General features: G+C 40.3%; 2 protein-coding genes, 1 long non-coding RNA gene and 1 other non-coding gene across 6 annotated transcripts; 1 reads left to right on the plus strand and 3 right to left on the minus strand.

Moving 5' to 3' along the window:
• Positions 1 to 15685: 15685 nt before the first annotated feature.
• LOC123840104 (small nucleolar SNORD12/SNORD106) lies at positions 15686 to 15779 on the minus strand. The gene has a single exon (XR_006789914.1). It is a non-coding gene; the product is annotated as a small nucleolar SNORD12/SNORD106 (small nucleolar RNA).
• Positions 15780 to 29323: 13544 nt separating this feature from the next.
• On the minus strand, positions 29324 to 85301 carry DARS1 (aspartyl-tRNA synthetase 1). 2 transcript variants are annotated; one of them, XM_045868947.2, is made up of 16 exons: positions 85087 to 85301; positions 82891 to 82948; positions 79310 to 79402; positions 68205 to 68307; positions 50096 to 50198; positions 47323 to 47403; positions 46073 to 46132; positions 43988 to 44099; positions 42991 to 43125; positions 40864 to 41011; positions 36891 to 37037; positions 35595 to 35637; positions 34155 to 34235; positions 32718 to 32829; positions 32446 to 32517; positions 29324 to 29991 (listed from the first exon to the last, which is right to left on the minus strand). In XM_045868947.2, exons 1-16 carry the CDS (start codon positions 85150 to 85152, stop codon positions 29900 to 29902), a joined length of 1506 nt encoding a protein of 501 aa, XP_045724903.1. In that variant the 5' UTR covers positions 85153 to 85301; the 3' UTR covers positions 29324 to 29899. The 2 variants fall into 2 exon arrangements, with proteins under 2 accessions (XP_045724903.1, XP_064442531.1); XM_064586461.1 differs by lacking the exon at positions 47323 to 47403 and having other exon boundaries at positions 85087 to 85294.
• A 134-nt stretch (positions 85302 to 85435) lies between these two features.
• LOC129045635 (uncharacterized) lies at positions 85436 to 238589 on the plus strand. Its single transcript, XR_008505630.2, has 4 exons — positions 85436 to 85744; positions 104254 to 104414; positions 237178 to 237307; positions 238095 to 238589. It is a non-coding gene; the product is annotated as an uncharacterized LOC129045635 (long non-coding RNA).
• Positions 209047 to 212868, minus strand: CXCR4 (C-X-C motif chemokine receptor 4). 2 transcript variants are annotated; one of them, XM_045868946.3, is made up of 2 exons: positions 212726 to 212868; positions 209047 to 210635 (listed from the first exon to the last, which is right to left on the minus strand). In XM_045868946.3, exons 1-2 carry the CDS (start codon positions 212738 to 212740, stop codon positions 209589 to 209591), a joined length of 1062 nt encoding a protein of 353 aa, XP_045724902.1. In that variant the 5' UTR covers positions 212741 to 212868; the 3' UTR covers positions 209047 to 209588. The 2 variants fall into 2 exon arrangements, with proteins under 2 accessions (XP_045724902.1, XP_064442530.1); XM_064586460.1 differs by lacking the exon at positions 212726 to 212868 and adding an exon at positions 212575 to 212692.
• Positions 238590 to 280724: the final 42135 nt, after the last annotated feature.

Here is a 280724-nt window from a genome sequence, read left to right on the forward strand (position 1 = left end):
TTGCTGGATCTATAAGTCCACCATCTTCTCCTGATGCCAAATTATTTGGGAACAAATTTCTGACATATAATTTCTTTTGTAAATATTCTAGTATGTAATGTATCTTTAAAAGATGAGCATTCTTAAAAAATACATATATATATGTGTATGTCTGTGTACATATATGTATGTATGTATATGTGTATGTATGTGTGTGTATATATATATGTATATGTATACATCTATCTATCAATCTACCTATCTATCTATCTATATCACCACTTTATCACTTTTTCAGATGCTCTTATGCATCTGGTCAGATCTTCCCAGGCTCACCTGTCTCTCATTCCAGTTCCATGTGGGCTCTGAGCCACTTGATTGCATCTCCTTACCCCTGTGCCTCTCAGGTTTCCCTGTTGTCAGCACTGAGGAACTGGCTCATGCCTCTCAGAAGCACTGTGGAGGAGAAATGAAGTGAAGGCCCTAAGAGAATCTTTGATCAATGGAAGAGGAGAGTCAGTGGTTAAATTTTTTACCCTTAACGCATCCCCTACCAATGGCTATTTAGATTAGGTTAGGGTTTTTTCCCTCTTTTCCTTCCCTTATTCCCCATTAGAAACAACAGTGCATTAAACATCTTTGTTTTTTTTTTTTTTAAGATTTTTATTTATTTATTGAGAGAGAGAATGATAGAGAGAGAGCATGAGAGGGTGGAGGGTCAGAGGGAGAAGCAGACTCCCTGCTGAGCAGGGAGCCTGATGCGGGACTCAATCCTGGGACTCCAGGATCATGACCTGAGCCGAAGGCAGTTGCTTAACCAACTGAGCCACCCAGGCGCCTGCATTAAACATCTTTGTATGTGTGTGTATTTCTTGAGGATAAATTCTTGGAAGGGCAGGCCCTAGGTGAGAGGGAATGGACATTCTACATTTTCATAAACTGCCAAGTTATTTTTCAATAAAGTTGTACCAGTTTATTTTTTTTCTTTTTTAAAGATTTTATTTATTTATTTATTAGAGAGTGAGCGAGAGAGAAACAGCATGAGAGGGGAGAGGGTCAGAGGGAGAAGCAGGCTCCCCGCCGAGCTGGGAGCCCGACGTGGGACTCGATCCCAGGACCCCGGGATCATGACCTGAGCCGAAGGCAGTTGCTTAACCAACTGAGCCACCCAGGTGCCCACCAATTTATTTTCTTAACAATGCACAGGGCATTTTCATTTTTTTTAAAAGATTACTTATTTATTTGAGAGAGAAAGTGTGCACAAGTGGGGGGGGGGCAGAGAGAGAGGGAGAGAGAGAATCTCAAGCAGACTCTCTGCTGAGTGGGAACCCATGCCCCATGAGATCATGACCTGAGCCGAAATAATGAGTTGGATGATGAACCGACTGAGCCACCCTTGTGCCCCAAGGGCATTTTCATTTTAAGTGTAATAAGAACCTTAAGGCAAATGGATTCAGTTCTGACCTTAGAATTACAGGCTGTGGTCTTCTGATGGAAAAAGATTATTTGGGCAATAGAAGCTACCTGGTGCCCCTAAAATTTCAGCAATCCCCGTACTTTGTTCCATTCATTTATTTATTCAATCATGCAACAAATATTTATTTTATTTTATTTTTTTAAAGATTTTATTTATCTGAGAGAGTGAGAGAGAGAGTGCACGAGAGGGGGTAGGGTCAGAGGAAGAAGCAGACTCCCCACTGAGCAGGGAGCCCAATGCGGGACTCGATCCTGGGACCCCAGGATCCTGGGACTCCATGACCTGAGCCAAAGGCAGTCGCTTCACCAGCTGAGCCACCCAGGTGCCCCCATGCAACAAATATTTAATGAGTACCTACTATATGCCAGTACTAAGATAGAAACTAGTGATACCATAGTGAGCAGACAAAAGTCCCTGCCTGTCATGGAGCTTACATTCTAGGGAGCCAGGCACACTGGACCATACTGAAGACTTTGATATAATTCATTCCTCTCTCTACCAATAATTACCCAGTGTTTCACAAAGAGATAAAACCGATCTCCTTGACTTGAAATTGAAAAAGAAAATTTCACACCCCATTCTTCAAAGACAAAGAGATTCATATAGTTCATGTGCAGTTGTGGCAGGCTGTGTGAGTGTCATGGGTTAATCACCCATTTTTTATCAGCTCCAGGAGATCATCCTAGGCCTAGGGGACTGGTGGTTGACAGGCAACTCAGAAAAAGATGCACTTCCAAGCAGTTCAGATGGAACCAAATGAAACATTTTCTGATCTGAGCTGCAAGCCCAACAAGTTATTCTGAAGTAAATAAACGAAACAAAAACACAAACACAAAACCAAAAAGAGCCCAAGCTCTTCTCAGCAGTTAGAGAGAGGATTGTACAACCCATAGCAGCTCTCTAGAAAGCATCGGGTTACAGGGTATGTGGGAGGCAACAGGATGGCTAGTCTGATTCCCAGCATGACTGCAACTGAAATATCCAAGGGTGTGGTCTCTGTGGGTTTTGCGTTATATTTTAATTAACAGGACAAAGGGCTCTAGTGCTTTGTGCAGCTACTAGTCCCTTCTGTGCTACAGCTTGGTGTGTGTATTCTGTTATTCACTCATCAAAGTGCTGATGTATCTTGCAGTGGGCAGCCGTTTTTGTATATATGGCTGAGAGGGGCGCCTGGGTGGCTCAGTCGGTTGGGTGTCTGCCTTCGGCTCAGGTCATGCTCTCGGGGTCCTGGGCTTGAGCCCCGAGTAGGGCTCCCTGCTCAGCGGGGAGCCTGCTTCTCCCTCTGCCTCTGTCCTTCCCCACTGCCCCCCACCCTGCTCGCGCTCTCTCTCTCTCTCAAATAAATAAAATCTTAAAAAAAAAAAAAAAAGGTAGGGCCTTAGAAACTTACCTAAAGGTGGAAGCAAATTGCAGAAATATGCCAGTATACATAATATGTAAAGTATAAAGTGATACACAAGAGGAAAGTAGAAATGGAGGATTCTAATTAGTGTGTTTTCTGTAAAATGAGATAATCATCGATTCCTTATTTTATAGTAAATTATAATTTTAACAACTGCAGGTAATACACATTAACAGAAGAAGAGCAGAGACACAGATAAACAAAAAGATAATAAAAACCATCTCAAGTTGTATCACACAGAAATATTACTTGTTAACATTTTGGTGCTGTACCTCCTTCCTTGTGAAACACACTATTATGTGAGCTGGGTTTTTTTTTTTTTCCTTTTAGAAGTCAACAATATATAACGAACATCTTTTCAGTTGGTAAATATATTTCAGTATTATTTTAATGGATGTCTAGATTACTGGGAAGTCCATCCAGGTAGTATATTTTTACAAATTTAATTAAATATTTATTTTTATTTAAAAAAATTTTTATTTATTTGAGAGAGAGAGAGCATAAGCAGGGGGAGGGTTGGAGGTGGGGTAGAGGGAGAGGAAGACACAGACTCCTGCTGAGTAGGGAGCCCGACATGGAGCTCGATCCCAGGACCCTGAGATCATGACCCGAGCTGAAGATAGCCGCTTAACTGACTGAGCCGCCCAGGCGCCCCAGTTTAAATCTTTAGATAATTTTTTGATGAGGAATTAATGAGTCAAAGGGGAAAACATTTTAATACTCTTGATATATGTTACCACACTGACCTCTAGAAAACTTGTGCACTCTGTACAGCATTATAGTAGTACCACTGCAAGTTTGTTCTTCCTTGCCAATTTAAGATGGAAAAATGAGACCACATTTAGTTTTTACATATATTCTAATCATTTCCTAAGACACCTTACCAGCTTTCAATAAATACAGTTCAGTGTATTGCACTAAGCCTGGATCTCTTTGTTCCACCATGGCTTATACAAGGGTACCATACCTTTTTCAGGCCATGGCTGAATCTGGTGATGGTCATATGAGGAGAAGCCCTACTGGATTATCTGGTGTCAGACATTTCCCCTCCCCCCAACGCGTAACAGCTACTGCTAATAAGGTCAGTTAAACCTGCCATATTGTGACTCTTCCTTGCCTCCTAGTTTTTGGCATGAGGAGCCTAAAATGGCAGAGCAGCAGGCTGTGGTTTCAGGTTTATGGGGCTCTACTGTGTCTCCTGGTAGAGATGTTACTGTCCTGGAGCCAGGACCTCTGGATCCTGGGTCTCAAGCTGTGGAGAAGGGCACAAATTTCCCCAAGGGGATTACTGGAAGAGATGATGAGCAGGGCCACTCCTTCCAACTCTTGTATCCTGGACGCTTACATTCCATCTGATGGGCACCATGCATCTTACAGTGGTTGTTGATTCAAGGTATATACATACCATGTCCTGGAGGTGGTGCCCCCTCCTGCACAGTATCTCCATACTGGCACCTTGGTCAAGGCTTCAGAAGGCTCCTCTATCATTCTAGAAGGCTTCAAGCTTCTGGGTGGTGCAGAATGTAATAGAATCAGTGTTGGAAACTCAAATGAGTTGAGAAAGAGCTGAGCTGTCAAGTGTCTGAATAGTTGATTCAAGCAAGAAGCCCAAAGTGAAAGCCATAAATCCCTTACCACTATGATATTGAGCAAGATGCTGAAAGCAGAGAAAGCAAAATCTTCTCTGTTGCACTTTCCCCCATGGACTGATGAGTGGTGGAGGGTCAGGTGGATCAGGGCAGAGGTGGGGTCATCTCATTATTGAGGTAACCTTGAACAAAAGGCAATGGTAGGGGTGCCCAGTCGATTGGGCGGCTGACTCTTGATTTCAGCTCAGGTCATGATCTCAGGGTCCTGGGATCCAGCCCCAAGTTGGGCTCTGCACTAGGTGGGGAGTCTGCTTGAGGATTCTCTCTCTCCCTCTCCCTTTGCCCCTCCCCCCCCCCACTCATGTGCTTTCTCTCAAATAAATAAATAGATCCTAAAAAAAAAGCTATGGTAGTTTTATGGACACTGAGGTGGAGGCTAGAATGAAGGGGAAAGTACTGAGTTAGTGTGGGAAAAAGCGTCTTCAAGGTTTCCCCCTCCTCTCTTCCTTTCTTTTTTTCCCCAAACTTTTATTTACATTCTAGTTAGTTAACATACAGTGCAATATTAGTTTCAGGAGTAGAATTCAGTGGTTCATCACTTACATACAACACCCAGTGCTCCTCATAAAAGTACCCTCTTTAATATCCATCCCCCATCTAGCCCATCCCCCACCCACCTCCCTCCATCAACTCTCAGTTTGTTCTCTGTTATTGGGTCTCTTATGGTTTGGTTTGTTTCCCCCTCTCTCTTTTCCCCCTTCTCATATGTTCACCTGTTTTGTTTCTGAAATTCCACATATGGTATTTGTCTTTCTCTGGCTGACTTATTTCTCTTAGCATAATATACCCTAGCTCCATCCATGTCATTGCAAATGGCAAGATTTCATTCTTTTTCTTAAGTATTTTATTTTTTTTAAGATTTTATTTATTTATTTGAGAGAGAGCAAGATCACAAGCAGGGGGGAGGAGTAGAGGGAGAAGCTGACTCCCCACTGAGCAGGGAGCCCAATGTGGGACTCAATCCCAGGACCCCGGGATCATGACCTGAGCTGAAGGCAGACGCTTAACCACCTGAGCCACCCAGGTGCCCCAAGATTTCATTCTTTTTGATGGCTGAGTAATATTCTATTATATATATATGTATATGTGTGTGTATGTGTGTATATATATATATATCACATCTTTTTTTTTTTAAAGATTTTATTTATTTATTTAAATGACACAGAGAGAGAGAACACCAGCAGGGGGAGTCCGAGAGGGAGAAGCAGGCTTCCCGCCGAGCAGGGAGCCTAATGCGGGTCTAGATCCCAGGACCCTGGGATCATGACCCGAGCCGAAGGCAGTCGCTTAACCAACTGGGCCACCCAGGCGCCCCTATACCACATCTTCTTTATCCATTTATCAGTCAGTGGACATTTGGGCTCTTTGTATAGTTTGGCTATTGTTGATAATGCTGCTATCAATATTGGGGTACATGTACCCCTTCGAATCTGTATTTTTGTATTCTTTGGGTAAATACTTAGTGGTGCAATTGCTGGGTCATAAGGTAGTTCTATTTTTAACTTTTTGAGGAACCCCCATACTGTTTTCCAGAGTGGCTGCACCAGTTTGCATTCCCACCAACAGTGCAAGAGGGTTCCCCTTTCTCCACATCCTTGCCAACATCTGTTGTTTCCTGTGTTGTTCATTTTAGCCATTCTGACAAGTGTGAGGTGGTAACTCATGGTTTTGATTTGTATTTCCCTGATGATGAATGATGTTGAGCATCTTTTCAAGTGTCTGTTAGCCATCTGGATGTCTTCTTTGTAAAAGTGTCTATTCATGGTTTCTGCCCATTTCTTAACTGGATCATTTGTTCTTTGGGTGTTGAGTTTGATAAGTTCTGTACAAATTTTGGATACTAACCCTTTATTGGGTATGTTGTTCGCAAATATCTCATCCCATTCTGGAGGCTGTCTTTTCATTTTGTTGATTGTTTCCTTCACTGTGCAGAAGTTTTTAATCTTGATGAAGCCCCAATAGTTCATTTTTGCTTTTGTTTTCCTTGCCTCCAGAGATGTGTATAGTAAGAATTTGCTAAGGCTGAGGCTGCCTGTGTTCTCCTGTAGGATTTTGATGGTTTCCTGTCTCACATTTAGGTCTTTTATCCATTTTCAATTTATTTTTGTGTATGGTGTAAAAAAGTGGTCCAGTTTCATTCTTCTGCATGTTGCTGATCAGTTTTTCCAACACCATTTGTTGAAGAGACTGTCTTTTTTCCATTGGATATTCTTTCCTGCTTTGTTGAAGATTAGTTGACCATATAGTTGTGGGTCCATTTCTGGGTTCTCTGTTCTGCTCCATTGATCTATGTGTCTTTTTTTGTGCCAGTACCATACAGTCTTCATGACTACAGCTTTGCAGTATAGCTCGAAGTTCAGAATTGTGATGCCTCCAGCTTTGCTTTCCTTTTTCAGTATTGTTTTGATTATTTGGGGTCTTTTGTGGTTCCACACAAATTTTAGGAGTGTTTCTTCTAGCTCTGTGAAAAATGCTGGTGGTATTTTGGTAGGGATTGCATTAAATGTGTAGATTTCTTTGGGTAGTATAGACATTTTAACAATATTTGTTCTTCCAATTCATGAGCATGGAATGTTTTTCCACTTATTGTGTCCTCTTCAATTTCTTTCATAAGTGTTCTGTAGTTTTCAGAGTACAGACCTTTTACCTCTTTAGTTAGGTTAATTCCTAGATAGCTTACCGTTTTTGGTGTAATTGTAAATGAGATCGATTCCTTGATTTCTTTTTCTGCTGCTTTGTTATTTGTGTATAGAAATGCAACAGATGTTGATTTTATATCCTGAGACTTTCCTGAATTCATGTATTAGTTCTAGCAATTTTTTGGTGGAGTCCTTTGGGTTTTCTATATAGAGTATCATGTTGTCAGCAAATAGTGAAAGCTTGACTTCTTCCTTGCTGATTTGGATGCCTTTTATTTTTTGTTGTTGTTGTTGTCTCATTGATGAGGCTAAGACTTCCAGTACTATGTTAAATATTAATGGTGAGAGTGGACATCCCTGTCTTGTTCCTGAACACAGGGGAAAGGCTCTCAGTTTTTCCCCATTGAGGATGGTAGTAGCTGTGGGTCTTTCATATATGGCCTTTATGATGTTGAGGTATGTTCCATCTATACCTACTTTGTTGAGGGTTTTTATCAAGAATGGATGCTGCATTTTGTTAAATGCTTTTTCTGCATCTGTTGAGATCATATAGTTCTTATTCTTTCTTTTATTAAAATGTGTATCATGTTGATTGATTTGTGAATATTGAACCGCCCCTGCAGCCCAGGAGTAAATCCCACTTGATTGTGGTGATTAATTCTTTTTCTTTTAAAGAAGATTTTATTTATTTATTTGACAGAGAGAGAGAGCAGAAGCAGGGGGAGTAGCAGGCAGAGGGAGAGAGAGAAGCACGCCCCCGCTGCTGAGCCACCTGGGTTCCCTGGATCTAGGTTCTTTTAAAAGCAGACCAAACACACCTAGGATCTAGCTTCCCCTTTTTTCCCACCTGGAAAAAATGACAAGACAGAGGCATTCACCCCCAAAAGAAAGAACAGGAAGAAGTAACAGTCAGGGATTTAATCAATACAGATATAAGTAAGATGTCTGAACTAGAATTTAAAACAACAATTATAAACATACTAGCTGGGCTTGAAAAAAGCATAGAATACACTAGAGAATCCCTAACTGCATAGACAAAAGAACCAAAATCTAGTCAGCTGAGAGTGAAAATGATAGAACTGAGATGCAAACCCAAATGGATGCCATAAAAATGAGGATGGACAAATCAGAGGAATCAATCAGTGATATAGAATATACAATTATGGGGTGCCTGGGTGGCTCAGTCAGGTAAGCATCTGCCTTTGTCTCAGGTCATGATCCCGGGGTCCTGGGATAGAGTCCCACATTGGGCTCCCTGCTCAGCGGGGAGTCTGCTTCTCCCTCTACCCTTCCCCCCTCCTCTTGATCTCTCTCTTTCATTCACTTTCTCTCAAATAAATAAATAAATAAATAAATAAATAAATCTTTAAAAAAAGAAGATATAATTATGGAAAATAATGAAGCTGAAAAGAAGAGGGAAAGAAAGGTATTAGATCACGAAAGTAGACTTAGGGAACTCAGTGACTCCTTAAAATGAATAACATTCATATCATAAGAGTCCCAGAAGACGAAGAGAGAGATAAAGGGCAGAAGGTTTAGTTGAGCAAATTATAGCTAAAAACTCCCCTAATCTGGGGAAGGAAACAGACAGTGAAATCCAAGAAGCACAGAGAACTCCCATTAAATTCAACAAAAGCCGGCCATCACCAAGATATATCATAGTCAATTTCACAAAATACACAGACAAGAAAAGAATCCTGAGAGCAGCAAGGGAAAAAAAGTCCTTAAACTACAAGGGAAGATAGATCAGGTTCACAGCAGATCTGTCCACAGAAATGTGGTAGGCCAGAAGAAAGTGGCAGGATATATTCAACATGCTGAATGGGAAAAATATGCAGCCAGGAATACTTTACCCAGCAAGGCTGTCATTCAGAATAGAAGGAAAGATAAGGAGTTTCCCAGACAAACAAAACCTAAAGTAGTTCATGACCACCAAACCAGCCTTGCAAGAAATATTAAAGGGGATTCTTTGAGTGGGGAAAAAAAGACCAAAAGCAACAAAGACTAGAAAGGACTGGAGAACATCACCAGAAACACCAACTTTACAGGTAACACAATGGCACTAAATTTATATCTATCAATAATCACTCTGAATGTAAATGGACTAAATACTCCAATCTGACACTGGGTGTCAGAATGGATAAAAACCAAACCAAACCAAACCAAAACAAGACCCATCTACATGCTGCCTACAAGAGACTCATTTTAGACCTAAAGACAACTGCAGATTGAAAGTGAGGGAATGGATGGGTGCCTGGGTGGCTCAGTTGTTAAGTTGCTGCCTTCGGCTCAGGTCATGATCCCAGGGTCCTGGGATCAAGCCCCACATCAGGCTCCTTGCTCAGCAGGGAGCCTGCCTCTCCCTCTGTCTGCTGCTTCTCCTACTTGTGCTTGTTCTTTCTCTTTCTCTCTGTCAAATAAATAAATAAAATCTTAAAAAAAAAAAAAGAAAGTGAGGGGGTGGAGAACCATCTGTCATGCTAATGGATATCAAAAGAAAGTTGGAGTAGCCATACTTATATCAGACAAACTAAATTTTAAACAAAAGACTGTAACAAGAGTTACATTATATCATAATTAAGGGGTCTATCTATCAAGAGCTTACAGTTGTAAATATTTATGCCCCCAACTTGGGAGCACCAAATATATAAATCAATTAATAATAAACATAAAGAAACTCATTGATAATAATACAATAATAGTAGATTTTAACACCCAACTTACAGCAATGAACAGATCATCTAAGCAGAAAATCAACAAGGAAACAATGGCTTTGAATGACATATTGCACCAGATGGACTTAACAGATATATTCAGAACATTTTATCCTAAAGCAGCAGAATACACATTCTCTTTGAGTGCACACGGAGCGTTCTCCAGAATACATCCCATACTAGGTCACAAATCAGCCCTCAACAAGTACAAAAAAATTGAGGTCATACTATGCATATTTTCAGACCCCAATGCTATGAAACTTGAAGTCAACCACAAGAGAAAACTTGGAAAGACCACAAATACACAGAATTTAAAGAACATCCTACTAAAGAATGAATAGGTTAACCAGTAAAATAAAAAAGAAATTAAAAATCCATGGAAGCAAATGAAAATGAAAACACAACAGTCCAAAACCTTTGGGATGCAGAAAGGGCAGTCCTAAGAAGGAAGTGTATGGCAATACAGGCATACCCAACAAGCAAGAAAAGTCTCAAATACATAACCTAACCCTACACCTAAATGACTTAGAAAACTAACAATAAATAAAGCCTAAAGCCAGCAGAAGAAGGAAAATAATGAAGATTAGAGCAGAAATAAATGATTCAGAAACAACAACAACAATAACAAAAACCCAGTAGAACAAGTAAAACTAAGAGCTGGTTCTTTGAAAGAATTAATAAAATTGATAAACCTTTAGCCAGATTTATCAAAAAGGAAAGAGAAAGGACCCAAATAAAAATCACGAATGAAAGAGGAGAGATCACAACCAACACCACTGAACAAATAATTATAAGAGACTATTATGAAAAATCCTAGGCCAGGGGCGCCTGGGTGGCTCAGATGGTTAAGCGTCTGCCTTCAGCTCGGGTCATGATCCCGGGGTCCTGGGATCGCGTCCCGCATCGGGCTCCCTGCTAGGCGGGGAGCCTGCTTCTCCCTCTGCCTCTGCCTCTCTCTCTCTCTCTCTCTCTGACTCTCATGAATAAATAAATAACATAAAAAAAAAAATCCTAGGCCAACAAACTGGGCAATCTGAAAGAAATGGACAAATTCCTAGAAACATACAGACTACCAAAGCTGAAAAGGAAGAAATAAGAAATTTGAACAGACCCATAACCAGCCAAGAAATTGAATCAGTAATCAAAAATCTCCCAATAAGCAAAAGTCCAGGGCCAGATGGCTTCCCAGGGAATTCTACCAGACATTTAAACATTTAAAGAAGAGTTAATACCTATTTTTCTCCAATTCTCTCTCTCTCTCTCTTTTTTTTTTAAAGATTTTATTTATTTGAGAGAGAGTGAGTGAGCAAGAGAGAGCACAGGAGCAGAGGCAGAGGGAGAAGCAGACTCCCCTGATGAGAAGGGAGCCCGATGCGGGGCCCGATCCCAAGACCCTGGGATCATGACCTGAGCCAAAGTCAGACGCTTAACAACTGAGCCACCCAGGCGTCCCTTCTCCAATTGTTTCAAAAAATAGAAATGGAAGGAAAACTTCCAAACTCCTTCTATGAGGCCATCATTATCTTGATTCCAAAACCAGACAAAGACCCCACTAAAAAGGAGAATTATGAGCCAATACCCTTGATGAACATGAATGCAAAAATTCTCAACAAGATACTAGCAAATCAAATCCAATAATACATTAAAAGAATTATTCACCGGGGCGCCTGGGTGGCTCCATTGGTTGAGCATCCAACTCCTGATTTCGGCTCAGTTCATGGTCTTGGGGTCATGTGTCGGGCTCTGAGTTCAGCGTGGAGTCTGCTTGAGATTCTCTCCCTCTCCTTCTGCCCCTCCCTGCATTGGTGTGCTCGCTCTCTCTCTCCCTCTCTCGCTAAAATAAGTAAATAAATAAAATCTTAAAAAGAATTGGGGCACCTGGGTGCCTCAGTTCGTTAAGTATCTGCCTTTGGCTCAGGTCATGATCCCGGGGTCCTGGAATCAAGCCCTGCATTGGGATCCCTGCTTAGTGGAGAGCCCCCTTCTCCCTCTCCCTCTGCTGTTCCCCCTGCTTGTGCTCTCTCTCTCTCTGTGTCAAATAAATAAATAAAATATTTTTAAAAAAGAAAAGAAGCCAGATCCAAAAATAATAAAATAAAATAAAACGGAAGCTAGATCCTATTTCCCCTAGAGCTGAAGCCTTGCAGCACTCTATGATCAATAGACTTGGTGCATGCAAGGGGTTTGTGCTGGTCTTCTCGGGGAGGGGCCTGTCGTGCTGATTCTCAGACAAATTTGCCCTAGTGGAGATGCACCTGCAGGGTGCATCCCCCTCTTCTCTTCTCTAAGGAGGTCTCAGCAGACCTGTAGAACACTTCTGCCCAAGACTTCAGATAGAAAAACCCAAGAATGAAGGTTAGGAATATAAATATGTGAGGAGTGTGACCAGCCAAAGGGTCTGAATCCTTGATTGCATCTCCCTTCAGAGATTGTGATGCATTGGCTGTGCACCAGACTGCCAGGGCACCTTTCCCCTATGAGGCCTGCCAGGTAAGGCCTTTGTAAGCACCTATGGCCAGGCCTAAAAAATCACACATAGATTTTTTTTTTTGATGAATTTTTTTTTTTTAAGATTTTATTTATTTGCGAGAGAGAGAATGAGAGAGCTCGAGAGGGAGGAGGGTCAGAGGGAGAAGCAGACTCCCTGCTGAGCAGGGAGCCCGATGCGGGACTTGATCCCGGGACTCCAGGATCATGACCTGAGCCGAAGGCAGTCGCTTAACCAACTGAGCCACGCAGGCGCCCTCACACATAGATTTTTAACAAGGTGCTAGACTCCCCAATCAGTAGATCCCATGGTATTGTGCCTACTGTTTTGCTATAAAGTGGGACTCTTAGTATGAGTTGTCGTGTGGGATTCCATGTTGCTAGATCAAAATTTGTAAGCTGCTGGATATTGTTACTAGATGAGACTTTGTGGAAAGGAAAGAAAAACCCATACCTTAAGTATGTGTTGAGTCAAGTCAAGGGGAATGGCCGCCCTTTCTAGGGTGGAAGGGTCCAATGTAATCAACTTGCTAAAAAGTGAAGGGTTGGTTTCCTCAAGAGATGGTGCCATACTGGGGCTCAGCACTGATTTCTGTCACTAATAGATAGGACATTTAGCAGTGAGAATAATTAGATCAGCTTTGGTGTGTGGAAACTCATACTGGGTCCATATCCACTATCTCTGCCACTGGGCTACTCTTTCAAGAGCCTATTGTGCCAGCCTTGCAGTGGCTGACATCAGCTGGCCCAGTCACTCTGTCCACCAGTGCCTCCTCCGTGGTGCTTCTTCTCTGGGGGGCATTAACATGTGATGCTAAGATCTTCACATTTTGTGCATATGTCTTTTTTTTTTTCAAAGATTTTATTTATTTATTTGACAGAGACAGTGAGAGAGGGAACACAGCAGGGGGAGTGGGAGAGGGAGAAGCAGGCTTCCTGCCGAGCAGGGAGCCCGATGTGGGACTCGATCCTAGGACCCTGGGATCACGCCTGAGCCGAAGGCAGATTCTTAATGACTGAGCCACCCAGGTGCCCCGCGTATGTCTTTTTTATAAGCCTCCTTATTCCCAATTTCCAAACTTTCTCTTTCCCTGCCTCTGACTAATCAGCGTAGCCATTTCATTTGCCCACAAATGAATGTATAGTCTTACCTAGGGCCACTTCTCTTTCTATGCGAAACAGATAGCCAGAGGCACTGTCCACTGGAAGGATTTAAAATCTTTCAAGTCCACCCTTGAGTTACCACTCAAGGGTAGTAGTGTTCAACAGCAGTTACTTGCAAAGTCAGCCCAATCCTGAACCAAATATGGCCCTTTTCTTCCTCTGCCAACAGGTCCTTTCCCCCTCTGTCCCATACAAGGTCATAAGTTTGAGCTGAGGAGCAATGAAGCACCAGTAGTGATGACAAGGGACCCTGAGAGTCCTGATCATCTAACTTACTTGGGCCTTTTTCTATTCAAGTCCAGTCCCAGATGTACAACCCACTATCTTATGATGGATTGCTATTGACCCTTATAATTTGGTGGATCTGATAGAAGCCAGCATGTAATGGGAAGGTCTGGCCACATGGTCACTTGATGTCCTATAATCAAGTGCTCTATCTCCACCAGGGCCCTGTAGCAAGCCAGGGGCTGTTTACTGAATGGTGTATAGTTTTCTGCTGCAGATGGCATAGCATTGCTCCAGAACCTGTGGGGACTATGTTGTGATTCTCCTCTTGAGGCTGCCTATAAACTCCACATGGTATCTTTTCCACCAGTGATACAATTAGAACCACAGGTTCTGCTGCTTGAACCACAGCCTGGACCTGGTGTAGAGCCCTCTCCTGTTCTAGGCACTACTCATACCTGAGAGCATTCCACATAGATGGGTCAGAGCAGTATTCTGTGAAGTAGTCTGTTAAGAGTTATTAGTTCCATGTGTTCTAGACTTGGAAAGTAAAAAGAAACTAGGATATTATCATTATTATTATTATTATTATTACACTTTCTGAATGTCTTATAAAAAGTGGGGCAACCATAAAAATGTATGGAGGAAATCTCTTTAATCCACAATCATGAATGCAGCACAGTGTTTAAAGCAAACACTAGAAATGATTACGCTTAGTGAGGAAGGCATGTTGAAAGCTGAGACAGGCTGAAAGCTAGGCCTCTTGTGCCAAACAGCTAGTCAAGTTGTAAATGTGAAGGAAAAGTTCTTGAAGGATATTAAAAGTGCTACTCCAGTGAACACCTAAATGATAAGAAAGTGGAACAGCCTTATTGCTGATATGGATAAAGTTTTGTGGTCTCGATAGATCAAAGCAATCACAACATTTCCTTATCCAAAGCTTAAACCAGGGCAGGGCTTTAGCCCTCTTCAATTCTGAGAGAGGTAAGGAAGCTGCAGAAGAAAAGCTGGAAGCTAGCAGAGGTCGGTTCATGATGTGTAAGGCAAGAAGCCATCTCTTTAACATAAAAGTGCAAGGTGAAGCAGCAAGTACTGATGTAGAAGCTGCAGCAAGTTATGCAGAACATCAAGCTAAGATGACTACTGAAATTGATGATAATAAACAGATTTTCAATGTAGACAAAACAGCCTTCTGTTGAGAGAAGATGCCTCCAGTACTTTCATAGCTAGAGAGAAGTCAATGCCTGGCTCCAAATCTTCAAAGCACGGGCTGACTCTCTTCTTAGGGGCTAATGCCCCTGGTGACTTGAAGTGAAAGCCAATGCTCATTTGCCATTCTGAACATCCTAGAGCCCTTACAAATTATGCTCAACCTATTCTGTGTGTGGTCTATAAACAACAAAGCCTGAAGACAGCACATCTATTTACAACATGGTTTACTGACTATTGTAAGCCCACTGCTCAGACCAACTGCTCAGAATAAAGGATTCCTATAAAAATATTACTGCTTATTGACAATGCTGCTTGTCACCTAAGAGCTCTGATAGAGATGTGCAAAGAGATGAATGTTTTCATGCCTGCTAACATAACATCCATTCCATAGCCATGGGTCAAGGAGTAATTTTGACTTTCAAGTCTTATTACTTAAGAAATACCTTTCATAAGGCTACAGCTGCCATAGATAGTGATTCCCCTGATGGATCTGGGCAAAGACAATTGAAAACCTTCTAAAAAGGATTCACCATTCCAGATGCCATTAGAACATTCATGATTCATGGGAAGGGGTCAAAATATCATCATGAACAAGAGTTTGGAGGAAGTTTATTCCAACCTTCATGGATGACTTTGAGAAGTTCAAACTTCACTGGAGGAAACAGCAAGAACTAGAATTAGAAATGGAACCTGAAGGTGGCTGAATTGCTGTTCTTTCTCTCTCTTTTTTTTTCCTTTCCAATGCATCAGATAAAACACTGGCTAATGGTTCAGCTGGATCAACACGGTTAATCTGATGGGGAAAAATGTTATGTCATCAGCTGCATTATTGCTTCTACCTTATGATAAAAATTTAATGGGTGAGGAGTTCCTTCTTATAGATGAGCAAGGAAAGTGGTTTCTTGAGATGGAATCTATGTCTAGTGAAGATGCTGTGAAGGTTGTTTAAATGACAACAAAGGATTTAGAATATCACATTAATTTAGTTGATCAAGCAGTGGCAGGGTTTGAGAGGATTGACTCCAATTTTGAAAGAAGTTCAATTGTGGGTAAAATGCTATCAAACAGTGTCATATGCTACAGAGAAATTGTTCATGAAGGAGTCAATGTCAAAACTCGATGCAGCAAGTTTTGTTATGGTTTTATTTTAGGAAATTGCCACAGCCACCCCAACCTGTAGCAACCACCATTGTGATCAGTCAGGAGCTGTCAACATTGAGACAAGACCCTCTACCAGCAAAAAGATTATGACTGGCTGAAGATGGTTAGCATTCTTTAATAATAAAGTACTTTTGTTTATTTTTATTTTTTAAAAATATTTATTTATTTATTTTAAAGAGAGAGAGAGAGAGAGAGAAAGCAGGGAGGGGCAGAGGTAGAGAGAAACTTTAGCAGACTCTTTGCTGAATTCGAAGCCTGATGCAGGACTTGATGTTGCAATGCCGAGATCATGACCTGAGCTGAAACCGAGTTGGACACTTAACCAACTGTGCCACCCAGGGCTCTAGCACAATGTACTTTTAAATTAAGGGATGCACATTGTTTTTTTTTTTTTTTGACATATTGCATACTTAACAGACTACAATATAGTGTAAACATAACTTTTATATGCACTGAGAAACCAAAAAATCTCATTTGACTTGTTTTATTGAGATATTCACTTTATTGTGGTGGTCTGGAATTGATTTGCAGTATCTCCAAGGTATGCCTGTAGTTAATTTGAAAATGATTTCTGTAAAGATTTGACTAAGTTAGAAAAATGGATGAACTATTTTGAAGCTGAAATAATCCATCAGTATATGTCATCTACTTATTTTTTAAAAGCATATATGAGGGTTGCCTGGGTGGCTCAGTTGGTTAAGCATCTGCCTTTGGCTCAGGTCATGATCCCAGGGTCCTGGGATCGAGTCCCACATTGGGCTCCCTGCTCAGCGGGAAGCCTGTTTCTCCTTTTCCCTTTGCCACCCGCCCCCGTCCACTTGTGCTCTCTGGCTCCCTCTTTTTCTGGCAAATAAATAAATAAAATCTTAAAAAAAAAAAAAAAAGCACATAGGAAAAAAAGCATAGGGTTAAAAATGACATTGCTGTTTATATCCTTTCAGACCTCTCTGAGTACACACACATATTTGGATATGTACATATCATTTTCCGTAAACAGTGTGACATGGGATCTAGGTTAGGGTCCTGGTGGAAAACACATGGCACACTCAGGAGTGGTATGCTTGAAGACAGTTTTGTGAAGTGCTCATAAACAAAGGTTTGGGAAGCTTTAAAGAAAACAGAAAGGGATGGTGATGTACTCTAGAACTAGTGACTATAGGAAGCTATAACCACCTCTAGACCTGAAGGGGCAAAGAGAGAGAGTAGTTAACTGGAACCTGAGAAGAAGCTGTGGCTATATGGAAGGAGTTGTGACCTTCTGCTCAGTGCAGGCTGTGGCCTTCAGGAGAGGACAGCAGAAATGGCCAAAAGATGGCTCAGCAGAGAAGGAAAATAAATATCCTGACTTTTCTCTTCTCCTTCCATTTGATCTCATGTTGGTGCTTTCCAAAGACCAAATCCAATTAGAAGCCATTGAGAAGGGTACTTGGTTGATACAGTCTATAGAAACTGGCCTCCTAGGGCACACATCAGAGTGGAAAAGGGCAGAGAGTGGGGAGAAAGGGGGGATGTAAAGAATGCCTAGCTCACAGACAGAGCTTTCAATAACAATGACTATACATATATGTAGTCCTAGCTTTGCATGGTTCTGATATATACAACTCTCAGTTACCACTGTTTTGTTAAATTACACCCATCTTCTAACAACATGGTTCAAATTCCAGTTATCATGGTATATTAACTATGAGTAATTGCAAAAATACAAACTTCACGGCTAACTCTCCAGTCCATAAATCGTTCTGCAAATAACAGATGTTCATCATGTTTAGGGATCAATCATGTCACCTCTTTCAAAATCTGTCAGTGATTGGTCACTGCACATGTTGTTAGTTTATACAGACAGCAGAATGTGTAGTTGCGTTGCCTCCTTGTCTCCCACTAATGAACCTATGCGACATTTTATAAAAGCAGATAATTGAAAGAGGGAACTGGCTAACAAAGATGAAAGTAACACAAAGAGGGATGCCTGGGTGGCTCAGTTGGTTAAGCGTCCCCCTTCAGCTCAGCTCATAGTCCCAGGGTCCTGGGATCGAGTCCCACATCGGGCTCCTTGCTCAGAAGGGAGCCTGCTTCTCCCTCTGCCTGACGCTCCCCCTGCTTGTGCTCACTTGCGTGCTCTCTCTCTGATAAATAAATAAATAAATAAATAAATAAATAAATAAAATCTTAAAAAAAAAGTAACACAAAGAAAAACAGAATTCCATAAGTGAAATCTGAATAGAATGTACATGGAGTCAGAAATAGTAGCTGACCATGGAGACATGGTCCTATTTGAGAAACTCCAGATATGCAGCCAGAGGAACTTAGTAAAGATGAACTTATTGACATGAACAAGGAAAGTAGTTGTGATTGAAAGGATGAAGATAGGGGCGCCTGGGTGGCTCAGTTGGTTAAGCGACTGCCTTCGGCTCAGGTCATGATCCTGGAGTCCCGGGATCGAGTCCCACATCGGGCTCCCTGCTCAGCAGGGAGTCTGCTTCTCCCTCTGACCCTCCCCCCTCTCATGCTCTCTCTCTCTATCTCATTCTCTCAAATAAATAAATAAAATTAAAAAAAAAAAAAGAAAGGATGAAGATATCTCAGAGGAAGTGACAACAGCAAAATATTTCACATTAAAGGAACTCTTGCAGATATTTCATGACACTGCAAGTACAAAGGATAAAGTGTGGGAGGCTATCTGAACTCAGGAAGTAGTACGGTAATTCACCAAAGTATAGGAGAGTCACTCCATACTGAAAGTTTTATGAGTAGAAGAAGAGCAGTACTGTTCAAATTACTCTTGCTAAGTTTTCTTACAAAGGAATAAAACAATTGAATTCTTAATCTTGTAATGTTTTAAATCATAATGTACTAAATATTAGTTTTCCTATTTTTTGTTTGACAAATTTTAAAGGTCATAGAATAATCCTATACTCCCCCCCCCACTTTTTTAACATTGTTTTGCAATTTAGTTTGTATGGTGATTTTTAGGGTCCTACACAACTGTGCAAAGCAAGGATTGCCTGTATTGTGTTTTCCAATGACTGATTAACATTCTATAACATGGACAAAAGCATTATTTAGTGGAAATTTGGGTTTTTTGCATTTTTTCTACTGGTATAAACCATGCTGCAATAAATATCCTTAAAACATCGTATTTTGTGCACCTGAATTCTTAGGACAAATTCTAACAATGACGGGTCAGAGGCTATGCACCTTCACATTTTGATATGTGCTGCTAAACTGCCTTCCTGACAGGCTGGCTGGTGCCAGTTTACACTTCACTAACAGTGCCTCCAAGTTTCTAATTCTCCGTCCATGTCTTATCATCATTGCCAGTTTGATATCTCAGTGTTTCAATTTGATTGCCAGAGAAGTTGAAAATCTTGAAGAGATAAGGTTTTAAGAAGTTACTTGGAGGGGCGCCTGGGTGCCTCAGTTGGTTAAGCGACTGCCTTCGGCTCAGGTCATGATCCCGGAGTCCTGGGATCGAGTCCCTCATCGGGCTCCCGGCTCAGCAGGGAGCCTGCTTCTCCCTCTGACCCTCTCCCCTCTCATGCTGTTTCTCTCTCGCTCGCTCTCTAATGAATAAATAAATAAAATCTTCAAAAAAAAAAAGTTACTTGGAAAGAGAGTTCCCTAAAGATTACTCATGTTGTAAGTAGACAGAGCATTTACTTGCTCTAGCGACATAATGACATCTTGATCTATTAAAAACAAGGGAAGCCACCAGTCCATCTCTCTGAGCAGCAATTAAGAGTCTGGTGTTTCATTTTAATTAAGCAAAACAAACAATGATTTGAAGAAAGAGTGTACAGAAAAGTGGTAAGACTTTACAAACTTGTGGCTACCACTCTACCAGATGGCTTGTTTTTAAAGGTCTCTGGGTCACACTTTGGTCTTTCAGCTAAATATATACACACGGTCAGATTTAAATGAACATAATATACTTTCAGATGTGAATGTAAAAATAAACTCCTGTGTAAAAACATTTTATCCTGGGCTTATTATTAAGTTTCATCCCTGAACTACCAAAATTAACCAATTTATAAGTAGTATCAGGCACAAGCCATGTATTCGTTTTGCTATGAGTATGGGGTTATAAAAAGTTTAAGATGCGGTCTCTGCCCTCATCATTAACAATACCTGTTCAGAGAATATATTTTATATGCATAGAACTACAAAAGAGCTTTTATCTGTGTCTCTCATTTAGTCCCCACAATCCTGCAAGGTAGGAATTAACTACCATGCAGATGAGGAGATCTGAGACTCAATTACACACCTATTTCCTGTCAGGACTGAACTCAAAGTTTTCTAATTCCCCATTGCTATACCAAATTGTTTAAAAAATCCAGTTGAAGAAACAACCGGAATGAAGAGTAACAAGAATTTTAGACAAAAATTAGGTATAAAACCATGTGGTCTCAATAGTAAGGTGGTATAGTTTTCTATGGGTTGAATAGCCTAGGGTGTAGTCAATTGGATAGATCAATATTTAGAAGATCCTGAGCAACCTTGGGAGCAAAAGAGCCATTCTTCTAAGCGTGTGGGATCTTGAGAGACAGACGCAGGTATGGGAAAGGAAGGGTTGAAGGAGCTTTGCCAGGGTCCCATGAGATAAAAGGAAAACATTTTATGGCTGAGCAAAGGGAAGGAATCACAGATGCAGCTTCCCTGAAGAAGGGTCAGCACATCAAGGGGCAGGTGGTGTGGGCTCTGCTGTACTGGTGAAGTAACGTAGCACACAGTTGAACAAAGGGCTACTCTGGTGAGTTCACCATAGTCCTTTGTGTTGGTGTTGACATTTGGAACAAAGTGGCAAAATAAAAATGTTTCTATTGGACTTTTGAGAAACTGAAGTCACCAGATAACAAATACAACTCAAAAATCTAGAGAAATCCTCAAATGCCAGCAGGGTGAATTAAAACAGAAATTAGGGGAATGTTGTATTTTCTCTACAACTAGTGCCAAAGCCAGTATCACTGAGTCTGTAACTGCAGCCTTAAAAAAAAAAGAAAGACCAGGCTGACCCATGCAAAAGAATATTTTAATGGTCTAAATATTTCCAGATATGTCAATTTTATCTCAATAAAGCTGGAAGAATAAAGAACCCCTTCCCCGTTAAAAACCACCTTCCAGAGCTTGCAGGAGCCTGTTTGCTGAAAAATATATTCTTATATGATCCATCTGTATAGTAATGTACTAAAAAGAAACATTTACTTCAAGGAAAAAAAATTTAGAAGTCTTGAACTCATGTTTCAGCCTGAGTTAACAAAGTTTTACTTCATAAAGTGCTGTTAACTATAAATAAGTTACAGAGAAAAAAGAAATCTGAAATACAGGAAGTTATTCAGTCCAAGAGATGGTCCATGGCAAAAACCTCAAAACAAATTTGACTCTACCCTAGAACCCTTTGTCTCTCCATGCAACAGCCAAAGAGAGAACTTACTGTGGAGCCTGCTACGCTCAGCCACTATAAAAGCCAACTGGGCAACAATTCAATATGCAAACTACTGTGCTAGGAGATAGCATTTACTCATTGTTCAGATATTATTTTCTTCTTTCATGTTATAATCATCCTCCTCAAGATGGTCCATAAGGTTTACATGTGATAACTCCTTCTATGTGAACACATGTCAAGAACAAAACCATAATAAAATCAGGCAAAAGTATTTTGTAGGACAGTATGATAAAGCATTTATTGAAAGCATAAATGATGGCATACCTCCCAGCAAAGAATATATGAACAAAAATAGGCATAAATGAGGTAAGAACTAATTAGAAATTTTAGAAATGAAAAATATAGCCACTGGAAGAAAATCAATAAATGGGGTTTAGACTAGACATATTTGAAGAGTAATTAAATAAATTAGAAGATAGCACTGAGGAACTCAATCAGAACATAGAACAGAGACAAAGATGAAAAATATGAGAATAGGAGTGCCTGGGGGGCTCAGTCATTGGGCGTCTGCCTTTGGCTCAGGTCATGATCCCATGGTCCTGGGATCGAGCCTCGCGTTGGGCTCTCTGCTCAGCGGGAGGCCTGCTTCTCTCTCTCCCACTCCCCCTGCTTGTGTTCCTTCTCTCGCTTTGTATCTCTCTGTCAAATAAATAAATAAAATCTTAAAAAAAAAAAAAAGAAAAATATGAGAATGGTTAGATACCTAATAGAATATTCAGAGGCCCAAATTTAGCCAACTGGAGTTAAAAAAAAATGGAGCAAATGGTAAAGAAGCAATATTGAAGAGATACTTGCTGAGAAGTTTTCATAATTGAAAAATAGACGTGGGTCTTAGACAAAAAGCACATTCATTACTAAGCAAGATGAGTAACTGTTGAATAGATCACAAATATCAAAGATATTTGTGTAGAATATCAGAGATAAAGAGGCAACTTAAAAGCTTCCAAGGAAAGAGGCCAGATGATCTACAAAGAAAAACAATTATACTGACAGCAAACTGTTCATAGACAACAAGAGAATTGAATGGTATAATATTTTAAAGTGCTAAGGGAAAAATAACTGCCAACATAGAATTTTATACTGCGCCAAACTATCACTCAAGAGGACAGCACATTTTAGCGTTTATAATCAACAGGCTCTAACTTAAAGATATACTAAAGGAAAGAATACTAAATAATACTAGATACTAAAGAAGAAGTGAACCCAGATGAAATGTACAGATATAAAAAATGGCACAAAACTTGATAAAAATAAAAGTCAGTATATTAACTACAGACTATAAAAAAAAGAAAACTGTAACTTAGCAAACTAGGGGAAAAAAACCTTACAGAAAGCAGAAGGAAGGAAAATGATACAAGAGCAGAAATTAATGAACAACAACAAAAAAACAAACACAGAGGATCGATAGGATCAAAAGCTCAAGATATTAGGTGAAGTGATTTAAAAAAATAGAGAAATGCCTAATAAGACCTTAAAGATTAAAGAGAAAAAAAGTACAAGAAGATGAAGTTAAAAAATTTTAAAACCCTAAGAGAATACTGTGAAGCTTATCCCATTAAATAGAAAACTTTCTATCTCAAACAAAACTTTTCTTTCCTTTTTTTTTTTTTAAGATTTTACTTATGTATTTGCTTATTTATTTAGACAGAGTATGAGCAGGGGGAGGGGCAGGAGGAGAGGGAAAGAGAGAATCTCAAGCACACTCCACACTGAATGCAGAGCCTGACTGGGAGCTCGATCTCACGACCCTGAGATCATGACCTGAGCCAAAATCAAGAGTCAGACGCTTAACCGGCTGAGCCACTCAGGCACCCCTCAAACAAACCTTTTCAAAAATCAGAGGCTGATATGCCATAGATATCCAAACTGGAGAAAAAATATAAAAAAGAAAACAATGGCTATAAACAGAGACATAAAATCCTTAAATAAAAAATTAGTAACTGTAAGTGAACTATAGAAGTTAAGAATGTACATTATAGTCTCTAGAGCAACCACTAAAAAACAATACAAAGAAGTTCAATTAAAATACTAATAGGAAAGTGAAATACTAAAAAAAAATATTTAAAGTCATTAAAAAAAAAGACAAGAAAGGAAAAACAGGAACAAAAAACAGAGGAAGCAAGTAGAAAACATTAAATGGTAGATACAAATCTAACCATATAAACAACTACATTAAATCTTTTGGGATAAACTTTCCAATTAATATGTAGAGATTGTCAGAACGTATAAATAAGACCCAACTATATGCTGTCTGTAAGAAACTCACTAAACACAAAGACAGGTGGGCTGAAGGTAAATGATGAAAAACGATATGTGCAAACAATAAGCACAAGATGTTAACAGCAATATTAAGATCAGATAAAACAGATTTTAAGAGGGAGCATTACCAGAGTTATAAAGGGACATTTCATCAGATAAAAGGGTCAATTAATCAGGAATATGTAAAAATCATAATATGTATTGCATGCCTAATAACATATACAAAGAGCTTCTCAATACTCGAATCAAAATTTTATGGAATTAAATAGACAATTCCAAAATCATCTGTTCAATTTCTGCGACTGATAGAACTAGACAAAAAACCCAGCAAAGATGGAAGTTCTGAACAACACTATCAATACTATTTCTATCAGTATACCCAACAAGGGCAGACTATACAACCTTTCCAGAAGCACACGGTTAGATTTACAGAGATGTGATGAACTAGTACAGGGAACACCAAAAACTACTAAATGGGATGATATTTCATATTCTTGGATTGGAAGACTCAAACTATTAAGATAGCTATTCTCCTCAAATTGATCTATAGAATTAATAAAATCCAAGTCAAAATCCTAGCAGACTTTTTTTGAAATTGACATGATGATACAAAAATTTAAATGAAAAGTCACAGGACTTAGAATAGTTAAAATAAACCTGAAAAAGAGGAACAAGACTGGAGGACTTAAACTCCCTGATTCAAGATTTACTTAAAGCTGCAAAAATCAAGGTATTGTAGTATTGATGCAAGAATAGACAATATGGGGTGCCTGGGTGGCTCAGTTGGTTAAGCGACTGCCTTTGGCTCAGGTCATGATCCTGGAGTCCCGGGATCGAGTCCCTCATTGGGGGGGTGGGTCCCTGCTCAGCAGGGAGTCTGCTTCTCCCTCTGACCCTCCCCCCCTCATGTGCTTTCTCTCTCTCTCACTCTCTCTCAAATAAATAAAATCTTAAAAAAAAAGAACAGACAATATGGATCAATGGAATAGAACAGAGTTTAGAAATAGACCCATACCTATAGGGTCAACTCTTTTCTACAAAGGTGCTAAGGTAATTCTACAGGGAAAGGACAGTCTTTTCAACAAATGGTGCTGAATCAACTAAATATCAGTATGAGGGGGTCGGGGTGGGGGAAGAACCTTGACCCTTACAAATACCATATACAAAAATTAACTCAAAATGGATCATAGACCTAAATATAAGAGCTCAAATTACTGAAATTATAGAAAAAAATATAAAACACTTGTGACACTAGCTGAGGCAGAGATTTTTTAAACAGATCATAAGCACAGCCATAAAATTAAAAACTTTTGCTCTTTGAAAGGCAGTTAAGAAAAAAAAAAAAAGGCAAGCCACAGACTGGAAGAAACAAGTTGCCAAACATACATCTGTCAGAGTCCTCATATTCAGAATATATAGAGTTCTTATAACTCAAGTAGAAAACAATCAACCCAATAAAAGAAATGGGCAAAAGATATAAAGACACTTCCACAAAGATACAGATATAGCCAATAAGCATATGAAAAGATGCTTAACATCATTAATCAGTAGGGAAATGCAAATTAGAGCCACAATGAGATACTACTATACAATCACTACAACAGTTAAAATTAAAAAGCCTGACATTTCTAAGTGTTGGTGATGATGTGGAGCAGCTTAAATTTTCATTCCCTGCTAGTAGAAATGCACAATGGCACAGCTACTTTGGAAAACAGATTGGCAGTATCTTACAAAGTTAAACATAGACTTCTCATATTACTCAGAAATTTCACTCCTCAGTATCTACCTAATAGAAATGAGAATATGTCTACACAGACTTCCAATGTTCAACAGGGGCATTATTTATTATAGATTAAAATCTAGACATACTTATATGTCCATCAACTGAATGGGTAAGTAAATTATGGCATATCTATTCTATGGAATACACTCATCAATAAAAAGACACATACTGGGGCACCTGGGTGACTCAGTCAGTTGAGCATCCGATTTTTGATTTCGGCTCAGATCATGATACCAGGTCAGGTCATGATCTCAGGGTTGTGCGATTGAGCCCTGTGGAGCCTACTTAAGATTCTCTCCCTCTCCCCCTTTCCCTTCCTTCCCCTCTCCCTCTCTAAAAAAAAAATATATATATATATATATATTATATATATAGTATATATATACTATTAATACATGCAACATGGATGAACCTCAAAAACATAATGAATGCTTAAAGAAATCAAGCACAAAAGACTATTATATTGTTCCATTTATATGGAACTCTAGAAAAGGCAAAACAATTGTAATTAAAATAGATCTTTAGTTGCCAGAGGTGGAGACTGACTAAAAAGATGTACTACGGAATTTGCTGGGGCAATGAAAATGTTCTGCCTTTGATTATGGTACAGGTTACTTCACTGTATAAAATTACCAAAATTAATCAAAATGACACACTTAAGGTAAGTGAATTTTGTTGTATATATTAGCAAGTTGAATTCAGTAGTACATACATACATACATTACATAAAGTAATATGTAGTGATCAAATACTATTTGTTCCAGAAAAATACTAGGAATTTCTATTACTGTAATCTACCATATTCAAAACTAAAAGAAAAAAAAATCGGGCGCCTGGGTGGCTCAGTTGGTTAACTGTCTGCCTTCGGCTCAGGTCATGATCCCAGGGTCCTGGGATCGAGCCCTGCATCGAGCTCCCTGCTCTGCGGGAAGCCTGCTTCTCGATCTTCCTTTCCCTCTGCCCCTCTCCCCCCACTCATATTTTCTATCTCAAATAAATAAAAATTAAAAAAAAAGAAAAAAATTGCAGCAAATACAGAAAAAGTATTTGACAAATTCAACAGTCATTCATAACAGAAACTCTTAACAAATGGAATCTTCATTAACCTGACAAAAGGCATCTGTTAAAAATCTACAGAAAATATCACACTTAATCTTGAGACTTTACAAGTATATAAATAACAACCAAGAAAAGCATGGCCCCATCACTGCTTTTATTCAACCTTCTACTTGAGAGCTCAACTAATGAAATAAGTAAATATGATACAAGAATTAGAAGAAATAAAACTGCTTATCTGCCAGATATTACTCTAGATGACAGGCACTGTTCTAATGGTTTCACGCTTTTTAAACCCCACAATAGTCCCATGAGATAGGATTATGCAAATGAGGAAAGTTAAGGATAAGCAAATTACCCAAGGTTATACAGCTAGTGAACAGCAAAATCAGGATGTGAATCCAGGCAGTATAGCCACAGAATACATACCTTTTACTCCTGTGCTACCCTTCTTCACATCTGTCTACGTTGAAAATACAAGACACTCAATACAAACTATAAAACTAAAAGTTCAAGTATGTTGCTGCACACACACAAAAACATAAAAACTGGTAACTGATAGTGTTCTTATGCCTCAGTAACAGACAACTTAAAAATGTTGGAAAAGGGGTGCCTGGGTGGCTCAGTCGTTGGGCGTTTGCCTTCAGCTCAGGTCATGATCGCAGGGTCCTGGGATCGAGTCCCATATCGGGCTCCCTGCTCGGCAGGAAGCCTGCTTCTCCCTCTCCCACTCCCCCTGCTTGTGTTCCTGCTCTCGCTGTCTCTCTCTCTGTCAAATAAATAAAATCTTAAAAAAAAAAAAGTTGGAAAAAAGATCCCATTTCCAATAGAAAATAGTAGTAAGATATTCTAGCATAAACTAAAAATTAAAGAACAATTTTCAAGGATAGTCAAGAGTACCAATATATTTTATAATTAAAAAAATACCAAAATGAAGGGATACACAATGTTCATTCACTGGAATACTAAAGAGAAGAAAATTCCAAGTCTTTCAGATTAGTCTACAGATTTATGGTAATTCCAATCAAAATCCCAGAATATATCAAATAAATCTGCACAAATAGATACTAGGTAATGTTAATAGAAAGATAAGTATTTAGTTAAAATATAACATGAAAAAGAATTAAAAAACACTGCATTCGGGGGCGCCTGGGTGGCTCAGTCGTTAAGCGTCTGCCTTTGGCTCAGGTCATGATCCCAGGGTCCTGGGATCGAGCCCCGCATCAGGCTCCCTGCTCGGCGGGAAGCCTGCTTATCTCTCTCCCACTCCCCCTGCTTGTGTTCCCTCTCTCACTGTGTCTCTCTGTTAAATAAAATCTTTAAAAAAAAAAAAGAATGCTAGCAGATGGCCCAGGGTGATCATGAAAGACATTTAAAAAAACAAAAACAAAAACAAAAAAACCCTGCATTCATGTAACAGTCACCACTAGGGTAGGAAAGAATAGGATCAGAGTGGGTACACATGACACCTTAACGGTTTCCACGTCTTTTCCCCTAAAAAATGAAAATAAAATATTTGAAAGCAAATATGACCATGTTAAGATTTGATAAAGCTGGGTGGCAAGTACAGGGATGACCTTTTTATCATGATCTAATCTGGTTGGCATGTTTGGAATACTTCATAATAAAAAAATTAGATAAAAAAGATCATTTATCAGGGGCACCTGGGTGGCTCAGTTGGTTAAGTGTCTGCCTTCAGCTCAGGTCATGATCCCAGAGTCCTGGGATGGAGTCCCACATTGGGCTCCCTGCTCGGCAGGGAGCCTGCTTCTCCTCCCTCTGCCCGCCCCCCCCCCCCCCGACCCACTTGTGCTCTCTGGCTCTGTCAAATAAATAAGTAAAATCTTAAAAAAATATCATATCATTCTAATACTTTACATTTAACAATTTACATTATTTTGAAAGAAGCTATGATTCTATGAATTTGAGAATAGCTTTAGGCTATTTTATTTAGGGCCTGGGAATTAATACACAAAAAGATAAGGTTAGTAGTCCATTTATTCTAGGTGTAGCTTAAATTTATTAAATAGTTTTAGAGTGCCTACTATACTCAAGATAGTCTGTAGGATATGAAGGAAAGATATAAAAATTTAGTCTCTACTTTCAGAGAAGCTTATAATCTAGGTGGTGAAATAAATTAACTTTCCCAAGTAACAGGCAGATGTTTATGGTCTGGGGTAATGTCCTACCTTTTGGACCTCCCTGTTTTTCTGTGTTATTTTTTCTTTTCCTGTAGGAAAACATCTGTTTTGTTTCTGCCCATTACATGTGGTTCACTGTAAAATTAGCAGTAGCTGCAACCATCTAGAGGGAAAGTGTTCCTAACTGTAATTGTTACACAAAAGTTTCTTTTTGGTAGGGAAAATGAGAGTGCATTTTAGTGACATTCACTAAATATTAGTACCAGTTAAAAATAAAAAAAAATTCTGTAGTATTTTTAACCTATGTGAAATAAACTACTAAGCAACCCAAGCTTTCAGCTTTAAGAATTCTATCCTCTTTACCCAATCTGAACTTATATCTTGATATGAATACATGTTATGAATATATCAGCTTTCATTTGTTTTTAGGTATTTACATAAACTAGTTGTGTACTTTTTCTTTTCCCAAATTATAAATGCCAAGAACCAGTTACAAAATCAGACTGCCATGAAGTTACACAAAGACAACTATGACTAGCTTTAAAATTTTATTGAAATTCAGGTTAGAATTTAACAATTTAATACAGCATTATATTGATTATTTTCTAATCAGTATTCTCACCTGCTTTACATGATTTCTGGGCACAACTTTAAAGAATTGATACTTTCTGCCTAATTTTCCATGATATGCCAATTATACATTCATTAAAATCTCAGATACTGCCCTAAAATTGTCCTTATTTCAATGTCAGAATTTAAAAAAATAAGCTCAAATATTGAAAATTTAAGACATTAATATCATAGCTACTATAATATAGAAAAGAAAAAAAACTTACACAATCTGAACTGTTTAAAATTGTTAACATTTATTGTACTAATGCAATATGAATTTTTAACATAACCAATTTTTCATTAAAATGTTCAACCATTTCCTACTGAAGCATGTCCAAAGTTATAAAAATCTTCTCTTTTAAAGTAACCTATAGTGAATTAATCCAAAGTAACTCTGGCATTTTAGAGAAGACATTTACTCCATTGAATATTTTAAGTAACTAAGGATAGCCTGATCAATAGCACGTTACTGGAAAGAATAAAGAAAGCATAGCTTTCTTTAAGGAGTGAGTCGTTTGGGATCACGGGGAAACATTGAGGTCTGACGAACATTGTGCAATCCCAAAAAAAGCATCGTCACTCGTTCCAACCCTGGGGAAAACAAAATAATCATTAATTCCTTTTCTGAAAACCTTTCAGGGTCTTACTCATTGAAACTACCAACACAGTATCACTGATCAAAAAAATACTTCTATTATTTTGAGTTTATTTAAAATGAATTGTTTTGGAACACCTGGGTGGCTTAATCAGTTAGTTGAGCATCTGATTCTTGATTTCTCTTCACGTCATGACCTCAGGGTTGTAGGATCCAGCCCTGTGTCAGGCTCTGCACTGTGCATGGAGCCTGCTTAGGATTCTCTCTCCCTCTCCCTTTGCACCCCCCCCACCCGCCCTTGTGCACCTATGCATATTCTCGCTACAAAATAAAATATAATAAAATGGACTGTTTTGGGTCTGACTCAGGAATAGAAAAAAAGAAATGATGCTGTATGTGGGAAGGACTAAATCAGATATCCTTAAGTTCTCTGGATTCTGTGAACTACAAAAATCTTGTAAATGTCCAAAACTTACAATTTAAATAAACACAGAAAAGCCATTTTATAAGTCTATATGTGGGGCGTCTGGGTGGCTCAGTAGGTTAAGTGTCTGACTTTTGATGTCAGCTCAGGTCGTGATCTCAGGGTGTGAGATCAAGCCCCACATTGGGCTCAGGCGCTGGGCATGGAGCCTGCTTAAGATTCTCTCTTTCCCTCTCTCCCTCCCCTCAAGCTCTCTCTTAAGAAAAACACACACACACACACACACATATGTGCCTACATGTTTGCCTATATGTTTTCAAATGGGACCAGAATCTTAATTATGTAGTCCAGGCCATCAATATAAGATAAGAGCCATAAATTTGTCCAAGGAAGTTTATTAATGGAAATACCAGAAATTTATTGTAATTCAATAGATATGAAACATGGTGGTTCTTAGTATAAAAGACTCTAGGATACATTACTGTAAATGTTCCAAGTGCAGAAAAGACTGATTTTGACATGTGACTTAAATATTGTATTACTGGCAAGAATTAAGACCAAGTATCACCTAAGAAACAGAGCAGAACTAGCAAATGAAACTTCATGTGTGCAATTTATCTATTTTACCCAAGTTGTGTAAGACATGTATTACAGAAAAAAGGCAAGGTCAAAGAATATTTTTATATAGTAATGACTTTTAATTTTAAAGGAATGTATTAACATCTAAAACAAATAAATATAAGAGCATTAACATTGTTATTGCTATTCCTTACCAAAAAAATCTGCAAATATTTGAACCTTGTATTACAGTAATCTAATACTAATCTTAAAATAAAAACACCATATCCTATCTTCCCTTCAATCATTAATTACCAAAAAATGAGTAGTATTTGATAACCATTCAAATGGTCTTCACAAGTACGATTAAAATTTACACTGTGTAACAAAAATTTTCAAAATATACAAAATGCACATTACTGAATATTTTAAGAGAAAATAGTTGTCACTCTCCCATTAAAAATTAAACTATATATCCAACATAGCACTGGTATCAATAACAAAAGGCTGGTATCAATCCATTGTCCATCAGTAAGAAGCTGGTTAACAAGATTATGGTGTACCCTTTCAATGGACTGATTCTATGTAGTATTAAAAATATCTTTTTAAAAGTGTATATTTTTGCATATGCAAAGATTATTTTTGCAAAGGTATAAAGAAAACTAGAAACAATAGTTTCCTAGAGGGAGGTGAATACACACTCTTCTATACCCTTTTAATTTGGTAAATTTTAAAGTATATTACCTATTCACCAACCCTCCCAAAACAAACAACAAAAATTTTAATAAAACTATAAATTCAGAATTCTTTTAAGAGTCTCTGATATGGACATCCAAAATTGAGCTAAACATTTATCCTTTTATTTATTTATTTTAAAAATATTTCTTTATTTTTTTAAGTAGTCTCTACACCCATTATGGGGCTCGAACTCACAAGCCTGAGATCAAGAGCTGCATGCTGCACTAATGAGCCAGCCAGGCACTCCTTACCCTTTTTAAATCAGAGTGGTATCTTACATATACTCTAGAAGTGGTCCTAAAAGTCAATGAAACGTTACATTACAACAAGAAATTTCGCAGCAATCTGAGCTAACTTGAGGGAGAGCTTTAATTTGGGCTAATCAGAATGAACTCATGGATGCAGAGAGAAAATAGGATACTCAGTTTATAAGATGTTTTGCTTCTAAACTCTTCAGAGAAAAAGATGGCTAGAAATGTATTACAATATTTTAGAATACACAAATTAGCTGTTCATTTTGTTCTCTTGAAATCAAATTTTTCATTTAGTCACAACTCAACTTAAAAATTTGTTATAATACTTAGCACGCATGGACTTATTTGTAAGCAACAACAATATACAAAATTTAGTTTTTGGAGTCCAGTGCTGAAGAAATTAGAACTGAATGAGCACTCTGCCAAATGAAATCTGGGTTGGAAATAATATCATCATAATATTAAAATAATATTACCAATGCCTCCGCCAGCATGAGGAGGGGCTCCAAAGCGGAAGGAATCAATGTATGCCTTAATTTTCTCCAAATCTAAAAAAAAAACAAAAACAAACTAAAAAACCAAACATAATGTATCATCTTACTTAGTAACTTAAAAAAAGGTACAAAAGCAATTATCGTTCAATAAAAATTAAAACAAATGATGATGTTTCTAAGAAGTCTTTAAAAGGTTTAAAATGTATTGCTTTCACAATATATATTACTCTCCCAAATATATTTAAGTTGTTTACCAATTCCATGATGTAAGGCTCGCTCTGTTAGCAGCTGAGGATCATGTATTCTTTGAGCTCCTGATAGTATTTCCTCTCCTCTCATGAACATATCATAAGAGTTGGACTGTTTCTTCAGGGAAAAGCAAACACAAGAAAAGACCACTCTTCAAGTTACTGTCATTCCATTTCCATTACTCACATGAGGAATAAAAAAAAAAACTCTTTTGCACGAAGAACAAGTCCATTTTTCCCTACAATTAATGATGCAATCTCCTCCAATGAACACAATTGCTTCTCTAAAACAAGGTTAAACTAGTGAGAGCTCATTAACAACTTCTTCCTTCCCTCTATCAGATTTTATGATCCCCTTCTCCTACACCTTCCAATAACAAATTAGAGTGCCATATCTAACTTTAAGAAGTAGTGCTGATTCTCATTTCACTTTATTTTTTATTTTTTTAAGATTTTATTTATTTGACAGAGAGATAGAGAGCGAGCACAAGTAGGCAGAGCGGCAGGCAGAGGGAGAGGGAGAAGCAGACTCCCCGCTGAGCAGGGGCTCGATCCCAGGACCCCGGGATTATGATCTGAGCTGAAGGCAGCCGTTTAACCGACTGAGCCACCCAGGAGCCCCTCTCATTTCACTTTATCATCTGAAATGTTTTTAGGTGTGATATGATTTGGGGTCATTCTTGGAACTTCAAATTATCAACAGGTGTTTAGTCTTTTTAATTAAAAAAAAATTTTTTTTATTTTAACAAAAGTAAATGGAACATCAATTTGCCATAGCTTCACCTATTCCCATATCAGGTTTTAAGTTATTTTCCCTGTCTTTGGACAAACCAATGGTTCTCAAAGTATGATTCCCGGATCTCAAAGTATGATTCCCGGTAGCCTCAGTATTACCCAGAACTCGTTAGAAATACAAATTATCAAGCTCTCCCAAGACCAGCTAATCAGGAAGTCTGGTGATGGGGCCCAGTCATCTATCTGTGTTTTAAAAAGCCCCCCAAGTGATTCTGACGCACACTGAAGTTTGGGAACCACTGCAATGGAAAAACAGTAAAAGGCCACAAAACACAAATTAGATGAACTCCCAGGACAAACTGTTGTTCTTAGTTCAAAGTCAATGATAATATGATGTGTTAAAGTCTGCAAGTCTAATGATACTATTTACTATTTAAATGGCATCTCTTCCTCATAAATCTTTAAAAAAATGACCCTTGAAAATGATTTTTAATGCAGGTTTTGGGACTAATTTTTTAGAATTCTCACATTTCATGGTATTATTTTGACTTAAGAATTGATAGAAACTAGTAGTAATACGTATAACAATGGCCCATTAAAATTGCAAATTACTAAGGAAAACCATTATTCCCATGGTACAATTTAACATAGTCACAATAAAGTTTTCCTTCTTCCCCAAAACAAATTACTTAAAATAAAATTACTTACAGGATTTCTTGGGTCAGGCATGGTATAGAAAGGTCTTACAGCCAATGGATATTTATCAAGAATATAAAAGTCTGTATCATACTATAAAAAGAATGATTAAAATTAATTTTTAAAAATTTTAACAAAAGTAAAAATAGGCTAACATTTTGATAATTAATTGTCCTTTTAAAAGTAAGTTTTGTTCTTCAAAATTACTATAATTACATTGTATATACAATAAGTATTCTGTTTCTTTCAATTAACATTTGTATCCTCTAGTATTTTGCCATCATGTTAAAAATTTCTCCAATACTTAAATTGTGGGAGCTACTGACTATTCTACCATAGTTCAAATATTCGTTTTCTTCTCTTTTTTTTTTTGGACTTGTAATCTCTTTCCAATTTCTTCCCCATTGAAAACTATGCTGTGATAAACTTCTTTGAATTTCATTCTTTTCTTTGCTAATCTAATTCATTTACTCTTTCAGATGCAATTTGTTAACTTCCTGTTAAATTATCCTAAATCTCTTTGAGTTTTACAACAAGTACATTAAATCTATAAATTACTTTAGGAAAAATTGACATCTTTTACAATATTCATCTTCAAAAAAACCTTGACTTTTTTCCCAATTTAAATTTTTGTGCAAACATCTAAAAGGAATTTGGTAGTTTTCTTCATATGAAAACTATAATTGAACTAAATAAGTAACATTAACATGAAATTATGACATTTTTGTTACAAAAAATAGTTACTACATGACTTAGATTTAATTAAAAAGAAACCAATCACATTTCAACTCTTTTGACATTAAACATTTTTGCTAAAATGCAAGCGTAGAGGGAATGTCAACAGAGCTGACAAACTGGAATCTGCTCTGCTGAAACAGCATTTTGAAGCTATAAACTCAACACAGCAGTTTCAGAAATAGGTTAGCTCCCCAGTCAATTTTGAGTGCAGCCAGCAGGAGGAGCTCAACGACTGTTTTCATTTATACATAATTCTCTTAATTTCTTGGAAGACCACACTAAGTTCAGCTTTTATCTTCTTTGGAGTTTTAGAAAATGAGATAGGAAAGCAGCTTTCACAAAAGAGGCCGAAAAGAAACTCATTCACCTTCAAGTCCCATGAGTCATCAGGGGTACTCAGGGAAGACCATTTCTAAAGAATTTCAAATCATCTTGAGATTGTTTCTAATCTAACAGTCTGATACAGATACCACTTTTAGAGGGACCTCAGTACAACTTAGTACAAAAATCAGATACTGAGCCAATCAAACTGAGCAAAGCTTATCTGAATATTTTTTATTTTTCCAAGAATTAAAAAAAAAAATTGTTCCTTGTGGTTTTTTATTTGTTCTGGGATCTTACCATTCTGGAAAACTGTTCCCCCTCAACTCTTCTTTAGTACCAGAATATGTTTCAGATTTAGAAAAAGAAATCCAGCATGCACAAGAGTCCTACCTTTTCCTTTACCAAACGACCCAAGAGTTTTTCATTTGGTGTACTGAAAAACAAAAACAAAAACCCCCATGAAATTAGGTGTTTGAAGATCAAATAGCAACTTAAAGAGTAAGGCCCCTCTTCTATTTGAGGTTCTCAAAGGATAAAAAATGTGGTCAAAATACATAGTTGTCTATCCTGCTCCTTTTTTTAAAAGGCAAGTACAATGACAACATTTAGTAGGTGCTGCTCAAAAATATTTAAATAAAACAATAAACAGATATAGCAATTCACAGATTCAGAAATAACATGGATGAAATAATTTCCTACAATTATATATAATTAAAGTTCACTATAGCAACATAGGCTATTCTTGCCATTAAGTGATTCTACTTCAAGATGCTCTCTCCTTTTGTTACTCTTTATCAAAGGTTTATAAAACAAAAATCGGTATTTCCAAGTCTTTAAAATGTAATTGTGTTTTTATAGCTAAGAGGCTGTTACTTTAGCTTCTATCCTAGGTAAGAACAACTGACAAAATACTCAAGAAAATATTGCTCAGCTTAAAATAATCATAGAATTTATAGTTTGCCTTAAAAATGTAATCTAGCAATGAAGGCGATGCTTAAAACCATAAATGTATATTTCTGTTAAACAAAAATAAAGGGTTTTGAGCAAAATATGCTTTAAAAAGCCCTAAAAAAGACAATAACCATTCCTTTCATTCCTATATCCATACGAATTATTGTGAGGGCTTAAATATTTTAACTTAAGAACTCTTGAGAAAAATGTACTAAGTACTGTAGACAGTAATTTCTTTATTAAACTACATAATTTATTCAAAATTATAAGTTATATGATCTGAATTTAGATAACATAATACTATATAACAAAGAACAGATATTTTTATAACTTTTGGAGATATTAATTTTATGCCCTAGTCCGGTGTGGGGATGGATTAAGACTGCTGTCTACCCTCTCTAATACCACTGATTTAGAAAGAGAGGTAACATATTAGATGATAAAAAGATCACGGGCCAAAGTCCCTATATATTCTTTAAAGTGTTACAAATATGGGGGTGTGGTAGGGTAAAAAATGGTGTTTATAAACAAAACTATCAAAGCTCAGGCAAACCACATTAAACATAATATTTTATTTCAGATCACACATTAAACAAACAGCATCATACTATATATATACCAAAGTTAATAAAATGGAGGTTTATGAGCTGGGTGGAAAAAATCATCATTCATTAATATATGCATTCTTTCATATCTTAAACCTAATTACTAAAGTTTAAAAAATCAGAGTCAAACCTCAGATCTTCTTCATCTCCCATTTCGATTCCAGCTTCCCTAAGCATAGCCAATGCTTCACAATACTCGAGTCTTAAAGTTGGCTCCAAAAATTTGAATGGCTCACACGGGAATTGTTTATTCACTGTCTGAATTTCAGTTTGAAACCTATTTGTACAAGATGGAGTTAAAAAAAAAAAAAAAATGTGTCGTGTTCTCCCCACAAGAGGTCACTGTGGCAATACATAACACATTTTTTAAGAAAGATTTTACTAATATAAGTGAAATAATGAGTAGATAGCTTTATTCTTCTACAACTTGATACTTTTTTTTTTTTTAAACAAAGAAACAACATTTTTAACATTTCACAGGAGTCACTGTATGTGCGATGAGGAAAGGGCAATCTGAGTAGGTTCAGGGGTAGTAGCAGCTCCGTGGTCAGCGAAGTGCCTTTTCCAGCTGAGCCACTCAGCCCCACCCCCACAGACCCTCCTAGCTGTCTGGGGAACCCATTCCCTAATGGCTGGCTGACATGAACCCAAGAGTCTACTCTACATACTATTAGTTCTATGTGTTCCACTGATAACAATTTTGAAATTCAGAGGTAACTCAAAAGGAAATGCTTTTATTTTATTTAATTAATTAATTTTTTTAGAGGGGGGAAGGGAGGGGCAGAGGGAAAGGGAGAAAGACAATCTTAAGCAGGCTCCATGCTCAGCACTGGGCCCGACGCAGGGCTCCATCTCACAACCCTGAGATCATGACCTGACCTAAAATCAAGAGTTGGACGCTTAACCAACTGAGCCACCCAGGAGCCCCTAAAAGGAAATGCTTTTAGAGAAAGTTGTTTTGTGTAAAATCAGCCTCAATACAAAAATTGGAGACTTGCAGGCTCTTTTTTTAAATTTTATTATGTTATGTTAATTACCATACGTTACATCATTAGTTTTTGATGTAGTGTTCCATGATTCATTGTTTGTGTATAACACCCAGTGCTCCATTCAGTCCATGCCCTCTTTAATACCCATCACCAGGCTAACCCAACCCCCCACCCCCCTCCCCTCTAGAACCCTCAGTTTGTTTCTCAGAGTCCATAGTATCTCATGGTTCATCTCCCCCTCCGATTCCCCCCCCCTTCATTTTTCCCTTCCTGCTATCTTCTTCTTTTTTTAACATATAATGTATTATTTGTTTCAGAGGTGCAGGACTGTGATTCAACAGTCTTACACAATTCACAGCGCTCACCATAGCACATACCCTCCCCAGTGTCTATCACCCAGCCACTCCATCCCTCCCACCTCCCACCACTCCAGCAACCCTCAGTTTGTTTCCTGAGATTAAGAATTCCTCATATCAGTGAGATCGTATGATACATGTCTTTCTCTGATTGACTTACTTCGCTCAGCATAATACCCTCCAGTTCCATCCACATCACTGCAAATGGCAAGATGTGTATGTGTGTGTGTGTGTGTGTGCTTATCCATTCATCTGTCGATGGACATCTTGGTTCTTTCCATAGTTTGGCTATTGTGGACATTGCTGCTATAAACATCAGGGTGCACGTACCCCTTTGGATCCCTACATTTGTATCTTTGGGGTAAATACCCAGTAGTGCAACTATAGTAGTAGAAACAGCTAAGAAAAAATATCTGGTAGGTACTGAGTACCTAACTATGTCACATAAAATCATTCTTTGAATCAGTGTATGCACCAAGAAAAAGTGTTACCAAGAAATTATTTACATTAAAGATGAAATTTAAATATTCAAAATATTTAACACCTTTCTTAGTCTCCTCTTGTTTTGTCACCACAGTGGCATTAAAGGATTAAAAACTTTATACCTCGTATCAGCTAACACTATTAGTAACGTAAAATACCCATTTTATGAGGCATTAGAAAGAACTGACTTTTTAATCCTTTAACAACACTTGTTATCCTCAAGGTAGACTAAATTAATGAATATTTGTCTTATCTTCCCCCATTCCCATTATACGGTAAGTCTGTGAGTGCAATTTCCCATTTTAATAACCACTATAGTACAGTGTCTAGCCTTTAAACAGGGGGCACAAATGTTTACTGTATTGAATTGTGGAAGATCATATTTTAGTAAGATTTAAAAAGTATATTTTTGCCACTTATGGATGAAATGATAGCTGGGATTTGCTTCAAAATAACAGGGGATGGGAGAAATGGGTAAACAAAACTGGCCATGGGTTAACAATGGCTGAAATTGGGTGATGAGTACATGGGGGTTCATTAGGCTAGTCTCTATTTTGTATTTGTCTTGAAATTTTACATAATTGATAGAATTGAAAAAGCATGTTTATATTCCATGAAAACACTAGAAATTAAAACATTATCATTTCCTGATTAGTCTTAAAGACTTTCACGGGAGCAATAAAGCTTAGCCATTGATTTATTCAAATCTTGATGTAAGAAGGGTTAAGAAGATCCCAATAATTGATTTCTAAATTCTTTCTTTGCTTTGGATATTAACCCAATCATGTCTATCAATATTTTAAAATACATTTGCCTATTATTCTTCTATGAGAGATAAGTACTAAGGATAAACATGAGAGGTATATGACACTAGCCAGGTAACGCAACTTACAACTGACAGAGAAACTTAGAATTCCTAAATGCCTTACGGAATATAAAAATAAGGCTTTTATTTCTAGGTTGCCACCTTAAATCTACTTGAAAAAGTCCAGTGATGATGGTGTCTGAATCTCTAATTTGTAAACAGAGATTTGATTAATCCCAAGGGCCCGATTAATGCTCGATCTATTATTACAAAAACTGAAGTGGAAATTTCATATCCCAATATTAGAGAAGATATCAATACCCAAAATAAATGGGCTTCAGAAACCTTCTTGAATTATAAATGTGGGGGGAAAAAAAAAAAGAGAGAAAAGCTCTGTTCCTTCACTGTAGTTTCAAAGGGTATTTTATTTTATAAGGAAACATCAGTTGTTCCATAGACTACCTGAACAAAAGTTGCTTAAAATAAATGGCATTGAAAATTTCAGGGTACAAAGGTTTAAAAAAAAAAAGGCCGTCTACAATGAGCTAGTCATCAACATACCAATGCAATGCAGAGAATGCCTGGAAAATATCGGTACTTATGCTACAAGATTTTTGTAAGATCAATGATTAATTTCTGCATCCTTGAAATTACTCATTAGACTTGCAATGGAGTAAATAAGATTCATAGTATTTTTGAACTCTTTTTAAGTATCAATGAAGCATATCCAAATACATCAACAATTAACAGTTAAATCAGTGATCTTTAAATAAAAATTTCAAATACAGCCCTTTGTCAATTATCAAAGTGCTAGATAAGTCTACAATAGCCTACTTAATATTTAGTACTGTCTCAAGTATGGAGAAAGTAAAAAAAGACTCTCTTGTTCCTACTTAACTTGTTTTCCATTTTCTTTTCCTATTTTCTCTGTGTTAAACATCATCACAAGTAAACAACTTTCAATGACCTTTAAGGAAGAAACTATTTGCCAGTTTAGAGGGTGTACCTAATGTGAACATTTTACATAATTCAATTCTCTGCACATCCTGAACATGTCTAACAATTTTCTGTAAGATTCTTATCACCACATTATTACCACTACCAGTTTAATAATAAACTGCTATGAAAGTAACATAGGCGCTGTTTCTTTCAGACATTCAGGATATTTAATATAAAGGAAAAAAAAAATATATAGTTAGACTGGTTCACAATCTGGTAAACTTCCCCACCAAAATAAGGTTAACTAGCTGATCCAACGGACTTGGATCCAGAAGTACTATTCTGACTGTTCATTTTTTCACTAATTAACTATTGATCATCTATGTGGCAAGTCCTCTCCCCACCATATATATATGTATATTCAGTATAAACTTAGTTTACATGTTTCAGTTCAAGAATTACTTTATTTTGGAGAACCCATACTGGTTAGACATTAAGTCCATCTAAGGGATATACAATATTTGTTTTTACCTTTTTTGGAGTCCTTTGAATATTTGTACTAAGGTGTCAGCAATTTCTTCCACAACTTCATGGTAATGGTAATTAAAAGCCATTTCAATGTCCAAACCAACAAATTCAGTTAGATGTCTGTGGGTATTTGAGTCTTCAGCTCTGAATACTGTAACATTATTAAAAGAAATAAATAGTAAATGGTGCTTTAAAGTTTTGCAAAAATTGTGATTTAAATACAAAATTTTATTTACTAGTACTCAAATGGTATTATTTTCATTTATCATTATGGGGTTCTGGAAAGACTTTGGATAAGCCATATACTTCAGCATTCTCTTGGACAGCAAGTTCATTACCAACTCCTACAGTCATGTAGTAAAAGCTCTAACAAATGTAAATTAATAAATGAGGCTTCGGAGAATCCTAAGGGAATGCAAGGTCCTGAAGTGCCTTCTCAATGATTAAAAATAGTGAGTTCTTCTCAATTTTATTAAAACTTGACTCCAGCTAAATGAAATCTGTACCAGTGAAGTAACTTTATATATATTCCAGCCATTACCTCTGTCCAGCTCTTACTGTCCTAACTGTACTTTCTTCCTTTTCCAGTCTTCCTGACTCTAGCTCTGCTCCATCTTTCACATCACTTTAAGACTAAAATTCCTACAACACATCCTTGCTCAGTAATTAACTACTGATCATCATGGTTCCCAAATAGCACTGTAATAGAATATAAAATGACAAAAAATCTAAAACCTTTATGCTTTCATATTTAATCTTACCCTATATTTTCCATTTATTCTTAACGCTAAGTAGCCTTATTTTTATTTTCTCCCATGCTCTTTACTCATTCTGCTTCTGCTGACTAGAATGCCATTTCTGAAGTCTGTATCTCCTACTCTGTTCTTAAAGCCCACTTCAGTTTGCATTTTCCTTTATGGTAACTATAGCAAATTCCATCTTCTCCCTCTTTTTACACTATCTATACCCCATAATTAACACCAATCTTGCTGTGAAAACCAGTTGATTATTCCCTGCAACTGCTATATGTATGCATGTCTTTTTCTGTCTTGGGAGAAGGAACAATGTTTATTCCCTTGTCACTCAAAACATGGTTTACTAATTAGCAGCATCAGCAGTACCTGGGAGCTTGTGAGAACTGCAGAATCTCAAGCCTCCCTCCAGACCTACTGGTTGGAATCTGCATTTTAACAAGATCCTCAAGTAATTCATGCACACATGAACATCTGAGAAGTGCTGGTTGATTTTTCTTTTATGTACATGTTACCTAGCACAATGCTATATATGTAGCAGGCATTCAACAAATTAGTAAATTCAGAGAATTAACACAATTAATGCTCTTGCCAGTTTCTCTAACAGCAGGCATTTAATTTTTATTTAGCTATCAAAAAACTTACATATATAAAATAACTTGTAAGTTTTACAGAATGAAGCAAAGCTGGTTTTTGCTTATAATTGGTTTCATTAAAGAATCTACCACATGATTATGCGTCCATGCTTAACTTTTAATTTCTAATGGACTTTAGCATATTCTCAATAGTAAGAACAGTACAAATAGTAATAGTAAAACAGAACAGCTTTGAAATAAATTGGTAGCAAAGTACCCAGAGGTACATTTGTAAACTTACAAGAGTAGTAAGGGGCTATCAAGGACAACAAAATACATTATTTGGAAGACTGCAACTACTTGTTCTTTCGTGTTCATGGAGAGTTGAAAGGCGAGTCCAAACAGGAGCTAATTCTGTTCTAATTACACTGAAATAATAATAAATAATATACTCAAGGTGTATTTCAGAGGGTATATATTTTCAAGGCATTCATTTTTAAAATAAGATATTCCCAAGGCAAACATTTTCTTCAGCAATCTTCTGTAGGAATATAAAATGCTTATGAATCTATTCACATAAATGATGTTCAGCTACTTAAAGAATTATTGAGCATACAATTTTTTTTTTTAGGAAATGTCTACCCAGGCACATTATCATTTTTACCTAAAAGTCTAGTGTTTATATAGCCAACATATAAAAGGATTTAAGCTTCCAAAATGTCTGTATGCAAAATGTGTTCCTAAAACCTTAACTATGGTACAATTAATAAATTTTGAGAAAACTATAACCACCAAAACCTTACCTGGTCCAATACAGAAAACCTTCTCAAAATCAGCACAAATACACATTTGCTTGTACAGCTGTGGGGACTGGGCCAGGTATGCATTATTTTTAAAATATGACACAGTAAATACATTGGCTCCTCCTTCACTGGCAGCTGAAATGTAAACATTTATGTTATTATAACCAACTGCAAGCTTATCAATGCAAATTTCTAATAAAAACAGTTTATGCTTTTAAGTATTTCACTTAAAAAAATAAAAAATTTCAGAGAAACTATATATGACTTATACCTGATTCTAAACCATTTATAATTTAGGAGAGATTTACTTCTTTGGCTATATCTTCACTTTATCAGATATATACACTTCCTTTCTGCATCAATTTCAAATCTATTAAAACTACTTTGGAGTTGTAAATATTTTTTTCAAAAAGGAAAAGATATTCTTACTGATTTTTCTAAGTATCAAGAAAGCAATGTTCAATTCTTGATTTATAAATAAATGCCACTTGTAACACATTTTTTAGTGTTATTTAAGCAACTCTAAAAAGGGTAAAATGATTAAAATAAGATTCTCATATGAGAATGAGAATTAATGAGATTTTCCCACTTGCAGTATTTAGTAATATTACAATGCAGTTTATACAAAACAAAATTGCAATACCAATTTAGAAAGAAACTTACATAATGAAAGTAGTTTCTGGTGCAACTTACATAATATCAATCTTGCTTCATCTGTTACTGCCTCATTTTATAATCACTATACATAATGACTCTTGAAACAAGAAGATGCTATATTATTGATGTCAGTGATATGTGACTGCTGATATGTGTATATATATATATATATATATATACACATACATATATATATATGGCATAGTCTTCAAAATAAAAAGTCTCATGGATAAACCTTAAGGGACAGTTGGGATTCTCAATTTAAAAAAAAACAAAACTAAGCAACTTGGGAGAAAGCGAATTTATTTTTAAAAACTAAGAGAAATGTCTTAAAGCATACCTGAGATAATTTTAGGAGTTTGGATCTCCATAAAACCCTTGTGAATTAAAGTTTCTCGGAAAAGATGGCAGATGCCAGACTGGAGACGGAAGACTGCCTGACTAGTTGATGTCTAAAAGACAATAATAAAATCTAATGAAATCAATTTGACACATTAACTGAGATGGAGTATTTTCTAATCTGCCACCTGCCTAGAAGGTTCGCAGAGAAAACAATTCATTATATGAGAGAAAAGTTAGGTTATATGACAATTAGTATAAGGATATATCTTGGAATTTCTTCCTATTATAGGAGAATGGCAATTTTGCTCTTTAAAATCTCCAACATCTCCAACTTGACTTTGCTGAGAGTCTATAAAAGATTAGAGAGTAGTTTAGACATAAACTAAGATGCTTAAAAGATTTCAAGTACCAACAATGCTTCCCAAAATGTAAAGTCAAAGTAGAGCTTAAAAACGTGAATGCCGGGTGCCTGGGTGGCTCAGTTGGTTAAGCGACTGCCTTCGGCTCAGGTCATGATCCTGGAGTACCGGGATCGAGTCCTGCATCGGGCTCCCTGCTCGGCAGGGAGTCTGCTTCTCCCTCTGACCCTCCCCCCTCTCATGTGCTCTCTCTCTCCTCTCATCCTCTCTCTCAAATAAATAAATAAAATCTTAAAAAAAAAAAAATGTGAATGCCTAGGGGCGCCTGGGTGGCTCAGTCCGGACATTAAGTGTCAGACTCTTGATTTCCACTCCCATCATGATCTCAGGGTCATGAGATCAAGCATCAGGCTCCGAGCTCAGCACTCAGCGGGGAGTCTGCTTAAGATTCTCTCTCTCTCCCTCTCCCCTTTGCCCCCTACCCCACTTGTGTGTATGTGTGTGTGTGCGCGCACGCGTGCGTGTGTGCACTCTCTCTTTCTCTCTCAAATAAATCTTAAAAAAAAAATGTGAACGCTTATAAGGGCCAGACAAATAACATAAATGGAATAAATGAATGATACTTCCTGGGTGGTGCAGGGCATAGCAGAGGACATAATGCCTCATCTAGAGTGCTAGCTAATGTTGCCATGCCACAGTATTGCCAGATTCACCTCCAACTTTTTAAGAAAAGCCATCTAGATTTAATGTGTAAATCCTCACTTTTCAACGGTAGCAATGAATTAAAAAAAAAAAAAAAAAAAAAAAGATGCCAAAGAAAAATACTTTGGGGCCAAATTCTACAGGCACAACCAATAATTTCTGTGAATAAATAGCATGGAAAAAAAGAGTATGATGTCTACCTACTGTGGCCAAAATTATGAAACATCTGAGGTTTCTAGGCAGTATCAAGAGGACTACTGATTATTTTTATAGCCTTTTCTATAGACTACAAATTAAAATGGAAAAGGAAAAGGGACAAAAAAGCAAATAATCAGGGGAGACATACGAGTGTATAATAAAGGTAGACCCATATGACTGCAGAAAAGTTGTAAAGAACTCTTAAGGTGACAAAGGATTTAAGCTTTAGGTAGAATATTTAAGGAGGAAGATGTGGTCAAAACATTAAGAAAGAAAGATGACATTGGTTTTACTACAATGGTGAAACCACTGAACTCTTTCACTTGCAACCAAACCAGAAAGGGAAATAGAAGACCTATGAGATTACTAAATAAACCACCAGGGCCAACTACTTCTTTATTATTAATTCTGTGCTCAGATCAAATTCAAAGGATTGAGGCATTAATTACTAATCTCCACCTGGTCCACATTCTAGAATGTCATACAATTTCTTTCACAATTTTGTAGTGATATTAATGGTTATGTTTTTACTTATTAACTTGTCCAAAACAGGTATCACCTGGCAGCAAGCCCATTTATTGGCTTCATGTTCCTTTGTCATTTTAAAACAAAGCAAGTCAATACCCTGTGAATTATTACTTGACCGTCCTTGTTGCCTGCAATTATATTTAGGGGAAGGGTCAGTCAGAAAGGTAAATTATTTCTTGTATTGTTGTACGTACAGGCAAATGCCAATTAGTTCTATAAGTCTGAGACAGGTGTGGTATCCCTGCCCACCTTGATTTCGGCACAGTCACGTCACTTAATAAATAAATGAGGCATACCCTAAGATCAATGACTCTGTTGTCTAATCTTGTATCCTGGTTAACAGTTGCTCTTCCTTCCTAAAAAAAGATGAAAAAACAGATTTTACTAATTTTTTTAAGAACACAAAAACACTTTTAAGAAGCCATGTTTACTTCTAAGTGAGGACAGGTGTGCTTATGTGTGTTACTATTACACCCCCAAATCAGGGATCCAAGAAACAAGAAGCAGGGCCAGAGAGAAGCTATTGTTAAAAGAGAGATGGAAAGAAGAGAAATGCAAATGAACAGAGGTTAATGCTTTCTTTCCATCTCCCACCCCACCAAAGCCTGGCCTCATTACTGGGACATGAGAAGAATTAATCACTTGCACCTGCATTGATTCCTGGATTTTACCTGCTAAAGACTAAAGGACTAGATAAAAGCTGACAGAGTAGTGGTTCTCAAAGTATGTTCCAGGCACCACTGAAGGTCCCGAAGACACTTTCAGGGAGTCCATGAAGTCAAACCTATTTTTCACAGTGACAAATTTTCACTCTGTACTGAGTTTTCCCAAGGCTTCATGATGTGTGCTACCACAACAGAATGAATGCAGAGGCAGGTATGAGAATCTAATTGTTGTCCATTAAGGCAGACATTACAAAGATTTGTAGATATGTAAGACAATGTCACTCTTGACACTAAATTATTTTTTGTTTTTGGAAATATTTTTCAAGGGGCGCCTGGGTGGCTCAGTCATTAAGTGTCTGCCTTCGGCTCAGGTCATGATCCCAGGGTCCTGGGATTGAGCCCCGCATCGAGCTCCCTGCTTGGCAGGAAGCCGGCTTCTCCCTCTCCCACAACCCCACTTGTATTCCCTCTCTCGCTGTGTCTCTCTCTGTCAAATAAATAAATAAAATCTTAAAAAAAAAAAGAAAACAGTTTTCAAAAATGTTACTTTTATCATTCATATAGGATTAATATATATAAACACATAATATACCTATATTACTGTTACTTTTATTAATACATACTAAGAATTTCCTATTCTGATTTCTAATATTATAAATATTTATAAAGATATACAAAAACAAAAGTTTATGGGGGAAATTATTTTTAAGAGTGTAAAGGGATCCTGGGACCAAAAAGTTGGAGAACTGTTAATGTGAGAGTAAATTTAGATAAAAAATGAAGCTCAAATCACTTCACAGGTACCTAGGACATCATGTTTTCAATGTTCTATAAATTAAACATACAGAGGAAGCAAAATATTTCAAAAATGTAATTTTAACCTCTTCTCCTTCCACCTCAGGCCGGATAGCATCATCCAGCTGCAGGGGCAGACGGGGTTCAGCCAAACTGATCACATAAATCTGAAAGTGAGAGATTACCAAAAATATCATGAAGCACACAAAACCTGTTATCTTTTACTTAAAAAAAATCTACAGTTGACATAAATATGAAGCTATGTTTGCATATATCTTAACTGAAACTACTTGCTAAAATCAAAGATGTACATGTTTTTTCACTTATAAAATGGGAATCATAGTATTTCTTGCCTATTTCCCTAGGTTGTTGGAAGTCAAATGAGAGAACATATATACAAATACTTTGTAAACTCTAATGTGCATACCAGTGTGACAAATAAGTACTAACTGGGGTCAAGGGGTCTGAGCTTACGGCCTTGCTTTGTCACATAAAAGCTGTTGTTAGGCACATCATTTAACCTCAGAGCTTCAATATTCTACTCTGTAAAATAAGGTCTGAAGTAAGAATCAAATGGAGTAATGAATATGAAAACACTTTGCTCTTTTGAAAGGGCCATTAAACAAATGTGTTATCATCACTGTTCACAGCATTTGGCCATTTCTACTGCTAGGACCAAAGTCACCCCAACTCTGCTGTCCATCAACTCCCTTTTCTCATTCTTTTTCTAAATATCCCTTCCTTGCCATCTTTCATCAAACATGTTATATCTCATTTCCTGCTACTCTTCTGGTTTGGAGCTGCCATAGAAGGTACTCTTCTATGGTGTTAAAATTCCTTTTTATTTGTTGAATTCACTCACATTAATTGCACATTTTAGTGCTAAAATGCAGTTAGGTCATAAAAAATGAGCTAGGGTTTTTGGCTACTCTTAAAACATGTTACCCTATTAGTTACTCCCAACTATGCCTGAAAAACCTGTTAAAGCACGAAAGGGAAACAGACCTTATTTAGTTAATTCAGGAAAGGAAATTACATTCTTCCAGTTGGTAGATCATATTTAGCGTTCAGTTCAGACTCTTTAAGAAAAAGTGTCAGAAGGATACTCCAGTCCTTCTGATAGGAAAATAGAATTGTCACCACCTTCTATGCTCAAGTATAGTGTTTCCCTTCGATGAGTTAATAGAAACTTGATTTCCAATGCAAAGTTGTAGAATGGAACAGCTCCCTCTTCTATTTTTATAACTAGTAGAAATTCACTTCATTAGGTTGTGAGCATCCTCAACTTCACACAGTACTGGCTCAAAGTATGTACTCAGTAACTGCTGGCTGAATAAATAAATAACTGATAAGAGTCAGTGCTTACTATAAGACCCTTTTTAAGATATAACACTTTATACTTTGTGAGATAGTTCATAATTATTTCCATTAAGGCAAAATTTGTAAGCTCTTTAGGCTTTATATTTATCATTTATATTTATTAGGGTTGTATTGAATGCTAGATAATTAGAATATTTTAGAATACATTTGCTCTACTCACTAAAATTTTATTTATTGAAGTATTGAAAAAGATATGTTACTTGGAAGATGGGGGTTGTTTTACTTGGTCAGCATACGCTTAGGTTGGTCTGCCTTTATAGGTTACACACTTCTTGGTGTGGTGGGTTTGAAATGAAACTCACACAAAGAAAAAAAAGTAATCTGGCAAGTTAGGTCAGTAAAAAACACAAGATTTTCTAAGTCTTGAGGAGTTCCCATGATGAGTCCAGTTAAATACGACCTTACTCTCAAATGAGTGGTATGAGTCCATCTTTCTGCAATCTGTCAATCTGCCTGACCGCTCTATCTTATATATGCTCACACACAAGCAAATACACATACAGGGTAAGAGCAGGAAGTGGCTACTTTAAGAGAAATTTAATGATGCATATGGTAGATACAAACTAGGCCTGGACCTGAGAACTGCAGGTTCAAAACTGCAGGGTTATTTCAAAAGTACTAAATATGTGTGAGTTCACTTATAGTATTTTAAAAGTCAATGATAACGAGCACTTATAGTTTTTATTTCTGAGGAGGAAATAGACGTGGGAAAAATCTTTTATGAAAGGAAGTTATTGCTGGAATGTAAGACCAACACAGTTTTGTCTCTTTTGATTTCTCTGTAAAGTATCAGTAATATAATGACTATCAGGAAATATAATCATTAAAAATTAGTATAATTAATCAACCTTTAGAGGTATACTGTCATAAGAAAGTTCATAGCAAAATACATTCATAATAGCAAACAAAGCTTTTTAGATGTGTTTTCTATTTTTCCCTATGTGACTATGGTATATTGTTTGTTTGCAAAAAATGGCTCTAATAATTCCTCAGCCTCCTATATACATGTCTTTTTTCAATGATGTTCCCTCTTCCCATCAAGAGGTGGAATCTCTTTCTCCATCCCTTAAATCTAATTAAGTTATTTCATGTGACTTGCTTTGACCAATGATATATTTAGCAAACGTGACACAAGGAGAAGCTTGAAAAGTGCTTGCACACTAGGGCTTCCCTCTCTTGCTGCTGGGAACCCTTCTGGTACCATGTCAGCAAGCCTGGGCTAGCCCGCTGGACGAACAGAGGCCACAGGGAGAAATGTCCCAGAAATATCAGTAGGCCCCATACACAGAATCATGAGCAAATAAATGTTTTAAGTATTGGGGTGGTTTGTTATAGGACAAAAGCTAATTGATTCGGTAATCGATTTATAAATCTCAATATTTTATATCAACTCTAAGAACATATAGATTTGATATGAATGGTTATGAGAACCACTCAAATCTATTTCTGTACCCAAATTTATATTTTGAAAAAAGTTACCTTTTGAACATGTAACTCTACGTCTTGCTGTGTACAGCTTCCAATTTTCTGATTCACTTTTCTCACTACACCTTCTACATCTACGATGCTCTCTTTGTTAATGCTGTCAAAAGAAAAAATTCCCAACTTTAATCATCTCATCAGAGATGTCAGAATTCATTTGGTGTTTCAACAGTAAAGCCGAAATATTAAACTCTTTTTTAATACAGTAAGCCACCTGAGATAGAGCCAGTCTATTTAACCTACTTACAATAAGCTATTACATAGCACACCTAGTGAGATTTCTTGAAGAGATGATTTTCTAGATGCCATAATTTAGTTACCATTCATAAAATAATCTGAACATAAATGGCAACAGGACCAGCACTGAATTGTGAAGAGTAGAAAAAAGTCTTTCAATTATTTATTAAAGAACATTTCCCTTCCTATAGTTGAAATTTACAAAGATCAGCATTTCCTCCTATAAGGAGAAGCATGGGCTTCAATAAATGCAATTACTGGTATGTAATGGAATTAAATAATAGAAGAAGGTCAACTGAAAAGATTTCAAGTAATAAAAGGATATTAGTTGCTGCAATTAAGCTCTCCACACCTATAGTTTCTGAGTACACACTGTCAGTGAATTTATGGCAGACAGCCTACAGGATTGTGCAATCCCATTTAAGAATGTCTACATGAAGCTCAATATACACTAAATGGGTCACCTAGGCAGTTGAATTTTATAACAAACTTGAATTTTGAACATAAGACACTCATATTCTGAAATATAAAATTTATTAAGTAGCTTATTAAGCTCACCAATTGATTATTTTTTGATTTCTAGGACATAACCAAGGGAGAAAGGGTATAATCCAAAATGGTGGTTCCCATACAAAATGTACCAGTTTTATGTATATTATTATACTGACAGAATATATCATAATATATTTGTGGAAAAGGATAAATATTTAACTTTCAGTTTTGGAGAGTGATGTCAGCATCATGGCAGCTCAACTGGCCAAAATTATCAATGTAAAACTACCAATTAAAACTCTCAGGTGATAATTGGAACTGCAGAAGTGAGGTGAAAAGAGAAGAAGGAAGAAAAATGCAAAAGTGGTAACTGGGAGACAGTGGAGTTTCTGACACAGCTGGCATAATAGAAAGGGCAAACATGCATCAAGAAAATCTGTTCCGGACTCCCTGTTTATCTGCTATGTCATAAGCCCCCATTAACTTTTATATTGACCTTTCATGGCTAAAGTCCCAACCCAGAATCCTACAAAATGAATGACAAGAATCTAAAAAAAAAACAAAAGAAAAAAAAAAAGAGGAAAGAAAAAGAAGATTTAACTTTCACAGGAAAAGTTCTATTTATTCTGATGAGGAACTGGATCCTTAGTAGTTGCGGTGCCATTTGACAAGATTTCAAAAATCCAACAATGCTTATTTTACCCAAGAGAACACCACAATCCATTTCGATGAACATTTGCTCAGGGTTGGAAAAGGATCAAAATGAGGGTAAGAGGTGAAAAGTGGTGAAGAAAGGAAGAAAAATTTTCATTTCACTTTACTACACTGTCTAAAGCTCTATATGTCTGGTATCAACTTTAAAAGAAACCCAAAAATATGCTTATTTCTTACATTCATAAGTCTCCTGCACTAGAGCCATTATCTAATATCTAGCTAAAACTTCATAGCCTCAGATAATGTACTAATGAGTAATGCCTTATTCTTCAATGTTGCCAAAAATTTTTTTTAAGGTCTTAGCTTATCTCTATGGTGCACTGAATTCTTACTCTCAAGTCTTTGCTCCCGTATTGTAGTAGTATTCATCCACACTTTTGCCATAGATTCAAGGTAGACAGAAGGTAACTTTTTGCCTCTTGGCTTTGGCCATATGACTTGCTTTATCAATGACATATCAGTGGATGTGATGCCAGTAAAGGCTTGAAATGTGCTTGTGCAGCTGAACTTGCCCTTCAGCATTTCTGCTTTTCTCCATAAGATGATGTCTCAAGTAGCTGTTGGTCCAAGGAAGCTGAGAAACACAAGGAGCAGACCAGGACACAAACCACAGCTTCAAAACAAGCCTAGATGAGCTGAATTCTAGCTGACCCACAGATGTATGAGCAAGAAATCAAGGTTTATTGTTGTATGCTGCTGAATTTTTACTATTGGTAAAGTATACAATACATACAACTTACCATTTTAACCACTGTTAGATGTGTAATTCAGTGGCATTCACAATTTTGTGCAACCACCACCACTATCCATTTCTAGAACTTTTTCATTATGCCAGAAACTCTGAACTCATTAAACAATTAACTCTGCACTCATTCCAACTTCCTCCCACCCCCACCTCAGCTCCTGGTAACCTCTATTCTACTTTCTGTCTCTATGAACTTAATTACTCTAGGTACCTCAAGTATGTGGAACTGTAATATTTGTCCTTTTGTGTTTGACTTATCTCACCTGGCATAAAGTTTTCAAGGTTCATCTATATTATAGCTTGTATCAAAACTTCATTCCTTTTTAAGGCTGAATAATATTTCATTATATGTACATAATACATTTTGTTTATACATTCATCTGTTGATGGACATTTGGGTTGTTTTAGGTTATTGTGAAAAATGCTGCTTTGAACAATAGCATAACAAATATCTGTTTGAGTTCCCACTTTCAATTCTTTTGGGTATCTATCTAGAAGTGGAATTGTTGGATCATATGATAATTTTATGTTTAACTTTTTGAGGAACTGCCATATTGTTTTCTAGAGCAGCAGTACCATTTTACATTTCCCACCAGCAATGCATGAGGGTTCCAATTTCGCTACATCACTAACACTCATTATTTTTCCTTTTTTTTGGGGGGGGGGTAATAGTCATCCTAATGGATATGAAGTGATATCTCATTGTGGTTTTGGTTTGCATTTCCCAAATGACTAGTGATGTTGGGCATCTTTTCACATGCTTATTGGCCATCTATGTATTTTCTTTGGAGGAACGTCTATTCAAGTCCCTTGCGCATTTTGGAATTGGGTTGTTATTGTTATAAGTTATCAGAGTTTTTATATATTCTAGATATTAATCCTTTATCAGATATATGATTTGCAAATATTTTCTCCCATTCTGTGGATTGTCTTTTCACTCTCTTGATAGTGCCCTTTGATGCATAAAATGTGTTAGTTTCAATGAAGTCAAATTAATCTAGATTTACTTTTGTCACTTCTACTTTTGGTGTTGTATCTAAGAAATCACTGCTAAATCCAATGTCATAAAGCTTCTGGCCTATGTTTTCTTCTAAGAGTTTTATAGTTTCAGCTCTTATATTTAGGTAATTGATCCGTTTTTAAAAAAAGATTTTATTTATTTATTTGCCAGAGAGAGAGAGAAAGACAGAGAGAGCACAAGCAGGGGGAGTAGCAGGCAGAGGGAGAAGCAGGCTCCCTGCTGAGCAAGAAGCCCAATGCGGGATTCAATCCCAGGACCCTGGGATCATGACCTGAGCCAAAGGCAGATGGCTTAACTGACTGAGCCACCCAGGCGTCCCGGTAATCGATCCATCAGTTAATTTTATATATGGTGTACAGTAAGGTCTTTGGCATATGGATATCTGGTTTTCCCAGCACCATTTGTTGAGAAGACCATCCTTTCCCCATTGAAAGGTCTTGGTACCCTTGTCAAAATTCCGTTGGCCATTTAAGCCAGGGTTTGCTTATATGCTCTCTCTTCTATTCCACTGGTTTATATGTCTATTTTCTTTTTTTTTTTTTAAGATTTTATTTATTTATTTGAGAGAGAGAGAGAGAGCGAGCACATGACGGGGGGGAGGGTCAGAGGGAGGAGACTCCCTGCTGAGCAGGGAGCCTGATGCGGGACTCGATCCCAGGACTCCAGGATCATGACCTGAGCCGAAGGCAGTTGCCTAACCAACTGAGCCACCCAGGCACCCTATATGTCTATTCTTATGTTAGTATCACATACTTTTGGTTACTATAGTTTTATAGGAAGTTTTGAAATCAGGGAGTGCAAGTCCTCTAAATTTGTTTTTTTTTTTTTTTTTCAAAACCGTTTTGGCTGTTCTGGGCCCCTTGAGAGTCCACATGAATCTTAAGATGGATTTTTCTATTTCTGCAAAAAATGCCATTGGGATTTTTGAAAGGGATTGCACTGAATCTGCAGATGGCTTTGAGTAGTCTTACCATACTGCAGAATTTAAGATGGTTTGTTACACAGTAGTTTTTTTGCAATAGCTGACTAATAATACAATCGTAAGTTTAAAAACGTAAAATTAAAAAAAAAATGCTTGAGTTCAAAGCGATCATCTGATCCTAAAAAAGGACTCTGAAATAAGTGAAAGTTTATTTGTACTTATTACATACACAATGGAATCCTCCAGTATGTATTATGCATTGTAAAGGGATTTAAAAAAGATATACAAAATCTGACTATGAAATATTAGGCTTGATTTAATATCAAACACAGCAGAATTTGCCCATTCAAATGAATACTGTCCTCTTCAAAGTGACTTTCAGGGAAAGGTTGTAGGGACTCTAAATGCGTTTCAAAATTAGCACTGCCTAAAACAATCTTAAAACAACTTATCTGGAATTACCTCTTGGTTTTGTCACATAAATTATTTTTTGAGGGGCCAATCTCATTTATACCTATTGTTTACTACTTGTCAGAAATGCCGAAGACCATGACGGAATTCTGTGTGGGGGATAAAAGGAGACCCCCCCCCCAAAAAAAGAAAAATCAAGAGAGTGGCATTAGAGATGCAAGGAAGCAACATGTTTCAAAAAGGAGAGAATAATATATCAGCTATAGGGTTAATATAGAGATTAACCTTACATATAGGATTAATACAGATAGATTAATTAATATATCAACTATAGGTTGACTGTCTCCAAACATTTCTGATAATTTGATATACTCTATCAGTAAAAAAAAATTGGAGGGTATGTACCCCAATGTGTATATATTTTATTTTATTTTTTTCAGATTTTATTTATTTGAGAGAAAGAGAGAGAGAGAGAGGGAGAGCACGTGTACAAGCAGGGGGAGACTGCCTGCTGAGCAGGGAGCCTGTTGCAGGGCTCAATCCTAGGACCCTGAGATCATGACCTGAGCCAAAGGCAGCCACTTAACCGACTGAGCCACCTAGGCACCCATATTTTATTTATTTTAAAATTATATACATGTAATCCTAAGCGTAAGTATTACCCTTAGACAAACATAAAATCAGGGTAAGGTTCATAATTAGCAATAGTGAATGCAGATTCATACTTTATGAGTCTTCCTAGTAATTCCTTATTTGGGAGCAATGACATCTTGTCCAATCTTATTAGATTCTCTCTTGCCCTTCTTTCTCACACACACACACACACACACACACACACACACACAAAGCAGTGCAGAACCTGGCTGACACAAAGATCTGTAAGAGTAGAAGTGTCAGCATTAACATTTTCTCATATGTGCTTATGTTTTAAATTTCATCCTCATTCTGCGGTCTTTATATAAAAATATAATTTTTAACTTTAACAACTGGTATTCAAATTAACTGTAGTCCTTTATAGTAGTCACTATAACTTTAGCTTGAAACTTCATTTTTTTTCTCCAAATTTTTAAATTAGAAAAAAATGGAACGAAGACCACTGAAGGAAATATTACAGATCACTTAACCACTTGGACCTTAAACTTGCTGCTCCTTCTTTCTTTTTTTTTCTTCTAGCTTGAAACTTTAAACACTGTTTACATTCACTGTACTCCTTAACAGCAGTCAATACAAAAAAGGCCTCTAGGGCTGCCTTTAAAAAATATTTGTCTTTACAAAACTCAACCATAGGGCACCTGGGTGGCTCAGATGGTTAAGTATCGGCCTTCGGCTCAGGTCATGATCCCAGGGTCCTGGGATTGAGTCCCGCATTGGGCTCCCTGCTACTTGGGAGCCTGCTTCTCCCTCTGCTTCTCTCTCTCTCTCTGTCTCTCATGAATAAATAAATAAAATCTTTAAAAAAAAAAACCAACTCAACCATAACTAACACAAGATTACTGTGTTCATTACTTTAAAATGGCACTAAATAAAAAATAATTTTAAAAAGAAAAAAGAGATGACTTCTTCTCTTAACTCAAACACCAGCTACTAAATATTAGAAAGTTAATGTCAATGTAAGATGGAGATCCAGAAACACAGGCCTGGATAGGTATCCCATCTTCCTGCTTCCAGACAAATTTCATTTAAAGACCACAAACCATTTTGGACACACAATTAAGAACCTCTTCTTAAAGATCTCTAGGGAATGAGATGTGCCAACCTTCCTATGTAACTCATTTAGTTGCTTCATTTTTATATGCATTCAACCATGAGAAAATTGATCTTTCCAACAAACTGATTAAAATAATGTGTCGAAGAGTCCTGTGGCACTTAAATCCAATTAGTGAGTCAACTTTTCAGATTTGTATATTGATGAATTGGATATTCCTAGGAAAGATAAGTGGGGAAAACAACTGACCCTATATTAAGTGCCAATGTTGCTCTTAAGGAATACACTCAAAAGCTACAAACTGCTAGCGGTACAATCTAGTTAGTAAGGCAAAGATAAGCACCTCAGATTTAATATCTAAAGTAAATGCTAAGATAGTTATCCACTTAAGATATTAAAAGTGACCTCATATTTTGCCTTTTAAATGATTGGGAAACCCCAGCTGGAACTATCTGATTTGATATTTTTAATAGTGGAGTCCTTGCTTTTTTCCACCTGGTATATGGCCAGAGGGAATAGACTTAAATGTAGGGACTCATGGAATTAACATATAAATACCGTTATTTCTGCCACTTTGTTGCGTAGGAGTTCACATGTTTTAAATGTCCAGTCTCTTAGGGTAGCACTATTCAAAATGGAAATACCTTGAGAATAAACAAACAGTCCTTAGGCACTCCTCTAAAGATAATCGCAAGCATTTCACAAATAAGAACTAAGACAAAATGAAAATTAACTGAGGATTAGAAATGGCCTTTTTCTCATGGACATATTTCTAAGCATGCTATTTTCCAAACCAAAGACCCTAGCAGAAAGGGTGGTTAGCTGACTCACTAACTAAGCTGCTACCTTTCCAAAGTGAATGTATTAGTAAATATTCATTTGAATTACTCATGCTTTGCTGGTCCTCAAATTTCTAAAGTAAGCTAAAAACATCTATAAGTAAGGATTTTTGCTTCATTTAAATAAGTAACAGAATCCATCAGAATTTATATGTTGCTGTTCATGTGTTGTTTTTAATCATAATACAAGGCTGATGATATATTAAGCAATACAAGTCATAGTGTTTTCCAAATTTTTCTTTTCTAATTATAATTGTAGTTAGAAATCAAGGGATGAAGAGGAATGAGATACTGAAGAGTTCAGTGAAACAATGAAAACAGGGGGCAGCCTATAAACCTCTATTTTCGTTATAAAGTAGAATACATTCCACTAGGCCCGGCTTAGAATAAAAATCAACTGTTGTGCCACAAATACACAATATACTCCTTAACCTCGTTGTTAGATTATGGGATCAGGAGTCTATGGGGCGTTCACATTCACAGGGCAAAAGAACAGTGGGTAAGGATGCAGTGTGGGTAGTTCTGGGAATGGAACTGGCTTGCATAAGGTCAGACGAGGACAGAAAAAGTAGGACAAAAAGGGGAGACTGGTAAAAAGACCAGAAGTCTTGATGAGGTCCAACAGAAGATTAGGAGGCATGGGACAGGTAAAAAGTTGGAAATTATGGTTAGAGAGAATCGCCACTGGAGTTTAAAATTAAGTTCCAAGGACCGAAATCCAAGTGACAGCCCCAGGAGTGAGTTATTAAAATGAATAGTGAAGCTAGTGGAGGAGAAGTAAGGAATTTTAAGGCCAAGCTATTCCAAATGAACACCTAAAGACATTTAGCATGAGATGATTTGAAATGAGAGGAATACAGTACTATCAGCCAGAAAAATAAAATGGCTTTGAGTAAAATATCCTATTTCATTCAGTCTTTGGAACTTCATGAACTCAAAAGGCTAGAACTTCTCTCCAATTTACTCAGCACAGATAAGCTTAGGTGATATTGCTAGCTGCCTATTCAAACCCACTCTCCTTGTCTTCATGGCTAACAGAGCCCCACTCCCATTCAATATCTGGCAAAGTGCTCTAAGAGAAGGTGAGCCCATCACAGGTCCAGAGAGAGTGGGTCGTGTTTAGTCCCAGCCCATCCTGGGAATTTAGTCCAGATTGACAGTGTCATTTCCACATAGTATCTCAAACCGGAAACTCTGAAGTAATTGTCCACTTCTTTCTTTTCCTCACCCCCACACATTAGCAGTCAGTAAACAGATAAGACTCATGTTTTTACCTACTCACTGGGCAAATATGGTTATCTCTTAAGAGTACCATCAGTTTTGCTATAATACTTGTTTTGAAAATGTGAATTCCAACACAATTGATACATTAGGTATCAATTTAAGCATAATGAGAAGTTTATGCCTACCTACGCCAGACTTCATCAGTGAGAAACATCAGGTCAATATAGACAACTGTACTCAGGTGAACTCAAAACACATACACCTCAAACATCTATCTATGTTACATGCCATACCTATCCACATCTGGCGGTACAATTTTCCTTTTGCTTTCAGCCAGCCTTCCTTCCACCACTTCACAATAATCTACAAGCTGTAACTCTCTGCCACCCATTTCCACAAGGAAACAGTATGTTTTTAAGATTTTTATTTATTTGAGAGAGACAGAACGAGAGCATGAGCAGGGTTGGGGGAGGGTCAGAGGGAGAGGAAGAAGCAGACTCCCTGCCAAGCAGGACACCCGATGCGGGGCTCGATACCAGGACCCCAGGATCATGACCGACTGAGCCACCCAGACGCCCAAACAGCATGTTTTGATTTGTTATGATTTCTCTTCTATGTAGAATCTAAAAGAAAACCAAAACGAATGAACAAACGGCAAAATCAGACCTATAAATACAGACCTATAAATATATCAGAGCACACTGATGGTTGCCAGACAGGAGAGGGATGGAAGGACAGGCAAAATAGGTGAAGGGGAGTGGGAGGTACAGACTTGCAGTTACAGAATGAGTAAGTCATGGAGATGAAAGCTATATACAGTCAGGGAACATAGTCAATGGTATTGTGATAGTACTGTATGGTAAGAGATGATAGCTACACTTGTGGTGAGCATAGCACAGAGCTGTCCAGTTACTATGCTGTACACCTGAAACTAATGTAACATGACATGGTGTGTCAACTATACTTCAATAAAAAAATAAAAATGTGATACTTACTGTAGTATTATTTATGTATTTCTCAACCATTCAACATGTATCAAGCTATTCTACCTATATTTAAAAAAATTAGGTTATTTTTAAAAAATGATGTCACTGATGACCATTGTGCTACTAATCCATTTTCCATATAAACGTTGAGGTTATTACTGCATAATTTTGCACAGCACATGATTTTTAGGAAAGCATCTGTTATGTTACAGCAGAACTGAATGATTATTAGCACTACTTTATAAAAAGTTAACCCTAAAGGACAACCATATTGTGACTGCCCCAACATCTCCTCCCTTGCTGACAACAGAGCAATTCTGAGAGGATTTTTGTTTGCACAAGTGTGTAACAAAAGGCCGATGAGTTAAGGAATAGCAACGGTTATCCAGCCAAACTCTTTCATTTCCTTCCTGAGTCCAGAATCTTAGTAAACGATAAATTCTTTTTTTATATTCAGAATTTGTGGACTTATTTTCCACATCAATTGCATACACGGTTGCTTTGTTGATTGACTCTGTTTTACTACTCACAAGAGTGCTAAGAATGTGCAAGATGCACTGTGTGGCAATGTTGATGATAAGAAAAAAAGACAAAAGGTTAAGTAAAAGTAGATGCAGTTATTAAATCTGCCTAGTGAATTTTGGGGTTCATGTTTATAATTATAGCTATCAAATATTTTTCATATTGAAATTATTCAAGAAAAATAACTATCTTTGCAAACACAAACTCTTTCATTTCTCCCCCCACCCCCAACGCTCCCCACCCCTGCTGTTTCCATTTTAATAGCATGCTTTTTAACAATGGAGTGACTCCTTAGGAAGCCAACTACTGCTTTATGGTAGAGGACACAAGTTCACTAGTATTAATGATAGCTAGAAAAAAAATTTTAATTTCTCCTTTGGAACTGTTTTTAGCATTAACTTATGACTCAACATAAAAATATTTTTATTACTTTATAATCAGTTATACTTTTAAAACCAAAATTATTATTTTTCACCAGTTTTGGTTTTCAACTCGGGCAAGTATCTAAAAGTCATTATCACCATCAGGAAACAAAACAGCTATCTATCTATCTATCTATCTATCTATCATCAATCAACTATGTATCAGAATAAACTACACACTGGAGAAAAGATACTGTTTAGGCAAAAAGCATTACTTTGAGACCGAAAGCATTTCCCAGGCATGAATATATTTCAATAACAGTAAGGTTGTATTCTAAGTGAGCTATATTATGGAGGGCTTTGAACTACTATCATTAGACTCTCAGAGAAATAGGATGACATAGGAGGAATGTGAGCCTTAGAGTCAGAGACCTTACACTTAGTATTTAAATTTCAATTTCCTCAGCTGTAAAAATGAAGACATAAAAAAAACAGTCTATTATCTCATAGTGCTACTCTGAGGATCAAGGGCAAAGTACAAGTATGGCATTTTGCAGCTTCATACTTAATGTATAGGAATATTTAATTATTACTGCTGCTATTGTTATAAGCAATAATATTAATAATGTTGCTGTTATTTGCCTGTACACTGCAACCCAATAAGTATAAAATTTATGCTAGACACTGGAAAGCTTGGCAAAATAAAGGAAGGGCAGTCACTATAATGAATTTTAATTATAGATTGTTTCTTAAACATTTTTTTTGTTTCTTAAAAATAATATTTCACATGTAATAAAAGTCCAGGGGTGTATGTGGGGTGTGTGTGTGTGTGTGTGTGGGCGGGGGCTTCCTTCCATGGTCTTTCATCAAAGAAATATATGTCGCCAGTTAACAGAGGTCACTGAAGAGTATCCCATCATTATTCATATAATCTGCTCAATACATTCAAGATAATGATGGAAGGTTAATAGCATAACCTTTGTATGAAGAGTAGTTTTTACCTTTTATTTCACATTATTTTAGGTACCACATACTTAAGCCCCTCAAAGTGCTTCCACCAAATATCCTGTCACAGTAAAGGCCTAAAATATGTTAAGAAATCCTATATATGAATATATGCTAATTGTTACCTGTTCATAGTAGGGATAAACCTGGGAGTTGGATGAAAGCTAGGTCATGACTACAATTACAATTTTAGATAGTCATCAGCTCATATTTTTCAAAACCATTCCCATTTTATTCCTATCTATCCTCTGCTCCCTCCCCCCCAAATCAATAATGGTGAAAAAGACACTATTTTAAGCTTTTCTTTTTTGCATATTTACATATTCTAATATCAACAGAATATCAACAAAAACTATTAAAATTTTAACACTTCCAGAAACTTGAGTATTAAAAGTTTATAGCAAAAAACAGCAACAAATTTGTTAGCTTTCTGGTTGTTAAAAATAATTTGTTGAATCTTAACCATACTAAGTGAGAAGTGTGCCCCACAGATCTACATAACTACCCATATTCAAAATGAATAATTTGTAAATCTTGGGAAAGATGTAATAAAAGATGAGTTTAAAAAAAAGAATAGACTATAAAGTTGCTACACACTAGTTTTTTCAAGTAATGCACCAACATAAAGTGGAACAATGATGTAAATTAAATATACAATTCATTGAGGCAAAGAACTGAAAACTCCCAAACTCGAGAAACCACATATTTGCCAGTTAAATCAAAATAGCATCTGGAAAGCATAAATTATGTAAGTTGTTTTAAAAATAACAAACCACCTTTGATAATAAAAATCTGTATTCAATTCTTTTTTTTTTTTTAAGATTTTATTTATTTGTTTGAGAGAGAGAATGAGAGTGAGAGAGAGAGCACATGGGAGGGGGGAGGGTCAGAGGGAGAAGCGGGACTTGATCCTTGGACTCCAGGATCATGACCTGAGCCGAAGGCAGTCGCTTAACCAACTGAGCCACCCAGGAGCCCCCCCCCCCCCTTTTTTTAAATGTAGTCTTTATGCCCAGCGTGGAGTCCAGCATGGGGCTTGAACTCACGATCCTGAGATGGAGACCTGAGCTGAGATCAAGAGGTGGATGCTTAACCCACTGAGCCACCCAGGCGCCCCTCTGTATTCCAATTCTTTTTTTTTTTTTTTAAGATTTTATTTATTTATTCATGAGAGACAGAGAAAGATAGAGAGAGGGAAAAGGGAGCCCAACTCAGGACTCAATCCTCAGACCCTAGGAGCAGGACCTGAGCCGAAGGCAGACACTCAACCGACTGAGCTACCCAGATACCCTGTATTCTAAATCTAAGGTAGGCACAACTTGGTTTATAGGTCAAATAACTTCTATTACAGTGAATCAGTACTATCACACTCAATCTAAGACCTTTATATTTCTCAGGCAAGTAGAAATGAAGATGTTTATTAAAAAAGGTTCTTGGGGGCGCCTGGGTGGCTCAGTTGGTTAAGTGGCTGCTTTTGGCTCAGGTCATGATCCTGGAGTCCCGGGATCGAGTCCCGCATCGGGCTCCCTGTTCGGCGGGGAGCCTGCTTCTCCCTCTGACCCTCCCCCCTCTCATGTGCTCTCTCTCTCTCTCATTCTCTCTGTCTCAAATAAATAAATAAAATCTTTAAAAAAAAAAAAAGGTTCTTGGGGTGCCTGGGTGGCTCAGTTGGTTGGGTGACTGCCTTGGGCTCGGGTCGTGGTCCCGGGGTCCTGGGATCGAGCCCCACATTGGGCTCCCTGCTCAGAGGGGGGCCTGTTTCTCCCCCTCCCTCTGACGCTCTCCTGCTCTCTGTCTGCCAAATAAACAAATAAAATCTTAAAAAAATAAATAAATAAAGAAGGTTCTTAGCTTTAAAGAATGAAGACCAGCATATGGTAAACAATTTATGAAGTCACATGGCTAGTTAGTGGGAAGCCAAGTTTCTGGGCTCTCTGGCCCTCTATTATTACACCCAGCTGCCCAAAGGTGGTTTGTAAAAATTAATGGTTTAATAAATCATCCTAGTAGTTCTAAGATGACTTATTTTGTGAACTCATTTGTCTTCACCAAACTCCAATAATGAGTTCAAAATAAACTAGGTAAAAAATTAAGTACTACTCAATATGGCACAGACCACTGGTTCTCAAACTACTACACGGGCTCTCTTTCATGGTATAAACAATGTCAGGGACCACTTTATTTGGTTTTATCATGTTACTTAAATACCTACAAATATAAAAGTAGTATGAATCCATATGCTTAAAGCCCTTAACTTTATTCTATTTTTTTTATATTCTATTTTTTTAATTTTTAATTTAAAGTCTTGTTAGTTAGCATATAGTATACTATTAGTTTCAGGTGTACAATATAGTGACTCAACATTTCCATACATCACCCAATGCTCATCACAAGTGTACTCCTTAATCCCCCATCACCTATTTCATTCATCTTCCTCACCCACCTCCCCTCTGGTAACCATCAGTTTGTTCTCTATAGGTAAGAGTCTGTTTTCTTGGTTTGCCCCCCTCTCTTTTCTTCCCTTTGCTTGTTTGTTTGTTTCTTAAATTCCACAAATGAGTGAAATCATATTTGTCTTTCTCTGACTTATTTCGATTAGCAAAATACTCTCTAGCTCCATCCATGTTGTTGCAAATGGCAAGATTTCATTCTTTTTTATGGCTGAGTAATATTCCATTGGGTGGGTGTATGTATGTATATATATAATATACATATTTTATATATATATCACATATATATACATATACATACATATATACTATATCTTTTTTTTTTAAGATTTTATTTATATACTTGAGATAGAGCAAGATCAAGATCAAGAGAGCACAGAGGAAGGGTGAGAGCACAGAGGCAGAGGGAGAAGCAGGCTCCCACTGAGCAGGAGCCCGATGCAGGGCTCAATCCCAAGACTCTGGGATCATGACCCGAGCTGAAGGCAGACGCTTAACTGACTGAGCCACCCAGGCGCCCCTATACTATATCTTCTTTATCCATTCATCAATTGATGGACACTTAGGCTGTTTCCATAATTTGGCTACTGTAGATAATGTTGCTATAAATATCGGGGCACATGTATCCCTTTGAATAGTATTTTTGTATTCTCTGGTTAAATACCTAGTAGTGTGATTGCTGGATTATAGGACAGTTCTATTTTTAACTTTTTGAGGAACCTCCATACTGCTTTCCATAGTGTATAGCCCTTAACCTTATTTATTTTTTTTCATTTTAAAAATTTATATTTTGGCGACAATTTATTGAGATAGCATTCACATACCATACAATTTCTCATTTAAAGTGTAAAATTCAATGTTTTTTTTACAGATATTTACAGATTTTTGCAACCACAATTTTAGAACATTTTCATCATCATAAATAGAAATTCTGTACCCTTTAGCTATCACTCTCTTATCCCCTCATTCTTCCCCTGGTCCAAACAACCACTAATGTACTTCCTGCCTATATTAGCCCTTAACTTTACATCAAAATGAATTTTAAAGGAAAATGAAAGCAAATATTAAAAATAACAAAATTCAAATAACAATATTAAAGTTTGCTAAACTCAAATGCTGACATTAAAGTTATAGTCTCAGATCCAGTTCTATATTTAATCTGTTTCTGTATCTTTACTTTATTACCAGTAAGGTGAAGAACGTCTGCTCACAATTATATAACATGTTAAGTCTGAGGTTGATTTAGGACAATTAGGCCCCATAATTAACCCAAATACTGCAAATAGCAATCCAAGAATGATAATTTAAATAAAGTTATCAGTTGATAATTTTATAAAACTATCTTGTTCATATGAAAGTTAATAATGTAGCATTGTTAATAGAAATTTGAATCAAATAGGTATCTAATCTGATAACTACTAGAACTGGAAACATTTTTCCTTGCATGGGAACTATTATATTGTTAGTGATCTGCTGCCTCTATATAGACAAAAAATAGGATTCAATAAATCTGCTGGAATAGCACAGGCTTTTAAAAGTTCAGGATGCCTCTTAACTATTAAGTACCACCTGTAATCCAACTTGTTCTCAGCATGTGTTGCTATTCAAACCACAGTAAAATCATCATTAGTACAGAACATGGATATCGTCTGGCTTCAGCTAGCATGAACACAGCTGTAAATATGACAGTAAATGCTATATGAAAAGTACTGAATTCACACAGCAGTTTTCTTTTACAAGTTAGCATTTAAAATGACATGGAAAAATACCCTTACATAATAACTTCAGGATAATCACCGAAATGTACACTAAATTAAAAAAAAAACAACAAAAAACTTCCAGCCTCCTAAGAACATATATCTATGAACCCCAAAGAAATGAAAAGAGAAATGAATGACTGAGGATCATCAAAGACATGGGCTTAAGCTAAGTGACAAAGAATGAGGATTCAACGAATAAAAGCAAGACCTTTAAAATAAGAGGAAGAGAAGTCACTGCCCAGTATGAAGACATATATGGCAAAGTAGTGGGAAATAACATTGTGGTGAGGGAATCCGTAGGCAGAATTAATATTGCACATGGTTGGAAATAGGAAGCCATTAAAGATTTTAGATAAAAATACCACTTGAAAATAAACTGGCATGTGTAGACTTAAGGAAGAGCAAGAAGAGCTTGTATAAATATTAAGTTTATATATGACTGGACTATTTTGTTCCAACCCAACTAACATGTGGCAGAAATTACAAAAAACAACACTAAAAAGAGAACCACCACCAACAACAAAATGTCAAATGCCTTAGAAAACTCATTTGGAGAGACAAAAAGAAGATTTTACTCTCAAAAAAATTTTAGAAAATAACTATATGATTACTTTCATTCTAGTGTCATATCTGAAAATTATTCTTCATGCTTAAGACTATAGACAGTTCATGTGAGCTTAAGGGTTTTGCAGTATGGTATAATAATAATATGTGAGTATAACTGACCACAGCAAGTTATAAAAATACTTACTTTTCATCTTTTACTGTCAAGTAATTTCTTTCTAATGTTATTTATGATTTAACAATAACCTCACACCTTAGATTCTTGTTTTACAGAAATGCCAGCACTGCCAGAGCAAGTAACTTCAAAGATAAATGTATGACAGCTACCTTAATCTTTGTTTTCACAATGGAGCCAATGAACACCCATTTTATTTTTTAAAGATTTTATTTCTTTATTTGTGAGATAGAAAGAGAGAGAGCGAGAGCACAAGCAGGGAAAGCAGCAGGCAGAGGGAGAAGCAGGCTCCCTGCTGATCCCAGGACCCTGGGGTCACGACCTGAGCTGAAGGCAGACACTTAACCGACTGAGCCACCCAGGCGCCCCTCAAAAGATTTTTAGACTAGAATATTTCCTTTAGGCATGTAACACTAAGGTTATAATGCAATTTAATGGAAACACACATTCTATATAAAACTGTCAGCTTCATATATTAGTTTTCAGAACCAATACACAAAAGACAAAAGCCATAAGGTTATTTGCTGATTTGAAATTGACTTTTTCCCAGTATTTTTCAGTACATTAAATATAATTTAGCATATACATCTATGGTTTCCAGGAGCTCTATTTATAGAAGGCTCTGTGTGGAAAGTTTATTTCTAGGGACCAAGTTTATCTATGTCCCATGTCACAGGACTGACCTTAAAAGGCTTGTTGACAATGTACCCCACAAGCACACACCATTATAGACCATGAGATGAAAACAGCAAACCTACTCACCAAAAGATACAGACAGAAGAGATAGAAGTCTCTGGGTAGCAGGATTGCGAGACAGGGTGAGGTGGCACTACTTCACCAGTAATACAAATACTACTGAGTTCATCAGTGAACTGATGTAATTAGTGGCTCTGGAGTTTTTAAACCAGAATACAGACACTGCTGTGGTACAATAAAACTAAATGTGATAAATAAATCTCTAAACCCATACCAGTTACTGAGCATCCAATACCTGTAAAACACTCAGGGAGTCAGGGAGGGCCCAAATATAAATTAGGATGTTAAACTAGATCGTTTTTTAGTTCCTTTCTAGTCCTAAAATTGATAATTCTTTCTATATTCACTCATCTTTGAAAGTATACAACTAAAGAACAGAGATAAAAATCAACAGAAAAATATAACATTTATCCCAGATTTAATTTCTTTTAAAAAACATTTATGCCTATGAAGTATGCTATTACTTAAAATATAAAGATCATCCATTTTTCCAAATCAGATACCTTGATCATTATCATGGAAATAAAATTTTGATTAAATTGAGAAAAACATACAAACAAAACTATCCACACTACCAACTATTATTACCTTAGAGCTACAGCATGCACAAGCACGACACTATCTCTATATCCTGCCTCTTGCAAACTTAATAAAACAATGCATTTCTACAGGAACTCTGAGCCAGACAGCAAGACTTGGGGGAGTGGGTTGATTTTTACTTTTCTTTAACCCTTTTAATGTCAAAGTTAAAAGCTGTAAAATGTTATGACATCTGTTTTACCTCCTTTAGAAGGGAATCATTTGCAAAACTACACTCTCATTTTATATGCTTTTATTTTTCAGTTAGAAAACTTGTTGCTTAATACGCAAATCTCAAAACTGGGGGAGGTAGGAACTGAAGCTCAACAAAACACAGCAAAATAAAGTAGCTTTGCTATGTTGAGGCTGCCAGGCTTTTTGTTACTCTACTTGAAAGTAAATGTGACTTGTCTGTAGAGAGTGCTGCTTCAGCAGTTCCAAATGAATTTCAAGCCTGTGCTCCATATTTTCTCTTTTGTAAGTTTAATGTATTCAGCAATACTGAACTGACAATTTAAATAACTACATTTTTAAACAAACGAAGCATTGATGTTAATGTATGAAAATGGTCCAAACCCCTGGAGTCTTAGTTCCCACCATTGTTTATTCTGACAACAGGATATAATTGCTTACTTACTTGGCAGCAAATTTAACCATCTGCTTGCTTGCATGGTCTCCCACCGCCACGAGTGCCTGGACATTAAACTGCTGCTGACGTAGGACTAAGAAACACTGCTTCCCTGAATAAGACAGAAAGAACACAAGTGTATTAAGGACACGCTACTTCAGGTTTTACAAAGAAGAAAAATGTTTCTCTACTTTAAAATTGAGCCAAAATTTACCATACTCATTAGGTACGTACATACATGTATCTGGCTTCCATGGCCCAAATACTCAGACTGTTGACAAGCTTTAAAGAAACCCAAGTTCCCACTATGAGTAACAAAAATGCTTTTAACATGTTTGTTATGAGAACATAGGCAAATCACCAATTTCAAAAAAATATAAATCAGAAAATTATTCTGTCATTGCATTGATTAAACAAATTTCAAGTAACTTCAGATCACTTTCAACATTCATTCAATAACAAGTGTATTCTACAGGCAAAGGCACTGTGCTAACCACTATGGGATCTTCGATCATCAATGATGAAACCACAGAAGTGCTAATAAACTGCTTAGTATCAAGAACACAAGCATTCTGTGCAGGTGGTCCATTTTACTTCCCACCAAAGTACATTTTAAAGAGCACTTAGAATGACAGGCCAGTTTCTTCCATGTTCTATTTTCCTGTTTTCCTTTATCATATTCCTCATCTTTCATCCTTTATAAGAGTTTCGCATTTTCCTCTTCACTCCAAATATCTTTTTTTTTTAGAAAAGATTTTATCTATTTATTTGAGAGAGAGGAAGAGAGTGAGCAAGAGAGCACGAAAGCTAGGGGAGTTGCAGAGGGAGAGGGAAAAGCAGGCTCCCCACTGCGCAGGTAGTCCAACGCAGGGCTCAATCCCAGGTCCCTAGGATCATGGCCTGAGCCAAAGGCAGATGCTTAACCAACTGAGCCACCCAAGTGCCCCTCCAAATAACTTATTTTGCATATAAAAGATCATTCCCTTTATCCTCTACAACCAGTTTTATTTTTACATATTCTGGGCCTCATGAGCCCCCCAATCTCCCCTCCTTTCATAAGGAACTGCCATTCCCTATTCTTAACCTTTTCAAAAATATTATTCTAATAGATTCAGTGACTTTTTATCCTTGTGACATCCTTTTCCTCCAAACCAGATTCTTTTTAAGTCTCTGATCAAGTTTTGGGAAATTACTTCCTCATAAAACAAGTTAAATCTTTAGAAGACCACTTTTCTCATCAGATTGTTTTATAAGACATCAAAAGATTTCAGTTTTTAAAGTCCTTGCAAAAAAAAAAGCAAAAATGCAAGAAGACTTAGTCATTACTTTCAACATATAGTATTTTGAAACACAAATCAGACCACAATCATGAGTCTAAAAAAAACCTTGCCAAGTGCCAACAGAGACATAATCTATGGACTTCAGAGTAATTTATGACTTACATATTTTTTTTAAAGAGATTTTATTTATTTATCTGACAGCGAGAGAGAGACCATGAGAGCAGGAACACAAGCAGGGGGAGTGGGAGAGGGAGAGGCAGGCCTCCTGCGGAGCAGGGAGCCTGATGCGGTGCTCGATCCCAGGACCCTGGGATCATGACCTGAGCCAAAGGCAGATGCTTATTGACAGCCACCCAGGCACCCCATGACTTACATATTTTTAACCACCAAATACACATTTATTTTCCCTTTCCTTTGGACTATGATGCAGTCATAAAGTAAAATCTTAAAAAAGAAAGTTACACGTACTAAACACATTCAAGGGGATTTTAAGATACTGAATGGATAAAGATTGTTACCGTGAAGAAATCTGCAGATGGATCAAAATGACATTATCCTGGGAATGACTGAAACCACAGAATGTTTGAGAAACCTTTAACAGAATGTTTCTGTGAAATGGAAGGGAATGTGATTTAGCAAATATTTTGGCTGCTCTAATAGGGCAGATAGGCAGCACAGACCTAGCTGCACTACAAAGCCATGCTGCGATGAACTCCAATGCTACACAAAAGACCTTGAGAGAGAAAGGAGCTCTAGAGGACTTACAAAAAGGGTTAGCACATGAAAATGTCTCTGGGTCAGCACTAGGGGGTAACAGTGTAAGGGTTGGTAAAGAGTAAAAGCTTTGAAATCAAAAGACCTAGGATCCTATCCTATCACTTCCTAGGAAGGGGCCTGAGGGAAAATTATTAAACTACTTTATGCTTAAGTTCTTCATCTGCAAAATGGAGAAAATAACAGTATGTCACTCATGGGGTTTTCTCCTACAATCTTGAGGATTATACAGGTAATATATTTAGAGCTATGACACACCCAATTAATGTTAAATATGAATTGTTATTAATTAATGTTAATAATTATTAACAGCACCACTGCTACTGGCTACTTATTTGATTGACTACCATTCCTTTTTCACATTTGGATTACAATGTGCAACAACCATGCCAGGTGCTGGGAACACAAAGTAAATATTTGATAGACAATCATGATAGACTATTATGCAAAGAAGGTGATAAAACCATATAAAGTATAATCCCAATTTTGTCTAAGTATATTAATATTGTGCAAAGGAAAAAAAACAGCAAAATGTGAAACTGATTGGATAGGAAAAAAACACCACAATGTGGCTACTAACAGATGTGAAATTATGGGAAGTTATGCTGTTCTTCGTATTTTTTTTTTTTCTCTGAACTTTCTACAGTAAGCATGTACTATTTTTCTAATCAGAAAAAATACTTTTTAAGGAAATAATACAGTCAGGGAGGTAAGTATAGAAGAAATGTAAGGGCTGAAAGGACATCTTGGCCATCTTCAAGATTTAACACAAATAGTATGTAGAACCTGGTGAGTTCTAGGAGGCTAAATATAGAAGCAAATGCGCTCCCTTAAGATTTGACCTCATTCTAGGGAAAACAAATCAAGAAATCAGTGGTAATGGGTGGAGTGAAAATTGTTCACTGTTCTCTTTTAATGTTTAATGTGTTTATTGTATGTAATTCTAAATATTACACCTCTTATTTTTTAAAAAAGGAAACAGATGGAAGGGAGGGGATGAAGTAGTAAAACCAGCACCATGAGATATTATATAAACCTACAAGTAAAAATGTATCAGCACAAAAACATCCAGATTAATGCAACAGAAAAATAAACTCAAAATAGACCCTATTAGAGAAAAGAAATTCTAATTCTAGATAGAATTCAGAAAATTAAAAAAACCCAACAAATAAAAAACTGAGTAAAAAATGAAACTGAATATTAAACTGTACAAAAAAGGAGAGACCTTTCCAAGTTTAAAAGTTACAGAATATCTATATACAAAAAAACTGAAATACTGGGAAAAAGTATTTGCTGAATGACATAACCTATATGAGTAAACATCCTTAATACATAGAGATCATAAAGATTTATAAGTAAAGGACACTGAGATTCCAATAGGTAAATGGGCAATGAACTATAACAAATCATTTGAAAGAAAGAGAAAAAGCCTGACTAGGTAAATAGAAGGAAAAAAATGAAATGAAGGTAATTCAAGTTGAAGCAAACAATGATGACACATAATTTACCTCTCAAATTAAAAAATATGTAATGTTATCTAATGCTTGATAGAATTAAGTGAAAACCGTTCCTTCGTAAGTTGCTGATGGCAAAGTAAAGTTGCATATGCTTTCGGAGAATCATTTGGCAATGGGCATTAAAAACTTAAAATCATTCTCTTTGCTTCAAGAAATTTATTTCTTAGAATGTATGTTAAGGGGGCACCTGGGTGGCTCAGTTGGTTAAGTGTCTGCCTTCGGCTCAGGCCATGATCCTGGGGCGGCTCAGGTCATGATCCAGGGGCGTCAGGCTCCCTGCTCAGCAGGGAGTCTGCTTCTCCCTCTCCCTCTAACCTCCCCCCGCCCCCGCCCCGGTTCATGCTCTCTTAAATAAATAAAATCTTTAAAAAAAATGTATGTTAAGGAAATTGAGTATGGAAAGAGTCACAGTGACAAAGATGTTCACAGCAGTATTATTTCTACAAAAGCACTGAAGCTCTGTTATCACTCCATATTTAGGCAGTCTTTACTAGTGGAATGATCTACATGTGACTTTAATGCTATGGTTCCCAGGTTTTTGGTGTTCAAAGCACTTTCAAATACTAGAACCTTGATGGTCCACTCAAAAAGATTTTTAAAAGACTCAAAAAACCCACAAAAATCCAGTACTGGTTTCCTGGTTAAGTAGACCTGTCTACTCAGACTACTTCTATCAAGTACTTTCAAGACCAAGTTCTTGGCTGTTAGTAAACAAAATTGTTCCTTCCTTGGCTCTGGTTGGTGATACACTGCACTGCATGACCTGCTTTGTTTTGCATTTTGCAAGGCACTATCTCATAAACACTGGTGAGTGATAATGGGGAGCAGCATGTGAACTGCCATCCCTTTTATGTAAATTTAAAAAACAAAGAATATACCCATGCTTGTAAACCCATTTTCTCCTGGAAGGATACACAAGGAACAACAATGGTCATTTTGGAGGGGAAGAGATTGTGATGACATGGAGAAACTAGAATTGTGAGACTATTTTTCCTTTTATATCTTTTTTTTTTAAAGATTTTTAAATTTATTTTTGCGAAGAGAGAGAGAAAATGAGATAGCAAGCATGAGCAGGGGGAGGGGCACAGGGAGAACCAGACTCCAGGCTGAGCAGGGAGCCCAATGTGGGACTCAATCCCTGAACCCCGGGACCATTACCCGAGTTGAAGGCAGACGCTTAACTGACTGAGCCATCCAGACGACCTTTCCTTTTATATCTTTTTTGCACCTTTAGAATTTTAATTTTTACTATATCCATATATTACCTTTTATTCTAAGAAGCAAATATGTAATTTCTCACTTTAGCAAAAAAGTCCTCTCTGTGTAAGTTAGTATTGGAATTTTATAACAAAGACTAATCAACTGTTAAATATTTCTCATCTTTCTTCTTGGAACCCGCCAACCAGGAGACAGTTTATAGAAAGGAAGATAGAGTCAATGTTCAAAATAGCTGAATAAATTTGCTACTTTTGGATATTTTAAATTTAGCTCCTAACAGTTAAGAATTTGTGTGGCATTTTGATTCTTAAGTTTTTAGAAGAGGCAGTTTATTTCTTAAGTTTACACAAGAGTCCTGTTTTGGAAAATGTAAAGTTTGATACCTCGTATAGCACCTAGTGCATTCTTTATTTCTAAGCTGAAGAACAAACATGGTCCTGGTCAGGACAAAAAGGCTCACCCTCATCTCCATTACAGTGATAGCTCAGTAATAAAGTGAGCTTTTGTGGGAGAATTACGTTATCCAACATGTGAGGCAATCTTATGTTTTCATCTCTTCCTACTGTCTTTTAGCTTGCCAAGCTCCTGAATTCATTATTTAGATAATGTACCTTAACTTCCTAATACCCAACATTAACATTTTCCTTCATCATTTATGTTAATTCATTACCGAATAAAACAGCAATGACCTAAATATATTCTAAAGTACTTTCCATTTGTTATTTCCCCTGAAATATTCTTGCATGAACATAAATTGAGGTCCTAAACTATCTGATAACCAAAATAAACTAGCTATTTTGGAAGTATAAGTAAGTTTTCAGAAAGGACAGTACTAGAGAAGTATTTTGTGCCAATGACTTCAATGTAGTATATATAAAATTTGAAAGGAGTCACAGATATTTCAATTACTCTTTCAGTATGCAGGCTTCAGCTCATAAGCTTTCACAATCTAAAGAAATAAATTTTAAGTGTATCACTAAGAGTTCAAAATTTCTCATTGCTCCTGTATAAACCACTTGATTTTAGGGATAGGATACATAAATCTAGTAAGAAATCTGATTTAATTTTTAAAAATTTATGAAATACTACCCTTAAGAATATTTGTTATAATAAGTTGTGGTTTGGTTTTTTTTTTGACATAACAGGATTCTAGTTGTCATACTTCTGACACTATGATTTTGACACTTCCATTTCCTTATTTGTGGCTTTCTAGAGCTTTGCACTACTTGAAACTGCCAGCATGGGTTACTTCCCCCAAGTCCAGTTTTAATGTGTTACTACTTTTGGAGTTAAGGCACCTGAATGCTTCCAAGTCAGTCATATTTACTGGCAATTTTTCCTATGTAAGGAAGAAGGGAGTAGCAGCAATCAGGGTTTTGCAAATTCAAACCATAAGATTCTCTTTCTTTCTTTAGATAATCTATTTTTTTTTTTTTAAGATTTTATTTATTTGAGAGAGAGAGAAAGAGAGAAAGTGAGCGCGCACAAGCAGAGGGAGAGGCAGTTTCCCCTCAAAGCAGAGAACTTGATGCGGGGCTCGACCCCAGGACCCCGAGGATCATGACCTGAGCCCAAAGCAGACGCTTAACCAACTGAGCCACCCAGGTGCTCCTAGATAATCTACTTTGGCAGAAATAAAAAACATTGATGATCATTATTGGTAACAATATAGAGAAAGTGGTACTGTCATATACTTTTGGGACTATTACCTGGCTAGTTTTTTTGGAGAATAGTCTGGTATAAGAAATTTTAAATAAGCATACATATGCCCTTCAACCCAAGAATTTCACTTCTAGAGATCTACCTTGGAAAAATACTGCCTTATGTAGATCTGTAACTAGTATCATGGAAAGATCTCCAAGAAACACTTACTTGAAAATTTAAAAAGTTGCAAAATAACATGTAAAATATATCATCTACGTAAAATTAAGACAAGTTAAAAGTCACATGCACAAAACAAAAACCTATATGTGTGCGTATGTGCATTAAAAAGAAAGATTTTTAGAAAGACACAACAAATTATTAGGAATTAACAGAAAGGCTGAGGCAGAGGATAGGGTGTAGAGAAGAAAAAAGGAAGTATCAATTCTGTATTCTCAGAAAAATTTATGTAAAGATATTAATGTATTACTTAGGTAACTTACAGCTTAAATACAGATACAAACATATATACAAACTTAAAAACAAAAAGATTTTCCAATAAAAAATTATGAAAACCAGATTAATGCAAAATTCCAAGGAAAAAAACACTGAAACTTAACCTAGTACTATACTAAAAGAATACTACCCACACCTTTGCCAAATTCAGTTTATTCCAAGAATCCAAAAATGGTTCAACATTAAGAAATCCAACTACTATAAATCATTACAATTACAAAGAGTTGATTCTTGTTATTTGTGGTAGTTATGTTCTATAAAGTCAGCATGAACGATGAATTTGCAAACACCAAACCATTTTTCCTAGGGGAAATACAAGGTTAGGTTCCCGTGAGCCTCTGGTCACAAAATTTTCACCAGTCCATCAATACATAACCTTGTTTGGTAGGTGCTTGTTTGAAGGCACACTCTTTAATATATATTGTTGATTCATTAACATTGAACTAACGGCCAACAGCACTGTAACTCATGCTTGAATGAAGCTTATCTAACACATGTATTTTCTAAGCAAGGCATAAGCCTTCTTGCACTTAGGAACACTAAAGTACTTTAGCACTATGCTTGGTGGCCACTGTAAACAGCCATATCACCAACTTTTACAAAGCACAAGACTATGAAGAATGTGGCATTAAATAGATTGTGAAAGAACACTTGTTCAAGAGAGCTGATACAAGAAGGCAGAGCTTCACAGTTTGACCTCAGCTGGGAACATGTGCATTGGGCGACTCAAGTGTTTTGCCTCTCTGCACAGGTACACGTCTGGCATTTCTGTGAATGAGAGTGAAAGTGCTGCAGGTATTGATTTTGGGGTTACAACTACATTTTAGCAAGCAGGAGAATTTGCAAATACACAATCCATGAATAAAGAGGATCAACTACATTTTAATTTTTTATTATATGGAAAATTTCAAAAAACACAAAAGCAGAGAGATTAGTGTATGAACCTCTATATAAATACACTCAATACAATTATATTTTGAGGGAAAAAAACTGATGAAAAAAGGCCTAGTAAAATTTAACATCTATTCCTGATAACAGAAAATTTGGACTAGAAGAAAACTTCTTTTAATCTAGTCTTTAAACTTTGGCATTGTTTTCTAATGACATTTTATGCAGAACACCCAAAGTCATGAAATAACTCATCAGGAGTTTAAATCTCTGCTGTTTGAAAAATTCTTCATTGAGGGAATCCCCGTAGTACTGGAGAATCTACTAATCATTGCAAAGAGAAACAAAAAATGAGATAAACATTTGAAAGAAAAGGACAAGAAGATCATTATTTGTAAATGATACCAATGTCTACCTACAGTCCCCATGTACTTCAATAATTATCAACTCATGGACATTCTTGTTTCAGCTTTATCCCAATCCTCATATCCCTCTATTCCTATACTACTGTGAAGCAAATTTCAGCCACATTATTTCATCCATACATAATTCAGTATGGATCCCTAAGAGATAAGATCTTTTTAAAAATAACATTACCACAGTACAATTATCCCAACTTAAAAAAGAGTATTTTTTAACATCAAACATCCAGCCAATGTTCAAACTTCCAAGAGTCTCAAGTGTCCTTCCTTCCTTCATTTATTTAACTATATATTTAACTTCTGATCCAAATAAGTGACTGTTGAGAGATAAAATTCTTAAGTCCATCCCTCCCTTTTCAATTTATTTGTCTAAGAGATATGGTCATTTTTGCCCAGTAGTTTCCTATAGTCTAAATTTCGCTGATTGCATCCTCATTGTTACTTAACATATTCCTTTGTCCTATGTTTTTCCTATAGGTTGGTGGTTAGATCTAAAGGCTGAATGAGATTCAGGTACAATTTTTTTGGGCAAGCCTACTGCATTGGGTGGTGTTGAGTTCTTTCATGAATAGACATAAAATATTTCTGGTTGTTTCTCTATTGTGTCATTAGCAGTCACTGCTGAAGAATGCCTGGGTAATTTACTAGGGGCAAAATGATGAAGTTCTAACATACTTTTTTTCATTTTATTAGATGGAATACCTCTCCAGCAACTTCCCCCTATCTACCATTTGATTAGCCAGTGATACTCAACTCATTCAGAAATGGTACTTTCTCTTTATCAGTTTTCAAAATAATGAGCTTGTTTCATTGGTGACCAACCAGGTTTTGTTGCCTGTCTTAGATTATAAATTTAAGGATTTAAAAATATCTGATGTGTTTCGATTCACTGCGGTTATCCTTACTGTACTCCAATTGTTCCATTAGGGGGATGCGTGTGCAAAGGGAAATATTCTTGGCTCAGGCCTACATGTAGCATGCATTGTATCTTTTAATTTGCTAAATAACTATGTTTAGGAAACATACAAAGGCTCCCAGTCTAATGGGAGAAAGACAAGTAAATGAAGGATTACAATACAATGTGGTTATCTTTTGGTAGAATAAATGGCCCAAACTTTCAGAAAGGCAAATCAACATTTTTGAAAAAATTAAAACTCCACCAGTTTTCTCAAAGTCCAACAGTATTCAGCTATTTGGGGGGGGGGGGGGGGAGTATACTGGAAGAACAGACAAATGTTTAGTTCTAGTGATCCTGAGAGTGAGATATATGTATATGTACATGAGATATATGTATAAAATGGTGTACATTAATGCTATAATAAATATTTTAAAACAAGTAAGAAATGTAACATAGAATGTATTAGATATTACAGAAGTAATTAGCTCTGCTGGGGAGACTAAGTACCTTAGAAAACTACCACATTCCGTTCATATTCTACCAATTACTAGGAGTTCTTGGGCCTATCATTTGAAGTGTCAGTATCCTCATTTACAAAGTGGAATAACAAAGCCTGTTCTGCCTATTTCACAAATTTGTAGGGATGATCAAATGTGCAAAGTGTGTGAAAAGTATAAAATTATAAACTAATGTTGTCAATATTTTTAGACAATTTTGAACACTAGGCTAAGACAATTTTCTATAAGGAAAAGGCCTAAGTTATCCTCATCTTTCTTCTTTGTTGTTAATGCTAAATTCTTAGTACTGCCTGACAGAACTTTCTACAGTGACAAAAATATTCTGTATGTATGCTTTATGTGGGAGCCACTAGCCATTGTGGCTATTAAATACTCAAAATACAGCTCGTAACTTGAACTACTGAATTTAAATTTAAATAGTTAAAGGTAGCCAGTGGTCACTGTATTGAATAACCTGAACGTAGCCTTATTTCTTTGTTACCTATCTTGCTATCTAAATTAAATATTACAAATATAAGAATATTAACATATGAAAAGCTTCTCAAACATACTCTTCACTTAAAAAAATTAAACTTTTGGGGTGCCTGGGTGGCTCAGTTGATTAGGTGTCCTATTTTTAATTTTGGCTCAGGTTATGATCTCAGGGTTGTGAGACAGAGCCCCGTGTTGGGCTCTGCACTCAGTGTGGAGCCTGCTTGGGATTCTCTCTCTCTCCCCCTCCCGCAACTCAAAAACAACAACAAACCCAAAAAGAAACAAACAAACAAAAAAACCCCCAAAAAACCAACCTTAAAATTTTGAGAGGTGCTAGAAAAGTACCTTAAAGTCTTGGATTTAATCTGAGTCTCTAAGGTCAAATTATTTTTAAGGATGTCTTTTATTAATTTTTTGTTTTTAAGTAGGCTCTACACCCATGGCGGAGCCCAACATGGGGCTTGAACTCACGACCCAGAGATCAAGACTTTAGCTGAGATCAAGAGTTGGAGTTTAGGAGGAGTAAGATGGTGGAGGAGTAGGAGACCTAAATTTTGTCTGGTCCCAGGAATTCAGCTATAGTTATCAAACCATTCTGAACACCTACAAATTCAACAGGAGATCGAAGAAAAGAATAGCAGCAATTCTATGAACAGAAAAGTGACCACTTTCTGGAAGGAAAAATGTCTTCTCTTGAGCACAGATATAAAGGGTAAGAAATATCAGCAGGAAAAAAAAAAAAAGTCTGGGGAGTTTAACCAACTGAGCCATCCAGGCACCCTAAGGATGTCCTGTAAGAACTAAAATTAATTAAACATGGATTAATGCTTCACAGTGATTTAAGAAAGAAAATAAATTTGTTTTGTTTTGTTTTGTTTTTAAAGATTTATTTTGGTCTGTGAGGAATTTGCAAAACAAAAAATTCAGAGTCCTTACCAAAAGGGCTATAATTATGAAATCAATCTTACCTTTAGCTCTACTTGTATGAACCCTTGCACGCACCCAAACAACTTCATCAGCTTTGTGTACTGTCAAGTCACTAACCCGAACCAAAACTCGATCTGCAGCAAATAAGTAAAACAATTTTGTAATTCAGAATTTACAAAGTCATAATTATTTTGGTTTAACAGCTAGCGTAAGTACTCGGTATTATCTTTTTTTTTTTTTTTAAGATTTTATTTATTTGACAGAGAGACACAGTGAGAGAGGGAATACAAGCAGGGGAAGTGGGAGAGGGAGAAGCAGGCTTCCCGCAGAGCAGGAAGCCCGATGTGGGGCTCGATCCCAGGACCCTGGGATCACGACCCGAGCCGAAGGCAGACGCTTAAGGACTGAGGCACCCAGGCACCCCAGTACTTGGTATTATCTTAAGTAATTTTCAATCTCTGATAACACTTTTCTTTCTATCATTCTCCATATGCAATTTGCTTCAAGTTTTATGAATTATACTAAGTACATCTCTAAAATCTATCCAATTCTTTCATCTTCATTGCCACCATCTCAAACCAAAATACCATTTAGTTTGCCTAAACTACAGCAACAGCCTCATAATTGGCATTCCCTGATCCCCTAATTCAGTCTACATTGGACTCAAAGAGATAGTTTCAAAATGCAAATCTCTTGAATACTTCAGTGACTTACAGGGCCAAATACAGCCTGTCTTCACCTGCCTTTGCCTAAAGGGACATGGTATTTTCCCTTGCCTGCCATAGTATATAAGTGAACTGCACAGGGTTGGATTTTCTGCCAGGCCTGGATAGTCATGGTACCAGGACACAAAGAATGATCCAGGGAAGGCATGTTCCTCAAAATGAACTAATCAAAGTCCTTCTGTGGGACTTACTAGAGAGACATGGGAATGAAGCTCTATTCCCTGGGGTTCCTGAGCTGAGATGGTGTAGGCCTGGGCTGTAGCCACTACTTTTCCCAGTACTTGAGATGGCAGGATGAGAGAATAAGGCCAATAACCTAAAGGAAGTAGAGCCAAAAAGTGAAGACAGAAAGTATAGATGCTGCTTGAGCCTCAAGACTCAATTATGCTGTATGCTATCTCATACTTTGTTTCCTATAGTTATGTGAGCCAATAAATTCCCTTTTTGGCTGTAAGTGAGCCCCCCAATGATAATAACAAAATACTATATTTATCCAGAAATCCCCAAATAGGAAAACTGTGACAAAACAACTATTATGTCAAGATAGTGACATAGGCAGTCATGATCCAGAAATCATTTTATTATTTTATATGCAATAATTTGAATATCAAAGAAAAATGTAAGTATTAAAAACATAGTAACAGACATGACATCATAACATCAAGAGTAATAAAAGATCTCTATTCTCAAGAGTTACATTGCCTAATTGTAACCAAATCTGTCAATATCACATGCAGCAAAACCTAGTTACTACATTACTAAAAATACTTTTGGGAGGATATTATAATGAAATCAAATTATAAATCTATTTTACCTACTTTGCTAAATGCATTTGTAACTTGTCTCTTGAAGCAAGAAGATGAAGCTTAGAGAGAATTTGATTTACAGAACACCATGGTTCTCATTGCCAGAAACAAAGAGAAAGAATGAGGAATTTTTAAGCCATTTTGCAGAACATTGCCAACAGACCTTATAAATTAAGCCAATTTCCAAATCTGCTGTGTAAACTCAGGCAAAAGAAAGTGTGAAAGAGAAAAGACAGACAAAGCGGCATAAAATTTTAAAAGACAAATCTGAAAATGCCAATACTGAAAAAGGAAATGACTTATTAACTAGTCAGTCAAAACTCAAAACCAAATGAAACAGAGTAACATAAATCTAAACGAATGAGCTTATAAGTGGCATGTTTAGAGTAATTTTAAGAGTACTTTTTAAAAAAAGATTTTATTTATTCATTTGAGTGAAAGAGATCACAAAGGGAGAGGCTGAGCAGAGAGCCTGATGCAGTATGGGGCTTGGGACTTGATCCCAGGACCTAGAGATCATGACCTGAGCCCAAGGCAGATGCTTAACCAACTGAGCCACCCAGGTGCCCCTTGATACTACTTTTGAAAACAAAGAGTATCATTTCTTTTTTTGTGTAGCATTAGAACTAATTAGCACAGGGGTTCTCAACCTTCAACACATCCACAAATACTTGAGACATTGTCACACTCTCATCAGTATGACTGGCTGAGACAATGATCATGGGCAGCAGGATTTCAGTTTGAAAATCTACTGCCTCTTCCACACTTTTAAGTCACTAGCATTAGAACAAAGATATCTGGAGACATGGAAGCACATGCGAAGGAAACTTCGTGTTGAACCAAGTATTAGGATTTTAGCAGAGATAAACCAAAGGTAGAATTTTCCTGTTATATTACTGTTACCAGGTGACATACATAGTTTATCCCCCCCTACCCCGTGAGAAGAAATTATAAGTGGAAGACAGTAGTCTGGCTTTGCTAACCAAATGGGAACAGTATAGCAATAGGTGATTGGAGCTCACGTAAAAGACTGAAACTCCAGTGAGCTTCTTTGTTATAGTTCAAGGAAGTCCAATTCAGGAAGATACTGAAAAAAAAGTCTCAAATCACCCCTCCCGCTTGTCCTGGCAGGGGAATGTCATCTTCTATACTATATTGTTTGTATTCCATTTTATACTAAATTATTTTACTCCAGCATCTTTGCTTTTGGAAATAGTTTATTTTTAGCAAACCATTTGTCTTATATCGTACATTTTTCCAAGAAAGTTGAGAAGTAAAAGTGACTTTGTGACAGTGCAATAAATCAAATCCCAAAGTACAATTAAAACTGACCTGGAGGTTATTTCCAAAGCATAAAATTCATAGGCAGGCTTCTGAATCAGAAGTACATAAAAAGAGGAAAGAAAGAAAGAGAGAGAGAGAAACAGAGAAAGAAAAAAAGGGAAAGAAAGAAAGAGAGAAAGAAAGTAAGAGAGAGAGAAAGAAGTACCTAGTACTTCCAATGGGCCAGAACTTAAAGTTCTGCAGTTGTACCAAAGTTTGAATGATCTGGGGTGTCTACCAAAAGAAAAGTGATTGTTAAATAGTTGACAGTAAGATAAATCTGATATTACACACATACAAATATATAAAAATACAAACAAAAGGAAGAAATAGAAATAAAAAACCTACAGGTCTGAGTGAAACAGCATGTGACAAGTCAATTTAAAAGAAATATAATAAAGTCAAGGGGGAAAAGGAAAGGAGGTGGCTTCATAAAACATGCAAAAAGGTTGCATATAATGAAGGCAGTTAATATTAACCATTCTTTTTTATCTCCTAGGCTAGAGCTAAATCTTAGTTAAATCTTGTACCTTACCTTTTTAATATAATTTACCATTTAAAGTTAACTCTTTAATGTATTTTTCTTCCCTTTCTAGAGTAGTAACCCTAGACTGACAATGATTATGCAGGGTTATGGCACCTGCTTGGGTTATTCATTTAACCTTTTCAGAGTTATGCCAAATTTACTTAACTTCATGAAGAGCTTTCCTGGAATTAGAAAGACCAAGAAAAAAAAAAAAAAGGCTTTATTATCATAAAGCTACTAACCTGGTTTTTCTTGTGATTGTATCATTGAAGATACTCCATATCTTTCTTTAGCATAATCCTACAAAAAAATGGTTTTGGATTATGATTTTTTATTTAGACACAAATAGCACAGTATACACATACATACAAATAACAGAATATAAAAATGAATTTATTTTGGGGCGCCTGGGTGGCTCAGATGGTTAAGCATCTGCCTTCGGCTCAGGTCATGATCTCAGGGCCCTGGGATCAAGCCCCGCATCGGGCTCCCTGCTTGGCAGGGAGCCTTCTTCTCCCTCTACCTCTACTGTTCCCCCTGCTTGTGCTCTCTCGCTCTGTCAAATAAATAAATAAAATCTTAAAAAAAAAAAAATTTATTTTAACTTTCAGTACCATTTTATTAATTTAGAGAGCCAGTAGCTTCGAAGTGTGGAAATCTGCCATATCATTTACCTATATACAGAAAAAGTTTCTTTTGTTTTGAAGATCACCTGTCCTGGATGGATATACCATATACAACAGCACTCAAAGATAAAATTTTCACACATATACAACACATCTTTTAACTACCTTCTTCAAAAAGAACATTAAATGACTTCAAAGCAGGGATATAAATTTCCTCTGTGAAGGGAGTAGGATGTAGTACCACAGTTTTATTAACTTCCTATTACAGGAAGAGATGTTCAAGGAGAACCAACATTTTTGGGTAGGCTTTCTGAGCACCAGATGTCCTCAGGTTTTAGAAATCCGAGATGTTGGATATAAGCTACTACAACTTTGTAAAAATATCCACCAGCTTCCTGTTTCTAAAACTACCTTCAGCATATAGGATTGCAAGGGGTTGGAAATAGACAACATCTAACTTCTTGTTACATTTTAAAGTCAGGAGCAGGAAACAGGAGATCTATGGTACAGACTATTAACAACATACTTACAGAATAGCTAAGTGGCCTTTTATTTTAATCTCACTTTACTTCTAAAATGGTATCTTAAGATCCTTCTAGCTATAAAATGACATAATTCCATCACAATGTCTACCTTATAATCTAGATCTATACTATCTGCAAAGGAGCACAGTTTACATAATTAGATCAAGAAATAGCGAAAATAATTTCCTTAGATTTTACAGGGTACTGTAATTAGTTTCTGTCACTCCCTAGTTATCTGCTGGAATCCTCTCCTTTAGATCTGGCAGATATTGGAGTTTGTGTTTATACCAAAATACACCAGACATATTAAGGTGAATACTGAATAATCTTTTTTTCCAAATTAAAAAAAAAAAAAACACACCGAAAGACAAAGATAACCCAGCCCTAACAGATAGTCACACAACGCAGCATGAGGCCAGCATAAACAGACTACAGCGTGTGAATACAGGGTCACTTACGAGTACTATTCATGTTTCAGCAACTTCTATTCCATCTAATATTATTAAGATGACCCATTCCTTATGTAGCTTATCACAGATTCATAACTCCTCAAGTGAAAAGTTAGGAGCTGGGTAGGGATTGAGGCTCGGTTATCCTACAGCACAGTAAGTTGTAGGACGGCTTCAAACTCTCATTTCTGAAAAGCACTGAAGGACCACTGGGTATTATGAATTACCCACATGATTTTGAATCACTTCATCTCAAATGCTTGCTCTGCAAACTTCCCTACCTACCTCACTGGGTCACTAGAAGGGAGAAAGTAAATAAAAATGGCAAGCGTTCTTTGAAGCTGTCACATGGTAAATCGTCATTAAACATATCGGCAGATCTTTTTACTAAGTACCGTCATTACTTGCAAAAACATTAGGAACACGAGAGCTGAGGAAAATATCGATTACTAGTGGACATTAAAATTTTACGGGGCAAGGAGCAGGGGCGATTACATGAGGGACGTGCCTAACCCAGGGAAGCTTGTGACCCCGCCGCTCCTACTTCCGGGACAGTCGGCGCTCCATGTCCACCTCACCCCGGGACACGCTTCTGTTACGCTAGGCCTCCCAAGCGTCCCTGTGAGAAATGAGATCCGGGGTGGGTCTGGCCACGGGGCTCGCGCAAGGGCCCTGGAAGCGCAGTGAGGGCTCTGGGGATCCCGGCCCCAGGCCCGCGGCCTGCAAGCCAAGTGCCAACAGGGAGCCGGAGGCAGGGCCCCGCTCACCCTACTCCCTCCCTCAGCGCGGTGCGGCCCAGGGGGTCTATTTTCCCAGGCCCGAGGAAGGAGGACACCCACTTCCGCCGCATCCATGATCTCCCGCGGCTTCTCCTGACTCTTGCGGCTTTGGTTGGCGCTGGGCATCGGGACAATGGGACGGGGCAGCGGTTACCACCCTTCCTCGCAGGCTTCCGTAGGACAGGCAACGGGGCTGCTCTCCGCCACACAGTCTCCGCCCTCCCGGTACTCCAGCCTGCACGCGCGCTCGGACTCCCTGTGGAGGGTCCGGAAAGATCGCGAGAACTGAGATTCTTGAGCATGTAAGGCGAGCTCCTCAGTGCCGCCGTCTCTTCTTGCCCCGCCCCTACGGGCGTTTACCTGGAGTTTGAGGGAGTCCCTGGGAATGCGTTCGGAGTCTCGCGGTACTGGCTCTGAGGACCTGGGTGCCTGGGGAGTGGGCGTGCCCCGGACCTCCGTCGTTTTTCACTCTTATTCCCGCTGCGACTTTCGCTCGGTTCTCTTTTCAGTCTTATTTACCCCTGCTGGCTTTAAATGCAGACTGTTCCCTAAAACATTCACCCGAGCTCAGGCGTCGGCTTTTCCTCCCTCGGACTTTCCCGCCTTCCTACTCCGCAGCGGCATTGTAGCTGCCTGCGGTTACGGGAGACCTCTTCGCAAACTGCTCTCTGTATTGGGGTCACAGGAGTGCTGGGTTAAAAGCAGTTGGCTTGCTAAGGTAGGATTGAGTACCACTACCCAAGTGATAGGTGAGGTGTAAACATAATGGTAGAAACCCCACACAATTGCACTGATTACCTGGACCCACTGCATTATTTCAGGATGTGCATAATGTTGGTTGTTCAAGGGACAAATCACCCTGTTAGGCTTTTAAAAAATTGTGATCCATGAGCCTTTTATCGCAAGTGAAAGTAATTTGGGGGCTAGATTACTGTCTCTCCTGCTAGACTGCTTCGCACTCTGTCAAGTTTTAACTTAGTAATGTCTTAGCCAGGCACAAGTGGCACAGTTAATACTCGTTAAAGAGTGCAGAGAGATCCCAGGGCAAATAAAAGGGCTCTGGAGGCTGCCTAATTTAGGTCCTTGGATACAGTCGTGAGAAGACAGACATTCCTGCCCTTGTGTAGCTTACCTTTTTTCCGATTGTAGCTGAGAAGAGAGATGCTATGAAAGTTTCTTTGAGGGCATTCACCTCAGGGTTCCCTGAGGAAGTGATTCTTCAACTAAAATCTAAAGTAGGTGTAGGGGCCAGCCAGGTGAAGAGGGACTGAAAAAACAGAATATTCAAGACGAGGGGGTAAAGAGAGAAAGATCATGGTCAGGTTTGGAGGTAGTACGCATGAAATGCTTTTGAGACGTCCGAGGGGAGATGTCCAGCTAATCACTGGCCTTGTGGGGTCTGGAGCATAGAATAGAGGTCTGGGCTACGGATAAAGACGGGTAAGACAGGAGAGGTAGGTGGTAATTGAAGTCCTGGACTAGAAAAGAATGTTACAAGAAGAGAGTATTAACATTGATCCTCAACTACTACATAGACCTCAAGTAAGATGATGACTGAAAAATATTTGTTGGATTTAGTAATATAGAGGCCATTGGTATTCTTAGTAAACACTGTTTATGGCAAAGTGATGGGGTCAGAATTGGCTGAGAAGTGAGTGACAGTGAAGAAATGAAAGTACTGAGAAAGTGATTCTAACAAACCTTTATATGGTGCTTACATTTGCCGAGCATTATCAGTGTTTTATCTTAAATTTTTAAAAATTCTTAGATGAAACAATATTAAGTGTACGATATAGTGATTCAACTTTTATATATGTTATGAAATGCTTACCACATAAACTGCAGTTACCATCTATTACCATATAACTTTATTACAATATTATTGGTTATATTCCCTATGCTGTACTTTATATCCCCATGACTTATTTAAAAAATTTTTTTTTTTACTTTTTAAAGATTTTATTTATTTGAGAGAGAGCAAGAGAAAGAGATCAGAGGGAGAGGGAGAAGCAGACTCCCCGCTGAGCAGAGAGCCCAACTAGGGGCTAGATCCCAGGACTCTGGAATCATGACCTGAGCTGAAGGCAGACGCTTAACGGACTGAGCCACTCAGGCTCCCCCACCGCCAACAACTTATTTTATAACTGGAAGTTTGTACCTCTTAATCCCCTTTACCTGTTTTGCCCATCCCCTCACCCGCTCCCCTCTGGCAACCACCAGTTCTCTGTATTTATGATTCTACATTTTGTTCTTTTCTTTTTTAGATTCTACATATAAGTAAAATCATATATTTGTCTTCCTCCGTCTGACTTATTTCACTCAGCATAATGCCCTCTAGGTCTACCCATGTTGCCCTAGATGGCAAAATTTCATTCTTTTTATGGCTGAGAAATATTCCATTGTGTATATACCACATTGTCTTTGTCCACTCATCTATCAGTGGACACTTAGGTTGCTTCCATGTCTTGGCTATTGTAAATAATGCTGCAATGAACATAGAAGTGCATATATCTTTTTTAATTAGGGTTTTTTTTTTTTTAATTAGGGTTTTCATTTTCTTTGGGTCAATACCCAGAGTGGAATTACTGAATCATATGGTAGTACTATTTTTGATTTTTTGCGGAAACTCCGTACTGTTTTCCATAATGGTTGCACCAATTTACATTCCCACCCACAGTGCCCAAGGGTTCCTTTTTATCCACATCCTTGCTAACACTTGTTATTTCTTGTCTTTTTGATACTAGCCATTCTGACAGGTGTGAGATGATATCTTACTGTGGCTTTGATTTGCATTTTCCTGCCGATTAGTGATGTTGAGCATCTTTTCATGTATCTGTTGGTCATTTGTATGTCTTTGGAAAAATATCTGTTCAGGTCCTCTGCCTGTTTTAATCAGATCTTGGGGGGGTGTTGAGTTGTATAAATTCTTCATATGTTTTGAATAGTAATCCCTTATCAGATACATCATTTGCAAATATCTTCTTCTATTCAGTAGGCTGCCTTTTTGTTTTGTTGATGGTTTCCTTTGTGTGTTAAAGCCTTTTTTTTTTTTTTTTTTTTTGGTGTAGTCCCAATAGTTTATTTTTGCTTTTGTTTCCCTTGTCTGAGGAAAAATATCTGGAAAAATGTTGCTAAGCCTGATGTTAAAGAGATTACTGCCTCTGTTTTCTTCTAGGATTTTTATAGTTTCAGGTCCTATATTTAGGTCTTTAATCCATTTTGAGTTTATTTTTGCCTGTGGTGTAAAAAAGCAGTCCATTTTTATTCTTTTTCGAGTAGCTGTCCTGTTTGCACCATTTATTGAAGAGACTGTCTTTTCCCCATTGTATAGTCTCCTTTGTTGTAGATTAATTGACCATATAAGCTTGGGTTTATTCCTGGGATCTCTGTTCTGTTTCATTGATATATGTGTCTGTTTTTGTGCCACTGCCATACTCTCTGATTACTATAGTTTTGTACTATAGTTTGAAATCTAGGAATGTGATACCTCCAGCTTTGCTTTTCTCAAAATTCCTTTGGCTATTTGGCATATTTTTTGGTACTATACAAATTTTAGGATTATTCATTCTAGTGATGTGAAAAGTGCTATTGGTATATTGATAGGAATTGCACTGAATCTGTAGATTGTTTTGGGTAGTATAGACATTTTAATAATATCAATTTTTTTTTTTTTAAAGATTTTATTTATTTGACAGAGAGAGACACAGTGAGAGAGGGAACACAAGCAGGGGGAGTGGGAGAGGGAGAAGCAGGCTTCCCATGGAGCATGGAGCCCAATGTGGGGCTCCATCCCAGGACCCTGGGATCATGACCTGAGCTGAAGGGAGACGCTTAACGACTGAGCCACCCAGGCGCCCCAACAATATCAATTCTTCTAATCTGTGAGCATCTTTCCATTTATTTATGTTATCTTCAATTTCTTTTATCAATGTTTTATAGTTTTCAGAGTACAGGTCTTTCACCTCCTTGGTTACATTTATTTCTAGATATTTTATTCTTTTTGATGTAATTATAAATGGGATTGTTTTCTTTTTTCCTTTTTAAAGATTTTATTTATTTATTTGAGAGAGAGAGAATGAGAGACAGCACGAGAGGGAAGAGGCTCAGAGGGAGAAGCAGACCCCCCGCCGAGCAGGGAGCCCGATGTGGGACTCGATCCTGGGACTCCAGGATCATGACCTGAGCTGAAGGCAGTCACTTAACCAATTGAGCCACCCAGGCGCCCAAATGGGACTGTTTTCTTAATTTCTCTTTCTTTTTTTTTTTTTTAAAGATTTTATTTATTTGACACAGAGAGAGAGACAGCAAGAGCAGGAACACAAGTGGGAGAGGGAGAAGCAGGCTTCCCACGGAGCAGGGAGCCTGACACGGGCCTTGATCCCAGGACCCTGGGATCATGACCTGAACCGAAGGCAGACGTTTAATGACTGAGCCACCCAGGCGCCCCTTAATTTCTCTTTCTGCTAGTTTGTTATTGGTGTATACAAATGCAATATATTTCTATATATTAATTTTGTATCTTGCAACTTTACTGATTCCCTTTATCAGTTTTAATAGTTCTTTGGTGGAGTCTTTAAGGTTTTCTCATATAGTATCATGTCATCTGCAAATAGTGAAAATTTTACTTCTTTCTTGCCAATTTAGATGCCTTTTATTTCTTTTTGTTGTGTGATTGCTGTGGGTAGGACTTCCAGTTGAATAAAAGTGGTGGCAGGGGGCATCCTTGTCTTGTTTCTGATCTTAGAGGAAAAGCATTTAGCTTTTCACTATTGAGTATGATGTTAGCTGTGGATTTGTCATAAATGACCTTCCCTCTATACCCACTTTGCTGAAAGTTTTTATCATGAATGGATGTTGAATTTTGGTCAAATGCCTTTTCTGTATCTATTGAGATGATCGTATGGTTTTTATCCTTCATTTTGTTGATGTGATATATCACATTGATTGATTTGTGGATGTTGAACCATCCCTTGCATCCCTAGAATAAATCCTACTTGATCATGGTTTATAATCCTTTTAATGTATTGTTGAATTAGATTTGCTAATATTTGTTGAAGATTTTTGCATTTATGTTCATCAGGGATATTGGCCTATAACTTTCTTTTTTTGTGGTATCTTTGTTTGGTTTTGGTGTCAGGTAATGTTGGCCTCATAGGATGAATTTGGAAGTATTCTTTCCTCTTCTATATTTTGGAATAGCTTGAGAAGGATAGGAATTAACTTTTAAAATATTTGGTAGAATTCACTTGTTAAGCCATCTGGTCCTGGACTTCTCTTTGTTGGGAGTTTTTGTATTGATTCAATTTCATTACTAGTAATCAGTCTGTTCAGATATTTTATTTCTTCATAATTCAGTCTTGGTAGATTGTGTGTTTCTAGGAATTTATCTATTTCTTTTTTGTTGTCCATTTTGTTGGCATAATTTTCTAGTCTCTTATAATTGTATTTCTGTGGTCTCAGTTGTAAGTTGTCTTTCATCTGATTTCTTTCATTTATTTGAGTTCTCTCTTTTATTTCTTGAGAGTATGGCTACAGGTTTATCAATTTTGTTTATCTTTTCAGAGAACACTTCTTAGTTTCATTCATCTTTTATATTGTTTTTTGTTCATTTTGTTTATTTCTACTCTCATCTTTATTATTTAATTTCTTCTACTAACTTTGGGCTTTGATTATTCTCTTTTCTAGCTCCTTTAGTTGTAAGGTTAGATTGTTTATTTGAGATTTTTCTTGGTTCTTGAGGTGGGCCTGAATTACTATAATCTTTCTTCTTAGAATTGCTTACTGTATCCCAAGGATTTTGGACCATTTTGTTTCCATTTTCATTTGTCTCAAAGTATTTTTTAATTTTCTCTTCGATTTCTTTGTTGACCCATGGTTGTTCAGTAGTTTGTTGTTTATTTTCCATGTTTGTGGGTTTTATTCTAACTTTTTTCTTGTAACTGATTTCTAGTTTTGTACCATTGTGGTTGGAAAGGATGTTTGATATGATTGTAGTCTTCTTAAATTGACTGAGACTTGTTTTTTGGCCTAATATGTGATCTGTCCTGGAGAATGTTCCATGTGCATTTAAAAAGAATGTGTCTTTTGCTGTTTTGGGATGAAATGTTCTCTATATATCTGTTAAGTCCATCTGGTCAAATGTGTCATTTAAAACCACTGTTTCCTTGTTGATTTTCTGTTTGGATAATCTATTCACTGGTGTAAGTGGGGTATTAAAGTCTCTTACTATTATTGTATTGCTTGTCAATTTCTCCCTTTAAGTCTTTCAACATTTGCTTTACATATTTAGGTGCTCCTTTGTAGGTGCATAAATATTCACAAATGTTATATCCTCTTGTTGGATTGATCCCTTTATTATGTGATGCCCTTCTTTGTTACTTGTTATAGTCTTTGTTTTAAAGTCTATTTTGTCTGGGGTGCCTGGGTGGCTCGGTTGGTTAATCATCTGCCTTCGGCTCAGGTCATGATTCCAGGGTCCTGGGATTGAGCCCCGCATCGGGCTCTCTGCTTGTCGGGGAGCCTTCTTCTCCCTCTCCCCCTGCCTGCTGCTCCCCCTGCTTCTGCTCTCTCTCTCTGTCAAATAAATAAATAAAATCTTTAAAAAATAGTAAAGTGTATTTTATCTGATATAAGTATTGCTACACCAGTTTTTTCTTCACTTCCATTTGAATGGAATATCTTTTTCCATCCCTTCATTTTTGGTCTGTATGTGACTTGAGATCTGAAATGAGTCTCTTGTAGGTCTTGTTCTTTACCTATTTAGTCACCCTTTGTGTTTTGATTGGAGTATTTAGTCCATTTACCTTTAAAGTTATCATTGTTAGGTGTGTACTTATTGTCATTTTGTTAAATGTCTGGTTGTTTTTGTAGTTCTTCTCTATTCCTTTTTTCTTATCTTGCTCTCTTCCCTGCTGAATTAATGAATTTTTTTAGTGTTATGCTTGGATTACTTTCTCTTTATTTTTTGTGTACCTGTTATAGAATTTTGGTTTGTGGTTACCACGTGGTTCATGTATAACACCCTATGTACATAGCAGTCTATTTTAAGTTGATGGTCGCTTAAGTTCAAACACATTCTAAAGGCACTACATTTTTACACCCCCTTCCACATTTTATGTTTTTGATGTTATATTTTATGTCTTTTCATTTTGTGTATCCCTTAACTAATTACTGTAAATGTAGTTGATTTTTACTACTTTTATCTTTTTAACCTTCATAATAGCTATGTAAATGATTGATCTATTACCTTTACTATATGTTTGCTTTACCAGTGAAATTTTTCTTTCATAATTTTTTTTACTTTTGGTTATGATTTTTTCTTTTCCACATAAATAAGTCCCTTTAATATTTCTTATAAGTCTGGTTTAGTGGTGATAAACCTCTTTGGAAATTTTTTGTTTCTCCTTCAATTCTGAATGATAACTTTATCAGGTAGAGTATTCTTGGTTGTTGGTTTTTTCCTTTCAGCACTTAGAACGTATCATGCCACTCTCTTCTGGCCTGCAAAATTTCTCCTGAAAAATCAGCTGATAGCTTTATAGGGTTTCCTCTTATAGGTAACTAGTTGCTTCTCTCTTGCTGCTTTTAAGGTTCTGTCTTTATCTTTAATATTTAACATTTTAGTTTTTATGTGTCTTGGTGTGGCCTCTTTGGGTTCATCTTGTCTGGGGCTTTCTGTGCTTCCTGGATCTGGATGTCTGTTTTTTTCCCCAGGTTAGGGAAGTTTTCAGCTATTATTTCTTCAAATAAATTTTCTGTCCCTTTCTCTCTCTGTTCTCTCTACGGGACCCCTATAATGTGAATGTTAGTATGCTTGATGTTTTTCCAGAGGTCCCTTAAAATTCTTCATTTTTAAAAATTCTTTTTGCTGTTCAGCTTGGGTGATTTTCATTACCCATCTTCCAGATTCCTGATCTGTTCTTCTGAATCTTCTAATCTGCTGTTGATTCCCTCTAGTGTATTTTTCATTTCAGTTATTGTATTTTTTAGATCTGATTGGTTCTTTTTTATATCTTTGTTAAAGTTTTCATTGAATTCATCCACTGTTCTCCCAACTTCGTTGAGCATCCTTATGGACCATTACTTTGATCTCTTTATTAGGTTGATTGCTTATCTCTGTTTCATTTAGTTCTTCTTTTTTTTTTTTAGTTTTATTTTAAGTAATCTCTACACACCCCATGTGGGGCTCAAACTCATGACCCTGAGATCAAGAGTCACATGCTCTTCTGACTGAGCCAGCCAGGTGCCCCTCTTTAGTTCTCTTTCTGAGGTTTTTGTCTTGTTCTTTCATTTGGCATGTTGTTTCTGGGTGTTAGGAAGGTCAGCTACGTCTCCATGTCTTGAAAGTAGTGGCCAAATAAGAAGGTGTCTTATGGGGCCCAGAAGCACAATCCACCCTGGTTACCAGAACCAGGCACTCCAAGGATATTCCCTGTGTGGGCTGTGTGTACCCTCCTATTGTAACTGGGCTATAACTATTGTAGATGTGCTGGTGGATGGGGCTGGCCTTCCTCCTTTCCCCTGGTGGAAATCATTTTGGAGGAGCACTGGTCCTGGTCAAGGCTGTCTGTTGGGTGTGGTAGGATGGTAGTCACTTTGGGGAAGTGGTACCTGCTGGAATATGTGGGTTGGGTGGGGCAGGTCTGCAGGGGAACATCAGGGTAGGTTGAGTGGTCCTGGCAAGGTGGGGGAGAGTGTCAGAACTGGCACCCACCACTGTTGGGCCAGCTAAGATAAAGGAGGGGAAGAGAAATGGTGCCCACCAGCACTTCTGTTCCTGGGTAAAGTTCTTACAGATCCCTGCTTCTCTACACATGTCCTAAAAGTATTTTTGGGTTTGCTTCCTGACCAGACTGCATCTCTCTCCCTCCTACCCTCTGGATGTGGCTTTTTCTTTATATTTTCAGCTGTGGAAGAGCTGTTATGTTAGTCTTCAGGTCATTTTCAGAAAGTTGCTCTATATTTAGTTGTAACCTTTGTGTGTCCATGGGAGGAGGTGAGCTCACTACTTCCTACTTGGCCATTTTCCCCTTGCCTCTGTAACTCACTTAATTGTTATACCAATATTATCAGAGAGATAATATTACAATCTTTTTCCATACAGGGAAATTGAGGCAAAAAGATGTGAATTAACTTGCCTATGGTTACAGAGCCATTAAAAGATATATTTGAATTCAGGGAGTGTGGTTCCAGAATCCGTGTTCTTAACCTCTTACATTGGTTAAGAACACTGCCTTTCTGAAGGAGAGGATGCTAGGATAGCTATAGATGTTTGGTTTCAGGAAAAGGAAAGAACTCCCATTTGATGAGTTCTGTTTTCTCTAAGAAGAGGCTAAGGCATGAATGGTGGGTGTGGCTGTAGGGGAGGGAGAAAAGAGAGATTGGTGATTTGAGGAGAACAGGAAAGATTAAATAGTCCTGGAAGTTATTTAGTATTTGGTATTATTTCTGGGGATTGTAAGGACTCGTTTGGTAGGGAATCATGAATTTCATGGAAGTGAGCCTCCTCCAGACCATGGCTGGTTGGTGCTTTTATTCCCTCAGTTAATTGTAGTCCTAATATATGAACTGATGGTCAGAAATCTGAATATACATTATTGTCCTTTTGCTAAAGTACAGATCTTATTTTTTAATCTTTCCATTGCTTATGAAGCCTCTACATGTACTTCTTCCTTGCTTTGATCTCCTTGTCTCAATAGATTAATCTTATTTAGGACATAGCCCTGGGGGGAAGACTGTAAATATAAACTCTTGCTTCTGGCTTTCTTAATAGTGATGGAAAAGAAGAATTTGCCAGATCAGTGACCATATACAATGTGCCTGAGGTCTTGTGAATGTACTCTAGTAAAGATAGCACAGCTGTAACTACTTGCTTGAATTTGCAGTAGTCTACCATCAGTTTCCTGTATCTGTCTGCTTTTTGCAGGAGCCAATTGGTGAAAACAGAAATATGATGGGGATGGTCAACTATGAGGTCTCTAAGGGTTACACTAATCTCTGCCATTTTCCCTAGAGATATGATAATGTTTATGATTTACTCTCATAGTTGAGGACTGGGGAACCAACCTTGCAGGTATCCAAATAAGCCATATAGGCAAGGGCTGACTTGAACTGTAGCTAATCTGAGCCTTGGAAAAATGCCATGTGATCATCCTAGAACAGAAGGGGCTGCAAGGCCATCTCCTACTTGCTTCCCTATCTCCCCTAGGATGCTGTCTAATGAGGTATGGGACTCTGTCATGCCCTTCCCACCAGTGGAGCTACACAATGTGAACTTCATCAGTGGAGTCTAGAAGTGACTCCACAGCAACATGATGTCTATAACTCATATTGCAGTCATCTGGTCCCTTTTGTTTCAATGTCATCCTTTTTGGTGTATAGGACAAGGATCATGGGGAGCTGGCATCTTTAGCTTATTCTTCTTTTCACTATTTAATAACAAACTGTCAAAATTTAAAAGTGGCTTTTTATATCTTTACCAATCAAATCAGTCAGGGCTTGACCTTGGCCTTGCTTGTCTTGTGTGTTCCTATCTTGACAGGAACCAATGTGGGGTTCTACCAATTACCAAATGTGTCCATTCCAAACTATACATTATACATTTAGGGATCAGTAAAATGACTATGGGTAGGCCCCCATAGACCCATTCTAGGTGTTGCTGTTAAGAGGTTTGAAGCACCGGGCGCCTGGGTGGCTCAGTTGGTTAAGCGACTGCCTTCGGCTCAGGTCATGATCCCGGAGTCCTAGGATCAAGTCCCGCATCGGGCTCCCGGCTCAGCGGGGAGCCTGCTTCTCCCTCTGACCCTATCCCCTCTCATGCTGTTTCTCTCTCTCTCTCTCAAATAAATAAATAAAAAATTAAAAAAAAAAGGATTACGTTTAAAAAAAAAAAAGAGGTTTGAAGCACCATTGTGATTCCTAATCCTTTGTATGTGATTCTTTTTTCCCTGGGAAAAAGAAGTTTGCAGTAGAAGTTTGCTAGTAGGTTACCACTCATCCTTCTCTTTGTTCCTAATGCTCTGGAATTTCACAAAGTGTGTCATCCTGTAGGTCTAAATTTACCCTTGTGCTGGACACTCAGCAGGCCTTTCAATCTGGAAACTCATGTAACTTAGTGCTGGGGCATTTTCTTGAAAACTTTCTCTGATGATACTCTTCATTTTCTTTCTGCTCTCTTTCTTGAATTCTTATTATTCAAATATTGGCCTGAGTTGGTCTTCTAATTTTTTTATTGTTTTTCTCCATTTTCCATCTCCTTGTCTTTTTGAGCTGCTTTTGGGAGATTTCTTCTACTTTATCTTCTAATCTTTCAATTGAGATTCTCATTTCTGCCATCCTGTTTATTATTTCCCAAAGCACTTTTTTGTTCTCTGAATAATCTTTTAAAAGAATAGCATCCTGATTTTTTTACACAAAGGCAACATCTTATCTTTCTGAGCATAGTAATAAGGTCATTTTTGGGGGGTAATTTTTAAAGTATTCTCTCTTTGTAGCCCATTTCTTACAAGCTATTTTTTGTTCATTTCTGGCCTCTATCTTCCATGTTAGAGACCTACCCCAGTTGTCTGGTGAATATTTATTTAATTTTCTGTATATTGTGATATTTTAGAATCTTTTTTTTTTTTTATGAATCCTTGATTGCTTATTTTAAAAATGGGGACTAAAAATATAATTAGAAGCTCTGAGCATTTGGATGGGGTTTGTCCATTTTGAGTTTTACTGTACAGTGATCTCATTGAGCCATTTGATAGGCAACCCCAGATGTTAAGATCTTTAGATATTTCTCTGTTGGCTGGTCAGATTGTTCAAGAAAAAACTCTTCTAATCTGCTTGAGGAGTGTAAGTCTGCCAGTGTTCTGGGAATATTCAGCATTCAACATGCTTTTAGTCATTGAATCCCCCTATTTTTGGTACAGTACCCAGTTCCTAAAGTCCAAGAATTCACTCTTTTACCTTCTCCAGAGAATACACCACGACAGGGTAGGAGAGGACCCTTGCCACGAGAGTGCAGTAGGGAGGGATGCAGGGATCAGACTTCTCAGGTAGCTTTCCCCAAATGTTCCTTTTTATAACTCCCAGTCCCTGCTTCCGTTTTCAGAGGTACTTGGTGCTGCTTGTTTTTGATTATTTTGAGGTTTCTTTGGTACAAATTAGGTTGATTCTCAGTGCTACTTTAGGATTAAACTTTTCATATCTGAAAAGTTGGTTACCATTGGTCTGTCTGCTCTCTAGTTTCCCACATTTTGGGGCTATTGTCTCCTGTTCTTATATACTCTTGGTTGTAGTCTTTGTAGGATTAGGGGCAGGAGCAAAACTGGATCTGCTGTCTTAGCACAGAAGTCACTCTTCATGTTTTATTTTATAATGTCAATGTATACAGAATTTTTAGCAGATGACTTATAATTACCGTGATGAAAACCAATGCTCATTCATTCTTTCAACAAATATTTATTGAGTGTCAACAATGTGCTAGGCATTAGTCTAGGTATTTGGGACATACTAGGGAGCAAAGCAGATAAAGATCCTAGCTCTTTTTTTTTTTTTTTTTAAGATTTTATTTATTTATTTGACAGAGAGAGAGTACAGGCAGGGGGAGCGGCAGGCAGAGGGAGAGGGAGAAGCAGACTTCCTACTTAGCAGGGATCCCGAAGCAGGGCTCCATCCCAGGACCCTGGGATCATGACCTGAGCTGAAGGCAGATGCTTAACCAACTGAGCCACCCAGGCGCCCCAAAGATCCTAGCTCTTGTGGATTTTATCTTTTCGATGGAGGAGGCAGACAATAAGTAATAAAATAAGTAAATTATATAACATGTTAGAAAGTGATAATAAGAAAGAAAGAAAAAATAGAGCAAGGTAAGGGGAATGAAGATTGCTGGGGGACAGGAGGGCAGGTAGGTTGCAGTATTCAATACGGTGGTCAGAGTAGGCTTTGTTGAGAAAGTGACATTTGAATATTTGAAAGCAGTGAGAGATGTGGCAATATACAGATGTGGGGGAAGAGCATTCCAGGCAGAGGAACAACCAGTGCAAAGGCTTTAAGATGGGAACAAGGCCAGTTTTCTATATAATAATGTCTTCAGGCCTCTGAAGTGTGAGCATAAATGACTCCAGTTTGCCAAGCTATTTTTTTTCATTGCATAAAAAAATCCATATAATATAAAACTTTACTCTCTTAACCTTTTTGAGGTATATTGTTTAGTAATGTTTATTCACATTGTTGCGTAACAGATAAGTAGAACTTTTTCATCTTGCAAAACTGAAACTCTGTGCTCATCAAACAACTCCCCATGTCCCCCTCACCCAGCCCTTGGCAACCATCATTCTACTCTCTGTTTTCATTTTGACTACTCTAGATATCTCATATATGTGGAATCATACAGTATCTGTCCTTTTGTGAAAGCATTTGCCAAGCTTTTTAAGTTCTTGTATTGCAAATTTATTCTGGCTCCAGCCTTGCTCTTCTTTTAGCTATTACTTCTCTCCTACATGCATGTAAGTCAAATCTTAACAGCCCTGTTTACCAGCTGAATCAGATAGGATGCCTTTGGCTGCAAGGGAGAGAAACCCTGACTCAGACTGTTTCAAACAGTAAAGGAACCAATGGCTCACATAGTATAGAGTCTAGAGAAAGGGAGCTAAAGTTTGTTCTATCCAGCCCTTCAGCAATGTCATCAAGGACTGAGGAGTTCTTTTTTATTTTTTCCTCTCAGCTCAGCAGGTTTCAGCCTCAGGCTGGTAGCAAGAGGGTTGCAGCTAATTCAGGCATTATATCCAGTCATGACAATATCAGGGAAGGAAAGAGACCTTCTACTTTATTGTTCCTGTCTCTTAGACACAGGAACCTTTCCTCAAAGTCCTTTCATGAGGCTTTCCTTCACATCCAATTGGCCAGAATTCTATCACATGCCTGTGTCTGAACCAGTTCCTGGGATGGGCTGGGTCTTTGCCCCCATAGAAGCACATGAATGCATGGAAGAGAGGTGGACACCTATATAAAATCAGATTCTGTTAGAAAAGAGGAAAGGGAGAAGGATGCTGAGTACATAGCTGAGGTATTGTGATATAGTAAGAAATATATATTTGGTATTCATCTCTGGTTCTTGGAATTTTCTGAGTGATAGAGGTGATAGGAGTGTGTTTTGTTATTCTTTTAACCACACCTGAATTTATGTTAATGAGATAATTGGTGGCTGAAAGCCCCTAGATAGCTCTAGGATGGAGGCTTATTTGCCAGAAGAAGCAACCATGTGATTAGAGGGTTGCAATTTTCAGCCGGACTCCCATCCCTAACCTCTTGGGAGGAGAGGCTAGGCATTGAGTTAATCACAAATGGCCAGTGATTTAGTCAATCATACCTACATAGTGGAACCTCAATACAATACCTAAATGAAAGGGTCAGGACAGCTTCTGGGTTGGTGAACACATCTGTGTGCCAGGAGGGTAGTGCATCCCAGATTCCTTAGGAACAGAAACTCCTGTGCTTGGGATCCTTGTGGAACCTTGCCCTATGTACCTCTTCATCTGGCTATTCAATTGTGTCCTTTATAATAGCCTTTATAATAAAATGATAATAGTAAGTAAAATGCTTTCCTGAGTTCTGTGATCCATTATAGCAAATTCTCAAAACTGAGGAGGGGGTCATGGGAACTTCTGACTTGTAGTCTAGCCAGACAGAAGTGTGGGTAACCTGAGCACCCACTACTTTCAGCTGGCGTCTGAAGTGGGGCAGTCTTGTGGGACTGAGCCCTTAACTTTTGGGGTCTTCGCCAATGCCAGGTAGTGTCAGAATTGAATTAATTGCAGGACACCCTGTTGGTGTCTGTATGGAATTAGAGAATTACTTAGTGTGGAGAATCCATACATTTAGTGTCAGAAGTGTTGTGAGTAGAAAATGGTGCCAGTAGTTACAACAGTACAGCCAACAGTGTCGGCTACAGCAGCTGTATGATTTGAGGAAAGTTATTTAACATCTCTGATTCTCGATTTTCTTGAGACAATAAGAATAATGCTATTTTTCTCGTGTGAGGATTAAATGATATAATAACTGAAGCGAGAAAACATACATAAAACCACCCAGGACAGGCCATGGCATGTAGTATTGCCTGGTTCAGTCGTTCTGCAGTTGTGGAACCTGGACCAACAGCATCAACATCAGCATCGCCTGGTTCCCTGCTTCTCCTCCATTCATATGTTGAAGCCCTAACTTCAGGTACTTCAGAATGTGATTGTACTTGGAGATAGGTTTTATAAGAGGTAATAAAATAAGGCCGATAGCATGAGCCCTAATCCATTATGACTGGTGTCCCTGGAGGAAGAAATTAGTACCCAGACACACACAGAAGGATGACCATGTGCAGATACAGGGAGAAGACAGCCATCTATAAACCAAGGAGAGAGGCCTCAAAAGAAACCAACTCCGCCTATACCTTGATCTCAGACTTTAAGGTTCCAGAACCGTGAGAAAATAAATTTCTGTAACTTAAGCCACCCAGTCTGTTGTACTTTGTTATGGCAGCTCTAGCAAACTAACATTATCAGGGAACTTTTTAGAAATATAACGTCTCTATAAATAAAATCTTTAAAAAAAAAAGGGCGCCTGGGTGGCTCAGTTGGTTAAGCGACTGCCTTCAGCTCAGGTCATGATCCTGGAGTCCCTGGATCGAGTCCCGCATCGGGCTCCCTGCTCGGCGGGGAGCCTGCTTCTCCCTCTGACCCTCCCCCCTCTCATGTGCTCTCTGTCTCTCTCATTCTCTCTGTCTCAAATAAATAAATAAAATCTTAAAAAAAAAAAAAAAGAAATATAACGTCTCTGGCCCCACCCCAGACATACTGAATCAGAAACTGTGAGGGTGGAGCTCAGCGTCCTGTGTTTTTAAAAGTCCTTTAGGGGCACCTGGTTGGCTCAGTTGGTGGAGCATGGGACTCTTGATCTCAGGGTTGTGAATTCAAGCCCTGCGTTGGGTGTGGAGCCTACTTTAAAAAAAAAAAAAGCCCTTTACATTACTTGGATTTAACACTTAAGTTTAAGAAAGGCTGGCCTAGTTGTTAAAGGATGGAGGAACTTGACTAGCTTGGGTTCATATCCCAACTCTACCACTTAGCAGCTGTGTGATTTTGGGTACTTTTACAAATGTCTTTGTGTTCCAATCTCCTCATCTGTAAAGTGAGGATAATCCTAGTCCTTACCTGTTAGGTTGCACTGGTGATAAATGAGTTGATCCATATGGAATTTAGAACAGTGCTTGGTGCATAGTTAATGCTCAACAAGTGTGAACTATGACTGTAGAAGATAACATGTAAATGTTGAGTCTGAATCTCATTTTAAATGGTTGGGTTTGGAAAAAGAGATAGTAGCTGAGTTTATTGAAAGTATTTGTAGAGTGAGGTCCTGGAGACTCTCTTAAATAAAGTTGAATACTCCAGCCCCTACTTGGGCTGCTTAAAACCCTTTTTTTCTTACTTCCTCGTTTATGATTGTGATGTGGAAGATGCAGACGGTGCCAAGTTCTTTGTAGTTTATGCAAATAATACACAGCACACATTGTTATGTTGCTCTTCATTTTCTACGAAGGCCCCATTTTATATCCTGTTCCCATGAGAACTTTACCTTTTTCTTCTCTGCATTCCATTCTCGATGGATTATCTAGTTTCTCATCTAGACAACTTACCCTCTTTTCCCGATGGCCCATTTAGAACCACCTCCTATTAAAAAATAAGTTTTCCATCGAGGCATATGTATACTCATTTCCCTCGTTTTTTATTTGCCTTCTTTCCGAAGTGATTCCAGTTGTTTTACAGTGTGCAGCTGCTACTGGATACTAATGCCATTTTCACTGGGGGAGTTGCATTTTCCAGCCTTGTTTGTGTATATTTGATTGTCTTCAGTACTTTATGTGAGCTGTAAACACACTGGGTAGAAACAACTCAGTAAATGACAAACAGTAAAATGAATAATAAAAAGTCATAGTCTCATCTAAGGAGAATGAGTGGGGTCCCTCTCCCATATAGAAGTAAGCCAGGGATATCAATATGTTTAGAAAACTACTGGCTAGCTGCTACTCTAAAATATTCTTTAAGTCACAAACTTGTTTTCCCCTGCAGTATGCAATTCACTTTCCCCTCTACTTAGCTTCTTAATCACTCCAGGAACCATAACCATTCATTCATCATCCAGGCCCCAAACCTTGATGTCCTTTCTTACTGCTTTCTTTTCTCCCCAGCATTGAAATATCTACCAAAATCTTTCTGTTACTGTATTTCTAACATTATCCATTTCTAACTTATCTCAGAGACCAGACTTTCTACAATCATGAGGCACTGGACAGTCAGGGTAAATAATAATTCATTTGGTTAGATTATCTCCAATCTTATTTTACAATTCCATGCCTTACTATAGCCATGTCCAGAAGTTCTATACTTTTAGACCCCCTCCCCCAATAAATTGAAATGTAAAATACAAAGTAAGTGTAAAGTACACCACACTTTTAAAAGAACTGTATATGAGCCAGGAGGTGGGGAAAAATAAAAATTTCAGTAATGGCAATTATAGGACTCTTGTGGACCTCTTGTCTGACTTTTCCTATTTATTATTCAGATGCTCTTTGTTGTCTTCCACTTTGTTCACTTCAACATACTACCTTTCAGTTTTTCACTATAAGCTCACCTATGTCTCTATTCAGGGAGCATGTGGTTTTACCATCTACCATTTCTTTAAGGAAGAGCTTTTACTTTAAAAATGCTCTTTATTGAAAATTATTTTCTCCAACCTATGTCCTTTATTCTCATTTATGCTTCCGAATATGACTTTAAGCCAAAGGAACTGTTTTCTATATTCTGAAGAATGACCCTATGTAAGTCATATATAAACAAGTTATGCTAAATTAAAACATTTAATTCCATTTACTTCTTCATTTTAGTAGGTAAGTTGGTGATCCAAGCTCAGACCGGCTTCCTCATTGAGTCACTCAATCCAAACACTGTTAAGAAAATCTAGTTTCTGACTATTCCCTGGGTTGTGGTAGATCATGTTTCTAAAGATAGCTGCAACAATATCTCCCATCCCATATGTTCTTTTGCAATGTGCTAGCTATTCCCTGATCAAGAAGTAGAGTTTATAGTCACTCCCTTTGTTTTTTTGTTTGTTTGTTTTTTAAAGTAGGCTCTACGCCCAGTGTGGAGCTCAGTGCGGGGTTTGAACTCATGACTCTGAGATCAAGACCTGAACTGAGATCAAGAGTCAGACACTTAACTGACAGAGCCAACCAGGTGCTCCTATTGTCACTCCCTTTGAATCTAGACTGGTCAATGACCTATTTTGACCAATAGGATGCATCACAAATGATGCTGTCTAAACTCCAAGCCTGGGCCTTAAGAAATCTGTACCTTCTGCCTTAATGTCTTGGAATGTTCTTTTTTGGAACCAGCTGCCATACTGGGAGGGAGCCCTAGAAACCATGTGAACAGATCTCATCAAGGAAAACCAAAGACTTTGGCCAACAATCCCAGCTGAGTTTCCAGCTGGGATGTGAATCAGGCCATTTTGGTTATTCTAGACAACTCAGGACCCTAACCAACACTCTATAAACTAGAACTGCCTGATCAACCTATAGAGACATAGGACATAAGAAATTGCTTCTCTTTTAAGCCACTATGTTTTGAGATAATTTGTAATGCAGCAATGCCTACCTGGACCACTGGGACTCCATTAATCTCTTTTTTTTTTTTGAAAGATTTATTCATTTATGTATTTAAAAGAGAGAGAGAGAATGCACTAGTGGGAGGGGCAGAAGGAGAGGGAGAAAGAATCTCCAGCAGACTCCCTGCTGAGCACAGAGCCTGACATGGGGCTTCATCTGATGAACCTGAGATCATGACCTGAGCTGAAACCAAGAGTCAGACACTTAACTGACTGTGCCACCCAGATGCCCCTCCACTAATCTTGTTTTTGAGGCCTTGTGCCAAGTTTACTAGCTTACCTCACCACCCTCAGACCTCTGCAAGGAAGTAGGTATAACTTACTTTCTGGGTCTTCACAATCTCCTTTTAGCTCTATGGACAAAATAGCTCATGCTTCAGTGGAAATGGCCAAATGATAACCATACTAATACTCATGAACGCTTTTTGAATGCTTATGATGTGCCAGGCAGTTTTAACTATAATATAGTTATTAATATATCTAATCTTTAGAACAACTTTTGAGCTCAGTACTATTATCTCCATTTTACAGATAAGAAAACCAAGGCACAGAGAGATGAAGTAACTTGTACGAAGTCCAACAGCAAGTGGTGGACTCACCATCAGAACCCAAGCCTTAGGTTCCAGAGCCACACACTTAGCCACTACGATGAACTGCCTCCAGTTCATCCGGTTAATCCTAAAGTGACTGAAGTAAGTGAAGTTTCTTTGACTTATGTTACTTGATCCTCTTACTTTGGCTAAGAAAGTCCTTTAAGGCTTTGATTGCTTCATTCATGTATAGTAGATTCTGGACTGCGTCCCAAGCTACCACTTATGTTTAGAAAAGCCTAACGTTCAAAAAGTCTGAATGCTTGACTGTTTGTACATTCGCAGTTGAGGATAGGAGAGAACCACAGGTTCCTCATCCCCACTCCTCCACAGAGGGCAGCAGAGTGACAGGCAGGCAGCGACCTAGGGGAGGGAGCAGAAGAGGAGTGCCGGTCTGGGGCAGAGCTCTTTACTCATCCTCCAGACCACAAGCACCAGGCGGGAACTCGGCACAAAGCCTCTCGGCACCTATCAGACTGAAGGGAAGGAAGGACTGCAGCTTCTACTAACAGGGGCCGGAGGCAGCCAAAGCCGTGCCTGTTAGACTTAGAGTGGAGGAAAGCCTCTGTGCTTGTTCAGCAGTTGCAGCCTTAAGACCGGCTCTCAGTGCCCCTGTCCAGCTGCACTGCTGCCTTCTGGTCTCTTCTAGGTAGCTGCTAGAGCTGTCACTGCAAGGGCATGGGGTTTTGCGTCAAGTAGTCTTAAAGTCCGTCTGCTTCCTATCCTGCCTGATAACTGCCTCAAGAACTCTAAGGGAAATAAAAAAGCTAATTATGAAATTCAATAGGTCTGCGTTCTCATGCTATATTCAGAGCATGGCCTCTGGAGACAGACAGTTTTGGGGTCAGGGCCCCATTTTTGCTGCTTAATCGCTGTGTGATTTTGGGAAAGTCGCTTTCTCCTTTCCGCCTCAATGTCCCTTAGCTGTAGAACAGGTCAGTGATATTTACCTTGAGTGGCTGTTGTCAGGAATAAATAAGTACTATGGGCAGAGCTCTTGGCCTCCTATAGCTTGACCCAGCAACCATCAGGGTACCTATTATTACATAGACTGTATATATTCGACATCTCTATAACCACAAGATACCATTCAGTCTTAGAGTGTAAGCTGGTGTTTCAGGCTCTCCTACATAATGGCTGCTCAGGGAAGAGGCAACTGCCACGATCTGTTTTAGAAAAGTACTACCTTTTAGGCCCTTCCCTTCTACTTTCATCCCCTAAATGCTCTGGAGGTATGTGGTATAAAACTGACTTCTCTAGTTTTAAAAGATATCTAAGTCTTGATCGCATGTTCTTAATCTGAGGTTTACTGGTCTCCAGGAGTCCATGACCCCTTGATAATGGTGTGCTACATTTTGTGTGTGTACATGCATGTGCATTTTTGGGGGGAAGAAATGATTCATAATCATCAACAGACTGTCAAAAGGGTCCATGTTTAGGGGCACCTGGGTGGCTCAGTCGTTAAGCACCTGCCTTCGGCTCAGGTCATGATCCCAGGGTCCTGGGATCGAGCTCCGCATCGGGCTCCCTGCTCAGCGGGAAGCCTGCTTCTCCTTCTCCCACTCCCCCTGCTTGTGTTCCCTCTCTCACTGTGTCTTTCTCTGTCAAATAAATAAATAAAATCTTTAAAAAAAAAAAAAAGGGTCCATGTTTGGACAAAAGACTAAAAAAACTCTAATATAGAAACAGCCTTTTAAATCTTCTATTGAAAGTAACTTGGAGGCCTTCCCTGACTTAAGACAAAGCAGGAACAATTGTGGAAAACACTGGAAATGGATCCTGTCTTCCAACCAAGGCCCAGTCTCTTTCTCCCAGTGTGTCTCTAACAGAGTGGGATGCTGGCTGTTCCCACTGGCACAGGTAGATGCCATAAAGACAGGACTCTGTGGATGAAGAGGCGTTGCCTTCTCTAATTACATCTCACAAAGACCAAAGCCTAACCTCAGCTGTACCTTCTGTCTCTGGGAAGTCACTTATGGAGGAGACCTATAATTGGGATTTGCTACCTGAGATATAATTCTCAGGATGATGAATATCTGAATTATGTCCCCAGACACATACCTGAGGCAGAGCCCTAAGGGCTGATGGCCATGGGCGCGTGTGGTATTCTTCATTCAGTGGGGATTAATAAATGAGGATGATATCACTTAGAATCTCTGAAGGGGCAGCTGTCCAGGAGGCCCTTTTGGCTTCTGCAATGAAGCCTAACAGCCTGTGTACTGGGCTCAATAATTTATGCCTCCCGCACAGAATTTGCACAAAGCAGGAGTGGCCACATCAGCATTTTGGGATTTAAGGCCAACCTCTCTTTTCCACAGATCCACTCCCCCAAATTGTAAGGATGATTCGGCTAATTAATCCCACTTCATTTTTAAAGAAAATGATTGTTGGTGTATCAAGCAAATGAAAATATAGCTCTTGGGGGAGGGGATTTAAAGTAATTTAAAAGTTCAGTGGATGATGACTAATTTTGCAGTTGTTATGCTTACATCTCTTCAATGAACAGATAATTTGTGAATTATGGAGTATACAATATGAGATGTATGGACTATATTAGGGAAACATTTTTGGTCCATGTAAATAAATTGAGACAAACAGTAGGTGCACCTGTCCCTAGCCTGTCCTAGGAATATACGAAACTCTGGCACAGGATGAACGTCTGTTGGTGTCAGTGTGACAATAACAAAACAAAGCTGGCACTGGGGTCAGGAAGTCTTTGGTGGGCGGGGAGCCACGGTCTGCAGCCAGAGCCCAGCACGGCTGTGCGTTCTGATGTCCATCAACCAGGAAAGGGAATCTAAGGTTTTCAAATGATTTTCCCCCTTCACAAAGCTGCTGTAAAATAAAATACAAATCCTTCCTGAATGTTCCTAGCTTTCCTTCCTTTAGGAAGTTTTCAGTCAATGGGAAACAAAGTCTTATTCAAAGGATTAAAGCCATAGTCATTCTATTGTTTACAGCTTCAATAATGTGGCTTTCCTTCCACGGACAAAATTTCCAATTCACAAATCATCTAAAAAACAGGAAATTTGGGGGAAACACGTGCTAATGATAACAAACAAGGGAGCTAGCGTGCAGTATAGAAGTTTATGCAAGAAGGCATCCGATTTTAATGTTTTTTTGGACTGTCGTGCTTCTGGATGCATTCTAGGAAGATTATTCCTTAAAAGAAAAAGCCATATGGCCTATAACATAAAACTACTCTGTTCCCATCCCTCGTCCCCAGAGAGGGGAGGGGCAGGGAAGAGGGGAGGCAGATTCTGGCTGTATTTTCAAGGCTGTGCTGTGGAGGAGATGGGCTTCTACCCTCTTCTCCCTGCCCTTGTTAGTCCTCTGTTTCTCCTCTCTCTCCAACCAAGGCCATGGCCCTTACCTGGGGGATGGAGGGAGAAGGGCCAGCAGCATTGGTTAGCAGGGCTGGAGAGAATGCAAAAGAGAGGGAGGGGTGGGCAGTTTTGGGCTCCGGCTGTGGGCAGTAGCCACAGGGAGCCATAGGAGGTTAAAGAGGTTGTGGAAACAGTCACTACTTTTGCAAGCAGGGGGAAAGCAGGGCTGGTGGGGCCAAGGAAGAGGCAGCAGCACTAAACCATGAGCAGACAAACTCACTCTGGAAATCTATTCTAGCTGCTTCTAAATAAACTACCAAGAGAATTTTTTTTATTCACATTCTTTATTTTGGTGACAATGTCTTAGTCTTTTTACCTGTATCCTAGAAGGAACACCATAGTTCCTCCTGAATAATAATTCTTAGTGTCTGAAATTCCCCAACATCTGATTTTTCCCCAGTCCCCATCTTTCACCATTCCCTTTAACTTTTATCCACACTTCAGGGAAAATACCACTTTTCCCTGATTGGGGGATGACAGAACCTAGTTACTTCCTAACGTTTTCTTCTGTGCCCTTGCTATTCAAGGTGTGGTCTGGTTCCCAGCAGCAGCACCTAGCTTAGCAGAAATTCAGACTGTCTGGCGCCTGGGTGGCTCAGTTGGTTAGGCGACTGCCTTCGGCTCAGGTCATGATCCTGGAGTCCAAGGATCGAGTCCCATGTCGGGCTCCCTGCTCAGCGGGGAGTCTGCTTCTCCCTCTGACCCTCCTCCCCTCTCATGCTCTCTCTCTCTATCTCATTCTCTCTCTCAAATAAATAAATAAATAATCTTAAAAAAAAAAGAAAGAAATTCAGATTGTCAATCCCTGCCCTGTGCCTACTGAGTCAGAGTCTGCATTTAAGGGAATCCTTGGTGATTTGCATGCACATTAAAATTTGGGAAGGGCTGGTCTGTTCCCTACTATAGACCTGACTCATAATCTATACCACCAAAGCTTGCAGGATCCTACATTCTCTGGCCCTGCCCACTTCTCCAGTCTTATCCCATAACATCCTACTGCTCATTCACTAAGTCCAGCCTCTGAGCTTTTGCATTCCCCATTCCTTCTGCCTAGGGTGCTCTCATCCCCTCTTAGTATGGCAAACTCCTTTATGTCATTAAGGTGTCAGCTTAGATGTTACTTCCTTAGAGGAGACTTCCCTGACCACTCTATATGAAGAACCACCCCCGGCCCCGCCATGATCTATCTCATTACTCTGTTTCATATTTTTTATGGCACTTGTTATCTGATATCATTTTATTAATTCATTTTTGGGTCTGTTTTGTTGAGGGTTGTATTTTCAGTGCCAAAAGCAATGCCTGGTACATTGAAGGTGCTCAGAAAATATTTTTTGGATTAATGAATAAAGTTTTGGGGATCATGAACAGTGAAAACCTATGCCCAGAGAATTATATGGTAAGATCAGGAACCCTCAGAACCAACTCAGCAGCTTTCAGTGAATTGGCCTGAGACCCATGCTTTTTGAGTCCCACATAAGTGGTTCATAAAGCCTGGTCTGTAGATCAGAAGCATCAGCATCCACTGGGAACTTGGTAGAAAGGCAAATTCTTGGGCACTACCCTAGACATACTGACGAACTCTGATTCAGAAATTTAACAATTACCTTAAATTTTTAAGTCTAGCAACCTGTGTCTTAACAAGGCCTTTAGGTGGTTGATGCCTTGCCCCAGACAGTATCGACATCTTACCTGTGTAGAGAACCCATAGTGTTCAAAGCGCTTTCACATATATCACTGGAGATCCGGACTTCAGAAAAGCCCTGAAAAGTAGGCAAGGCATGTGTCATTCTCATTTTACAGATGAGGATACTGAGCCCTAAGAAATTATTCAGTTTGCCTGTGGTCATATAGTTTGATCAGAATCACCTGGGAGGGGCGCCTGGGTGCCTCAGTCGTTAAGCGTCTGCCTTCGGCTCAGGTCATGATCCCAGGGTCCTGGGATCGAGCCCCGCATCGGGTTCCCTGCTCAGCGGGAAGCCTGCTTCTCCCTCTCCCACTCCCCTTGCTTGTGTTCCCTCTCTCGCTATGTCTCTATCTGTCAAATAAATAAATAGAATCTTTAAAAAAAAAAATCACCTGGGATACTTGCTAAAATTGTGGATACCTGGGCTCTATCCCAGACCTACTGAATGAGAATAAGTGAGGTTGGGGCTCCAAAATCTGGATTCAAAAAAGAAATAAGCTTTCTAGGAGATTCGAAAGCTCCCAAAAGTTTGAGAACCAATCATGCTAGAGAATAGAGGCATGAGAATTAGAACTCATAGCCCCTTGTTGCTAATGCTCTGCTTTTATGGGGTCTTGAGAAGAGTAAGCACAAATGATACTGACCTTTAGTGAAAATAGTTAAAGCAAAGTCTCAGTAATTCCATCACTTTTATTAGACCCTGACTCTATTTGCTGCTCTTATAAGTGAGGGAGAAACAAACTCCGTGACAAGGGGCTGTTTTGGTAATACGAGTTAGTTGTGATTCTTATGGAATTAACTAAATGGACCATCACTTAAGGTTTGGTAGGTATTGCTAGTTAACGATGCAAGAATTAAGAAAAATTTTTTTCCTACTGTGAGAATTGTTGTAAGATACTTCACCTGTTTGGCATACTCCTATAGTACTTTACCACTGCTGTACTTATTTTCCTTTGCTTACGTCTTCTAGTTAAGAAGAAAATTTTAGAAAAAAAAAGTCTTTCAAGCTAAAAGCTATGGCTGTTTAAGCAATCATTACAACCTCAGACATCATTTATTTACCTGGCTAGCCTGGAAAAGATTAACTTTTACAAGGACTTCTCCAATTTGTCAGGTAAATCCCAGTCTCTCTCTCCTGCCCAAGCAACTCCTACAAACTCCAGACTCATAAATTCAACTGAATTCCGTGAAACAGCTCTCTTCTGAAAGCCCTGCAGATATCTTAAGTGTGTCCCAAACCAAATTCATTACTACCCCATGCATTATTCCTCCTGGATACACTCAATAAGCTAATAACTATACCACCCACTGCATCATCCTGGCCAGAAATCTAGGCATGGTCTCTGGATTCCTTCCTTCCTCCCTCTGGATAGCCAAGCACTCCTTTCATTTTACTCCCTAGGTCTCTCTCTAATCCCTCTCTTCCTCTTCATCTCCACTATATAGTGCCACCTCAGGCCTTCCTCATCCCTTGCTTCAGCCCCTTGGTTATGCTTCTACCTGACTTCATGTCCCGCTGTTCCTTGCTTCAGTGCTGCTGAGCTGCGTTCACTACTTAATGAGGTTTTGTGCTTCTGTGCCTTTGTACCTGGCAGCAGCTTCATTGAGTTTTCTTTCCCCACATCCCGGGGATGGCACACTCCTACCTGTTTTTCATGATACTGCTCAGTACTCTCTTCTCTGTGAAGCCTTCCCTGCGGACTCCTCTATAGCGTGGACCATTCCCTCCTTTGTGCTGCCAATCTAACATCTAGTCTGCCTTCATTAGACTATCCCGCTCACGAGGTTGCATGTATGTTTATGCTTTTTTTCTCCCTCAACAGAGCACGAACTCCTTAAAGGAAAGGAACGTGTCTTATTAATGTTCGAATCCCCACCTCCTAATGTAGAATCGGCTCCATCAGACACCCTCAAACATGCATTCAGTGAATACCTGGCTAGATTTCTGGATTCCAGAGATGTTTGGGGGTAAGAGGAACTGATAAGTATTGAGCAACTCTTAGGTGTGAAGAGCTTGACGCCCATTATCTATCTGATTTTTACCAATAATACTTGAAGTAACTATTATTCTAATTATATGCATGTTGAAACTTAGACTTGAAGTAATTAAATTGCTTGCTTGAGGTCTCACAGTTCGTAAGTGATAGTGCTTAGTTTAATTCAGGCTTTTCTAACTCCAAACTCCATGTCCCTCCATCCATCTCACGTGGCCCCTAGTGTTACTCTAGCAGAAGCCATAGGTTTTAAAATGACTTTGTACTCTGTTTGCAAAATATTAAAACATCTTATCTTTAAAGAGTAGTGGTGATATCTTGTATAGTAGGTAGTCTCCAAAAATGGTCCCTAATGAGCCCTGCCTCCTGGTATTCATGCCCTTTTATAGTTCTCCTCCCACGTACCTAGGCTTATTTTGTGTAGGCAACAGACTGCAGCAGAAGTTGGGTCATAAGAAGCCTCACGATGTCCACTGAAATGCTTGTTCTGGGGAAAGCCAGCTGCCATGTAAGAGATCTGATTCCCTGGGACCACCATGTTGTGAGAAGTCCACCTTGTCCACATGGAGAGAAAGAGACTTTTGACCAGCTCCCAGCTTTGCCAGCCATACCAGCTCAGGTACCAGATAGGTGAATAAAAAAGCCTTCTTAGATGTCCAGCCCCAGCCACCATCTGATTGCACCTGCATGAACTATCCTAGGTGTGAACTGCCTAGAGGAGCCAGATACTATTCTCTCTCACAGAATCATGACAAATAATAAAAAACTGTTCTCTAATAATAATAATAACAAATAATATAAAATATATTATTTTATATAACAAATTATATAAAATATAAAAATGTATAAAATAAAAATAACAAATAATAATAAATTGTTCTCTAATAATAAATTGTTTTGTGGTGGTTTGTTAGGTATCAATAGGGAGCTAAAAGATCATGGCTTTTTTTTTTTTTTAAAGAAAATTAACCTAATATTTATAGGCACAGCTTTTTAAACTTCTTTTTGCTATTTTCCCTTTATACAAGTACATTCTGCAATATAAATAGATTTCTTGCTCAGTCCTTAACAAGGTTTATGACCTTGAGCGAGTCTCTGTAATAATGTCACTGAGCTGCTCTTGCCTCGGTTCTAAGTTGAAGGGCTGTACTAGTGAATCACTGAAGTCCATTCCAGTTCCAAAATTGTAACATTCCCTTCAAACTATCAGAGAAAAACTGAATCTTTGCCTGACAAGTTTTAAGTTGCAACAAAATTGTACAGGCGCGAGAATTTTCAGCCGAACAACCAATGGCAGGGCAGTGCTGACTCAGCACAATGCTGTGTTAGCAGAAGGAAAACCAACCCAGGAGCAACCATAAATCTGATCCTCTCGCTCCTTCTCCCTGAAGCAAAATTCAAAGAGATGATTATCTGTAACAAAACACTTGAAAGAGGATTCTTACTTCTCCCTCTTAAAAAAATCTGTTACTGAAGTCTGTGGGTGACTTCAGATCTTTTTGGCTGACTATTCAGTGCTGCGTAGTTGAATCAGTCTCCGGAAGATCCCTACACACAAATGCTAAGTTTAGGGCAAGTGGACTGGGTGATTCCTAGAGGAAATAAACTCTCGCCTGAGAACAACAGCTGGAGTAAAATCCCATAAGCCAGGAAAACAGCCACACAATCGCAGTAACAGGTGGTCGGTTTCAAAACAAATTTCAAGGTCTGACTTGCATGGCACCTGCTCTAGAACCACAGACGGCAGTGTAACTCTGTCTGGGTCCGACTTAGGTCATCCCTGCCATGGTATGGAGGAAGATTAACTACCTTTATTAGCTGAGCTAAGTCATGGTAGGTTAGGCGACCGCCTCTGTTTGGTAGTAACCCTTGGGTTCCCTGTCAGAAAGGAAGAGGGAATGAGAGAATTTGGGAACCAGAAGGGAACTTGGAGATTGACTAGTTCGACGCCCTTGGTAGCTGAGCACAGTGAAGCCCAGACAAGTCAAGTAGAAATTGGCTCAAGGTCATATGACCTATGGAAGCAGACCCCTCCCCACTAATTTTAGTAGGAAAAATTTCAAATACACAGCAAAGTTGGAAGAATTTTCGCAGGGAACACCATTACCTAGATTCTACAGTTACCATTTCACTGAGCTTATTTATCACATATCTAGCCATCTAGCCATCCCTCAATCCTTCTACCTTATTTTCTGGATACTCTTTCCCTTAAAGCAGCACTATGTTTTATCATTATTTATTTTATTTTATTTTATTTATTTGACAGAGAGAGAGACAGAGAGAGGGAACACAAGCAGGGGGAGTGGGAGAGGGAGAAGCAGGCTTCCCGCGGAGCAGGGAGCCCAATGCGGGGCTCGATCCCAGGACCCTGAGATCATGACCTGAGCCAAAGGCAGACGCTTAACGACTGAGCCACCCAGGTGCCCCTGTTTTATCATTATTTGTCTAATTATTTGATACTTCAATTTTATATATGTTATGGAACCAGACAAAAATTATAAAAAAATATCACTGGACACAGCAAATGTAATTTAGCATCTGCTAGTCTGAAAGGCAGCCCAGCTTCCTAACTACAGGGCCCTTGAGGATTCTTACTAAGAGCAAACTCCAGAGGAGGCAGAGATACTGGTCAATACACAGCCCTGCCTATGCGACTCCCCCTACCCGGAATCCTGCTCTTGCCCATTCCTCCAAGAATGGTCTCAGATGTCTACAAGTAACAGAGACCACCTTTACACATACTATATATACTATATATAGTAATACATACTATATATGTGTTCCTGTTTTAGGAAGGAAAAGTTATTTAAAAAAACCTCTGAAAAGCCACCTCCATCCCAATGCCTTTCCTGAACCCTGAGTATTAATCTTTCTCATTTGAATGCTCACAGGCCTCCCTTGTTACTTTTCCTACTTCATTCTACCTTGTTACAATTTAATGTGTATTTATCTATCACTGTTACTGCTACTACTATTACTACTATTGTTGTGGTTAATTCCTCTTTGTGAGGGACTATATCTTAAGACTTATTTCTGTATCTCCCACCTTTCCTGACATAGAGTCAGTGTTGAACATTAAATAACTTAAGCCTTCAAATCAGTGTTGGGGAGGTTTTGTGAAAGTCAGATCTTAAGGACCTGAGGGATTTGTTTAATGTGCAGATTTCTGGACCTCCTGCCCTCAGAAATGCTGACTCAGTAGGTTTAGGGTGGGGTCCAGAAAGCTGCAGCTTTAGCAAGTGCCCTGGTCGTTTCAATGCAGGCAGCACAGAGATTGCACTTGGAGAAATCTGCTCACAGGTCTGCATTACCAACCTGACTTTATTCAGTTTTAAGCCAGCAGTCCCAATCTGCCTGTTCCTTTGATGGATCCTGGATAAAGTTGTCGCAGACAAGGAGCCTGTCACGGTGGAGTGTGACAGTCACGGCATCATCCTTCAGCACATCATGTGCTGCCAGTCACCACTTCTGCTCTTGCCACCAACCCCCAAGTTTCCCTTTGTTACTTCCCTCTTGCCGCCACCAACTGCTACCTACTCTCTTGCCCCTCACCCTCCAAAGCTGAGTCAGATCCACTGCGGAGCCCTTGGGGAAGCACATTTTGGAAGACAGGATGAGGGTGTTCTTATTCTACCTTCACATGCCCCCATGTCGGGGAGCAAAGGAACACTTGCTTCTGATCCTGGCTTCTTAAGAAGTTCGGCAAACCTGGTTAGAAAGTTGGGCCCATGGTTTGGAGTTCCTGCCACCTTTGATTTTACAATGAGTGGAAACCAAAGTTGAGTAACAGACCTCTTGCCCAAGCAGTAAGGGCCACCACAAAGCATAGAGCAATTGGGCAGGAGCTCATAAGATGTGGTTGCTCCCTCCTCCAGGCCCAGTATTTCTGTGTAGGGAATGTTGACTGTACTCCTCTCCAGGGTCTGGTCTTAATAGTATTTTTTATTGCTGAAATTTACTTTCTTTTAGGTGCCCAAAGGATAAGCCTGAGAACAACTATGGACCAGAGAGTTGTTTCATGAAGCATAGCCTGAAATATATTTTGAGTTGAATATACTTGAAATCATTTTCTCTAAGACACTCACAGCATTGTCATTTCTAGTTCAGCATATGTCTTTACTGTGGTGATTCCCAAGCTTCAATAGGCATCAGGTTCATCTGAAGGGCTGGATCTCACTCACAGAGTTTCTGATTCTCTAGGTTTGAGGAGGGGCTGGGAATTTGCATTTCTGACAACTTGCTAGATGCTGCTGGTGATGCTGATCTGAAGGTCATGCTTTGAGAACTGCTCTAAGGGAAAGCAAAATGGTACTACTTAGGCCATTTGCTGATCTGCCTGCCTGTCTTCTTATATCACAATGGCTCATAGCCGTGACTCTCAGCCCTCACTGTCCATTAGAATTACCTGTGAAGCCTTTTAAACACAGGGTCTGGGTAGGATGCTCAGACCCTACCTTAGAGCCAAATAAATCTGCAGCTCAGGGATGGGGTCTGGGTATTTTTGAAAAAGATCCCCAGGTAGTTCTAAGGGGCATCCAGGATTGAGAACCACAGGCGTATAGCAAACTCTGGCCCTATTCTGTGTTAACATATAATTCTCACTTGACAAATATTTATTGACCACTTAATATATGCAATAGAAAATGACAGAGTGTCTAAGAAATGGTCCCTGACCTCAAGCAGAGATAGATCACATACCCAAACATTTAAACAAAAAGCTGGTGTGTGGCAGGTGCCAATTAGAAGAATAAACCATTACCGGAAACAGAAGGCTAGATGATCCAAGGTAAATCAGTGCTGGACTAGAGCCTGACATTGTTTGTGGTAAGTTATGTGTGCCTTTGCCACACTAGAAACATATCCCTTTGGTGGGGGATATTGCTCATTTATTGGTTCATTGAGGATGCTCCAACTGATTCACCGTGGTAGGCATGATTGAACCATGGAAATGATAGAACATTAAATCAATAGCTAGTCAGCTGGCAACTATTCGTTTGCTAAGTATGCTATTAAGGTTCCATTTCACAAACCCTGTGCTCAACAGAGGTGAAGCTTTCCAGGGGAGAAATGAAACATGAATTCTGTTTAGAAACCACTTCAATCTGGAGTTTTAAATAAACATTCCATAAATATATAAAAAATTTGGATTTATTTGGGAATCAAGAGGTAAGGATCTTTAAAAATGTGTACCTATTTACACCCACTGGAATACAAAATAATTTCATGTTTCGGTGTCAGCTGGCCCATGAAGGGGAGAGTTTCTAGAAATGAGAAAATAGATCCTCTTCAGATATTACTTATGTATTCATTACATTATTTAATTCATTGTGCTATTAATTTGGTTACTTCTTTTGAGGTTTTCTTTTCACGTGGGGGACTTTTCCCAAGAATAAGAGATCCCAAGGACAATAAAAAGATAATTGTTTTCAAGAAAAGGAAATAAATACTTTTTGAACTGTTACATTAATTTCCATTCAAAAACACCAGAGGCAGCATTTTAGGCATTGTGGGAGAATAACATGAATATGACAAAATAACTGGCTCTCAAGGAAACTTATAACCTAGTAGAAGGGAAAGATAAGTACCTATTTGAAGCAAAATATGATACATGCCTTCAGAGAAGAATAAATTTTAATGAGGTTTCAAAGAGCTGGAAGAAAAAGAGGTCAAGGTTCAAAGAGCCTAAGATAAGGCGTAGAACTGGGCTTCTTGTGCAATGCATTACTGCATGGCCAATTTTCAAAGGCCAGCTGTTCCCCGTCAAACGAAGACAGAAGATGAGGGTGGATGCAATCAATGGGAAAATCATGACACTCTCCCTTATTTTCCTGGCAACGTAGTTTCAAGATCAATAGTTTTACAATCTCATTTCAGGAAGCAAAATGAAAATGAATCTGGTGCATTCTTTTTAGTTCACTTCTTACTAACAACATCCAATTTAAAGGATTTTATTGTCACTATATGGCCACTAATATTTAATAAAAGTGTTTAACCTCATTAGTAGTCAAAGAAATGAAAATTAGAATAGCAATACAATAACTGTTTTGGGCCTATTAAATTGATAAAGATTTTAGATGACTACCAAATGTTGGGGCCTCCTCCTCCTGCTTGTAGAGTGCTCTTGGTTCTGCCTTGGTTCACCATAGCTGGAGAACAATTCATATTCTATAGCTCATCAATTCTTCTAGGAATATATTCTAAGGCAATAGTATGGGTATATACAAATACATATAAAAATATTCCTCAGTACTTTGTTATTATTGAGAAAAATCAGTAAAGAAATAAATGCCCAACAATAGATTAATAAATATAAAATGTATTAGGGTAGGGGCGCCTGGGTGGCTCAGTGGGTAAGCATCTCCCTTGGGCTCAGATCGTGATCGTGGGGTCCTGGGCTTGAGCCCCGCATCAGCCTCCCTGCTCAGCAGGGAGTTTGCTTCTCCCTTTCCCACTCCCCCTGCTTGTGTTCCCTCTCTCGCTGTGTCTCTCTCTGTCAAATAAATAAATAAAATCTTAAAAAAAAAAAGGTATTAGTCTACGGAAAGAACAGTAGTAGTCCACTCACCCGGAAACCTAGAAACTGTGGTCTGTAACAAATCTTCCAGAGTGTTTAGGTAAGTCAGTCCCTTCTACCCAAGGTCAATCCCCTTTCCTTCATCACCCCTTCTGCAGATATTCTGTAATCCTCCAAATAGGACCACTTGTTCTTTGTGCCCTGAACTGATTCTCTACATTTTTTTTCTGCTTCCTGGCCATTGCTCATGCCTTTCCCAGTGTCTGAATGCCTTTCCTTAATCTCTGAGGTCTCACCTCTTCAAAACCCAGTTTTGTAAGCCACCCGACATGATGTGATAATGATGTTCTACTACATCACCCAGACAGAAGGGTTTATTCTCTTCTTGAACCCTCGTAGCAATTATTGTTATTGCTTGGTTATCTTCTATGGCCTTTCTCACACTCTGTATTGTATATGAATGATCTGAATATATATACATATATATTTTATTTTCTCTATTAGATTTTGACCAATTGAAGACAGGGGCCAATCTTGTTCAGATTTATATCTCCTCATAGTTATAAAGCATGTTGGGTTTGGTTGTTGAATGAGTGAATGAGTGGTGAATAATGCAGAAGTGCACTTGAAGCCAAATTCTAATATTCTCCACAGACATGGGATGAACTTGACAAGTGCCAAAGACACTCTTTGGTGCCTCCCTTTTGTGTGGCACAGGGCCTGAAACCTTCCATCTCAGGCACGATGATGAGAGTAGTGAAGACCAGGACTTAGAAGGAGTGGTCTGAGCAGGGAGACCAGGATGATGAACCGGAACTGCAATCATCCCCCACATTTACCTCCCCCGCAATTATTGGAAGAGTGGTAGATAAGAATTTTAACCAAGAGGGAAAACTGATGAAGACCTTTGCAAAAGAAAGTAAGCACTTCTGATCAGTTATCAGTTCTTTGACCATCCCAATAACATCTGTTTTAATCAGTAGGTCTTAAAAATAGCACATTTGTCAAAAAAATGAAGAGAGGAGATTACCAGATAATTGAGAGGCAAAATAAAAATGAAATGTTTTCAGTGGGAAGAAAAGACTTTGAAAGAGTTTTAATGATGCACATTGATTTATACATTCCCAGATTCAATAGACAGCATAAATGCCATTCATGTTAATGATGAAAATGCCTCGATGCTATCAGTGAGGAAGTTAATAAGCTGAGCAGCTGAACTACTATTCAAAATAGTCAAGCTTAAGTCTTGCTAAGGCATTTTCTGTCCCCACCTGGTATAACCTACATGTCCTATTATACTTAGCAATACACCTGCTGGCTTTTGTGGACCTTCAGGAAATGCCTTTACTTCCTGAAGAATGCAACAGACTACAACACAAAACACCACCCTGGCCAACTGATACCAGACTGTAAAGTGTAGTTACCTCTCTGACAGGGTTAGGTACTTGGGTGATTAGTGTTTGCAGGTTGTGCTGTGGCCAAGTTCACAAAAGAAGTTCTTACATTAAAAAAAAAAAAGAAACACACAAACACACACATACATATGCTAATATGTATATGCTAATCCAAATAGTATGGATTCTATATATGTATGTATAAATCCATGTATGTGTATATGTCTGCATTTGTAATTTTTTGGGGGGGGATCATTACTTTTTTTTTCTTATAAAGCTCCTTTGTGTGACAAAAGTAAGCCTCACTAGAATAGATTATTTTTATCAGTAAACAACAACAAAAACTGCTTTTCACCAGACAAAGGTCTGCTCCCTCTGCCAAGTAGCAGTGATTTACAGACCTAACATGTGAGCAAATGGGAAATACTATATTTCCAGACTTGGGTAATGAATAACCTCTGAGGGCTTGAACTTTTCTCCGTTCCCACAGACGACATCCACAGAGCGGTGCTCTTGCCCTGAAAGGAAGGATTTACTCCGGTTTGGAAGGAAGTAGAATAAATAGAACTGGAAGTGGCAAGGTCACCTTTAATATCATATGAACTGCCTCTTAACAAGCTTCACAATTGCTCTGTTTCTTCCTCCCTCAGTTCTATAAACAGGCAAAGTCAAAGCAAACTCTTAGAGCACACACAGTGCGTGGAGGAAGCTCCCAGAGCTGTGAGGAAGGGGAGGCTGCAGGCTCCGTGGGGCCCATCCCGCACGCCAGAGTTACAATTGTATTATGGTGTGGTGGCCAGAAGGGAAAACTGCTTGTTTTTAAAGGAAGGAGTTATATTGTCCTAAATTCCTGTGTATAAAGTATAGCACAAACAAGTTACAGTGGGAATCTTTAATTTGAGTATGTGGAATATATGGCATATTTGCCTTTCCCTTGTCTTTTCCCTACTAACTTTAAGTATTGCATGGTGATTGCATAAATACAAAAATGTAATTTTAAAAACGCCTTTCCCTAGAACCCTGTTCAGTTGGTATTCCTAACACAGTGCAAGCTCTTTCCTGGCATTCTGCTTCACAGAAAGAGTTTTCGTCTATTCCAAGGTCCTTCAGGCGCATTCCCACCTCTCTGTTGTTTCTCAGCATTTCTTTTTGAGTATCTCCTTACATTCAAGGGGACGAAAGAGTATCTAGGAAGTATAGAAAAGGCACTAACAATGTTGGGATGCCAGAGGGTTGGGCAACAGACAGGACTGGGATTTTGGTGTCCTTTCTTTCAGTAATTCTTTGGTAGTCCAATGTATAACTCATCTTGGAAGACCACATGGGTGGGTAGTACTGTCATTATCAAAGCAAAACAACAATTCACATTGGGGCTTCGAGTCTAAGGTAACCTCACATGGCTTACAGATCATCAAAGAGAGCATGAACCAAACAAAACTGAGTTGGTACTTTGTAAATCGTTACCCACTGTATAGATTCTCCACATTTGGCAAAGGCGTCTAGGAAAACCTCTCTTGTATTTTTGAAAGTGCAATAGAGCTGTAGAGTATTGTAATTATAAAAAAGTGTGATTAAAAGGATATAAGAAAGATACAATAAAAGTGTCTAAGGGGTAGAAAGAGAAACCTAGAGGGCATTCTCTGTCTAATCTGTATTTTGGCCATTTCTTTACAATTTCAAGATGAGATGAATTCTTGGCATTACAGATAATGGGTCAGAGCTGAACTATTGTGGAAACTGCTAGATGGAGCTGGAGTTATGATATGACCAAATATTTTGATCTGTGGATAACATGTAATATTGAGAGATTCTGATCTCTGGTAGGTATCTTCAATTGTCAGGGGAGCAGACATTGAGGCATCAGTCTAGAAATTCTAACGGGCGTGCTCTACTAAAATGCTATGCTAGAATGGACCTGACCAGGCTAATCAACCTCTAAAGTGCTTCCTACGCTGTAATAGCCAGAAGATATTTTCTCCCCACCGGTATGAAGGGTGGGTGGGGAAAGGGCAGCTCTTCCCTTTGTCCTCCGGCCACCTAGAACAGCATGGCTAATTTGCTTTGTCTAGCAGCAAGAATCTTCAGTATATGTTTAACTGTCAGGTTGGGTGTGTGCATTTGCACACACTCCTGCTCAAGCTCACTTCATATTTCACGTTTTTCACCTTTTCTAAAATATGAAAGCAGTGAATCCAGACAGAAACTTGCCACTCTTTTCAATCAGACAACCCTTTTCTTTGAGGACAGGAGGACATCCTCCAAATGTGTCAGCTGGGCAGTTGTGCTGTTATTTCTTCCCAGATGACAAAATAGCAACACGCTTTGCAATGATGAAACCCAGTTTTATTTTTTCTTTTCCCTGTAGTTCTGTTTGTAGCAGGAATCTGACACTGTTTATTCTTTGGGCAGAAAGTCCCACACGTCTGAACTACGTGACTGCATTAGCCCTGCACCCTGTTCATTAAGCCTGCCCCCTTTGAAACGGAATTGATGAGTTTTCCACAGCCATTTGTAGCATTTGAGATCCGTAGGCATCAAGGCTTGATGCATGGTCCTCATCTCTGTGGGCTCCTGTGCAATGATTCTCATCTGTCTTGGTTAGAAAGTGAATTAATCTTGACCTTGGCCTCTGGGGTGTGGTTCTCTGTCCTCTCACACATCTTCAACTCACTTCTTTATCAGAAGCACTTCTTGTTTCAGGCCCAAGCTCCCCCAATTTCAATTTCAGCCTTTTGTCTTTAAATTGCATTGCTTTGATTTAACACAGAATCTATATTTCTGGTATTGTAGATTATATTTCTAGTAAGTTCTCATTCTGAGTTATAACTTAATTATATGGATCATTAAAGCTTTGAAGGATGCTAAAGGGCAGAAAGGGATTGACAAAATGAAAGTTATTATTAGGAATTACAAATCACTTAGCATTTCAACATCACTCATCGGATGTGGGCATTTTGTTGAAAGAGACCTTGTTTTGGACAGTGACAGTGCAGAAGACCTTTGGAAGAAACAGACTTCCAACTTGATTTCTCTTTGTTACAGCATGCATAGGAAATTATCAATTATATTTTATATCAATAAGGTAATAGATTTAGAAAAACTACTAGCAGAAAACTTGATGTATCAGTGCTATACCACCTCAATCCAACCACTCAACTGTACTTATTTCATCCATACTTTCTTTGGATGTAAGTGATGTCAGTATTTCACAGTGAAAGTAAAATTGCCGGATAGTTTTGTTTATGCCTTCAGTGGGCTGAAGATTCGAACCATGGTGACAGCACTGTTGGTTAGAAAGATAATGAAAACTTAAGGTAGTTTTTCAGATTCTTTCTTTCTTTTTTTTTTTTAAGTAGATTTAATTATTTTTATTCTTTTTTATTTTTATTGAAGTACAGTTGACACAGGATTATTCTTATTAGCAAGCATTAGGTAAAAGTTAAATTTGGGAAGATATCACCCCAGTATTAAAAGTATTTAAGCCATTCTACATAAGTTTAATAATGAAGCATTGTATGGCTACATTTATATTTCTACCAAATTTCATTGAGTTTTCATATTCAATTTTTGTGCCGTAGGCAGTGACACATTGCAAGTAATTCTTGTCTGAAATGAGGAGCAGAACAATAATATTTCAGGTACACAGACAGTAGACATGGCTAGAAAATCACAAATAAGTTGTTAGTTATTCGTGTCGAGTTTAAAGCTCTCAGGTTCTGCTGATGGGCCATGCAGAGCAAATGAGAGGAACAGAATGGTCTCTAATAAGAACATTTACTACCATTGTGTCCCCTGCCCATTCCCACTCACTGTGCCCTAACTTAATTGGCTTCCTTCATCCAGGCCACTGCAGGGAAGGATGCTGAACTCACAGCTATCTGGCCTTCACTATGGTCGTCAGTTCCATTTGATATGGCTACAAGTTTATATGCTATATTTTGAAAACAATGGGGATCAGGGAGATTGTTAATACTGAGTTGCAAGCCAATGGTTGTGTTTTCCAAGGAATGACCAAATTCCCTGACAACATATCCATAGAGCAGAATGAATAGAGATAGATGTAATGGCACATAGAAAAATACTCTCACCCTGTACTATTGATTTTTTACCATCCAGGTACACAGGAGGGGGAGAAACAAGACAAACTGATGGTGGGAAAAGAATGCAAATGAGGGGAAGTAGAGAGAGGAAAGAATTCAGGAGGGGCTGGTATGAAAGAGGGGAAGCAGGAATGCAATCAAACCCATGGGGTAAGTGGAATCGCTATTAGAAGAGATTTTCTTTTGAATAAAAACTCAGGTTTTTATTCTATCTTTTCCACTAGAATGTAAGGTTCTAACAGGGAAAATCCTTAGCAAAATAGAGTATTCAATAATTTATTGAATGTTATAAGGTAGTTTAGGTAGGTTTGGTTTTAGAAAGATGATTCACATTCACTATTCATAATAAACCTGAATAGTTTTTGAGAACTGAGAATAGTTTTTGAGAATGAGAACCTGATCGCTTCTCATGGCTTAGTATGTATGGATGAAATAAGTACAGTTGAGTGGTTGGACTGAGGTGGTATAGCACTGATACATCAAGTTTTCTGCTAGTAGTTTTTCTAAATCTATTACCTTATTGATATAAAATATAATTGATAATTTCCTATGCATGCTGTAACAAAGAGAAATCAAGTTGGAAGTCTGTTTCTTCCAAAGGTCTTCTGCACTGTCACTGCAGAGTTTTCTTTTGAAAAAAACTCAGGTTTTTTTATTCAAGTATAAAAGGAATAAGAAAAGAGAAAGTAGAAAGAGGCAAAGTGTACCAAGACTATACGAGGTAGCTTTTAACATAGTAGAAGGTTTCTTTTATTTTACTTCTTATGACTTATCCCTTAGAAAAAGGTCCCTGTTTTATTGAGTCAGTGACCAAGGAACTAATTATAGATAGCTGCTTCACAGAAGACTTGAGTTGAGTGGCATTTTCCCTTTTAGAACTTAACTGGTCTAATCAAGTTATTTAAAAATTGTGCCAAAGTGCATAATTTCCCCTAAATCCCAAGTTCTGTTGAACTACTTCGAGGAACTGAGAGTTATATTTTTATGTAATCCACACAACGGAGTAATTTGTGAAGCCCTGGAAGGGAAATCTGAGTTGTGACGGTATCTCAGCTTGAAACACATGAAGCGGAACCTGAGGTCACACTCACAACCTATCAGGAATTAAAGGAAGTGATTCCATTTGAAAGACCCTAATTGTGTGTCAAGACTAGAGAAGATAGGTCCTTCCCCAGAGTGGAGAGAAAGGGAGAATGAAGGTGGAGAGGTGATCAAGAGGGAAAACAGTTACACGTATTTATTGTCCCTGGGTGAGTGAGTGTCTATCCTGCTGTGTCCTAAGTTCTGAATCTGGATGTCACTGATCTCCCATTCCCACTTCCTCTGAATTCATTAAACCACTGAAGCCACCGCTTGATTCCTTCACCAAATTCACAGTGTAGGTTAATAGGTGTTTTTATTGGACTGTCTCTGTCACTACCGAGGCTGAAAAGAGCAAGCTGAGGGAAGATGAGCCTGACTCTGGGCTGATTCCAACCCCAAGGGAGCACTGGACTGCACCGTGCACCCGCCACACAGACCTTCCCAGGGAATCCTTCACCAGGCACTGAATGCTTGCTCTCATAACTAGAAAAGCATGCAGGAGAGTGTCTGAAGAGCACAGGCTGGGTTTGGAACTAGTTGGCCCTCCTCTGCTTCTGTAGATTCTGTACATACCTCTCTGATCGCTTCTCATGGCTTAGTAAAAGGCAGGTTTCCAAATGGCTTATTAAGAATGTGGCTAAGAGCTAGCACCTTGTACTAGATGTGTGACCTTGGGCAAGTTACTTAACCTCTCTAAGTCTCAGTTTCCACATCTGCAGAATAGAGATAACCATAACATCTACTATTCCTTGAGTTGTTGGGATCAATGCGTTAATATGTGTAACATGCTTGGAAGACTGACTGAAATGTTAGCCATTAATGTTATTATAAATCTATCTTTTCCACTAGAATGTAAGGTTCTAACAGGGAAAATCCTTAGCAAAATAGAGTATTCAGTAATTTATTGAATGTTATAAGGTAGTTTAGGTAGGTTTGGTTTTAGAAAGATGATTTCTCATTTACTTAGTCATTCAACAAATGTTTCTTGAACCTTCTAGTAGGTGCCAGGGATCTTGCCAAATATTGGGTGAACCAAAGGAAGAAGGTTTCTGCTCTTGAGGAATTTAGTGATAGAACTATTATAAAAGACTAAACATAAAAATAAATTTGTAATTATAATTTGTCTTAAGTGCTTTGAAGGGAAAGACTAGAGAGCTATGAAAGAAAAGAAGCTTTGTATATTTGTATATTTCCCAAGATTAACTGAATTTCCTTTTGTATATGTGCTTCTCATATTATGTTAAAAATTTGGGTGATCATGGTAGAAACATCTCAATAACTGATCTTTTGCTGGTTTTTCTTATGCTTTGGCTTAATCAACATGTAATGCTCTCTGATGTCCATGGCTGGTTAGCTCATTTGGTTAGCTAATGAGGTCAAGGTCAGAGGCCAGCATGGGTCAGCGAGCTTTTCTCCTTTCTGTGGCCAGATTGCACTCTTAACCCCAGTCATCTTTCAAAAGTGCGTGTTTGGTCACAGGAAGGCTGTGTCAAGAGAATGTGGATAGAGGAGCCCCCAAGTCACCCTCACTGATAGTTGGTCTCTGCTGACATTTTCATATATTAATGATGGTATGCTATAATTTATTACTCTCTGTCACTAGGATCTAGTCCCAGTTTTGACAGAGTGTTTTCCCAGAAAGGAAAACTGCCATTCCAAATATTCAAGCCACTTTTAAACATTATGTCTACCAGATGGAAGCTATAGACTAGGGCAGTACTTCTCCATTGGTAATGTGCATAAAAATCACCTGGGGTATTGTTAAAATGCAGATTCGGGCATAGTAGGTCTGGGTAGGGTTCACAATTCTGCACTTCTAATCCCAGATGATGCTGTTGTAGCTGATCCATGGAACATACTCTGAGAGGCCTGGGACTAAGCAGACAGTAATAAATCAAAACTAGGTCTAGATTTTAGAAGTACAGCAAATACTAAGCCAAAGTATGATGAGTTTGACCAAAAGTACAACTTGCTGAAACTGTTCACTGTTATAAGGCACTTCATTGTTTATAGACAAGTTCTCTCCAAATGTTTCCTTTCAGCTTTTTTTTTTTTAAATAGTGTTCTATTTTCTGGGGAGGGTGAGTATAAGAAATTCAATAAACTTTCATTTTAGACAATATATTTATTATATACAGTATACACGAAGCTCAAAGGGCTGGAGCTAGAGCTAATTCCATGTTATGCAACATAAAATGCCTTTGAAACACACACAAAGCCTTTTGTTTTATGGAGGAGATTTTAGTTTCATCTTCAACTTACTTCACCATATGTGACAAGTATAGTAAAAATCTTTTGTGTCTTCTGTATTTATTTTTGGTAATAAAAGGAGACAGCTCCTTTTTCCCACTGCCCAGAAGAGGCCTATTCCCCTGCTGACATGTCTGCGTAGCTCCTATTGATACTAAGATGATCATGAGCATGAAGTTGCCAAAGAAACAGCTTCTCTGAGGAAATTTCCATGAGTGTGAAATCATGGGAATCAAAACTGATGGGAAAGTCCCTTTGAACTGGTGAAAATTGCCAGGATTCTTATAGCAAAAAGCCTAGAAATGCCATGATTATCTTCTTTACTATTTAGTGAGATGCATTTCTGTTGGCTTTGGAGAAAATTGTCAAGCTCTGCTCAGTGCAAAATGCTTCATTTATTTTTCTTCTAATGCTTTAGGTGGATATATATTTGTGAAATTTGAATTTTCATACTTTAGATTATTTGGTCTGATCTCAGCATTTAACAGGCAAGGACACCCAAGTGCAGAGGATCTAAATGACCTTTTAAGGTGTCACATCCAAGCTAGAGGCAGAGCCTAAGTCTTACCTGGTCCTTTCTATTGCATCTCTGTGCCTTGGGTACCTCCAGGTAGTCAGAAGGGCAGAAACTTAAAAACACATTGATCTGAAGAAAAGTTTAGGATTTATACATATCTTGGTTCTCAATTTATTTAAGCAGTCAGTCAATCAATAAATATTCAATTAGCTTCTGCTGTGTGCCCAGCACTGCTTTACATAATGTAAAGTAATTTAATATTTATTTATTGATTCAGATTATCTGGCAGGAAACTACTTTAGAGTGAGTTAGTCACTTTAGGTTGCTGAGTTAACTCTTGGAGTCCACTTGGGAGCTATTTATTATAACAAACTTCTGAAATTTGAAACCTCCATCACTTTTTACTCCTTTGTCTCATATCCCCCACATAAATCAGTGGCTAAGGTTCTTTCCCAAGTGCCTCTTACATCACTTCTTTCCTTTCTTCATCTGCTTGTCTTGAAGGCCCTGTTACACAATTGCCATCTCTGGCCTGTGGTTGAGGCTTGGGGCCCCTTCTTCCAGAGATCTCCCATCACCCTGACATCCCTATTCTCTTTTCCTTCAAAACGTACTTACCCTGTATTTGCTCCCCTGAATTTTCTAGTTAACTGAAGCTAGTTTACTATTATCACCCTAGTTTCTTTCCTGCAGTCTTTGAACTAGACTCTTCCAAACTTCTAATCAGTGTCCTTGATTGCAGCTTTTTCTCCCTCCTATTTGTCCTGCACATACAGCTACTAAATCCATGTTTCTAAAGTGTGGTCATCTGTATGCATGACCTATCTTGCCTGGAACCATACCTGAAACACTGCAGGCAATTAATAAGTGTCTACCTTCTTCTTTTCCTGTCTATCTTACATATACAAAAGCTGGAAGAAGAAGTCACTAATGATTCTTTGTTTCCACATATGTAAAGTGGGGATAATAATAGTACTAATTAATTTCATAGAGTTGTGAAAGTTTAGTTATTACTATTAACTGAGAAAAATTCCAAGCTATGAATAGTTAATCTTATTGTCCTCTATCACTTGGTATCATCATGTATGCTAGTTTCATTCTTTTAAAAACCAAATAAGGGGTGCCTGGGTGACTCAGTCAGTTAAGCATCAGGCTCTTGATTTTGGCTCAGGTTATGATCGCGGGTGGTCAGATTGAGCCCCACATAGAGCTCTGTGCTCAGTGCAGAGTCTGCTTGAGACTGTCTCCCTCTGTCTCTCTGCCCCTCCCCACTGCTCTCTCTCTAAAATAAATAAAAATAAATCTGTAAAAAAAAAACCCAAATAACAAATACCTCGAGGAAAAGACAATGTTTTGCTTCTTAGAACTCTCTTTGCCCTCTACTCTGCTTCTTAGCATAGAGCTTGATCCCAGTGGGTGTCAGCAGCAGTGCTCCACTGGCTTACACCCATACAGGCTACCCACGCTGGGTCCATGCTCATTGCTAGGTGTCTGTTCTGATGGGTCAGTTCTTGTGCCACATCAGTTGACAAATATTTGCACATCACTGCCTGCTTGATTGATTTAAGGTAACCGGAATTTGACATTGGTCAACTGAAAAAGTTGAAGTAGATTCAAGGCATCCAGGCTTTTATTTTCTCCCTTCTAGCCCCATAATAGGAGTTCTGTATTAAACATGTTATTACTGTATATTTGGATCCCTCTCATAGCCCACTTTATTTCACTGTGCCTGGGTTTTAACAGAATATTATGGGGCAAGGGAGCCGGAATAATGAGAGAAACACAAAGAGTGGCAGGGGACTGCACGCGCAAGGTACACCTCGATTCCCACATGGGCAGTAGCCAGTGTGCAGAGATATGGGACCAGTGCCTGTGCCTCCGCCCCGGCCTGTGGACGGCGCTGTGGGTGGGCCCACACTCGGGAACCCTGCTGAACAACAGGCATTTCACATTGCTAACCATATAAAAAAAGCCAGGTAGCATAGTGTTGCCTTCACGCACTTCTCCCACAGCAAGTAAGAATTGGTATCAAAGGGCTGATGTAACGCTCTCTGTCCATGCTACACTGTGGAAGGAAAGTACTCGTATCTTGGCATGCTTTTCCTTTGGAGAGAGACCCCTTCCAGCTTTTACATACAATTGCTCCTGAGTGTGACTTAAAATTTCTCTTCCGAATTCACCACCGAATTCCCCCGAGTCCAAAGGCAATGCTGAACACTGGGTCAGGCTATAGAGGGTGGTGAATTAAATGTAACTCTCTTCAGACTGCAGGACGGAGAGGGTTGGAAAATCCCAAGGAGTCTGAGCGGACCAGTCTCTGAAGTTTGGGGGGTTTGGCAGACACCATAGAAAGGCTCCCTTCATCTCTTAAATAGTTTGAGTTCCATGGCAACGGCAGCCTTAGAAACTTGAGAGAGAGGGACGGGGGAGCGGGGCGTGATTGAGAAAGAGATAAGAAAAGATGACCGAATGGGCCTGGGATTTTATATGCGGCGCTTGAGAGAGGAGGAAGCGAGTGGGGAGGAATGCCCAAGGCCGCCGCCGGAGTGATCTCATACCAGCCAAAAGGCAAACGAGGGCCTGGCCGCCAGCCGAAAGGAACAAAGGCGGTAGGTGGGTGGATGTGGCAGAGGAGGGAGGGGGACAACTCGCCCACGCTCGCGAAGCGCTTCAGCCAGCGTGTGACAGGCCCGGAGTTCTGGCACCGGGAGGGGAGCAACCCAGCCTACAAAGGCTCTGGCCCCAAGAATGGCCTGGCGCGTAATTCAGTGCAGGCCCCGTGACCACACTGGAGTTGTAGCCTTTTGTGCGAGCTGCAACAATGGAGGGGAAGAAATCAGGCCACAGGCTCGCGGCGCAGACGGGCTGGTGCGGATGTGTCTCGGCCCCGGCGGCAACGTGTGCCGCCCTGCGGGCCGTTGCCCGGCAACCGGACGCCGCCCGCCTGGGCCCGCGGAGCCCGTCGAAAGGCGCGGCGGCCGGGTGAAAGGGAGAGCCGCGCGGTTCACAGGCCGGGCTGCGGGAAGAGGAAACAAAAGACGGGGCTGGGGCGGGGATCGCGTGGGACCAGGGGAAGGCCTCGCTCCGTACGAGGGGGAACCTTGGACGCCCTTTCTTCTGAGGGGCCTGAGCTGAAGCCCGGCCTTGGCCCAGCGTGAGGACTGTGGACAAATATAGCTCTTCCTCCGTCCTCAAGTTCACGGCTTTCCTGGCCCAGATGTATTAAATTGTTTGGCTATTGTGTAAAACATGTAAACAACAAAAACAAACCCTGTTCAAGTGGCCGGCAGAAATTCATTTGTTAGGCAGGAATATTTTCCAAAGGACGACCGATTGCACCTGGTGGGTGAATAGAGGTTCACGGCGCGAAAAGTGTTCGCTAAATGCACTATGGTATCCTGGATCGCATCGTGAGACATTAGTGGAAAAACTAGTAATATGAAGCCCGTAGTTAATAGCAATATTACAATGTTAATTTCTTGGCTCAGACAAGTTGTCAGCAAACTTTTTCTGTAAAAGACCGGGAAGTAAAGACTTCAGGCTTTGTGGTTTTATGGTCTCTGCCGCAGCTACTCACCTGTGCTATAATAGTGATCAAGCCCCCACAGACAATATGTAAAGGAATGGGCTGGCTGTGTTCCAATAAAATTTTATTTATGGACACTGAATTTTGAATTGCATATTCTTTTCACATGTCATGAAATATTCTTCTTTGGATTTTTTTTCAACCATTTAAAAACATAAAAACTCTTCTTTGCTTGCAGGCCCTAGGAAACCAGGCAGTAGGCAGGATTTGGCCAGCAAACTGCTGCCGTTTGTCATCCCCTGGTTTAGACAAATGGACCAAGGTTATGTAAGATGTTAACATTAGGAGAAATTGATAAAGGGTATATGAGAACTCCCTTAAAAATATTTAAGAGGAAACCTTTTTAGATAGAATGTTTGGATAGACTGTCGTGTGTGTGTGTGTGTGTGTGCATGCGCTGGAGACATAAAGGGATGTTTTTCTAAGTATTTATTGACATATGGTACTAAGACCTCCCAAAATGAAACTCTGCTACATCACTAAATGGGTAATCAAGCCATTAACATAAAACAGCCTGAAAACAAAATAACATTCCCATAATACAGAACTTTTTGACCCTGAGGGTTGGGTAAAGAACATTTTCAGCTCCCACTAAACCAGGATGAGGGACACCAGAAAAAGGAATAAAACCCATTTTGCTCTAATAAGAAACTAGAAAATTCTTGGCAAGCTGACTTTTTAACCGCACACCCACATATGTGCACACACACTCCCTTTTTCTTTCCCAATCTGGGTAACATCTATACCAAATAAAGAACATACAAGACTTTTCCTTACAAACCAGGATCTATATCCCTTCCTGATATTATTAATTGTACAAATACAGACTCTTCTTTTAGTTGCCTGAAAATGGTATGATATTATGAGACCCTCTTTTTGCCTTCTTTCAGATTGAGTTCTAAAACATTCTATCTCAGGCTGGGCACTACCAATTAAGAATGGGTGATAAGAAAGTACAGGAGGGCATTTAACAAAAAGCACACCTTTCTGACTGCAATACTAGAAGGGTGTGGGATGTAGTGTAAAGATGATATAAACGCCCGCAAGTAGTAAATTGATGTAACACTAGGTATGGTGGGCAGGGGAAGTTCAGTAATGAGAGTTGATGCTGAGAGTGAGGGAGAGACTTGCAATAATGTTTCTTGGCAAAATGTGAAGCAACTGGAAATTTGATGACAGGGATTTTCCACCGCTCTTTTCTTCTGATTTATTTTCCTGACCTCACACTCTCAACTAACTACTCCACATTAAGATTTTATTTGATGTTTGTTTTTTCAACCAGAGATGTTTCAGGACTCCTTTATTCAATAACTTTTTTCAAGTCTGGACTTTCCCTGTGCCATGGATTGGTCCTGGATTGCGGGGAGCGAGGGGGAGGTTATAAAGATGAATTAGAGATGGCTTCTAGCCTAGAGTGTCAAGGGGCTCAGGGTACAAATAAGGCTGAGTTCTCCAGTGTTGTTGGTGGACACCAGCATCAGAATCGCTAAGGAGGGTTTTATTTACAAATGGAATCTCCTGGGCCTGTTCCACATTCATTGACTTGAAATCTCTGTACATAGCAAAGGGAATCTGTATTTTTATTTATTTTATTTTATTTTATTTTTTTATTTTTAAAGAGTTTATTTATTTACAGAGAGAGAGACAGTGAGAGAGGGAACACAAGCAGCGGGAGTGGGAGAGGGAGAAGCAGGCTTCCCGTGGAGCCGGGAGCCCGATGCAGGGCTCGATCCCAGGACCCTGGGATCATGACCTGAGCCGAAGGCAGACGCTTAACAACTGAGCCACCCAGGCGCCCTGGGAATCTGTATTTTTAGCACATTCCTCAAGTGAATATTTTGCTCACTGAACATTTGAGATCCACTGAAAATGTTAATAGATGTGAAAATGCCTCAAGTATGCTCCTGCTGCTGCTGCTGCTGCTATGACCTGGCTATTATAGAAGCATAGAGAAGGGAGGCGGGGTGGCACCTGGCTGGCTCAGTTGGTAGAGCATGAGACTCTTGATCTCGGGGTCCTGAATTCAAGCCCCACCTTGGGCATGCGGACAACTTAAATAAAAACTTAAAAAAAAAGAAAAAGAAAAGGGGTGAGGGTGAAGTCAAAAGGGAAGTTCCCTAAAAATGACATCTGAGTCAACCTTGAAGGAAGGGAAGATAAGAGTGGGGATGAAGGTGAGGGATACCAGGTTAAAGGGAATGAGAGCAGGAAATGAAATCCTGTAGTGGGAAAAACCACACCTCCTTATGTAGCTGGGGTGTAAGCAGCAAGGAGGAATGAATGTTTAATGGTGGACTTTCAGGCATTTTGATAGACAGTGGAAAATTTATTTTGAGCAAGGGATCCTCCTTTATGTCACTCTGCCTGATGATAAGTTCAAGTCCACTCCCCAATTATGGGTATTTGGATTTTGGTAAAGACTTGGCTTTTTTTCCTCTTAGTATATTCTCTGTAACACAGATACCTGGAATGCAGTTGTGCTCTGTGCCAAAGGGTAATAACAGATAAGGGTGTATCTGATCATTTAGGCTACTCTGCTTCCAGATTGGAACATTCCTGGAAATAGAGTGATCTTCCTTTTGATTAGAGTTGGGCTGTCAGCTCTGTGATGTGTAACCCAGGGAGGATGTGGATTATCCTTTGGTGCTTTTAAAAGAAGGCAGGTAATGCTTCTATTTGGCGGAATGGCTATGAGGTAGCTATGGGAAAATAATGTGGTCTCCCCTCGCCCCCCAACTTTCATTTCTAGGTTGGCCTATCATTGCATCCTCATCAGTATTTCTATCTTCTTCCATTGTTTCTTTTCCTGGACTTCAGCAGGTGGCCTTGGCATTGCAGGTCTTTGATTCTTCTGAAAATGAGATGATTGGGTTGTCAGCCTTATCTTCTTTCCCACGGTTTCACATTTCCTTCCAGGTTGATCTGGTTTCTTTGTCCTATTTTAAGAGGGAGGCATTTTCGGAGAAAGGGGGACCCTCCTACACTGTTGGTGGGAATGCAAGCCAGTGCAGCCACTCTGGAAAACAGTATGGAGGTTCCTCAAAAAGTTGAAAATAGAGCTACCCTATGACACAGCAATTGCACTACTGGGTATTTACCCCAAAGATACAAATGTAGGGATCCGAAGGGGGTATGTGTTCCCCAATGTATATAGCAGCAATGTCCACAATAGGCAAACTATGGAAAGAGCCAAGATGTCCATCAACAGATGAATGGATAAAGAAGATGTAGTATATATATACAATGGAATATTATGCAGCCATCAAAAAACCCCTGAAATCTTGCCATTTGCAACAACGTGGATGGAACTAGAGGGTATTATGCTAAGCGAAATAAGTCAGTCAGAGAAAGACATGTATCATATGATCTCACTGATATGAGGAATTCTTAATCTCAGTAAACAAACTGAGGGTTGCTGGAGTGGTGGGGGGTGGGAGGGATGGGGTGCCTGGGTGATAGATGGGAGGGTATGTGCTATGGTGAGCGCTGTGAATTGTGTAAGACTGATGAATCACAGACCTGTACCTCTGAAACAAATAATATATTCTATGTTAAAAAAACAAAAAAGAGAAGATCATAGGAAGAGAAGAATGTAGGGGGGGAAATCGGAGGGGGAGATGAACCATGAGAGGCTGTGGACTCTGAGAAACAAACTGAGGGTTCCAGAGGGGAGGGGGGTGGGGGGATGGGTTAGCCTGGTGATGGGTGTTAAAGAGGGCACGTATTGAATGGAGCACTGGGTGTTATATGCAAACAATGAATCATGGAACACTACATCAAAAATAAATAAATAAATAAATAAATAAATAAATAAATAAAACCCTCAAGGGAATGTCAAAAAAAAAAAAAGAAGGAGGCATTTTGCTTGGTCAAGTGCATGAATTAATGTAGCTAGGGCAGCTAATCTAGACAGAAAAATACATAACACACAAACCTCCCAACAGCTGCAGAGACCATTATCTATGCTGTTTTTCTTTACCAGCTAAAGAACCTCAATTCATCAAAATAGTTGAAGACGCTTGAAAAGTTAGCACTGACCATTTGGCTCCTGAAAGGGAGAACCATTTGTTTTGTGCTAAAAGTAACCCTTTGTGTCTTGTAGTAAGAAGTCATAGATTTAGGTGAAAGCAGAGTGGTGACCAGTTTTACTAAGGTAGAGAAGAGGGTATTGAGGGGTGGAGAAATTAGGGAGCAAAAAAATACATTTCTATCCCATCCCTACACAGCCACATCTGTGCCCAATTTCATGGAGCAGTTGTGAAAAAACAAACAAAAACCAACCCCAAACTCTAGTTCAGAGTATCTCAACCTAAATGCTATTGACATTTTGGGCAAGATAATGTTTTGCTGTAGAAGGCTGTTCTAGGCCTTGTAGGATGTTTAGCAGCATCTTTGGCCTCTACCTACCGGATGCCAGCAGCAACACCCCTTCCACCACCTACCACCAGCAGTGACCATCAGAAATGTTTCCAGACATTGCTGTATCTCCCCTGGGAGGTCAAATCAGCCCCTGTTGAGAATCACTGCCCTAGTAGAATCACTTACCACTTTAATAAATCAAGCAGTATCCAAAGTGTTTATGGTTGTGATGGGAAGCCAGGATGCTCCAGTGGCTGCATATTTCTGTTTGGCAGCTTTCATGGACAGATCAGGCTTAAGTGGACATGGAGCATAGCTTCACTTCAAGAATGTGACAGTCACAGCTGTGAGTTGTAGGATGGTTGAAAGAAGTAAATCCTTTTGGATAAGATATCCTGTGAGCATAATATGTGATATTCATCAGTTTTCAAAAGTAGCTTTAAAGTTTTTTTTTTCTTCTTCTGAGGCTTTGTGCTGTTGCTTGTGTCTTCAAGCATATAATTTCAATTCTTCACAGTTCATGGGAGTTGCAGGAGAAACATTTTTTTCTCCCTTCGTGTACTCTACAGGTCTCCTTGACAATATACTAGTATCCATAAAAAAGAGAAATTCACCTGAACTTCTAACTTGTGGTATTTGATTTCACTCAGAGTCAGAGAATGTTCCATATCCCCGGGCCCATTAATCTTATGGTAAAAATTAAGCTATAGACTGGTACATCCTTCAGTAGGAAATTCTCATGGTTCCAGGCCCCAAGGGTGGGTCCCTGTGCTGATTCTGGAGGAAGTCCATGCTGCCTTCTCCAAACTGTGTTAAGCCTTTCCTTTGCTCTTATCAGGCTTGCCCTGCCTTTTAATACAATAAGGCCCAAACAATGAAAAAGTAATGCTGAGATTTAGACCAAAAAATCACAAAGGAAGGAAATTTTGAATTACTGCTTTCACTCAGGCTCTCTTTCAACAAGTCCCAGTGTTATCAAAAGATCAGGGAATCGTATTATACATCCCACAGCATATAATTATCTACAAATATACTATTATAGGCTTAGAATCTTAAAATATCTCCATCCCTGAAGTGGTAGGTAAAAATTCCAGAGTACTAGGCAGGGAGTCTTGGAGAACCTGGAAATAAATTGTGGGTACAATTATAATTCAACTTAACAGAATGCTGTTAAGATTGGTAGTTAACAGTACTTTGGCCTTTGATCAAATTTAATTTGGTCTAGATCTTAACACAATGCTTAGCTATCCCGACCTTCTTATATTGTCATCATAGTTGGATATGCATTGACATATTGACATTGATATGTAGGGATCAAGTTGCTTTCATCTTTCCAATGCTGACATTAGTTATGTCTCCTTTAAATTAGCAGTTTAAGCCTGTGGGTTTTTTGTTGTAAGTCAGTTGTAAGTGAGTGATTGTAGTTTCACTCTATTCTCGTGGGTGTAACTTAATGCTGTTGGGTTTACCTTGGCATGTGAGATAGTCATAATAACATTAAACTTTAAAATCTCTAGGACAAAATCTAGGGTTTGAGTTTCCCTAACTCTTTGCAGAGCTGTTACTTAGCTGGAAAATTACATTTCAATTGAACATTCCATAATGCTCTGAGGTAGTGCAGTAAATGAGTGTGAAAATGCCGAGCACATCCCATCCTGGCACTTCTTATTAAGCATATAACATGTTTGAGTGAAAGTAATATTGCAGAGTAATTTGGTTATTAAGGCAATAATAGCATATCTTGTCCTGATGATAAAGTTACCTTTTCATAAGAGTTTTTCTGCCCCATTTTAATAGCTGCATCAAGAAAGACGGGTAATGAATTTTCTCTGCAAAGATGACCTGATCCACATTTTCTTCTACCTGATTTTAACACTATGTCCAAGGCTGATCAATAACAAAGATGACTATCCATAGGGCTAGTAAATACAAATATTTCACATAAATGACTGATAAACTAAAGACTTTGTAAGTTAGACCTAGAAGGATATATTCTTTTTTTTTTTTAAAGATTTTATTTTTAAGTAGTCTCTACACCGAGCATGCGATTCAAACTTGCAACCCCAAGATCAAGGGTCACATACTCTATTGACTGAGCCAGCCAGGTGCTGCTAGAAGGATATATTCCAGGTGCTTATTCATAGATGGTAGGGGTACAGGTGATTTGTTAAAGATTTTTTACTTGTGCTTATCTGTGTCTTCAAATTTTTCTGCAATTAACATGTATTATTGTGTATTTCAAAAGCTTTACTGTAAGAGGGTTAATGGATCCAGCTTTCTAGCTCTTTTACCACAGAAACCCGCACTGTATTCAACCACAGAAATTCAGTAAAAATTTTTTTCATTCTATGATGGTATTTTGATTGCTTAAAATGCATAAAGGCAATATTTTTACTCCTAAAGCTTGTTTAACAAAGAAAGAAGCAAGTCATTTTTAGCTTTGGGTTTAGGATATTCCTAGGGTGATGTGAGTATATTATGCATTCATTTAGGCATCTTAGGTGGATCAAACTGAAACAAATGAAAGAGTTCATTACATTCAGTTGACTTGCTCTTTAAGGATAAGTGATGCTTGGAATGTATTCAGATACATTCCTGATAAATGTTTTTAATTTGGTGAAATATAACTTGAGGAGGCCATAGCTACACAAGAGCAACCTTATACTGTAAAGGTATGAGAAAATAAGCACAGCTACCTGCTGCTCAATTTGCTCCAAACTTTTATGTTCTTTCTAGGCATCTATTATTCCTCAGTTGAAAAAAGAAATAAAGAAAGAGAAAAAAAAAATAAGTAGGAAGCAAAAATGCATATCAATAACCTATTAGTCAACAATGTATCTTGAGAACGTACTACATGCAAGTCATTTGGCTGGGTGCTGGGGGAATTCAAAGCTGTAAAGTTTTCTACCATCATAGAATGTGACACAAAATAGGTGCTTCATAAATATTAGTTTTGAGTGAATGCATGAAGTCATAAAAGTTAAGTTGTGATCATGAATAAATAAATGTAGAGATTCAGAGAAGGGAACGAGAGAAGGTCTGGGTAGTTTTCACCAAGAAGATGGAACTTCAGTTTGGCCTTGAAATATGGGTACTTCTTAGGTGGAGAAGGCAGGGATCAAATGACTCAACTTAAGTCCCTGGATTCATAAAGATCGGATCTTTCCTAAGTAGGAAGGGAGGTTGCACTTAGGAAGGGAGAGAGAAAGTGGTCAGGCAGAAGAAGAGCTGTTCAGACACAGAGATAAACCCAGGCCTGCTCACTCCACCTATGTGTTAGTGTGGACCCCAAATTATGTCTTGAGGGGACTTGGGCCTGTTTTCAGGGAGTTCTTTGAGATCTCTGGCCTTCCGTTTAGTTTCCAGTTCTTGTCTAACTTCTCAGCTCCTCACTAATGTCACTCACTCGTGCCCCAGCACCTGACACCTATCTGGCTATAGGGTTCTTCTCACAGCTATGAGTTTAGACTCCTTGCTGCTCAGAGCTTAAGGAGAACGGAGTAGAGAAAACAATCCAAAAGGAAGGTTGTCTGAAGAATTCCTCTAGTTAGTGGTTTTCATGGGAAAAATACATCATGACTGTAAGTTATATATTTATATATATCATGATGTCATATATATATCATAGTTACTGTGCTTTATATATATGTGCACACACACATATTTTATTTATTATGTTAAATTATATGTATTTCATATAATAAATATGTATGTATTCACAATTAAAGAATACTCTAATTCCATATCCTTGCAATTTGGGACATATATATTCCAGTCTGTTCTAGATATATTCTAGTCTATTCTGTTTTGTATTTCATTTCTTAAAATGCTCATCATGGGGCACCTGGGTGGCTCAGTTGGTTAAGCCTCCGACTCTTGGTTTCAGCTCAGGCCATGATTTTGGGGTTGTGAGACTGAGCCCTGTGTCAGACTCATGTGCTGGGTGCAGAGCCTGCTTTATAGTCTCTCTCTCCCCCCTCTTCCCTTCCCCAACCCCTGCTCACACACTGTCTCTCTCAAAAAAAAAAAAAAAAAGAAAGAAAAAAAGGAAAATAAATGCTCATGATGGCTCAGTGAATTCATTAAACACCCATAATGAGTCTACCAATAGACCAAAAAACTTGGCTGTAGTCAGTCAAAGTTTCTCAAACATCAGTGTGCATCAGAATTGCTTGGGAAACTTAAAAAAAAAAAACTAAGTTTCTGAGGCCCCTACCTCAAAGATTCTGATTCATTACATCTTAGGGGAGTTCCAGGAATCTACATTTTTTAATTAAGTATCCCAGTCTGTATTGATGATATATAGATCACATTTTGAGGAACATGGTGTCTAGAGATTTAAAAGAAAATCCATCTCCAAATGAAGCCAGACCAGCTAAAAACAGATCCTGTTGCTTTGGAACTTCTCATTTCCATTATTCTCACTGATTTTGACTCCCCCCCCAACCCCCACCACCCCAGTGTTATAATATCAACTGCCTACATGACTGGATGTATTTACTCTAAGAGTATTATTGAGGACAGCTATTGTTCACCAAAGAGCACAATATCCTTCTGTGTGCAGCCCTTAGAGAGAAATTTCTGTCTGTTCTTGGTATCAGAAACTATTGGGCTTATCCTGAGAAATTGGTTTGTGTTTTATCTTAGTTACACAATGATTCAAGTGTCAGATTGTGTACTTCTTGCAGCATGCATTTTGTATAACAACCTTACTTGTGGTTTTAGCTTATTTTCTAACCGTAATTATTCCTTTGTTTCAATTTAGTGACCAACTTATTTTAAATTCTATGTTATCTTGTATGAAGTTTTGTAAACTCCCTGAAATTTTATTATGGAAGAAGGGAGATATATAAATAAAGAATAAAAATAATAGGGAAAATTGTTTAGGACTCATCTAATTGATGCTGTGGTTCCACTGTCTAGCCTGCCACCCATTTTTGTCTTTTTCCCTGAGCTACATCCACTCCTTTCTGCCTTAATTCATAGCCACACAACTTCAGTCCTTAACTACTGTACTTAGTCTTTTTGTCTCTAGTTTGCCTTGAATGTAACCATCCTATATACATTGTGTTCTCCCCCTGTTAAAGACCTTTAATAGTTCCCTGGGGAGCCCTCTTCAATCTGATCTCATTTGACTTCTGTGCTGACTTGACATATCCTCGTACTTCCTGCAGGTCTAGCACAGTATTAGGCATCAAGGGTAGTATTCCATATATGTTGATGGAAGATGATGTAATCTACTAAAGTCCTACTGCCCTTTTTTGATTTAGCTTCCGCAGAAGATTTTTATTTTTATTTTTATTTTATTTTATTTTTTGAAAGATTTTATTTATTTATTTGTCAGAGAGAGAGTACAAGCAGGGGAATGGCAGGCAGAGGGAGAAATAGGCTCCCCGCTGAGCAAGGAGCCTGATGTGGGACTCAATCCCAGGACCTTGAGATCATGACCTGAGCCTAAGGCTGACGCTTAACTGACTGAGCCACCCAGGTGTCCCCCAAAGAAGATTTTTAAAAAATAACAATATTAAAAGTTAGATATGTTCAATATCAAGACTCAAAGAGGCAGATATATCTCTGTCTTCAGAGAATTCATACATGGGTTCAGAGAATCTATACATGGAAATTAAAAAAAGATGATACTGAGTGCACCCTGCTAAGGTCCATATGGGAGGTTCTGGTAATATATTAAATCCATGTTCAGATGAAAATTGTTTAAAGTCCTCGGCAGAGTCTACAATCCTCTAATTGTACCTCTCAATGGACACTTAGGTTCCGAGAAAGAAAATCCAACTCATGGAAGAGAGAAATGAAGAAGCTGTTCACTGGAGAAAAGTTATTTGTGTTCTCTACAAAACTAGAAATGTTTAGAAACATTACTTTACTTAATATCTTCACCTAACTTACTATTTATAAAATATATTAATCTTCTTCTCTTCCTGCTCAGTATAGTAGAATAGGCTTAAAGCATGATTACATTAATGATATCTAGAGGTGATAGTCTAAAGCAAGTTAAGTGCTAGGTAAACTGCTCTTTGGTTGAGAATCCCATAACTAAAGAGGTCATCAACAGATCTCCAAGGAAAGTCTGCAAAGGTACTTAAGGCTGCCATAAAAACAAACAAAGATCCACATGCCTAGAATCTAAAACATAGTGACACAAAGTGAACCTCATGATATTCAGATAGTGTCTAAGATAATAAGTAATATTTGCTCATTTGCTTTTTGTTTAAAGCCCTAGAAGGGTGTGGTTGTTTTAAGCAATGGCAAAATAACTAAATAGATTTTTGGAGCAAAATTAAGACTTGGTTTGAACATCCTTCTTTTCATCAAATGTTTAGGTCCCAGATGTATGTTTAGGTCCCAGATGCTCTATGAAGCACTCATAACTGATGTGATTTCTCTCTTTAGGAGCTGATATTTGCAAGGAGCTTCTCAGTTAAGTGTAGATATAAAATACTTTCTTGTAGAAATAGAGTGTGATGTCTTTTGCATAAGAAGATAATGTTCCTGGGATGCCTGGCCTGGGGTAGGCTCTTGATCTCTTGATCTTGGGGTTGTGAGTTTGAGACCCACGTTGGTTGTGGCGATTACTTAAGAAATAAAATCTTAAAAAAAAAAAAGAAGATAATATTCCTGAGCTACTGTCATTTATTTTGAGGCTTTTTTTCTCTATATATACTCTTATCCCGCTACACTCACAACCAAGCACATATTTACTGAAAGAACAATTCATGGAACAAAACAAAATGAGGCAGGCTGCACGAAGTTAGTTTATCACTCATGCTTTTAGAATTTCAGTGATCTGTGATAGCTGACTGAACTAACCCGCAAAAGACACTTAGATTGGAAAATGCCTTAGTTTGGCTCAGGGCAAAAGAAATATTTAAATTATATAAATTAATTTTTTTCTGAATCTTTGCATTATATACATTTTAAAAATAGCTTTCTTGAGGTGTAATTGATATACAATAAACTGCACATATTTAAGTATACAACTTGATAAATTTCGACATATGGGTACGCCCATGTAACCACTGCCACAAATCAAGATAATGAACATATTCCGTATTCATCACTCCCAAAATTTCATGTAGTTTCCTCCCCCCAGCCTATCCCTTCTAACACCTCCAGGTAACTACTCATTTGCTTTCTGTCACTATAGATTAGTTTGCATTTTCTAGAATGTTATATAAAGTAACCATACAATATGCACTCTTATCGGGCTTTTTTTTTTTTTTTTAAGATTTTATTTATTTGGGAGAGAGAGAATGAGAGAGAGAAAGAGAGCGAGCACATGGGGGGGGGAGGGAAGAGGGAGAAACAGACTCCCTGCTGAGCAGGGAGCCTGATGTGGGACTCGATCCCAGGACTCCAGGATCATGACCTGAGCCGAAGGCAGTCGCTTAACCAACTGAGCCACCCAGGCGCCCTATCGGGCTTTTTTTACTCAGAGATTATTTTGAGATTCACCCAGGTTGTAGCATTCATCAATAGTTCATTCCTCTTGGGGTGTCTGGGTGACTCAGTCTGTTAAGCATCTGCCTTTGGCTCAGGTCGTGACCTGGGGGTCCTGGGATCGAGCCCTGCATTGGGCGCCTTCTCAGCAGGATGTCTGCTTCTCCCTCTCCCTCTGCTCCTCCTCCATGCTCATGCTCTCTCAAATAAATAAATAAAATCTTAATAGAAATAGTTCATTCCTCTTTATTGCTAAGGAGTATTCCATTGGATGGATATACAGCAATTGTTGATCCATACATCTGTTAAGGATATTTGGATCATTTCCAGTTTTTAGCAATTACAAATAAAGCTGCTATGAACATTCATGTAAAAGTCTTTATATAGATGTATTCTTTCATTTCTCTTGGATAAATATGGAGGAGTGCAATGGCTGGATCATGGGTAGGTCTAGGTCTAACTTTTTTTTTTTTTTTTTTTAGAGAGGCTGAGAAAGAGACAGGGAGAGGGGCAGAGGGAGAGGGAGAGAGAGAATCTTAAGCAGGCTCCATGCCATAGCTCAGAGCCACATCAGGGCTTGATCTCACAACCATGAGATCATGACCTAAGCTGAAATCAAGAGTTGGAAGCTTAACCAACTGAGCCACCCAGTCACCCCTCTAACTTTTTAAGAAACAAACTATTTTTGAAGATGGTTATACTATTTTACATTCCCATCAGCAGTATGTGAGAGTTTTAGTTCTACACATCACAAACATGTAGTATGATTAGTCTTCATAAATTTCTTGTTTAATCTCCAAATATTTAGGATTTTCCAGGATTTTAGGATTTCTTATTTAATTCCATTATGGTCTGAGAACATACTTTATATGATTTCTATTTAAAAATTTCATTTAGGTGTGTTTTATGGCCCAGAATATAGTCTATCTTGGTGAATATTCCATGTAAACCTGAGAAGAATGTGTATTCTGCTACCACTGGATTAAAATAATCTGTAAATGTTAGATTCAGTCAACTGGTGGTACTGTTTAGTCCAACTATATTCTTACTGATTTTCTTCCTTTTGGATCTATCAGTTAATGAAAGATGGATGTGAAAGTTTATAGCTATAATATTTGTCTTTCTTTTTGCAGTTCTATCAGTTTTTACCTCATGTATTACGATGCTCTGTTGTTAGGTGTATTCATGTTAAGGATTGTTTTAGCTTCTTGGAGAATTGACCCATTTATTGTTATTCCTGAAAATTCCTCTTTATTCCTGAAAATTTTCTTTGTTCTGAAGTCTACTATGTTTGAAATTAACATAGTTACTCCATGTTTCTCTTTTGGATATACCATAATGGTATATCTTTTTTTTTAGCATGGTATATCTTTTTCCATCCCATGGTATATTCTTTTCGATCCATGTACTATACATTTAAAACTAATCTAAGTTCACCTTCAGATAACTATACCACTTAGTGGGTAATTGGTAATGAATTCTTCCAGCTTTTTTATGTTTGAAAAAAAAATTATTTTGCCTTTGTTTAGAATGATATTTTCTCTGGGTATAGAATGCTAGGTTGACATTTTTTTCTTTCAGTTCATTAAAGATGTTGCTCCCCTGTCTTCTCATTTGCATTGTTTCTTAATGAAAAATCTGCTGCCATCATTATCTTTGTTCCTTTGTCTGTAATGTGTCTTTTTTTTTTTTTAGGATTTGTCTCTTCCTCACTGAATTTGAGCAATTTGTTTATCATGTGTCTTGGTATAGTTCTCTTTGTTTCTTGTACTTGAGGTTTACTGAGTCTTGGATCTGTGGTTTTATAGTTTTTCATCAAATTTGGAAAAATGTTGTCTGTAAGTTCTTCAAATAATTGTGTCTATCCCTCTAAACCATTTTAGGGACTCCAATTACTTGTATATTATGCCCCTTGAAGTTGTTCCAGAGCTCGCTGGTTCTCTATCCTTTTTTTTTTTTTTTAAGATTCTTTTCCTCTATGTATTTCATTTTGTATACTTTCTATTGCTGTCTTCAAGTTGACTAATCTTTTGTTCTGCAGTGTCTCCTCAGCTCTTAATGCCATCCAGTATATTTTCATTTTCAAATGTTGTAGTTTTCATCCCTAGAAGTTTTATTTTTTTAATGTATATCTTCCATGACTCTACTTAAGTTTTTGCAATATGGAATACAGTTATAATATTTGTTATATTGGGAGCCAATTGCTTCTGGTTGAGAACCACTGATTTAGGGATTTGAACAAAGACCCCTCAACCTGGTATTTAAGCCTCTAAGATATATTCCCATCTAACCTTTCCAAGCCTCATCATTAGTTTTTTACTCATTCCACTCTCTAGCTCAACAACTCTGTACTGTTCCCCTATCATGCCTTAAAAACCAGTGCTCCTCTGCCCTCTTTCATGCTGATCTGTTTGCCTGAAATGCCCTCCCCTATCTTTCTGTATTCCAAAACTCTCCCTGCTTTAAAAGACTTATTAAAAACACCAACTTTTCCATGAAGCCCATTCTGATTTTTTTTTCTTTTTAAAGATTTTATTTATTTATTTGAGATAGAGAGAGAACATAAGTGGCAGGGAGGGGCAGAGGGAGAGGGAGAAGCAGACTCCAGTCTGAGCAGGAAGCTGATGCAGGGCTCAATCCCAGGACCCTGAGATCATGACCTAAGCTGAAGGCAGACACTTAACCGATTGAGCCACTCAGGTGCCCGCATTCTGATTTTCTAATCTGATATGATTTTCTTCTACTAGTGGGTTTGTCTCACTCCCACTATTAGTAATTGTAAGCATCTTGATGCATCTGTCCCTTACTTTCTGCACACTTAGCACACCCCCTAAACTGCACATAAAATGTGATCAATATGTATTTATTGAATTGTTAATTTGTGTTTTCATATACTGAGGTTCTTTTAAAAATATATGTATCTGTTAAAACTCAATAATAAAAAGACAAATAATGCAATAAAAATGGGCAAAGGATCTAAATAGATATTTCTTGAAAGAAGAGATACAGATACAGCACTTGAAAAAATGTTCAGCATAATCAGTCATTAGGGAAATGGAAATCAAAATGACCACGAGATACCACTTCATGCTCACTAGGATGGCTATAATCAAAAGGACAGATAAAACACATCTTGACAAGGATATAGAGAAATTGGAACCTGCATATACTTCGGGTGGGAATGTAAAATGGTGCAGTTGCTTTGGTTAACAATCTGGCAGTTTCTCAAGTTGTTAAACGTAGAGTTACCATATAATCTAGTAATTCCATTTCTGGCTATAGACAGATCCAAGAGAAATGAAACATATGTCCTCACAAAAACTTGTATTCAGATGTTTGTAGCAGCATTACTCATAATATTGTCAAAATGAAAATAACCCAAATGCCATCAACTGGTAAGTGGATAATTAAAATGTATTATATCCATACAATGGAATGTTATTCTTCACTTAAAAGAAATAAAGTACTGACACCTACTGCAATGTGGATGATCCTTAAAAACATATGAAAGGGGGCGCCTGGGTAGCTCAGTCGTTAAGCGTCTGCCTTCAGCTCAGGTCATGATCCCAGGGTCCTGGGATCAAGACCTGCATCGGGCTCCCTGCTCCATGGGAAGCCTGCTTCTCCCTCTCCCACTCCCTCTGCTTGTGTTCCCTCTCTTGCTATTTCTCTCTGTCAAATAAATAAATAAAATCTTAAAAAAAAAACCCAAAACAAAAAACATATGAAAGAAGCCAGTCACAAAAGACCACATTTTAAATGATTCCATTTATGTGAGCGCATGATCCTGAATATGCTAAAGCAATTGAATTGTACACTTTAAATGAGTGAATTGTGTATGAATTACATCTCAATGAAACTATTTTTAAAAGATATATCTGTAATTACAATTCAAAAGAGAAATATGTAACATGTGAAATATCAATATATTTAAACTATCTTGATAAAAAAAGAGTCCTTTTCTGTGAGAAAACAATTGGATGGCAAAGCCAATTTTCTTGGCAAGAAGAAAATTGCTCAGGCTATCACAAATCTGCCTGCGGACTAAACAGATGAATTCTGCTAGGATGGATGCCACTTTTTTTTTTTTTTTACTAAGACATCATCGTTTTTGGCACATTGTTATTAAGCTTTGGTTTGTCACCACTTCTCACAAAATTGATAAAGTCCCACCTGAGCACTCTCTTTTCCTGTATTTTATATTGTATTGCTAGAATGTGCATCCAAGCCTTGTCTTTGGTCTTTGCAAAAACCAAAAAGAGTCATTACTTTCTATACTCATAATATCATCATTCTGAGTTAAGTAAGGCAGGCTTTACTCTCACATAAGGAGCTGGTGGTTGAAGCAGAATATTTAAGAAGCAGGTTTGAAGACCAGATCTGATATACTCCCTTCTGCTTTCTGGATAGGCTTTCCAGAATATGCTTGTACCCCTTCAGGTACACAGTTACGTGTTAGATGTCCTTTGTGCAAACTGCTGTAGATTCATGTCTTGAGTTTCACTGGTGTAAGCACTCAGAGAAATAGAAATAAATTTTCAGAGGACTCCAAACCAACTTTCAAAATAATTTTGTTACCTGCTGAAAAAGTTTTATATGCCCAAAGAATGGTAGAATTGATCAGGCATTTAAAATAGTGTAAATCTGTGTTGTTGTTGTTTTTTAAGATTTTATTTATTTATTTGACAGAGAGAGACACAGCAAGAGAGGGAACACAAGCAGGGGGAGTGGGAGAGGGAGAAGCAGGCTTCCTGCTTAGCAGGGAGCCCGATGCGGGGCTCGATCCCAGGACCCTGGGATCATGACCTGAGCCGAAGGCAGATGCTTAATGACTGAGCCACCCAGGCACCCCTAAATCTGTGTTTTTGATGTTATTATGACCTGGGTTAGTGCAAAAACTAGGCACTTAACATATTTTCTTCTTTTGTCATGAACAGTAGAGTGAAAACATCACCTATTTTAACTCTTGTTACTAGGAATATTTTAGGTTATTAATTTGGGATATTTTTCAGATAATAAATAATATGCTATCTTATACACATTCATTGTTAAGATAGGCATTCTAAAGACCACATGTTAATAAACTACTGAAATAGAATTATGTTAATTCTAAGATTTTTCAGGAAAAAAATGCACCTTGCTGGAAATCCATCCTGTGTATGTGTTTTGGTGCAGGCTGTAGACTTGTACCCCTCTGATGGTTAATTAGTTTTGGATAATCTGTTTTACTGGAAGAGCCAAAAACATAATGAAAAGAGCTTTTAGAATTTTGTTTTTTAACTAGCTTTATCTTAGCATGTAAATAGTAAAAGCAAATCAAAGGGCTGCTTGGCTGGGAACCTCTTGGTAAAGTAATCAGCTTTGATGTTTGTCTTTTGATAACCCACATAATTTTGGGGAGAGGAAAGGCCAGCTCTTCGGGATTTGCTTCCATTGACCAGGATCTGATAAACTTGCAAATTCTAACTTTATATAGCAGCACCTGGAGTACTGGGCTTTGTCTGTGAGCAGGCAGATAATAAGCAATGGGAAAAACTATACTACTCAGTGGAAAATATGAAAATAAGAAAGAGAACAAAAGCCAAAACCTGTAGGAATAGGACACATTTGAATTTTGAATTGGAAAAAAGTTTAGAGATTTTGATTTTAATGTTGGTCATGGAGAAAAGTGGATCCCAAAGAGGTTAATGAAATTTCCAAGATCAATAGAAAGTTAATGCTAGAACCCAAACTGGAACCAGCATGTTTTTATTCCTACACCAATCATTTATTCACTTGGTCATTCACTCATTTCACAAATATTTATTACATGCATATGATGTTTTAAGTTGTGTGGAAGGCACTGGGCTTACAGTAGTGAATAAAACAAAATCATTTTCACCCTTGTGGATCTTGCAGTTTGGTAATGGAGATTGATATTAATCTCTCTTGTTCATACACAGAGTTGTGAACTCTGGAGGATAGAGACAGGGTGCTATAAGAACACATCATGGAAAAGCCTGGCTAGTGAGGGCAGTCAGTGATGGTTCCCCACCTATATATAAATCCATACCCCATTTTCCTAGTCCCTCAAGTCTATCCTCCTATTTTGACTTCCAGGCCTGATTGTGTCTATGTTCACATCTCTCTGCCTGAAATGAATTCTCTTTACTTTTTTACATGGCAAACTTCCACTTGTCTTTCTGGGCCCTTAAATATTATTTCCACAGAGCAGTGTTCCTTGACCCCACGGACTAGATTATGTACCCCCACGATACATTCTTATAGCACCACACACTTTTCCATAGTAACACCCCCCACCATTGATTGTACAATTGTTTATTTAAGATCTGGCCCCATCACTAGACTGGAAGCTCCTCAAGAGCAGAGACCATGACTGCCCTTCTCAGTCCTATGAACAGTCCTGTCACATAGTAGATGCTCAACAAGTATTTACTGAACGATTGCTTAAGTGAATGATTTGATCTCTGAGCTGTCATTAATAATGTTGACCACCTTTCTCCTTGAAGCCTCTAAAGTCCATGAAGCCAGAAACAACATGATTCATGTAAGGAACACCTTCTCTGCTGCTCTTTTTCCTTGCTCTTTCTTCTATCCTGAATTTTTGTAGTTTTTGACCTAAAACAATCCTCTCCCTAGACCTTGCTTCCATTTTTTAGTCTTTGGGAGAATTAGTTAAAATTAGCTCAGGGATCTAATTAGTTTTGGTTGCAAATGGGAAGCTCCTTATTTGAGGTTTGTCTGTCCACATGCCTCTCCTTGTATAGCTGGCATACATGCTCTGGAATAAAGAAACCTCCTCTGACAGTGTTATGAACATTCTTTTAAAATACACACTTCCTTGACATGTCTGGGCAAGGGCATGGTCTGATAAGAAAATTCTGTCAGTGTATGCTGGTCCATGCTTTCCTGAAGTGGCCTGACTTCCTTGTAGAGATAGAGACACAAAGGAAGAGTAGTTCAGAACAAAAATAAGTTTTAAAAATGAGAAATACCAAGAATTACAGAAGTCTGGAGGGGAAGCCCATGGAAAAAGCAATGTGCTGATATAGAAAACAACAAAAGATACTAAAAAAGGCATAAGTGAATTTTTATAGATTATCTAGACTTCACTTGTTGGCTATGCTTATTTAAGGAGAATATATTCATGCACCTTGTTTGTCCTTCAACTCAGTTCCACACATTAATGAACATGTGTTGAATACCTACTCTGCATAGATCTAGCAGGACTATGGAAATGAATAAGATTATAACTTTCTTCAGAAACACAACAGTCTAGTAGGGGCTATAGAAATGTTTATCACTATAATGCCAGGTATAAATAGTGTCAACCAAACGAGAGGCATAACCAAAATGTAACAGGAACCCAGAAGAATGCATGGCAATTGTGACCAAGAGGAATCAATGCTGTTCTTCATGGAGGCTTTAGCATTAATTAGGCTTAAAAAAGTGGGCTTCAACAGTCATATGTGGCACAGCAGAACGAATGGTAGCAGGGGGAATGGGGAATATGAGGAACGCAGGAGGGAAGGATATTCTAGGCTGAAGGAATAGCTTGACTGGAACCATAGAGTTCCAGTATGTTTGAAAACTGTTGAGTTGACCCTAAATTATATGGTACGGGGCTGGAGAGATTTGGTAGGGGATAAGAAAAGAAAAATATTTGAGGCCAAATTTTAGAACATCTCCAGTTCTGTGCTAAGGAGATTGGATTGAAATAGACTGGAGGCTTTACAAAGTTCATGAAACTCAAAGTGCTTAATCATCCTCCAAACCCATAAACTCTACGGACATCTATTTTAATTTATTTCTAGTTCATAATTTTTGGATTTATTTCATGAAATAGTTTTGTTAGATGCTTGTTTTTTTGTTGTTGTTGTTGTTTCTGTATTCCTGGCACTTAGCATACAGCTTAGCTCATATAGGCATTCGATAAATTTGTTGAATGCCGTTCACTTTCCCTCAGGCCTTGTTTATACACAAATTAAAACTTCTGTCACAACACATCAACCCAATTCCATACAAGTGACCAATCTGGAGCATTCAGCCTAAATGAAATTTTCCCACTAGCCTGTATTCTAACCTGTCTGCATAATCAAGCCAAGATTTCCAATTTGTCTTGTTTTCATGGACATAGCCAACTTAAGCTCCTTTTTGATTTTCCTTTGGATTGCCAACATTCTATTTGGTAAGAAGACAGCCAACCTAGATAATTGGAGACAAAAAAAAGAAAAAAAGTGTTTTTCCACTATGAGCAGTCAGTCCTTTAGTTCCTCTTAATTTTCCTGATAATTGCTTTAACCCAGCACTTCAAGCTGCCTCGCTTAGTTTCTACATTTCAGGGTCTGATGCACAATTCCTTGGAATCAGTTGACATGTTAACTTTGAACCTTGAAAGAAGAAAAGCTTTCACTCCTGCACAGTCACATATGCCTGAATGGCTAGCCTTTTTACATACAGAAAAGGCTTGGTTGCCTTTGCAGAAAATTAAATAACTCATCCTTTTTATATCAGTGCCAAACATCAAAAGGGCCAACTACCTACTGAGTAGTGTTCAAAGACCAGCTTAAAAAAAAATCAAGAGAGGAATGAAAGCCAAGGTTTTTTTGCAAAGCAAATGCTTGCAAGAAACCTCTGGTAGTCATGGAGTAAAATCCCATTTTCATAGTTTCACTCTGTGCTTTTAGATACATTGGGCTGGGTTTTTTTTTTTTTTCATTGCTTATCTTATTCCCAGGGGTAAGTTGGGTATTTCTGCCCTTTTGGGAATGGAATTAATTTAGGCCTATTTGATGAGCTGTACTATAAAAATGTATTCTAAATGCTGGTATCAGGGAAAGGAGGTGACACTCCTGTGGGAAGAACGATAGGACTCACAGTATGGCTGAGTCCATGGAATGCTTTCTATTGGGGCAGGATTGTACCACAGGAGCCTGTTGGATTAGTCTGGCTTATGTCACCCATTAAAACCTCTGTCTTGCATGAAGCCACCTCTGTTTTCCATTGGTTCTGGGCTGAGTTGGGAGCTGGCTTGGACCTCACTCCTCCATGGCTTTGCTTTCTGTCTCCCTCTCTTACTAATGTGCCAAGTCTTTGTCATCAACACATGTCTGCGCCTCATCAACACCTGCCTGTGCCTGTCAAAGACAATAGCCTTTTGCCCTGTTCTTTCTTCTCTTTCCCTCCCTCTATCCATCTATCCTTCCTTCCTTCCTTCCTTCCTTCCTTCCTTCCTTCCTTCCTTCCTTCCTTCCTTCCTTCCTTCCTTCCTTCCTCTCATCCTTCCTTCCCTCCTTCCTTCCTTCCTTCCTCTCTGTCTCTCTCTCTTTCTTTCTCTTCTTCCCCAGTAGCAGTCACCAAAGTTTATTTGGGGACATCTTGTCTTTTATTTGTGTGAGACAGGAATGTTTCCAGTAATAACAAACAGACAAAAAGTCTTAGAACCAGACTAATTTGGTGGGACATGCACAGAGATAAGGGGATAGCAGCACAGGGCATTGGTATCTCCACCTTTCTGCTCCCAAGTGCTGCTGTACTAGACCCTACGTATCACTCACTGACTGACCAACTCACTGTCGCAGGAAGTCTTTTTGAAGGGGCAGCTCTCTGTGGCTCAGTTTTATACCACGTGACCTTGTTGCTCCAAGCATGGTTGATTGGACCACGACAGAATACTTGTGCCAAAGGTAATCTGTAAACTGGCCAGTAGCTTGTGGTATGGCCTGGCAGAAAAGATGTGTTTGGTCAATTGTATTTTCTTCCTGAAGGATTTCAGCAGATATATATATATGATTTCTAGTGGGAGCTGTAGCTAAAAGGCCATTAAATTAAGAGAGACTTGAAATGCCCTAAGCAAACTGTATTTGTGAGCAAGCAAAAGATATCAGGCAGAGAAAAGATCCATACAGTCAAGCACCTGAGTGAAGATCTCTAAAATTTCAAGTGAGGATTCCTGCCTTGGATTTAGAACTACTGTTCAATTCAGGCTCTGTGAGGCCTGGCCCTATTCTTAGAGCATTATGAGATTCTGTTTCCCTGTTAGCCATGTGAATCCCTATAATAAGCCCCTTTCTTGTGCCAGCTGAGTGAGTGCATGTAAGAAATGCTTTCAGCTGCAAGGAACAGAAAACCCAACCAGCAGCATCTTAACCATAAGGACATTTATTATTTATGTGACAAAAATTCTAGTTGCAGCTTGATGATGTCATGAAAGATCCAGGAACATTTGCCCCTCTGTATTGCCTTGTGCCTGAGGTTGCTGCAATTCCAGGCATTACAGGACAGTGCCCCTTCAGTAGACAGGAAGAGAAGTGGGTAGAAAAGTCTTTTCACCTTTATGATAATTTTTTTTTATCTGGGAGGAAAATCTACCCATAAATCCATGGAGATGATGCAAGACTTTCCAAGAACTATACTATAGGGCTGATAGTCTTAGGCTATTTATGAACTATCTTTATTCTGAAATTGCATGTGCAAGTTGATTATTTAGAACCCTAAATGATTTTTTTCCATAGCAGTAGTAATAAGGTTTCCTAGTAAACCCACAAGATACCATAACATACCTGAAGTATGATTTTACCTTTACCAATTGCTATTTATAAAACTGTTTCTTCACAGTAAGATACATAGTGGATTCCAGGAAGGGGCATGTCTCCTGTGATAGGGGATTGGAAATTGAGCCACAGGAGAGAAGGCAGCACTTTATTTCTTCCATACAAGAATCAAAGAAGGTTGGACTGGGAGTTAGGAGCTCTGGATTGCATTTCTGCCTTGGCTGCTTTCTTAGAACTGTCAGGGTGTCTTTTTCTGTTCTGTCAAAGGAACTAAGGGTCTAAAGGGTCTCAAGGAACTAAAGGGTCTAAATAGATAATCTCTAGAGCTCCTGTGTCTCTAGCATTCGGTATCTCTTTAGAGCAAATAATATGAATTAGGGAACAAAAAATTTGTATACCATAGGGCAAAAACACAGTTACAAATTCATATTTTTCTGAGGTTTATTCATATGCACAGAATTACATGGTGACATAATTAGTAAAAATGGGCCTCCATGCTAAATCTAACGTGGATTTCCCCTGCAGATAACAAAGAGGCCTCTGTCTTTCTCCAAAGGAATGAGCTTGGTTAAACCAGAACAATGTTGTAGTCAGGGAACAGGATGAAGAGGGTGAAATCCCCCTTCCCTCCAAGCCCTGCTGAAGGTAGGAGCAAACTTTTCATAGAGTAGAAGGCTATTCTTCAATGGCTTTGCTACTATAGTTGCTTGTAGTCACACAAGATATCTTGGGAATTGCCTGAGGTCTGAGCAGAGGTAAAGACCCACCCATATGCACCTGTTCCCAGTCTGGTCTGGCCTGGACTTGGTCCTCTTTAGTTCCCAGGCCCATAGCCTGGTGACACCATCCCCACCCCTCCCTTGGAGTATCTAAGGACACTCATAGTCCATGGGAACTGTGTCAATGTCCTTGATGGATAGGCTTATTGTGACCAGTTATTTTGGAGAAAGTTGTATTGGGAATTTGGAGTTATTTATATTCAGAGCAGAGTATAATTTTGAAACTCTCATTTCTATGTGTAAGCTACCAGTTAAGCCATTTACAGTTGTCATTAGAAGTCTCCATGTAAAGTTATGTGTAAGATCATAGTGGATAGGACCATAGCTACAGTTATCTAGGTCATTCAGGAAATAGTCTCAACTTTGGGATGAATTTCAAAGGTGATTCAGGTTAATGTCCCTGCCTTTGCCTGACTTTTCTGGGAAATTAGACAGAGCTGACATGCTTCAGAAAAATAAATTATATACTCTACTTAAATGTATGCCTTAAGCTCTACTGCCTAATGTCATACAAAAATTTCATTGATCACTGATCTGCACTGTGTCATTGAGTCTCCTTGAGACTTAACACAAGTCACTGAAACTTGTTTAGCTTCAGTTTATTCATTCCTGAAATCAAGGATTATAAAAAGGTTCTAAAATAGTTGAGTGTTTTTATATTTTTATTTTTTAGTCTTTTGGATGGTAGAGTCTCAATTCCTTGTGGATACCTGATATAGAAGAAATTTATATCCAATTCCCCCCAAATCTTAAGGATGCATCAGTGTTGACAGTGGTGATTAATATTTAGGGATCATAGATCCCAACATGTTACTAATAGCCAGTTTCAAAATTTCTTTCCTGATTCATCTTTTTACCAATGCTAGTATCTAGTAGAAAGGTGTTTATGTCTGTATTATTTAAGAAGAATCAAATAATAGAGTATTTTTTAGTAATTTCTAACAGAAAACTTGTTTGCATCTCTCGCCAGTGTGCACCATGCTCTCTTCTGCTACTGAGCAGACTACAGGGTGATCTAATATACATGCATGCAGGTCAGGCTGACCCAGCTTTTAGCTTTGGCTTTGTCACCAGCTAATGTGTGGGTCCAGTATATACTAGGTGCCCAACAAACGTTAAATGTAAGTTTCTTATATTCTCTGGCCTCAGTTTTCTTATCTGACAATTAAGACAGTTTTTGCTTGTGGCAGTTACTATTGGTTGGCTAACCCTGCAGTCATTTCAACACTCCTTTTCTGCCTACTTCTCAGGATAGAATAGAGCCTGAAAAATGAAATAGGACTTTGCTCAGCCTCCCTTGCAGCTAGGCCTGGCTCATGTTACCCAAGGGGCAGTCTGCTGGAGGGTTTCCAAGAAGTGTTATTTTCCTAGATAAAGTGCCAGAGACATGGGAAGAACACCCATTCTTTGCCTTCTGCTTCCTGCCTTAAAAGCAGTTGTGGGGGGTAAGAGATGCCTAGAATTGTGACAACCATCTTTCTTCCATGTGTAAACAAGCGTGAAGATGAAAAGCCAATGGTCCGAGGGTTGGGCGCCTGGGTGGCTCAGTTGGTTAAGCGACTGCCTTCAGCTCAGGTCATGATCCCAGGGTCCTGGGATCGAGTCCCGCATTGGGCTCCCTGCTCTGCGGGGAGCCTGCTTCTCCTTCTCCCACTCCCCCTGCTTGTGTTCCCTCTCTCGCTGTGTCTCTCTCTGTCAAATAAATAAATAAAATCTTTAAAAAAAAAAAAAGCCAATGGTCCAAGGGTCGTGGGGCCGAGAGACAAAAAGAGGCTAAGCCCCTGGCCACACTGTTGAGCCATTGCATCAACCTTTGAACTGTTTATCCATGGACTTCTTATTATATAATCATATGTCTTTAGGTCTTAGACAAAATCAAGTTTAGCTCTTAAACAAAGTCAGTTTTTTTTTTCTTCCTTACAGCCCACATCACATCTAGAAGCATCTTAATCACTACAAAGTGATGATCTCTAAAATTACTTTGTTCTATGGTTCTTTTTCCTCCAGTTCTGACTGAATTAAATGTTTTTTCAGTATTGTCTAATTATAGGTGAGTTTCATTTCCTTTCCTGTTTTGTAGTAGAGGTGCTAATGAGCACCAAAATAACAATAAAGTTAATTAATAGGAGGAAAAAAAGTAGGAAATTAAGATTTCAAAATAACTCACACTTACATATTTAGAAAATAATCATGAGGAAAATACAGGAGGAAGCTGGGGTGCCTTGGAGAGATGATCTCCATTTCCCCTGCCTAGTCCCAGAAGACTTAGGATGCTTTGTGAACAGAACATCACAAGAATTTTAGCAAGTCACTTTCTCCATCCTATGAAAGAATTTTAACCTCAACAAATCCCCTCCCCAAATAATCCAAGGAGGAGGGTGGCTTCCCTGAATAGGATGGAATATCCAGTGAAGGAAGTCACCTCAGGACAATGGAGGAAAAAAATCTGGTTTTGTATTTGTGTTGTGTCTCTAATTCTGGTATCTGATAGCCCTTTACAAAGTCCAAGAAGATGGAATTGAAAAGCAACTGTGGAAGCACTTGTTCAAAGCCATTTTTTGAGCTGCCCACACAGGGTACTGGTTAGTTTCCTCTGGGAGGCAGAGCGCCCAATAGCATCAAGACGGATGGTGTAGGTTTGCTTGAGAACAGAATTCGTGCCCCAGCATCTGTGAAGATTTTGCTCTATTTGAGTTGCTGTGAATAATGGGGCTTTCCGTAAACATACATTGTAACCACGTAGACTAGGTTGACTAAACGAGTCTGCTCTGGGTGTTCTTCTTGTAACCCGCCTGACCTGATGCTGAGACAGTGTGTGCCTTCTGGTGAGAGTGGTCAAAGCCTTTTAGGCCTCACCAAACAATATGGTTTTGACTAGATCATTCTTAGATAATGATTTTTTAAATGGATGAAATCGTCAAAGTCATTGATAAAACAAAAATACGTTAAAAGAATATTTCTCAATCACGCTTCCCTTTTATTTTTTTTACTAATCTCACATACACAGAGTTGTAAATTCTCTCCCTTCAGGTGCATATATACCAGTTCTCACATTTACCTAAGTTTACAGTCAAAGAAGAAATGCAGTAGTTTGTGAGGTTGGTGCAAATGTAAAAACTCCGACCTAGAGAGGTAGACCAGTCATGGGAGAGGTGATGAATGACTGATCCTGAGCTACTTTTGTCACCTTTCTGGGCCTGAGTTCCTAATCTGTAAAGGGGAGCAAATGTCCTAAAATTACCTTTAGGATAGTTTCCCATAGGTCTAACGTGCCATGGTTCTACTGAGTCTTCTGAATGAGGGTAAGGCTAGTCATGACTTTTTTTCTAAAATGTTCTTCTTAAACTCTGAAAATGATTTCAAAGGAACCAATCCCTTGTAATTTCAAAAGGATTTTGAGTAATACTTTTTTACCACAGTGAAAACACTGCAGTGTTTTCTGTAGGCAACTTACATCTTGAGCAAGCTTTTACTATGTTCCTTTGGTACTTGGTTTCTCTTTTAAAATAGTGATGGCTGCCACTGCCTATAATATGATATCCATTTTTAGGATACTACTGAAGCGAAGCCTTTCTTTTTTGAAAATAGTTTTAAAGATTTTATTTATTTATTTGCGAGAGAGAGAATGAGAGACAGAGAGCATGAGAGGGAGGAGGGTCAGAGGGCAAAGCAGACTCCCTGCTGAGCAGGGAGCCCGATGTGGGACTCGATCCCGGGACTCCAGGATCATGACCTGAGCCGAAGGCAGTCGCTTAACCAACTGAGCCACCCAGGCGCCCTTGAAAATAGTTTTAAATACATGTTTCGATGCATATAATATAATGAAACCTAGGGATTTATTTAAAATATAAACAGTTTGCAAAAATTATTTTTAGAGGGGACAGGAGGAGACATTGGGAGGTAGTGGATATGTTTATGGCATAGATTGTGATGATGGTTTCATAGGTGTATACTTATCCCTCACCTCATCAAGTTGTACATATTAAATATATATAGCTTTTTATATGTCACTCATACCTCAATGAAGTGGTTTAAAAATTATTTTTAGGTTTTTCTAGTACCTTTCTGTTAACTGGTAGCAAGTATTAGAATTACATGATAACATGTTTATAAAGCCCGTGTTAGCTTTCATAATAGAAGCTGCAAACTCTTGTAGAAAATCTTTAAAACCTCAAGAATATAATTAATAACTATCTTTTAAAAACAAGTTTTAACAGTATGTTAAGTTATTCTATGGAACACGAGAGAAACCCAATTCATGGTAATGACAATGATAATGAAAGTTGCTATCATTAATTGAGTGCCTTCTGTTTGCCAGTTGATTATTATATCCAGCATCCTGTCTAATTTTTATAATGATATGAAGAAAGTATTATTAACCCCATTGTACGAATAAAGAAACTGAGATTTAGAAATGCTGGGGAGTAGCACTGGCACTTGAACTCGGGTCTGTCACACTCCTTCCATTATGCCAGGCTGAAAGGCATTTCTGTTGATTGCTTTAGCAAAAAAATATTATATACAGTGAAGAGGCCTGTTGGGCCCAAACCATGGTATGCAAAGCTGTAAGATAAGCAGTCTGAACGGAAGCCTTATTTTAGTAGAAAAGAAACTGTTAGAAGAGAGTAGGGACATGAAAAATGGCAACAAGTACACACAATACTGTTTTGTACAAGTCACTGTTCTAAGTGCTTTATGACTATCAGTACATTTAAAACTCATAAAGCCTCAAAATAGGTGCTATTATTATCACCCTGGTTTTCCAGATTAAGAAACAGGGGCATAGAGAGGTTAAGTAGCTCACTCAGGGTTGTAAATAGTAGAGCTAGGATTTGATCCCAGGCAATATGGTTCTAGAGTTCATGTTCTTAAACCCCTCACTCTGCTACCTTTATCTTGTGTTTAATTCTTCTTATAAGAAACAATCTAATAACAGATCCTGTTGAGCCTCCTATAAACCAGGGTAAGAAGGCATTTGAAGATCCCTTAGATGTGTTATTAGTTTTTGTTTGGAGTAGAAGGAGGGAATGTTGTCCCTTCTATGGCAGGAAGATTTCTCTGTACTTGTACAATGCCCAAGCAACACCATTTGCCTCTTAAGGGTGGATTGGGTAGAATCACCAAGATAATAAACTCCCTGTCTCTATCCAGTCTTCTCTACACTCTCTCCTCCATGTCCTTAAAACAGGAAATCATCAGCACCCCAATGAGTTTTGTAGTGGTTGCTGTTAGGTATACATAAGTATAAAAATATTATTTCTGCCCTTTGGAAGTTCATTGGTCAGTCAGAGGTGGGGGCGGGGGGACCAATTACACAAAATTAAGGGCAACCTGATGGGGAACCAGCGTGGCTTGCAGTTGTCCAGGATGGCTTCACTGGAGATGTAGGATTACTCTGGGCCTTGAAGAATGGTTTGGCCAGGCAGTAGGAAAAGGAAGGATGTCAGAAGTAGAATGAAAGGAAGAGGGTAGAAAGACACTGTGGCTGAAGGGGCACCATCTTTCCCACTCCCACTGCATCTCTTTGTGGTGTGTGTCCTGCTATTGCTGAGAACCTCTGATTTACCCTCTTAGGAGTCCCAGACCTTCCTTAGACTCAAGAAGCTGGGTGGCTAACATAGTCCCATGTGCAAAATGGGTGACTTGGGTCCAATAAGACGTTCATCTTCTAGTGAGTTCTCTATGAAGAAATGAAAATTATGTATTTGAAACAAATCAAGGGAGTTGCTACAATGGGTGGGCATTGGCACAATGACTGGATGGATTGAAGCCTTAGGTTATGAAAGACCCAGTAATTACATAGTGCAATAATGTGAAATTGGACAAGGGCTACAGTTTACTCTGCACTCAAGAGTTCATGACAAGGGCGCCTGGGTGGCTCAGTCGTTAAGCGTCTGCCTTCGGCTCAGGTCATGATCCCAGGGTCCTGGGATCGAGTCCCACATCGGGCTCCCTGCTCAGCGGGAAAGTCTGCTTCTCCCTCTACCACTCCCCCTGCTTGTGTTCCCTCTCTCGCTGTCCCTCTCTCTCTCGTCAAATAAATAAATAAAATCTTTAAAAAAAAGCGGGGGGCGCCTGGGTGGCTCAGTCGTTGGACGTCTGCCTTCGGCTCAGGTCACGATCTCAGGGTCCTGGGATCGAGCCCCGCGTCGGGCTCCCTGCTCAGCGGGAAGCCTGCTTCTCCCTCTCCCACTCCCCCTGCTTGTGTTCCCTCTCAGGCTGTGTCTCCCTCTGTCAAATAAATAAATAAATTCTTTAAAAAAAAAAAAAGAGTTCATGACAGCCACATTATTCCTTCACAGAAGTACACAAAGACCAATACATTTTAATCTGTAAAATGGGGATAATGGGGATAAATGGGGATAATGTCTGTATCTGACTCATTGGGTTGTTGCAAAGATTAAGTGACTTAATATACGTAAAGTGCTCAGCCAGTCCCTGTTGGTTTATATTATACACATGGAGACGTGTTTTTAGGAGGATGTGCTATCTAGCTACAGAAATGATATAGGCCACATGTGAAAAATGTATGTGGAAGGAGGTGAATTTCAGAATTGGGGCCCAGAGGGACAGATTCTTTTCCAGGGCCTAACGGGATATTTAGGAGAAGATATGCTAAGTCTCCATTTCTTTCAGACTATAAAATGAGTAACTTTCTTTAAGAAATGTCATGTGAATTCAGGTCTGATTTATTTGAGCACAGTGGAGTATATAAGAAATAGAATTTGCTTTATTTTACACACGTTTTTAACAGCCTGGTAGTTGTTTAGCAAAACTTTATTATATTTAACATGAAGCAAAAATCAATGAAAGGCTACAAAAACGATCCCAATATGATAACTCAGTGGCTCTATTCTTTTTTGAAAATTATCTGCATTTTGGGGAGGGAGGGAAAATAAGATCAGAAAGATTACAAAGGAGGCTTTAATTAGATCTGTAACATTTTATTTCTTAAAACAAAGGAGTTGAAGCAAAAAGGCATAGTATAGTGTTAACATTTGTTTAATCTGGGCACTATTAGATTATTTCTCTACCATGTTGAAGACTTTCATCTTTTATCTATAAAGAAGTAGCCCCCAGCTCATCTTCTCTTGCCCTATAATTAATTGACTTTGTGCCATTTTCCCGCCCCCACTCCCACTTTGGTTCCACAAATTTCTCTATCCCTACTAGAAACAGTAGAGTGTTTTGCATCTTTCTCTTTGGGGATTTCCACTTCAGCCTGACCAGTTTCGGTAAATACTAACCCCATTTTTCCTTTCACCTCAGCTAGCCCACTTCGTAGCCACTTTTTGCAAGGCTTCATTCTGAGGGTAAGATGTCTGCACCCACTCCCCAGTGACGCAGCAGACATAAGAAACCTACTAAAAATGAAACTTCAAAGGCAGCCTTGATCCGTGTGAGCATCAACACCATGGACAGCTGTGTGTAGATTGTGGGGGAAGGAAGGCAGTCAAGGGGTGAGATGAGGGATATGTCACCCAAATGCCAGAGGGCTGGGGGCCTGGTGGGGGGTGGGGGGTGGGAAGGGCTTTGGCAGCCAGTTCCAGGCCTACTTGTGTTGCCTTGGTGTTGGAAGGCAAGCAAGGAGACAACTTGCTGATTGGATAAGAGCTGGTCGGATGACTTGTTAGCCCTGCTGGCCCTCTACCTGATGCTTACTTGAGTCAACATGCAACTTGAGCTTGTTGGTTTGTGAAGAGGAAAGAGGTCTCTTGAGTTGCATGGACTCTAGGGCCAGCTCTCTACACTGACAAACCTCTAACTAGCATTGAGCCCAGTGCATAGTAGATTCTCCCATGTGCTTATTGAGTGAATGACCATTGTACCCTAATTATAAATATTAAAAGCAATAGTAGCCTTTCAGAGCATATAGACTTTTTGGTGTCCCTGTTTCCTCCTTGTTGTACAGAGTGACCAGGGGCTGTGCTCCCTAGTGAAAGTGTTAGGGTATATGAAAGCATGCGCTAAAGCTTGCCCTGTCACACTCACCAGGTCAGGTTTCCCTTGAATTCTCATGGTTAATCCTTTTTCAAATATAAGGGCCTGAAAGAGATAGCCCATGTCTTCTGCAGGCTCTTGGATGCCCTGCCAGGACCTTATGGGCTCTCAATAAATCAATAAATCTGCCAACCAAGTTTTACTTGGTGATTTCCAGGGAGAGAAAGAACTGCTGAAATTGTTATCTTTGACTCTGTATTGTCTTTTATCTCCTGCTTTAGATAACAGTCTTCCCCATTTTGCATTTTACAGTCAAATAAGCTAATTAAAGATTCCCCTTTGACTATTTTGCTATCTCAGTGCACTCACTTTGAGTTGCTTCCTTCAAATAGTTTGTTTCCAATACTTTAATTGTGAATTCCAAATGACATTTTCAATTTGCTTGAGAAAGAAAGTTGAAAGGATATTTTGAAAATGTATACATTGCTCCTCATTGATTTACTCTTTCCTTCAATAAAAATGTCAGGATCCACTCCCTAACGGTGTCATCCTGGATTAGCTGCTTACCCAGCCCATCTCTGCCTCACTTTCCTCCTATGCAAAAGAAAGCCAGTAATAGTACTTATCTCATAGGTTGCCATAGAGATTGAAACTAACATAAAAAACTTGCCCTCAAGAATATGACCATCTAGGGCGCCTGGGTGGCTCAGTTGGTTAAGCGACTGCCTTCGGCTCAGGTCATGATCCTGGAGTCCCGGGATCGAGTCCCGCTTCCGGCTCCCTGCTCAGCATCCTGGATGCTGACCCTCCCCTCTCTCATGCTCTCTCTATCTCATTCTCTCTCTCAAATAAATAAATAAAATCTTTAAAAAAAAAAAAAGAATATGACCATCTAGTGGGGGAGACATTGGCTATAAATGATGTGAAATAACACCACAAAGTTGAGTTGCCAAGTGAATGTATGGATGACAAACACTCTGGAGCCGTCTAAGCTCAGAAATGATTTTCTCCATCCTGTCCTGTCCCTGATCTACTCCCAGGCCAGGCAGAGCCTCCTGCAGAGCCCCCACCAGCTGAACTCCCAGCTCATCCAAAGAGCCCTTCTGTTCCAGTTCTGCCTCCTAGCTTGCCTGAGCGGGCAGCACTCTTGGCCAAGCCCTGAACCTCAAGGCTGGTGGTGTCCCCCTTCTCTCAACCAGCACAGGTTTCTCGTTCTCTAAGAAACCACCCTCTTTCTCCCACTCTGACATAGCCTTGTCTGGAGAGAAAGTCTCTCCCTGGGTTGCCAAAGCAAAATTCTTGCTTGTTCTTTACTAAAAACTTGTAACCGGCTCTAGACATTAATAGATGTCAGCCTGGGAACACCAATTCAAAAGGGTGGTGCTGGGAAAAGGGGGTGTTTTTTGTCTACTTGTGTCAGAGGACAGTCAACTTTTGACATTAGTCAGGAAATAAGTCCCTCTCTAGTCTAAATTTGTTTAAACTTATTTTTGTCTTTTCTATTGCTTTTTCTCTTTGAGATTGCCAATTTCAAATATTCCTATAGTTGGCCCTTTAAACTCAAACTACATCAAAGTTAAGCACTTTTCTTAGTAATTTTATTCCCTATGATATTCCTAAAGTTATTCTCACTAATCTCCAATGCTCACCCCAGGGCACTCTGTACCAATATTTTTATTGCTTACTATAATGCAGTTTCTGCCACCTCTTTAAGGTCACAAAATGAACTAACCTTGTTTAGGATCTTTGAAATGACAGATGTTAGGTGAATTTCCTATCACTTTGAAGCAATGGAAAGGTAGAGTGAGTGACAGGTACAATCTAAAATTTAAATGGTTTGTGGGACTTGTCTTTCCCTCAGAGTTCAGCAAGAATACATGGTGTTTCCCATGGAGACTTTGCAGTAGGCAAAGGCATAGATCTGTCACCCAACCACACGATGGCTATGAGAAAACCATCACTCTTCCAACTTATTAATTTAAATAGGCAAAATAAGCCAATTCCTGCCCCAAATGTAGCCATCCAGAATGGAGATGTGTGCACATCCCAGACTCCCAGGAACTGGAAGAAGGCCATCCTGGGAGGGTGGGACTGTATCTCTTCATTGATGTCTCTGCATCCCCAAATATGAGTAAGTTCTGGTTAAGAAAAACATGGAGGGTAAAAACATCTTGAAAAGGAAATGAGCTGAGACTTACGGGCAAAGGCTCCTATACCCAGCTGCCTGGGAGGGAGTGAGGTGCTAGCAACCAACTTGTAAGTACTTCTCTCTTTCTTCCCTTCAGATTCTCCATGGGAGGTCTGGACCTAGGGTACCCAATTTCCACATATTTTGACAGGCTGTGTCAGTTCAAAGGCTTAGAGCAGAGCTTCAGTCCTGGGGGAAATTGAGCTCATTAACGTATTCCACTGCACACACCAGAAAGCTCGCAAAATGATTTGCATGCCTAATGACTGTGCTTAAGTTCCATTGCCTCAGTAGATGCTTCCCCTGATGTCCGGCCCTTCCTGATTGCTCAAATTTCTGATCCCCTCTAGTATCTGATCTGAATTATGTACCCCTATCTAGTTATCTGCAGCTCTAGCTGTGGAAGTGCTCACCGTCAGTTGGGTTTAGCTATTGTACATAGGTGCTGGTGTACAGATCTGTGCTCCCCAACCAGATTATACATTCATTGAGTGCAGGCAGGATCCCTATGAGTCTTTGTATTCCTGGAAGCACCAAGCACAGTGCCTAGGGGAGTAAAAGCAGAGTTAGGGCATTAATCCCTGTCTTTCAGACAAGACCATTTGAATGAGAGAAAAAGGAAGAATAGAGAAGACTCTAAACAACAGTTCTTTTCAGGGGGAACAGTCTTCCCAGTGGTACCTTGCCTGAAAGGCATCCTTTCCAAAGCCATGGTGTTGGGAAAATGGCCTCTCAATATGCCATGTGATGAAAACAGATGAATGGGTGCTTCCCAAGGGTCAGGGCATACTGAAGACAGGACAGAGAGCCTTATATGAGGATTGTTTAGACCAGAAGGGTGTATGGTCAGTCAAAGTTCACTGGTCAGTGTGACCACAAACCTCAAGGGGACACTTAGTGCTCCCAAGTGATCCATTTCTGATTAGCACACTCTTTGTTCTCTTAGATGTCTATTTTACACCTTCTCTCTCCTAAACCATCAATACCTCCTCCCCCTTCCTTACTCCCACATGATGACTTTGCTTCTTATTTCTTACTGAGAAAATAGAAGCATTCAGAAGAGAACTTCCACTAGCCTCCTCCAAGATAACTACTGTGTCCATCTTCCCTGTCTTCCTTCTCTGAACCCAGAATGAACTGACTGTGCTCTTATTTAAGGCTACCCTCTCTCGACTGCACAATTGGCCTTTTTCTCTTTCCTACATTATTTTTTCCCCTCTCTACTGGATCATTCCCATGAGCTTACAAATCAAAATAAAACAATGCCTTCCTTGACCCTGTGTCCCCTCCTCAATTTTCTGCTTCTCATTATAGCAAAATATTCAAAAGAATTGTATTTCACCTCGACTCCTTTTGCTTTCCTCTTATTCCCTCTCTTGGATCCATTTAAACCAGGTTTCACCTACACCGCCCTACCAAATCAGCTCCCTTCCTGTTCACCAATGAGCACTATATTGCTAAATCCAATGGTCAGTGCTCAGCCCTATCTGATGTCAACACAGTTGATTACTCCCTCTTTTTTTGAAACACTTTCTTCACTTAGTCACTGGGGTCACTCTCTGAACCCCCTCCTACTTCATTCAGTTGCTTTTGCTGGATCTGCTGAACTCTAAATGATGGTAAGCCCCTGTGCTTCATTCAGTTGCTTTTGCTGGATCTGCTGAACTCTAAATGATGGTAAGCCCCTGTGCTTAGCCCTTGGGCCTCTTCATCTGCACCAACACTCCCTCATGAGATGATGTCACCCAGGTTCATGACTTTAAATACCACATTTAGACTGATAATTCCTTAACATATAACTCCGGTCCTGACCTTTCCTTCTAGCTGCAGAGCTGAAAATTCATTGTCTACTTGTCATCTACACTTGGATATAGAATAAGCATCTCAAATCAACATTTCCAAAACCAAACTTCTGACATCTCACTGCCTTTGTATTGTAGTCAAAGCTGCTATCATTTCTTGCCTAGACAATTAGAATTGCCCATTAATAATTTTCCCCGCTTTCATTTTTACCCCTCTGTAGTGTATTCTCCACATAGCAATTAGAGTGATCCTTTTAAAACTAAGGTCAGATCATGTTATTTTTCTGCTCGAACTTTCTGATGGTGTCCCATTTCTTTCAGAATAAATTCTGAAGTCTTTACCATGGTCTAAAAGGCTGTCTTAGGGGCGCCTGGGTGGCTCAGTTGTTGAGTGTCTGCCTTCGGCTCAGGTCATGATCCCAGGGTCCTGGGATCAAGCCCCGCATCAGGCTCCCTGCTCTGCAGGAGGCCTGTTTCTCCCTCTCCCACTCCCCCTGCTTGTGTTCCCTCTCTCGCCGTGTCTCTCTCTGTCAAATAAATAAATAAATAAAATCTTTAAAAAAAGAAATGACCTTCTGTAGAGGAACAAATGACCACCCGGTAGAGGGAGGGCCAGGAGAATAAAAACCTTTTCTTCTTGTTTTGACCTCCCATCTCTTGCTGGTACCCCACATTGGCCAAACCCACCCAAAAGCTAGAGGTCAAGGCAGCCCATGTGATGCAATAGATAGAGGTCAGCTTCTTGACGCAAGGTGGAAAAGACGCAAAGTGTAGACCTGAAGTGGCAAAGAGAGACTGTCTAACACATATTACCTATCTGTTTATTTGTTGATGGTGTTTTTCTTTCAGTAGATTGTAAGCCCTGTAGAAGCAGGGACTAAAACAGTGCCAGACACAAAGAAGGTGCTCAATAAACATTTTTAAAGTGAATGAATGGATAGCATATGGCATGTAGTGAGGTGGGCAGCAAGGTGTGGTCTGTGAGGTCAGGACCTGTGACCGTGTCTGAGGGTGGGAGGTTACTTGGAGAACCAGGAAATCTGACAGCCCTCTGCAAGGGCAAATGGTCAAAACTGGACCCAACAGGCCAGAGTAGGCACCTCAAAACTGAGCCAACTCTGGGATTCTGTAGGACACACAAATGTGCTGACTCTAAGAAGCTGCCAGCTGCAGCAGCAACAGCAATAGCAGAGAAAATTTGCTGGCAAAACGAGAAAGTTCTTGCATTATAATCACTAGAAATAAAAAAACACAGAGACCCCAAAAGCCCTGTTGTAGTCATCAGGAAGATTAGCGTAAAAAGCAAGAAGCAGATAAACTGGATCCCCTTTGTGGCCCATGCTTGGGGCATGTGGGGTTGCCCTCATTTACCTGGGCTTGGCACTGTAGCCTTGGTAGACAGACCTGGTGCCTTTACCATTTCTACACTAAAAATCTAATCATATTCATGTTTTGTTATTTTTAAAAAAAGTATATGGAAGATTTCAGAGAGAATCAGAAAAAGTAATATCTATTGCACACTACATAGCAAACAACTGCAAATATGGTCATGACAAGTTTGTTTGCTCAAATTCCTTCCTCCTTCTCCATCTCCTCCACCTTTTCCATCAGACAGCTCAGTTCAGTCCCCATCTTGTATGCCTGTTCAGTCTACAAAGCGGTGGCCCTCTTTGGAGGACAGTTTAGGCATTATCTATTGCCTCTAGAGAAGGCTCCTTACGGGTCTGACTCCCAACTCAAAGGAGCAAATAAAATACTTCTCTCAAGTACCCACATCGTCTTTCTGACAAGAGGACCATAAATGGAATTTTCTGTAATTCATTACATGTACATAAAGACCTTATCTAGGACAAGAGGTTGTTCAACAGCCCATGCATAGGTCCTTCAGCTTCTTCCTTTTCATCTCACTCATTTTGTTAATTCTTCAATCACAAGTTAAAAAAGCGCCTCAAGTACTGTCAACCAGACATCCCGAGGCAGGGAGACTCACCTCACATCAGCACTGATGTATGGGCTGAGGCAGGACAGTCCCGTCTGAGGCCCCTGGCCTGCCTGTTGCACAGATGCCGGGTACAGCTCAGGCACCAGCTGTGTTACACTGGAACCAGCTGGGGGGTGCACAACAGAGCAAGAGACACTACCCTGTTAAGAGTCTTCAGCCTCTCTTCGATACCAGGGTGGAAGCAAAAGATTGTGTCAAAAAGCATAGCAGAGACAAGACAGGTCATACTGGGAGACAGCACGTGAATAAGAAGCACCAGCTTGGAAAAGTCTTCTGGAGAATGTGGGTACCCAGGGAGACGAGATGCAGTTCACATGAGGAGCTGTGGTACAAGACTGAGGTGAATTTCACCTGCTGGGAAGACATCTGAAGCCCCCAAGTTACTGAAGAGCTTCTTCTGCTCACAGAGCAGAGAGAATGTTCAAGGTCTCTGAAGTTAACTCAGCAGAAGGCAGTAATGGGACAGAGGGAAGGCCAGTCTGGCTGAAGCCCTGGGCAGGGGGAGTGTAGCTGAGGGCCAGACACTGGGGAGGAGACAGGTGATGAGAAGGTTAGGGAAGCACACTGGTTGGAAAGAACATTGTCATCCTGCCCTTGTGTGGCCTTGACAATGGTGTTTCATCTGACCTGAGAGCAATGATCCAGAGGGGCAGTATTATCACAAATTTGGGGTGAAGTCACTCTTTCTCTGAAAATTCCCTTAAAAATCCAGTCATTCTCAAAATTTGTGATATTTTAGCCCCGCATTGGGTTTCCTGCTCAGTGGGGAGTCTCTTTCTCCCTCTCCCTCCCTGCTCTCCACTCATGCTCTCTCTCTCAAATGAATAAATGAAATCTTTTTAAAAATTTGTGATAATTTAAAAAAACTTTACTGTAGAGTTTATGCACTTATTTATTCCCTGTGATATGAATGTACCTTCTTTCAACAAATTCACCATATTCACTTTTCTCTGAAGAGTCAATATAGATGTGCTCCATTTTCTGTGCTCTGGAGTATATGACCAACCTTCACAATCCTTACAACTGGCTTTCCCTTGGGTCCATTTGAATCAAAATCACCCTAGAATTGAATCAGTGAGGGTGAGGTGAATAGAGAAGCTGTGGCTGGGTGTGTGCTCCCAGGGGAATTTGCAGGGTTGGTTTATGCCAGTTGGTTGACATTCTCAAGCACTGATTTCTCCAGATTCAGGGATGGAGGATGGAGAAAGGCTCACATCTGCACTGCACTTAGATTGCTTTGAGCTCTAGGAAATAGCACGGTCTAGGGAGCTAGCCTGTGGAGGGAAGCGGAAGAATCAGCCTGCAGTTGAGTGGACCTCCCTTAAAGAGAGACATCACCCAGGTCTACATGGGCCATGCAGTGAAATGGCAGAGCTGGGCACAGCATGGCACAGACTGTGGATGGGTGAATTCCAGAAGCCAAATTCCATTAAGATGCAGCACTGCTTTATACTTCCAAAAGTGCTGGACAACCTGAATTTGGGCCCAGGAGACAGATTCTCACTGACAAAGTTTCAGCAGACTGCTTCGAACTGTTGCGAGTGTCCAAGGCAGCGAGCAAGGGGCAGCTGGTGGGCACTCAGTAGACTGACTTGACTGTGGGAAGCTTCCAAACTCTGCCCCGCACACAACTGCTCATCCCAGAGCAGCTGCTCAGAAAGGGGAAAAAAAAAAAAAATTAGACACCACAAGGCTCCCTTATGGCTTAAGAGTCTCTTTACCTCCTGGTCTAAAACAGCCCTGCCGCCCCCCCGCCCCGCCGCCAGTATGTTGTGCTTTGGGCTATGGTTCTTTGAGTTTCTGTCTCATTCAAGATGTCTTTGAAGCTAGACTCAGTGTAAGCCAGGCTGGGATAATAGAGGGCAGGTTGTAGCTTGAACTCCATTCATATTTACAAAGTTGCTTAAAAAAGAAAGCGAATCGTGGTGTCCCAATACCCAGGTGACATGAATGCTGTTACAAATGGCCTCCCCAGGGCCCGGTAGTTCTGGGTGGTCCTCTGTCCTCTGTCCTTGCTTCACCTTCCCCATTCTGTTAGGCTGTCTGCCTCCCACCCTCCCTTCCTTCTCTCCTTCCTTCCTTTCTGTTTTTCCTTTTTCTTATTCATATATTTTACATAGGGCCTGACCCTGTCACTACCCCAGGTTTGATTAACTTAGGCAAACCCTTCATCGTACCCAGCTGCTGATTTCAGATGCAGACCCGGGAGATACAAAACTGTCAAGAGGGGAAAATGGATGAGCAGTAGATAAATGGGGAGAACCGCAGTTTGCTCAGGCACAGCCTGCCACTTGCCTGGCCTATAATTAGAGGCGTAAGAAATGTGTTTTTCCTCCTAGTTTCGGACGCTGTTTTCCTCTCTCACAAAAACATCTGAATCCTGTCTTTAGTGTGATCTTGTGCTATTTTGCTGGCAGTTCCACAATAGCCACCAACTTAGGGATGCCGAGAGAAGGCAGCTATCTCTGCCAGAGAAAATGCATTCCTGAACCTGACATCTGGGTCTTGCAGCTGGAGGGAAGGAGGAGACAAAAAAGAAATAGTCCTGAGTGTCATCAAAGGCAGTTGATGGTGCCAAGTGAGTATGGAAATTACATACAGTACAGATGCCATTTTCAACATCAGACAAATAATGCGGCTATTTAGAAAAACAAAGATGTGTTTAGAAATTGATCAACCATGTACGTGCAATGAAAATGTTTGTAGCTTCCAGAGCGATAGGAACGGGCTGAGTGCTCATTTCCAAATGACTCACATTTTTTTCTGACTGCATTCTGAAAGGGTAAGGCTGAAGTAGTCAGATTTTCCCTCCTTTTTTTAAAAGGAGGGAAAAAGTAACTTTACAAACACTCCCTACATGGATATTTAAGTTTTGAAGATTTATGCCCACTTTCCTTGTAGGCAGCATTTTAGATTGCTTTGTGTGACAGACAAGGGAATATGAAAGCAAGAAAGTACAGCCTGTTATCTATAGGCCATGATCAATCACAAAGAATTGTTCATTGTGCCAGATTTGAGAGAGGATGAAGAGGGTGAAAGAGGAAATTGGAAGTGCTAATGAGCATGTAAGCACCTTCCTCTTCTTTCCTTTCTTTCCTCTTTTGAGTTAGATCTGTTCAAGATTAGAGGCTCCAGGATGCCAAGAGCCACCAATATTCAGGTTAGAGGCACAGTACACAGTCACTTTTGGTGTATGCAGAGTGAGCATTGGAGGAAGGAAGTATGGGCAAATACCAGCTCCAGGCCCAGGAGCAAACATTTCAGAAAAGGGCTTTATTATCTCTTCAAGATTATTTTTATTTGTAAAACACACCACTTCAGGGAAGAGGCCTTTTCTTTGTAAAAGTGCCTTGCCAAGGAGAAACCCGGCAGGAGATGGGGTCCCTCTAGTCTAAGAGAGGACTTGAAACTGGGAATCTCGTTTTTGAACAGCAAATAGGTTTAAGTTAAGTGGTTCTGGTTTTCAACTGCTCCTTTAAAAATCTTATTTTTATTGATGTTTAAGATGAAATTACAGCTTGGAAGTCAAAAGGGCACTCCAGAACTTCTGGGTATTGAGTTCTGAGCATGCTCAGTGGTATCTCTAGACTTCCTTTATAGCAGGGCTTAGAGGTGGAGATTGGTTAGAAGAGGGGTGGCTGGGGGACTTGGCTTAAACTGCGTTTGTGTAGCAAGCACACCGTTGTCACTTAGAATTATTGGTAGTGGCTTGGAGAACTTTTGAAGCTAAAGCCCCTAAGCCTCCTCCTTGACATCACCACTGATCTTGTCCTGAGCTTGTGTTTCTCAAAGTAGGTACAACTGGAATTTTGGAATGGACCAGTTTTCTTTGTGTGGAACTGTCTCATTCTGCAAAACTTTCAGTGTCCCCAGCCCTGCTCATTAAATGCCAGGGAATGGGGATTGGGGGTGGGGGGGCTTTGTGACAACCAAACCAAAAATCATTCCCACATTTCCAAATGCCCTCATCAAAAACCATTAGGTTTATTTCAATCCTCAGGCAGATACTTTTTTTTTTAGAGGAGAATAAACATATGTATCAGCAAGACAGAGTCACAGAGAGACAGTGTTATCTCTATCAGTGGTTCTACATTTTTCCCCCCACTCCATACCATTTATTTGCACAATACATGCTCATCAGTAACAGCTCTCATTAAAAGAAAACTTTTTCCATCTACAAGATGAGGATAATAATTCATGTTCTACCTACTTCCTATAGGGTTGTAAGCACAAACCTATAAATATAAAATTGCTTTGAGGAGTTTCAAGCGTAATAGATAAAATGGTGTGACCAATACGGAAGAAGGGTGGAGTTTTCTCAAAAAATTAAACATACAACCACTATATGAACCAGCAATCCCACTTCTGAGTATTTATCCAAACAAATTGAAAGCAGGGTCTTGAGGAGATATTTGCACACCCATGTTCATAGCAACATTATTCACAATAACCAAGAGGTGGAAGTAAGCCAAATGTCCATTGACAGATGAATGGATAAACAAAATGTGGACAAAATACATTGCAGACTATTATTCAGCGTCGGGTACCTGGGTGGCTCAGTCGGTTAAGCAACTGCCTTTGGCTCAGGTCATGATCCTGGAGTCCCAGGATCAAGTCCCGCATCCGGCTCCCTGCTGAGTGGGGACTCTGCTTCTCCCTCTGACCCTCCCTGCTCTGTGCTCTCTCTCTCTCTCACTCTCAAATAAATAAATAAAATCTTTAAAAGGAAGAATATTATTCAGCCTCTAAAAGGAAGGAAATCCTGTCACATGTTAAAATATGGATGAACCTTGAAGACATTATGCCAAGTGAAATAAAGCTGCACTGCCTCTAGGCCTGATGCTGCTAAATTCTAAATCCACTGTCACTTGTTTCAGATCTACAGCCCCGGGTAGGAGAATCCAGTGGACTGAGTTGAGTTCATGTGCCATGGCTAACAGGGTCAAGATAGTGAGCACATGACATTTTCAGCTTTGTGGTAGGAGGCAGGCCCTACTTGCCACCAGGACACACAATGGGGAATTTCCCCAGCAGAGGAGCGACTCAGACATTGAACAAATGACAGAAGTCCATTGTGTACGTTTCCATTCCCAATCCAACCCAATGTAAGAATAGAGAGGCAAAAATCTTTCCCAGGAGATTCTAAGTCACTTTCCCTCCACCTCTACTCCTATCATTGCATATCTTGCTGTTTTAGAAACAACAATTTTGACAATCATTATATTCTATTTTCTTATGTCCTAATGACAATTAAACCATCATCAGGGCCATGGCTAACAGTGAGAAAAGCTGCCTAAATTCCAACTATACCTACAGGCCTCACCCTGGGATGGACTCAGTGAGGATGCTCCCAGATCCAAGAATCTGAGACCAATTCTAGCTATCTTAATTAGTTTACTGGGAGTGTATCAGGACTTCTAGAACCAAAAAGAGGGCAGAAGTGTGGACTTGGGAGTGGGCAGCAAATAAAGCAGCACTGAGGGCTGAGAAGCTGGTGTTTTAAGGAACGGTTAGGCCAACATTACCTCTGAGGCTGCTGGATTCTGGCTTGGAAGTACACTACTGTTGGAAGATTCTGGCCACCTCTTCTTAGTCAAGATTTAAAGGTCATGAACCTGCCCAGGCCACTTGCCTGTACCTTGATTCCTGAGGGTGGCAAGAGGGAAGATCTGGCCTCAGCTTCTTCCTTTTCCTAAGATTAGTCACAAAAGAGAAATTTCCCCTAAATAGGAAGGGAAGCCAGATGCTGTACAGTAAAAACCAAAACAAAACAAAATCACATAAGACACACACTCTCTCTTTCTCTCTGTCTCACACACACACACACACACACGTCCATGACTACTTTTCTAGAAGCAAAGCACTGAGTAGTCTCCCTTATATTTTGTATTGGCCATTTTGATCCTACATTTCCCTATTTCAGGATCTATCTCTAAAATTTGATCTGTCCCTGTCTCTTCTACTGATACCTGTTCTTCCTCTTATCTCCTATGGTTGTCATCAATGCTGTTCACCAAATATTTCCATTTCTATTCCTTTTGGGTACATGATTTGATTATACTTTTTCAATCCCTTTGAGGTTGAATGTGGACATAGTTTTATTTTGGCCAGTAAGAAGGAATGGAAGTGACTTTCATGCAGAAGCTTTAAGAATCTGTGTCTGGGGGCACCTGCGTGGCTCAGTCGGTTAAACCTCTGCCTTCAGCTCTGGTAATGATCACCAGGTCCTAGGATCAAGCCCCACATTGGGCTCCCTGCTCAGCGGGGATTCTGCTTCTCCCTTTCCCCCTGCCCACCCCCCTGCTTGTGCTCTCTCTTGCTCTCTTTGTCAAATAAATAAATAAAATATTAAAAAAAAAAAAAAAGAATCTGTGCCTGATTTGCCCACATTCACCTCTCCCTGACATGGTTGGTGACATTGAAGCACATGTCCAGATGGAGCCTCTGTCAGCCTGGGTCTCTGAGGGCTTATGGTGGATGAAGCGACCAGCTAACTCAGCGGACATGAATCAGAGCAAGAAATAAATCTTACTTGCCTTTAAGATTTTAGGGTTGTTACTGGAGCATAATTAGACCATCCTAACCGGCCTAGCTGATATTTCCCTTCCCTCCATCTCTAGCTGAGCTTTTCTGAAGATCTTAGATCTCCTTCTCAATCTAACAGCCTCAGCTTTTACCTCCACACACTAGAGTCAAATTGTGTTTCCCGCCTCCCACACCCACTTCCAATTTCCACTCGGATACCTCTAAATTTTCAAAACATGCAGAGTTGAACTTCTCCCAGAGTTAATTCTTTGTAGAACTTCTCTATCTCTACTAGGTCACTATCATTTTTCTACCCACTGAGTTCTAAATCTGAGACCCCTCTTTGACTCACTCGCCGCCTTCATCCTCACTTCTCATTAGTCACCAAATCCTCTTTCATCTTCATTCGTGAGGTCTCTTGAGTTCATCTTTAGTGCTACTTACTAACTGCCACTTCCCAGGCTCTCTTGCATCAAGGAAAAGGCATAAGAATCAGTATTCATTTGCTAGCGCTGTCATAACTAAATACCATAAACTGGGGGTCTTAACCAACAGAAATTTATTTTCTCAAAGTTCTGGAGGCTGGAAGTCCCCAGGCAAGGTATTGACAGGTTTGGTTTCTCCTGAGGACTTTCTTGTTGGTTTGCAGATGGCTGCTTTCTCAGTGTGTTCTCACATGGTCCTTTCTCTGTGTGCATGCACCCCTGGTTTCTCTCTCTCTTCTTATGAGGACACAGTCATCCTGGATTAGGGCCCTACCCTTATGACCTCATTTAACCTCAGTTACCTCTTTAAAAGCCCTATCTCCAGGGCACCTGGGTGGCTCCAGATACAGTCATATTGGGAGTTAGACTTCAACATATGAATTTGGGGGGTAGAATAAGATCAGTCTGTAAGAGTCCACCAATGAGTCACATTGGGACCAGGCTTTGACTCAGGGACTAGTGAGGGAAAGATACTATGCAGAAACAGTGGCAGAAGTCAAAGCCATATGAGCTCCTGATTCAGAAATTATAATGGGGCTGGCCGTGGTAGAGATTGGTCTGAATTTGGGTTCCAGGGTCAAACATTGCTCAGAAGTGGCACAAAAATGGCAGTGCAAACTGAAATGCCTCATATTTTGTGGTAGCAGCTGTGATGATCACATCAGACCAGTTCTGCAATGAGGTGAGCATCATTTCTAAAGTTTAGTTTCAAGGCTGATTCTCCAGTCTTCTTAACAATTCCATTTTGCCTTATGTATATTATGTTTACAGTATATGAGTAAAATAATATGGCCCTTGTAGCTTATTTGGTATAAATATTCAATATGACTTATATGTCTATAGAAAGTGTTTTGTTCAAATATTTTTAAAAATACTCATTGAAAATTATTTGGCCACTTTCAAATAAGAAAATGTCTGTGATTGAGATCATCTACATATTAGAATGGCTTGGCCAAGTTGTAGGGCCTGAGTCTCCCATATCTTTTGCATAAACTCCCTTTCTACCTAATCACTTAGAATTGACTTCTACTGCTTGAAATAAAAAATTCTGATGCTTAGATTATGGTAACAGGCTCCCAACCTGGTGCCTATTCTCTAATTTATCTTAAGAATCATTGTCAAACAAATATTCCTAAAACACTGCTTTCATCCATGTCTGTTTCCATCTACAAATTCTTAGGGAGACTTGAATGTTATGTTAGCATTTTGTCCTCTCAGTTGCAAGTGTCAGAATACTAATTCAAATTAACAAAAGCAAAAAAGGGTAACTTATTGGCTGTCATAGCTATCGAATCCAAAGGGATAAAACTTAAGGCGTTCAGGCATGGCAGCATTCAGGGGCTCAAATTATGTTTTTAGGGCTGTGTCTTTCTTCATTCCCAACTCCCTCCATGTGTCACCAAAGATAGACTAGTTACTTGACCTTTGGAGGAGAAAAAGATATACATTCTCGGTCTCTGTCTCTCTCTCTCTCAGCAAAACTGAGTGATTCTGCACGAGTCATGGGTTCTTCACTAGGCCAATCACTAGGCCAGTCAGTGTCCAGGATAGGATTCCAGTGGGCTAGCCTGGGCTGTGCACTGACTGCTAAGGTGGGAGAGGTGGCCACAGTTCAGGCCCTCTAGGTCAGGGAATGCCAGTTTCCCCAAAGGACAAACTGTGTCAACAGAATAAGTTCAGAAACACACCAGGTTTTGTGGGCAGTGTATTCTCCAGCCCTCCAAATCACACTGGCTGGTTTCCAGTTCTACCTTCAGCTCTGGTGTTCTGAACACTAGTGGTGACCCTGGGCTTTCCCAGGAAGAAGCTGCCTGTGTCTGAGGGAAATAAGCTTTCTCTGGACATGAATGGAGATCGTCCTCCTGGGCCAGACAGCTGTGTGCCGTGTTTCTGCTTTCCACCCTACCTCACTGCTTTTGAAGCTGATCTAATTCACTTTTCACTAGTGCTGGCAACATCACCAATCCCTCTTTCTGCTCACAGCCCTGCAGGAAGCATATGTGGTCTTTGACAGCCCACTCCTTGCACCCAGGGAGAATTGGACCCATTGTTTCATGGGTTTCCTTTAGGCTAATCTGAGGAGTGTGAAAGAACCCATTTAAAGGAGTCTGATGAATAAGGACAAAATAAAGATCAAACCCAGGCACAATCAAAAGCTGTTTGTTAACAGGCAAGATGTTCTTCAAAGCATTTATCAGGAGCCAGGGGAGACTTATCTTGCAGCATTATGTGGAGAAAGTAGGCGGGTCTGAGGGCATTCATTTGAAGTTCTAAACAGATGACCGCTGGCCTGGCAGCTGGGCTAGGAATTATCAGTAAGTCTCTTGGGTTAAGTGGGCAGCACTGGTTGATAAGTATCTGGGAAAAATAACAAATCATGTAGTAGGTAATGTTTATTGGGGAAGTCCTCCAAACCCTCTGTCCTTGCACCCACTTCTAGTAAGGAGACACATGCTGTAAATTTTCCTCATCCTGATCCCTGGTTTAGGAAATTGAGCTATTCTGGTGTCATATAAGCCTTGTATCCACTTTTGAGATGATAAATGAATGCAGAGAGGCATTAACTTACTCAAACCAGCACGAGACTGGGGCGTGATGCTACTTCCAGGGCTGGCCTGTATAATGTCTGCTATTAATGGTAATAGGTAACATTTATTGAATGCCTACCGTATGCCAGGTAGGCATTGTGCCCAAATGATCTCATCTGATCCTCACCACACCCTAGACTCTTATTATCCCCATGTAGGAGCTGAGACCCTGAGAAGTTCATGTAATTCACTTAACAGTACATAGCTAATACATAGTAGGGCTGGGAGCTAAACCTCTATGGCTTGCTCTATCCAAAGCCTGTGCTCTTAATAGCTTATCATACTGCCATTTTAACTAGACCCACCAAGGACTTCGTCTCTCTTTTCCTTAGAAAATGGGAACTGAGTTTTTCATTTGAAACTTCAGTCATTGAGGGAGAGGCTGAGGGACATAGAAGTTAAAGTAACTCAGCAGGAACTGTAATGGTTCGCAGAATTGACCATAAGGGATAGATTTTTTTCTTATTATAAAAGACAAGCTATGGGTCCAACACCAACAGATTTAAGGAAATGGGGTAGTGGTGGCAGAAAGGGTACCCAAAATGCAATTACTCTGATACCCATTTGAGTTAATGTTTGTAATGATTCCTATCAGCATATCACTCCTTAAAGGAACAATGACAAACTATGTTGCCCCAAAACAGTAGCCATTATAACATGCTATTTAAATTTAAATTAGTTAAATAAAATTTAAAATTCAGTATTTCAGTTCTATCAGCCACCTGTCAAGTACCCAATAACATGCAAAACATTCCCATCATTGCAGAAAGTTCTGTTGGACAGCACAGCTGCAAAACCTCCCTTGACCCATGCTGCACGCTAGTTACCACCTCATTTCTTGCTGCTCTTCACTGCGAACTTCTGGAAAGCGTGGGCTCTACTTGTTATCTCCACTTCCCCACCTCCCTTTCTCTCCTCAGTCCACCCCATTCAAGCCTTTCATATCAACCACTTCACCACTCTTTTCCCAAGGTCATTAATAATCCACATTTGCCTGTGCCAGTGGTCAGTGTCCTCACCTGGTCCATCCTCTTGGCTGCGTGGGATGCTATGGGTCACGCTCCCCCTCTTCATACACTTCCTTCTCTGAGCTTCTGGAAGACCACACTGTCTTGGTTTTCCTCCTACCTAAATGGGACACATGGTGGTCTTCTTTACTCCTTTGTCCTCCCCAACAAGACCTCTTATTATGGGGTCCTGGAGCTCAATCCTCCAATCTCCTGTCTTAGGTATTTACACTCTCTCCATGGGTGATCTCAACAGCCAGAGGGCAGAAAGCATAGCACTCAGATCCTGGGCTTAAAGCCCTGCAATGGCTTTCCATTGCAACCAGAATAAAATCTAGGGTCCCTACTGTGGCTTTCAAGGCCCTGAATGAGATAGCCTCTGCCTTCCTCTCCCTCTGTTCTATCTGTGCTGGTTTTCTCTCTGTCCTTTGGCCAGGTTGTTTGCTCCTGGCTTGGAGCCATTGGATTAAACTGCTCTCTTCCAGATTTTTCAATGGCTGATGTCATCATTTGGGTCTTAACTCAAGTATCACCTCAGAAAAGTTGTCCTTGACCATGATTCAGCAGTGCTCCCCTTCACACACTAATGTATCTTGCCCTATTTTATTTTATTCAGGGCATTTATTAGTATTTGAACTTTCCTTATTTATTTATGTTATATGGTCTGTTTTCTGACATTGGCATGTAAGCTCCTTGGGGGCAGTTCTTCTGTTTCTCTTATTTACCACTTAGTACCTACTACAAAGTTTGGCACATAGTAGGAGCTCAATTAGGGCTTCTTGACTTAAAATGTTTGTTGACTAATAATTTGTTCAGGAATCAGAATGGGGATATTAGGACTGTAACAGACTCCCTCAAGAGTCAATCAGAGACAGAGGAAGGGCCAATTGCTGTTAGTGGCGTATACAGGCAGGAGTAGACAGCTTTGTTGAATGAGTTTTTTGCCCCTGGCCAGCTTGGCATGGCCCATGTTTTAAACCAATTTCCTTCATATTTAGTGCCTCTACCTATACCTTAAGAATGTCAGTTTCCCTTAATCTTTTTGCTGATTTCCTCTCAAAGATGTCAGCCCAACATCTGTATGACTTTGGACAAACCATTCATGGGCCTTGGTTTCTCTATCCATAAAGCAATTTGGTTTTTAGTAGAGAATTCCTACTTTCTCTCAGCATTATATTTCTAATTGCCTGATGTCACTTTAAAGAACTTTTGGTTATGCTCTTTCCAAAAAGTAATTTAACAATAATTTATAAAAGACTTTAAAAATAATTTCACTTCTAAAATGTATCCTAAGGAAATAGTCATAAATTTGAACAGAGATTTATTCACAATTATGGTCATCTTAGACTTATTAATAATAATTAAAAAGTCAGAAACTTTTAAATAACCAACAGTAAGAAAGGCTAAATAAATTCAGATACTTGTATGTTTGAATATTAAAATATTGAAATATTGGAATAAAAATTCCAAGAACCATCAGAAATGGAGATTTCCCCCCAAAATACGATAATGAGGAAAAAATTTTACAGTTCATGTTAAATTGTTTATAATTTCAATCTATAAAATACCTGTATTCATAGGAAGAAAAGCTGAAGAAAATCAAAATGTAACTTGCAATTATCTCTAGGGCATGAGATTAGTTTTCTTTTAATATTTGTTATCATTTTCCTAGGCAATGAGTATGTAGTTCTTGCAGCCAGTGAATTACATTTTTAGGCAGGAATGGATTCCAGTGTTAGGAATTTGGAGTTGCAAGTCTCAGGTTTAGTATAGTTTAGCTCAACAAATATTTATTGAATGCCTTTTATGAGTCAGTTACTGTTTCATGAGCTGGGGATAAAACATGGATAAGGCAGAGTCTGGTCTAAGAGACAGACTGAAAACTGCCAGGAAGGTTATCACAGGGTACTTTGGGAACATGGGGAAGTAAAAGAGGGTGTTTGGGAGAGAGCTATGAAGGGGACACAGAGCTTCAGACAGTTTCCTGAAGGTTCTGGGTCCTGGTTCTGGTCCTACTTACTTGCTCATGACCTTGGGCCAGGTTCTGGTCCTACTTACTTGCTCATGACCTTGGGCCAGTTATTTACCCAGTAAGCCTCTCAGTTCCCCATCTATAAAATGGAAATAACACTACCAACCCTCTCTGCTAAGTATAGAAATGCTTTTGGCACCTGAGAGGAGTTATCAGGGTCTTATGGATTTAACCTACTAAAGACAGCGGGAAGTAGAAGACTTGATTTAATGATTAACAGCTCAGCAAGGCCTGAGGCCAATTGGATGACAATTCCCTTGTGTCTTGGGTGAGGTTGCTACTTCTCCCTTCCTCTGAGCCTAGCAGCTATTTTGTGGTACGTCATCACTCAAAAAAGTACAGAAAAGCTGATATGGGGACAAAATGGGTCTCCGTGGGAGATTCTCAGCTTCCACATTGTAGAATGCCCTCCTTTTCCTTCCTGGCTTTAGCTCTGGGGCGTAACCTTCTGAAATCATCATGTTTTATGACCTAAAGGAAATTGTGCTGCAGTTGAGGACCCCAGTCCCTATTATTTTGAATTCACAAGCCCGGGTACTGTCTGGAATTAGACTAGGGGGCTTTGGGGCTGGTAGCATTGATGTTCAGTTTGCAGCTGTTGAAGCTGGATTCTTTTGTGTCATTGGCATCTCCCATTGGCCCCAGTCCCTGGGTTACCACACATTTCAGAACAAAAGGCTGAAGCTCCTCCTTGCATGGCCAGATCTCAGATCTGCATACTCAGGAAGGCAAAGCCACCAGAGATGGGATTTGGTAGTTCCTGAAAATAGTCAGGGAGTGTGCTTCTTCTGCTCTTCTTTTGGGGTGGTGCTGGCTCTTCCCTAGGAATTCTTGCATAGAGTAGTTAGTTCATTCTTTTTCAGTTTCCCTCTCTCCCTCAGATCTTTCTCCTTTTTATTTCCTCTCTCCTCTTCCTCCCTTTCATTTTCAACAAATATTTATGGACAGTCTATTGTGCATCTGGCACTGTGTTATGCACTGTAGGGAAAACAAATTGAAAATGCTGTCCAAAATTTTAGATGAATACTCAGGAACTTTTGGAGAACTATCACTACCAGGTGAGATGATCAGAGCGGAGTTCATGGGGTTCTCTTGGTAAGGCTCCATGGGAAAGGTTTTTTTACTCCTGAATTTTATAGTAGAGCTAGAGTCTAGATATGCAGAGAGAAAGTAGAGAGAATGGCCCAAACAAGGGCCTGAAGTGGGGACCAAGTGCCGTGGAGGGTAAGGTACCAGAGTGGACAGAGCCCAGCCTGCCTTTGTCTCTCCTGTCTCTCACAGGGGGTGGATAAAATCTCACTCAGCCATGAGAATTCCCTTTCTTAGCATAAAACCTTCCCTTCCTCTTCTGGTTCTAAAGGAGTAATCCTGTATGTTTGGGCTCTTCTGAAACTTTTAACCCCTTGCTGAAGAATTTTGGCATAAAAAGATGAAAATGGAAACATTAATACCTCCAGTTCAAAGAAGGTCTTTCCTTTTAAGTTACAGAAAGCATTGGCATCATAGTTAGCAACATCCATGTTTTTTATCCGCCTGTTCTTTCTGTGTGACACTAAATAAAACCATTTTATAATTTCAGTCCCAGACCTTAAGAAGTTGAAACTTCAGTGAATTGCACACTGCCTTGAGGACAGGCACTGGGTCCTATTCTTGTAACCCTAATATGGTGCTTTGTAAAAGTTTGTTGACCAACAGTACTAATGTGAACAGACACATAAAAGCATGTATTCTGAAAAATCTGGAAATAAGAATAAAGAGGTAGCAGCCCCATTTTCCAGGAAGACAAATTGAGACAAAGTGCACGAAGAGCTTTGCTTAGTCTTTCTGCCAGAATTTGACAAGTTTTTCTTCTGAATTGTGGCCCTGTGGCGAGCTCTGCATGGCCTTGGCAGAGTGGGGTCTGTCATGTCTACCACATGGTTGCTCTCCTGCAGTGCCAAAGGATGAGGCCATTTGGAGACAATCACCTTCTGTCTCTGGGCTTTGACATCTGGAAGGTGGACGACCAACAGGCCTTGGCTGGGCCTCCTGGCCCTTCAGCTTGCCGCATGTTTGTTGGAAGCCGTTTTTCAGGAGAAAGCTGTGGTGGTGAAGGTCACCTTCTGGACAAATAATTCTGGTCCAGGGCACCAGATGCAATAGGGAGTCTGAGGCAATGAACAAATGAGCAAATGACTTTGTCTTAAAAGAAAATAAGATTTCAACAGAGCTGTGAGTGTCCTTTGCTCAATAGGATTGGCACTCTGTAGAGAAACAACTGAGGGTGGCTTGGTTAGAATCCAATTTTAGTAATTAGTTCTATTCACAATAAGGCATGTTAATAGGTCCCATGTTGAGCAGGCAGAATCCCCTGCCTCAGGTGCCAAGAGCCAATTAATGAAATCAACATTCAGGTCCCCCAGGTAAACAACCATTCTATATCCATTCTCTTGGAGCTGTAGGTAGGCATTTCCCCCAGTAGCACAGTTTGTAGATAAATAGACTGTAAGCTCCAAGAAGACAGGGGTCATTCTTGTTTTGTTCACCACTATATTCTCAGTTGCCTGGGTTACCTGGAGTGTTTGTATTAGATTGTAAAAAAAAAAACAAAACAAAACCCCAAAAAACAAAAAACCAGTAATTTTCCCCCTCCCTCTATTCTTGCCTGTTGCAATATGAATTTGTAGTTCCTGGCCTTGGGACTTGATTTGGATATACAATATGACAGAAGCTCATGGTCTCAGTTCTGGGCCTAGATTTTAAGAGCCCTTGCACACTTCTCTCCTTCTTGAGCCCTGCAGAGCCTCTGTGTGAACAAGGTCAGGTTGGCCTGCTGAAGAGCAAAGGATATATAGGCCCACTCACTCTTATCACCCCAACTAACAACCAGCCAACCCCTAGAAGTACAGTGACCTTGATGATCAGTAGCTGACCACAGATGCATGAATGAGTGTAGCTGAAACCAGAAGGATTATCCAACTAGGCCCAACCCAAAAGGTCACCCAAGAAATATGAACTAAGGAAATGGTGATTGTTTCAAGCCATTAAGTTTGAGGTGGTTTGTTATGCTATAAAAGCTAATTGATTAAGTACCCAATGTATATTTGTTGAGAGATGAATGGATTATTGATTGAAAGTCAACCAGTCTTGGCTTGTCCATATACTCTCTTTTATATTATTGTTTTCCTTTTTTTCTTTTTTCTTTTTTTTTTTTTAAGATTTTATTTATTTATTTGACAGAGAGAGACACAGCAAGAGAGGGAACACAAGCAGGGGGCTGGGGGGAGGGAGAAGCAGGCTTCCCGTTGAGCAGGGAGCCCAATGTGGGGCTCGATCCCAGGACGACCTGAGTGGAAGGCAGACGTTTAACGACTGAGCCACCCAGGTGCCACTGTTTTCCTTTTTTTTTCTAACACTTACTACAAGCAGAATTATCTTGTTCCCTTAATGGTTTGTTTTTTTATTTACTGTCTCCTTTTCAAGTATGTAAGCTCTGTGAGGATAGGAGAATATCATACCTATCTTACTCATCTTTCAATTCCTATGGTCTGGAGCAGTTCTTGGCACATTGTGGGCTCTCTAAATATTTATTGAATGAAAGAGTGGGGCACATAATGGGCTATCAATAAATATTTATGAATGAAGAGTGAATGGATTTCATTAATATCCCTTATAATGAGGCTAGATGAGCAAAGAGCTTGGGAAGTGGGTATCACATCTATTGGCTAAGGTATCCTTTACTTTGTGTGTTTTCCTGGACCCTCTTAGGGTCCTTGGCTGGGTCTGAAAATTAAACTGACAAAAATTAACAGGAGAGAAACAAGTTTATTTAATATAAGTTTTATATTACATGGGAGCCTTCATAAGGAAATGAAGATCTGGAGGAATGGTTAAATCTGAATATTTTTGTGCTAGGTTTGATGAAAGGTGGACAGTCATGTAGGCCAAAAAAGCATGAGCTAAATGTAATAAACTCGGGGAAACATAGCAAAGCCTGTTTGTTCAGATTCTTCTCTGCATCCCTTTGTTTTTTGAGGTAAGGATGCTCCTTTTTTCTGGGTATAGGGAAGGCACCTCCCATATGAGGGCTTTATGAGGGGAAAAGAGGGAAGGGGGAGCGACCTTCCTTCTACTTTTTTCTCAAACTCCTTCAGCTCAGAAAATTCAGTATGCCAAGATGCCATATTTTGGGGGTAGTGTGTTCCAAACCCCATCATCCTTAATTTTTTTCCTTATAAGTCAGCACTTATTAAAGCCTAGCAGGTAAAAGTAAAGAACTTTACTTTTGTGGAGCTATTGTTATATTTCTTTTCTTCTACCTCAATTCTTAGACCCTATTTCCCTTCCCCAGGGATTGACAGCTTCATTTTGAAAAAAATATAACATAATAAATGAGTAGATTTGCACTCAGGTTGGAGTCTTATTACAAAGTGGCCAAACACATGGTAGATTTCCCTTTGCCTTTATGGTCAGGGGCTCTAGCATCTAAACATCTGTTGGAACAAAGAGATGGACCTTGATTTTACCAGAAAGCTCTAGTGCTGTTAAATCTGTCGTCTTCCACTTATAGGGTTGAAAAAAAAAATTGTTTTTAAGACTTTATTTATTTATTTAATTGACAGCGAGCGAGAGAGAGACAGCGTGAGGGGGAACACAAGTAGTGGGTGTGGGAGAGGGAGAAGCAGGCTTCCGGCCGAGCAGGGAGCCTGATGCGGGGCTAGATCCCAGGACCCCGGGATCATGACCTGAGCTGAAGGCACTCGCTTAACCAACTGAGCTATCCAGGTGCCCCTAGGGTTGAAAATTTTTTAATTATATGTGTTTGGATGATTTGCTTGGATTTTCTCCATTGAAAACATCACCAGTGGAAAGTTGCTATTCAACAGGTTATAGTTTCAATTAAACAAGAAGAATAAGTTCTAGAGATCTTCTGTACAAAATTGTGCCTATCCTTAGCAATACTGTTTTGTTAAGAGAGATCTCATGTGAAGTGTTACATGTGTTACTACAGCTTTTTAAAAAAGGAATATAATATAATAAAAAAAGGAATGTAATTTATTGGGATTGACAGAGTTCAGAGCATCCCTATCTCTGAAGACAAAGGTACACCAATAGGAAGCTGAACCAACAGGCCCTGCTAAGTTTTCCCCAGTTTACCACACTTACCTCATACTCTTTTGTCCTCTCCTGGTTTTCCATGACTATCCACTTTTCATCAAAACTAGTATAAAAAAATACTCGGGTTGAACTGTTTCTTCAGGTCTTCATTTCCTTATGAAGGCTCCAGTGTCATGTGAAAGTTAAATTAAATAAATGTGTTTGCTTTTGTTAATCTGTCTTTGGTCAGCTCAATTTGCAGGGGCCCGAGCCAGAGAAGCTAGGAGGGAAGTAGGAAAAAGATGATATTAAGAAGAGAATAGTGGCAGTTTTTGTGATTCTAAAGATTAGTTCTTTGGCTGTGATCAGAGTCTGAGAGTGGGAACATCACTCATGGTATTAACAAATACATCCTTAGCAATTACAAAATGAAAACCATTTAAAAAAGCACCACCACCATCAGTAGCATCAACAACAGAAGCAACAGCAACAAAATTTTGTTTCTAAAATTTCCTATCTCAGGGGCGCCTGGGTAGCTCAGTTGGTTGAGTGTCTGCCTTTGGCTTGGGTTGTGATCCTGGGGTCCTGGGATAGAGCCTCAGGTCGGGCTCCCTGCTCAAGGGGGAGTCTGCTCCTCCCTCTCCCTCTACTCCTCCTCCCCCTCCCCCCTCATGCTCATTCTCTCAAATAAACAAATAAAATTTAAAAAATAATAAAAAGTAAAATAAATAAAATTTCCTATCTCTTCCTTACTCTGCTTCTACCTCAGATATTTACCTTGGCTTCTTGGCATTTAGCTTCTTAGGGGAAATAAAGGTTTCCTTTATTTACTCATATTTGTTTTCCATCTTAGATCTAAGTAGACAGAGAAATGACACAGAAGACAATGCAGACAAGATCTGCACTTTAAAATCTGAATTATACTCATTCACTTGTTAATCAATAATAAAATTGCAATGCACTCTTAACCTGCAACATACACCAAATGAAGTCTTTCTCTTATTTCTCATTGGCTGTTGTTAGTGAGCTAATCTCTATGTTTTGGAAGGAACAAAATGTGTAATTAGTATTTCATTATACAGCTTCATTTTGAAAAAATATAACACAATAAATGAATAGATTTGCACTCAGGTTGGAGTCTTATTACAAAGTGGCCAAACACATGGTAGATTTCCCTTTGCCTTTATGGTCAGGGGCTCCAGCATCTAAACATCAGTTGGAACAAAGAGATGGACCTTGATTTTACCAGAAAGCTCTAGTGCTGTTTAAATCTGTCATCTTCCACCTCTAGGGTTGAAAAAAAAAATGCAAGAGTCAAGGAATGGAGTACTTTCTAGTGTAGCATAGGGGAGGAAAAGTTTTCCTGGACCCTCTTATGGTCCCTGGCTAAGTCTGAAAATTAAATTAAAATTTAAAAAAACCTGAGTATTTTTATGTTAGATTTGATGAAGAGTGGACAGTGATCAGAACATGATCGGTTAGAATATCAGATAAGTGGAATACACCGGGGAAAACTTAGTAAGGCCTGCTTGCTTGGCTTCTTCTCAGTGTCCCTTTGTCTTTGGAGACAAGGATGCTCCTTTCTTCTGGGGATAGGGAAGGCACCTCTCACATGAGGGTTTTATGACCTGCTTGAGGGATAAAGGGAGGTGGAGGTCAGAGTGACCTTCCTGCTTCTGCTGTTTTCTCAAACTCCTTCAGCCTAAAATATTCTATATGCCAAGATACCATATTTTGGGGTATTGTGTGTTGAACCCCACCATTAGACATTTCAGACACTTTGGGCATTCTCACAAATTATAGTCATTTTTACTTTAGGAGTAGGGAAAGGGAGATGGGGGAGAAAGTTCCTTTTGCCACTCAGATTACCCCTCCCAGATAATGGCCGACATTGCTTCTCTTCAAGCCTGGCTCAGACCATGAGCCACACATGTCAAATGTGACATGAAATATGTGACTGGCAGAGTGCCCAGTTTTCAGAAAGCATTTTATGGAGGGATTCAACTGGTCGGTTAAATCTCTCGATTTTTCTAAGACAGTGTGTGCCCGTTCCCTTTCTGGTTCTAAATGTTTGCTTTGTCAGGATCTTTCTTTTCACTCCTCTTTTCCATGTGGGGCTTTCACGTCATTTCTTTTCCTTAGTCTGGTTTTTGGGCCATTTATCTGGCTTTCAAATCAGCCCATCAGGGCACTGACTTCAGGGAGTGAGTGAAAAGAAAGGAATCCAGAGGAAGGCCCACCTGCACCTCTGCCTGTCACTGACATCGTCAGAAGGGATTTATTAAGCACTGACTTGTGCCTAATCTCCCCTGGAGTCTAAATTTATTGTTGAGAAATCTCAGACCTTAATGGGTATCCAAGCGTTTCAGATTCAATTGCATATGAGCCTTAATGGCAATTCAAATGTTTGAAGATAGTGTTCCACAAATTCTTCTCATGCTTTTATTCAGTTACTACTTGTTATTATCGGTTTATAAATTGATTGCACTAGACTTACACTTGCTGAGCAAATTTTTATAAAGATCTCAATCCAGGAAGTCAATGTCAGTGGCATCTTTAAGCTAATTCTTCTGCTTCGGACAGCACACCCAGCCTATGCTTCCCATTTTCCCCTATCAGTGCCCGGACCCTTGCTTGCACAGCCAGGACATCAGATCATGAAAAGCCCAAGAACAGGGATCAAAATGTGGATGACAGGAAGCTCAGCAGGAGGATATTAACACTAATTAGAATACTTTTTTCTGACCACAGATAATGAAGGCTTTCTTTGTTCAGCATCATGAGTAAATCCCCTCACTACAGATTTCCATACTCTGAACCAATCTGAGCATCTGGATGGAACTGCTGTTATGGCTGAATTAGCCATTCCAATTAGAGAAAGTAGGGAGTTGCCTCCGTGTTTCGATTCCCCAGTCATCTATGATAACTGGATTTAAGGGGGGTTTATGAAGCCGTTCTTGGAAGGAAGATGCATTAACTATGACATGACCTATTAAGCATGTGCAGAAGTTATGAGCTCAGAAAGGGTAGGGACACACATAAGTATTTTGAATTGACACTTAATTTTTTTCCCCTCACTCTGCTGGCTCTGTGCTGAATTAATTCCACTTTTATCTTGCTTTTAAATAAAAATTTATGGATGGCAGCTGAGGTCCTTCTTAGGATCTTTATGATTTGGGATTAAGATCCTTAAGTATCTGGGCAACTCATTAGCATGTGCACTCTAGCCACTTGTGTGGAGTCAGTGGAGGAAAGGAAATGAGGGAGAAGGATGGGGGAAGAACAAAGAAACAAATAGGTGGCCATTAGATAATAATAATACTAGTTATAATAATAATTATTATTATTATTAAAATTATTATTATTATTATTTCGCTGAAGCAATTAAAAGCCTTCCTTTAAGGGCTAAAGATTGCATGCTACCCCCAACTGTAGCAGAATAAGCATCTTGGTCAAAATTTAAATTCATTTTGAAAGTAAGGATTTAAACACCTAATTTAAATTCTAAACCTTGAATTTTAAAAAATATTAGGAAAACAAACATTCAAACAACATTCTACTACACAGAAATCTAAAGGCACTTTTTGAGATGAGAAGCAGTGAGCTTATATCCTTTCCAGATACACAGCATTGCTCTTTCAACATATGCATCTTTGACCAGCCCATTCAGAGGCTTTTTTGCCAGTGGGGGATTTGGGCAGGGCTGAGTGGATATGAAGACTAATGTGTAACCTTGACCCTGCATCCCAAATACTTCAAGCTAGAGAGTCTCCTTTCCACCCCACTAATAATAAAAGTAGTGGTGAATCTCAGAATGTCCCTTCCTTGGCAGACTCTCTGATGTGGCTTTTACCTGCTGGAGCAACCCCATGGGGAATTAGTCACGTGGACTCATATGTCATGGAGCACGAGGAGTTTTTATAATGTAGCTCCTTTTACAGGGTTTGAGCTGGCCTACCCTTGACCTTTGGGGTTCTGGGTAAAAGTGCCTCCTGTCTACTTTCTGTGAACTATACCGCCCGGTCAGCATAAACTGGCATTACACAGTGTTAGAATAGCTTCTTAAAGTGTTCATAACCATTTTCCTGAAAGGGAGATTCCTTGATGCTTTCCTGACACCTTTTCAGTGTTTAATAAGTTTTCTTTTATCTTTGAGCTGCACCTACCCTTCAGTGGCCCTTCCACAGTGCTGAAAACAAATACAGAGAGATTGAAAAGCTGGTTAAGAACATCTCTGGTCCACAAAAAACATTCATGTATAAGTCATCATAGGGATGATTAACATATCTCAGTAAGATTCATAGAGGGCTATTTGAATTAGAGAAGAACTTGATAGGGGGTGCCTGCGTGGCTCAGTCAGTTAAGCAACCGACTCTTAATTTAGGTTTAGGTCATGATCTCAGGGTAGTGGGATCCAGCCCCTTGCTGGGGCTCCGCACTCCTCTCTCTAGCACTCAGGCGCCGGGGGTGTTTGTAGGGATGTGTGTGTCTACTTCTTTCCTCTGCCCCTCCCCACCTCACATGCACATGCGTGCCCCCACTCAAATACATAAATAAATAATTCCTTAAAAAGAAAAGAACTTGGGGTGCCTGGGTGGATCAGTCGTTGGGCGTCTGCCTTCAGCTCGGGTCGTGGTCCCAGAGTCCTGGGATCAAGCCCCGCATCGGGCTCCCTGCTCCGCGGGAAGCCTGCTTCTCCCTCTCCCACTCCCCCTGCTTGTGTTCCCTCTCTGGCTGTCTTTCTCTCTGTCAAATAAATAAAACCTTAAAAAAAAAAAGAAAAAGAAAAAAGAACTTGATATCTCCAAATATTAAATATATTTATTTACTCAATATAGTTTACACGAGATTCAGTACACTTTATAACATATGAGTGGAGGGATTATAGTGAGGTAGGTAAAAGTAAGCTGATGTGGGTGAACTTGTTTTTGTTAACTGAATCAGTCAAGATGGGGCTTTACTTTATGTCTATGCCTATGCTTCACTGTTTCTTGGAAGACTGGAACATAGCTGGACATCAGAAAGGGAGAAATTGATGCAGACTCCAGTTTCACTATCTATAGAGCCCCCAAGGGCAAGACTTCATCTTGTTCATAATCACAGAGACTGACACTTACCAGGTGCTTAATAGATGCTTGATGGGGAACTATAGAAGGAACTGAAGCAAAGGGATGTTAGTGAAAAGTGCAGTTAGTGGGGCATGGTGTTTCAGTGGTGCTCATTAATGAGGATGTGATTAAATATTAACTTGCATTCTGTTTTAAATACAGAGAAAATATTTTCATGTTTCTTTGACTTTAGATTTTTCACGTGTGAGGTGGAGATTTGGATCAGATAATACCAAAGGTCCTACCACATCTAGCATGCTAGGAATCTATTTCCAATTACTGCACCCAGAGTCAATAAATATTGAGTACTCATTAGCTTGGGTACCTTGTTGACCCTATTAGTTTCTTGGGGATATGGAATAAATGTACTATGGTCTCCACCCTTAGGAGTTAGAGAGAGAAAAATATCACATAAAATCTAATGAGAAAACAGTTTATTCCTCAACTGTGGGCTCTAAAGATGCCTTCATGAGTGAGGAGCCTTGGCGAATGAGGATAACTTGAGTTAGATAATGGGGAGAAATACCAATCCAGGTTGAAAGAAGAGTATGATCAAAGATGGGAACCAGTTGAGATGTTTGGGGACTCTGAGAATATGGACATGATTTTAGATGGAAAGTAGAGAGAAATACATTTGGATAGATAGACTGAAAACAGATTTTAAAGACTCCAAAGCAAGTAGAAGGTAGGAAAGGTAATAGAGATACATCATTGTCCATATCCTCATCTTACCAAGCTTCTGATTAATATGTTATGCAATGGGCCATCCTTCTGGAAATGTCTTCTCTTAGCTTCCATAGACCACATGTGTTTTGTCTTTCCTTTTACCTCACTGGTCTCCTCAGTCTCCTTTGCAAGCTCATCCTCCTCTAACTAACCTCTAAGTGTTGAAGGCCCTTGGGGTCCAGTCCTTGGCCCTCTTCTCTATCTACTGTACTTGATTTAATCTAGCCTCATAACTTTAAATGCCATCTTCATGGAGGTAACTAACTCCCCAATACATATCTCTGACCTCATCTACCCCTTGAGCTCCTCAGCCCCATATTTCCATCTCCACACTTGACATCTTCATTTAGATACCCCACAGGAACCCCCCATTACATAGTCATCATTTACACTTACATATTGATCGTTCCCCACTGTGGCTGAGGCTGCTGGTGTCCACCAACATCCTTTCTACTCTTTTTCCTTTAGTAAAATAGCTTTCCAATTTTAGCTTAAAATATAGCTGCCCAGCCAAAAGCTATATTTCATGGCCTCCATTTCAGTTAGGTGTGGTCATGATGTGGCTAGGCTCTCACCAATGAGACATCAACAGAAGTGGTGTGTGCCACTTTCAGATGGTGACTCCAAAATTGTGCTTTCCTTTGTGAGCTGGGATACAATTGGGATGGCTGAAGCCAGAACAGCTAACTTAGATCCAGAAATAGAAACATTGCATTTAGGATGGCCAAGCTATCCTACCAACTGTGGACTCTCTACCTATGGCTTATTATGTGAGAGAGAAATTGTTCTGTATTTTTGAGCCACTATGCTCAGGAGCCATTTTGTATAGCAACTTAGACTGTACCCCTAACCAATCTACCCAATCTTCCCCATCTCAGTAAATGGTATCTTCATCCCCCTATTTCCTGAGCCAGAAACATGTTGATTCCTCATTTTCTTCAACTCCAGTTTATTAATAGTCCTATTGGTTGTACCTAAAAAAATATACCTCAAATCCATCCACAATCCAAATTCATTCATAGCTACTACCTAATCTCCAAACTGATCACCTTGTTTTGTGTTTGACCCCATACAACCCTTCTGACTGCAGGCAGAGATAGCTTTAAAAACTTAATGCATCAGGGTGCCTGGGTGGCTCAGTCAGTTAAGAGTCTGCCTTCGGCTCAGATCATGATCTCAGAGGTCCTGGGATTGAGTCCCACATTGGGCTTTCTGCTCAGCAGGGAGTCCACTTCTCCCTCTCACTCTCCCTTTGTGCTCTCTCTCTCTCAAATAAATAAATAAATAAATAAAATCTTAAAAAAAAAAAAGAAAAAATGCATCATGTCATGTTCCTGTTTGAAACCTCTCAGTGCCTTCTCATTTTATTAAGATAAAGCCCTAAGTGCTGAACTTGACCCTCTATGACCAGGTTTCTGCTTTTTTCCCCAGCCTCATCTTGTGTCACTTTCTTCTTGCTCACCAGTCTTCAGCCACAGGGGCCTTCTTTCCATTTCAGTTTCTCAAACTGTCCAAACTCTTCCCAGACTCACACCTCTGCTCACGTGTCATCTGTCTAGGGAAGTTCTGTCCTTCAATTCTTTGTCAGGTTGGCTCCTACTCATCTTGCAGGTCTTGGCCTAACCCTAATGCTTAGCACTCCAATTGTATTTCATAACAACTTATTGTTTTCAATTATAGTACATCACAATTTATAATTATACATTAGACGGAGGCTCTGTTTGTTGGATGTCTGTTCTTCCGCATAGTCTGGAAGCTCTCTGGAGGCAGAGACCATGCTGGTGCTGTTCACCTCCACACACCTAGCATAGTCACGGTGCTTTTCACACAGTAGTTGTTCAATAAATCGAATGCTTCCTGAAATGAAATGAGTAGGAGAAAAATATGATAGAGCAGAGATTAAGGAAAATTTATCTATGAGAAATATGTGAAGTGGATTTTAGTTGGAGAGAGACTAGTTTAGTATTTAGTTTAGTATTAGTTTCCCAGGGCTGCTGTAACAAATAACTACAAACCAAGGGCCTTAAAACAACAGAAGTTCATTCTCTCATAGTCGTGGAGATCAGAAGTCTGAAAGCAAGATATCAGCAGGGCCAAGTCTCTAGGGGAGGATCCTTCCTTGCCTCTTCTAGCTTCTGGTGGTTGCCCACAATCCTTGGAGTTCCTTGGCTTGTGGCAGCATCACTTGAATCCTGCCTCTGTTGCCCCATGGCACTCTCCCTGGGTGTGTCTACTCTCTTTATGTCCCTTCTCTTCTTATAAGGACAGCAATAATATTAGATTTATGGCCTACTTTATTCCAGTATGGCCCCACCTTAACTAATTACATCTACAAAGACCCTGTTTTCAAGTAAGGTCACATTCTGAGGCTCCAGTTAGGCATGAGTTTTTGGGAGGTCACTATTCAACCCAGTGTACTGGAGGTATAAGGAAACCAATTTGCTATATTCTAGGCAGGAGGCGAAAAAGGCCTGAACTATGTATAAGCATAAGAACAAGTGTCAATTGGTCATAATTAAGAAATGATAGACCATAGAATTTTAGGAAGAGACCTGAAAGGCCTAAAGTCTTGTGATTCTCAAGTTAGGCTTCTTATATTCTTCAAATAAGGTGGCTCAGGGGTGGTTAGAAAGTTGGGGGGGGGGGCATAAGGAAGGTTTTCCAGGCCCACCACCCCTTTATAATCAGAACAATTACAAATGTATATTTTAGATGCTTGGTATCCACAGAAGATTTTGTTTGAAGATTGGTTTTGTTATAAATCTCGTCTAAATCTCTCATTTCACTGATCACGAAATTGCAGCCAATGAAAGAACAAGACAATGATACAGAAGTAAATTGCATAGAGTGAACTGTTGGATTTAAGAATGTGGGATGAAGCCAACCAGAGCAGTACAGGAAATTAGCATGAAAAAGAAGTTTTAAACCTAATGGTCGCATTTGTGAAATACAATGAGAAAACAAAGTTCAATTGTCTTTGTTCCTATAAACTATAGTTCTTCTGGACAGGGACCTGAGGGTGGCCCTGTCCCTGGAGCAGGGACACAGGACAAAGTAGAAGGAGCCAGGAGATCTGAGTATAATTCTGTCCTGCCCAGGTCACTGAGCAACAGACTGGACACAGGGATAAAGGAGAAGGAAGTGCCACAGGTGGCAACTGGGTTTCATAAGTAAATAATGAGGAGACAGGGTGGTATGGCAGATGGAGAAAGGTGGTTTGGACAGAGATTAAGTTCATAGAGGACCTTTTGTTTTGTTTGTTTTGGACATACTGGCTTTGAAGTGACAGTGGAAAATGAAAACTTTGGCAAGTAAACCCGTGTCTATTTTGTAGCCCCCATGACCTTTTCATTCCAGTGATGGACAGGGTAGTGTCTCCTAGTTCATGGTGTCCTTCCCACAGTGCCCATTTTGGAATGCACTTTGTAGAAGTTAAAGAATCACGTGATCTGTGACTGGGGCCATCATCTCTCACCTGGACCACATATGTATTCTCTGGCTAAGTGATCTTCCCAAATTGACTCAGCTCATTTTAATTTCTTCTCCACACTGCAGTTATCATTGCAAAACACAAACCTGATTGTATTATCTACCCCTGCTTTGAAATACTTTTCATTGCTCAAAGATCAAAGTCCCCGAAGTTCCTTATGATATGTGCTCTTTCAGATAGGTCTGACCCCTGCCTTGACTTCCTAGCCTCATCTGGCACCACTTCTCCCCCTGGCCTTGGAGATCTAGCCACACTTAGTTTTGCTAACTTCTTCCTGACCCAGGGCCTTTGCATGTGTCCTTCATGCTATCATTTCCTGTACCTTTTACCCTCTCCAAATACACAGTCATCCTTAAGATGCCAGCCAGCACAGTCAACATGTCTTAGGGACTTTTTCCCTGACCCAGGTCTAAGTCAGTTTAAGTCACCTTCTTTTGTTTCTTTCAGAGCACTAAGCTCAGTTCATAAATACGCATTTTTTTTGCCTTGGATATTTGTTTAATGTTTAGCTCTCCTATTCTAGGTCCATATGAGTAGGGGCTATGTATGTCTTGCTGTGCTCAGCACCTAGCATAGCATCTGGTATGTAGTAATGGAATGAATGAATGAATAAAAGCCATAATTCAAATATTTGACTCCTTCAGATTCCAAATCCTAATGTTGAATTCAAAGCACAACCTTTTTTTGGGGGTGGGCAATTGCTGCTTTTGCATATAGGTTATATCACACTTCAACAAAAATTTAAAATTTAAATCTTCCCACTATATAAGTATTTGGCAAGTTATATTGGATATTAAAAATGCATTTCCTTGAAGACCGTGGTTTGGGCTATTAAAGCACTTGCTGAGAGACCTTCTTCTTCTTCTTCTTCTTCTTCTTCTTCTTCTTCTTTTTTTGCTGAGAGACATTATGTTTTAAGAGCAAAAAACAGCAGATGTTGGTGAGTATATGGAGAAAGGGGAACCCACTTACACTGTTGGTGGGAATGCAAACTGGTGCAGCCACTCTGGAAAACAGTATGGAAGTTCCTCAGAAAGTTAAAAACAGGGGCGCCTGGGTGGCTCAGTCATTAAGCGTCTGCCTTCGGCTCAGGTCATGATCCCAGGGTCCTGGGATCGAGCCCCGCATCGGGCTCCCTGCTTCGCGGGAAGCCTGCTTCTCCCTCTCCCACTCCCACTGCTTGTGTTTCCTCTCTCGCTGTATCTCTCTCTGTCAAATAAATAAAATCTTTAAAAAAAAAAAAGTTAAAAACAGAACTACCCTATGACCCAGCAATTGCAGTACTAGGTATTTATCCAAAGGATACAAACATAGTGATTCGAAGGGGCACATGCATCCCAGTGTTTATAGCAGCATTATCAACAATAGCCAAATTATGGAAAGAGCCCAAATGTACATTGACTGATGAATGGATAAAGAATATGTGATATGAATATGAATATATATAATATTCCATGTAAAATGGAATATTACTCAGCCATCAAAAAGACTGAAATCTTGCCATTTGCAACAACGTGGATGGAGCTAGAGTGTATTATGCTAAGTGAAATGAGTCAGTCAGAGAATGACAAATACCATATGATTTCATTCATATATGGAATTTAAGAAACAAAACAGATGAACATAATGGGAAGGAAAGGAAAAGTAAAATAAGATAAAAACAGAGAGGGAGGCAAACCATAAGAGACTCTTAACAATCAGGTACAAACTGAGGGTTGCTGGAGGGGAGGTGGGTGGGGGATGGGGTAACTGGGTGAAGGGCATTAAGGATGGCATTTGTTGTAATGAGCACTGGGTGTTATGTGCAAGTGATGAATCACTAAATTCTACCTCTGAAATTAATATTATGCTATATGTTAACTAACTGGAATTTATATCAAATCTTGAAAGAAAAAAAAAGTAAAGAAATTGCTTGACTTTATTTTTTATCTTTCTTAAATGTATTGAACAATTTCCTGATTTCATAAAAAGAAGATATTTAATATAAGTAAATGGTTAAATGGTTCTTAATAATGAGCATCATCAATATAAACATCATTGGCTCTTCTCTGATATAACTATAGTACTCAGCACTTTTTTTATGGCAGAAGCAAAGCACTCATTTATATCTTTCTTTTTTTAAATTTAAATTCAATTGACTTTAAAAAGCCTCTACAAAATCAGGTTACTATTTTACCTTTTGAGGGCTGCAGTAGCCATGGAGGTGCTGCTCAGAACTTCCTTCAGGAAAGAACTTGTCTTGAGCCCAGTTAGCTGACAGTTTACAGCTCTGAGTGCCTTCAGGTCACACCCAAGCTCTCTAGCAGAGGCTACCATGCTGGCTCCTCCCAAGCAGCCCCCAGCAAATGATACAGCATGGTCAGAATGCCAGGACCTGGTCGTTTTTGCCCAATGTGGGGCTTCTGTACTAGGTGCACTTTCCCCTGGAGCTACCAGCTGGGTTGGCCAAGACTTTGCTGGGTCTGCGCTGTGGTCCGAGGCTCTCTTTCCAATCCTGCTTCCTCCCTAAGATTGCAGTCTGAAGGCTTTTTTTTTTTTTTTTTAAAGATTTTATTTATTTATTTGAGAAAGAGAGACTCAGAGAGAGAGCACATGAGAGGGGGGAGGGTCGGGAGGGTCAGAGGAAGAAGCAGACTCCCTGCCGAGCAGGGAGCCCGATGCGGGACTCGATCCAGGGACTCCAGGATCATGACCTGAGCCGAAGGCAGTCGCTTAACCAACTGAGCCACCCAGGCGCCCAGTCTGAAGGCTTTTTGTACCCAACTCCCTTCCTTTCCCTTTGATCTTTCCTGGGATATCCCCTCCAATAGACCTGTTGCCTTCCTAACCCTCTCTCAGCATCTGCTTCTTGGAACATCCAACCAACATAGAGGGCTTCCAATAATATAATGATATAAGATTAAAATGTTAGGGTTTTATTTCTTTAGATTTTTCAATTTTCCTTTCCTAGCTCATTCTCTCTGAAGATTTTTAGTTGTTCACTGTATAAGGCCTATTTCTGAAATGAAGAATGATTTCAGAAGAAGAATAATTTCTTGTTATGAGTCTGTAAGCTCCATGAGTCCTGAGATTTTGTTTGTTACTGTCACAACCCAACACTTGACACATAGCATATGCTTGATGAATATTTGTTGAATGATTGAATACATATCTTAAGAATCATTTTTTCCTGTTTATATTAAATAGAAGAGACAAGAACAAGACATACTATAATAGCATTTTCTATAGAGGCTATATTAGTTTGGTAGGGCTGCCATAACAAAGAGCCACAAACTGGGTGGCTAAAACAACAGAAATCTATTTTCTTACAGTTCTGGAGGCTAGAAATCAAGGTGTCAGCAGGATTAGTTTCTTCTGCGGTCTCTCATGTTAGCTTGTAAATGACCCTCTGTGAATGTCTGTGTCTTAATTTCTTCATAAAGACACCAGTCATGCATTAAGGCCCACAGAGACCTGATTTCACCTCTTTAAAGAACCCATCTCCAAATACAGTCACATTCTGAGGTACTGGGACTTAGGGCTTCAACATATGAATTTTGGGTAGTACAACTTAGAGCCCATAACAGAGGCCCATAAAAACGTGCCAGTAAGCAATTCTTTGGTTTAAGGTATTTTACTTCGTGTTGGATGCAAATGGAAATAGGAATAAAATACAATAAAATAATATGAAAAATAAAAATTATATGAAACAAGGCAAATGTCTGATTTATAGCCAAAGAATTATATAAGTGTATCTAAAAAGCAGACAGTGAGGTATAAAGGCTAAAATTCTTTGGTAATTCCTGGGTGGACTTGTAATGCTTGACCAAGTACATCACACATCATAAAAAAGAAACAAGTTACAACTCATAAATGACCATATGCTTGAAACTACCAGTGGAAATTTCTTTACCATGTGAATTTAAAATCTAAATCTCACCAGATAGTATCTTTCTCATTAAAATATATTTTTTGAAGAGAATTTTTGTTTTTAAAGCTTTTATTTATTTATTTGAATGAGATAGAGAGAGAGAGAGAAATAGTGAGAGAGCACACGAGGCAGGGTAGGGGCAGAGGCAGAGGGAGAAGCAGACTCCCCCCTGAGCAGGGAGCCTGACTTGGGGCTTGATCCCAGGGCTCTGGGATCATGACCTGAGCTGAAGGCAGATGCTTAACCAACTGAGCCACCCAGTCATCCCTGAAGAGAATTTATATACATTATATACATGTAGGACAATTTGTTTCCCAGAAAAATACAAATTATGAAAAATTATTACTTATTAAAACATTAATTTCATTTTAACCATAGGAAAAAATGTTAATTTTTCCTTGCTGGTCCCTGCTGTCTACCAGATTCCTGAACCTATCTCAAGTTATAAAAGTAATGGGCTGTGGTATGCCCTCCACAAAGGTGAACATTGGTTTTTCTCTGCTGGCATTTCCCACCTCCGAAACTTACATTTTGTTACATGCTGTAAACCACCATTGTTGTGTGCCGCTATATTTTGGGCACTTATTAGAATGAAGGAAGTTCTTCCCTAACATGACATTTCCTTTCTAATACAATACAAAAATGGAGTATTTAGGGTTGACCACTTACACATTGTTCCCATTTCAGGCCCCACGGTATTGCCGTCATGTATGAATGCCTAACACTTTTAGAGATTTCCTTTAGGGTTTTCTAGTATGTTTACTTTCCTGTGGATTTTGAAAGACTTGACCTCTCTGAGAGAAGTCTTTTGAGAGACCTCAGATGCATATCACCTCTGTGAGAGCCTTAACAGGCCAGCCTTGTAAAGATGGTGCCATAACTATGTATTGATTCGAAATTGCTTTGCTCACCATAAGCACAGTCTGACCCTGTGGCTACCATTCTCCTCTACTTGTGAAATTCTCTAGACCCTTCCTTGACACCATGACTGTCAGTTCAGAAACATTGGATTATATCAAAGGCTCTACCGGGAATATAATGTTAAGACTTCTGCTATTAGTAAATTCTACTACTAGATTCTAAATACCTTGAGGGTAATGTACATGTCTGATTTAAAAAAAAAAAATCAAACTGTTAAAAGATAAACTGAGGCACATTAAAAAGTGTAAGATTTTCTTTGAGCAAAAATGGATTGGAATAGGGTAACATCATAACAGAAGTGGTTTGGGGCACTCCTTGATAGGAGCCCAGAGACACAGACTTACACAAAAAATGATCCAGAAAAAAAGAAAGGAAGTTACTTGATTGGCTATACCTTAAAGCCTATTGTCTATTTTCAATTCCTTGTCCTTAGCATTTTGATTTTGTAACCTTGAGGCATTTACTATAGGCTTAGATTTTGATTTGCTTATATATTTAGCACCTACTTGGGCCCCGAGCTAATTAAAAAAAAAAAAAAAAGGAAAAGACTGGGTTCCTATCTTGGAGTGTTTATAGCCAAGGAAGGAGTTCGTACACTTCCTTCTTTCCTGCCCTATGCCTTTTAAAACAAGCTGATTATCTTTTAATTATTCATTATAGTAAATTTTGAAAATACAGAGAAACCAAGATTTAAAAATCAACCAAAAAGCCTATGGCTTAATTGCTGCTAATAACATTTTACTTTAATTTATCTTTTTTTCATATGCATTGACTTTTTTAAAAAACATTAAGTATTGGGGCACCTGGGTGGCTCAGTTGTTAAGCGTCTGTCTTCAGCTCGGGTCAGGATTCCAGGGTCCTGGGATCGAGCCCCGCATCGGGCTCCCTGCTCGGCGGGAGGCCTGCTTCTCCCTCTCCCACTCCCCCTGCTTGTGTTCCTGCTCTCGCTGTCTCTCTCTCTGTCAAATAAAAAAAAAAACAACAAAAAAACAGAAAACAAAAAACAAAACGTTAAGTATGTTTATTTTTTCACTTAAAAGAAATTTATTTAAATTCAATTAATTAATGTATAGTATATTATTAGTTTCAGAGGTAGAGTTCACTGATTCATCAGTCTTATGTAACACCTAGTGCTCATATGCATAGACTTTTAAAAACGTTTATAATCAGATAGCACGCACAATTTTGTAACCTGCTTCTTTCATCTCACACATCATAAATGTTTTCCAGTAGCCTGTGTGAACATTAGTTAGGAAGCTGGATTATATTCCAGGGAGTGGATTCACCATAGCTTCCTTAATCCTCATTTTGCTGCCAGGTATTTATTCGACTTCCTGCCTTTTTTTTTAATTCTAAATGCAAAACTCAACTTTGTGCACATTTTTTTTTTTAAAGATTTTATTTATTTATTTGACAGAGAGATAGCAAGAGCAGGAACACAAGCAGGGGGAGTGGGAGAGGGAGAAGCAGGCTTCTTGCCCAGCAGGGAGCCTGATGTGGGACTCGATCCCAGGACCCTGGGATCATGACCTGAGCCGAAGGCAGACGCTTAACGACTGAGCCACCCAGGCGCCCCTTTGTGCACATTTTTAATATTTAGGATTGTTTCCTGAAATTAAACGTCCAGAGGCGGTCTCTCTATGTCAAATGGAATGAACATCACAACTCCCAGGGCATGTACCAGTGACTTTGGAAGGGTCTGGTCCATTTGCCCCTGCCCCACAGCACTCAGTAATGCCTGGCTCACTGGGTCCTTACCCTTGGGACATTGCTACTTTGAAAATGTTTGCTAGTTTGGTAAGTGAGAAGTAGAAGTAGTGTGTTGTTTTGATTTTTATTTATTTGGTTGCCAGTGAGGTTGAACATTTCCTCATATTTTTGTTTATCACTTTTATTTCCTCTTTTATGAATTGGCACTTTATGTCCTTTCTCATTTTATTTATTATTTCTCCCACATCTCTCTCTCTCTCTCTCTCTTTTTTCTTTTTTTTCCGCACCATACTGATGGTGTTTTGGCTCAGCCAGGGATTTTTTTCCCAAGGCCACTTTAGCCAGTATAGCTTGTCTTCCTTCACTCTGGATGTGGTGACCGAACAGTCATTTTTATACTATCATGCAGATATAACAGAAAACACTCTTTAAAACAGAAAGTACTTTAAAGTTGCTTCAGCTTTTTGGAGTCTTCTCATCTGAGACAGCACTTGGGCTTCTCACCTTGGAAAGAATTTCTATAAAGTGAGGAAGTTCACTTGGGGACATTTTTAGTAAGAACCCTAAGAGTGGCAGCCACTTGGAGATTAATCCTGACATTCTCCTGAGGCACCTGAAGGCTAAAAGGGAAGAGCAGACTATCCTCAGTCCCCCAAAAGCTGGGGTGAGATCCAAAACTGCTTTCTGCACCATTGATTTTTCTTGGGCTTTTGCGGCTGGGAAACACTATTCATTGCAGTAGATTATGGCTTTTTCTTTTGTCCTCTTTACTAACTGGGGAGCTGTTGCCAAAAGTTGTGACTGGTGAATATCATTTTGGAGGAGTAGAACTTGTGCTGCTCACCCCCGAGAAAGGTTAGTCAGCACCTCAACAACTTCTATTGGTGAGCTGTCATTGTTCTCGCTACAGCGAGTTTTAAAAGGAGATGCCACCTTCACCCACACTCTGCGAGATGAGAGGGGTAGAGCACAAAAGTGGATAAGAAAGGCAACTCTGTTATCCCAGACCTTTCTCTCCTAAATAATAGACCTAGTAAGGCAGCAGGATCTTGCCAACTAGTAAGGCACAAACCAGCATACAGACCCATGTTGAGGTCCCACCTGTGAAAGCATTTTGTGAATGGTAAAGTGCTTTATAAGTGGTAGGTGTGATATTTTTGCAAGTAGTTGAAGGTCACTGGTTCACTGGGTTTATTCTTGGTTCCTTAAGGGTGAACTTTCCTATATTTAGGGTTTCACTTATTCATTCACGTTTACTGAATTTCTACTATATTTTAAGCATCGTTTAGGCCTAGGGTCAGCAAACTATAGTCTGCAAGTCAGATTTGACCTGCCACCTGTTTTTCATAGCCTGGGAGCAAAGAATGGCTTTTACATTTTTATAAAATTGTTTTAAAAAATCAAAAGAAGAATAATATTTTATGATACTTAAAAAGCATATGAAATTCAACTGTGTCCACAGTTAAAGTTTTATTGGAACATAGCTATGCTCATTCATTTATGTATTGTTGTCTCTGGATGCTTTCCTGCTACAATGTCAGAGTTGAGTAGTTAAGAGAAACTGTATGGCCTGTTGAGGCTAAAATATTTACTCTCTGGCCCTTTACAGAAAAAGCTTTCCACTGCTGTTCTAGAGACTGGGGATAGATCTATAAACAAGATAGACATTGTCTTTGCATCTATGGGTATCATTACTTTAAAGATGGTCCCGGTGGGACTCACCCTTGATCCTGGCTTTAGAAACCTCAGGTTCTAACCAACTGAGCTAACCTTATATAATTTTAGCCAACACTGGCACAACCTTATGGAATCTGATTGTTTCTTCATCAAATCAGATTAAATCTATGAATTAACAATGTTAGACTGCAAAGTTCTCTGCACTTAAGACATTAAATGAGTTAAGGAGCAAAATTTATTTTCAAAATGAAAAAAAGAATAACTGTAATGACACACAAAAGCTGCTTTTAACTTTTCAAAAGCCTTTTATTTGTGCTAGCTTACATACTGCAGACTTCATGAGCTAAGAATTTGAGATGGAAAAGCTCACTTTGGACTGATAGAGACTGAGCAGGCTTGCCAGAGGAAGTAGGATGTGGCCTAAAATGATGGTCTTGATTTCCTTCTTCATTCCCAGGGGCCTAACAAGTTGTCTCCTATGGACAGAAGGCCAAGAAACTGCCTTTAGGGCTCTTTCCCATATCCTATGGTTTGGCAGATTTCTGCTCTTAGCCTCATGATGTGAACAGACCAAGACTGGGAGCTTCTCGCCGGCTTGTGAGGTGGGCAGGGATCTGCTCTTCCCTAAATGGGGAATCTGTGGAAATAAGACTGGGAGTGAGGGGGTATTATATAATAGGAAAATTAGGTGGGCGGGTGGAAATTTTGATATCTTAAAAAGTAAGGCAGTTTGGAAAGTCTGGGAATCCTTTGGCTAACTTCCAGCTTATCTAGAACACCAAAAGATTACATCTTCCTCTATACTGTGAGCAACTTGCATACCTGCCTGACCCAGGGTGTTGTTCAATAAATGGTTCAATTAGAGAATGCCTGAAAGAATGAAGGAAGGAGGTCAAGTCACATGTCAACATTAATCAGAATGGTTAGAGTGTGATGTGCTCTTAGGAATAGAAATTCATGGGTGTTCATTCATTCGCTCATTCAACAAATGTTTATTGAGCACCTACTATGTACCAGGCACTTAATCCCATTTTATTTCAATGACTAATAGTGAAAACCTTTCTCTTTTTTTTAAAAAAAGATTTTATTTATTTATTTGACAGAGATAGAGAGCACAAGTAGGCAGAGCAGCAGGCAGAGGGAGAGGGAGAAGCAGGCTCTCCGCTGAGCAGGGAACCTGATGTGGGGCTTGATCCCAGGACCCCAGGATCATGACCTGAGCCGAAGGTAGACACTTAACCAACTGAGCCACCCAGGCGCCCTAATAGTGAAAATCTTTCTAAAATATCAGTGGGGGTGCCTGGGTGGCAGAGTTGCTTAAGCATCTGACTTTGGCTCAGGTCATGGTCTCAGGGTCCTGGGATTGAGCCCTGCATCAGGCTCCCTGCTCAGCACAGAGTCTGCTTCTTCCTCTCCCTCTGCCCCTTCCTCTCTTCCTGCTCATGTTCTCTCTCTCTCTCTCTCAAATAAATAAATAAAATCTTCAAAAAAAAAAAATCAGTGTCTGCTTTGTTGCTTTACAAAGCATAATCACACAAGTGTCTGTTATTGAGCCCTAAAGAGGACTGAAGAGCATGGAGGATCTTTTTGACCTCATGGTTTTTACCCTGGCTCACAGGGTAGAAGATGATGAAGTTGCTGTAGTGCTTAAGAAGACACACACTGGTGTCAGCGTGCCTGTGTTCAAATCTAGGCTTTACCACTCATATGATGTTGGATAGCTTTTGCCTCAGTTTCCCCATCTGTAAAACGGATAATAATACCTCCTACATAAGGTGGTCATGAAGATGAAATAATCTAAGTACCCTGGTACATAGGAAGCCCTCAAGGTAAATGGTAATTGTTTTTGTGATCACACAGAAGTCAACCTGGAAAAGATAGAAGCATTTGGACTGAAGATACTGAGAACCTGAGGACATGCCCCAGAACGTGGTGGTTCGGCTTCAGGGCCATTTATAGTATGCATAGGGGAAAGAACACAACCCGTTATTGTAATTTAACTTCTCTGTGTTCTTGCCTGAAAATGGGGGGAGTGATACCAAACTGGTAGGGCTCTTCTGAGGAGCATATGGACGAGTGTGTCCGGAGTTCAGTTAGTTCTTAATAAATATTACTTTCCTTCTGATGGAGTCAAATATGAGGAAGTAATTCCCTTTAATTAAGAGTGTTGATGAGTTGGGTTCTAGTTAATTGAACTGTAATATGTAAATCAACTTAATCGTGGACTGGCTCTACCAGATAAACACCCAGCACCTGGTATGGTTTGGTTGAGCACCTTTATTTGTTTGATTTTGAAAAATCTTCCCCCCTTCTCTGGATTCTTAATATTGTGGATCCCTCAACTCAGCCTGCAAATACTTCGTGTTTTCAGTTGAAAGAAGGATTTTCAGAAGGTTTTAGATTTTAATTGTTGGTCTTAATAGGATTGCTTTAAATTGATCCAAGTCACTTGCAGACAATGGAACAATGGCCTGGTACCTCATCACTCCTTGTTTATTTTTTAAATAAAAGGAGCAAAGTGGGACGTGTTCCAAATTGAGTCACAGGCTGGGGTGAAGATTAACTGAGTAAACATTGTGGTCTTTGGGGAGACTGATACTGGGTGGGAGCTAGAAAATCTGCAGCAGTCACCCTTTACCATTTATTTCCCTTTGTGCAATGTCTTCCTAGCATAGCATGAGAGAAGACAAACAGAAAAACATGTTCATTATAACAAAGTGACGTTGAAGTAAAGGTGGAAGAAAATGTGTGTTGAGACAGGGGGCATGAGAACACATTGAAGTGAGACCAGGTAGAGGTGCTGAAGGGAGACTTTGGAACTCTGTCCGTTGATAATTTCATGGGATTATACTGTTTGGATATATCCTTATTTTCATAATCATTATCATCCTGTGGCCCTCATCTTGAAAAAGCATTCTCAATCTTGAGCACTATGGGCACTTTGGGCTGGATAATTGTAGAATGTTTAGCAGCATCCCTGCCCCCTACCCACTAGATGCCAGTAGCACTTTATCCACCCATCCCAGTATAATAACCCAAAATGTTTCCGGAGTTTACCAAATATTTCTTGGGGGGCAACCCCTGCCCCTCCCCCACCTGCCCTGCCCAGTTGAGAGCTACTGCTTTGAAAGGATTCATTTCAACGATGTTCTCTTAGGCTGTGCTCATGGAAAGGTCATTCCTCTGGCTAACTTTTGAATCTCCAGCCCTGACTGGCTAAGCCACATTGACAGCCAAGTAGAGTCCTCCTCAAAGTGGGCTGGGTATATCCCTACGATGCCAGGCTGCAGTGTCACATTTTTAAGTGTTGGGGGGATGCCCAGATTATTTTCTAAGGTAATGTGAATTTTGTCTCCAGTGGTCCTTGCCCCTCCTCAGTATTACATGGACATAATGACAACTCAGTTCTGTTTGTGGGGACTTCACTATCTGACAATAAGCTTGGAGAAAGTCAAGCTTGTTAGATTGTTAAAAATAAAACCTGTAGCGGGCGCCTGGGTGGCTCAGTTGGTTAAGCGACTGCCTTCGGCTCAGGTCATGATCCTGGAGTCCCGGGATCGAGTCCCGCGTGGGGCTCCCTGCTCGGCAGGGAGTCTGCTTCTCCCTCTGACCCTCCTCCCTCTCATGCTCTCTGTCTCTCATTCTCTCTGTCTCAAATAAATAAATAAAAAATCTTAAAAAAAAAAATCATTAAAAAAAAATAAAATAAAACCTGTAGGTTATCTTCTTAAAAGGGTACCCCAGAATTATTATTTTAACATAGGCATAACCACAAAAGGAGGCTGAGAAGTCCACAGTAGGGGGAGGTGAATTGCCCAGGGGCATTTTAGGAAAATAAAGGCTTTGCAAGATAAAAACATCTTCTTTCCTGCCCAGTTACAGGCTTAATGTTATTAATAACTCAGATGTCATATTTATGCCATTGGTGGCAGCATGCATACAATTTAAATATTTTATCTTCCATCATACAACTCTGGATCTACATTACTGACTTTCAAGGGCCCCATTCATAAGGGATGAGGAGAGAGAACAATCAGCTACTTCACGCAAGGGCTGGCTAGCAGACTGGGTTTCCCAGCATTGTCAGATGAAGCACAACACAGGGAATGCTTTGGAGCCACTTGGAACATGGCAGGGTGGGGACGGAGAATGATGGGGGGGGGAGCTTTTGGGGCAAGGAGAGAGCCAAACCCTTTTTTCTTTTTAAAGGGGTTATCCCACCTTTGTTCCAAGGGAGAATGGAATATCCATTAAGACTGGTGACACTGGGAATTTTGTTTCAGCTCAGTTCCTTTTGTTGTGACTCCAGGGTAAAGGATAGGAATCTGGGGTAACTAGGTTTCAAGCCAAGAGGAGAAAGAAAACGAATTCCTTCCAAGGATTTCTTCTATTGTCTCAAGAATAAATATTTATAGAGAAAGTTCAAGTGAAGTCTTTTACAATGGTCATGGTTTTAAGACTAAGCCTTCCAAAGAGTACATGTAAAACTATGCTTAAATGAAGGGTGATCCAATTAGGCTTCCCAGGGAAAAACCAAGAAACCTCAAGATAATTTCCTATATAAAATCTAATTGTGTTCTCAAGTGGAATATGAATACCACTCTGAATTATTCCTGATCCAGAGACTGCAGCAGAAATGTACAGCCAAATTGGATTCTATTTTAAGTAATTAAGTTATTTCCCTTCATAGGATCTATAATTTGCCTTCAACAAATGTGATTTGCCTCAGAAAGATAATACATTGCAATTTTTCCTCCAAAATAGATTTTCTGTGCCAGAAACAATTATGAAAAGTAGACCAAATATTGCCTTGATTATATCCTGGTTATTATCTTTGAGTGCACGTCTGGAGTGCCCTGTTTGTGTTCCAAAATGAGATAGGTATGGCTGCTGTTATCATTTAGAAGTTATCTTTAAATGGAGACCTGAGCTGAAATTTACTTAAGAGCCTGGGGCTTGCACAACACTAGTGTAAATAGCTACGGGTGTTACTACATAAGACTCCAAAATCTTGTGCAAAATGTGGCCAATGAGGAGCTTGGTTCAGTGGACCTTTCTTCTGAGCTCTGAAAGCACCAATTTAACTTTTATCTGCTTGGTTAAACCCTTGAGGTGCTAGGTGTTATAATAGATCAAGTGTTGAGATTTGCATAGAAGATATTGCAAGAGGGGTATATTTGGCTTGGTTAGTTTTATGAAGAAAACATTCACTTTTGGCTTTATCTTCAATAACAGATCAGTTGACTTATGACCAGGTGTTCTGAGGAACAACAGTGGTATGGTGAATAGCATGGGCTGAAACGATGGGTGGAATCAACTCCTGGTTTGTCCCCTTGAAAGTGCAAGTTACAGAAAGTCTATGAATCTCAGTTCCTTTGTTTTTGGAAAGGGAATGATGGTATCTAGATTGAGAGAATCAGAGGAGAAAAGCATACTAGGTTTGGCACAGCACAGACCTGGATTATACAAGGGGTCAGTCGTAGTAAAATCTAAAACATGGTGTTGCAGACCTTTTCTCATTTACACACACTTACCCTTCAGAAAGATTCTTTTTCATAGGAATAGGAACTGGCTGGATGTTCCTAAATGTCTAGGAGTTGAAAGTGGTTGAGACTTAAGATTCTGAAGACAGATTCCCTGTTTTGGGATACTGGCTGTGCTGCTTACCATGCCTTTAACCAGGTCACTTGGGATTTCTGTGCCTCAGTTTCCTGCTCTACAAACTGTAGTTCTACTATTAATAACTGAGCCAGAGTTCCTGTCATAGAATTATGATAAGGGCTAAGCAAAATATTACAACAACCAGGACAGGACCTGACATGCCATAAATATATTATTTTTGACTTCTGTTAGCCAAAGGAATGTCAACAGAACTCAGAACATAACGCTGAGTAAGTTTATCATGAACTTTTATTAACAACTTAATACAAGACTGTACATTGTAGGTGCTGAAATCAATCCACTTCTGAAAACTGAAAAACCAGCATTTCTATACCACACCAGGCTTTGGTTATAAGTGCCACCTTCTACAGCAAAATCACATAGTGTAACCAAACAATTTAAGAACAGGAAAAAAAAAATGTTCCACTGGAATGGAGAGATTATTTATGTACAAACAGCTGAGGATCATTTCTAGCTTAAGTGACTCACTACACACTCTGGAATGTTCAGTTCCCTTTTCTACAGTCCTACAACCAGACATACAGCAACCAAGAACTTGGCCACAGGTCCTGTCTACAGATACTCATCCACATGAAAAACAAAAAAAAAACCACATTTATATAAATAAGTCAATTAAACCTCACAAAAACTAAAGGAACACAAGAAAAAAATCCAATAAAAAACTGTACAGTATCGGTCAGTCTTTTATATCTGAAAAAAATGTGTAACATAAAAAAAAGTTCTTTAATGTATACAAGTCTTTCCGATCAGTGTTAGCTTGAGTGAAAACTTGAAGACTCGGACTCGGTTGAAACAGAAGAATGTCCTCCCCGCTTCCCTTTGGAAAGGATCTTGAGGCTGGACCCTCTGCTCACAGAGGTGAGTGCATGCTGGGCAGAGGTTTTAAATTTGGCTCCAAGGAAGGCATAGAGGATGGGGTTCAGGCAACAGTGGAAAAAGGCTAGGGCCTCAGTGATGGAAATCCACTTGTGCACAGTGCTCTCAAACTCACATCCTTGCTTGATGATTTCCAGGAGGATGAAGGAATCAATGCTGATCCCAATGTAGTAGGGCAGCCAGCAGGCAAAGAAAGCCAGGATGAGGATAACTGTGGTCTTGAGGGCCTTGCGCTTCTGGTAGCCCTTAGAGTGGGACAGCTTGGAGATGATAATGCAGTAGCAGGACAGGATGACGATGCCTGGCAGGATAAGGCCAACCATGATGTGCTGAAACTGGAACACCACCAACCACGAGTCGTTGGGATAGAAGCGGTCACAGATATACCTCCCATCTGCCTCCCTGACATTGGCAAAGATGAAATCAGGAATGGTCAACAGGAGAGCAGGTATCCAGACGCCAACATAGACCACCTTTTCAGCCAACAGCTTCCTTGGCCTCTGACTGTTGGTGGCATGGACAATAGCCAAGTACCGGTCCAGACTGATGAAGGCCAGGATGAGAACACTGCTATAGAGGTTGACTGTATAGATGACATGGACTGCCTTGCACAGGAACTTTCCGAAGTACCAATTCGCCACAGCATCAACTGCCCAGAAGGGAAGCGTGAGGACAAAGAGGAGATCTGCCACAGACAGGTGCAGTCTATACTTGTCTGTCATGCTTCTCAGTTTCTTCTGGTAACCCATCACCAGGATGACCAATCCATTGCCCACTATGCCAGTCAAGAATATGATGGAGTAGACCGTGGGCAGAAAGATACGGTTGAAATGGGCATTTTCCTCCCGGAAGCAGGGTTCCTTCATGGAGTCATAGTCGCCTGAGCCCAAGTCATCTTCTGTGTAGTTATCTGAAGGGTATATCTGCAAAAGAGACAAGGGAATGGACATTAACTTTCACGTTCAGCTGTCATTCTCCAAGTTCAAAAAAATGTTTCTGCAATTTTTAAATAGTAATTTATAAAACTCATCCCAGCCTTCTTCAGGACATTCTGCTCCCAATGAAATAGTGAGGGAAGAGCACAAGAGAATTATTATAGACTACTACAACCCTCCTCCCCATCCTCCCCCAGAGTCAGTTCATTATATCCTTCTTTAGTAGAATCAATTACAAAATTCTTTGTTTAGAACAAAAGGGCGCTAAGATTCTGAGGGTTTCAAAGTCACATCTTCGCTAACTGTTCTACCCCGCCCACTGGGGAAGAAAAAAACCTTGGGAGGGAAAATACCAAAACAAAACACAAAGAGGCCACTCCTAGGCTGCGTGGATGGGGGGCGGGGGGCGGCGCAGGTGAGGAGTGGGAATAGAAGCTTGTGTTCTGAGGAGCTGGGATTAATTTTCTATATGAAGATTCACCAGGACAGGGAAAAGGGGAGGAAGGAGCTGGGGCGGGGGGGAGCAAAACTTTCTCCTAAGGCACAAAACATTGCCTTCCCCTCGCTTGTCTAAACACAAACCATTCTGTACTTCAAGCAACATGTAATGGGGAGGGAGAATACGCCTTAAACGAAGAGTCTTTAGCGCTTGGGGTATTGAACAGGGTTGTTAGAAGAGGATACTGCCCCACACACATGCCCGCAGCTAGTACTCCTCAGGGGCATGGGTGTCTCTGCCCTATGTTTATCTCTTGGCGCGTTTGGGACGTTAGGGAGTGCAGCATTTTACTGGGAGGGGAAGGTCACGGGGTCTGCACTCATGGTCCTCGCCCCAAATTTCATTTCCTCACTCTCCCGGATCGCTTCCCACCCCGCCACTGACCCAGTAAATGGGGTCGGAGGTCTGCAGCTGGAAGCCTCCAGGCGGAGGGCGCACCAAGGGCCGGGTGGTCCAACTCCCGACCTCCGCGGCTGCCCACCACGCCCACGCCCAATGCCAGCCGCAGCAGCTCCCAGGGTTCGGCCCGGCAGCTCGCCAAGTTCAGTCCCACAGGGTGCTGGGGAGAGAATGGGCGGCTCCTCCGTAAGCGCCTTTGAATTGCGCGCCGCGGGGGAAACGAAAAGCCTTTCTGGTAAGGGGTTTTCAAAAGTCTCCAGGAAACCACCAACGGTTAAACAGCGCAATTGGGATCGGTGAGAGCCAAACGGTCTCCCCACTTGCACCTGCCCGTCTGCGCCGCAATTACCGGCAGCCCACTTTCCCTCCAAGTCCTCACTGCACCCCAGTCCCCGCCGAGCACACCTCTGGGTCCTGCTGCGCAATGACTGCTTAATACTCCTCCCTCTGTACTATCCCAAACTACCGAACCCCGGGGTCCACTCGCGGCGCTTCCGATGCCCGCGAGGTCTCTCCCTCAATCCCAAGGCGCGCGGGCTGCTCCTGGCCACCTCCCTGCTGCGGCCAATCCTCAGACCTCTCTCAGGCAAGCAGCACCTTGGGTCCGCCCGCCTTTCCCGCCCTCTGCTCACTGTGCGGGGGGTACTGACACAGCTCCCCAGGAGGTGCAGGGTTTAGCGAACACGCGCCTAGCCTCAAGAGTGGTCCGCAGGAGCTTTTGCCTGAAATTAACCAGGGGCGCCGTCTGGCTCTGGGAACTCAGCCCCGGCGCACCGCCCTCCACCTCTAAATTCAGATCTAACTCCAAAAAAACCCCTTCCCCTCTCCTACGGGAGAGACCTTTAGGTCGCAGTCCGGGGGCAGCGCGCACGCCTTCTCTGCACTTGTGCACAGAACGTTCTTATGTTTGCAAACAGCGTGCAAGCCTAGCGCGCACCGCAGGACTCAAGGGGGAGACACATGCAGCCACCGAAAAGGTCCTTCCAGTCTTTTCTCCTCTACTTTCAGAGTAAAAGATTCCAATCCTACCCTCCTCCTCAAGCGCACGAAAACTCCTTTCTACGCTCCTTCTCCGGGGTACCGGCACCTCCCCTGTTCTAGTCGCTTCTGCCCGCTCGGAGAGCGCTCTAAGTTTACGTGTTTGTACGTTTAAGAAAAAGCAGGTTGAAACTGGACTTACACGGAACCCGTCCATGGTAACTGCTCGCTCTCCAGCCGCAGTGGCTACCGGAGCACCCAAGTCGTCGGGGTCACTTTGCTACCTGCTGCCGCAGACAAGAGACTGAAGTTTCTGGGTGAAGCTGGACTTTTATAAAAACACGCTCGGCGGGCGGCGCATGCGCCGCGCGGGTGCGCGGGCGGGGCAGGGAAAAGGGAGGTGGGGTGGGAGAGACAGGCTAGACGTGGGGGAGGAGGGCTTCTGGGAGGGGCGGGGGCAAGCGCTCCCGCAGTACCAGTGAGGTTAATTGGGGTAAACCTGGGAATCCCCTGAGCGGCTGCTGTTAGCTGGAGGTCACCTTGTGAATCTTGAGCTGTGGAGGGCCTCCCGGAGGCGTTCCCCAACATGGGAAAGCTTGATGCGCCTGAAGGGAGGTGGGAAGCGCGGGCGACCAACGCGTCCCTGTGTGGCGCATCCATCCTTGCTCACGTGGATGGAATTCCAGACCCGGGAATGCTACAAATGGAGACACTGAGGCCCGGAGAACGGTAGTGACGTGCCAGAATAACCCAACCAGTAGGCGGCAATGCTGGAAGGGGGTCCAGCTTCTGACTCCATTCCCTGCGCTTTTAGCAGATGCAGTCCATTCAGAAAATAAAATGATTCTTCGGAGCACAGTTGTGCTGCTATACACGCACCCACAGTAATAGTACCGGCATCAGGTATACATAATAAGGAAACACTTTCAGAAGAGGGGAGGATTATTTGGCATAATTAGGGAGGGAGCCGGTGATAGAGAAGTAGATGTGTATTTCCGGGCAACCAATTAGTGAATAGTACTTAAAAAAATACGTTAAGTGTGCTTTATTATAAGACAAATTTAGCGAATAGTATTTTTTGTAACAGATCACGAGTTCAACTTGCACAGAATCACTCATTCATTTTCACGACAGCCTGTGGGTGTTACCATTACAGCGATGCATTTAGTCATTTAGATATTTACTGAGGGCCAATATGTGCGACTCACTGTTCCAGACGCTGGGCATACAGCCCTGAACCAGAGGGTAAGGCCCCCATGCGGAGGAAACAGAAAGCTGACTGGCGGAGATGAAATGCCAGGTTTGGTCCAGGATTCCAAGCCGGACTTGAACCAAGATCTGGCCCCATGTCCAGCGTCTTCCACGACTCAGTGGAGGACAAGCGTCCGCAGGGATAAGAAATTAGGTTGAGGGTGGGGCGGGTGGGGCGGGGGTGGGGCTAGACGTTTAAAAGTGTCCCCAACGGACTGGGGTTTGCAGTGAACGCTCAGACAGTGCTCTCCGTCCTCGCGCCGCTTCCCGCCGGCGCGGAGCCTGGGTGGGGCAGGGGAACGATTGAGGGGCGGGGCCGAGAACTAGTGCGACCGCTGGCGGGGTGACCGCACCAGTGACTGCGGGGGACCGGAGATGTGAGCGTTAGCCAGCGAAAGCGATGAATGCGCGGTGACGCGCACCTCGGGACAGTCCCAAGAAGAGAACTTGCCCAGACTGGACCCGGAACACCAACCCCTTTCCTTCAGATAAAACCTTTCAGTCTAGAGGTGCTCCAGAGATAGTCTGGGAGCCGGGAACCTTTTCTCTACGAAGCATAGTTTTCCTCTTTTGTCGGCACCCCTTCCCTAATGTTTGTTGGTGAAGGTCCTCATCTACTGAAAGCTGATGTTGGGGTCAAGAGGTGGGACTCTTAGAAACTGCTAATTTAAGACACAATAATAACTAGATGAAATTATATTGTAATATTACATTAGGTAGAATTAAAAGAAAACTTTTAAAAGCACTTTTATTATGTCACTGAGTAAAACTTGGGATCCTCACATTTTCACATCCTAGAATAGGAGGCGATATGAAGGACCAGAATTTCAGACAGGTTCCATGACTTGCTTTTCACAAAGCTCAGTAGTGGCAGAATCATTATGTTTTGACCCAGAGTGTCAGCTGCATTGTACCTCAAAACTTTTCATTATGGTGGAAACCTGAAAGGTGGAATCTTCCAAACCTGCCCCCAAAGGGGAGAGAGAATAAATCCAGAGTAAAATGATTTGCACAATAACTATTTGTTGATTGCAGACAAAGGAAAGGTTTTCCTTTATCTGTGGGCTACTTTAGATCCTTTTAGGTATATCTGCTAAAAGGAAGCAGATAATTAAGAGAACAATGAAATGCTATTCAGTGACTGTCAAATTTAGCAAAAATTTTTCTTTTCAAAGATAATACCTGGATATTAAGATAAGACCAAGTGTCTTTCCCTTGTGGCTGGTGGGGAATGTGGATTGGACATCCTTTCTGTTTTTTTTTTTTTTTTTTTTAAGATTTTATTTATTTGACAGAGAGAGACACAGTGAGAGAGGGAACACAAGCCAAGCAGGGGGAGTGGGAGAGGGAGAAGCAGGCTTCCTGCTGAGCAGGGAGCCCGATGCGATGCAGGGCTCGATCCCAGGACCCTGGTACCGTGACCTGAGCCGAAGGCAGATGCTTAACGACTGAGCCAACCAGGTGCCCCTGGACATCCTTTCTGGAGAGCACTTTGTAGTCAGTAGGACTTAGAACAGTAATTCCACCTATAGAAACATCCCAAGGAAATAGAATTTTGCCACAAAGGTATTCATGGAGACATTATTTATAACAGTGAAATATCTGAACAGCCCTAAATGTCCATTAGTGGAACAGTAGAGAAGACTTTGGTATCCATATGTGGAATTCCATATGTGGCCATTGCCAATGATGTTTGTGAAGAAGAATTTTTAATGACATGGGAAAATACTTATGAAACATTAGGTGCAAAAAGGAGGATTCAAAACTATGTGAACTCAGTTATGTTAAAATATGTATTAGCAAAAGATGGGAAGGAAAACCAAAAAAAATTTTTTTTGAAGATTTTATTTATTTATGGGGCGCCTGAGTGGCTCAGTCGGTTGTGTGTCTGCCTTCAGCTCAGGTCGTGATCCCAGGGTCCTGGGATTGAGCCCCGTGGGCTCCCTGCTCAGTGGGGAGCCTGCTTCTCCCTCTTCCACTCTCCCTGCTTGTGTGCATGCTTGCTCGCGTGCTCTCTCTCTCTCTCTGTCAAATAAATAAAATCTTTAACAAAAAGATTTTATTTATTTATTTGAGAGAAAGACAGAGAGCACAAGCAGGGGGAGGGGCAGAGGGACAAGCAGATTCCCCACTGAGTGGGGAGCCCGACATGGGACTGGGTCCCAGGACCCGGAGATATGACCTGAACCGAAGTCAGACACTTAACTGAGCCACCCAGGCGTCCCCAAAAACAAAATGTTTGTAGGAATTTTCACTGGGTGCAGAATTATATTTTATTTTTTACTTTATTTCTTGCATTTTTCTATGCTTTCCAAATTTTCTGTAATAGGCATGAAACATTTTCATATTCAGAAAAAAGTCAGTGTTTAAAAAGGAAATAGAATGCCTCCCTTCTCATACTTTTCCACTTCCTAAAGTATTCACTAGATAAGATGACTTTTTCCATAATAGTCCTCCTCTCTTCTAAGGAATGGTCTCTCCTTATTTTCCCCTGGGCCAAACCTACCTAAACTACTTTTTCAACTACTCTATGATGTTGTTCAAAAGAAAACAAAACAAAAACTCAAAACATTTGTTGAGTGTTTGTGATGTGCAGCTGACCTCCTGTAATCCCTTCAATCACTCCACAAGGCGTGAAACTGACATCCAGAGAGTGCAAGGAACTTGGCGGAGATCACACAGTGAGGATCTGCACCCAGTCTGTGTGGCTGCAAAGCCCAGACTCTCTCCACTATATCACAATGTCTTCTTTCTCTAATGGCTGCTATTCACCCTCTGAAAGCTCCTGCCTCGGAAAGGTCACTTGGCATCTACTTACATACTGCTTTGAGTGACATCTCTTGGGATGTTATTCAATGTTTAAATGAGTGTATGTCTTTTCTACTCTTCCTCAAATATTCTGGGTTCCTTAAAGTGAATGCTCAGATCTCTTCTACACAGCTAGCCCACTGATGAAGAAATAATGGGCTCTCTAATCGTTTACTGAAGCTCTATTTAATGAATAAATGACTTTCCTGTGTGGCTCTGGCAAGAGTGAGGTTTAGGGTCTGTCAGGGCTTTGGCAGGGTCCCCAAGTTCTCAGGCTGGCTTTAGCCCAGGGAATAACTAGCCTTGGCCACGGTGTGGAGGGTATGCTTGCAAATCCAGTGACATAGTGGCAAGCATTCTGCCACCTCCTGTTGCTCAGTCTGTAGCTGGTTGATTTGTGTGTGAGTGTGTTTGCATGTGTGTATCTGTGTGTGTATGTCCCCAAAGAGGCTCAAAGCCAGTCAGGCAGAAACCTTAGGGACGGACAGACATCTTCCTGACGGTGGATGGTAGGAGGCAGCAACATCACAGGCCTTCTGAATGCACCAAGTCCCCTGTCCCCTCGCTGGCTCCTCCCCTGTCTTTTAAAAGAGAAATTGCCACTTTTGCTTCTGAAAGAGAAAAAAATTACAAACTTCATTGATGGTAGTAGGGAATACTTCAAGGGACAAAGTTAATGTTTTCCCAACTGATTAAACAAAACAAAACAAAACAAAACACAGGAGACTATTTCCCAAGGGGCGTGTAATTCTACCAGAGGGTTACAAATCTCAAAGAGACAGTGCTATCAAATGTCAACTATTTCCAAGCCGGTGTTAGGTGGAAGCAATGGTGCCTCACCCCACTGCACCCAACCCACTCCTCCTTTCTCAACTCTGTATGTCTCTAATGCCTGCAAGTGAAGAATGACTTTGGGAAATAAACAAAATTTAGGAAAATTATTACTGGTTTTCTGTGTACCATTTTTATCTTACATCTAAGTCATATTTTGAATTTCTAAAAGGTCTGACTTCACTGAAGTCAGATTATTAGTGATTTCCACTGAAGCTTTGTAGCAGTCAAGAACAGTCAACAAAATCTATACAGAGAGAAAAGCTAGATTGGTAAACAAATACAATTTAGAGTCACCCTGGCCTTAACAAAGCCACTTAATTAACAATGCAATGATTATTACTTGACTAGTTAGTTCCACTGCTAGGGAATGCATTGCTCTCAAAGTTGGCTGTGCTCATGTGGCAGGTTCAGTGTGGCTTTGTGGATCTGAAGAACAACAGACTCAGTGCTGTTTCCTCAAAAATTATGGTGTCAAGCTGGGAAAGAGGGCACGACTTTAGGAAATAATTGAGTGAGCAAACTCTGTTCTCCATGGAAAAGCCTGGCATTGTTTTCCTTAAACCAGTAATTTACTAGGGGTGACCTCAGGCAGCTATATAACAAGAGGAAGTGCCTACAGTTCTGTGGGTGGTGTGCTCTCTAAAGAGAACTATGCATCCCATAGCAGAGCCAGGGGACAGCCAGAAATGTGGTGATCTGATCACCCATACAGATAGGCTTTGAGATCTCGCTGAGATCATTCTACCACGAGTTTTACATTAGCAGAATGATAGGGTGGGAATTATGTGTGTGTGTGTGTGTGTGTGTGGGTAGATCCATGCAATGTTCATGCAAGAGCAATTTTCTAAATCCAGAGCCATGATTGTGACTTTGGAGCTACTTATAGGTATAATGCACAAGTGACAAACCCTGCAGATATTGTAAATAAACAAGGCCATAGGGAGTGGTGGTGGGGACTGTGGAGAACTGGGGAATCTAAAGGGGATAGCCACCATCCTTGATTGTCCTATATGGGAGTTTGGGCCGTATCTTCCCAATTGTTAAAGAGAAGCTGAAAGGTCTGATTTTTTAAGGTGAAATCTCTTGACTTTAAAATGTTGATTCAGGGGGTGCCTGGGTGGCTCAGTCGTTAAAATGTTGATTCAAAACACACAAGCAAACAAACAAAAACTGTATGAGCTTCCATTTACACTGGCCTAAATTATGATACTAGGAATCAAAAGAAAGATTGGGGCTTGGGGGACCAAGAAAGATGGAACAGATACATAAAAGACAGCAATGGAAATAGCCAGAGCTGTCCACAGAATTCTTTTAGGATAGCCCTTTGCCATAATTTGTCCATCACTTTGAAATTGAAATTAATAACTTTGGATTTCCTGAGTTGGTCCTTCTTTGTGGCTCCCAACTGCACTCAGATTAATATCTGGGACCCTGAAGATGACTAACTCAGCTCCACTATGGCTCTATTATATTCCCTCAACCTTTTCCCCATCCTCGGGCTCTTAGTCTTCTCAGTTACCTCAATGCATGAGGCAAATGGATTGTTCCCCCATTACCCATAGAAGTGAGGTAAAGGAAATGAAATCTTAAGGAAAGTGTGAAATGTTCTTACTTCTAATTATGGGGCAGAAGAAAGACTTATGTGGTGGGGGAAGGAAAGAGAAGTAATAAAGATTCTCAAATGTGCCTTGAAAGCCCTCTCCTGTAGTCACAAAGACTCAGATTCAGGGTTGGAAGGGCTCTTTGGACCCCTTTGGTCTCCATTCCAAGGAGCTCCTTCTACAACCATATGGGACGCTCCCACCTCTAAGGACTCCCAGGATGGGCAGCCCATTCCTCAGAAAGGGAGCTCATCCGTGGCTGGGTGAACCTGAGCACTAGACAGTCCTGTTCTCCAGGCACCTGCCTCCCCTATTTTCTTTCTTCTGTATCTAATTTAACTAGAGTTTGGCTGGATGAGATGCCGTGGGAGGAAGCCACAGTGAGCTGCAGCCAAAACCATCCCCAGGCTAAAGCAAAACCTGCCTTTCCAGAGATACTTATTTCTGCAGCCACAAGGATGAGTCTAATGAGAGCCCTCTTTATTCCATTAGCAAATTTGAGAGCGGAATTGGACCAGGTTAGGGTTTCTTTTCATAAAGGAAATTATCCCCAAACATGGAAGATTTGGGGGATTAAATGACTCAAAAGATTTAGTGCTAGACTTTTTAAGGCCTCTGGAGACTTTCAGATGTACTTGCCTGGAGAGAAAATGTGGGGAGGCAGCAGCTTTGAAAGCAGGCTAATAAAAAGAGAGATTAACCCCATCTCTGCTTGGTGTTACATTAGGGGAAAACAGGTTAAAATGAAGGCTTACAAAAATCGTCTGAAGATTCACTCCTAAATGGAATTCTTTTCCACAGGTGCTGAGGGGTACTTGGAGAAGTCATTGCTTTATCATCCAGTTGCCCCTCGTACTCTTTCTAACCAAAAACATAGGGCTTTTCCTGGAATGCCTGTAAATTGGGGATGGCTTTGTGTTGGAGCAGTTTCTTTTCAAACAGAGGAAATGGAACAGTTTTCAGAGTCATTTAAATATACCAAGGTGGCGTGTTTCAGGTTTTCTTCCTTGTTTTTCTACTCCTTTATTCCTGTAATCAGCAAGTTGTGGGATCATCCTCTGAGTTACGTTTACCTGGGTCCAATTTGCTGAGTGCTGCCCTCCAGGGCCCTGCTTGCCTTTGAGAGCCCAGGTGGGGCAGCCCCTCAGAGGGAGCAGGCATCGAATATCCCATCTCTGCCCCCGTTGTCCCTTTATGGTTTGGAAATCGGCTCATGTGCTGCTAGTTGATGGCTTGTTTGGGGGCAGAAAACAGTGACATCCACAGCAACAGTTTGAACAACTTGGAACAACTTGGACGAATCCTTTCCAGAAACAGGTCCCCAAGTCCAGATTGCTAAAAGCTTTATCTTTGATGAAAGTGGGAGGGCATCCATCTCCATCTTCAACTTCTCCCCAAACTGATTTAAATTAAGCTCCCAAGATTGAGGGGGATTTGTTCTCTGCCAAGTAAATTTTCACTTCAGGGTTAGGGTCCTGGCGACCAGTTATTTTTTTTAGAGGGATTTTTCCTTTCTTTTATGCCACCCCATGGGATGTGCTCAGGTTTTTGTCATAAATTGGTTATTTGCCACTCTAAAAAAAGAACCACTCTCCGTGCCCTTCAGCCAGAACCCCTCCCTCAACTTCTTTCTTTTTTACACACACACACACACACACACACACGAGTGCGTGCGTGCGCGTCTGCCATCATAATCAACCATCCCACAAACCCAAGTCCTCTGGTGTTTCTGGATTTTTTTTTTTTTAAAGATTTTATTTATTTATTTCACAGAGAGAGACACAGTGAGAGAGGGAACATAAGCAGGGGGAGTGGGAGAGGGAGAAGCAGGCTTCCCGCTGAGCAGGGAGCCCCATGTGGGGCTTGATCCTAGGACCCTGGGATCATGACCAGAGCCGAAGGCAGATGCTTAACGACTGAGCCACCCAGGTGCCCCTCTGGATTTTTTAATGTCCCAACAGCTCCTGCTTTCTCTCTTCTCTGTCCTATGTCCGCTCTGAGCCTTAGCCTTGGTTCAGGTAAGGGGAAGGCCTACTCTGGCATTGCTATGAATTTCTATCTAGGCTTCTGTTTAAAGAGTTTGGGTGTGCAAGGTCACCAGACTGGTCTAGAAACTGAGAAGTCCCCGGTTCCTGGTAGGCAAAGACTTCCTCTGCCCTCTTATGCTAAACATAAACATTTAATTGACCTCATTTTTGATAGGTTCCAGGAGAAATCTCCAGTCTCTTCCTTGAAAGTAGGAATATACAGAAGGTATTTCTTCTGTGCATTTCCCCCCAATGAAGAAAGTTTTGTTGAACTTTACCTATTTTCTGTGGTTTGTATTGTGAAAACAAACTTTTTATTCCCCGAGTCTGAAAAAAATACATAATTAGGTATATTTTTTCAAATTGTATGCTTTATTTTTTTTCCCTTGAAAATCTTTGCTTTACCCCCACCTTAAGTCACAGAGAACCACTTAAATTGGTCTGATCTTCTGACCTGTTGTCTGCGGTCTCTGGCCCCATGCCTTGTGTCCCCTGTGAATAGAACAAGCTGTTTTGAATAAATTCTGCAGAAGAAAGAGCTGAAAATGCAGGCGTGTGAGGCCTCCACAAGAATCTGACAAAAATAAGCCAATACAAAATCAGAGTTTCTCCCCTACCCACCTGCTGTCCCACTTTGTTGTAAGTATAAACAGTTCTCTTCTTTTCTCCTGAGAGCAAGGGATGTGGGTTTTATTATGCAGCTCTCCCTTCCCTGTGTTGCCAGGGACAGATGTGTATAGATGAATGTCTGTGATTTATCACTGGCCAGGGTTGTGGGTCCCCTAATCTCCCTGGTCCTGAGTCCTCTTCCAGAACTTCCACAGAAGCTGAGGCAGCCACAGAATGCCAGATGTGCCTGTTCGGTGATGGACACCCCCTATCCCCTGGAGAGGAATCTGGAGAGTCCTTTCTGTGCTGCTACTCTGGTCTCCCCCTCCCCCACCAAGAAACCTGGCTTATAGAGGTGAAGATTGTGAAGAGCTAAAAGAATCCTACCCAGAGAACCATATGTGCAAGGACATGGAAGTGTAAAGCAGCAGGCTGTGTCCTGGAAAATGTAGTAGAAGGGTTTCCCTGGGTGTGACTTGGCATTAAGGGAGTAATAGAAACATGAGCAAATACCGAACAAGATGACTGTGTAAGATGAGGAGCTTTGCAGACTCTGAAGTGCCAGACACCTATCAGAGAATTGTAATTTACAGGCCAACTTTGTAAACTGGACCAACATTAATTCACAGTTAACTATTATAGAGATAAGATGTTTTAAATAAATCTAGATGAAGTATAAGACGAAGGTGAATTTCTATTCATAAATCATAGGGACCAGGTTTCAACCTGGAGACCCTAGCCCTACTCTGAGAGGTGGGGAGTTAAGGAAATAATAGGATCTGCCACTGGGATCAAATCAAGGTCGGTGTTAAGTCCTCTCATGGTACAAGCAAGTGTTCTTGGTTCTTCTTCCCTGTAAATCTGGAACACACACTCTCCCACTACCCAGGATCTGTCCAACAGCATTTTATTTAATTTTTTCCATTTCTCTTTCGGAACTGCCTTCTCCTTCCATAGTGGATTCTCTTCCAGCTCTTCCTGGCCCCTTCTGAGCTCCTTTTTTTACTTCTGAGAACTTTTCATTCCCTTCCTCTCTTCCTGCCCACCACCCCAACCCTTCCTTCTTTCTGTAAACTATTTGAATGTCTGCAATGTGCAGAGCTCTGCCAGGCACTGAGACACAGTCCTTAGTCTCAAGACATGTAAGGGCAACGTGGGAGGTGATAAGGAACATAGAGAACTATAATACGAGCTAGAGCAGGATGGACAAGACACGCAGAGTAGAAACAAGGTGCAGCAGGGAAGGCCAAGGTCTTTCACACAGCAGGATGTATATGAAAAATAAGTAGGATTTTGATGTGGAGAGAACTGAGCAGGAAGGAGGACATTTGGAGTGAAATAAGAAAGCACAAATAAAATGTTGGCGCCAGCAACAGGGATCAGCCAGTTTGATTGGACTATAGTTGGAGTTCTCTCTGGGGAGGTACATTGAAACTAGAGCAGAGATGTTTTATAGGCAAGGCGAATAGGTCTGGACTATATTCTGGCAAGTAACATGAAAGCCATGAAGATTTTGAGTTGGAATATAATATGGTTAGAGTTATGCTTTAGAATAACTAGTCTTAAATAGAGTGTAGAATGGGTTGGAAGAAGGAAGCTGAGGTGGAGGGAGCAGACAAACCTATCTGGATAGCTTGGGCAGGGGATTGTAAAGGTCTGGGCTAGCTGGGGAGTGGTGGGAGGCTGAAAATAGAAGAGATCTTGAGGAACTAGCATCTGGTGCTCACTGATGTGGGTGGGTGGAGGACGAAGGAGATGACTGGAATTTCAGCTTGGATATGATGAAGAGAGGTCAGGGAGAGAAGCTATTTGGGAGGGGAGGTGATGCTGTTTAGAGAAAGTCTGAAGGCTGTCCTTTTATTTTTCAAAGTCTGGGTGTTGGTTTCTTACCAATACCTGCGTCTGACTTGTGGGCCAATGATATCCTGTTACTGATGTCATTGGGGTGATTTCATCGATTTGCACTTCTTGAAAAGATAACCGTCAGAAGTGGCAAAACTTGAGAGACCAAAAAAAAAAAAAAATAAGGATAGATTTCAAGATCCTTCCATTATATGTCTAAGTTTTCTGTCTTGGTATGATTTGGAGTTGATTCTCTGGGGTAGGACACTATGTCAGATCAAAGCATATTGATATGTGATTTAACACAAGTTAAAGGTGGTGCTATAGGAGAAGAAGCAGAAGGAAAGGATGCAACTGTCTGAAGAGACTTAAGGTTCAAATCAACATCTGCACTGTAGTAACAGTTCACATACAGATGTTCATAACTTTTATGGTCACAAAAGAATTCTACAGAAAACAAGGAGCTGATGGCACCTGCCCTCCTCAGACCTGCAGAATCAGACTTACCAGGGGTAGGGCCCAGTAGTTCAGAGGAAGGAGCCATTTCAAACCAGGGTGCCTGGGAAAAGCTTTGCAAAAGAGTTGGAATCTTACAGGGAGCCCACAATGCCACTATGCATTCACCTCCTGGTTGGGCACGTAGATGGGATGTCCTACCCAAGACACTTGCAGTTAAAATCATTTCAGGGATCCTTAGCTACAAAAATAAACTTTATCAGAACATTGAAAATAACTTGCTCTACATTTGTGCTTTTACTTGTGAATTGTGCCACAGTCATTTTTAAGGAAGATAGGAACTTTTCTTTCCAGTCCTTTACTCACTGTAATAGTTGCTTTGTTGAGTGTTCTGGTCTACCTGTGGGGGTCCAACTTTGGTTCTCAGAATGTGGCTAATGGCTATAGGCAGAGTTTATCTTCAGATTCATTTTTTCCTTTCTTCTTGATCTTATATCACTTTCCTGGCCCTTTGGCTACTCACTGGTGGCTCATTTCAAACACTGCCGTTCCAGAATTGAATTCTTTGAGTGATATTTACTATTCAGCAGCAAGTGAGTGCAGGTGGATGGGTTACTGGACTTTGACCCTGACAGGGTGGCACATGATATTTCCCAATCTTCGGGCGCTGGATCCCCAGGAAAGTTTTTGTAAAGGGTACACATAGTCTCAGGTCCCAAATCTTACTTCAGACTGAATAAATAATGCACTACAACTTTTCAGATGCATGTGGATGCTTTGTGATTAATAAAATACCAAATTTATTTGGAAGTGTCTTGAATTTTTGGTTTTGTTAGTTTATTTTTGGGTGTGGGTATGTGCGCATATGTGTGTTTAGAATGTTCTTCATTAACAGACACTGACAGCATAACCAGCTTTCATCTGGTGATTCATGAAACTTTGTGGTTGTTAAAAGTGATCTTCTTGTTTGACAGAAGAAAGGCAGCCCTGGAGGAAGTGCATTTTTTGTCTGGTGCCTAGAGCCTACCCCTATTGGGGCTACCAGAGACAGAGCTGGGGAGATAACCAATATGGAATGGGACAGAAGGAATATTTCTCTGTATACAAATTACTACTTGGCTTGCAGGAGGGAGCTACCAACCAAGAACCAACCAAATAAGAGGGTTGTTATTTAGAAGACAGCTTCTGGGTCCTCGACCTACCATCTACCTTGGGCAGGAATCCCTTATGGAAACTTGTGGAAAGGTGAACATCTAGCTCAGCCCAGGCCCCCACACAACAGGGAGCTTACTATTAGGCAAAATCCAGATCCCTGGACCTCAACCTTGGTGTTTCTGATTGGGTCGGGCTGAGGTGGGGCCTTTGACATTATGTTCCAGGTGATTCTGATGTCAGCCAGTGTTGAGACACAGGACTACCATGAAAGGACAAAAATACTCCATTACAATGCCTTTTTGTTTGTTAAGTGCTCACTAATGCATGAACAGCATCATGGTGAGGCCCCTGTGGGCTTTATGTTTACACCCCTTTTCTTACTTCTCACACCCACCCTGGTAGATAGATCCCTATTTTTAAAAAACCCGAATGAATTAGGGCCCAGGGAAGTGAAACCAATGTGCTAGCTGGGGAGTGACAGTTGGAACCCCAATGCACAAATGAAACCAGGGAACACTGGGTGTGACAAGCTCTTGAGGAGGGACAAACAGTTGTGACCTCCAACCCACAATTGAGACTGGTGAACATAAAATAGGCACTAGCCCATTAGTAAGAGACTGATGCTGCTGAAATCAGGGGAGGGGAAGTGCTCTGTAAGAAGCTTCTGACACACCCAATTCCTTTGTGCATCCAGTCTACCTTTGGCACAGGAGCAGAATCAGTTTAAAGCTTGGGTTCTGGAGCTAAGAGACCTGGGTTCACTAACGGAGGGGCTTTGGCAAGTTACTTGATGTTTTTACGGCCTCAGTTGCCTCATCAAAATGGAGATAATGCCAAGTGGTACCTACCTCTCGCCGTGAGTTTAGCCATCAACATCAACATTTATGGCACACCTGCTCTTTGCCAGTCCTATGCTGAGGATACCACTCTTTAGAAGCTGAGAGAAGTCACACTTCTCTGCTAAGTCTGCTCTAGGTTGGAGTTGAATGCAGGCAGGTATCCCTAAGAGTATGCTTCCTCTCTCTTCCAGCCTCTCATTTTCCTGGCTATTCCTCAAAGATAATGTCTTGTGAGAATGGCGTGAGTCAACGTTAGATACCTGCTGTGTTTTACCCCAAGGTAACACCTTCTGCCTTGGATGTGGGGGAGGGGCATAGTTTATATCCCCGCTTCTATTGTTCTCTATGCCTCATTGTTCCTCCTTCACACCCCCTTCTCAGACAAATCATTTTGCTCCTTGATTTTGATAATTCTGTGGATGAGCTCTAAGATAGGAGGAACTGAGCCCTCGCTGCTGTTGACAATTATAGTTCTTTTTCTCGGAACTCCTTTCTTTTTTGTAAATGCCTACCAGGTGCCTCCAAGTGAAAGATGATACTTGTTTGTTTGGTAAAGGCCTCCAGATAAGAAGAGTTAAAACCAACAGCTCTCCAAAGAGAAGTGGTTTCCTTGGCCACTGAGTCACCACATTAAATGTTCATCCTGGCTCACTGGCTGAAATGAATCAGTGGTCCTTTTAGAATTTAGCACAGTGTTTCAAAGAAATCTGTAATTGAGATTGCAATTCATTTTTTCTTCACCACAGCTGACTATTTTGCATTTTCCCAAGGTGAAACAGCCTCTTTTCCGGTGTTGAGAAGAGTTGAAACTTAAAGTTGAGGAGTGAAAAAAGCCCTGCTACCAAAGGGAAGCCCCAAAGATTTCATTGCTAAGTGTAGGAAAATACTTCTCAAAATCAGATTCTAAAACTGAGTGAGTGGTTTGCTGTGTGCAGCTTTCTCGTGGCTTGGATTTTTTAAATTCTCTTCTTTTTAAAGGGTGACACATCTTCCTTCTGGTTGCCATCATCCTCTTTGCATCCCCAACCTCCCAGTCGGGGAGACCTCATTGGTCTACCCAGTAGCACCTTCCTGATCCTCTTCATCAAAGGTGACTTCTGTTCATGGGAACTGACTTTTCACCGGCCCAGATTGTGATGATTTTTCTATGGAGGTGGGGTGTTATCCACCAATTTCTGGACCACCTTCTGCGTTGATACAAATCCTTCCAATCTTAGAGCTCACCCTCAGTCCACTTCCTGACTAAAATGTTCCCAATGGACATTCAGCTCCTTCCTTCCCCAGACATTTACTGAGCACCAAGTATGTTCCAGGTACTAGACATGGGAATAAAACAGTGCACAAGGCCAGCCGAGAGCCTGTCCTCATAGAGCTCACAGGGACCTAGACAAGTGCATAGGCACTTACAGTCCAACCTGAACTAAATCCAGGAAGGCTTCCTGGAAGAGACAAGCTCAAAACTAAGATAAACCAAGTAACTTAACCAGGTGAAGGGAGTAAAGAGGGAAGAGCATTTCATTTTTCCTGTGCTCACGCTATTAAGCATCTTCTTATACCCTGCTTTGAATTAGTTTGTATTGTTTGGATGCCGAATGTGTACATGTTGTTACTTTCAAGATATAGTAACTGCTTGAGGACAAGAGACTGTGGTACTTTCCCACTCATCCTTATCAGGGTTTGGCACAGTGCTAAAATACTTTGCCAGGAAGGACAGTAGCATATATTATGCCTACTCTGTGCCCATCAGGTTGTGTGCAAGTGATTGTTTGAATTACCATGTTATGGGGCGCCTGGGTGCCTCAGTCGGTTAAGCGTCTGCCTTCGGTTCAGGTCATGATCCCAGGGTCCTGGGATTGAGCTCCAGCATCAAGCTACCTGCTTGGTGGGGAGTCTGCTTCTCCCTCTCCATCTACCTGCCTCCCTCTGCTGGTGCTCTCTCTTTCTCAAATAAATAAAAACTTTAATAAATAAATAAATAAATAAATTACCATGTTACTGAAAGAAATTGGAGGTAGTATGACTAGGGCAATAATACCCACAGCCTGGAAATCAGGATGCTGAATAGTTGTGTGACTTTGGGTGAATCTTGAAACTGCATCCGGGCCTTGATTTCTCCATCTGTGGAATGAAGGGATTCCACTACAGTGCCACCCAGCTCTGTAATCTGCTTTCTCCTGTGGCCTCACAGGGCCATCTGGTTGTCATTGGACTGGTAGGAAGATAACTGCAAAAGGCGGTTCAGGGGTTAAGTCAGGAAACCCAACATGGAAATGAAACCACAGCCCCACATGCTGAAGTGCTAGGCCAGTTAGATCAAGGAAAGGATGTCCCTAAGAAATGACCCCAGTGTGAGCCCCAGCGCCTCTATCCTGTTCTCTGTGCCTAGTGCCTGGCGTGCACAGCGCAAGTTGCCAACTAGGGAGGAACAGTGCTCGCTGGGGCTTTGTTCTGAGGGGCCAGTGGAGCTTTCACTCCACAGCATCAACACCTGTGGTCTTGTAACCTAGGCTACAGAAATAGCAAGTGGGTGCGCAGAATGCAAGTTGATGAGATAGTGCTGGGTACAGACGCTCACAGCAGAGCTCACTGCTAAAAACACCTAGTTGAGGACATCATGTACCAATTCAAGGGTGCCCCCCTTTTTTCTCTCAAATTTTTCAAAACAGGAAGAAAGTTTTGTTGAACTGCAGACACCAATAACCTACGTCCTTCTAGAGAGATCTTTCTGGAAGCCATCCAAGAAAGCTACCTTCACTAAGGGATGCTAATCACTTTTTTTTTTCTCTTTCTTTCTTCTTCTTTTTTTTTTTTTCTCTGAGCTTCTGGTACATTTTGGAAGGTTGGCACAAGGCCATCTGAAACCACAGTGGGGTGTTAGGTAATCATGTTCTCATTAAAATGCTGTTCTGTGGTTTAATTTTCAACAGTTTCTTTGCAGCTTGGAAACACACATACTATATTTTTGAGGCATAGAGAGACTGTTACAAGGCAAAAAGACGGGAAGATGGGCCGCTCATAAGGCACTTCCTTGTGTGTTTCCAGAAAAGAAACAGCTGTTTTCGTTCTAGAGAAGGCAAACTGAGTGGAGGGTAGCACTCACAGGGCTTCCTAGAGATTGATGATATTTAATTGACCCTGGGAACAATGCCTCCAAAATATCCCAAGACTGTCCAGATTGAAAGTATCAAGTAGCGTCTATCCATGACCATTTGTCCACTTAGTTGTTGAGTTGAGCACTTTAATTGAATGTCTACAAAATGTCAGGCACTGGACTAAGCCCTAAGGACAGAGAGATAGAAGCCAGCACCCACAAGGAAATCGCCACCAGTTGGAGTGGCCAAAGAGTAAGTGAGCAATGCATTATGGGTAAGTGGGCCCTAATTCTCCTCATTTTCACCTCTGAGGAATTTCCATTTGGGGCCTTTGAATTTTATCAGTGAAGACAGAAAACTAAAGCCCAAGGTTATCATTTCCTTTTTATTTTTTTAAAGATTTTATTTATTTGTTTGACAGAGAGAGCGAGACAGCATAAGCAGGGGAACAGTAGAAGGAGAGGGAGAAGCAGGCTCCCCGCCAAGCAGGGAGCCCCATGTGGGGCTCGATCCCAGGACCCCGGGATCATGACCTGAGCTGAAGGCAGACGCTTAACCATCTGAGCCACCAAGGTGTCCCTCATTTCCTTTTTAAAAGAGAGCATGGGAAGCCTCCAAATGTTCCCATTAGATAGTCTTCTAGAACTGCCCCTGATTTCTCCCTCTTCATCCCAGCCAACCTGTTCCCACCTGACCAGCTCTGGCTCTGTGACCGTGACAGGTCTTTGACTTGGCCACTCCTCCTCTGCTGTTTGTGCATTCCCAGCAATAAGATCTTGGCTTCCTTCCTAGTTCTTCAATTCGGCTCTCAGCTTTCCCGGAGCCTCACAGGAACCACACTGGCCCCTGTCCTGTCCTATCCTTTCGGAGGAATGTACAGAAAAGTAGCCAGAAATGCTATCTAGTATGATGAAGATGGCCCCAGGTAAATGGAACTGAATAAATTCAGCCCCAGACCAATTGGATCCTAGGCCTGCTTTGAGCATTTCAAATCAGATGAGCATTACCAATCAGACCTATTCTGGTAATAGGTGTAATTCTACCTGTTACAGAAATGGGTGAAAAAGAAATCCATCTTTGGATCTTTTTCCCCCTCCAACGTCCTTCCTCTTTCCTCCCCCTCTGCCCTCACTGGTTGTGCTGTTTCTCTTTTTCTCTCTTTTGTTTGACAGTGTTATTGTATGCATATTAAGGGAGAAATTTGCATAGTTACTTTTGGCATTTGCTTTGGGGGATTCAGGCTTTCACAAAGTAGCTACAATGGGTTGAAATTTAGAAGTGCCTTTTTTTCCCTCTCTCAATCCTTAAATACTTAACTGAAATGAGACATTCTTGGAGGGATCTTTAAAAACATTTTAAAATCAACATGAAGGCTTTGGGTTTAATTAAAAACCCTCTCATTGGTGAGCATTTTTGAGGCAAGTCAAATTTGCTGACGCTTCACTGGAGGTTTTTATAGAGACCAAAAGGTGAATGTGGAGTGAAGTGGACTGATTTAATGCTAGTTTCTCAAAACATTGACATTAAAGCAGGTAAAAATCAGTGTGGTTTTCTTCATGGGGGGTTTCGCTTTGACTTTCAACATTGAAATCTGAGGGTTTGATGAACCCAGAAATGCAAAGTGAAACTTGGGAGTGTGACTGCACATCAAGCCAAACAGACTTCTATGAATGGAAGCTGAGTTCCAGGTAGTTTCTTATCACCATTTATTAGATGTCACCCTCTACTCTTCACAAAAAAATATAGTCCCTTGTCTTTGAGGAACTTATATTTTAAAATAAGATATATTGTCAGTCAGCCATATAGCAAGGCATTTTCTCATTCTCCTCAAAGTTCCCACTCACAGGATCACTTTATTTAAACCAGAGTTGCCATCCTTGGAGAGTGGATTGCAGGACCTTGATGCCTCTGTCTTCTGAAAGATTGGAGGAAAGGGAGTAGTGAAAGGCAAAAGCTCTATCTAACTTTGATTGTTATCCCCTCTGGGAGAGGTCCCTCCCTCCCTCCCCTGCAGCCTCCTCCCCTCACCCTCCTCCTCCTTTGGCTGTGGCAGCTCTGGAAAGCAATGGAAGGGCCAAAGAATGTGGAAGGGAGGCCTAGGGCCACAGAAAATGCATTTTTCTGTCTTGCCACTTTTGACTTGTTGGGCTCAAGTAAATCAATAAAATAGCATAATGGAATCCTACCCAGCACGTTGCTCTTGAGTATACATTCAACATCTTGAATGCTGAATTCACTCAGACTCCTGAAAGTAAAATGTGGAAAATGTACAGAAGAACATTTTGTTTTCATAATACTTTAAATGGATTTAGTGGTGTGGATCAAAGTGGATCAAAATGGTTGTCTGGGGGTTTGCCTGTGCAGTGAATGCAGCCCTTAGGTCCTAAAATCCCGTTGAGTCAGGGTACTGAATTGGAAAGGGGCTCTTTCCCCACATCTCCCCCTGCCAATTGCTTGCTTACAGTTGTCCAAGTTTAGCTGAGGATGGATCACAATCAGTGATTGAACCTCAAGGTGCTATCGTATGGCTCTGTGAGAGTTTATACATGCTCAGAATTTCAGACGTGATTGACAGAGGAGTGTGTGAATCAAACCCCTTGTTTGGTTCCGTGGTCACAAAGAGCCCTTTCCCTTTGAAACCCAAGAAGGTCCCCTTCCCTGGACCTGTGGAGGAAATTAGGCAGCAAATAACCATGAATTAAAAAAAAAAAAAAAAAACCCATTAAAACTTTAATCAATGTAGCATTTATGGGGCATTTAGGAATTTTAAGATGGCTTTCTTAACGTACCTTCTGAATGCAGCCACCTATAGAGAGCACTAATACTAGTAGGTGTATCATCTTCTCTAAATTGTCTGATCTGACCGTGGTTATTATTTAAACTTTAAATAAATTGATTTTGATCTAATTAGATGATATTAAGAGAAAACTGACCCAGTGATCAAAGGCTCTCTTTCTCTCTCTTTTCCTGATAATAATTCAGATCAGAATCCTGCATAGAGATTAGTGACTCTTTGGAACAAAGATTTTGTGTTTGGCTTTCAGAAATGGCTGTGCAAATATTCTGTCTGAAAGCCCTTTTAATGGCCGAAGATGGAGGAGTTGACAATCTGCGAAAGGCCAGGTGGACCTGAACTGGGATGAGTGGTTTCTTGGCAGGGAGCCCATTCTCATGATGAAAGCTGGGAAAATTTGCTTGGGGAAAGTAATCCAATGATATGAAAGGATTAGGCAGGCTTACATTTAGCAAACTCTAAACCATGAATCTGAATGATGCACCTCTTCTCCACAAAGGCAGCTGCTTTCCTTGTAAAATAGAGCAACCACAATTAAATGAGCGGAGAAACTAAAGAGAGAAGGGTGTTTCAAAATGATATTGCACGCATAGAAACCAAGTTTGCCATCAGTAATTCCTCATCAGCGCTAACAGAAGAGTCATCTCAGCAAAGAGAACAGCTCCCCGACACCACCCCAAAGACAGGTGGAAACTTCTACCACCTCAAACTTGCACAGACTTCAAGTTCACCTTCCATCTCTTGCTCATATTGGTCCAGCCACTTAATTATTTCACCTCGGAATACTTAGCTATTAGTGACACTAATTAAAACCTGCCTTGCCCTTAGATGTATTATGAAGCTGTTTGTAAAATGCTGTGAAGGCAAATTGTTCCAAGAGCTATCAATTCTGGTAGAGGCCGTGTCAGCTTCAGTTATGTGCTCATAAATGCAAATCCAACCTGGTCAATAATCTCCAGGGATGGTCTGAATTGCACAGCTGGCGTTTTAGAAAATGTGTGTGGAGGAACATGAAAAGATTGCTGAAAATGCCTAAGTAAGGTTAGATAATAAGTGGAACTATATGGGCAGGGGGAAGGAGAACAAAGAAGATATTATTGGGCATCAGATATGTACTGTATTGTACAAAGGGGTGATTTAGGCTGGGTCAGCAAGGTATTGGGGAGGAGGTTATTAAAGTAAGAAGTCAGCACAAAGCATAATAAGACTGATGACACAAGTTCCCAATTGTGCCTGCTCCAGGTCCTTTTTTTTCTTTTGCTGGTTGCCCTCTTGTCATTGCCCATGGTAGCACTGGGGAAATAAAGGTGGAAGACGACTCCTCTAGTCACCAGTGTGTTGAGTCTATGGACTTTCATCTTAGGACTCCTTCTCCAGAATATTATTTCACATAATATAAATATAAAACTTATTCAGCCCTTGAAGTAGATAACAAAACTCACTCACTAGTATGCCTGGCTTTCTCATATGATGGATGCATAAATACATGATGGATACATAGGTGAATGGATGGTTGGATGGATAAGTCAAAGCGTCATTCATTGAGTTATTAAGCAAATATTTAGTAAGTGTGTCCTTTGTGCCTGGCATTGTTCTAGGTGATGGGGATACAGGGGTGAAAAGACAAGGTGTCTGTACTCAGTGAGATTATGTTTCAATCAGGAAGACATGCAACAAACAAGTAGACAAATGTATGTGATAATGACAATGAGGATAATAAAATGGGGTAAAATTTGTGACATCATGGATGGACCTAGAGGGTATCATGCTACGTGAAATAAGACAGAGAAAGATATTGGCAATCTTTCATTAAGACTTCATAATCTATTTGTATCAAGCACTTGAGTCATTGATCTGGGCTATACCAGGTACTCTTTTTTTTTTTTTGCTTCTTTTATCTTTTCTTATTTCTTTTTTATATCTCAGTCTTACACAGATCCAGAATTTTGGTGAGAGTGCTCTCTGAAGACTGCATCTGATGTTTATCAGATGCTCAGTGAATGAGCTTATTCCACTTAAATGTGGGACAGTTGGATGCTGCAAATCAGGAGATAATGGCAAATAGATACCTAGTCTATTCTTGGGTTCCACTGGGCTCTGGAAAGTATTTATTTGTCTTATTGTTACATTCAGATGTGTGTTTAAATATATAAAATAATACATAGTAGGTTTTGCTTTCTCATAAGTGAGGAAAGCCATTAAATGCTGGCAATGAGTAAAAAAATTATTATTATTATTTGTATTTTTGAGCTGTTAACACCACATGATTCAGTCTTAAAAGAAAAAAAAAATCCGGATATCTTATCCTTCACGTGTCCATACAGGTTAAGGCTACTGATAATGCTGAATATGTCAATGACATATATGTACCTTATGCAAGCCACTGGAAATCATAGAAATGATCATGAAGAAATTATTATTTATTTTATTTTATTTTTTAATTTTCACTTTGTTTAAACTACCTCATCCCATCCTTGCCTCTGGCAACCACCAATCTGTTCTCAGTATCTATGAGCTTGGTTTGTTTATTTAGAAAATTCTGCATATAAGAGAAATCATACAGTATTTTTCTTTTTCTCACTTATTTCACTTAGCGTAATGCCCTTGAGGTCCGTCCATGAAGAAATTATTTTTATCTCATCTTTTGTTTCAAAACCTCCTTCCTCATGAGTAGCCAACATATGTCATTATCTATCGGTGACTGCAATTTCATAATGTTCCACTTTTCACCATTTCCTTTGTGGTGGGTGCTGTGGTGTCCACTGTACAGATCTCCCTCCAGAAATGAAGGACTTGTTCTCTGTCCCCCATACCTCCCAGTTGCTGGGAGTGCAACCAGAAGGCAGCTCTCAACCATCAGCTCTCATCAGTTCTCGTTGAAATGATGATGATGAAGAAAAATGCCCCATCCAAGGTCATTTCTCCTTCTAGGGGCTGACTAATCAGCCTGAAACACCTCAGTGTGTTCAGAAATGAATCCCTCAGTCCTTCCCCAAAGGGACTATGGCCGCTTACTCTGATAACTTTGCACTGGGAAAAGGGGAATGCTCAAATATGTTCAAAGACTGTTGAACACAGAGCCAGAGTTGACACTTTGGAGACCTAGAGCATCATCTTGGGCCCCCTTTGATAGTGGGGGTATATGAAAGCTAGTAATAAATGGAGTTCTGGATCAGGTATGGCTCACAGTGAATTCACTGGATCTGTGGACCCACCTGATGATTATTTCTCCAGTCCCTGAATGTATAATTAGAGTAGATGTACTTAGTAGTTGACACAACTCCCACGTTGGATTCTTGGACTGTGGGGTAAGAGATATAGTAAAGGTCAAATGGAAGCTCCTGAAATGGCCTCTCTCCATGCTGCCCACTGACAAGAGAGAAAAGCAGAAATAATATTGTGTTCTGGGGGTAATAGCAGATATTAGTACCAGTCTTAAATATACCAGATGGTGGTCCCAGTGATATCACACCTTATAGACCAACCTGGTACCTGAACACAGCAGATCAATTCTGAAAGATAACAGTGGACCACTGTAAACTTAACCAACTACTAACCCCAACTGCAACTTCTTTGTTGAACAAATTACCATGGCCTGAGATATATGGTATGTGGTCATTCCTCTGGCTATCTCTTTCTTTTTCAACCCTATTAGAAAAGAGGATCAGAACCAGCTTGTTTTGACTTGGAAAGGACAAGAATATCTACTTATGGTTTTGCCCCAAGGCCATGTTAATTCTTCTGCCCCCTGTCATTAAATAGTCTGAATTATCTGGACATGCTATAGAATATTACTTTGGTCTACTGTGTCAATGATATCATGCTAATCAGGTTGCCTAAGTCTTACTTTGGTAAAAGGCATACACTTCAGAGGGTGGGAGATAAGCCCTATAAAGATTCAGAGACCCACCATATCAGCAACATATTTAGGGGCTCCTACTCTGAGACATGCCAGGATATCCGTTCAAAAGTGAAGAACAAATTATTGCATCATATACCTCCCACCTCAAAGAAGAAAGCATAACATACAACTCTTGGTAAGCTTCTTCTGGTTCTGGAGGCAGCGTATTCCATATCTGGGAGTACTGCTCTAGTTCATACAGTAGATTACATGGAAGGCTGCCAGCTCTGACTGGTGCCCAGAGCAGGTACAGGCTTAGGCCATATGACCAAGTAGGCCCTACAGTATTGGAGATATCAGTGGTGGGAAAAGATGCTTGTGGAGTTTATGGCAAACCCAGTAGGAGAATTACAATATAGACCCTTAGGTTTCTGGAACAAAGCAATGCTATCTGCAGTGAAAATTATATATAGCTTGTGGGGTCTAATAGAGACTTTATTCTTGACCATGACAATACATCAAGTGACCATATGGACTGAATTCGGTCAGACTCCTAAGGCTGAGAAGACCTAATAACAGTCCATAGTAAAATGAAATTGGTACATCCAGGAATGAGCATGAATAGGACCAGAGGGCACAAGCAAACTGCAGAGAAAGGGAATCCAGAGCCCCAGGTCATTTACCATGGTTGCACCAGTGCCTCCCCTTAGCTCACTTAAAAAAAAAAACCAAACACGATTTTATTTATTTATTTGAGAGAGAGAGAGAGAAAGAGAAAGGGAGCACACAGTTGGCGGGGGGTGGGGGTGGGGGTGGGGGGTGGGAGAGGGGCAGAGGGAGAGAGGGAGGAGCAGAGGGATGCCGAATGCAGATGCTTAAACTCCTGAGCTACCCAGGCACCTCTCCCTTAGCTCACTTCTATAACTATATAGACTATGACTCTATGACTATGACCAGCTGATAGAAGAAGAAAAGGTCTGAGCTTGGTTTGTGCATAGCTTGACTTGGTATGTTTAAATTGAAATTCATGGTGATTGCACTACATCCTCCTCAGGGTGGCCTTGAGAGAAATGGTGACGGAAAATTCTCCCAGTGAATAGGGCTTCTAGTGGTGCACCTTTGTGTAGAAGAAGTGACCTCAAGGTTAGAATATATTCAGACTCTAGATCAGTGGTGAATGGGTTATTAAGGGGCCTGGAAGGAGAAAGATGGGAAGGTCAGAAACAAGGATGTCTGGGGTAGAGTCATGTAGATAGACATAGGGGATTAAGAAACAAGGTAGGAGATCTTTGTTTTTCATGATAAAGCTCACAGAGAGCATCCAGTGTGGAAGAGGCACTAACCAACCAAGTAGACAAAGAACTTGGCCAGATGACATCAGCCAGCCTCTGTCATCAACTCCCCCAGTGCTGGTCCAAGGGGGCATGAATAAAGTAGCCATGGTGGCCAGAATGGAGGCTGTGCATGGGCCCAACAGCATAGACATTCATGCTTCTCATCCCCAGGACTCTGGCTTTATGGTTGAGAGATCCTACTCCTAAAGGGGACCGTGAACACTTCTGTCAGGTCCCATTGAACTAGAAGCTATGGCTGCTACCTGCACACTTCAAGCTCCTTGTGCCAAGGGATCAGCAGGTAAGACGAGGAGTCACCATCTTGGCAGGGGCAACTGGTCCTAATCATGAGGAAGAGGTAGGGCTGCTGTTACACAATGAGAGCAGGGAGGAATATGGCATTCAGGTGATATAGTGGGTACCTCTCTGAACTTCCTTATCCAACTTTGATGGTAACTGGACAAGTTCAGCCACCCTGGCCTGAGACAGGCATGATGACCATTCACTTCTGAGGGTCTGTGTCATGCCCCCAGGAAAACCAGTGAGACTAACCAATGTGCTAGCTAAGGGGGAGGGTAATCCAGAACCAGTTGTAGAGGTGGGAAATTCAGTTATAGCCCTGACACCAGCTGCAGTGATAGGGGCAATAGTTTATCTCATTAAATTCCTCTCCTAAGTTTCCAGAGAATGTCAGAGTTGCTCCCAGAGTCATGTGAAGAAATGGATCTGAGTTGAGCAAGGGGTGGAGTGTGCTGGATACCAGGACACACTTCCCAGATCTTCCCTTAGGGCTGAAGGACAAATTCCTCTTCCTTCTGGGAATGCTGCTAGAAGATGACTCTCAGCTTTTAGCCCCTTTGTGATTGACTTAGCTAAAGAAACTTCCTTGCCCAAGGGACAGCTTATATCCAGTGACTGATCCATAAGGGGGTATGAAGTTTCAGTCCCATCCCCTCAATTCTGTTAAGCCCCAAAGAGCTATCTCCTAGATCCATGGCTCCATGGGGGATGGCTGAGGACTTTGTTGGTATACTGCAGCTCAGCTTCTGTCTCTGCTCAGTCTTGCATCTTTTCTTTCCCTTCAACAGGTGTTAATCCAAAGTATATGCCTTAATTATAGCACACACATCCTGTATGCCAATCTCCACCTCAGAGCCTGCTTCCTGGGGAAACACCTTCAAAACCATCAAGGTATCAAGACATGTTGCTGATGACCAACTGATCTCTTTGAGGGAAGCAGTGAATAGATTGGTGTTCAGATGTGCTATCTTCAACTCACTGGGAATTCCTTCCTTGAAGCACAGAGATGGAAATTTGCCAAAATTGATGCCAATTTACTTTCCCACTTTACATCACAACTCACAAAATAAGTGTTGAAAATTGTCTTTACATAGAACATGGATTCTTCAGTGATAAACCATCATCAGATGGACTATATCTCAGTGAAAAGAGTCTTGTAGATAATGGTGATGGCTGCACAACATTGTAAATGTATTTAATGCCACTAAATTGTTTGCCTAAAAATGGTTAAAAGTGGCAATATTTATGTATATATTTTTACCACAGTTAAAAAAGATCAATAATGCAACGTACCCAAAACCACTGACTTGTGTAAGTGGGTGAATTGTATGGTATATAAATTATATCTCAATAAAGCTGTTAAAAAAAGAGGCTCGGGGGAGTACTTCTCTTTCATATATGTGCCCTCTTGCTGCACTGAATTTTGTCCATATAGGAAGTGAAATATCTACACAGACATGATACCAGCTTTTTCCTACAGATATACTACTGATATTATGCAACATCTACCAATGTTCTTTCATAGAGAAATCTTGCTGATAGTTCTGCTTCTTTCCCAACATAATCATTACCTTAGTAGCTGGTTTTACAAACTTCCTGGCAACAGTGTGGCATATTCCTATTTTCTGTGAAGAGTGCATCCTTTATGATGCCTCTGTAGTTTTGGTTTCTCCATCACTTTTAGCAATAAATTCATCAATTTTGTGTTGGGAAGCACTTACAATGTTTGTAGCTATTCTGGAAAAACTTTATTGTTTATCAAAGAAGTCATTGTACTTTGTGGGAAAATACCACTGAAGTTTTCATGGTTTCCTGCTGTTATTGGAAATCATTTTTATAATGGATGTCACCCTGGAGGGCTAGGGGCAAATGCATCACCAGTCCACTACAATCCAGTTTTCACATTTTTCTGGTCATAGTTCCTATTCTTACAGGCTTACATTTTTGTTAGCTTATTATCACAGTCATATTCTCACTTCTCCCAGCACATATTGCTTTACCCCACTTCATTTTTCCTTGAACCTGTTCTTTATATCTAAGATGTTATCTTGAGTTACGGTATTTACAAAACTATTTTCATAAGTACCACTTTTGAGTCATTGATCTGTTTTTGTCAATTAGAGATAATCATAGTATTAAAGACTGAACATACAAATTCAATAAGCAAGAACAATGACATATGTTAGCTGAGACAAATATACTTACACTGTAACTGAACGTTAGCTAAATTGAGCTGATGTGATGCTGGGATAACCCAGGGGTTCAAGAATCTCATTTTGAGCAAACACACCTGTTTTTTTCTCTTTCCTTCTCTCTCTCTCTTTTTTTTTCCTTGTTGTTCTAGGTGGTTTCCTCATCTACCTTCTTCACCTTCTTACTCTTCTTTCTTTTCCCCATTCCTCTGTTGTTGTTGTTGTTGTTGTTTTGAGAGTTATGGTATTAAAATGGAAAGAGATCTTGTGATCATTAAGTCCAATGACTTCCTTTTACAAGTAAGAAAAATTGAAGTCCAGAGAGGTTCAATGAACTAATCCAAGTCAGAAGGATCAGACCTGGTCTCCTGGCTCCCTTCACTCATGGCCAGTGTGAAAGTTTCCATTTTGCCGGGAAGCCTTCTCCTTCAGCTCTTCTTCCTGGTCTTTTCTTGGCACTGACATAGTGATTAAGGATGTTCATTATCAGAGCTAAGAAAGTAGCGTGTTAAGTGAGTCAAAACTTCCCTCCTCTGTTTCCTCTCATCCCTGCCGCTATAGAATATTCACTCACAATCTCTGTGCATTCTCCCTCTGAACGTATGTTGAATTTTTACACCATTGCCCTAATTCATGCTGTCATCATCTTTCTCTTGTACTACTTCTACAACCTCTCTTCTAGTTGCTCTGCTTTTAAGAACTACTTCCACCCCTCAAGCCCTAAAATCCAAGTATCCATCCATCCATCCAAGTATCCATCCATCCATCCATCCATTTCGCTGTGGCCAGAATGGCCTCACAATGTCACTCTCATCTCTTTTGATGATTCTTAAATCCCTACAAGATAAAGTCCAGCCTTTGAACAAGGCATCTGACTACCAAGTCTGTTTGTGGTCTGGTCTCTGCTCTCCTGTCTGGTCTTATCTTTATCACTCTGGGTATTAGTCAGGCTAAGTTATGATATACTAAAAAAAAAAAAAGGCTCCAAAATCTTAGTGGCTTAATACAACAAAAGTTTATTTCTTATTTATACAAAGTGTGCTGCAAGTCTGGATGTCTCTCCAAAGGTCCTGTTTTCTATGCACTGATTCAGAGATCCAGCTGCCATGACAATGTGGCATTTCCATTTTACTAGGTTTCCTCCACAGTTGCCATGGAGGAGAAAGAGAGAGCTGGAAGGTGAGCATGAGTTCTGTGCTTGACCAGTTTATCACTTAATTGCAAGGGGGCTGAGAAACGTGGGGACTACTATCTCTACTATGTTCCCTCCTTGCAACTAGAGATCTGGAAATACCTGACTACTTATTTCCTGAGTACAAACTCTTTTAAAGCCTCCTTGTCTTTCCACCAAGGCATTCCACCCTGCCTAGAATATCCTTCTTGCTGACCTCACAAACGCAAACTCAAGTCTCTGTTTCTTCTAAGCCATAGCTGACTTTCTCAGGCTAACTTGGTGCTTATTCTCCAGTGTTCCCACAGCATCTTGTAATTACCTCCACCTTAGCTCTTTTTATATTGTTATAGACATTTGCCTGGCTGTTCCCCTCTAAATAGAAATTTCTTTGTGGATAGAGAAAGTGTATTTTCATCTTTAAGTCTTCAGTTTTAATACAGTGGAACGTAGAGCCTTTTCTTATCTGTCATTGAACAAATAGTTGAAAGAGATGACTAAAAAAGTGTAGTTTGTTCTGTTATATCACACCCCTGCCACTACCACCTTAACCCAAGAAGCCACCTTCTCTTGCTTGGAAAACCACAAGACCCTTTCTGATATTCCTCTTTCATTCTTGCCCATATCCAGCTCACTCTCCACTCAGCAACCACATCATTATGAAACATGAATCTGAGTGGGCCTTCCTATTTCCTTAGAATAAAATCCAAACATTTGAATTCCTTCCCATGACCCCCTGCCTGCCAATCTGGCTTGAGCTCACTCTCTATCCTGTGGCTCCCACAGTGGCCTCCTCTTAGTTTCCTGAACCCACTAAAATTTTTCTTTCCCTAGGGCTTTCTCAGGGCTGGTTCCTATGCCTGGAATGCTCCTACTTCCTCTTCTTTCTTGGTTAGTTCTTTCTCAGTCTTTAGCTTAAATGTCACTTCTCTAGTAGTTATGATTGTTTTGTTTTGATTGCAAATGAGAAAATCCCACTCAAACTACCCTAAATAAAAAAGGGAATCTATTTGTTCTTGTATCTAACAAGTCCAGAAATAGTGCTTGCCTTCAAGAAAGGCTTGATGTGTGTCACTGAGGATCCTATTTCTCTCACTTACTGTATAGCTGTAGCTCTTTCCTCATGGTCACAAAATGGCTGTCATTGTTCTAGATTCACATCCTCACAGCATCATCTCCAGGAGAAGAGAGAGGACCTCTTCTGGTAATTCCTATTCAAGTACAGGGGTTTTCTCTCTTATTGGCCTAAGTTGTATCACATTCCTGTGTCTAAACCAGTCACCTTGGGAGGGACATGAAGACAGTGGGGAGGAATTGGACTTGCTTATACCAACAGGACCCTTCTCTGGCATTGAGGATGGGACCCCACATAACCTAACAACATGTCTGCATATGAAGGAGAGTTTACATTTTTAAAGGATAAAGAGTACTTCAGGTGGGAAAAGTGGAAAATAAATGAATGGAATTCAACCAAAAAAAAAATTCATTATTCTTTCTCAGAGGAGTCTTCATTGTCCACCCCCATCAAAGGAAGTCCCTTCTGTTATCTTTTTTTTTTTTTTTTTAAGAGAGGAAGGGAGAGGAAGGGCAGGGCAGGGGAAGGGAGAGAGAGAATCTTAAGCAGGCTCTATGCCCAGGGCAGAGCCCGATGCAGGGCTCACTCTCACAATCCTGAGATCATGACCTGAGCTAAAATCAAGAGTCAGATGCTTTAACCGACTGCACCACCCAAGTGCACCCATCTGTTATCTTCTGTTACTGAATCCTACTCACTTCCCTCAAAGCACCTGCTACCGTTTGTACTGTTTGTTTACCTGTTTGTAGTCTGAATCTCCCACCAGGCTGTAACTTCATAAGAGCAGATACCATGCATGATTTATTCCCTAGTACTGAAACATACTAGAAAATTCAATAAATTCTTAAAGAAAAATGAGCAATTTTCTTCCTTTTCAATTTAGCCCTGGTTTTTACCAAGGGATGAAGGAGAGGAGGAGGGATTGGAAGGATAAGGGTGAATGTGAGTACTCTTGAGTGTTAATTTGGCTTTTCTTTGTCTAGAAGCTTAGTCCTCTTTCCCTCCCAATAATCCCTCAAAGTCCCCATCCCCAGATCTTTTCTTATTAACCCATCTGCTCCTGGCTCTCTGGTAATTTGATGTTCCTTTGGGTTTTTCTTTTTAAACCTAGCTTGAATTAGAGTCTCAAAAGGAATCTTAATTTTTAAAAGAGACTTAGTTAAATTATGTTTATTCAGAGAAGACAGGAACCAAGTCTTTCTCTTTGTGTTTCCTCAGCTCCTACAAATGTAGCAGGTGTGCTTTACTGAGTGAAAATTCAATCTCCCTCATGGAAATTGACACTGAAGTCGATGCCAGAGAGTAGCAAGAGAGAGAAGAGGTAGCAGTGAGCCAGGAAAAAGAAAAAACTGCCAGAAAAGAATAAAGGTTGGTAAACAGTGAAGTGCGAAGTCTTTGGGTTAAAGGGACATGGCTCAAGAGAAGGAAAGTTAGAATAAATTTGGGAAAAGGAGGCAAAACGTACAAAATAAAAGTAGAGCTGGAGGGATCTTCTTTCCTTCTTACATGTACCCATTTATTCATCAAGTATTGAGCATCTAGTATGTGTCAGACACTCTTCTAGGAGTCAAGGATACAGGGGTGACCAAAACATACCAGTTCTTGCCATCATGGAGCTCATATTGTAGTGAGGGAAGATAAGGAGATGGAGATGATGGGCTGTTGGATACAGATGTCAGATTGAAAATGCATCTGCTTTTACTCCCTCCTGAGACCCCACAGAATGAAATAAAGGCACTTTTTAAGGCATAGATACTCATGGATAAGACAAAGGGACAAGGAGGTGACAGGACTGAGGGGGAAAGCTGGAAGGCAGACTTGAGAAGTTTACATCCTCAGTGGGTAGAGGAGAAAGCTGAGAACCAACCCAGTTTACATACATCACCTCCCAATGTGCAGGAAGTGGTATGCTGGGTGAATCTGGAATAGTGTGTGTGTGTGTGTGTGTGTGTGTGTGTGTGTAGGGAACAGAAGATAAAATAAAGATCACCAGTTTGGAGTCAGCTCTCCAGACCCTCTTGTCTTTTCCACAGAGAAGAGCCAAACCCCTCTGGCAGGATGATGGAACCATATTCTCTGGAGAAGACTTCCTGCCCTGTTGAGGATGGCGGACTGGACACAAATCAGAGGATTAAGTAAGTATATGTATACTGGATGCTGAGGCCCTCTTTCTCCAAGAATGATGGCAGCCAGGCCCATACCCACCATCAGGAGTTTGGAGAAATGCTCTCTGGAGAGCCTGACCATTTCAAGAGAGTAAGACCTAAAGACACTGATATTAGAGTTTTCCCACCAAATAGTGCAACCTGATCACACCATAGAGTGAAACTCTGTAGTTAGCAAACCCCACCTGTCTACTCAGAGCTATCAATCAGCATTTTGTTCCCTTTTCCTCAGAGGAGCAGATGGCCAAGGATTACTAGACATCTGAGGACAGGTTCTCATAAGAAAGACCAAATGAAAACCAAATGCATGGGAAAAAGCAACCTGGAGGAAACAGACTATGTAGGTAGAAGAAAACTTATAAGAGAGAGGGAGAGGAAGGGAGAAAACTCATTAAATGCTTAAAGAGATAAAAGATATTGCAACTTGGGAATAAGAACAGGATGCTACTTAAAAAAAAAGTAATATTCAGAGGACAAAAAGGAGCAGCTGGAAATTAAACATATGATGGCAAGAATGAAAAATGCAGTAGAATAATTGGAAAGTTGAAGAAACCTCTCAAAAAAGTAGAATAAAAAAAAACAAAGGGGTGGGTAAGTAGGGGAGAAAAGATGAGAAAATTAGAAGAGTAGCCCAGGAGGTCCAAATAATGGGGAGGACTGGCAAAGAAAGAATTCAATACAAACTCCTAGACTTGAAAAAATGTGAGTTTCTGGATTGAAAAGGCCACCAAGTGCCCATCACAATTGCACAAGGGGTGGAAATAGTTCCACACTCACAGCATCATGAAGTTTCAGGACACTAAGCTGAAGAAAGGGCTTAAAACCCAGACAGCAATAACATGTCACTTACAAAGGATCATTAATTAGAATGGTTTCTATTGAGAAACTTTGGGAGCTGGAAGACAATGGAGCAATGTCTTCCAAATTCTGAAGGAAAATGATTTCAGACCTAAAATTCTACTTCCGGCCAAATTATCAGTGAGCTGTGAGGGCAGAAGCAAAAGCATTTTCAGATGTTCAAGGTCTCAAAAAATTTTTTTAAATAAATAAAAAAAGGAATGTGTCTTCCATGCAGCCTTGCCTGGGAAGCTTTTGGGGTATATGCTCCACCAAAACGCCAGAATAAACCAAGAAAAAACAAAGATGTCAGAGTTGGGAAACAGAGGGTGCCTCTGTTGATGGTGAAGAGATGATGATGAAGAGAAATTCTAGAAGTCAGCAATGTCCCACACATACAGGGAAACCATTTTATTATTATTTTTTGAAGAGTTTATTTATTTATTGAGAGAGAGAGAGAATGAGCGAGGGGGATGGGCAAAGGGAGAGGGAGAGGCAGACTCCCCGCCGAGCAGGGACCCAGGCCCCAGGGCCCTGGAATTATGACCTGAGCTAAAGGCAGACACTTACCTGACTGAGCCACCCAGGCACCCCAGGGAAACCATTTTAGTTTGGACCATGTCAGAAGGTAAAGGGAGCATAGTGCTCCAAGAAATTAAAATGATGGGATACGTAATGTATTTGAATGCCTGTTGAGAACATTTAGGTCACTGGTGAAGTTTGGCTTTTTTTAGTGATAAGGACACAGAACTAAGGAAACAGTAAAATAGGAAACTGTAAAAATTAGTAACTCCAGGCAAACAGAAATAATTGTAAAGAAAAAGTAATAATATAATATTACATGATTCATTACATTTGCATAGTCATGGTTAAGTAACGCTGACTGTTGACCGATCCGTAAGTTCTGTATATTAAGAAGGCAGAGGGGTGGAAAGTGTGTGCTCCTGTGTGAGAGCAGAGGGAAGAGGGAGTCAAAATCCTCACCTTCCATAGTGGAAAATCAAGAGATAATGCCTAGAAGTGTTTGGTTCTGTTTTGTTTTGTTTTGTTATGGATTTGGAAGCAATAACCAAAAAAAAAAAAAAAAAATCAGTTACAGTTGTTGAAAGTGGTTGGCTTGAGTAGGGGGTATGGAAGAGGTAGGAAATGGCTGCTTTTCATAATAGATCTAGTTGGTTATTTAACTTTGTACACGATTAACTCTGAAGAAGAATAAGACCAAAAGAGGGGAAAAGGAAAATACTAGAAAGAAACATAGCAAAATACTAGTTTTTATCTCTGAGCTTATGGTAATGAATTATTTTTATTTTCTTATTTATATTTTTTCATATTTTCTCCAGCTTCCAAAACAAACATGGCCTAGTTTTTAAATCATAAAACACATATTTTAGGTTAAGGAGAGGGAGAAAGAGCTATAGTGAAAAGCAGCTTTGACAGGAGGATTTGGGAAAGCTTCACTGATCATGACATTTGGCTATATCTTTGAGGGAGGAAGAGCATTCCAGAAAGTTATGCAAAGGCCCTGGGGTGGGAATGTGCTTGAACCATGCCTGGTGCCTGTGAGGAAGAGCACAGAGGCTGGGTGTGCTAAATGTGGTGGTGAGAAGGTGAGGTCAGAGGGAGAGCTTGGGGCCAGCCCCTGTGGAATCTTACGGGGCATGTTAATGACTTTAGATTTTATCCTGACTGCTAAGGGAATATGGCTGAGTTTTGAGGAGAAAAGTGACATGATTTGATTTGCATTTTAACAGGAGGATCACTGTGGCTGCTGTTGTGTGTGGGGGGGAGGGGTTGTGCGGGGAGGGAAGAAGGGAGGTGGCAAGAGTGGAAATGGGAAGACCATTTAGGAGGCTCTTGCTATATGTAGTTCAGATGAGAGATTCTTTAGGGTTAAACACTAATGTTCAAAGAGTTTTTACTTTCTTTTAGCAGCAGAAACCTTTTTTCAAAGGAAATCTTACAGTGACCCCTCGTCTATAAAACATTAAAGTGAAGCATAAAAGTGAAGGGGCTTTAATTGAAGTAGGGAGGTGAGGGGTCCAGAGTCACCCCCCCATCCTCTCCTCCCAGCCTCCTTGTCCTGGTGATCCCTGGGAGGTGTGCCTTTGAACCCAGGGTTCTGTAAACTCTGATTCCACCTAGCTCCCTCCTTTCATTGAGGAGGTCCAGTTCAGGGAGGAGTTAGACGAGCAGTGGGTTTGGGTAGGAGCACTTCCCAGGAGGGGTTCATGCTGTGGCAAAAGCTGGGGAGGTAGGAAAAAAGAATCACGCTCCATGCCCCTGTGAGGCAGAGCAATAACCAAGCATCTTCACTCCAGCTCAGGGCACTTCCCACTGCACATACTGCTTCTGGCGGCTTTTGGGCCAACTGCGTATGTCAGGCTTTTACCAGGTTTAGTGCCCCCTTCCCCCATCCCTTCCCAAGGGGACATGCTTTGACCCAACTAGAATCCATAAGGGAAGCAGGGGCAGGGCGGGGTGGGGCGAGAACCAGTGAGGACAATGGGTGAAGTCTCTGCTGTAGGGAAGATCTAGGCTCTTTCCAACTTTCCCCACCCCATGGTGTGTTAGTAAATTTGACAACTGCTCTCTGGAAGAAGGAAGGAAGGAAGGAAAGACGGAAGGAAGAAAGGAAGGAAGGAAGAAAGGGAAGGAAGGGGGTAAGGATGGAAGGAAAGGGGGAAGGAAAGGAGGGAGGAAGGGGGAAGGAAGGAAGGAAAGGGGGGAGGAAGGACGGAAGTAAGGGTGAAGGAAGGAGGGAGGGAAGGAAGGAGGGACTGAAGGGGGAAGGGGGGAAGGAAGAGGGAAAGGTAGGGAGGAAGGAGTCAGGCACCTGATTTGTAGCACCTGCAGATTTCCATAGTGTAAATAGTTTCATCTGACAGATTTAATGGCAGCAACATGAAGACACTGAATGGGAGTTTGGGAAGTTGCCCAACTATATAGTATTCCGACCATAGAGATACAATAGATGAAATAACCTCATGATCTTAGATAATGGTAAAATCTAGTAACATAATTAAAAAGTGATGAATTTTGAGTATTTAGTTCCTTTACTTTTAATTTAACTTCTCGTGGCTATGTTTAGCAACTGGCTGGCACAATTTCTGAAAAGTTAACGGTCATCTCTTATCAGCCAATTGGAAGCAGCACCCCACTGCCCCGCCCCTCAAACAATCCCTCTGAACTTCAAATCAAGAATTTCAGTCTGCAGGTAAATTGTGGTACATCTATACAGAGGAACACCACACAGTAATAAACAGGAATGAACTACTGATGCACCAAAACCTCAAATGACACAGGCATTATGCCACATCAAAAGAGCCTGTATTAAAAGGTTACATAATGTATGACTTCACTTTTCTGATAGGCTTGAAAGACAAAACTATGGTGATGGAGAACAAATCGGTGGTTGTTGGGGGTTAGGGATGGCAAGAGGGAGTGACGAGAAAGAGGCAGCATGAAACAGGTGTTTGGGGTAATGGACTATTTTATGTCCTGATTCTGGTGAGGATTACATGAATTTATACATGTGTTCAAATTCATACAACTGTAGACAAAAACAGTTTTACAGTATAATAATTTTTAAAGTAGAACAAAATCAGCATATTGTTAAAAATAACAACAAACAGAATTTTAGTCTGAATTGGGCAAGCCATTCCACCGTTTTGGGCCTCCTTGGAATCTGCCATGAAAAGAGAGGTGTAGATAGTCAGGAGCTGCAGAATTAAATGCCTATGAGGGTTGCAGTGGGTAATGCAGATGGAATACAATAGGGAGTGGTGAGGACTTTGGAGAACTAGTGAGTTTCCACCTGTCTACATGGAGTAGCTACAGCTTCTGCCTCTGCTGATGGCTACCATGCTGGATCGTGGGCCTAGTTGGTCTCATCTTCTGAATTTTATGGTAAATGAGGATTCTAGATTTTTTTTAAAGTAGGCTCCATGCCCAGTGTGGAGTCCAACACCGGGCTTGAATTCATGACCTTGAGATCAAGACCAGAGCTGAGATCAAGAGTCAGACACTCAACCCACTGAGACACCCAGGCACCCCAGGACTCTGGATTTCTTCAAGGTGAAATTTTCTAATTTGTAAGTACTACCGGAACCCAACAAAACATGTATATGAATCATAATCAGCCTAGGGGCTACCAGTTTGCAGCTGCTGGACAGGATGCTTTGTACCATTTTTTAAAACTCTTTGGGGGGCATCTGGGTGGCTCAGTTGTTAAGCATCTGCCTTTGGCTCAGGTCATGATCCTAGGGTCCTGGGATCGAGCCCCATATTGGGCTTCCTGCTCAGGGGGAAGCCTGCTTCTCTCTCTCCCACTCCCCCTGCTTGTGTTCCCTCTCTCACTGTGTGTCTCTTTGTCAAATAAATAAATAAATAAATAAAATCTTTAAAAACAAAACAAAACAAAAAAACTCTCTGGGCCAGGATTGTAGGCCCCGATAAGCAGTTTCCTCATCAGAGAGTGCATCAGAGATTTGGAAGTAACTCTGAAGGTTCTTGCATCACTGAAAGTAAAATTAAACCCTGTTTTACCCCACGATTTAAAAGTTGTGCAATTAAAGTACTAAGTGTTGTTGTGGTTGTCAGAGTCCACTAATGTGGAAGAGGACCCAGTGCTGAAGTGGGCTCCGTGGCTCTGCTCCTTTTCCTAGCTGCCCTGCAGGAACACTTGGAAATGTATCATTTGGTCTGTTACAGATCATAGCCTCTCATAAATGGGCCTGACTTCTCTGCGCACATTACTGATTTTGTGATGATGAGTGAGAATTGAGGCCATCTTTCATCCCCATTGCCAGACCATGATTGATGATCTTGCACACTTAGATTTGCACTTGGCACATAACAGGGGAAGGCCCATTATAAAGGGCTGAAAAATGGTATCAGAGAAGGAAACAACATGCATCTGGAGCACAAAGCTGGGGAATTGAGCATAAATGCTAGTAGGACAGATGAGCCATGAGTTGGAGGGCCTGGTCTCCGGCTGGAAGGATGGCTCCTCTCCCCTGTCCAGTATAATTACATTACACACCAACATGGTACACCATGGGAATAACCTTGTTTCAGTCTGTGGGGGTGGGCCTGGGGTTGAGAGGGGACTAGAAAGGGGCTTGCCTGAAGGTGCTTTAGTACTCAGGGTTGCATCCCCAGGACGCCCAGATCCAAGCTGAAAGAAAGTAATAGGAAGAAATCTGTGGATTCAGGAGTCTCACTCCTCGGGCCTCAGAACCCTTGAAGGGAAGTGGGACCTTTGCTTGCCAATGTGGCAGCCAGAGCTTTTGCTCAACATGGTTTCCCTTTCCCTTTTCATCTAATAACCAAAACTTGTTTTTTAGAGGGAACCTATTCCACGTAGCTTGGCAAGAAAAGTGACCTTTCTCTCCCTTCCAGAGGAGAGAGGCCTCTCTAAGCAGAGCACCCACAATTCTCCTAGCTTCAGTGATGAATTCAGGGACAGACTTGTGACACTGGCTGGTATAATCTGAGTTCTTCCTGGGACTTGTGCTGGAACTAAAGAGAAAGAGGTACTTTGTCAGCATTAGCTTTGAGGATGATATAACCTAGAGCATCTGGCCCCATGTAGAAGAGTCTATGAAAGGAAAATTGAACTGATAAGTGCTATTGATTGAGCTCCTGGAGACAGTCCTACCTGAAGTCCATCTCTGAACTTTGTTGTTACAGGTGCCAATTTCTTCCTTCTTCCCTTCCTTCACCCTTCTTTTTCTTTTATCTTGGTTTGTTACAATTTCTGTCATTTGCAACCAGAAAGTTCTGATTAATATTTCACCCTATATAATGCTAAACAGGCTGATGTCACATATTGCATATATTAATATTAAATTTAAAATTATGTGAATATAAGATTTATTCATTCAACTTATGTGCCAAAACTATGCTAGATACTAGCAATCACATGAACAAGACAGACAATATGGTTGACCTAACCCCTAATGGCCTGATTAATATTAAATTAGATATTTTGTGACCGTAACATTCAAATAATTCACTTAGCTATTGTCTCCTATATGCCACGATAATGTCATGATAAAGGGTGAACAAAACAGATACGGTTGCTTTCCTCATGAAATGTTACTTCCTGTCCCTGTTCCCTTCTCGTCTATAGAATGAGTATAAGAGTCCCTAATTCCCAAGGTTTTTGTGACTATATGAGATATCTACAGTGCTTGGAATAATGTCTAGCACATGGTCAGTGCCCAGTAAATGGTAGATTGTAGTTTTTAATACTGAACTTTTTGGATATTCAAGGTTTTTGTTTGTTTGTTTTTAAAGTTTGACCATTTTCTTTTGTACTGTAATAAGAAGTCGGTTTGGGGGTTAAATAATACTAGTTCATATCCTGCTTCTTCCGTTACTAATTAAAAGACTTCGGGTAAATCATTTAATTTCCCTGAGTTGCTGTTTGTTCATCTATAAAATGTAAAATGGAATAATCATACCTTCTTTGAGAAGGCATAGAGCAGGAACTTAATTATTATTATTAATCCATCCACAGAATATAATGATAACATTGCTTGAGAAAAATCATCTCAGAGAAAGCAGTAATAACTATTATTATTTTTGTAAATAGCTCTCAGAGTCTCCACCTAGTCCAGTTCTCATACTTTTCACCAAAATACTTCTGGGAACAGGAGGGGAGAAATTATCCTGAGGGTGGAAGTCTAAGGGACAGTAATGACCCACAGTGGCCTCCTGCAAATGAGAAATCAATTTGTCTAAACCTATCAAGTTTTTGCTTTCCAGTCTATGGTAAATTCAGGCCTCTTTTAATGTGAGGATGTTTTGAATGACCTCCCAGGTAAATTACTTTCAGCCCTCTTCTCTCTATCTGATAGGCCAGTAGGAAATGTCTGGTTTAACCTGGGCCTTCATGTGGGCCCACCCATCCTACTCACCCCTCACTGCCACCCAGCGGGGATCTGTGCCCCATTTTGAGAAGCACAGCCTCAGTGCATTCTGAGTGACAGTGGGCTTGGAAAGGATGTCCTACTCAATGCTGTGTCATAAAGGGGTGGGCTCCCAAGACACCCACAGGCCCGGGGTGAGAACAGGGGTGAGTGGACTCAGGTCAGCCTCTCTCTGCCTAATTTGGTAAATTGGTACTAGAGGCAACATATATTATGTAGTTCTGTCACCAAGATGATGAAAAGGCAGGATAAAGATGTGGAGAAGTACATCAGTCAGGGCCATAAATCCTAAAGGACTATTCCCCCCCACCAGGCTGTCCTGGAAAGATGCCTGCAGAGGGAGAACCAGATACCACCAACCAAGCATGAGAGTCAGTAGGCTGAGGAGGGGGTCAGCAGAGCAAGGAAAGCAGGCAGCTTGGTCATTGAGAGTGAATTGCATGCATTTGGGGAATAGGGGTGATGAAAAACTTTAGGATTGGGCACCCCACCATCTTTTAATATGATCAGGGTGAGACAAACGAGCATCGAATTTGCTGGAGTTGACCTGGAGCCGGCTGCATGGGCCATATGGTTTCTCTGACCCATAAAAGTCACTAAGTGAGGAAGTAATTTATTGTTGGAGATCACTGTCTGCCCCAGAATATCCTGGTGTGTTCACTTCATTGTTTCCTTAATATGGGAATGGGAGAGGAGCCGGGTAGTGAGTGGGGTGGGGGTTGGAGGGCAGCAAACGGCTTTGGGTTATTTGCTGGAACAGTTGGACCTCCTTTGCTGGGGAGGAGGGAGACTGGGAAGTCTGATGCCTGGGCCGCTCGGCTGCTCTGTTCACTGGGGTTTTTCCTGCCCAGCAGCGGAGTCACCGGTGGGAGAGGGAGAGAGCTGGGAACCTAAAGAGGGAAAAGGGGTCATGAACGTCAAATGAATAACTTGGGATTTGCAGTCTGAAGAGAGGACATTTCATAAATGGCAAATCATTCCGGAGCCTGGGGGAAAAGAGGCCAATATGTCTAATGAATTGGTGCCATAAAGGAGAGGGCTGTTTTCTCCCCTAAACACTGCCAATGAAGAAACATCAAAACAATAGCTGGTGACAACCTTCCAGGGAAGCAGATTCCTTTGCGAGGGGAGCTACCCTGTTTAACAATGAGCCTCCGACAAAGGCTCCGGAGCTGAGCTGGAGGACCCTGGCAAGAGCCTTGAAAGTTTGCTGGTACAATTGAGAGTCTTTTCTTTCTTCTGCTTCTTCTCTTGTTAATAGCCCCAGGCTTCACAGCAGCATTATTTCAGAGCAGATATCCTGGGTTTCTTACCTAGGTCTTATCAGGAGATGTCATCTGTATGAACTTGAAATAGGAGCATTGCTCCAACACCTGTGTGATCTGCTTCTGCTTTTAGTGTAAAAACACATGTTCTGACGCTAAGAACATTTCTGACTTTCTGTTTTTCAGGCTGCGTGAAAACAGATTCTGCTGAGTTGCTACCTGGGCGTTAAAAAAAGAAAAAGAAAGAAAAAAAAAAAGCTTCCTTAGAGGATTCCTGACTTAGCTCTGGTAATTTTAACCATCCCATGGGCTAGATGAACTCTGGGATCATTTGTTAGCCTTTGGGCAGGTAGGATTTTAAGAAGTTAGGCCCACATGAAAATGCTCAAATAGTACCCAGAACAAACATTTCACATGGGCCTATATAGCCCACACAACCCATAAGACTTCTGTCTTCTCTCAGACTGAATCATGCTAGCCACATTCTTTTGGATCCCTTCCCATGATCTTTCCAGCTTTGGTAACCAAAGAACTAGGTACCACCTAGAAGGGTTTGTATCTGGGAAGGAAGAGAGAGAAATCTGGAGGAGAATACAAGCTCCAGTCATACTCTTAAATGACAGCCATTTGTCCTCCAAGACTGGTCTGGAAAGGAGGGGTGCTAGGAGTCACATGTAGAACTCAGAAGAGAGGGGTGAGGTGCTGTGTGTCCTGTGTATCTGCTTTAGCATTGCAGTCCTACAATCTTGACCTTCCCAGTGAAATCGTTTTGTTTTATGAAAAGATCAGGGACTGTGGAATCAGGTGACCCAGGTTTAAATCCCAGCTATATGGCTACCAAACTGTGTGACTTTGGGCCACTCTCTTAACCTCTCTGGGCCTTTAGTCTCCTAAGCTGTAAAGAAGGGCTCATCATACTTATTTCAAATAGGTTGTTGTGAGGATCAAAATCTGGGGCATGTTGGGAAGAAAGTGGGATGAGTCCTTTGTTTGTGGTCCAGCAGGGGCTCCCTCTCTCTCTCCATAATACAAGAGATGCCATGGCCCCACTCATTTAGGCCATTACTTCCTAACTCAAAAATCATGTCCTTAAAATTTCCTTCTCCCCAAGTTCTTCTTTCTGTGGGTAAATTTTCAAAGGCTTCTATTAAAGTCTTTGGAAGGGATAGCATCCATTAACACTTTAGCTTGAATTAGTTTAGGAATGAGCTAGATTGATGAAGACAAAGAAGGAGAAACATAGCAGAGAGAGGTATGGAAATAAGTGAAGGCTTTTCCAGGACAGGGAGCTCCATTCCTGGCTGTGACAGAGGGGAAGTATACAGCAGGGCGGGACTCAGGGCAGTGTTGAGGAGCAAGGAAGAAATTGAAAAATCCAAGAATCATTAGAAGATGGGAAGGGAGTACAGAGGAGGCAATGACAGGCATAGAGTGGCTGTTAGCCCCAGGTAGGAGGGACCACTCTTCCTCTGAGATACAGAGAAGGGAGCAATCATGAAGGCTGAGGAGAGAAGGAGACTGGCAGAAGTGGTTCAGTGGGCAAAGGGTGAGGCTTTGGAGATAAGTAGCATAGATGTGTTCCTTTCTGGGACATGCACCATCTGATCTTGGGCAATCTGTGTATTTCCAGTGATATATCAGTTACTACATCTATAAATGGGGATGGTATCTAATTTGAAGAGCTGACTCAAACAGATACTGCAAAATACCCAGAACATGCAGGCTCTCAACAGACAGCCCACTGCATATCATTGTCATTTTCATTGTCTGCTGGGTAGCCTGGGGACTCGATGAGAGGGACCAGTGTTTAGAGGAGTCACTTTGGGATAGTAGCAGTAAAAGGAAGCAAGGGCTCAGTGGAAGTAAGACCAGCGTAGATTAATAGTGGACCAAGTTCATGGTGCCTGGTGATGTCCGGCAATAGCCCCAGCCCCAAATTAGAACTACACAACACAGAACTGGGTGAGGGGATGGATCTAGGCCTGGGACCTGATGTTCGGACCCAGCAGATGGTTACAGAAGGATGGGAAATAGGTTGCTCCCGTGCTCTGCACTGCTGACAGCTGCACAAGGGGAAGGCAGATGGGTCGAGTCCAGAGAGGTCTTGGTGATGATGAAGAGCTGATGCCATGGTGGAAGGATGCTGTCAGAAGGGAGAGACCTCAGCTGGGCACTGAACAGGGAAATAGCCCAGAAAAACCAATGTAAAATGAGGCTGTAATGCAGGGACTATGGGGTCAAGAGGTCTGATGTGTTGTCAATAGGGATGTTGAAGTACTGAGAATTCCTTCGTGGCTAGAAATAATATGGACTGCAGTTATCCAGGAATGAATAACTGGGTCATGGGGAGGGTCAGTAATCAAGAAAAGCCATAACGTGAAGAGGCCTTGCTAGATCTAGCAAGTCCACTAGGGAGAAGGATAGGCTCTGATGGAAGAATGGAGAACAAGCTCTTGAATGGACATGCCCATATTGTGTTTGGCTTGCATATTATTTAAGAAAAACCTGAGCCAACATTTATATATTTTTATGAAAAAAGAATCTTGATTTCTGACTTCTGTAGAAAAGTAGGATTATCTGGAAATCCTGTGTCTATATTCATTTTATGTCAACACTTTACTATCCCCATTAGAAGGGGATGTGATTTGTCAGTTTGTCACACTCCCCACCGTTCCCTATTGATCCCCAACACTGAGGTTAAACATCATTTGTTATTTATCCTTGAACTTTCCTTTGGTTTCTCTATGGTAGGAAAATATATGTGTACAGAAATATGCATGTGGAGGCATTTGAGTTTGTGAACTTGATTTGGAACAAAGGCTGTACCAATGAAGCTAGGCCTTGATCCAGTGACAGAAGAGGGGACCCTAGTTGTTCTAGGAGCACCTTGTGACCATACTGCCAGGTTAAAAAAGGGCACAGGGAGACAGAAGTAGTGTGTCAGAAAGGACTGAAAGAAGGTAAAGAAATGTTATAAAAATAAGAAAACCATAATTCCTAGGGCTACTTACTTGGGTCCCTTGAGAAACTTGTTTATTCAAAGTGGTTGAACCTAGCTCCCTGTCATGAGGACTGGGCCACTGGGAATGAGGGCTGTGTGGCAGGTCCTTCTGGTTGCCTGTCCAGAGGGGGAACTATGAAGTCCCTACTCCATCTACTTCCTTGCTGGCAGAACTTTCCTTCTGCTATAGGAGTGTTTGAAAATGTCAGATTTTCCATTTCCTGGTCTTCCTTACAACTAAGGTTTAGGCACTACTGTCTTAGTCTGTTCTGGCTGCTATAACAGAATACCACAGAGTGGGGGGCTTATAAACAACAGCCATTTACTTCTCACAGTTCTGGGGGCTGGAAAGTCTAAGATCATGGCACTGGCAGCTTCGCTATCTGGTAAGAGCCTGCTTCCTCATAGACAGTGCCCTCTCACTGTGTGCTCCCGTGGTGCATGGGGGTGGTGGTGGGGAGGCAGCTTTCTCGGGCCACTTTTAGACCAGTCATCCCATTCATGAAGGCTGTGCCTTGACCCAGTCACCTCCCAAAGGCCCCACCCCCTAGCACCATCACCTTTGGGGTTAGAATTTCAACATAGGAGTTTTGGGGGGGACACAAGCATTCAAAACACAAACAAGTTTTGGGGGGACACAGGCATGTGGCTCAATTATGGCCAATGGGACTTGAGAAAAAGTTTCTTGGGGAACTTTGGGGAAACATTTTCTTCCCTAATTAAGCATGGCCATGAGAGGGAGTATTCATTTTCGTCAGCCAGATGTTGTTGTGTTCACTTAGCATGCCTTAACCATGACACCCATCTTGTGTGCATGAGAGGACAAACCAAATGAGCTAGCCAGCATACATTCTGAGACTGGCAGTGTGGAAAGCTGCCAAGAACCTGGGCCCTTGATGACATTTTTGAGGCACAGAAACAACGTTGAACCATCCACCTCTGGAGTATTTTACGTGCAGTAATACATTTTCATCACTGTTTAGGCTACTTTAAATTGGATGTGCTGTTACTTGCGGCTAAAAACATTGTAAAGGATAGAGACTTTGTCCAGAGCTGGACTCATTAATGGGGATACAGGCCAGTGAGCTGGGGCTACTCCCAGCAACTGGATAAACACAGTGTTATTTTCCCAGTGGATCCATTTAACTTGATGACAGTTCAAATAGTATTTCATATGGAAACAAGCATGGATAATATTGGTATAGAGTACAAAATTCTTAAGATAGGGCTCCTGGGTGGCTCAGTCGGTTAAGCGACTGCCTTCGGCTCAGGTCATGATCCTGGAGTCCCGGGATTGAGTCCCGCATCGGGCTCCCTGCTCGGCAGGGAGTCTGCTTCTCCCTCTGACCCTCCTCCCTCTCGTGCTCTCTGTCTCTCATTCTCTCTCTCACAAATAAATAAATAAAATCTTTAAAAAAAAAAAATTCTTAAGATAAAATAGGAGTCTTGAGGCTACTTCCAGACAAGGACCCCAGAAGCTTGGGATATCATAAGGTATAAATACATAGTATTTCTCTTCCTGTTGAGCACGAGACATAAAACAATTCAAATTAAACTGCAGTTCGAAAGATTAAGTTAGACTCAGGGAAGGATTGTGTCTGTTATGATTATTAAAGGGACCCTAAATTGGAAGCGGGACGGATCAATGGGATGTCAGAGCTTTGGAAGTTTTAAAGAGAGGAGTATTGTGGTTTCAAAAGGAGTTTTGCCTGGACTAGTTTTCTCCGCTTTCTAGATCCTTGTCAATGTCTTGCCATTGTTTTGTATTTGTGAAGAATAATTTTTTTTTTCTTAGATGATGATTGCATTCCAGACCCCCCAATGTTTCTTTGGTGATTTATCCTTTGTTTTAATGTAATGTGCTACTCAAATACTGCCCCGGAGTTTTCATTTAAGTAGTTAATGTGAATGAAAGGAGAAAATAGCCAGGAGTCAGCCAAATGTTGACACAGATTGTAAATACCTGTAGGGAAAGTATTTAAGCATTTCCGATAGGAAGGATACTGCAAATTTTACATGCAAGGGCTCTGCATCAAAGCCCAAATCCCAGCTTTTCTTCCCACTTTGTGACTTCTTAGACAGGGTCAGCACAAAGAACCCACTGTTTCCACAGGCATTTACATCACCACTCTATCTTGTTATTCCTGACTTCTTGCCAATCATGTTGAGAATTTCTTAAGGGGAGTAAAAAAAAAAGAATAACCAAACCAGATTTGCCTCCTTGGCAGTGAAGTATAGAAAGACAAAGCTCCCTCCCAGGAACAGGCTTTTCTTTTCTTTTTCTTCTTTATTTTAGCTGTATATTTGAACTTGACACTCTGCCTTTGACAACCCCTGGAGTCCGAGCCAATGAAAAGCTGAGTCAGTTTTTTCATCCACAGCTCAAACTCACATTATTTTTTTTTTTAAAACAGGAATTTTGGAGAAGAACTGGTTTAGGGAATAGGCCCATCACACTTCTTCACCGGGTTACAAACCCATATTCCAGGCCCGCAGACTGAGAATGTGGTTGCTTCTTTTACTTCTGTTAGCAATGGCAGACACAATGGGCAACAGCAGGAGGGTGGAAGGAGAGATGGGAAAGTCTCCTACAATCTGCATTCCAGGGACATCAATGCCACCTTTTGAGAAAGGTGTATCCTGTGATAGGCTGTTTGTCCAGGCTAGACTTGCTCTGTTCTGCTCTAGCAGTTCTCTGCTCTAGCCTTTAACCTCTCAGTAAGCTAGAATAAATCCTTCTTCCTTTATCCATGCATTTAATTTTGCAGCAGATTGATTAAACACCTAATCATTGTTGCAGTAGCTGGCATTCTATGAAGACTTTGTTTGCTATTTCTCGGAGGAGTGGAGGGGAGCAGTTAAGAGCATGGAATCTGAAGCCCAGTTGTTTGGGGTTGAATCTCGGCTAACCGAATGACCTTGGCCAAGTTCCTAAACCTCTGTAGGTCCTTGATAAGAGCATCCCACTAGCTTTTTGTGAGGACTGAATGAGGTATGTTATCCTTAAAGCTCAGCCCAGTACCTGGGAGGACAGGAGCTGGTAAATGGTTATTGTTAGAATCATTGCCAGTGGTGTTCAGGAACTCACAAACATGGTGGCCCTTCCCATGGAGCTCTTCTCCTTTCCTGAGTATTTTCTTACCTTTTTTCTTTCCTGAGCCATTCTCTCCACACCTCAGTGATTTACCAAGTGAATATTCAATACCTGCCAGGAGCTCTGCACTGTGTTTAGTGTTGTGGGGTGACAAAAAGACTGGGTGTCATTGGGTCTTCAAGGGGCTGCTGCCTGAATGGAACCATATGTTGACACACACAATGCCAGGCAGGACTTAGTGTATGCTGTTTTGTGTGCTAACCAGTGGGAGGGAGCCAGGGGGAGTTAGCATGTTAGGAAGGGAGTGGAGAAGGACTGGATTCCACCCTGGTCTACAACAGAACCCTGGATAAGTCACTGTCCCTCCTGGGGCCTCACTTTCCCCATCAGTAATACCAGAAGATTGGTCAACAGTTTTTAAACTTTTTAGGCCAGGAACCACAGTAAGAAGTGTCCCCAGTTTTACATCGTGACCCTCAGAACTACATACATAACTGAAACAATAGTTTTATGAAACAAGAATTACCATTACTATGTGAAATTCCCTCTGTTTTCTATTTTTTAAAAATGCTGATCATAACCCTTTATATTGACTTCCTGATCCCCTAATGGTTCAGTTTGAAAACACTGGACTGGATGATCCCTAAGGAGCATTTTAGCCTAAACTTTCCATAATTTTAGATCTACATGGGCTGTTTGATTTAAGAGAAGAAGGAATAATTAATCTCCCAGGGTGGTGACTGGCTAGAGCCCAGCTAGATTAATCTAAAAAAAATTATATGTATATGGTTGGCTCCCATTCCAGCTTTCTGGAATTCAAGGACATAGTCTAATGGAAAAGAAGAGGCTAATTGTTGGGATTCATTTGCTGGACCATGATGAGGGTGTGAACAGTTACATTGTGCATTGCTCATCTGAATTGGGTTTTCATTTGTGGAGAGAGAAGAAAGAATCCTGTCATCAAAGTTTGCTCCTGCTCTCTAAAGTATGGGAATTCTGGAAAGAATCCACTCTCCTCAGGAAAAAAAAAAAAAAAAAAAAAAAAAGCCAGCTTGTTTTAATCCCTAAATGGTTACAGTCCTGTGAATTAGGACTTGGGAGAAAGAACTTCCCTGCCTTTGTAAATGTTTGTTTTTGCTCTAATGTGTTTGTCCATTTGCTTGACTGCTCAGGAGATAGCCGTCTAGAAACACAAGCTTCAGGAGAAACTTAAAAACCAGAACAAACAAAACCTGCCACCACAACCCCCCAGACAGAAAAACTAACCTGCGACCACCAAATGTAACATCCTCAGGCTGTTCTCTAGTTCACGTTTACAAGAGAAAACTCATATCCCAGTGGGCCTTTCAGGACTAGGCTCTGTACAAGGGCTTACAAACACCCAGGCATTTCAGTGAAGCACCTTTGTATTATCCTGAATCAAATCAATTAGAAGACTTCTCTACTTATTAATTAATTAAAACAGATGCCTCTCTCTTGCCCTGTGCACCCTAAGGAAACTTCTGGAATTTTCAGTGACTCTCTGAGATCGATGGCCTTTTTTTTTTTTTTTAACAGCTTGAGACTTTCAAAGTACTTCCGTGAGCAAAGCCTGATCAGCACTTGCAGAGGCAGGCCCTTTGGGAAAATGTCAGCCCGAAGTTTCATGGATGCAGACTTTGGCTTAAAGAAGTCAAGGCTGCTTTTCTGTTCTAACTGTTGTCTGGCTTAGATTTTGGTCAAGAACACAGGATTCTGAGTCGGTGGGTTAAGCAAGTTCGTGAACCTTCCCTGCCTCTGTAAAACAGTTAATAATAGTATCAAGGGGCACCTGGGTGGCTCAGTCAGTTAAGCGTCCAATTCTTGGTCTCAGCTCAGTTCTTGATCTCAGGTTTGTGAGTTCAAGCCTCCATGTTGGGCTCCATGCTGGGTGTAGAGCCTACTTAATAAAAAATAGTATTGAATTTATAGGATTAAATTATTTTTTTTTAAGATTTATTTATTTATTTATTTGAGACAGAGAGAACAAGAGAGAGAGAGCACATGAGAGGGGAGAGGGTCAGAGGCAGAAGCAGGCTCCCCGCCGAGCAGGGAGCCCGATGCGGGACTCGATCCAGGGACTCCAGGATCATGACCTGAGCCGAAGGCAGTCGCTTAACCAACTGAGCCACCGAGGCGCCCGAGGATTAAATTATTTAACACATATACCATGTGTGGAACCACTGGTAGGTTAGTCAGTAGAGAGCAGCCTCTAGTTTTACTGTTGATCTACACACTATCCTAGAAAGAAGGTGGAAAAGTCAAAGACAGAGATGGCAAGAATGGTGCTGAAGGAGGTACTACTTGCCTAAAGCCATGTTACAAGTCCAGAAGGATGGAACCAAGATAGTATTTTGGCTCCTCTGAGCCAGCCCATCCGTCCAACTGGGGCATGGGAGGGAGGTAGCCATGCAGTCTTGGTGAGAAAGGGTCAAGGTTGAGGTCTTTAGGAAATGGGGATAGAGACACCAACCCTGAAGGGTTGCTAAAAAGATAAACTAGAGGATCGAGCCTTTAATTGGAACTTGGCACATAGCAGGGCTGGATAAATGGTGAATCTAGTAATAGCCTTCTCTTACCACAGCTTCACCCCTTCAGCAGAACTTCAGGTTTTCTGAATTCAGAGCCATCCTCCAGGTAAGGAAATGGCAGTTTGCTGGAATACAATGGTCTGTTTTAAGGCAGCTCAGATGTTTATCTTATTCCAAAATTTACCTTATTGAATAGGATTTAGGTGGCTTATTTTTCTATTCCCCTGGGGAGTAAGGTTTCACTGTGTTAAGTTGAATAGCTTTTAAATGAAAAATGGATAAAACCTGAGAGAAAACCCTCTTTTGACCCAGGGGAGAAAAATGCTCTGGCAAAATCTGGCTGGGATTCTTCTCCACCCACAACCTTAGGGGCAGGGAACCCAAGGGAAAGCTGGAAGGAGTTAGGATTGTCTGAAATAACCACAGAGGTTTAGCAGGAACCCTGTCCAGGCTTGTGGCCAGGGACATCTGAGATGTTCTAGCATTTGATTGCATATCAACGGATGGTAACTTGTCCTGAGTGCAGAGCAGCTCTTGATTCCCAAGATACTGGGAGGCAGGGAGGACACTCAGCCTCTTCCACCCGACCTGAGCAATTTCATTTGTTCTCTTTAGTTGATGTGTGTCATGAGCACACTATGAAGGTGCACACCACGAGTTGTGTCTTTCCACAATGGCAGCTTTATTCAATCATAAAGCAAAGTTAAATCACAATGATAAAGCAGGTTCAGGATTCCAAACTCAATGACAAGTCACCATGGGATTAAACTTGGCTTCTTACACAGCATACAGAGCAGGACAGAGACAAGCCACACAACAAAGATAACAGAAGGGCGCAGGAAGTGAACGAACCCAACACAAAGTCAGTCTGGGGGCGTGCAGTTGAGATAAGGCCTCACCACTTACTGCTTCTGATGTTCATGCAGGGAAGGCTCTCGGTTCTGTTTGGAGATCCATTGGGCAGAGCCTTTGGCAGCAGTTGCCTTTTTTAAGTGGTCAGACATAGAGGGGTCATGTCTGAAGAGTCTGACAGTTTGCTACCCAAATCCTTCCCTTTTTAAAGGGATTTCATCAGTTTTAGGTGTCTGCAGATCTCTGTTCTGCTTGTTTTGTTTTGGGTGTCAGCTGACTTTGGTCCCACGATATCTCCTAGCTGCAGTTACCTTAACTGCTTGCGTCATTGCTTGACCGGGCCCCTGCTTGACCCAGGCCCCTGCTTGACACAGGCTCCTGCTTGACACGAGAGACTCCCATTTTGCTCTCTACAATGGGGGAGCCATGGGCAAGTGGTGCAGGGAGACAAGAGTGGAGTTGTGTCAGACAGTGGGCATTCTTCTAGTCTGTACCTTTCCTGCAAGCTGAGGCTGTGTGAAAAGAGAAAGTAGGTCATGAGAAAAAAAATCTCAACACAACACTTAAGTATAGTACTAGCAAAGCCCTTCTCCCCCAGACTTCTACCTTCAAACATGATAATTTCCTCAGTGATATTTGAAAGTCTCCCATCAGCACAGATTTGCTTATTTGTTTTGTCCAACCCATAGTGTCTGTTGAGAACTATGTGCCAGGCACTGTCACAGACACTGGAGATATGAGAATGAAAAGATGGACAGGTTTGATGGCACTAGAAATAATAACAAAACTCTGATGTAGAGAAAGATGGTACAAACAACATTAAAATTAATAAACAGTAAGAGAAAATAGCACTATATATTCCAATTACCAGGTTAATATCCATGATATGTAAAAAAGCACTTAAAAATCAATAAGAAAAGATACACTCAATAGAAAAAAGGGCAGAGAATAGAAACAAGTTATTTCCAGAGTGCCTGGGTGTCTTAGTCAGTTAAACATCCAACTCTTGGTTTTGGCTCAGGTCATGATGTCAGGGTCATGAGATCGAGCCCCACATTGGGTTCCATGCTCAGTGTGGAGTCTGCTTGAGATTCTCTCCCTCCCTCTCCCTCTGCCCCTCCTCCTCCCACTCACACACACACTCTCTCTCTAAAATAAAAATAAATAAATAAAATCTTTAAAAAAAGGAAAAAGAGACAAGTTAATTCAAGGAGGGGGAACCGCTTGCCTTGGACTCAGAATTTAGCCAGGGAGAAACTCATTCACAAGTGGTAAGTGCTACAAATGGAAATAAGTACAGAGGAGTTACATCACCTGTGCATTAGTTTCTGAAGTTCAATGGTAGCAAAAATCAACTGAGTAAAAATTACCCTTAATAGATCCCTTAAATCCCCAATGTACTGTTTACCTGATATTGTGTATATAAACCTTTACCTCTTGGCATTTAAGAAGCACTTGGAGAGACTAAATGAAGGAACAGAAGGAATACAGAGGTCTGGAGATTCAATCGATTCTGCTCTTAAAGACAGTGGAGGGATATAGGCCAGTTTGGGGCCTGCTGGGTTTGAGGTGCCCTGGGGACCTCTGGCTGGAGCTGTCCAGCACAGTTGCACACATGGCTTTAGGCTTAGCTCAGAGCTGGGAAGAGAGTGTTAGGACATTGCATTAAATCATCTGCTCCTGTGAGGAGAAGGGCCTAGACTGGGAGTAAGGAGACATGGCTTCTTTTGCTCAGTGAGGTCTTCTTCCCTGGAGAACTCACCTCTAAGATGTGCATGATCTTATCAACACCCTCCTGTCTCTCAGGCGAGAACTGCTGGAGACTCCTGCTTGACTGCTTTTCGAGTAAGTGGCCCCATCGCCACACAGGATTTAGAGATTTTGGATGGCTAGAGGTAGGAGTTGGGGTAAGGGGGAAAAAGACACACCATAGCTCCTTCTGGCTGCCTGTGTAGTGTGGCCTCCTTCAGGGCCCTCAGGAACCAAAGTGGAGACTCTCAGACTTCATTGTCCATAAAAATTATCTGGGAGTTTATGAAACTGCATAATCATGGGCCCTATCCTCAAAGACTTTGAATCTGCATTAGTTTAGCATAAGGTCCTAGAATCTGCATTTTTAAAAAATTTTATTTATTTGAGAGAGAGAATGAGACAGAAAGCAGCATGAGTGGGGAGAGGGAGAGGGAGAAGCAGACTCCCCTCTGAGCAGGTAGCCTGATGCGGGGCTCCATCCCAGGACCCTGGGATCATGACCTGAGCTGAAGGCAGATGCCTAACTGACTGCCACCAGGCGCCCTAGAATCTGCACTTTAATAAACACTCCAAGCGCTACTAATGCCGGATTCTAAGTGGTCTAAAGGTATACACAGTAGAGATATGTATTTAAAAATACAGGGAAGAGAAAGGTAAAAAGATCCTTTGAGAAACATTGGCCTTAAGGACAGTCCAAAGGACTGAAGCTTCAGCACATGGATATTTAGAAAGGGCGTGTCTTGGTTGAAAGGTGCTTTGGCAATTGCCTTGGGCCCACACTGAGAGATGTTAACAGAAATTGCATGAGACTCTGGCTGTCTATGCTGAAGGGCTGCTGGGCAGGACCCAGGCTGCCTGGCAGGACCCAGGTTGCCATACCACAGAGCTTCTTCCCCTGTGCTGATCCAGGGAGCAGTGTTCTCGTGTCCCAATGCTGGGAGACCTGGGCTTCTCCTCACTGACTGGTTTGCTCTTACCCTGTGGGATATGGGACTCACCTAACTGATTGACTGGTTTCTCGGTCTGATCTCTCTTCTGGGAATCATAGCTAAATTGGTGACCCACCCCTAGCAGCTATGGTTTGCATGTATAATAGTCACTACTCCAACTCCCAGGTTCCATATTAATCTCTTTCCTTTGTTTTCTCCCATGCTTCATTACTATTAAAAAAAAATTTTTTTTGAGGTAAAATTCACATAACACAAAATTTGCCATTTTTTTTTAAAGATTTTATTTTATTTATTTGACAGAGAGAGAGATAGCGAGAGCAGGAACACAAGCAGGGGGAGTGGGAGAGGGAGAAGCAGGCTTCCCGCTGAGCAGGGAGCCCGATGTGGGACTCGATCCCAGGACCCTGGGATCATGACCTGAGCCGAAGGCAGACGCTTAATGACTGAGCCACCCAGGCACCCAAAATTTGCCATTTTTTAAAAAAAAAATTTATTTATTTATTTTTAGAGAGTGGGAAAGGGCAGAGGGAGAGGCAGAGAGAGAATCTTGAGCAGACTCCCCGTGGAGCACAGAGCCTGACACAGGGCTGGATCCCACGATCCTGAGATCATGACCTGAACCAAAATCAAGAGTTGGCTGCTTAACTAACTGAGCCACCCACCCAGATGTCCCCAAATTTGCCATTTTAACCATTTTAAAATGTTCAACTCAGTGGCTTTTAGTACATTCACAGTGGTATGCAACCATCACCACTATCTAATTCCAGAACATTTTCACCACCCTGAAAAAGAAACCCCTTATACATTAAGTGGTCACTTCCCCTGTCCCCTTCCCTACAACCACTGGCAACCACTAATCTGCTTTCTGTCTGTACGGATTTTCCTATTCTGGAAATTCCTATAAATGGAATCATACGATATGTGGCCTTTTATGCCTTACTGTCACTTAGCACAATGCTTTCAAGGCTCATTCATGTGGTAGTGAGTATCTGTGCTCCACTCCTTTTTATGGCTAAATAATATTCCATTGTAATAGATATGCCAATTTTTTTTAAATCTGTTTATGAGATAAAGGACATTTGGGTTGTTTCATTACTCTTTTTAAAAATATTCTTTTGTACTGTGTGTAGCTTATAGCCACCTCAAATTCTTTTGTAATAAGGCAGAACTTGGTTAGGCAATTAAAATTTATCCATATGTCTATTTATATATATAGCTGCATGTAAGACTCTGTACAGCAACCAATACAAATAAAATGCTCTCATCATTTCTGAGCTCAGATAATAAAATGTGGTTTTTAATTATTCAGCGAAGTAGTGATCTATCATTTGTGGCCAGTTCTGAGTCTCTCCTGGGTCCCCACATGTTGCTTAGTGGTCAAGACCACCTGAAGATGTGATCCGCTTGTCCTGGTGATGACTGCTCACCTGATCCACTGCCACTCACCAGCACAGACACTGTTCTTGGAGGTAGGAACAAGAAAGGGAGTGGAATTGAACCACTTTTCCCAAGTCCATTTTACAACCATGGATGGGTTTCAATTAAAATGAGGTCATGGGCTTTTAAGATGACTGTGGAGGCGCTGGGGTGGGTGAATCACCTGTGCATGTGAAATGCCCATGGCTGTTTGGTAGAACTCGGGCTCCAGTCTCTGTTTGCTTCTGTAGGTGGGTTTAGGAGTGGGCAGCAGAAGCGTCGTTGGGAATGAATGTGCTCTGTGGGCATCCAAGATCACCTCTCTTCCTCCACCCTCCCCCTTGTCTGGACTCATAGAACAAAACCATATGAAAACAACTGGAAAAAGGGGCCATGCTTCAGTTGGTTATGTTCTTGGAGATCTTAGTTATATGCAGCACGGTGAACCAGACCTTGATGGTGGGAAATGAGGATGGGGTTAAGGCAAGGATGTGCAGTGGGTGTCTTTAGGGCCACCCTACTTGGTCAGTAGTTCTGGAGGGCAGCCGAGGAGGCCAGGAGAGATTCTGTCTGGCTGCCCTGGGCTGTTGTTGATGGCTGTCCTACTGTCCTAGGAACATGCCAAGAGAGACTGGGGGCGCTGGGCTGCTCTCTGAGAACAATGACAACAACAACACTGTGTCTGAAATCAGTTCAAGACATGCAAGGATGGGCCAATTTCCCCATGGCTTTTTTTTTGGGGTAGGGGGATGAGCCTATCTGGGGGCACAAATTCCTAACCTTTGAATTCTTACCAGAAAGTGCGACTGTAGTCCTGTGATGAGGTCACTCAGAGCCCCTTGGTAGATGCAGAATTCCAGGCCGACTGAACTGAGCAACTGGCTCCAGTGGGCATGGTTTTATTCTCTGATGATCTATGGGACTGTCCTGCCTGGTAAAATGTACTTCCTACCATCCCATCCTCCGCCCTCACCACTCCCCCCCCACCCCGGCAACTTGGTGAGCAAGGAAGGGCTGCAGCAGAAGAGGGTCTGCTGATGTTGGGCTCGTTGGGTTGGTTAGGTTGGGTCTCTGACCAGGTGAGAGACGTCAGAGTTTGGATTCTTTAGAGGTTTAAGCTAGACCGTGGTTGTTTCAGATCTGGGTTGCAGGTCTCATGAGAAGTAAAAGAAATTATTCCAATTCCAGTGGGCCCAAGGTGGGGACAGCGGGCCAGAAGTAGGCTCACGTATGCTGCAGGTACATGCACACATATAATGTACACATGTATGCTGACTGTGGTGTGTATGTATGCATATGGGGTTTGTGTTTATAGAATGTGCGGGTGTGTTTATGTATTTGAGACCAGTGTGCAGATATGAATGTGAGCAGTGGGGCCCTAAGCACCTGTATGGACGTTGGTGTGTGAACTGGCAGGTGAACAGTGGTGTTTGGGTTGTGGGTTGGGCTGCTTGTGAACTTGTCCCTCACATGTGGTCGAGGCCAACTGTGCTCAGTACCTTGTCTTCCGACAGTTGCTGTTCTTAAGGGCTGTTAGGAGTTGAGAATCTGGGGTTGCATTTAGACCTTTCTAGGGTTGCACTTACTGAAATTAATGGAGCAGTGAAACCTACTGAGAGAGGTAAGTGTATTTGCTGGGACTTTAATAATAAATGTGGGCTGACCATTCTCAGGGAAAAATTTCTCCCTCAAATCCAGGACTTCGTAGTTTCTAGTTCTAGCTTCTGAGTTCAGATGCCTTCCGTAGGCTGTGACCTCAAAGGCAACTCGTAGGTTTAAATTGCATTTTGAGCTGTCAGCAAGTCTGATGGAGTGTATTTGGGGGAGAGGGAGGAGAATCAGAGTCATGAAAGAGTTGGCGAGCCCTGCAGAGCTGTGGATGAACTCTGGGGTGGGAGTTTAGCGTGCCGAATTCTGGATTGGGCTCTCCTGGGTGAGGCTTCTGGTCCTAGTGTCTTATGGGCAAAACCAGGGTGTTGTTGGGAGTGGGCTCTCCATGCCCCCTTTAATTGTGGCAATGTCAGGACTGAAGGCCACAGGGAGGATTTCAGGTAGTGTTTGTGCTCCTTTTCCACCACTTTGGAAAGTGGAGCAATGCAGGTTTCTGGAAAAATGACCAATTGTTCCTAATGGGCAAAGTCCTTTACTTTCCGACCAATTGATACATGTTCACAAAATCAATATTTTTCCATAAAGGTGTGTGTTTTCTGGTGTTTCAGGCAGGGTTAAAAACAATAAAGTGCACTGGCTCCTTCCATGCACTGAATAGCTGCTGAGCTGCCTGCCCTTTGCAGGCTGGATGCTGGACTGGTAATTACTCAAGCCTCTCAGCATCCCGTGAGGCACCCCCTTTTGTGAATGAGAAACAGAAACACTGAGAGGCTGAGGAGTGGAGGCTTGTGTGCTTTACCACTCTGCTAGTCTCTCTTCTCTGAGTCCTAAGCTCTTGGCTACATGGGATCCCTTTCTTGATCTTAGAATACGCTGCTGGGAAAATGCACTATGTTTGAAGGGAAAAGCAAAACCCCAACAGATTCCACGTGGTGAGAAAGTCCAGTCCCTCTGCCCAGCTGGGACAAACCTAGGTACGAAGCAGCAGCTCTGAACAGCTGAATCCAGGAGCCGGCTTCCTGCCACCCACCCATAGCCTCCTGGTGGCGGTGGGGGGGCCTTGTGGGTGGGGGAAGGCAGGGGGTGGGCCTGTGGGGCCAGCCGGGTGGACCTTTGGTTTCAGGCCCTTCTAGGAATATTAGCACAGTGCTCTCAATGTCCAGTGATGGGTGGTGGGATTTCATCCTTCCCACAAAGACTTGTTCACACATTTATTAATGAATTATGAAGCATGATGTTTAGAGCCATTTTCCTGCTAAAGAATAATCCTCAAGTCCATGAAAACGAATCAGTGCCCCTCCTAACTCCCTTTCAAAATCTGCCTCCCCACCAACGTAGCTGCTGGGTTTGTGCCCTGGGACTGACTGAGGTGTCTTGCTTGGGCCCCCACTCTTTGTTTTTCCCTCCACACAAGTTAATTTTCCCAGGGTTAGGCGGTGGAGGTTCACTATGGACACAGCATTTTCCTGCAAGATATTTTCTGAAGCCACCAACAGCCTTTTGGTTTTCAGAATTCTTATTTAAAGAAATTTGCATTAATAGCTCTTTGGGCCCCCTCATTTACATACATGTTTGAAAGGGCAGGGGCTTGGGGAATGCGATGAAAAAAACCATGAATGTGCTGGCGATGTGTGCTCTGCAGGGATGCCCACGACTTTGAAAAAAGTAGAAATTTAACTTCCAGTTATCTCAATATGTTTCCGTGCAGTTACGGAATCTGGGAAAAGAATAAATGCTGTCATTTTTTTCTTACTTTTGCCTCATATGATAGAGAACAACGTTACTAGTTTTTGGTTTTCCGGAAGAGAAGAAAGTTTTTTTTGTGTCATGGTTTTTCTGGGGGTGGGGGACACAGGGTATTAATTAAGACCCAATAGGGAATGAAGTGGAATGTGTTCTAAAGAGCCAAAAATGTTTTGCAGTTAGTACTGGATCTGATTGGGTGCAGTCCCCTATAGGCAAGATTTCTTTGAGTTTATGATTCTGAAAAAGAGAGGCCTATGGGACAAAATACAATTATTTTTAACCAGTGATGTTTTGTATTGTTCAGAAATTAGGTTGTATCAATGACATTTGCTAAATCCTGTTGAGACATGAATATAAGTGTTTTGTGTTTCATATAGTAGATCCTAGGGTAATTACTGACCCACAAGTGTAAATTGTTCCAAGTTTTAAAATGAAAAAAAAAAAAAAAAGGAATCATGCCGCCATATTTTTTAAAGGAATATGAAAAATAAGATGTAAATTTGAAGGGCATGAAGATTTATTTAGACTTGTTGAATCTGACGTACACTGGGGTCCTCCCCCACAAAGGAGTTCATGCTTAGAATTCTGAATTTCTCTAATTGAAAATTAGCATGTCCTTTAATTATGAATGTAGGTGACAAACCACCTAACATTGGCAGGCCTATGATTTGTCACCAGTAGAAATCATAGCTATTTCTATAGCACACTAAAATTGTTTCAGATATGTCAAAATATGATTTGCTTCACTACTTCAAAATTATGGTGGTTACTAGACTGGCCCCTAAATTTTGTTTTAAGTGCTTTAAGATATAGTAATATCTGTCATTGCTACATATTACTATATAAAAAATAAAAAAAAAATTTATAACCATATTTCAGCATAGTTGGTTTCCTTTTTATTTTGGGTATTTCATGTCCAGCATTGAAAAACATGATTCTGAGAAGAGGTTCAGAGACTTCTCCAGACTGCCACAGGGGACCAGGGCACAGAAAGCAAAGATCATTCATCTTCATCCCTTCATCCCTTCTCTGCTATCAGACTGGAGGGACAGTAGGTGTGTGTGGGGAGGAGGGGGACATGGGAGGTCCTGGCCCTGTGCACACACTGACTCACAGGCCATGCAGTTTGGGGCAACTGACCTCTGAGGTTGTGTGTTCTGGTTTCTAAAATGGTGATGGCAATAATAATAACGTTGCTGTTTCTAGGACGTCCAACTACATCCTGCTCACATAAGTTACTCAAAATGACTTCCAACTTTCCTTTTCTGCTAAGCTAAGCTGAAGGCAGATGGAAATTTCCAGTAGCTCCTAAATATATGTTCAATTTGATAAAAATAAAATTACCTTCGAGGTCTAAGAATTACTAAGATGTGAACTGAAACTATTGTAATTGTGTGTTTAAAAGAAACAGAACCTATCTTCTTTTCCTCTAATCTACATGTGGACTCCATCCACCAACTCATCTACTGAAATCATCCTCCGTTTTTGCTGGTAACTTGTACTGTCCAGGCCATTGGCTCTCAAAATGTGGTCTTTGGGCCAGTAGCATAGCATCGTCTGGGAGCTTGTTACAAATGCACATTTCTCTGGTCCACCCTAGACTTCCTGCAAGTCAGAAACAATGGCAGTGGGGCCTGGTGATCTGTGTTTACCAAGACTCTCAGGTGATTTTAATGTTCCTTAAAGTGTGAGATCCTGTGCTTAAATCATCCTTTATCCTACCACCGACTCTGGGATTGAATAAAATTGGAGGCAGCTGGTCTCCACCATGTGCTTGACTCTTTACTCCTTGCTCTTAGTTTTACCTGGGATGATCTCAGCTTTTGACCTATTTGAGCTTGACTTGGCTTTTGGACCTTCTGGCTTTTTGGGATTTATCTTTGAGAATGAACAAACCTTACTCTCAGACTACTTTTCTTTATCAACGCTGCAGGTAAAAGTGACCCTCATTAGCTGGATTCCAACAGTGGGCGCGGAAGCTGGGAGGTAGAGGTGTGGATTGGATAAGATTAAAGTGAGTAACTCATTCTCAGTTCCTCTTAGCTTCACCTTTGCCCTTGGTCTTCATTCACCTCTTTTCTGCCCCAGTCCATTGGTGTGAGGCAGGCTCTTTGTGGGTTGAAATTGGCCACAATGGGAGCATTCAGACCATGGGAATCACAAATGCTACAAATCAAGGTATTTTTTTGTTTGTTTCTTTGTTATCTGAAGAGTTGATTTATGAGCACACCACTGAATGCATGATTTATATCATAATTGGCACTAGTTAGTGTGAACTTGGGAATGTCACTCAACCTGTCAGCTATCACTATACAAAACCGAGAACACGTAATAGGTCTAAATAAGAGAATGGAAATTATACCTAATTCAAAGATAATGATATTTAATGTTTTAATTCATTTCTTCCATGCTATGCATTTTGTTTAAATATTTGAGATTATATAATTTGGTATCCTTTTGATCACCCACCATCATATCATAAGCATTCTTCTGTGTTTTTATTAAAAGTATTTGAAAACATGTTTTTTAATGGCTATATAATATCCCACTCTTGGGATGAAACACTTCACCTGATTTGCATTATAAATAATGTTACAAGGTCTCTCTTTTTTTAATGCATTTTAAGTGTTTTCTTAGGTTATATTCCCAGGAGAAAAATTACTGGATCAGCTTTTGAGGCTTAAATACATATTTCCAAATTGTTTTCCAAAATGTTTGTACTAGTTTGTATCCCCTCCAGTGGAGAGGGAGTAACTCCTTTTAGTTACTATGTTGACCAAATCTAGAGCTCTGTTTTAACTTAGAAACCAGCATTTTGGCACATTGCATTTGGATGTCTGTTTGTTGTCTGATAGCTTTAGAAGGAGACAACCAAATTTGGAGTGTTACTAAAAAAATGTTGGTATCAAGACAATTCCTTAAGCTCTACTGATGGAGGGAGGTTGGCCAACTTGAATAAAAATGATAGTCATACTCTTTTAATGTGCCAATCTTTCATAATTTGAATGCATTGCAATGAAAGTTGAAATGTGGGTAGAGGTTTTGCATATGACCATATTGAATGAGGGTGACTGTGACACATGGTTTATTCCAGAGCAGCAGTGGCTGGGGAAGTTAACCACCATACTTTATTCCTCTATTGTCGGAAACAATGTAGTCCTCCTCTTCCATCCAGGTGGTGGTAGGTGGGTGGGCCCTAAGAAACAGGAGTGAGAGAGGGGGATGTAGCCGAGCTTGTACCCTCCTTTTATTTATTACAAATTTAAAAGAGCAGCACCTTTTATTGTTTTATTCTTTTTACAAAAGGAATGTATGCTTAACATAAGAAATTTCAAAAATACAATCTAAAATAAACATGACTCAAAAAAATAAAATAAGCATTACTCATCAGTTGTATTCTTCCAGTCCTTTTTCCTGTGCACCTGTGTGTACATATATATAGTTTTTATCTTTTGCGTATGCAATTTTAGACCAAAAAAGCATGCTGTACAAGCTGTTTTATACTCTCCTTTTTTCTTCCTTTTACTCCCTTTAAACTGAAGAGACTGTAAATACCTCTCCATGTCATTTAATAGCCTCCTAAGCATCCTCTTAAATGTTTGTCCAATATTCTATATATGGACATACTATTTTTATTTAAGCCATCCCTTATGCTTGGACACTTCTGCATCATGTGTTTTACATTATTGTCAATAATACTTTTTATCCACCAAACTCTGGGTTTTATAGCTAGCAGCCTTGTTTGGGAACAGTTCAGAGAGAAGCTGACTCAATTCCAGAAGGTCCCAGTTGACCGACTCCAAGATGGATTGTTGTGCCTGCCCTTTTCTTCTTTTTTCTCTAATCGTTCTCCTCTCCTCCTCTACAGATCTAGGACAGAGAGAGGTACAGGGCTCTCCATCTTCCCCGCTCTCTTTGACTTCTCTTCATCCCAGGAGCCTACAGAGCCTAAGGCTGAGATAATTCTAACTATACCATGCAGCCTCCGTTCCCCGTTTGTTTAAAGTAATTAGGGGCACTATTACACAGTAAGATACTAGTATGAGGATTAGGTGAGAAATGACAGTCTCCTGCCTGACCCCTGCCAGCCTCCAATTATATGTCACTCCTCAGAGATAACCAGTTACAATTGCTTAACTTGTTTCCTTCTTTCTTTCTTTTTTTAAAAATTTTATTATGTTATGTTAGTCACCATACAATACATCATTGGTTTTTGATGTAGTGATCCACGATCCATTGTTTTCGTATAACACCCAGTGCTCCATGCAGTACGTGCCCTCCTTAATACCCATCACCGGGCTAACCAATCCCCCCTCCCCCCTCCTCTCTAAAACCCTGTTTGTTTCTCAGGTCCATAGTCTCTCATGGTTCATCTCTCCCTCCAATTCCCCCCGCCCATTTTTCCTTTCCTTCTCTTAATGTCCTCCATGTTATTCCTTATGTTCCACAAATAAGTGAAACCATATGATAATTGACTTTCTCTGCTCGACTTACTTCACTTAGCATAATCTCCTCCAGTCCCATCCATGTTGATGTAAAAGTTGGGTATTCATCTTTTCTGATGGCTGAGTAATATTCCATTGTATATATGGACCACATCTTCTTTATCCATTCATCTGTTGAAGGGCATCTCGGCTCTTCCCGCAGTTTGGCTATTGTGGACATTGCTGCTATGAACATTGGGGTGCATATGGCCCTTCTTTTCACTACATCTGTGTCTTTGGGGTAAATACCCAGGAGTGCAATTGCTGGGTCATAGGGTAGCTCTATTTTTAAATTTTTGAGGAACCTCCACACTGTTTTCCAAAGTGGCTGTACCAACTTGCATTCCCACCAACAGTGTAAGAGGGTTCCCCTTTCTCCACAACCTCTCCAACATTTGTTGTTTCTTTCCCTGTCCATTTTTGCCATTCTAACTGGTGTAAGGTGGTAGCTCAGTGTGGTTTTGATTTGGATTTCCCTGATGGCTAATGATGATGAACATTTTTTCATGTGTCTGTTAGCCATTTGTATGTCTTCTTCAGAGAAGTGTCTGTTCATCTCTTCTGCCCACTTTTTGACTTGATTATTTGTTTTTTGGGTGTTGAGTTTGAGAAGTTCTTTATAGATTTTGGATACCAGCCCTTTATCTGTAGTGTCATTTGCAAATATCTTCTCCCATTCTGTGGGTTGCCTCTTTGTTTTGTTGACTGTTTCCTTTGCTGTGCAGAAGCTTTTTATCTTGATGAAGTCCCAAAAGCTCATTTTTGCTTTTGTTTCACTAGCTTTTGGAGATGTACCTTTTTTTTTTTAAAATATTTTATTTATTTATTTGACAGAGAGAGACACAGCGAGAGAGGGAACACAAGCAGGGGGAGGGGGAGAGGGAGAAGCAGGCTCCCTGCCGAGCAGGGAGCTTGACATGGGGCTCGATCCCAGGACCCCGGGATCATGACCTGAGCCAAAGGCAGACGCTTAACGACTGAGCCACCCAGGCGCCCCTGGAGATGTATCTTGAAAGAAGTTGCTGTGGCCGATGTCAAAGAGGTTACTGCCTATGTTCTCCTCTAGGATTTTGATGGATTCCTGTCTCACATTGAGGTCTTTCATCCACTTTGAGTTTATCTTTGTGAATGGTGTTAGAGAATGGTCGAGTTTCATTCTTCTGCATGTGGCTGTTCAATTTTCCCAGCACCATTTATTGAAGAGACTTTTTTCCATTGTATGTTTTTTCCTGCTTTGTCAAAGATTATTTGACCATAGAGTTGAGGGTCCATATCTGGGTTCTCTATTCTGTTCCATTGGTCTGTATGTCTGTTTTTGTGCCAGTACCATGCTGTCTTGGTGATCACGGCTTTGTAATATAGCTTGAAATCGGGCAACGTGATGCCCCCAGCTTTGTTTTTCTTTTTCAACATCTCCTTGGCAATTCAGGGTCTTTTCTGATTCCATACAAATTTTAGGATTGTTTGTTCCAGCACTTTGAAAAATGTCATTGGAATTTTGATCGGGATGGCATTGAAGGTATAGATTGCTCTGGGTAGCATAGACTTTTTAACAATGTTTATTCTTCTGATCCATGAGCATGGAATATTTTTCCATCTTTTTGTGTCTTCTTCAATGTCTTTCATGAGTGTTTTGTAGTTCCTGGAGTATAGATCCTTTACCTCTTTGGTTAGGTTTATTCCGAGGTATCTTACGGTTTTTGGTGCTATTGTAAATGGAATCATTTCTTTAATTTCTCTTTCAACAGTTGCATTGTTAGTGTATAAGAAAGCAACTGATTTCTGTGCATTGATTTTGTATCCTGCCACATTACTGAATTGGTGGATGAGTTCTAGTAATTTGGGGGTGGGGTCTTTTGGGTTTTCCACATAAAGTATCATGTCGTCTGCAAAAAGAGAGAGTTTGACTTCTTCTTTGCCAATTTGAATACCTTTTATTTCTTTTTGTTGTCTGATTGCTGTTGCTAGGACTTCTAGTACTATGTTGAACAACAGTGGTGAGAGTGGGCACCCTTGACGTGTTCCTGATCTTAAGGGAAATGCTCTCAGCTTTTCCCCATTGAGGATGATATTCGCTGTGGGGTTTTCATAGATGGATTTTATGAGCTTGAGGAATGTTCCCTCTATCCCTATACTCTGGAGAGTTTTAATCAGGAAAGGATGTTGTATTTTGTCAAATGCTTTTTCTGCATCAATTGAGAGGACCATATGGTTCTTCTCCCTCCTCTTATTAATGTGTTCTATCACATTGATTGATTTGCGAATATTGAACCACCCTTGCATCCCGGGGATAAATCCCACTTGGTCGTGGTGGATGATCCTTTTAATGTATTGTTGGATCCTATTAGCTAGGATTTTGTTGAGGATTTTGGAATCCCTATTCATCAGGGATATCAGTCTGAAATTCTCCTTTTTGATGGGGTCTTTGCCTGGTTTGGGGATTAAGGTAATGCTGGCCTCATAGAATGAGTTTGGAAGTTTTCCTTCTGTTTCTATTTTTTGAAACAGCTTCAGTAGAATAGGTATTATTTCTTTGAATGTTTGGTAGAATTCCCCAGGGAATCCATCAGGCCCTGGACTCTTGTTTTTTGGGAAGTTTTTGATCACTGCTTCAATCTCGTTACTGGTTATTGGCTTATTCAGGTTGTCAATTTCTTCCTGTTTCAGTCTTGGCAGCTTACAGGTTTCCAGGAAGGCCTCCATTTCATCCAGATTGCTCAGTTTATTGGCATATAGTTGTTGATAATAATTTCTAATAATTGTTTCGATTTCCTTGGTGTTGGTTGTGATCTCTCCCCTTTCATTCATAATTTTATTAATTTGGGTCCTTTCTCTTTTCTTTTGGATAAGTCTGGCCAGTGGTTTATCAATCTTATTAATTCTTTCAAAGAACCAACTTCTAGTTTCGTTGATCTGATCTACTGTATTTCTGGTTTCTAATTCATTGATTTCTGCTCTAATTTTAATTATTTCTCTTCTAATGCGTGGCTTAGGCATCATTTGTTGCTTTTTCTCTAGTTCTTTAAGGTGTAGAGTTAGTTGGTGAATTCGGGATTTTTCTATTTTTTTGAGTGAGGCTTGGATGGCTATGTATTTCCCCCTTAGGACTGCCTTTGCAGTATCCCATAGGTTTTGGACCAATGTGTTTTCATTCTCATTGATTTCCATGAATTGTTTAAGTTCTTCTTTGATTTCTTGGTTGACCCAAACATTCTTGAGCAGAGTGGTCTTTAGCTTCCAAGTGTTTGAATTTCTGCGAAATTTTTTTCTTGTGATTGAGTTCCAGTTTTAGAGCATTGTGGTCTGAGAATATGCAGGGAATAATCTCAATCTTTTGGTATCAGTTGAGACCTGATTTGTGACCCAGTATATGGTCTATTCTGGAGAAAGTTCCATGTGTGCTCGAGAAGAATGAGTATTCTGTTGTTTTAGGATGGAATGTTCTGTAAATATCTATGAGGTCCATCTGGTTCAATGTATCATTCAAAGCTCTTGTTTCCTTATTGATTTTCTGCTTAGATGATCTGTCCATTGCTGAGAGTGGAGTATTGAGGTCTCCTACAATTAACTTATTGTTATCAATATGACTCTTTATTTTGGTTAACAGTTGGCTTATGTATATTGCTGCTCCCATGTTGGGGGCATAGATATTTACAATTGTTAGATCTTCTTGTTGGATAGACCCTTTAAGAATGATATAGTGTCCTTCTGTGTCTCTTATTACAGACTTTAGTTTAAAATCTAATTTGTCTGATATAAGAATTGCTACCCCAGCTTTCTTTTGAGGTCCACTGGCATGGAAGATAGATCTCCATCCCTTCACTTTCAGTCTGGATGTATCTTTAGGTTCAAAATGAGTCTCTTGTAGACAGCATATGGATGGGTCCTGTCTTTTTATCCAATCTGCAACCCTGTGCCATTTTATGGGACCATTTAGGCCATTCACGTTGAGAGTGATTATTGAAAGATATGAATTAATTGTCATCATGTTGCCTGTGAAGATGTTGTTTTTATAGATTGTCCCTGTAAATTTCTGTTGTAGATCACTCTTGGGGTCTTTCTCCTTTTATAGAACCCCCCTTAATATTTCTTGCAGGGCCGGCTTAGTGGTCATGTATTCTTTCAGCTTCTGCCGGTTGTGGAAGCTCTGCATCTCTCCATCCATTCTAAATGAAAGCCTTGCTGGATAAAGTATTGTTGGCTGCATGTTCTTCTCATTTAGTACCCTGAATATGTCTTGCCAGGCCTTTCTGGCTTGTCAGGTCTCTGTGGATAGGTCTGACGTTATTCTGATGTTCCTCCCTCTGTACGTAAGGAATCTCTTCCCCCTAACTGCCCTTAAGATGGTTTCCTTGGTTCTAAGATTTGCAAGTTTTACTATTACATGCCGGGGTGTTGGCCTGTTTTCCTTGATCTTAGGAGGGGTCCTCTCTGCCTCTAGGACTCGAATGTTTGTTTCATTCCCCAGATTAGGGAAGTTCTCAGCTACGATTTGCTCAAATACATCTTCTAGCCCTATCTCTCTCTCCACTCCCTCCGGGATTCCAATGATTCTGACATTGGAACGCCTCATGGTGTCACTTATTTCTCTGATTCTATTTTCATGGATTCTGAGTTGTTTTTCCCTGGCCTCCTCTTTTCCCTTTTTATCTATTATACTGTCTTCCAGATCGCTTATTCTCTCTTCTGTCTCAGTTACCCTAGCTGTTAGATTATCTAGATTGGATTGGATCTCATTGATAGCATTTTTAAGTTCTGCCAATTCCCCCTTTTATTTCTGCCCTTAGAGACTCTATGTTGCCATTAATTGATTTCTCCATTCTAGCCATTGTCTTCACAATTGCTAGCCTGAATTCCATCTCTGACATCTTGGTTATATCTGCATCCTTTTGTAAATCTGCAGCATAAGTCATAATCTCTGAGTCTTTTTCTGTTTTGGGGGCTCCTCCTCCTAGTCATTCTGTTGATGGGTGTTTGAGGGAATGTATAGAGTCCAAATTATTGACCAGAACCCAAGCAAGATGCACCTGTTTTCTTGGGACCTTAGTGTTGCTGGCCTCTTGTTTTCCCAGCCTGTCTTCTGCGGGAGGGGCCTGCCACACTGTTACTCAGGCAACCCTGTTTGGGCGGAGTTGCCCTGCGCCCCTGTGGCGGGGGATGGGCTCAGTGGGAATCAGTCTTTGGGGCTTTTGTTCTCTGGCGCCTTTCCCTGGCGGCTTTCCGCGTCTCTTCCGCGAGTCAGAACAGAAGAGACCGTTTCCAACCCTCTGCCTCAGAGCAGAGAGACCTCAGTCTGTTCTTCAGTGAGCTCTCCAAGCCACACCGTCTCCATTTCTGTCCATGTTGCTATAAACTGCAGTGTCCTGGGTTGTGTGCCCCTCCGCAGTGCTCCCAGTCCTGCCTCCAGGTCGGGGCACCTCTCTGCCCTTTGTGCTTCTAAAACCGCCAGCCGCTCCCAGTTCGCGCGCGCGACTCTGCTGCTTAGGGTTCCGTCCGGGGGACTGCAGTTCGCGTGCGCGCGACTCCGCCGCTCGGGGTTTCCACCCTGGGGGTTGCAGTTCACCGGCGCGACCCCGGCACACCAGGTTTCCCTCTCGGAGGCTGCAGTTCGCGTGCGCGTGACCGTCACTCCGGTTTTTGTCCGGGGGGGGCTGCAGTTTGCGCGCGCGACCCCGCTGGTCTGATTTTCCACCCTGGGGGCTGCCCTAAAATTCTTTCCCGATGCTACCGGTCTGCGAGTCTGTGCCCTGTCCACAGCGCGCGAGGCTGTCACTCACTGGTGGTGTAGGATCCCCATGTCCAGGCACCCTCCCGCTGCCATTTATCCTCCGATACCTGCCTGCAGAATCACGGCTCTCCGCTTTGTACCTCAAAACCAACTGCCTGCGATATTCTGTTTGTAGAGATCCAGATCTTCTTACATCTCAGGCTGGTTTTGTGGGTGCTCAGAGTAGTCTGGTAGATATCCAGCTCAATTCCGGGAACCAGTTGAAATAGGGTCCCCTACTCCTCCGCCATATTTCCCCCCTCCTCCTTATTTCTATATAACATGCTTATATTGCTTTTTTCCCCCATTTTCCATTTTATCTATTGTTTTCCTACTATAGATATAAAGAGTATTCTGCTATCTTAGAGTCTCCAATTCCACCCCCAGTTACATTCTATTGGTAGAGGTATACAACCATTTTAATAGATCAATATTTGGTATTCACATCACTGTAACTAGATAGACATTGTTCACAGCTGAGCTAAGTAGTGTACTAGAGTTGTAATTCCTTTTTTGTGAAACATTTCATTTTCCCTGCAGCCCATAATTACTTTTC

This window comes from Mirounga angustirostris, unplaced genomic scaffold (assembly GCF_029215605.1).
Source record: "Mirounga angustirostris isolate CCGP_5_RB_7025 unplaced genomic scaffold, mMirAng1.0.hap1 SCAF_3, whole genome shotgun sequence".
NCBI classification, from domain to species: Eukaryota; Metazoa; Chordata; class Mammalia; order Carnivora; family Phocidae; genus Mirounga; species Mirounga angustirostris.

Bases quoted from the DNA above. Each gene is read 5' to 3' on its own strand.
- DARS1 (XM_045868947.2), bottom strand. From the start codon at position 85,152: ATGCCCAGCGCCAACCAAAGCCGCAAGAGTCAGGAGAAGCCGCGGGAG. The intron at 41,012-42,990 runs GTAAGGTTTTGG...ATAATGTTACAG, and splicing joins GGTTTTCTGTATTGGACCAG to TATTCAGAGCTGAAGACTCA. The intron at 32,518-32,717 runs GTAAACAACTTA...TTTTTTTTTTAG, and splicing joins AGCCTTACATCATGGAATTG to ATTTGGAGAAAATTAAGGCA.